Raw genomic sequence first — 243,793 nt, 5'->3', positions numbered from 1 at the left:
ACAAATACCCTAAACTCTCACTAGAATGAGGAACAGTATGTCCTCTAAATGGATCAACCCCAGGTTGGTTTGTAGGTTCTGTTCTTGTAATTTAAAAACTTACCATATTTTAGGAAGCTGAGGTCCTTTGACTACTTACCATAACCAAACTTAAAAGCTGAAGTAACTGCATAACCTAATGTTTGTATGACATCTCACTTGCGGACCAAGTCGCCTGTTTATAATGCTGGTATAATTCAAAGGAATTCTTGAGTTTTAACTTTTTGTTCCTCTTTCAGTATTAAGAATAGAGAGTCCAATGCTTATACATATTTAAATTATTTTCCTACTTGTACCACTTTATTTGGATCATTTTTAGGTGGGAACTAAACAAAGTAAATGTGCAGATTGGCTAGAGAAATAGGTGTTCAGGTATCTGAAGCAGGTTTGAGAACTAATAAGAGTGGATCTTCAAAATGGCATAATTAAAATGTAAGTCCATCTTACCTAAATATCAGAGAAGATATTCTGTGGGCAGAATGTTTTGCACTGTGAGCATAGTGCTTCTCTATTGCACTGATAAAGTCAGGAAGTGGGAGTCCTTCTGTTCTTTACATTCTAATCTATTCTGCACTGGCTTGGGAAAATGGTGAGGGGGGTAATCTTGCAGGTTAGTGGACTAGAAAACATGTCTTTTCCATCACCATATTCTATGGTCCCAAGATTCAGTGAATCTCAAGGCTAAAGTGTGCTTTGGGGTTGCACTTTAGATAATGCTATGAACAAATAATAACAAATGAATTCTCATGTCTACTGAAATGCTTTACATTCCCTTCCTTCCTAATTTTGTTTCATGGCCAAAGACATCTACATGAAAATCGTGGTATCTTTTGTTTAATAATTCATCCATCCTCTGATGCTCTGCTTATCTGAAGTTCCATAATCCTTTATGTGTGCTCTGGCACTAGACAAATTGTTTATGTGATAAACCACAGGACTGTCCTGTAGCGTCTCTATTCTGGTGGCTATTTGTCAGAATTAAAGCTTTTTTGGTGGTTGTTTTGAACATATTGTTATTCATGGAATGGTTCTTACCCTGAGTCCAGAATGTAGTTACTCTGAAGACCTCAAAATATCATAAAAATTAATTCCCAAGTAACTATAGTGTATATGACTTATTCTGGTCATACATGTTATGTTAAACTCTTATTCAAACTGTTAGTCTATAAAATCTAAATCACTGTTATCTTTACCTTGTATAAATGCCTCTCTCTACTCAGTATTTCTAAACATGTGATAATGGATAAGCAAAAGAAAAACAGTGGTCTACCAGGTAGGGAATGGTGAGTCACAATTCAGGAAAGATTGCACTTCCACTTCATGATTAAAAAAGATTTTATAACAGGTAACAAAAGTATCATCAGACTGTGAAAGTACTGGTCACCAAGAATCAAACCTATTCTTTTTTTTAATTGGAGTATCACTGATATACAATCTTACATTGGTTTTAGGTACACAACACAGTGTCAAACCTATTCTTTAATAAGCTAATAAAAGTGGAGTGAAGGTCCAAAATAGAAGTCACTAATAACTTGTGAACATATTTGGAGCTTAGTAACTCATCTAAAGAATAGCATTACCTACAGACTTCTTTATTAGAGACTCAGAATATTTGCAAGGTGAATGTTTTACGCCCTTTTTGGTGCAAATGGAAACCATAAAAGTAAATACATATATTCACAAAAATAAGTATATATATTTAATTTAAGTCATATTTAGGATGCATTATTAGACAAAACGAAAATAAAAAGGTCAGAAGAACTGAAATCTTCTCTTTAGTATTACATGTCACATGGAATTTTTTCTCCCCCCCTCCCCCCAAGTGCCTGTGCCTAAAAACTGAAAAGAGTGGTCAGAGTTCCATGGCTAAATTTGTAAAGGTGACTCCATTTGATGTTGAAAGGAATTAAATGAAGAAATTCCTGTATTCTTAATTGAGAGTAATGCCTAGCTGAAAGCCTTAAGTCTAAAATGCTTTCTGTGGTTTACCAAAAATCAGCAGATCACTTTATTGCTTTCATGCTTTGGGGACAGTTTTGTGGATGGGAAGGTCTGGTGTGTGTTCCTCTAAGTCAGCACATCTGCTCACACACATCCTATGGTGTGGCTCTAATATATATCACAGTATATGTGTGCATGTGCTGGCTCTGATTCCCTAAAGAGAAAGGTGAAGAGTCAATCGCTTGAAGATTGGGATAGTCATGACTAATTGGCAAGGAACAGCACATCCTAATCCATGGTGACTACCGTAGAGCATTCCATTAGTGTTCTTACAAAAAAAAGTACTTTAGTGTCTGTTTATTATTCTCTATCTGACTGAAATAAAACTGCAACACTTATGTTCTTCAGTAATGGATGAAGAGAAAAATAGGGTTGTGTAGGAAGTATGCCCACTAATGAAATGACTTAAACTCATTTTTTAGAAACCAAGCTAAAGAGAAGTCTTCTGTAATTATGATTCTTAGGGAATTTCTCTGTCTCTCTGTCTCTCTGCCTCCTATCTCGCTCTCTCTCTCACACACACACCCCAGGTCAAATGGCAGGATAGTGGGCATTTTGGTCTTTGTTTTCACCTCCCGCAGAGCAGAGAATCAGGGGACGGCGGTAGCTGAAAGGGCAAGGATGACAGTGGAACTCGGGAAAGGACGCTGGCTTGAAGGACGCGGTGCTGGGCAGTGCCCACACCGCCGGAAGCGAAAGGGGCGGCGCAGCACGTTGAGCGCGGGGACCCTGCACCTGGTGCCCCAGCAGACCGCCCAGGCTCCCGGAGCGCGGCTCCGCGGTCGGTGCCCCAGGCCTGCGTGAAAGCGAGTGGGGAGAGCTTGAGCAGAGGGCCTTAAGGCCAGGGGCGCCTTAAAGCCCTGCTTATCAGTAGGGGTTTCCAAGTAAAGCGGCTCCCAGCCGGCGCGCCGGGACTGGGCGGCGCGGCCGGGCTTTTGGGAGATCTTCGCTCTCTGCCCGTGGCGCAGAGCCGCTTTTCGGGCTGGCGCGCCCCAGACGCCAGGAACTGCTTCGCAGCTGGAGGCCAGGAGGGAAAAGAGTAAACACCCAGCCTGAGGGGCCGTCCTTGGGGAATGGCTGCAAAGGGAGCCACGAAAAATAAATCAAACGAGAGAGCCGCCCCGCCCGCTCCCCGCGCGGCCTCCGCGGGCGGCGCCACCCGTCCTGCAGTCGCGGGGGCGGGGGTCCGCGTCCCTCTCTCCAGGGGGAGCCGCAGCCAGGACCGGCCGCCGGGACTGCGCCTCGGAGCGGCTCCCAGGAGCGCGCCTCGCCCGCCCGCCTCGCCCGGCCGGCCCCTCGGGCAGGATAGAGTCCTGCTTTGCTCTTTTCGTTGGCCAAGCACAATTGTGTTATTGGAGATAATGAATTCAATCCCCATCAAAGGGCATTAGGCTCGCCCGGGCCCTGGAGTAGCTGATGCCTTTTTTTTTTTTTTTAACCTGGAATGAAAGGCAGAGGAGAAAAAAAATTCTCCGGGGGAGCCTTTCCCCTGATCGCCGCTTTTGAAGTGAAGGGGCCCGGGCATTGTTGTTCACCTCGTGGCCCATACGGCTGAAGAAAGCCTGGGCTTTTGATGCGCTGAGAACCGCCTCGGCAATGAGCACCACGTCGGGCCGCGCGGCCTGCGGGCAGCATATGTCTCGGGGCGCCCGGGCACCGTCTGGCGGGCGGGGCTGCAGGCTTGGCGGGGAGGGGGCTCCGCCGTGCGCTCAGCCTGGGCGACTGGGACAGGTGGCGAGGGCAGCACCCAGCCAGCAGCGTGTCCCCGGGGCCCCAGGCTTCGGGCCTCCGGCCCAGGGTCTCGGTTCCTCGCTCCCACTTAGTAGTGCAGAGGTTCCATCTGCGGTTAATCAGTGAAGACCTTTGACTGGGAGGCCAGAGAGCTCCTTGGAGGCGAGAGTGAGGAAGGCAAGGGTCTGGTTGAGCACAGCTGACCGGGGTGGTTTGGGAGTCTATTTTTAACCATTGGGACGTAGCGTCTAAGGTGGAGGCTTAGCTAGAGTTTGAAGAGTCTGAGAAGTGCATCCTACGACACGGAGTGAGGACTTTTCACCTGTGAGTCCAGGACACCGCGTTGCGACCTGGCTCTGGGCGGGGGTGGGGGCGAGAAGGCAGGGGAGGGGAGGAGGACACTCAGCAGGCGCGCGGCGGTCTCGGCCCCGCGGGGCAGCCTTTCCAGGGTCCTTGGTGTCCGGCCTCGCAGTTCTGAACCCAGGACAGCAAGTTAGCAGCAGATCAACTTTCTAAATAGGAGCTGCGGGCATTTTAAGTTTGCTTTCAGCGCACTCATCGTGAACTTTCTCCACCTTGATTGTTTCCCCCCAGATCCCTTGCCTCAGCCCGTCTGCCTCTGAACTCTTTGGCCCAGGGGGTCAGCAACTAGAGCTGTTTGGTTCCCTTCCGTCCCTTCCCTGTCTCCAACCCCTCCAGCTCTCTTCAGTGGACTGGGGTTATCCGCCCCATTAATATATTAGCCAGGCATAACACAAAGGAAGCAAGTGTCATCTGAAGGCAGTGTGACTAGAGAGAGGCGAGGAACCCTGAAGGTGCCCTGCGCTGCCGCACGGCTCATTGCAGTCTGAGCTCGAGAACCGGCCTCCATCTAGGAAAAAGAGGTGGAGAACGCTACGGAATTGGCGCTACGGAGTTGTTGTTAGGACTGTGTCGCTGGGCTCTGGGAGTGAAGCACAAGGCTCCCAGGTGGTACCTAGAACTAGGGGAACGTTCCAAAAACGCCCCAGTCACTTGAATGGAGCAAAGAAAATCAGCTCTCCAAGAGTGTAGCACTGGAGGGGTGGGGGTGGGGGAGCCTCCTCCCTCCAGCATAATGGGTCCTTAAAAGTAAATATATAAATAAATAAACCACTGCAAAACCCCTTACATTCTTCTCATTAAATTGCTTGTGTTTTAAAATAACAACTCCTTGTGTAAGAGAGAGGGGGAAAAAATGACCTGGGACATGATTAGACAAGCAAAGGGGTAACTAATATTTTATGGGAGAGAGGGGAAAGAAACCAATGAGGTTTCCAGTTCAGTGCATTGTTCCCTATTTCCAGGCAAAGCTTTGGTGGGTATTTCCAGTTTATTTTACTTGGTTTCAGTAGTTAAAAAAAAAAAAAAGCCCCTGATGTGTATGTAATCTTGAAGAGGAGTTGAGAATTAAAAATCCACCCAAGGCAACCTCACACTCAGAGCTCTGAGTCAGGGCCTGCTCTGGTAAGGCCAGGTTCTGAAGTTGATCTCAGTGTGATGTGTTGAGCATCTCACCTAGAAACTGATGTCCTTAAGCACTTATTCCATTTTGAGGGAGAATATTCTATGTTTATACTCTAAATTGACTAGAAAATAGGGAACCCAAAAATATCACAAAGTTGTATCGACAAGAAGGGATGCTCTTCACTTCCCTGAGCTGCAGAGGGGAGATCACGCTCACCGTGAGCTTTACTCTTACATTGTGTAGTCACAGCTCACAAGATCGGAGAAATGAGGAAGTTTGATGGAGAAAGAAAGCTAGCAAGAGAGGATTTCCCCCTTGTCAGACTTTAAAAACATGTTTATAGCAAGAAAATGCATGTATTTTACAAGTTAAAATTGAACTTGCTTGGGTGTTTTCCAGCTCCATATTGCTTTGCTAGGACGACAGTTGAGGTGGGGGGGGGGCAGTGGCGGGGAGGTGAGGGTTGCAGACTGAGCTGCTCAAGGGTCAACAAATCAAGCTAGACTGGAAGCTAAAAAGAGAAACACCAGTGGGACCATTAGAGTCTTAAACTTAACTATTTGGAAGAAAAAACCCAGAGTATCTAAAGTAACTTGTTATTAAATGTTATTTGGAAGTATCAGATGGGATCATGGGTAGAAAATGACTACTTAAAAAAACCCTTAGACTTTGCAAATGGATTGTATTTCTAAATAGGAAGGTTGTAAAAGCTTCCAGGTTGTTTCATTTTATTATATTCTTACTCTCATGGGTTTCTATTGATGCTAATGATTATTTCTTCTTGGGAAAGTCTTATTTCTAAGTTTCAGCATAATTACCTATTTAACCCAAGTTAGCTTCAAACAGTCACCTTTTTGCACATAATTATCTTTAAGTAATTAGACATTATCTTAATTCCATTTAGTTTCAAAACATTTTACAATTCAAATAAGCAATTAAAAATTTCAAAGTGAAATATTCTTACAAATTTATTAAACACCTAGTAAGTAATTTAAGCAATTCTATCTTTGCAAGGAGTTTTTCCTCTTGACATATTGAGGTATTACATTAAAATACATTATAGCTAAATGTTCCACAATATTACTGCTAAATCAACAGAAAACCAATTGATCTTGAAGAAAGGTTAATTAATCTGGGCTACAGGTCTCTCTGTATTGAAAGGAATTTGTATTGATCGCAGAAGTTTTTTGCAAAGAAATTTAATAAGCACTTTCGTGGAACTGAGGTCAATTTTTTTAAAGTGCCAAAACGACAAGGATTTAAAATATTATCACTCCAGGAATTTTTTTCTGCTATGGCTCATTCAAATGTTAGACTCCTGAGAAAAATAGTTTTTCACAATTTTCAGTGCAATCAGTCCCGTATGTAGCCTTCAGAAAATGAAAACAGAAGAAATTTCATAGCATTTTGTATGTTTAATCCCTCCTCCCTTAATAATTCTCACCAGTTCATTCTTCTATGAGGGGGGATGACCAAGAGGCAATGGAAGATAAATTTTATCATTGATTTAAATACATTACTAGGTATCAAGTAGAAAACAAACTGAGCTGCCTTCTACTTGGAAACGCTTCTAAGTTGTGTAGTTTCTGCTGAATAGAACGGGCGACCTTTTCTTCTTCCTGTGTTCAGTTGTTTTCTCTTTTTATTACTCTAAAAAACGTTTCAGGCCTGCCACAGGGTGAAAGTAATGTTTGTAGTTCACCTCCCCAGGACTATACTCACTCCCCAAAACATTTTTCTTTTTCTCTAAACGTGTTTGCTGGGTGGCGCCTGTCAGTAGATAGGAGGGCCTCGGAAGGTTTTCCCTTCTCATTCTCTCCCTCCTCCTCCAGAGACCCCTCCCCCACCTCGGGCGAAATTCCTCAATAAACCGAGCCCCGGGACAGCAGCTGAGCAGTCCGCATCCCCTAGTCGACCCTTGTCTGCAGGAGCATCTAAAGTGAAGAAATACAGAAACTCTCGGCAAAGAGGGGAGTGGGAGGGGTCCCGGGGAGGCGGCGCGCTCGAGGAGGGTCCCAGCGCCCCCTCGGAATCACTGCTGTTTTCCTCCTGGCCCCGGGGCGCGGCGCCCCAGCCCCGACGATCGGGCGTTTGTGTGTCGGTGTTTCCGACGAAGGGATTACGCAGCGGGAACAGCCGCGGCAACGCGGGCCATGGGGCCGCAGCAGCGGTAACGAGGCGTCTGGCCTTCTTTGTTGACTTTTTAGGTCTCGGGCTCAGCAGATTTATTCGCTAGGAGGGGAAAATGCCGAAACAATGAAGAACTAACTGCACTTGTCACCTCGAGATACTTTCAGTCCTGCTCTGCTCCCCTTCCTTGGCTACCCGCTGCCCTGGCCCCAACTCGCGTGCGTCCTAATGCGCGGGGCGCACTTGCACCGCCGTCGCCACAGCCCAGAGGCGGCACCGTGCGCGGAAGGTGCCCAGAGGTAGCAGAAAATCCGGTGAGAGGCCCACGAGGGGAGACCCGCTCTCGTCACCACCATTCCAGCTTCCCGAAGTGGCCTCGGACATAAACCCGGGGCGGCCCGTCCCCCGCAAGCCCAGAAAAAAGTCTGTCAAGAAAGAGCGAGAACTAAGGTCTGCTTAAGCCTGGTGGGCGAAGGCAGGACAACTATATTGCTATTATGTTAAAAGAGAGGGCAGGGAACATCACGCAGGGGAACGCGCGGGAGTTACCCGATTTAGATTCAGTGGGGCCGAGTAAAACATCCGAGGCCCAACCTCACGCCTTTAGATTACAATTGGAATTCGAATTTGCCAATGTTTGTTTACCCTCTATATAAATACAAATAACTGTCGGGATTGAAAGCTTTTTCCTCTCTTTGGGACTTTAAAGTCCTTCGAGGCCTCCAAATTAGGTTTTGAAATTACTCAAACCAGTAATTTCCCTCTCCTCCTTTCATTAGCTGAAGTGAGAGCGGAGTTTGGGATTTCTGTATTTTTCTCAAGTGCTACATGGCACCCCTTCTCATCCGCGGAGGCAATTACGCGATAATTAAGGGACTCACACAGCTCTTTTTATCTTGTCCGCGGTGTGGAGTGGGGCGATCAAAGTAAAGGCTGTCCAAGTTCAAGCCCTGGAGAGGATGGAGTTCATACACAAGGGCTCAGGCAGGCCACAGTCTCTGCTTGGGCTGGTGGTGTTATTGTTGATCTCAATCCGAACAAAATTTACAAAGAAATAGGTGGACTGGAAAGTGAGCCTACTATCAAAGGAGATTAATGATTTTGTGATCTCAAGCAACTGTAGGGGTGTGAAGTTGCATTTAAAAGCTTCTTAGAAGACAAGCAAGTCATCAGCTTTAAGTTCCTCAGGATATTTTTAGAAACAATATTTTTAAAAAATATATTACAAAATACAAAAGAGTAGCTACCCTGAAGAGTCCTGGTGGTGCAAAGCTTCCCCTGCAGGAGTGAATTAACTTGTCCCCCAGCCCCCTCCAAAGCTACCACGATAGTTAAATTTTCCCTTTTTTAATGAAAAGAGAGTTCAGGGTTCTCTGTCTATGTAGACAACTTAATTTTATCAGCCACACTAATATTTTATGCTCACTAGAATACCTCTCAGATAAAGGAAAATTATATATTCGGGAAGGGGGAAAGATATTTAATAATATTGGATTTTATTGTGGCAAGGCTCAAAGAAAACACAGAAGGCTTTAAGTCCATCCAAAAAATTGTAGTAAACATTCTGGGAATAAAGAATCTTAAAATTATTAAATTCTTGGAGTAGTCAATGATTGGAGTATTCAATTTATCCACATTTATTGAATCTCTGTAACTGCTTTCGACTAGCTACATTTTCATATATAAATATAAACAATTTTATTGTAGATTATTTTCCTTTTTGTCACATTCAGTGCTAGACTCTGAAAAATATATTTCAGAATATCTATTTTGGATTTAATTAAGGAAAATAACAAAAATCCTTTTTTTTAAACATTTGATTTATTTAAAGTCCTTAACTGCAAATGATCAAGAACATATTCCACGGCTTAAAATTTATCATTTTTGTTATTTAAATCAAAATATTTTCATTACAATCACATTTATAAAAATTAACATTTTAATTTTTAATTTTAACCATCATTTAAAGCAATTTCAACTATAAGAAAAAAAAGAATAAACCATGCAATAAATTAACATTGAGAAAGCAAGGAAGAATAATAATGAAACCCGTCTGGCTATACTAACACCATGTCCAACTGTGAAAAGTGCATTAACACTGAATGAAACAAGCACACGATGGCAATAATTAAAATGGCCACAATCAATTGGATTTTGGAATCTTGGGCCAAATTTTGATATATGGTTCCCTGTTATAATTTATCTCTCTTCCAACATTGTAATATTCCCCCTTTTTTGGAAAAAATATTATTTAAATGGTATAGATACATGGAAGCTAATTTTATAAATGTTACATGACCTCAGAATGACATGACCATGGTACTCTGCACAGCAAGAAGCAGAGTAATTGAGGGGGACAATTCTTAGGAATCGATTACAGGACTCCGTGTGGGTGGGGAGAACAAGGTGGGGGTGTCTTTGTAACTTCTTGGTTAGGCAACTCTCGAAAATGTAGCATGTATATCACCCTCCTATTACCTTTATATGCTATGAGGATGTCTAGGTGTCTGAGCCTGTGAATAAATAAGTCGGTACATAGTAGATATGTGTTTCATTTTAGGACATCTGCCGCCTGAAAGTATTAGAAACTTAAGCTGAAAAAAACCGGCTCTGATGTTTATAATCAGTTTATATTTTGCTGCCTAAGAGCAGTTTTGTCCTTCAGGACTTTTAACAGCCCATGTCTACTTGCTCCTTCACCTTTTCAGTTCTTATGGTTAAGAGTATTGCCATAGACCTGCAAACGTGTGTGTGTGTATGGCGGGTGGGGAGGGGGGGGTCAGGTGAAGACGGGTGGGTGGGGGTAAGCCCAGATATTTTACAAGCTTGGCCATCTTTCTTTTTGTTTTAAATAAACCCTACACAGACTAGAATGTGTCAGTCTGGAAGGGAAAGAGGGAAGAAAGAGGGACAAGAAAGTAGAAGGATCATGTATATACACTTGTGGATCATTAAACTTTGCGAGAAAAAAATTGTTGGTTTGGGATTGGTTTTCTTTGTAATAATATACACAAGGCGTTTTGAATACAATAACAAAGTAACAGTCCTTTGCACTGGGGGAAATATTGCGCACAAAAAATGAAATAAAAATAGTTGGGATTTTATTATGCTGTTCTCAGTGTGGTATGTTTTTTTGTTTGCTGTTGATTTTTTTTCTCTCCTGCTACAGAATGGCCATGCCAGACAAACCCCCAGTCCCGAGGAGCTAAGACGTGTTTAGGACGGGTCTGGAATACACACCTTGGTAGTAGGCCGGCTCCAGGGCTGAGGGCTCGATGGGGCTCCTGGTGGCCACCGAGGCGCTGCCTAGGGGCAGGCTGGCGGGCAACGCGGCGCCATAGGGCGAGTATTGTAGTGCCTGCTCGTAAGCCTTGAAGTCCAGCTTGTGCTGCTGTTCCGAGGAGGACATGAGGTTGTTGATGGAGAAGGGGTGGTTGAAGGAGTAGTGGGGGTCCCCTTTCAGGTGCAGCTGGGACTCGTGGGGTGCCAGGCCATGCGCCGGGTGGGAGGGGGGTACAGATACCAGAGCCCCGGGCCCGGAGCTGATAGGGGGCGCAGCCGAGGACGCAGGAGTCTTCAACTCCGAGGCGCCCCCTGTCGCCGTCGCCCCACTGTGGTCCAGAGACTGGGGGCTGGCGGCGGGCCCGGGGGCCGGCGCGCCCTCTAGCTGGCCGGTCTTACCGTGCACGCCCCGATGAAGTGGCGAGTCGGTGCTAGGGTTGGCGGTGCTTGAGGCGTCCTTTCGGCTCTCAGGGCCTCCCTTGGCACCGCCGCTGCCGCCGCCCCCACTCCCGCCCCCTGGCTGCTTCTCGCACTTGAAGCGCTTCTGGCGGCGTAAGTAACAGCCGTTTTCAAACATGTTACCAGAGTCCGGGTGCAGCGTCCAGTAGGAGCCCTTGCCCGGCTTGTCTGGAGAACGTGCCACTTTGACAAAGCAGTCGTTGAAGGAGAGCGAGTGGCGGATGGAGTTCTGCCAGCGCTGCTGGTTCTGCCGGTAATAGGGGAAGAGGTCCATGATCCACTGGTAGATCTCGCTCAGCGTGAGCATCTTGCTGGGCGCCTGCTGGATGGCCATAGTGATGAGCGAGATGTACGAGTAGGGTGGCTTGGCGTGCGGGTAGCTGCGCTTGAAAGTCTTGGCGTCTCCGCCACCACCTGCCCGGCTGCGGCCCAGGTTGGACGGCGCGTAGGCCATGGGGCTCATGCACGGGTTCATGGCAGCCGCATACGGGCCCAGGCCGTTCATGGAGGCCCCGGGCTGCGCGCCCATAGCGCCCATGCCTCCTGGGCTCAGCGTGGTCCCCATGGCCGTCACGCCCGCCGCCATGCCGTTCATAGCGCCGGCGGAGCTGCCTGGCATGCCAGCCACGGCGCCGGGGCTCAGGCCAGCGCCCAGGCCCGGGTTTGCGTAAGACATGTTGAATGAAGCTGGTGTCATATTGCCGCTCGTGGTCATGGTGTTCATGGTCATATAGGTGTTCATGGAGTTCATGGAGCCCAGGCCCGAATTCATGTTGCTGACCGGGACCGAAGAGTAGGCCTGAAGCGGAGATAGCGAAGGAAAGGCCCGAAGAGTGGGGTTAGTGGTGGGCGCGGGTGACCCACCGGCGGGGTATGCAAAGACAAACGGAAAGCACTTTTTGCAAAGTATAGAGCCCCCTACCTGGGTCGTGCTCCCTCCCCAGGAAGAGCAAAGAGATGTGCACCGTGGGTGGGGGGAAATCCTAGCGCGGCAGGCATGAAAGACAGGCTCTCACAGAAAACATGTCCCCAGAAAGATAATCGCCTTACATGCCATGCTCAGGGGCCTGTTTCTGGGGCCCCTCTATCTCCTCCCCCATCCACACCAGGGGATATCCCAGTCGCCAGCCCGGATCGGCCTTGGCAAAGCCCCCTTTTAGTTAAAGATCCGAAAACAGAATTGATCTCTGACCCTCTCCTTATTCACTCCACCTCAAAGGTGCAGTGAGTTAGGCAGCCTTCCGGCGCTGGCAACAGGACACCGGCTCTGTGCCCACCTTGCCTAAACCTGCCAGGCCCAGCTGACCGAATACCAGGCCTCGGCTGTGCCGGATAACTGTTAATTAAACTCTCCTTGATAGAGCAAATCATCCATGGCCAGATGACCATACATTTCCCAGCAACTGGCTTTATTGTCTTAACAGTATTCACCAAATGGTGACTTTTTGTTATTACATTTAGAAATAGTGTTTTCCACCTACTTCTGGCAACTGTAATAGAAAAAAAGAAAAGAAACTCAGAAATTAAGTAAGTTTTGGGAAAAAATTAAAAATAGATCGACAGCAAGGGACAGAGAGAGGTGCATATCAATGTACCACATACATTTAACTTTAGCAAGACTTTACATGTACACCTCTTTAAGCCAATCAAAAACACACTAATTTCATTACCTATTTCCAGCCCCCTAACATTTGAAAGTTTCAGTGACATTATTTGTCAAAATAATCATCTACTTTTTTTCATATACCGATATGTTGCCACTAATCATTTCAAAGCCTGGCTTTTGAAACTACTTTAAAATTCCAAAATCAAAGTCTTCTTGTTTTCTCTTAATGCTATTCTACTTCCCAATGCTCAACTTTAACCTGTAAGGAAGTTCTTTTCATAGGGGACTTAATTGGCTAGTGGATGGAGATGACTGCATTTGAATTAAACCTAAGGGTTCTGAGCTCTGTTCTAAATCTGATGTAAGAGAAAACCCTTATCAACAGCAATTTGGGAGTGCATTAGATATGTTAAAAAATCTAGTCCAGAAATATAAAAACTACCTCTCTGATAATAACGATATCCCTAAATTTATTTTCATCTGCAAATATGACTTCATTTGAAAACATAAAAGGTGAGCAAACAGATTTAACTAGGCACACATTCTGCTATAATATGCAAATAAACTCGAGTCAGGTTTGCTAATATGTAAATACACTACTTTAAATAAATTAATCACTATGAAAATATTTCCATTTTTCTGTCCATGTCTAAAAATGTTTTTACTTTTGTTCTTCCTCTCCTGAAGATTATCCAAGGCAGTTTCAATAAGCGTTTTCAATAATGGTAAACTTTTTAGGGGTAATCGCCAGCTGTTTCCAGAGAAATACTTTTAGTAGGTGGTGGTCTTGCCTGTACCTGGTTTTTCTCACAATCCCTTTGTGCACATTGTAAAATAAACCACACGAACGTGCCACCAAGGGGACAATGAAGAGAAACAGGTTCTCCGCCGGGAGTGCGGAAGGAAAAGTCAGCTCGCACCAGCGCCACCCAGCGGTTCTAGAGAAGAATGAACATACTTCTCTCCACACAGGCTTTTAAAGAAGTTTTGCAAAATTTCGGAATCGTTTCATTATTAAGACGTTCAACTTAGTGGCAGCGGGCTTTCATCAGAAAGCATCTGCGAATTCAACCGCGGGAGGAAAAGGCCGTCCTGCGGGAGAGCTCTGGCTTTCTCAGTATTGCCTCCAATTCGTGCTGGCGCCTGCCCGCCAACCCGCGGCTCCAGCTCCGTTTTCGGCAGGGAAGAGGCAAGTGCTTCTCAGAGCGGGTACTCTGAAAAGCCCAAGAGTTTCCTAATACCCTCTCGCCGGTTTCAAGCGCTAGGACCCAGACAACCCCTCAGGGCAGTGGATCCGACCGCGAGTTCCAGCCACGGCCCAGCCGGGACCACACAGGGTGGGCGGGCAGTGGTGGCACCGCGGAGGCGTCCCCAGTCGGCCAGCCTCCCGCCCTGCACGGCGCCGGCTTTGCCGGGCCTCTCCCAGCACGAGCTCCGGGAGCGTCCCGTCTGCTGCCCGCCTCTCACCTCCTGTGTATCCGCGTAGTAGCTGTTCCAGTCGCTGCTCTCATGCCCTTCCATCTTCACAGCCCCTAACATCCTGGAGCCACCCTGCCCGATTCAACCATCCAGCCCTGTGCGAAGCGACGGGCAGCCGCGCGGCGCGGGGCGGGGGGCTGGGAGCAGAGCAACAGCAGTCACCCGAGCGCCCGCGCCCGCCCAACGCCAGCCTAGAGAGGAGGAAGCCAGGAGCTGCGGGGCGCGGCGTGCGCGGCGGCGGTGGCGCGGCGGGCGGGGGCAGGCGGCGGCCGCGGAGCGCGGCGCCCGGGAGCGCCTCCGCGGGAAGTGAGCGGACGGCCTCTGCGAGACGAGTGCAGTTGAGCTGATGTGGATCTTACGTCGCTCGAGTGCCCACCTCCTCGTCCTCTCCCCATTTGTCGGCCGCACAAAGACGCTCGCACCTACAAAGCCCGAGGTGCACCTGCGAGGCGGCCGCCCGCCAGTCCAGCCGCTGCGCCTCCCGCCCAGACGCGCCGCCGCTGCGCGCGCCCCCTGCGCCCCCTCCCGTTCAGCTCCCTCCCGCCCCCAAACCCAGCCCTCACTTTGTTTGCAAAGCAGCGTAATTGGTTTAAGCCAGGAGGCTGCGGGAAGAGGGAAACGGGGTGTGTGTGGGGGTGTAACCCCCTTTGGAAGAGGAAAAAAGAAAAACAGGCGGGGCCGGCGGGCTAGCGAGAATTCTGGATGCAAACGGCTCAGCCAGAGAAGGGCTGCAGGCGGTGGCTTTGGGGCCCAGGCTCCTGGGGCAGTGCGACTAAATGATCCTAGGGTCTCATCGCCCTCCCGAGGCCCGGGCTGCAGCCGGGTACCCCGCCCCCCCCCAGCTTTTCTGCTCTTTTCCAGCCCCCACCTTCCTGATTCCTGACTCAAAGTTCAACCCTGGGTGACTGGGGAATATAGACTCCTTCCTCCCCGCACCCCCTACCTACGCCCGGACTAAAGGCTGGGAAAAGGAAAAAGCCCCACTTTTGCCCCGTGACTAGAAACTGGCATCTGAGTCAGCCGAGCCGAGTGACGTTAGGCGGATCTGGGCTCCTGGCTAGCAGAGTGGAGACGCTGCTACGAAACCCGTACCTGCGGCTAAGAGCAGGTGAGTCACAGCACCGTTTTATATCTTTATGACATAACTTTTTTTTTTTCCGCTTCGATCTGCTCAACTCCCCTTGTCATTTGTAGCGATCATAAAGAGGAAGAAACTGAGAACAGATGTCTGTGTGATAGGGCAGGCGGACTCGAGTCGGGCCGTCCTCCGTCTGCCCAGCTCCTCCTCCCACCCCCCCTTCCGCAGCCTCGGGGACGGAGCTGGAGGCGACCGTCTGTTAGGGAAAGGTCAGGGGGTGGGGACATCTTCCTAAGAACGCGCGTTAGCTGGGAGAGCCTGGGTGCGGACGCGGGAATGCATCTGCTCAGCTAGAGAGGTGCCAGGCCAAGCCAGCAGTGGTGTGCGGCGGTGCCTGGTTCCATCTCTGACTTGGAGGGGCCGGCTAGGACTCCAAGCAGTCACTTGGTTCCTGTCGGTCCTGGACAACGGTGGGAAGGTCTCCCTCAAGCAAAGTCTCGTGGCTCCTATGAAGCCCTGGGTCGTGAATTGCTTTCGAGTCCTGGGGAGAATGACCAACTAAAGTGACAGGATGATGAGCGCTGAGTTGGTGATAGACTGCGAGGATGGTGCGTGTGTGAATTTCTGAATGTGTTTCTGAATATATATGAATGTGAGCATGTGTTTTTGAATGTGTGTGACTGTAGTACCCTAGGTAGAACCACTGTTTTCCTAAGTAGCAATAAAACAAAAAATCTTTCTAAAGTGACTAAGAATCGGCAAAAATACTGTTCAGTAGAGTTTTTTTTAAATGTTAATTTCATTTTAAGAAATGTGTTTTAACTTGTCTTCCAAATTGTTCTTTGTTCTTTGTTCTTTGAAATCTTTTTTCTTGAAATCTGGCAACAGAATCAGGTTAAACCCTTGAACGTAAGAAATCTCTTAAATCAGCAGGGGAGCATGAGAAGGTGAAGATGTGCAGTTAAGGAAATGAAAAAGATAAAAGCATTGGATTACAATTCCTTAAAAAAAAAAAAGGGTGGAAGGGGAGAAACTTTGTTAGGAAAGGATTGAGAGTGAAATTAAGTCCACCTGAAAGTCAGCAGAGCAGGGAGCCCTCCCCAACTTCAGGTTGCCCCTGTGATTCTAAGTCAGTCCCATCAGTTTGTGTAAATGTATCTGCAAATGTACATATTTGTACATATTTCTCAGGGCGACGGTCAGAAACTTATTCTTTTGTGCAAAGATCCCATCAGCAGCAGGACCTGGGGTTCTTAGCTTCTGGGGCCTGTTCTGGGGGGACTTTCAGAGCTAATGAGCTTCCTTGTTCCTTCCCGCGGTGATTCTCCAACGCCCTCTTGGCTCTTCAACAACGCGGAGCATGACCAGGGTATTTTCAATGGGTAGTTGATAACTTGGTAATAGCTTTTATGGCGCACAAAAAGAGAGGGAAAAAACTTGCTGTCACTTTAAAAGGGGTCAATTTAAAAATAAAATATTCTTTGTCTTTGGCTTCCCAAACCTACTGGGCCTCATATTAAAAAAATAAAAGTCAGCTTAAGAGGAAAAAGCCCACTGTTCATAGCGGGATGGCTGAAGCAAAATTCCTCCAAGGCTTCTTCAAAACCCAAGCCGGGTGACTTTAGAGCCTTGACCAGGGTCCGCAGCCCGAGGAATTCCAGCGATCACAGCGCCTCCTGTCGTGGGGAGGGAACGCTGACTCCTCCCGCGGGCACCTCCCGTGAGCACCGCAACGTGAGACTGGAGCTCCGCACTCCTCCCTTCGATTCTGTTTTAGAGCTGGCTGCCTGAGGCCAAGAAGGAAGAGTGGCAGCTCGCTTACTGTCCTGTGCACCTCAGTGACGGTAGTCCAAGATACGTAACAAATTTAGATTAAGTTCTAGTGCATCCAGATGCCAACCAGTCATTTCCCAAGAGGTTTAAAATCTAATCAGCAGGGCCATGCCGGGTCTTTGATTTGTAACGCAAACAGCAAGGAAAGCAAAGCTACTGCTTCGGGTTTGGCCCGTAGGCAGCTAGGTGATGTGTCTGGTTGGTGCAGCCTGCTTGTTTCCAGCCTCTCCCAAACAGGCCCAGGCTTTACGCTTTGCCGAAGACTGTTCTAAGCTCTTCCCGGGCATAGACCTGGCTTCAGCCTAGGAGAGGCTGGGTAGACTCCAGGCAAGGGAGCCACGTGGCGGTTGCTGGGGCGTCCCGGGCCAAACTCTCCTGGGCGAGGCCGGGTCTGCCGGAGCCTGGGGCGGCTCAGGTAGCGGAGAGGGCAGGCTCCTCAGGCGGAGGAAGCCAGGCGGTCGAGACAGAGGGGTGAGCGAACACTCCAGGTGACCGAGGGCGGAGGAAGCGGCTCCGCCCTTCCCGGAAGCTGCGCCTTCTAAGCCCTCGGGGTCTGCTCCACGCTCAGTCCTGCGGTGGGAGCGGGCGGTACAAGATCCATCAGCCATACTCGGCCACCACCGCTACCCTTTTTCCCAGCATTACCTGATTAGGAGCCCTTTTCGCAGATCTTCATTCGGGCAGAGAGAAACAGCGGGTAACGACCGCGAGAGACGGAAGGAGAGGCTGGGGCTCGCGACTTGGCCCCCGGGCCCAGCCGGCTGCCTGCGGCTGCACCTTCCCGTTTAGCGGGGCCACAGGGTGGGCAGGGAGCAGGGCTGGGAGCGGCGGGGCTCTGCGGTGTCCCCTGAGCCTCCCGAGGACTTCTGTCTCTGTTCCTCCCTTGCTGTCCCCTCTCCCCGCCGATGCTCCCTTAGACGGGGCTGTGGCCCGGTCTCGGCGGCCGTGGGCCCAGCCGTGCTCAGTGTGGTATGGTAACAGCTACACCGTAGGCCGCCACCCAGATAAGCTTAAATCCTCCGCCCATGAGAGAGAACCAGACGCAATGAAACTAAGACCTGCAAGTCTTTCACGCGGTCCATAACCAACCTGGACTGGGATCTGGGTCAGTTTAGGACTGAGAAAGGCCTGGGACACTGGAAGCGACTGTTGCACTTGTGTGTACCTGGCGTTCGCCCCCCTCTGCCCGGACGACCCCGAGGCGCAGGAGGCCGGGCGCAGGGAGCCAGGAGAGAAGCCCCGAGCCCCTGCTCCTTCGCTGCTTCTTTGATTGTCCTTTCCTTTTCTTACTCTCCTTATACCTTCCTTCTATCCTTCCTACTGTCATTAAATCATTAATTAAGACAGTAATTCACAACTCACAAAGCATCCCATCCTCTGTAGGTAGGGGCTTTGGGACTACCAAACCGGTTTTGTCCGGCAATTCTGTGCGGAGTGAGAAGTTTAAGGTTTCCGGCCGCGCCCCTGGCCGGTGTGTGTGTGGACCAACACATACACGCATCCATGGCTTTTCACTTCACTGAAAAAAATTTTAAGGAAATGTTTTAATCCCAATTCTTTACCACGGGCTTTGTCCCTTCCCCTACGGCTCTTGGAGCCGCCCCCGGGTTTCTGAGAAGGCTGGCGCGCCGGCCTGATTCGCCAGCAGCCGGATGTCGGCGCAGGAGATGCTCCCCACCTGGCCTTGCTCGCGGGCGACAGAACCGTTCCCCTGGCCGTTAGCAAGCATCACCTTGCCAAAATCAACGCTCATTATCATGTATTCAAATGGGAAAGGTTGGGAAGGCTACTTGCTATCTCTAGCTTTGGAAGGAAGGACCAAGTGTCGCGTCGGTACCGGTAGAGACTGGGAATCTCCCTTGAGGCCCACCTGGGCCTCAGTCTCCGTGGCCGGCGCGCCTCTCCAGGCAGCTGTGTTTCCCGAGTTACCAACTGCTTTATTCACAAAGGTCAGCACCAGCCAGAGGGAGTGCCCAGCCATAGCTAGTCTTTTCCTCACCCCTGCGCTCCCCTGGAGCACTCTCTCTGCTCACTGGTGATCCACACTTTTTTCTGGCTACTTGAAAATTGCTAGGGTTGGGGGTCCTAGGGGATAGACTGGAAATGCACACTTGAGACACAGATTTGGTAAATTAGGGGGAAACGTGACAAATTTTAGGTCTGAGAGCAGAAAGGGACTGGAGGGTCTGAGGCTCTCCCGTGGCCACAGACTGGGCGGGGCACTTTGAGATCCTGAAGTTTTCCTAACCTGCAGCACCAAGTGGGCAAGAGCTTGGTGTCTGGGAGACTGGGCAAGCAGGTCAGAACCTCAACTCCTTCCCACAGCATCAGAAGCTTGAGCTAATGGGGAACAGCGATGAAAACTGAGAGCCTCAGAAAACTCAACGAATATCATCTCTTGACTCAAGGCCGCCAGATTAAACCCAAATCCTTCCTGAACAGTGGACAAGTATTTAGCTTCTCAATCCTTGAACCCCACTCCAGTCGACCTGCCCACCCTCCCAACTCCAGCTTTCCCACGGTCCCTCAGTCAGCCCTTGTGGTTTAATTTTGGCTATTCAAATGTGATTTACCCTCAAATTTACATACTTCTATTTAACAGATGCTTTTGTAACAATCACATAAAATATATCTTACACATAGGAAAAAGTAAAAACGCATTCTAGCCAGGCCTTTTTCACTGTATTGTCTTCCTGACTTCTCTTCTAGTTTAAAAATAGTGCATTGGACTGACAAGAAGGCTAATTTATTGGCATGGCTAGAAGGAGGTTACATTCATTATTTAATAAAATTAAAATTCGATTGGAGAACACCATTGAGTGGCTGCTTCTGTCGCTTCCAGCAGGTATTGCAGAGCTCACATCAGAGGAAAGTTTTGTTTCAAAAATAATTGATTTGTTTGAAATTGTTTGATTTTCCTTGTCTTATGGGTCACAGAGTAAAACCAGTATTTAAATCACACAGCAGTGATTTTACTTCTCAAGAGAAACACAAGGAAGGGGCCTCCTTGGCAGCATTCCCTTTTGCTGGGATACTAGGAAGGTTTGCAGGAGCTCTGACCACTTGCTGAATGCTACCCGTCCTGGTTGCCTAATATAAATGGATCAAAATAAGAAAAGGCAAGTGTCAACGCTGGGCATTACCCATGGTGGCAAGTCCAGCACAGTCTCCCTGGGTCTGTGATAAGGATGGTGCAGACCTCCGCAGCCAACTAAGCTCTGCCCTCTTAGGTTCACACCTTGCTGCAGATTCCTGCCAGGCTCTTACCACTCCCAGACATCAAATTCCATTTTTCATCTTTTTTTTTGTCTCCTCCACTGAACTAGAAGCTCTCTGAGGGTGGAGACTCCAGTAATCTCTGCTGCAAGAGTAGAACCTGGAGCATAGTAGATTTTTGATAAAGATTTGTTGACTCAATCAATGAACTAACTAACTGCCCCAATCCAGAGACTGGCCAGGCTGGTGTCAGGTGGAAAAGAATGCTGGAGTCTATAAACTGCATCTACCAACTCTAGACTTTCCAAGTGAGAGGACCCTGGGGTCATGTCTCAACCTGGTGGCTTTGTGTAATGAAAGGGGCCCATGGACAGAGGGATGAATGGGTGGACGAACAGATGCTTCTGGCAGAATGGCCCGGGTTTAGAGTCCTGGGATCCTTGGGCTTCCCTGCCCACTGGGTATGAATGACTCTTCTCCTGGCATTGGTGCTTGATTTTAACCAAAATCATTCAAATCAGAAATGATCCTGCCTCACTGGTACCTGGACTTGGGCAGAATCAGAAGCTGTGCTTGCCCAGGCCATCTAGACTCAAGGAAAATATTTAACTTCTCCCTGCCCGCACTGTGAAAAGGCAGCAGCCAAGACTTGCAATAGCAGATATTGATTAAAACTTAAAGAACCCCATTAACTTTACATCAAACAAAATGTTCACTCGGAGCTGTAAAGGAAGTGTCCGTGTTTAAATAATATGTTTAAATTGGCAAACAAATGAAGCCAAGCCCATGTAGTGAGAGGAAAACGTTACCTCAGAGCTGTTCGTCCGGCGTTTGGCACCCCAGCTTCCGGCCCTGGGTGCTTTGCGTTCCGGCTCCAGCGCTGGGGGGCGCCTGCTGCCGGGCTTGCGCAGCGAGAGTCACGGCGCACGACCCTCTCGGGAGCCAGGTTGTCAGTGCGCCATGGCAATGACAGACGCTTGAAATGGATCAGGCATTTTACCTTACATGCCTCCTTGACTTCAGGCTCCAAAGCATTTTATTCTTTACGACTTCTGTGATGTAATGATTTTCTTAAACGACCACCAAACCTCTCAGAACCTCCAGTGTTGTTGCAAGGTATTAACTGGAGACCCCTCATGTCAACTGCTCCTGAAGGTTTATTTGCCAAGAACACATGCATGGGGGCCCTTGAGAGAGGAAGCACGTCTGCCTCCTCTTCTGGGCTGCTGTCATTTGGGAAGGCACCTGGCAGCATGATATCTCAGCATCTGGAGTCCTTGATGTCCAGTCCTCCTACCCCACACTGGGCGGTGTGGGTCTCAGCCAGGGCTCGGATTCCTCCAGGGATGTGCTCTGCAAACTCTCTGCTTTCAGACTGTGCTTCCTCCTGTGGCTGCTCCTCACCCAGACCCAGGTCACAGCAGCCCAGGAGAGGGGCTCGAGCCCGACTTTCCTTGTAGACTTAGGGTACTAGCAGGTTTGGTATAGGTTTATTTTCTTTCAATGCTTTCGATTATTATGTCGGCTGAGTTGATCCCACTCTGCTAACCCTGCTGGCCTCCTTCCACCAAAATACCTTCCATTGTGAATCGCTGGTTTTCTCTGACCTCCTCATGACCCTCCCCTCACACCCAGCCAAGAGAAGTGGTTTCAATAAATAAAGCACAGTGCTCGGGTTGAAGGTCAGTTTACACTGGGACAGAAGCTTCTAAAACTCCTGCAGGTGCTGGAATGGGAAAAAACCAGGCCATCGTCTCTCAGGAGAGGAGAGAGAGGAAGCGAGGACTAGAGAGTATGTGAGTGGATGCAGACAGGGTCTTGGAGGGGTTGGGGGAATGTGGTCTAGTGGTCTGCAGAGCTTAGCTCTGGTGCAACCGACTTCGAATCTGCTGGGAACCCTGTCAGACCCTTTGGGCCTCAGTTTCCTCTTTCCAAATGAGGAGCTTGGATTCCACGTCTAGATTCCAGCAGTCATCACTTGTGGGAAGGAAGCCAGGAGTAGTTGGCCAGACAGCCAGGCGTGTTGACTGGCCTTCTCTCCACCACACAGAAATCAGAACCTGATTGAACCTAGGAAGGGAACTGTTATGGTGATGGGGATGGTGGGGAGGGTGGCTTGGCTCTGCGAGTCTTTCCTACAGGGATCAAAAACTCTGGGAGAACAGGAACTATTAAAAGGAGTTCCCTCCCTTTTGCTCTGGTTTTGTGGTCTATGTTTCATGGTAAATTCTGGGCAAAAGCCTTTCCCTTTTTCACTTTACAGCATCTTCAGAGACAGCAAGCAGTAGGAGGGGGAACACAGTGTGCCTTCCAATTTCCAAGCCCGGGCAAAGCCTCCTTAGCTAAGAAAACTGCAGAGATGGCACACACGCAGTGGTCTACACACTTTCCTCTGGGGTGGAGGGTCTCTGAAACTTAGTCTCTTTCATTACACAAGCTCCAACATGGTTGTTCATGAAATTGACAAGGACAATAAGGTTTATGTTTAAGAGCAGGGGATATAGAATCTGGATTCCAATCCATACTCTGCAGGTGACTAGCTAGCTCTCTCTGAACCTTTGTTTTCTCTACTGTAAAATGGGCATATTAGCAGCTACCTCACAGCAGTTGAGTGCAGTTGGTGCACTAAGCTGTATCAAAAATAAGGAGCTTTTGCAGAACTGTGGGAGCGCAGGCGGTGCCAGATGTTGGAGCGTAGTGGCAGGAAGCGCGTAACTACAATCTAGGCCCCCCTGCCTCTCCCCCATAGGTCTTTTGCAGGTGGTCACCCGCCGGGCTCCTTGAATGTCGCGGCTCCTCTGGGCTACAGGCCGCAAGGAGGTAGGGGCTTACGTTGAGGACTGAGCTCCTGTAGCCGTCCCCCCACCCAGCGTGCGTCGCAACCGTGCCCAGAATCCTCTCCCAGTCTCCCTGACCCGCTGGACAGCTCTTTGGGGAGTTGGCGGTAGCAGAAGAAAAGAAGATCCGGAGACAGCCTCAGGCATCCGTTAAGGACATTCCTCGGGCAGGAAACTCAAGGGCAGAAGAGTTGGGCGGTCCGCGCCTGCCAACCCCCTAAATTCCCTAAGCTCAGAACCGGCCCAAGAACGGCAAGATAAAAATTTTTTTACCCACCCTTCAGTGAGAGGAGGCACACCCGGCTCCAGGAGCCTGCGTGTAATTTCCCAGCCCCCTAGATGGCTGACCCGGCCCCGGGCGCACTAGTGGGCCTGTGCCATCGACCTGGCTATGGCGACCTCGGGCAAGCCCTGGGTCCTGGGTCCGGGAAGCATCCCTATAAGAAAGGTGAGGAGAGTGAGTCTGGAGTTCGTGGGCCATTTCGCCCTCAGCACCTGAACAAGGAGAGCACTGCGATGAGAAAGCAGGACCTTTTATTCACCTGGGCACTTGCCTCCTTTCTCCTTTGGTTCCCCCTTCCCTACTTGCTCTCATGCACTACTAGAGGAAATCACTTTTAAAAAGTTCAAGAAATCTTAGTGGGGTACTAAGGCTTAATTAAGACAAACAATATTTATATGGAAATGCCAAATCACAAAAAGGTTTTTGTCAGATATAGATCCATGTGCTGAAGTGAAGATTCTTGAGCTGATTAGCTCCTCCTACTGAGGGTGCTTGGAAGAGCTGGCATTTTGGGGTGAATCCCTGAGGCCCACATGAACAGCAACCCACAAAATTCACATAGGGCTTCCTTTGGCTAAGAAGGTCCTGCATACAAGGCACTAATACATTTTTGAATTCTGCTTCATATTGTAATCAAAACTAGGGGGATAAAATAAAATATGGCCTTCACTGAAGAACAGAAAAACAACACATCTTCAAAGCCTTAAGTTTTCCTTGGATTGGTATTGGGGGAGGTGTATTTGGGGGAAGTGAGCTGGTACACAGAAGTCTTAGTCTTAGTCTGGCTAAATGCAGCTTCTGTTTTTACAGCTTACTTAGGGAGAGCTGTTAGTTTTTCTAAGCATAAATGAGCATTGCTTCTCTAAGCTCAATGTTTAGGCTACAAAGCACAACCAACAGTCTTACATACCTACCTTTAGAAAAGGAATGGTTCTGACCTCAAACCCAACAAACCCTCTAGTGCATTACCATACGGGAGGACACCGAAGCAAAGCCCTTTGGAAATGTAAAGTGCAACTGGGACGCTAAATACCAGCCACTATGTCCAAGAAAAATAAATCCTTAATTCTCAGCTGGGTACACCTGCTTTGCACCAGGCTTATTAGTGTTATTTGTATCTTTTCTTTTCAAATGGACAGTTTTACTCATAGGGTTTTCTTTCTGTTCAGTGCTTGGGATTTTTAATCTCACCTTAAAAACCCTGAGATCAGGCCTGGCGCCAGACTTCTGAGGCATCCCCAGGAAGGGTGATGGCTGGCTTTCCAGAGGTCCATTCCTGAACTCCATAAGCTCAGATGTTAGAGTTGGGGTCAGGAGGGAAACCTGGCATATGGTTAAGTAGGTTGCCACGGGGAAAGTAGGCTGAGCAGAGTACTCGTAGAAGGCTTGGGGGTAGACAGTGCCTGGGTCTCATCACAATGCATCAGTTTCTTGGACTGAAGCAGCACAGGCAACTCTGGTTAATGGACTTTGCTGGTTACTCTGTTACATTCTTCCTAGTTCCCTCCTCTGCCCTGTTGTCTGGCCACATTTTCCCTTGTCTTCGGGCTTCCAGGTGGGTTTGGCCAATGTGGAGGCAATGGTGAAGGAATGAAAGGCAGGAGAATATGGTGGTAGTATTCATTCCTTCTGCTTTCTCCCCCGGATCACTGTGGCTTTGTCCTTTAATGCCTCTCTGTGTCGACAGCTCTGTCAGGCAGTTCCTCTTTCCAGCTTCAGCTCTCAGCAGACTCTGTACCTCCTCCTTTTTTCCCCTTGCCTCTTCAGATCAAAGTGGAAAAACCTTCCTGCTGCTGCTAGACCTTGGGTGGTAGTTACTTTTAGCCCCACCCATACTCATGTAAATAGTTCCCTCAATTCTGTTTTTTTTTTCCAGTTAAACCCTTTTGAGCATGCCATCTATTTCCTGTGGGGACCTGACTGATGAGGAGAGGAATGAAGGCTCAAGGGAGTGAAGGGCTATGTCTTTCTGTGTCCTCGTCAAACTGTAGCTCATCAAAAGGCTCTACTTCCCAGTCACCATCCTGTAGTGCTGCTGTGAAGGCTGCAGACTTCAGTGATAGCTGCTTTCTGCAGGCAAGCCTGCCACTGGGTCTAGCAGGGGAGCAAACTCTTAATATATTTGCTTTACATTTACCACTTTAATTTTCTAATTTTCTGTGATATCAATGTTAGTTGATGTTGAAACCAAATATTAATGCTATCCAAGTTTATTTGACCATCAGGGCACTAACCTTTGCTATCAACCAGGGACTTAGACTTTTGTTAGTGGTGAATTGTGTTAATGTAGCCAGATACTGAACTGCGTCTAGTGACCAAGGGGCTCATGGGAAATGTTCATGCACATTTCCCAAGGCCTGAGCATCTTTGGCTTCCTCATCTCTAGAACTTTAGGTCAGAGCTCTGTTCTCCCCACCTGTGTTCTGTCAACAACTCAGTCTTGTCTAACGCTACATTAGTGACATTATTCAGGTGTGTCCATCAGTGAGCACTCTCTGAGATGGCCCAGGCACTGTGCTAGACACTAAGGATGCTGAATTTAAGACAAGATTTTTCAATTTTGCCCTCCACTGATTTGCCCTCCAAAGATTAAAGCAATTCTTCAATATCATCATCATTAAATTATTTTGCATACCCTTATCATAAACAAAGGTTAATAAAAGTGGAATTTCTAGGTGAAAAGGCATGCAAGTATTTAAGGTCTTTGAGACATTTTGCTATACGATATCTAGTAAAATGGCATCACAAATCTTTGAGTGATCCTATCCCCTCACTCCTATGCACATACTCTATTACTAACCATGTAATTTGATTGGCAAAAATTACCTACCATTGTTTCACTTGCACTTCTTAGATTACTAGTATAGTTGAATATTTTTATATTTCTATTGCCCATTAATGTTTCTTCTTTTGGAAACTACCTCTTCACACCTTCTTTAGCCAACTTAAAATTTTGTTTGCTTGTCAATTTTTCATCTGAAGATGTTGAGCCTATGTTTGCCATAAGTATTGTGGGTTTTCACCAGCATTATAATTTTATTTTTGAATGCATAGATTTAAAAAAATCCATCCATATTTTTTACTTATGGATTCTGTCTTTTATGGTTTACAATGCTTACAAGTCTTATCTATACCTGTTACTTTTATGTATAAAAAAATCTTTCACCTAGCTAGAATTTATCTGGGGGCATAATGTGAAGTGAATATATAATTTTAATGATTTGTTTTCCTTTGGGAAGGCCCTAATGTGAGGGGTCTTGAAATCTCTTTGGAGAACTTTGGAATTTGTTCTGTGAAGGTACTTTGGAGGTATGGAAGCTGAATTTTGGGGTCTTTTACTTGCTATATAGTGAACCAATAGGGGGCTCCAAAAAGTAGATGACAAGTTAGGTGGTAGTTTGAGAGTGATAAAAAGGAAATGAAATCATAGTGTTTCAATGTGTAATTGTTTTCTTCTCTTTGAACCTAATTTTCCTCTCTTTAAGACAGCACCAAGAGTATTGACATTTTTATATGAATGCACTACACTATCAGCAATGAATCTGAAATGCCTTTAGATCAATAACTAACTACCATTTCTTCTCCTCCTCCTTCATCTCCCTTTCTCTCTCCTCTCTTCTTTTCCTCCCTCTTTCTTTCCTTCTCTCCCTCTCCCCTCCTCTCTCTGTTTCTTCCATGAAAATAGACCTAGAATATAAGGTTGTATACTAGCTAGGGGACCCAAGGTAAATTCTTAATCTCTTTGAGCATCAGTACCTTACCTGTTAAGTGAAGCTAACACTGTAGTTCATGGATTGTATTATCCTATGATACAGCTATCTGAATACTTGGTTACCATTTTTAATAATAAAAGGTTTTAATAAGCCATATTTATATATCACTTAAATTGTTTCCTGACCATATGATATACATATTTCAAGGTTACATTAATTTCCAAAGATTTCCAGTTTAGGAACATGGCCTATATGTTACTGCTGTGCATCATCAGGATGGTATGAAGAACAATTAGTCACTTCCTAATACTTTGGTTATTTGCTTATCATTTTAATTAGAACAGAAAAATAATGTACTTATTGTCTGAAGGGTTACTTCCACCCTTACGGTGAAGCTGTCCTCATGGAGCACCCACACGGTAGTGGGATGTGATGTGGTGGCAATGAAACCTTTGGGATGGCAGGTCTTTCTCTGTAGAATGCTTTTCATCATTCTGCAACCATTTTTGAACTCATGTTAGGGAATAAAACAACAAAACGTTCAGGTAAGAGTATTATCTCCATTGTACAGATGAGCTTGCAGGAACCCAGAGATGGAACTGAGTTGCCCAAGTGGTGAAGTGAGACATCCCTGCCGGGTTTTGTGTTTCCTAGAGCAGGAGCTTCCCTCAGGGAGGCCTGAGGATGCATGTGCATCATCTGCATAGCTGGTCTGGTCTGAGGCCCAGCACCAGGGAATGGTGCAGCATAGGGCATTCTTTTATCTGGAACTTCTGGGAGGCATGCTGTTCCCTTCTCACATCTGGAGTCTCACGGAGGACTTCCAGAAGATTTTATCCGCCACTTTCCTCATCTCATTTATTAAGTTGCTTGAGTATTTGGAGAGAGAGGTTGGTAAAAGAATAGAGGATATAAAAGAAACATTTGAGGGCCCGCTAAGTGACAGGCACTGAGCAAAGCACACTATTCATCTAATAGGTTTCTGTTTTCCTTTTTGCCCTTTTAAGCAATGGCGAGATATAACACTGCAGGAAAATGAACAAAACAGAAAACAGTGGATTGTCAGGAAGTGAGAACTCAAGCAGCCATCATCAAGATTAAACAAATAGAACAGGCTATCACCCCAGCTTCTCCTTGTGCTCCCCACCCACTTGCCATCACTTTCCCTCCTCCCCAGATGGCTATTGTCTTGACTCTTATGGTTAGTACTTTGTTTAATTTATTTATAATACATCAGCTAAGCATGCATCCATAAAGACTAATGTTCTTGCTGGTTTGGTTTTTAAACTTTAGTGAATGGATGTACCCTTTTGTGTCTGGCTTCTTAGCTCAACATTACATTTGTAAGAGATTGATTTATGTTATCACCCACAAATGAAGCTTGTAAATTTCCTTTATATATAGTATTGCATTTTATGAATATACAACAATTTATTTATGCATCCTTTCAATATGCATTTGGGTTGTTACCAGTTCTTCAGTATTACAAATGAAACTGCTGTGAAGGTTGTGTATGTGTTTCTTGTTGCACATGTGCATGCATTTCAATTGGGAGTGGAACTGCTGGGTCATAGAGTATATGTATATTCAACCTTCAAAGATAATGTCAATTGCTGCTTCCAATAACCTTTCTGAACTTGGACATCAAAAACTCTGAATATGGTGAATCCAGGATTTTAGTAGAAACTCTCCAGAAGTCTGGTTTCATGCCTTTAAGTTCAAGATTCTCTTTATGAATTGGGCTTTAGGTGTTTAGGTGGAGAGCATGTAAAATACCCCTGAATGTACGCTTAATTGGCATGTAGTGCAGACATACAGCTTAAAAACGAAGTTTTTCAGTGTTGTGGTCCAGCATTATTCGTTTAAATGTAGGAAGAATAAGGGTGCCAAGTAAGCTGCTGTTTTAAGTTGGACAAAAATGGCGAAGCTAGGAGACCCCGGTGCAGGATGCTCTTTGGGACCTGGGTCACCACCTCCCGGAGACGCAAGGACGCTCAGCCCGGGTTTGGGCTCCGCGAGGCAGAAAAGCGCGGGAGCGGTGGGGGCAAGCCGCGCGGTGGGACCCGCGAGGGCCCGGCCAGGGGGCGGGCGCGGGGCTCGTTCCCGGGCGACCGAGCGCGTTCTTCCTCCGCCGGTAGCGGGTCTGGGCCACCCGCCGCTCTGCCCCGGAAAGGCCGGTGGGGATCCTCGGCAGGGCGGCGGCGGTGCCGACTTTCCCGCCACCTGAACGAGAGCAGCAGTGGCCCTCGAGGCGGGTGAGAGGAGGACGGGGAGTGGGGCGCGGGCGACTTCGTCTGGAAGGCTGTGGGAAGGGAGGGCGGGACAGTCTCTAATTCCTTCTCATTTCCGCGAAAACCCGGGCGGAAAATGGGGCTAGTGCGGGGAAGGGACTGTGGCACGGGAGCGCGGCTTGAGGAGGAGCTGGAGGAGGGAAAGCCGGACGGGAGCGAAGGATAGTTAAAGTGTGGCCACCAGGCTGTGGGGAAGGGAAAAAGGCTTAAGAAAGCAAAGGAGGGGGAGGAATCAGAAAGACTGTGGGGAGAGTGAAAGGTCAAAGCGGAGGGAATTTAATTCTCAACTCCCTGACTTTTTGTTATACCTTGACAGGCTGGTTGTTTTGGGGCAAACTTTAAACAACATTAGGCGACCTCGCCCACTGAGGTCAGTGTGCCTAATTTCAGAATAGGGTCCTGTTTCCTGAGCGTGGTCCCAAATCTCTTTGGTGGGCAGTGGGACATTGTAGGCTTAACGCAAGGACTGTTTGGCATTGAAGGTTACAGTTCCACAGTGAAACTATTGAAGACTACAAATAGCCCCTCACCCCCCACTTCCCTTAGTTTTTAAAGGTATAACTTGTTTTCGATAAACTGCACAGAATGTATGATTTGTATAATGTACAGGTGTACAATTTGATGAGTTTTGACAGATGTATGCACCTTTGAAACATTTACTGCAATCAAGAAAACTGAACCTTTTGTTCCTCTGCCCCCCTCTGCTATCCATCCCTGCTTTCACCTGCTCCTTCCTCACCCAAACAACTACTGATCTGCTGTGTGACACTACAGAAAAGGTTGTATTCTAGAATTTTATATAAATGGAAGTATACAATGTATGCTGTCTATGTCTGGCTTCCTTTACCCAGCATAATGATTTGCCAGGACCTTTGCATTGATTACTGTAACTTTATAGTAAGTTTTGAAATTGGGTAGCATAAGTCCTCTCTAGCTGCTGCGTTAAAAATCTGTAGCTATTTTAAATCATTTTAATTCGTGTATACATTTTTAGAATGAGCTTGTAATTGCTGTTAAAAAAACCTGCTGGAATTTCGATTGGAATTTCATGGCATCTATATTTTGGGAGAGTTGCCACTTGAACACTACTGACTCTTCTAGCTCACAAACATGGTTCATAAATTTATGTAGGTCTTTATTTTCTCTTACTAATATTTTGTCATTTTTAGTGTAGAGATTTTGGACATCTTCTGTTAGATTAATTCCTAAGTATTTTGTTCTTTTTGGGATATTATTTTCTAATTGTTTAATGTTGGTATATAAAAACACAATGATTTTTGTATGCTAAACCTGATATTGTACAACCTTGATACTCATTAGCATTAGTAATCATTGTTTAGATTCCTTGGGATTTTTTAACCTAAAATCATGTCATCTGCAAATAGGTACAGTCTTGCTCTTTCCTTTTCAATGAAATCTTTATTCCTTTTATTTCTTTTTCTTACCATATTGCAAAGGCTAGGACCTCCTCCAGCACAGTGTTGAATAGATATGGTAAGAATTGAGACATTTTTGCCTAGTTTTCAATTTTACAGGGCAAGCAAAAGTATAATATTATTTGTAAGATTTTTGGAAATTCTCTTAATCAGATTATGTTCCCTATAATTCAGAGTTTGTCCAGAGTTATTTATTTTTGTCATGAATGGTTGTTGGATTTTTCACTATATATTGAAATGATTGTATGTTTTCTTTCTCCTATATTCTGTTAATACTGTGAATGAATACATCTATTTAATATAGAACTATATAGATTTTATATTTCTTACATTAATTTGGTAAGTTGCAATTTTCAGAGGTCTGTCCATTCATCTAAATTGTTGAATTTGTTGGCATAAGTTGTTTATCATACTCAAAATTATCCTTTAGTGTCTTTAGTATGTGTAGTGAAAATCCCTTTTTCATTCCTGATATTGGTGATTTTGCTCTCTTCTATTCTTGAGCAATCTAGCTAGGGGGTTTAAAATTTGTGTTGATATTTTTTTCAGAGAACCAGGTCTTGGCTTTGTTAATATTCTCAATTATTTTTGTTTGCCATTTGATTGCCTTATGTTCTTATATCCTTCTTTTTATGTTGGGTATACTTTGCTTCTGTTTTCTTTTTTTTTAATTGAAGCATAGTTGATATACAATATGGATGGACCTAGAGGCTATTATGCCAAGTGAAATACTCTTTTTCTAGATTCTTAAGTTGCAACCTTATTGATTTTAGAGCTTTCTTCTTTTTGATTTAAGCATTTAAGTTGTACTTCTCCTTCACTGCTTTAGCTGCACCCCATACATTCTGATCCTTTTTTAATCTATTAACTTTTTAGGTACACCTCATTGTATTACTTCTAAAAATTCTTTCTCTAGGAATTATACTAATATTTAACAATAGAGTTAATATCAAAATAGTTCACATAAAATGCAGAAACCTTATGACCACAGTTCCCTTATCCACCCCATCCCAGTCTTTTTGATATATGCATTACATATATGTATATAAACATTCCACAAAACAATGTTGTAATTTTTCACATAATTTTTAAAAAGCAACATAAAAACAGCCTTTTAAACTTATTCAGATATTTGCTATTTCTGATTTTTTTCATTCAGTCCTGAAGATTCAGATTTTCCTGTGGTATAATTTCCCTTCAGCCTGAAGAACTTTCCTTAGCATTTCTCGTAATTCGAGTCTGCTGGTGAATAATACCCTTTGTTTTCCTGTATGTGAATATGTTTTCATTTTGCTTTCTTTTTTAAAAATAGTATGCTTGCTAGATGTATAGATTTCGGCTGACAGTTTTCTGTCTTTTAGCATGTTACAAATCTTACTTTGCTGTCTTTTGGCTTCAGTGGTGTTTGATGAAAAGTCCATGGTTATTTGAATTGTTTCTCTATAAATAATGTGTTGTTTTCTCTGTCTGCTTTCAGTATTTTATCTTTTTCTTTGGTTTCTAATAGTTTACATTTGTTTTATTTGACTTTATCCTGCTTGGAATGTACTGAGTTTCTTAAATCTATACATTTTATGTATTTCTTCAAATTTGGGATGTTCTCAATCATCATTTCTCCAAATACTGTTTTCATCCTAATCTTCCCTCTCCTTTTGGAATACTGATTACCTATATCAGGCCTTTTTTTTTTCCTTAATACTTTTTTCTCTCTCTTTTAAATATTGGATAATTTTGTTGATTTATCTTCCAGTTCACTGACTCTTTTCTCAGACTTGTCCATTCTGCTAGGCAAATTTTTATTGAAAATACTGTATTTTTTAGATATAAAATTTCTATTTAAAAATTTTTATTTCTCAGCTAAGATTTTCTATCTCTTTATTAATCTTTAGCATATTTTCCTTTACTTCATTGAGCATAATTATAAAAGCTGCCTTAAAGTCTTTGTCTAATAATTTAAATATTTGGGTCATCTCTGGACTGGCATCTGTTAATTATCTTTGCCCTTGAGAATGGGTCACATTTTCCTGGATCTCTTTATGCCAAATAATTTTTTGGATACATTCTGGACATTGTGAATGTTGTGTAGACTCTGGGTTCTGTTATATCCCTCTGAAGAATGTTGCTGTTTTTCATTTAGCAGGCAATACATTGTTCAAATGTTTTTACATTTCCTTTTAGGCTTTTTCCTAAATATAATCAGTATACAAACAGATCTTTACCACTGATATTTCAAAGACAAATATTGTTTTCAGAATATTTTTGTTTTCCTTGCAATGGTAAAGATTCTACTAGATTGAGATAGACTCCTTTGGCTTAGATATTTCTTCTGGAACTTTAGTGCTGTGCATTGGAAGTTGATTGTATGCAACTTAGGAAGTGAATTGAGATGATATTTGGCCTTGGACCCAAGAGAACCTAAATCTTGTCTTTAATGGGTGACCCTCCCACTGAGGTGCTCATGACCATATATAGGAAAAAGTTAAGGCTAGGTGTAATCTGTATAACCAGCTGGCACTTTGGCTCCATTCCCAATGTAATCCTCCAATGAGCTAGGCTTAATATATAAAGGCCCCTTTCCCGTGTGAGGTGGGTTCATGTAGCTCAGAACTAAGTCATCTGCTGGTATGCTCTGTTTCTACTTTAGTTAGAGTCTACAGCACAGTTTAGATCTTTTGTTCCAATAGGAGGAGCAGCCACACCTCCAAGACCCGGAGAGTAACCTGCCCCAGAGTCTAGAGAATTCACACAGGTAGCTCTCTCTGGATCTTTAGAAATTTTCAACTAAGAAACTTCATCCTTATGTCTGATTAGTCCTTGTAGGAGAGGAGAAATGGATAGTTCCTGGCTTTCCGACTACGTTACTGCATACGCATTGAACCTCCTGGTAGAGGAGGAAGGAAAAGTCACAGAGTTTCAATAATTGGGAAAGAAGAGGAGTGTGAAATTACTGCTTGGGTTACAAAGTTTTGAAGCACATTCTGTCTCATTTTAAAGTATAGGGTAAACCTAATCAATTTGGACTGTGAGCAACAGTCTTGTGTCCTTACCTCGATTAATACTTTCTCTTTTCTGGACAGCTACATTATTTTTATTTTGAGTATCTCCATACCAGAACTAGTCTCTTTCTTTTGATAAACTGCTGCCAAGAAAAAGAGAACATGTTATTTTCCCATGAGATTGGATATTTAAAAATAATCTAACGTATTTGGTAGTGTTGAGACGTGGGTGGGAAGAGTAAGGCACCAAGTGTTGATGGACTTGCCCATTTAGGATTGGGGTACCACCTTTTTTGAAAACACAATAGGCAATCCTGTCAAATTTAGAAGTTCTATTTCCTAGTGTTTTTTTTTTTTTACATAGAGAGCTATTTTCCTATGACTAACTCAAGAGAATGTATTGAGAAATACTGAACAATGAACACTTGTTAAACTTCAGTAACAAACCAAAGGCTGGGAGAAGTCGGGAAGGAAATACAGAGCAGGAACTAAGAAACAAAAGGGAAGTGCATTTGAGAGAGTCAAATCAGATTCTCATCAGGTGTTAATGTGCTTCAGTTCTGTGCTCTGCTCCAGTTGCTGCTTTTCATTCTTTTGTAGGAAGAAATGCAGATGGTGTCAATATGAACATATTACCACCTGTGCAAATAGTAACAGCCAAAACACTATGAGGAGGATTATACAGCATTTTTTAAATAAGAAAACTTCCTTAAGGGATTTAGAAATCATTTCTAATGTTCATCTACTATGGCTTGGGAAGGAGGCAACAGATTATTATTTTTAGTTTTTAATATGAAATCTTGTTACAGCTAGGATTGAATTGTCCAAGGTCTAGTCATCGGTGGAGCTGTGTAGAGAAAGAAAGCCTATTGATTCCCAGACGTGAGTTCTGTTTGGTAGCAGGGTCTTCAATCTGAGAGTCAGAAGTGAATGTTGGAGATTACAAGCAACATGACTATATTTAGAGACTACATAGGATGTTTTCTTCTTATCACTCATACTACATGATAAATGAAAAAATATAATTGTAAAGATAACTTTTTTTATGAGTTGATGTAAGTCCAACTAGGGGTAGGTGATAAGCAGAGAAACACAAAATAAAATAGTTTTCACATTTAAGTTTTACATCCATCATATTTCTGTGCATGACATAAAAATGAGGTGTAATTTCCCCCTCAAACAGTCAACCAATTGCCTCAACAGAGTTTACTGAATAATTCTTTTATCGCCAATTTGATTTTGCCTTTACAATATAACTTGTATTATTCTAGATTCTTTTGCTCACCTGGTCTATGTATTGATCTAGCAGCAGTGTTTCAGTTTAAATTCTTAGAGCTGTTTAAGTTTTGATGATCTCTTTAAAACAAGTACTGGCTCATTTCTCTTTTTCAAAATTTTGGGTGATCTATTCATTTATTATTTCAAATCAACTCAGAATTACTTTTCCAAGCTCAAAATACCATTTTTAGATTTTGAATATAATGCCATTATACCAATACAGTTTTTAGGGAAGACTTGATATAATTAAAATATTTGGTCTTCTCACCAAGGAACATTAACTGTCTCTCTGTTTAGTTGAATCTTTCTCTTGTGCCCTTCAGTAAAATAAAATTTTATTTATTCAGTTTCAGCACATTTATGTTTATTCTTAGATACTCTTTTAAAAAATTATAAACGGAATTTTACCATTATATTTTTGAATGGATCATTTTGGTATAAAGAAAGTTATTGGTTTTTGTATAAAATTTTTTAAAATTTAAATGATTTGCAGAAATCTGTTATGAGTTTAAATAGTTCTTTAGTGTTTTGCTTTCTAGGTAATCATATTTGCAAGTAATGATGTATTCCAGAGGTCTTTCTGCTTTATTATTTTCAAAGAATCTATCTTTTTCTAAAAATAAATAAGCCAACAAGTTTTTCTACTTCATTATTTTTTGCTTTTATTTTCAGTGTCTTATCCTTATTTCTTGAAACTCTCCTCTCCTCACCCTCTGTGAGCTCTGTTCTTCTCTCTGTTTGCTCTTGCTCATCCCACCTCCCACAGGTGAGTGTGCCAAAGAATCTACTCTATTTTTTGCCCTAACTATTGATCTGTCCTGTTAGCCTGGCTTTTGGTAATGACCTCAGAGCTGCTAAGATCTCCAAATCCACCTATGATCATAGACAGCTGGCTCTGCAGAATAGTAGAAGTTATTTTTTAAAATTTGTGGTAATTCCTGTAACGTAAAATTAACCAGCTTAACCATTTTTAAGTGTGCAGTTCAGTGACTAGCAGTAGTTTTATTATGCACTTGATTATGACCAAGGCTTTATCAAGATGATCCTAAGTTCCTATTTAGGAACTTTAACTGCTCGCATTTATTACTAATCACTGGCCAGATCCTGTCAGGTTCACCTTGTTATGTCTCTGTTTTCACTCTGCTCTATTGCCAAGGCCAGGCCTGAGGTTCAAGCTATGGAGATTATTTGCTCATCCCCCTGCCTTTCTTATTTCTTCCACTTAATATTAATGTCCCCCAAGGACCAGATCCTATCAAACCACTTTTCTGTTAAGAGTTTTTGAATGGTGTCCAGTAGCCCACAGAAAAAGTACAAACCCTTGGCATTCACGGTCTCATGATCTGGCTGCAGCCTCTCTTGTGGCTCATCCTCTCCTTACACTGCTCTAGCTCAGGTGACATACTGAGAGAAGAGGGTTGGAGACATCTAGGAGGACTAGTGGCGAAGGAAGAGGAAACTGCTGTCTTGCTATAAGAGTAGGGATTTAGTCCTGCACTGCTAGGACATTCCTCTCACCACCCCCAAACAAAGAAGCTGTAAATCTGGGTTATTAGGTGAAAATCTTTTATTTAAAATGGTTGGCTATCAATGAATGGTTTTGAATAACTGTGAGCAATTTAAAAACATGTTTGGTGGCTGCATCCAACCACAGTTGATGACCTCTATTCTGATTTAGCAGGGTTACCTTAGATTTTCTCTGACTATCTGTAGTGCGCCTGCAAGTGGAACATTGGATTATAGTCTAAAGAAATGTAAAAATAAATACAATAGGGGTTTTGGAGACTTCCACGGAAAAAAAAGTTACTGCTTTAAAGGTTTTTCATGGTTCCTGTGAAAAGGTCAACAGTTGGATTTAAAATGGCATATATAATCCAATACTACCTACTTGTGCCTGTGGGAGCACAGTGAGCGTTCTACCACGAGAAGCTTTTTTTATTATCAACAGTATAGTTTATTATACACACGCACACAGATATTAATATGTTGTCATTTCATAGGACAAGTTAGTCAAGATGTCCACAATTTCGAAGCACTTTGGGCTGAAATACAAAGAAGAATCGTACATCTTTAAAGAGCTTGAGAAAGTTCGCCAAGTGACTAAAAAGGATTTTCAACAAATCAAGCAGAAGTTAGCGTCCAAACCGGCCGCGGATGAAGGCCGCGTCTTCGTCCTCCCGGCCCCTGGCCCAGGCCAGCCAGGGAAGAAGAGCGTTTCCCCAACCAGACCCCCAAAGCCATCAGAGCCCCTTCGGGCTAAAGGCCCTGCGAACCCCGCGGCGGCCCGCCCCCGGGGCCCTAGCGGGGCAGCCGCTCCCGGGAGGACCCCGCCGTTTTGCCCCCAGGACTTCTACTTGCGGAGCTCCGCGTTCCTCCGGCACCAGCCCCAGAGGAGGCCGCCGGTCATCGCCTCCGGGGCCGGGACGTCCAGACCCCTGGTACCGATGCCGCCACCGGAGCCAAGGGGCGAGCCCGGGGCGCGTCGCGGCCCGAGGACCCTGCGGCCTGCGCGCGGCCCTCCAGCCCGCACGGCCCGCGGGCACGACGCGAACCGCGAGACGGCAGCGCTCGCTGAGGCCGGCACGGCCAAAGTGAGGAAGGGCAGCCCCGTTGCCAGCGAGGACGGCGACACGGAGGCGGTCAGCCGGCGGGGGCAAGCGAGCGGTCACACGCCCTGCTTGCGCGAGCGCGCGGCTTCCAGAACGGACCGGGAGGGCGTCCCGCAGGCCCCGCAGCCCGTGCGGGCGGCCCCCACGTCCAGAAAGGAGGTCGTCGCCTCCCTGCAGTCCCAGGCCCAGCTGGCCTCCGACCAGACCGTCAGAGAGCTCATTCAGTGTGTCCTCGGCCGGAACCGCGACGCTAAGATGGAAGTAGGTGAATGACGGAGGAGGAGTGTTTCTCCTGGGTGGATGCAATGCTAGGAGTCATGGTGGACTATTTCAGGGCATATGGTGTGCGGTAAGACTGTAAGGTAGGCCGCTGGGGTGTTTGAATTTTCCATCAAGGAAGGGTATCTTCTTTTCAGTGAAAGAAATTGAGCAGTTATTTAAAAAACTGGTTCAAAGAACATTCAGTTATAGACTTGAGTAATAAATCACTGGTAACCTTTCCCTTCAAATTCTTTGTGATTATTTATCGTTAAAATTACAGATGTTTTAAATGGAAATCTCAGTCTTTTTCAGCTCCAGATTAGAATTATTAGTGATGAATTTATATACTAATAAGAGCATCAATATATTAGTAATAAGTTGAATTAATGACTTCTGTAATGTTTCTAGTGAAAACCATTCTCTTAAAAATATTTTTTAAAAATGTACCTTCTGGGCCTTCCCAGTTATAGGGATTACAAGTGATTCTAGTATGCCAGCAACATGGGACAAAGTTTATGTGCATTTTTGTCTCATGAATCACCCCATCACATGGATACCTGTGAGAACTCTGCTTTACACAGGAGGCTTCCTGGCTTTAGTGAGGTGAGAGGATGGGCTCAGTGTCCCACAGCTGATACATGGCAGGGCTGAGATTCCTCCCCACACTGTCACACCCCAGACACTGGACTGGAACAATGCCAGGTCCATCCGTTTGTTGATTGTAATATGTCCCTGGCAGGGAGCAAAGCTAGATAGAGTCATAGTTTAAGATAATTTGTCCAATTCAGAGACTTTGCTCTGGCAGGGACATTCATAACAAAATAATAAGGGAATCTGAGTTCCACACAGAAACAGAGACCAAGAGAGAGAAATAGAGGAGGGAAGGAAGGAGGGAGGAAGAGACACCGTCTGTTTTTGGGGATGGGAGTAACAGTGCGAGAAGGAAGAAGCTCTGTCACTCTTCCTGGCTGCAGCATCAGATCTCTTGTTGGTACTGCTGTTACATGATGTCTTTGAGTCCCAGCCCCAGAGTTCCCTTTCGCTGTGATTTAAGGAATGTGATCATAAAGCCTGTTAGAAAAACGGAAACATGCAAGGACAAGAATCCCCAGTGGTGTCTGTCCCCTGATGTTAGTCGGCAGAGTAGGACAGATGTTTTCCTTTAAAACCCACACTTCCCCACAGTTATGGACAAGACCAGTGTGACTGCTTGAACCATTTCAAAATGGATATCTCCAGTTAGATTTTCTGTGGGTCTAACAGAGAAAGGAATCAGGCATACACATTGGAGAGACTACGAGAGAACAAAGGCCTTGGTCCCTACCCGTGTATGAAGGAACTCTATGACAGTCAAGGGGCTCAGCATGAAGAGCGGTCCAGATCAGAAACTGGCTCAGAGGTCCTGGAGAGTTGCAGAAAGGTATACTTTCAGGACAAAGTACTCCCATACGAGACAATACATTTTGATAAGTTCAAATATAACAGAATATAAGTAGGGAGGGTATCGAATGATAAATGAACACTGGGACAGTGAATTCTGTTCTTTCTGGTATTCCATTTCTCTTGTGTATTCTTTTTTGTTGTTTCAGTTACCAGAATTGTTTAATGTAGAACAGCAGCTTGGGGCATTAGAATCAGGTGCCAGGGGAACTATCCCTCTGTTACCACTTGGCCAGTATCAAATGCCTCCTGTTTTATTAATTTTAAGTGTAGTGTAGATTTTGTTCTTTTTAAGTTTTACCCCCCTCCACTGCTTCAGCAATTACAAAATATGGCACTTTGCATAATTTTGAACAAAGTGGTTTCAGAAGTTTTAAGGTAAGGGGGGAACAATGAAGAATTTGTTGAAGTGGCTGTGGCTTGATAAGTGACAGATAATAAAAATGCAAGTGGTGAAAGTGGTGTCTAAATTATGATTTAAAAAATTCTTAAGATTAGCATAAGGGTCATTTATTGTAAACATTTGGAATTCATATAAACAATGTTCTCTCCAGGATAATGAAGAAATATGCTTCTTTGCTTTAGACAACTTAATGTGGAGCCACACAGCAATCCCTACAGGGAAAGCCATAGGGTAAGACAGTCTTGACAGGGTGTGTTGTCTCTGTTTAGAGCTTGGGCAAGGCCATTACAGACTTAGCATTCAGAGTTTCATAAACAACTATATAGGCCAAAAGCACACAGAATACCTGAAGATGAAACTTAGTTGTCAAATGTAGGTTAAACATCTAACCAGGGTTTCTCAACATTGGCACTATTGACATTTTGAGTTGGATAATTCTTCCTTACAGGTGGCTGTCCTGTGGATTATAGGATGTTTAGAATTATCCCTGGCCTCTACCTGCTAGATGCCAGTAGCACAGCCCTGCCACCCCCTACTTCCAAGTCATGATGATCAAAATATCTTCCGGTGTTGCAAAGTGAGACCTTGGGAAAAAGGGCAAAATCACTCCCCACCTCCAGTTGAGAACCACTGGCCTAAATAGTATGCATTGACCATGGAATGGTGGATAGAAATGTTATAAGGTCCATGATTATTTTACTACGCTTAAATGGGAGAAGTTCAGTATTATCATTCATAAAATACATTCTAATTATGAGAGACTAGTGTTCAGAGACTACCTTTCAGATGTTAACTGAGGATGAATCCTTGCTTCTTTCACATATAGTTATTTTTGGCTATACAGCGCAAAAGAAAAATGGCCTAACATGACTGAGGTAAGAGGGAATTCATATTGCAAGGTCTCTTATGAACAAATAATGTTTATATGCACAAGAAAATGTTATATTATATCAAACATATAACATATATTATATCAAACTTATATATTATAAAATGTCATATATACATCAAACTTATGCCTGCTTGAACTTCAGGGAAGATGAAGTAGAGGTACTTTTCACTGTTCCTCCTGCTAAGTATAACTAAGTACAAACTCTGGACATTATATAGAAGACAAGCATGAGAAGACTCCAAAGGGTGGAGAGACAACACACTGACTGGTCAGGGACTTTGGGATCCAAGGAATCACACAGAGACGAGTTGTTGGGTTTTCCTTTTGCCTTATATTTCCCAGACCTGGAGCTAAAGAAACTGGCAACCTAGGAATGCCAGTGGGTGCAGACAGAAAAAGCCCCAACGAAGTCCTGCTCTCTTTAGCCAAAGGAACAAGAAAGAGACAAGCAAATCAAAACTTGTTCAGTAACTCTAGCCAACACCACAGAAAAACCCCATCCCTACCTGCCAAGACTGCATGGGGAGCCTAGACTTCCAGTCTCACCAGGCTGTGACAAGGTACCCATCCCCTGCCCACTGAGGTGGTGTCAGTGGAGAAACAAGGCTTTCAACATCGCCCAGGAGTGAGGAGGCTACCCTCTCCCTTGTCCCTATATATATATATATATATATATATATATATATCACTGGAGGTCATGTGAGGAACAGCAATGGGACACCTCTATCCCTCCCAGTTAGTATAGTGTCAGCAGAGGCCTAGTGGGGGCCAGAACTCCTATTCCCACTTGGTAATTAAAAGGAGTTCTCCACTCCTCCTATTCCCACTCAGTAATTAAAAGGAGTTCCCCACTCCTGGTGTCAGCAGAGACAAAGTTGGGAACCCGGTCTCCTACCACTGCCTGGCAGTAATGAGGCAGCTCCGGCCTTCCCCTGACTGCCCTTACTAGAACAGTGTCAGAAGGAGCCGGCTAAAACAGGAAGTTCAAATAAGATCCAGACTCTCATAACATAAAACCCAAAATGTCCAGTTTCAATAGAAAATCACTTGTCATACTATGAACCAGGAATATCTTGACTTGGAAGAAAAAAGATAATCAATAGATGCCAACATTGAGTTGAAAGAGATGTTAGAATTATCTGACAAAGATTTTAAAGTGTCCCTCAAAAAATATGATTCAATGAGTAATTATGAGCACACTTGAAACAATGGAAAAATAGAAAGTCTTAGCAGAGAAATAGTTGCATTAACAAAATAGAAGATATAAAGTGGAACTAAAGGAAATTTTCAGAACTAAAAATTATAATCACTGAAATAAAAACTCAGTGGATGGCTTAACTGTTGGATGGAAAGGGCAGAGGAAAGAATCAGTGAACTTGACGATGAAACGATGCAGTGTACTCAATGTGAACAACAGAAAGACAGTAGACTGAGGAGGAAGAATGGACAGGGCCTCAGAGACCTGGGGGCGGTCAAAAAAGATCTAACTTTCATGTAATCGAAGTACTGGAAGTTGAGTCACTCCAAACCAAAGAAATCCAAATGAATCTGCACCAAAACACAACATCACAATTCTAAAAGTTAAAAATAAAAAATCTTGAAAGCAGCGAGAGAGAAACAATGTATTGCCTATAAAGGAAAACAACTTGAATGACAATGGATTTCTCATCAGAAACCATAGATGCCAGAAGGAATGGGTACAACATTTTTCAAGTGCTGAAAGAAAAGCAGCTTCCATCCAGAATTCTATATCTAGTGAAATTATCCTTCAGGAATGAAGGGGAAATCAAGACATTCTCAGATGAAGGAAAACTAAGAGAATTTTTCACTAGCAGTCCTACCCTAAAAGAATGGCTAAAGAAGTTCTCCAAACAGAAAGGAAATGATAGGAGAAAGGACAAATAGAATACCAAAAAAGAAGAAAGAACACAATAAATAAAAACTATGGATAAATACAATAGATTTTCCTTCTCCTCTTGAGCCTTCTAACTTGTGTTTGATGGTTGAGGCTAAAATTATAACACTGGTGTGACTCTAAGTATAAGTAGAGGAAATTTAATTTAAGCAAATATAAATAGGGTAAATAGATATAAAAGGAGGTAATTGGAAATGGCACTCTAATTAGAAAATGACAATGTCCATATATATACTGTAGAACCTAGAATAATGACTAAAACAGCTAGATAAAGAGAGTCACTTAGAAAACTGTAGATGAATCTAAACAGAATTCTAAAAGCTGTTAAGTAACATACAGGAAGGCAGGTCAAAATAAACAGAGAAACAAACAACAGAACAAAAAACAAACAACTAAGTTACAGCTTCAAACTCAAACATATTAATAAATACATTAATATAAAAGGTCTAAATACACCAATTGAAAGACAGAGATTGCCAAGTGGATTAAGCACATAACTATATGTTGTCTATAAGAAACTTCCAACATAATATATATAGTCAGGTTGAAAGTAAAGGCTGGAAAAATATATATCATGCATACATTAATAAAAAAAAGCAGGGGTGATCATATAAATTTCTGATAAAAGTAGACTTCAGAACAGACAAAATGACTGGAGACACATCGGGATACTATAATATGACAAAAGGTCAATCCACCAGGAAGGCAAAACAATACTAAATGTATGTACAAAAATAATGGAGCTGAAAAAATACGTGAAGTAAAAACTGAAAGGAGAAATAGACAAATCTACAATTATGGTTGAAGACTTCAACACCCTTCTTGTCAACAACTGATAATAAAACTGTAAATCTACAATTACAGTTGAAGACTTCAACACCTTTCTTATCAACAACTACTAGGAAAACTAGACAGAAATTCCTCACAGATATAGAACTCAACAATTAAATCAACCATCATGGTCTAAACTACATTTACCGAACACTGTGCTCAGCAACAGCAGAACATGCATTCTTATCAACTACCCATGGGATATATACTAAGTCCATATTTAGGCCATAAAAACTTCAGTAAATTTAAAAGAGTTGAAATCATACAGAGTGTGTTTCTGACAATAATGAAATCAAGCTAGAAATTAATAACAGAATGATCATAGGAAAATCTCCAAACACTTGGAAACTAAACAGTATACTTCTAAATAATCCATGGATAAACAGGAAGTCTCAGGGAACTTAAAAAAAAAGACATTGGAGTAAATCAAAATGAAAATACAACATGTCAAAATATGTGGTATACAGGTAAAGCAGTACATTTAACTTAGAAAAATGAAAACATATTCAGACAAAAACCTCAGATGAAAGTTCATAGCAGCTTTTATTACTTAATAACCAAAAACTAGAAATAACCCAGATGCCTTCAAAGGGTAAGTGAATATATTACTCAGCAATAAAACAAAAGGAGGTGCTGATACTTGCAACAACTTGGACGAATCTCCAGAAATTATGCTGAGACAAAAAAAGCAATCACCTGATGTTAGATACTGTATAATTCTATTTATACAGCATTCTTTAAATGACAGAATTATAGGACTGGTGAACAGATCTGTTGCTGCCAGGAGATAAGGACATACTTGGGGTAGGGGAGGGTATGTGGCTTTAGTCAGATAACATGAGAAAGGCTTGTGGTGGTGAACATATTTTGTATCTTGACTGTACACTGGTTGTGATATTGTATTATAGTTTTGCAAGCTATTACCATTGAGTAAACCTGGGAATAGGGTACATGGGATATCTCTGTTATTTTTTACTATCTACAATTATCTCAAAATAAAAGTTTAATTTAAAATGTTATCAGATTCTTTAAAAAAGTGTGTGCTTATTTTTTTGTTGAAGTATCATTGATATACAATCTTATATTAGTTTCAAAGGTACAACCCAGTGGTTCAGCAGTTACCCATGTGATTAAATCCTCTAGTATGGTTACTATCTATCAACACAGAAAGATGTTGCAGAATCATTGACTATATTCCCCATGCTGTACTGCCATTCTTGTGCCCAATTTATATTGTAATTGTGAATTATTGTGCCCCTTTATCCCCCTCACCCTCCTCCAAACCAACTCCAATCCCTCCCCCTTGGTAACCAACCACTAGTCACTTCTGAGTGTCTGTGAGACTACTGCTGTTTTGTTCCTTTTGTTTTGCTTTGCTTTTATATTCCACAAATAGGGGAGATGATATAGTATTTGTCTTTCCCTGCCTGGCTTATTTCACTGAGCATAATACCCTCTAGCTCCATCCATGTTGTTGCAAATCATAGGATTTTTTCTTTTTTATGGCTGAATAATATTCCATTGTGTATATGTACCACATCTTCTTTATCCATATATCTATTAATGGACAGTTAGGTTGCTTGCATATCTTGGCTTTTGCAAATAGTGTAGTGATAAACATAGAGGTGCAAAAATCTTTTTAAATCAGGGATTTTGTTTTCTTTGCATAAAACCCTAGAAGTGGAATTACTAGGTGAAATGGTATTTCTATTTTTAGTTTTTTGAGGAACCTTAATACTGTTCTCCACAGTGGCTGCACCAACTGACATTTCCACCAAGAGTGTGGGAGGGTTCCCTTTTTTCCACATCCTTGCCAACAATTATTTCTTGTCTTTTGGATAGTGGTCATTCTAACTGGTGTGAGCTGATATCTAATTGTGGTTTTAATTTGTATTTCCCTGATGATTAGTGATGTGGAACATCTTTTCATGTGCCTGTTGGCAATTTGTGTTTATTCTTTGGAGAAATGTCTGTTAAGGTCCTCCACCCATTTTTTAATTGGGTTATTATTCATTTTTTGGGGCTCAAAGCATATAAGTTTTTATGTATTTTGGATGTTAACCCCTTATCAAATGACTCATTTACAAATATATTCTCCCATACTGTAGGATACCTTTTTGTTCTGCTAATGGTGTCCTTTGCTGTACAGAGGCTTTTTAGTTTAATGTAGTCCCACTTGTTCATTTTTTATTTTGTTTCCCTTGCTCAAGGAGATGTGTCAAGGAAAAAATTGCTCATATGTACGTTCAGGAGATTTTTGCCAATGTTTTCTTCTAACAGTTTTATGGTTTCATGACTTAAATTCAGGTATTTGATCCATTTCAAGTTTACTGTTGTGGATAGAGTTATACAATCATCCAGTTTCATTGTCTTACATGTAGCTGTCCAGTTTCCCCAACAGCAGTTGTTGAAGAGGCTGTCTTTTCCCCATTGTATATTCATGGCTCCTTTATCATATCAATTGACCATGTGTGCATGCTTTGATGTCTGGGCTTTCTATTCTGTCGCACTGATCTATGGGTCTGTTCTTGTGCCATTACCAAACTGTTTTAATTATTGTAGCTTTGTAGTAGAGCTTGAAGTTAGGGAATGTAATCTCCCCAACTTTGTTCTTTCTCAGGATTGCTTTGGCTATTTGGGGTCTCTTGTGGTTCCATGTGAATTTTAGAACTACTTGTTCTAGTTCATTGAAAAATGCTGTTGGTGTTTTGACAGGGATTACATTGAATCTGTAGACAGAATGGCCATTTTGATAATATTAATTCTTCCCATTCATGAGCACATGATTTATTAATTTATTGGTGTCTTTGATTTCTCTCATAAGTGTCTTATAGTTTTGAGTACAGGTTTTCATCTCTTTGGTTAGGTTTTTTTCTTGGATATTTTCTTCTTTTTGATGCAATTGTAAATGGAATTGTTTTCCTGATTTCTCATTCTGCTAGTTCATTGTTAGTATATAGGATTGCAACAGATTTGTGTGTTAATTTTGTGTCCTGCCACTTTGCTGAATTCAGATATTAGTTATATTCATTTTTTAGTGGAGCCTTTAGGGTTTTCTATGTATAATATGTCATCTGCAAATAGTGACAGTTTAACTTCCTTACCAATTTGGATGACTTTTATCTCTTTGTGTTTTATTGCCATGGCTAGGATTTCCAGTACTAGGTTGAATAAATGTGTTGAGAGTGGACATCCTTGTCCTGTTCTTGATTTTAGAGGAAAAGCTTTCTCTAAATTAAGATGTGAGCTGTGGGTTTGTTGTATATGGCATTTATTATGTTGCGGTATGTACCCTTTAAACCCATTTTGTGGAGAGTTTTTATCATAACTGGATGTTGAATTTTGTCAAATGCTTTTTCAGCATCTATTGAGATGATCATGTGGTTTTTATCCTTCATTTTGTTAATGTGGTATGACATTGATTGATTTATGATTATTGTACCATCCTTGCCTCCCTGGAGTAAATTCTACTTGGTCGTGATGGATGATCCTTTTGATGTATTTGTGAATTTGGTTTGCTAATATTTTGTTGAGCATTTTTGCCTCTATGTTTATCAGGGATATTGGTCTGTGATTTTCTTTTTTGTGGTGTTTGTCTTGTATTGGTATTAGAGTGATGCTGGCCTCGTAGAATGAGTTTGAAAGTATTCCCCCCTCTTCTGTTTTTTGGAGTACTATAAGAAGGATAGGTATTAACTCTTATTTAAATATTTGGTAGAATTCAGTTGTGAAGCCATCTGGACCTGAGGTTTTGTTTCTTGGGAGTTTTCTGATTATCAGTTTGATTTCATTGCTGGTAATTGATATGTGCAGAATTTCTGCTCTTCCTGGATCAGTCTTGGAAGGTTATATTTTTCTAGGAAGTTGTCCATTTCTTCTAGTTGTTCAATTTATCAGCATATAATTTTTCACAGTATTCTATAATAATTCTTTGTATTTCTGTGGTATCCATTGTGATTATTCCTTCTTCATTTGTGATTTTGCTTATGTGTGTACTCTGTTTTTTTCTTGATAAGTCTGGCTAGGGGCCTATTCTGTTTTGTTTATTTTCTCAAAGAACCAGCTCCTGTTTTCATTGATTTTTTTCTATTATTTTATTCTTCTCTATTTTATTTATTTCTGCTCTGATCTTTATTATGTCCCTTCTATGAACTTTGGGTTTCATTTATTCTTCCTTTTCTAGTTTCTTCAATTGTGAGTTTAGACTGTTTATTTGGGATTGTTCTTGTTTCTTAAGGTAGGCCTGTATTGCTGTGTACTTCCCTTTTTGAACTGCCTTTGCAGCACCCTACAGATTTTGGGCTGTTGAACTTTTGTTTTCATTTGTCTCCATCTATTGCTTGATTTCTGTTTTAATTTGTTCATTGACCCATTCATTACTTAGAAGCATGTTGTTTAGTCTTTAAGTGTTTGTAGGCTTTTTTTTTTCTTTGTGTGAGTTATTTCCAGTTTTATACCATTTCAGTCTTTTTGAATTTATTGAGGTTCTTTTTGTGGCCTAGTATGTGATCTATTCTGGAGAACATTCCACATGCACTTGAGAAGAATGTGTAACCTGCTGCTTTTGGTGGAATTTTCTGTAGATGTCTGTTAAGTCCATCTGATCTAATGTATTGTCCAGTGCGTCTGTTTCCTTGTTTATTTTTCTATCTGGCTGATCTATTGATGTGAGTGGTGTGTTAAAGTCTCCTAAAATGAATGTGCTCTACTCTATTTCCCCCTTTAATTCTGTTAGTATTTGTTTTACTATTTAGGTGCTCCTATGTTGGGTGTATAGATATTTATAATGGTTATATTTTCTTGTTGGACTGACCCCCTTATCATTATGTAATGTCCTTCTTTATCTCTTGTTACTTTCTTTGTTTTGAAGTCAATTTTTTCTGCTCTAAGTACTGCTACTCCTGCTTTTCTCTCCCTATTTTTCCATGAAATTCTTTTTCTGTCCCTTCACTTCTAGTCTGTGTCTTTGGGTCTGAATGAGTCTCTTGTAGGCAGCATATAGATGGATCTTGCTTCTTTATCCATTCTGCCATTCTATGTCTTTTGATAGGTGCATTCAAGCCATTTACAATTAAAGTAATTATCAATACATATATACTTACTGCCATTTTGTTAATTGTTTTCTGGTTTTCTTTTTATAGCTCATCTCTTATACTCTTCTGTTGTTATTTGGTGGTTTTCTTTGTGTTGTGATTAGATTTCTTAAAAACATTTTTTTTGTGTATCTATTGTAGGCTTTAGTTTTGTGCTTACCAAAGGTTCAAGGATAGCTTCCTTATTATATAACAGTCTATATTAAGTTGCTGATTACTCTATTTCAAACACAACCTAAAGATATTATTTTTTCTTCTTCCTCTTCCACACTTTATGTGTTAGATGTCATAATCTGCACTTTTTGTGTATCCCTTAACTGATTTTGTGAATATTTGATTTTGCTTCTTTTATTTTATTTTCATACTTACTTGGTAATTATTGGTCTACTACCTTTACTGTAGGTTTAGTTTCATTGGTGAAAGCCTTTTAGCCTTAGGGGCACTTTCATCTACAGCAGTCCTATAGGCTTATCCTGTAAGGCTGTCTTAGTGGTGGAGGCTTCCTTCAACTTTTGTTTATCTGGAACTTCTTTAACCTGCTTCAAATTTAAATGATAATCTGCTGGGTAGAGGATACTTGGGTGGAAGTCCTTCTTTTTCAGTCCATTATATATTTCATACCACTCCCTTCTGGTCTGTAAAGTTACTGCTGAGAAGTCTACTAATAGATTGATGGGGTTTCCCTTATAAGTAGTCTTTTTTCTCTTTCTGTCTCTTTTCAGTACTCTCTCCTTACCTTTGATCTTTGCCATTTTAATTATTATATGTTTTAGTGTTGTCTTCCTGGGGTTCCTTTTGTTAGGGACTCTTGTGCTTCCATAACCTGAGTGTCTATTTCCTTCCTGAGATTGGGGAATTTCTCAACAATTATTTCCTCCAAAAGACTTTCTATCCCTTTGTCTCTCTCTTCTCCTTCTGGTACCCCTATTGTGCAAATATTGTGTCATTTGGATTGGTCACACAGCTCTCTCATCATTCTTTTATTCCTAGAGATCTTTTTTCTCTCTGTTCCTCAGCTTTGTTGTGTCCTGTTCTCTAATTTCCTGTCTCCTCCACTTGCAGTATTCCACTCTTAAATCCTTCCATTGTATGTTTCATTTCAGTTACAGTATTCTTCAGCTTTTAGTGGCTCTTTTTCAGGTTTTTCTATTTCTTTGTTGAAGTCCTGCCTGAGATCTTGAATATTTTCCTGTAAATTAGTGAGCATGCTTATAACTTTTACTTTGAAATGTTTATCAAGAAGGTTGGTGATCTCCGTTTCATTTAGCCTCTTTCTGATGTCTTGTCCTGTGGTTTTGTTTGGAACATATTCCTTTGCCTCCTCATTTTGTCAGGGTTTCTGTGTTTCTTCTTTTGTGTTAGATGGCTCTGCTATGCCTCCTGGCCCATAGAGTAACAGCTTAATGAAGGAGGTGTCCTATGGTGCCCAGAAGCTCAAGACTCTTTACTCTCCAGTGCCTGGTTCTACTTTGCAGGAGCCCCAGCAGTTGGTTTGCAGTGAGTGAAGTGGCCTTTCTGTTCATCTTCTGTAGTGGTCTGAGTCTGAGTCTGGGCCAGCTGTATGCTTCAGCTGCCACCTTTATAATCTGAGCAGAAGCCTCTGCTGGGATCGCTGTGAGCAGGGCCACCCTTTGCCTACCCTGCAGTGATAGCAGAGCTTCAGGTTTAATGAGGTAGGTGGGCCAATGTGCAGCTCATGGGCAGGGAGGTGTGCAGCACTGGGCTTGGACACCCCTGGGTGGAAGGACTTCTTGGGGCTGGCTCCTGCAGGCACCTACTCTGGTTGGGCTGCAGTGGGGCCAAGAAAGCTGGGAGAGTCTCCCTCTGCCTGTCAGGCAGCAAAGTCTGATGCTGCTGCTGGGCTGAGTGGGTTGGCTGGCAGTGTGCGCAGGGAGGCAGGTTGGGGCTGAGTTGACAGCAATGAGGTTGGAGCATCTAGGGCTCCTGAGAGTTCCCAACCTGTTGGGCCAAAGGATGGCTGGGGAGGTATGGCTCACCTGCCTTTTTTCCTGAGGAGAGAGCTCCATCCTACCCTCACCCCTCTGTCACCCCTCCCACTATTGGCAAGGCTTTCAAACTGCCGTCTCTGCTTTGGATCTCAGGACTTGAGGAATGTGCCTGTCCTCCACAAGTGGCTGGAGTCTCAGCCTCCCAGAGTGTTCTGCCTGTCCCTGTTCAGCCCTGCTAATCACCAGAACCCAATGTAATGTGGACTCATGCTCCCAGAGCAGATCTCCAGGGCCGTGTGTGAAACATTCCTGGGCTCCTCCCCTCTCTGCTCTGCTCCACTTTCTCCTGCTTATAGAATGGGGTGGTGGGAGGGCTTCGGTCCAGCTTGGTTGTGGCTCTGCCACTTTACCCTTTTCTGTGTGGTCTTCTCTTCTTGCCCAGGTTGTAGGTTGTTCTGCAGTTCTCAGGTCATTTTCAGGTTAGTTGTATTTGCTGTATTTTCTTTTATGTGTTTTTGGGGGAGTTTTCCACCTTGCCTTCCTATTTCACCATCTTTTTTTTTTTTTTTTTTTACAAAGAATCAGTGTATGCTTATTTTGACAAGTTATAAGAAGTGTTAAAAAACAAAATTCGACCAAATAAATTTGAATGTCAATTTATTCACAAGTAAATTGGCTTTATTGAGTAATTCATGAATCAGGCAGCATCCCCCTTACCAAGCAGGGAGTTGTTTAAAGGAGTTACACAAAATGGAAGGTTTTTAAAGACAGGAAGGTGGGGGAAAATTTATTAGCAAAAGAAAAGAAGGGGTTGTTTCAGACAAGGTCACCTTGGGATGAAGAGCAGGGAGTTTTATCATGCAGATTGCCTCATATTTTTGGGAGGATGGAGAGGGCTCATGGGACAGGTTATCTTATCAATGTTGACTAGAAAATTCCTGACTGGCTACAATTCAGTTCTAAATTGAAACTGAATTTAGGCCAAGTAGTAAGTCCCAGTTTGGTGTCTTCATCTAGCTGAAGGCACACCATGTTGGGCTTGTGTCTTTCTTTTTTAACAGAAGAAACAATAACATATTCGCTTCTAAGCTTTCCTTAGCTCCCCAACAGTAACCAATACTTATTGTTGTTTATCTTCTAAACTTGTCTTAATATTTTAATTCAGAGGTGTACACATACACACACACACATTTAGGGTTTTTTCCTTTACAAAAATAACATATGGTATGCATTATTCTGCAGCTTACCTTTTGACACATATCAGTGGACATATATCAATATGTACAGCTTCTAATTTATTATTTTAAATAACTGCATAGTATTACATATTATTTAAATATTTCCTTGATTCTTTGCTTTTCAGATTCCATCTTTTCCTATCCTAGGACCAATTTTTTGTTCATTGGAGGTATAGATCAGAGAACCTTCCAGGATCTGAGCAAAGAAAGGCAATCTGTATTGTTTGAATGACAACAGTACAACTGGGAGATACTAGTTAGAACAAATTTTTTCTATTCAAAATGACAGACATATTTATTAGACTTTTCTCTTACATTCCCTTTGTGCAGTATTTTACTTTCTTCATAGATGTAATACTTTAAGCTAGTACAAATGATGAGATCTTTCTTGATTTACAGTTTTTCTGTGAAGTTTTAAAATTTCTTATAACATTTAGATGCTTTCAATAAATACAAATTGCTTAGTTTCATTTTTAAAATATGAAAATAAGATATTTATATTAGTTCTTGAAGGAAAATTCCTATTACCTCATCTGGTTTGATTGTTGTAATGATTTTGAACCAAGTAGAAGTTGTTCCTTCAAAATGAACTTGTTTTTTATTGGATGGAAGTGCAGCTTATTTTTCATGAGGATTTTCTTTCAAGATTGAAATACAGAGTAACTTGAAAAATGAAATGGTAATTTATTGGAGAATTAAGATTTTTTTCTGATTCTCATTAAGATGGTGCCCAGAAATGATTTTTTCTTTTGTCTGCCTGTATACTAAAATCCTTTAATTTAGATTATGAAAGACAAATGCACTTGAATCTTGAAAGTGATTCATTTTCACATATAAACCGGGTTTAAATAGATGTGAGGTAAAGTGGATAATTTTTAAATGTTGACAAAATAATTGTTTTTTCTGGCTATTTCAGGTACAAGTTTTTGGGTATCTAGGAAAGAGCATTTCTGCACCATGGATTGTTATTTCAGTACATAACTCAATTTTAACTTTTATTTCCTAATGTAGATCTTTTAAATGCTTTTAAATTTTAAGGATTGGTCCAAGGGATGAGGATCTTGGGAGAATCTTCAGTGGGCGGTGAGGTGGGCACTAGCAGATAAGTGCAATGTTAACTGCCACATTAACATTGTAGAGTTTTAATCCATCTTATGGGTAATTTTTGTGTTATCTTCAAGTCATAATTTTCATCTATTTTGTGTAAAACAGGAAGAAAGAACTTACACAATTTAAAACAGTTTAAAAATGTGAAATTGATATCAGGGCTTAGAATAATATGGCTGCCTTGACAGCAAAGTGTACCAACTAGATGTCCCAGTTAGGTTGTATGTTGACTTATTGTATATAGGAAGCTGTTTATTATTTTATTACTGAAATACAATATTTGGTTGTGATTTAAGTCAGTCATTCTGTAGCTGTAAACAGCCTGAAGCTAGGCAGTTGTGTTCTTTACAATGCTTGTTTTAAAGCATAATAACTAAACATTTGGGTGTTAAGGATGGGTAGGTAAACAGTTTTGAGTGAAATAAAAATCTTGAGAACTAGCAAACCACAATCTTGTTTAAGCATCTCTGTCCCAAATCAAAGCAGCTTAATAGACTGTGCAGCACATTATCAACTTTGCCAAATTATGTATCTTATTTTGGGGATGGGGGAGCTATTCTTTTACAAGTACCTGGTTTCCTTAGACCACTGCAAAGTGTGCTAAATCTTAGTCTCATCAAAGTGGCGGAGGATGGCTTGACAAAATTAGTCATATATATTATCTTTATGATTTTTTATGAACACAGTAGGAAAAAGGTTAAATCATTAGTCTATTGCATTGAAACTAAAAGTAATACATTCTCATTTAATAAATTTTCTTTGACATATTTTACTTTGTGCTCTTATTATATTAGCTTTATTTTAAAATCTGAGCTATTCTCAAAGTGAAGGAATGCCCCAAAGTACTTTCTCCTCTTAGCCTTGTGGTATAGATTAGGAGTCCCCATTCTTTTGTGGAAGAAGAGCTACTTTGACATACTTGAAATGGTATTGTATGTGGTAGCTGGGGGTCTTGTTGCAAAACCTTGATTTGAGAGAATGGAGTCTTACCATGTCAGTGGTCTTACCATGAGTTCCCAAAATGCAGGAGGAAGAACCAACGCTTTGGATGTTATCTAAGTAAAGCTCCAGGTTTGCCATGATTACATGGTTAACTATTAATAGTCATACTGGTCATCAGATTTGATCCGTCTTGATAAGTAAAATGCCCTGTACCCTCCACCCTTTCTACACGTTTTAAATTGGCAGTCTATCTTCTCTTTAAATCTCACAGATAATTCAGTAAATACAATTCCTGTTCTTTGCTTGGCTTACTACAAATTTATTAGGCACACAAGAGAAGCTTATAATAAAGCTAGATTTCATAAATTTGCCAGATTTCCCCTCAAGAACATCTCCAGTCTCAGTCTCTTCATCTCTTAATAATTTGAAATAGGGTTCTGAAGAAATGAAAGATTGAGACAGCTGAGACATTTTTCATTGTTCTGATTTCATTATGCTATTGAGACCTGCCTAGATGTAGTCTTTGGCAATCAATTATTACTCTGGAAAGTGATTATTAAATAGTCCACTGAATTATGACTTTTTATGCATGACTCTGTTCTATTGCTCTTTAGGGTTAAGTGAAAAAGCTTATTAAATATCCACTTACAATGGAATCTTTGAAAATGCTAAATGGAATGCATAATTCATATAGGCTGTCACTAGTACAATGCCAAATCAGTTTAGCCAAATATCAAGTAATAAGGAAATGGGAGTAAATGGCAATCCTAATAGACCTAGTTCTGTGTAGCTAATGGGTACAGATAATCAGAAACCCCAAAATAATAGTGACTTAGACAAGCTGGACATTTATTTCTCCTGTGTAAAAAGGTTATGTACAAAGTAATGTAGGACTGGTATAGTGTTCTGCAGAGTCAGAGATCCAGTATACTTTAATTTTATTGCTTCGCTACTATGACCCTCATTACCAAGTTAATCTCAAGGTCCAGTATGGCTGCTCTGGCCTTCACATATGCATTCTAGTCAGCAGGAAGGTGTTGAACAAGAAGAGCATGTGCCTGAAGCTGCGCACCACTTCTACTTTTATTTCATTAGCCAGAACTTAGCCACATGACCACACCAAGCTACAAAAGAGGATGAAAAATGAAGCCACTATTCTGGGAAGCTATGTGCCAAGGTTCACATATTACTATGGAAGAGAGGGTAGAAGAGAGATTGAGGCAGTTTCTGTTTTAGTTTCTATGAGTGATGTGCCTTTTATGGAGACTTCTGTGGCTCGAAGAGTTATTCACTTTTCCAGCAAAGATTTATTGAGCACCTATAATGTTTAGCATTATACTATGCACTAAGAATTTGGAATATTTTGAGTGTGACACATGTTTTAGTTTTAAGGAGTTGGGTAACATAAGGGAATTAACCAACAATGAAAAATGGTCGGGAAAACCTTCAGATTGCAGTCTGTTGACATAGCTAGAGCTCCTTGATTTGTTATTTGTTCCTTAAACTTATTAGTGCCTCACGTTTCTCATCCCTGAAGTAGAATTAATAATACCTTAAATTTTTTGAGAGTAAAGTGATCTTAAATAAAATGTGTTAAATATGCTGCATTTTAAAGGCTCTTAGTATACACTTATACATTGTTTCCCAGTAAAGTTGAAATACCTACATTCCTGCCAGTTGTGATACCTACATCCTCACCAGCATTGTGCATTATTATACTTCTGAATCTTTGCTAATTTGAAAGGCCAGTGGCTTTCCAATACTTTCCAGTTGTACAAACCTATTTTCAAATGAAATATTCAACAAGCATTCAATATCTAAGACATTTAATAGCATGGCAGCAGTGCCTCAATTGGGAATGAGGGACCTGAAACCTACCTGGTGGATCCATGCTCCCATCTTTGGGATACATTTTTGGTGCTTAAGATGTTCATGCCTCTATCATACACTGGGAAGCAGCAATAAACAAATAAAATCCCTGCTTTATTGGGGCCTAAATTCTGGAGAGGAGGCAGAGAGTAAATAAATCAGTAATGTCTAAGGTGGCAGTAAGAGACTAAGAAGAATAATGCAGGAAAGAGAGAGAGAGAGTAATGGGATGGAGAGATTTAAATCAGATGGCCATAAAAGAACTGTAATATTTGAGCAGAGATCTAAGGGAAATAAGGGAGCAGCCACGTGACTTATGCAGGGGGATAAGCATTCCACACAGAAGAAAGCAACGTTGCAAACCTCTGAAACAGGACTGTTCCTGTGGAGTCTGAGGAACAGCAATGTATAGGGGGCTGTGAATTGGGAGTATGGTAGGAAGGAAAGTCAGAGAGGTAACCAGGAGCCAGGACAGCCAGGGCAGTGGTTCTCAATGCTGTTAGACCCAGCACTCCCCTCTTATAGCATATACTTTGCATATATTAGGCCCCTTTTACCATCGTAAGATAAAATTAATAGATAATTATCATCTACTGACCCACTTAAAGTTAATAATTAATATCCCATTAGTAACATAAAGGAAATATGAGCATAATTTATAATTGACCTATAATTATAAATGGATGTACTGGAAGACATAATGAGGTCATCAGCTGCTTTTGTCTACTGCTACCAAATGTGCTTTGGGCAGGAATGTCAGCTGCCGTAATGTATAAGAAAGACTGAAAGTGAAAATATGGTATAGATGACACATGTTATACATGTTAGAACAAATAATAGTAAGTTACATTTTTGAGTAAGTGATAAGAGAAAATGATAAATAATCTTGAGTAAAGTAGGGATGTATGCTAAGACCAATGAAAGACTTTTTGAAATGGAGAAAATGAGCTAGGCCTTGTTATAAATGCAGTGTCAAAACAAATCCTTCTTGTGACCTGGGATGAAGTAAAAAAATTGTCAACCCTCCCCACCACAAATGTTCCATCCTGAAGTGTCAACATATGTCAGGAAACATTTCAGTCTCTGGAACTTAAAAAGATCTCAGAAACTGTATCTTTCGATAGGTGATGAGACTATAAGATAGACTGGAAAAAAGAAAGTAACACGAGACAACATGGAGAAATAGACCTCTGAACAATTTGAAAGTAAAATGAAAACAGCAGGTCTTTCAAAATTAAATAGATGACATCAATATGTAATTTTCATGACAAATTTATTCCTATTTCTTAGAAGTATTTAAAAATGCACATAGATTGGCAATAATGTTGAATACTTTTCCTTTATTAATAATATCCATTATTCCTGTGTTTCTGTGTGTCTGCTAAATAAATTGTTTAGTTCTAAGTTTACAACACGAACTTCATGTATTGTCTGTACATATTTGTATGCAACTGCTACTAATACAGAATGAAGCGAGTGTTGTTTTGGTGAATAAACTACTACTAGCAGTTTTGTTGACCTGATATTCTAAAATGGTAAGGAACTCTTGTTGAAGTTCCCAAGAAAATAAGGTACAGTCTTCCCTCTGTTTACACAGCAGTTGCATTCCTGGAAAATATAGTGTGGGTTAAATGAGAGAGAATATTTTGTGTTTAAATACATAAAATTGAGTCAGATTCTGGTCTCAGGTATTTATGAAATGTTTTTCACCCGTATGAAAGCCTTCCAGGGCATTTGCCCTTATTTAAGATGCAGGACAGTTCTTTGTTCTGAGGGACTGATCTGTGAACTGCAGGATGTCTAATACATCCCTGGTCCGTCCTTGCCCACCAAATGCCACTAGAAGTATCACGCTCCCATGGCAACAACCAAAAATGCTGCATTCTCCCCCAGACACCTCAGGCAATTTCTAAATGTTACTTTGGGATCATTGTTTTCCCTGTTGAGAATTGCTGATGTGTAGGAGCTTGTAGGTCATGGTGAGAACTTTGTATTTCGCTCTGAGTGACATGGGAAGACATTTAAGGGTTTGAGTAGAGGCATGACATGATTTGACCTTGTTTTAAAATGACCATCTAACTACTGTGTGGACAATAGGTTATAAGGGGAGAAATAAGGAAGGAAGGATGACCATTAGGCACTTACTGTAATAATCCACGTGTGAGATGACGGAGGCGTCATCCCATTATGACAATTGTGCTGACAGGAGGTGAGGCTGATGCCGCATATATTTTGAAGGTTGCTTATGGGTTGAATGTGTGTGGGCAGAGAGAGAGAGAGAAAGAGAGGGGGGTGGGTAAGGATGGCTCCATGGTTTTGGGTGGGTGAAGCTAAGGTAGAATATAATTTTCCATTTCTGAAGTGGTGAAGACCAAGGGTGAGCCAGGTTGACAGATTGATTTTGGACATGTTAAATTTGAGGTGTCTAATATACTTCAAAGTAGCGATGTTGAATAGGCAGTTACTTATAATTCTAGGGCTCAGGTGGGGAAGTTAGGGCTAGAAAAATTGGGTACCATTAGTGATCAGATGGCATTTAAATCAATTCAACTGGAAGAGATGATCACGTGAAAGAGTGTAGCTGGAAAGGAGAAGAAATCTAAGAACTAAGAGCCTGGGGGCACACCGTTGTTTAGAGGCAGGAGAAGTGGTAGAAGGAAAAAAACTGGGAAGGAGAGCAAGGTGTAGGAAGAAAATGAGGAGGTATATAGTGACTTGGAAACTAAATGAAGAAAATACTTCCAGGAGGATGTGGTCACTCAAATCCTAAGGCAAGTAAGGTGAAGACTTGAATAGTTTAACCATAATGTTATAAAATTTAACTAGAACACACACACATACTTGCTTTATAGATTTTGTTGCTCTTGTGAACCAGATGTTTTTCTATTTATATTTTCAAATTTTTATCTCTGTATTGGTTTTAATGTGTTGAACATGTATGCCATAATTTCTCTGAATTCTCTTATTTGTTCCAATAGTTTTCCTGTATAATTTCTTGCTTAATGAAATTGGTGTTGAATGGAAGTGGTGATAGTGAACACCTCTATTTTATTCCTCATTTTAAAACAATGGGTTGGTTCTTAAACATCATAGGTAATTATGATCTTTGCTATAGCTTTTTGATAGGTATTCTTTATTAGGTTTATCCTTTCTTAGCTTGCTGAGAATTTTTATCATGAATGAGTGCTGAATTTTGTTGAATACATTTTCTGCTTCTTTAATCTGTTCTAGTGATGTTAGTTTGTGTGAACTATCCCTGAATTCTGGAAAAATTTCTATGTTATGCTACAGTATGATTTTTTTATTAAGGTGTTATTGATGTACACTTTTATGAAGGTTTCACATGAAAAACAATGTGGTTACTACATTCACCCATATTATTGAGTCCCCCCAATACCCTATTGCAGTCACTGTCTATCAGTGTAGAAAGATGCCTCAGAGTCACTATTTGCCTTTGTGCTACACTGTCTTCCCCGTGACACCCCCTACACCATGTGTGCCAATCATAATACGCCTCAATCCCCTTCTCCCTTCCTTCCCACCCTCCCTCACCCACCCCTCCCCCTTGGTAACTGCTAGTCCCTTCTTGGAGTCTGTGTCTGCTGCTGTTTTGTTCCTTCAGTTTTGCTTTGTTGTTATACTCCACAAATGAGGGAAATCATTTGGTACTTGTCATTCTCTGCCTGGCTTATTTCACTGAGCATAATGTCCTCCAGCTTCATCCATGTTGTTGCAAATGATAGGATTTGTTTCTTTCTTATGGCTGAATAGTATTTCATTGTGTATATGTACCACATCTTCTTTATCCATTCATCTACTGATGGACACTTAGGTTGCTTCCATATCTTGGCTATTGTAAATAGTGCTGCGATAAACATAGGGGTACATCTGTCTTTTTGAATCTGAGAAATTGTATTCTTTGGGTAAATTCCTAGGAGTGGAATTCCTAGGACAAATGATATTTCTATTTTTAGTTTTCTGAGGAATCTCCATATTTCTTTCCACAATGGTTGAACTAGCTTACATTCCCACCAGCAGTGTAGGAGGGTTCCCCTTTCTCCGCATCCTTGCCAGCATTTGTTGTTCTTAGTCTTTTCGATGCTGGCTGTCCTTACTGGTGTGAGGTGATACCTCATTGTGGTTTTAATTTGCATTTCCCTGATGATTAGCGATGCGGAGCATCTTTTCATGTGCCTGTTGGCCATCTGAATTTCTTCTTTTGAGAATTTTCTGTTCATATCCTCCACCCATTTTTTGATTGGGTTATTTGCTTTTATTTGTTGAGGTGTGTGAGTTTTTTATGTATTTTGGATGTTAACCCCTTGTTGGATATGTCATTTACAAATATGTTCATTTTCCCATACTGTAGGATGCCTTTTTGTTCTGCTGGTGCCCTTTGCTATACAGAAGCTTTTTAGCTTGATGTAATCCCATGCTATGGTCAGATTTTATACACTGAGGATTTCTATTAGGGTTTTTGTGTTTGTGTTCATGTATGAGATTGGTATATACTTTTTTCTTGTAATGTTCTTGTCCATTTTTGGTATCAAGTTGTACTAGCCACATAAGTTGGATGCTTTCTATTTGTTCTGTTCTCTACAAGCAGTTTGTGTAAGAGAGATTATTTGTTCCTTGAAAGTTTTGTAATTTTCACCTATAATGTTGTCTGGGCTGGTGTCTTGGCAAAGATATTTTACTATCTTAGTTTCTTTAATGGTTACTAATATATTCAGGCTTTCAATTCCCTCCCTATCCCATATCAACTTTGTGACATAATATTCCTAGACAATAATTCTTTTTGTCCAAATTTGCCTGCATTTTTTGGCATGAAGTTACTAATAGATTATTTCTTCTTATTTTGTAGTTTAGTCTTTTGACTTTACAGGTGTGGAGCCTGTCTGAGTATGTAGTGGATATGAATCTCAATCTCCAAACACAGATGTGCAAGAAATATGTTTATTTCTTTAAAATTCAGTTTAGTTTTATTTAGAGTTCCCATTCTATCAGGACCACAGAAATTTGGTCTTAGGAAATTGGGGACTCCCCTTTGCATCCCTGGGATATTTACAGAGTTCCTTAAGGTCACATGCCCTTCTGACCTCTGCTGAGACATCCATATTTCCATCTGGTGGTCCACTTTGGTCTTGTTGGTAAAGGGAGTCCTAGGCATGCAGTCTTTTGACCCCCCTCTCGCCTCTTAAGAAGGACCTTGGGCCTGAAGCACTTCTTTACCAAGAGATGAAGAGTCCTCACAGCTTACTCTGGGCTTGTAGCCATGTGTGGAAATATCTTTTCCTGTTTCAGACTCAATATATGATTCTTTGTTCTGAGCATGTGTGTCATATGGCACCTGGCCAGCCCTACTACTATATCCGTTCCCTGCAGGGAAGGGATGTGGCCCTTCATTCTGCAGCTATAGACAGGTGTGTGAAGGCCAACAGTCCTGTGTTCGCTGTTGGCTGCTGGCCGTGGCGGACTGACAGCCACTACTGAAGCTGATCCTGCTCTCTTCTTTATGTAATGTTGTTCTAGCTAGTGCTTAACTGTATTGCTTTCCTTGGCAACTCCCATACCAAGAGCAGGGGGCAGAAGTGTTTTGACTTCTACTCCAGGCCACAGGCAGCTGTTCCCTCTTGCCTGACAGGTTTCCCTTCTGTTGGTAGGCCACAAAGGTCCCTGTTGAGGTGCCCCTTGTTCCCATCCCTTAGGATCCTTCAATTTCTCCAACTCCCTATCTGTTTGTCACTCTTGGGCATACAGAAATCATCTTGCTATTCTCAAGCCATGCTGGGGCCTGGCAAATGAGATAATATGGTACTCCATCTGCCTCCACTCTCCAGCATGGCCATTTCTTTTTAGATTTGCCATGGAAAGTGGTCCCAGATCTTTTCTGCTCTTTATTGCCACAGACACATCTCCTTCTTGTTCCCTTTGTGTTTAGCCCTGGGGATGTGGGTGTAAGCCCTCATCCCAGGGACCCCATAGCAGCTATGTTTTCATCACCTCCCCACCAACTTCCTCTGGCTCAGGAATTCAATTCTTTTCTAACTGCAGAGGGAGAAAAATATTACTTAAACAAACTCATCTTGTTTTCTTCCAAATTAATTGTCATTGTCTTATGTTCTTCTGTTCCACAAGATTCCTAGTTTTTTGAAACTTGAAAGCCAGAAGAGAAGCCAGAAACCAAAAAGTTTTATCATTTTGTGTTCTGTGATAGCACCTCTCAACCCGAGACCATGGGCCCAGAGTGGCCAAGGCCAATCTGAGTAAGGGGAGAACATCCGGTTTGTGGATTGGAGGGAAACATCAGTGGATATTTCAAAACCATCTCTTCTGATTGTTTATGTGACATATGGGGAGACAAGAGTCTCAGAGAAGGAACTGACTTTCCGAGGCCACATGCAGTTAGTGGTGGAGCAGAGACACCAAACTCCAGATACACTAACTATTACTCTTGTGTTCTTTGATGTTACATATAATCGAACAGTTATTTGAAACCCATATGGAGTTCAGGTTCTACATCCCAAGATATATTTCACCTAGATCTTTAAATACATCATAACTGCCTTCATTAAGTCTTGTTAGCAAATGGATCATTTTAGATGCTGAATTTCTCAATAATTATGGGTTTAATCCTTTAAAGGACAAATACGCCCTTTTCAATGTCTACTCTTTCAGTAGGAACAGGAACATTTTCTAAAATCTGTTATACTTTTGCCCCTTTGTAAAAACTTCTGTGGCTTGTCCCTCCTTGCATTCCCATTGCTGAGACTCTGTGTGCCCTAGGGGAGGTGTGAAGTCAATCCTTTCTTGAGGACAAAGGACACCGTTTTGGATGTCTATTCCTTAGACTATGCTACAACATAGTGGTGCCCAAGGTCTTATTGGGTGAGTGAAGTGTTTGTCCCACACCCTATATTCAGCCCTACTTTGAGTTCTTTTGTTTGCCTTTTATAATTTTTGTTTCCTCCTTCCCATTAGACTGATAGCCATCTCTGTTTTGCAGTCAGTATTTCAGTATGCTGTACATAGTCCCTCTCTCCCAGCTCTCTTCCTAATATCTTATTTCTATTCTGCCCTAGCCTTTGAAACTAGATAAATAAGCCTGGTAATATTGTTTGTGAAGTGAGAGTAAATAGCCTCTGAGGGAGGGCCTCCAAAGCTTTCCTATGGGAAAGTGCACGAGCCTCCTCTGCAGGGGCCGTTGCTGACATCTCTTTTGCCTGCTCTGAGGCCTTTTTTGCTTACATCCTGCTTCCTGTCCGTGCTAGATCCGTGAGGCTGCAGGATGTCTGCACAGTGAACAGGTGAGAAATTACTGCTTTTTTTTTCTTTTCTGTTGATTCAGAGATACTGTAAAACTGCTTTGCATTTGAATATGTCATATTCGTAGCAGAGCACTATTAACTAGATATGTTGCAAATCAGAATAAAAAATAACCACAGAACCACAGAATACCTTTGGGCAATTTGAATATTTAGTATGCAAACTATACTGCTGACCTTGGGGGCTTTTTGAACCACAGCTGTCAGTTTAAACAAAACTCAAACCTAATTAAACTTTTGTTGGATGGGGTGCTATTTAAGAACTGGTTGGACAGCTTTTAAAACCTAATGACGCAGTTCTTCACCAGAAAACAAATAGAAGTACTAATACTTAGTACATATGGTCTTTAAGGTAACCATAAGGCCTTAGTTTTATCACTTTTTGGAAAATGGAGAATATTTCCTGTACACCAACTAGTTGTGATGTTTACAAATTTTCTTCACATAGTAGTTACACTGTAAAATTGTGGTGAAGCTATTTTATTCGGGCTCCACTCCTCCCCTCCCTTTCCTGCTCTTTTCTTTCTTTCATTTTTCCCTTCTTTCCCTCTCTAAATACAATTTATAAGTTGTTCTAAGTTCCCTGTCACTATGTATTTGAATGTTTAAGTAAATATAATCAGTCTTTTCAGTAGTCACATGGCCCTTAGAAGAAATTGAGTTTTAAAATTTTTTTCATCTATCATTAATTAATTTTGGGGTCATTTAAGAAAACCATTATACTTTCATAAGTATTCATCGTGTATCTTCATGGTGCCAGATATTCAGGATATATAATCATATGTATATATATATTTAAATATATAGAAATCAAAGCAACATTTCTGAATGTGAGTTGTTTAGTAAGTGTAACTCCAGGAGGAAAATATGTTCCCAATCTGGGGCAAATAACCTTTGAAGCTGAAATCAGTCTGAGGGGGAAGTAAAGTGGGAGAAACCCATTTATTGCTTACAAGCAGTCCTCTACTTCTGCTGGTCTGTGTCTCTCACAACCTGGCTGCAAGAGGAACCCACCAAACCTCTCCGGTCCAGGTGTGTCCTCCCTCCCCACCCACCTTGTAATCACCTACTGATGTGGAGATGGACTACTTCTCTCCACCCCTTGGAAACTTATTGGTATGGAGATGCACTAAGGCTAGGTGAGAGACTCTGGAAATACTGCAGTTTTACCCACAGTATGTCTCAAGTATAGAGTGTGAGGTTGGAGTCTAGCTAGGGTGGATGTGGAGACTGGAGGAAGATAAGGTAGAGGGGCCACCAGTGGTCAGCTTGTGGCTGTGGGAGAGTTTAGGTTTGATTCTGATGGTGCTGGGATGCCACCAAAGAGTTTTAAGTAGGGGAGTGACATGACATGCAATGAATGTTTTAAAAAGACCATCTGGCAGCAGTGCCAACATGGATTGGTGAGAAGCAAAAGTTAAGAAACAGAAAACGTAATCCAGAAAGAAATGAAGAATGTCTGAACTAAGATCAGGGCATTTTGGCCATTGAGCAGGGCACAAATAAAACAGTCAGCTATTCAGGTGGTGGATTCAGAATTTGGTGGTGGTAATTACAATAGGCTTTTAGGTGAAGCATATGAAATGCTGTTTATTTAATTTTTTTATTTTGGTATCATTAATCTACAATTACATGAGGAATATTATGTTTACTAGGCTCCCCCTTTCACCAAGTCCCCCCCGGCCAAACCCCATTACAGTCACTGTCCATCAGCATAGTAAGATGCTATAGAGTCACTACTTGCCTTCTTTGTGTTGCACAGCCCTCCCTGTGCCCCCCCCAAACATTATACATGCTAATCGTAAGGCTCCCTCTCTCCACCCCCCACCTTATCCCTCCCTTTCCACCTATCTTCCCCAGTCCCTTTCCCTTTGGTAACTGTTAGTCCATTCTTGGGTTCTGTGATTCTGCTGCTGTTTTGTTCCTTCAGTTTTTTCTTTGTTCTTATACTCCACATATGAGTGAAATCATTTGGTACTTGTCTTTCTCTGCCTGGCTTATTTCACTGAGCATAATACCCTCTAGCTCCATCCATGTTGTTGCAAATGGTAGGATTTGTTTTCTTCTTATGGCTGAATAATATTCCATTGTGTATATGTACCACATCTTCTTTATCCATTCATCTACTGATGGACACTTAGGTTGCTTCCATTTCTTGGCTATTGTAAACAGTGCTACGATAAACAAAGGGGTGAATCTGTCTTTTTCAAACTGGGCCCCTGCATTCTTAGGGTAAATTCCTAGAAGTGGAATTCCTGGGTCAAATGGTATTTCTATTTTGAGCTTTTTGAGGACCCTCCATACTGCTTTCCACAATGGTTGAACTAATGAAATGCTGTTTTTATAGGTGAAAATGATCATGATCATCAACAATTTCATATCGCTCATTCAACTTAATCCATCATAGCAGAGTGAGGAGTGATAGTGAGGACCTGACAAAAGAAATCTGTAGTAAAATTGGCTGTGGTGAAAGGAAAAGAAATTGGACTGTAGCTGTAAGAGGTTATATAAGGATTTTCTTTGAGAGGATGTTTATATGCAGAGGGGAGAGGGCTAGGGTAGAGAGAGATATTTAAAGTAGAAGAAGAAACAGATTTAATGTTGTCATTTTGTTGTTTACTGCTTTTTTGTTTTTATTATTTTTCATTGAAATATAGCTTATATACAGTATTATATTGGTTTCTGATGAACAGCTTAGTGATTTATCAATTATATGCATTACTAAATGCTCACCATGATAAGTGTAGTTACCATCTGTCACCATACCAAGATGTTACAATATTTTGAGCCATATTCTCTATGCTTTGCTTCCATTCCTATGACTAAATTATCTTATAATTTGAAGTTTGTACCTTTTTATCTCCTTCACCTATTTCATCCACTGTCCCCTTCCCCACCCATGGTAACCAAAGATCCATTTCTGTGTTCATGAGTCTATATCTGTTTGTTTTGTTTTTCAGATTCCACATGTAAGTGAAACCATGTAGCAATCATCTTTCTCTGCCTGGCCTATTTCACTTAGGATAATACCTTCTAGGTTTATCCATGTTGTTGTAAATGTCAAGATTTCATTCTTATGGCTGAGTAATATTCCATTGTATATGTGTCCCACATCATCTTTTTCCATTGTATTTCAATCAACTTTTTCCAAAGTATTGATGGATACTTTGGTTGCTTCACTATCTTGGCTATTGTAAATAATGCTGTAATAAACATAGAGTTCATATATCCTTTCAGATTAATGATTTAGTTTTCTTCAGGGTAGATTCCCAGAAGTAGAATTGCTGGGTCATATGGTATTTCTTTTTCTAATTTTTTGAGAAGCCTCCATACTTCTTTTGATAGTGGCTTTACCAGTTTGCAATCCCACCAGCAGTGCATGAGAGTTCCTTTTTCTCCACATCCTGGCCAACATTTGTTATTTCTTGTCTTGTTGGTATTAGCCATTCTGACAGGTGTGAGGTGATATCTTACTGTAGTTTTAATTTGCATTTCCCTGATGATTAGTGATGTTGAGAATTTTCATGTATATGTTGGTCATCTGTATGTCTTCTTTGGAAAAATATTCTGTCCCTCTGCCCATTTTTAATTGGATTATTTGTTTTTTTGGTGTTGAGTTATATGAGTTGTTTGTGTATTTTGGATATTAGCTCCTTATCAGATAATATCATTTTCAAATATATTCTCCCAAACAGTAGGTTACCTTTTTGTTTTGTTGATGGTTTACTTTGCTGTACAGAAGCTTTGTTGATGGTTTACTTTGCTGTACAGAAGCTTTTTAGTTTGATGTGGTTCCACTTGTTTATTTTTGTTTTTGTTTCTCCTACCTAGGAAGGCATATCTAGAAAAAATTTTCTAATATGATATTCAAAAGTTTACTTACTGCCTATATTTTTTTCTAGTAGTTTTATGGTTTCGGGTGTTTTATTTTTTAATTTAATTTTTATTTTGGCCAAAGTAATAACATGTGGTTTAAAAAGTCATATATGCTACTAGGCTTATAACATCAGTTCTTTGTCAAACCTTTCAATACCCTCCATACCTAGTCCCCACAAAAAATTGCTATCCAACCTTTTAGCCATTTCATTGTATATATATATATATATATATATATATATATATATATATATATATATATATATATATATGTATCTATCTTTTTATCTCCAAATCATATTTTAATGCTGCTTTGATTTTTCTTCATATTAGATAGTAGCTATTGATGTCCTTTATGGAATATGACAATTTAGTGCTTTTACTATCCCTTAATCCTGCCCCCATAGTACATACACTTTTCTATCTTATCAATATAGTTAATCATAATTTTTGGAATTTGCAATATTACATTTAGGAAGATATCAAAAATAACATTTGACTTATTAAGTAACTGCTTCTTCCTAGAGCTAATGATTGTACAGGTTATATTAAAAAAATAATTACATAGTTTTCTATGTATACATGACTACATTAATAATTTATCCTTAAGTTCTTTGATACAAGAGTAAATATCCTTTTAATATGTTCAGAAACATCAGAAAATCACTCCTGTTCCTTTTTTGAGATTCCTTTTGGAGCCCTTTTAATTCCTTGTATAATCAGGATTAATTGCTTTCTGGGTCTGGCATTTGCCTTCATCATCTGTTGAATGGATCCCACATTTTCCTCTTTCTTGATTTACTATCAAAGAAAGGAAATATAGGAAGTACTTCTTGTTTTTTAAGACCTCACTTCTGAAAATTTCATTACTTTACCTTCACATAAAATAATAGTTTAACTGGGTACAGAATTCTGGGTTAGAAATAATATTACTTAGACTTTTAGAAGCATTGTTCTGTCTTAACATCTGTCACTGTGGGTGAGAAATCCAATGATGTTTTCATTTCTATTCCTTTCCAGTGACCCTTTTTACCCTCTCTAAAAGGTCTTTACCCCAAGTTTTCTGTAATTTTACAGTGATGTGATATTGTTCCTTTCTCAATCATTTGTGGTGGGCCCTTGGTAGCCCTTTCAGTTCTGGTAACTCATATCTTTCAGTTTTGAGAAATTTTCTTTTATTATTAAGAAAAAACCTTCCCTTCTTTTTTCTTAATTCTCTTTATGGAACTTCTATTATTTGTATGGTCCTCTGGAATGATTCTTTTATTGTTTTATATTTCCTATTTTCCTCCTCTTCATTCTGGGAGAATTTCTCAATTTTTTTCTTTCCTTGTATTGAAGAGTTCATTCCTGCTGGCATATTTTATTTTCAATGCTTTCTGTCTTCTGCTGTGGTGTGGAGAGTTATTTGGCTGCATGGAGGGAGATGTGGGGAGGCTGGGACTGTTACCTCCAATTCCTAAATCTTTCTGAGGTTCTATAGTATGATCTGATTTGCTTCTGGGCTTTCATTTTTGTAAAATGTGGTTACATTTCATATAGGGTTTTTGATGAAATAATAAAATATTTATAAATAATTCTCATCAGTTATCATTGTTTATTGTTTATAAAGTGTTTATTTATATACTGGTAACTTACTATATGCATTAAAATAGTAAGACACAAGAATAAATAACCACTTTGTAAAATACATTTTTAAGTTCTTACTGTTTGTTATGTCCAAAGTAAACTTCTTTTAATATATTTATTCCCTATTATAAGAGTATGTATTTAAAGCAATGTCTTCTCATAGTTAAAGCTTGCCTAAGATAATTGTTTATATAGATACTTTATAGAAATTCTTTTTTTAAGGAAAAGATAATAAACATAACTTTAAGAAAGTACAAGTTGGAATCGATAGTATTGTTACATAGTAAAGCAGCTCAGAGGTAAATATTTTCTCTTGTTTTATTTAGTGTCATGAAGTTAAGCAAAGATATATAGTTAGTGCCTGGAAAAAAGTTAAATTGGTTTAAATAATAGTGCTTCCAGAAATATTGGTGAGTCAGGCACTTGAGTCATTTGAAAAATTTTGTTTTCTAATCCACAGAGAATGATGCTAGATTTTGTAGTTGACCATAATATGCTAATGTTAATCTGGAGATTATACTTTCCATTTATCAATTTATTCCTATATTAGTTTCTAAGTCTCATACTAAATGTGTGACTTCATTACCTGTAGATGTATTTGGGAAGTGCTTGAGTGAGTTGTGTAGCCTGTTTTTGTGATGTGCATTAATAGTCATTGATGCTGACACCCTCTACCTGTTGGCTGTTAAACCACTTGCTTGTCTAGTGTGGCAGACCCAGAAGGTTTGACATAAATACTGGAAAGCAAGAATCATCACCAAATACTATGCTTAAATTTTGATACTGTCAATATGAACATTTATGATAAAACACTGTAGGGAAATGGAAATTCTATGGTCAGGATTCTCACCTGATCTTAATCTCAACCATTGTGTATGTGCAATGAGGTAATACTTAGTCTGCAACACAGGCACCTACTTGCATACCCGTTGGCAGTAAGCTATGCATGGCCAGTGTTGCTTTAGGAAGAGTTTGCCCAGTGCTAGAGAAGAACTGGAAGCAGAAGCAGAGAGTCTAGAAAGAAGGGCAGAGGGAAGCAGGAAAGCAGAGCCTAGAGCAGAGGGAAGCAGCAGAGCCCTGTGCTAGGAAGAGAGAAAGGAGTTTGGAGAAGAGGAGAGCAGAAGGAAGCGGAGATGGAGCTGTACCTGGGACAGAGGCTGGAGCTGAGACTGAGACAGACAGGCAGTTGGGATTCTATCATTTGACCTGCCACCGTGAAAATAAAGCGTGGTATGAGCCTGTTTTTACCTGCAATGTTCCATTGTCATTATTTGGTCTCATCAAATTCATAGTGAACTTACCTGGAGCTGGGAATGCCCTCTGTCTAGAGCTATATACATAAATTGAAAAATATGTTTATCTAAATAGAGAAATTAATGACATAAAATTGAAGATGAAAAAGAAAACATAACGGTAAAATGCATTGTTTCTCATTAAATATTTTTCTGTTCTCACTTTAGCTTTTTGTATTTTAAGCTATTTCTATCAGTTTGAAAATAAAACTTATGTTTTAATTTCTGTACATATTGCTATTAGCTACCGTATTATTAATGTGAGTCATAATATCTTGAATTTATATAGTATAAACAGCCAAGTAGCAGATCTACCTTTGTATCAATTTGAAGTAACTTTCCTTTCCCTTAAGTTTTTGCTCTATCTATAGCAAAAGCATGTGATACCCCTGTTCTAGTTTTTCATTTTTCTAAAGGCTACTCCCAGGCTTACTCAGAATACAACAGCATCATGAAGGAGCCCCGATATTTTGAATGTGGACTAAAAAAAGACAATGAATATGGCTGTGAGTTCCCAGGAAATGCAAAGACAAACATTACTATAATACTGTTACCACCCAATATTTCATTCCAGGCATTCGTAAGGGACTGTGCTACAAAAGCACTCCTCTTTGGGGTCCACAGTTGAATGCAGCATATCTTCAGACTCTTAGTGACCTTTAAATTCAGTTTGTTTTATTTTTGATCTGCAAAATTGGGATGATAATAGTCATTATCACATGGTTTGTTGTGAGAACTAAGTGAGATAATGTTTTTAAAGTATTCGTCCATGCCTGGCACATTGTAAGCACTCAGTAGCTGTTAGCTTGCACAGTCCATGTTGCATTCTTTTGCTTATATCTTGTCAAGTATCTAACCTTTGGGGGTATGTCGGATTTTTTTTGGAAAAAATAAAATGTCATTTAAGGCAAAGTCTTTTGAATAAAATGGGTGTGAACACTTTGATTTGAGTAAATCCACTCTGGGTCAAAAATGCAGTTATAGCAATGAAGAAGAAAGACAAATTTTCTTTTGCAGAAGGCAGGCTATCTCTGAAGACAATTCCAAACATTACAGAATTAAGTTTAGAACTTCCAAAATGGACTCCTTTAAAAGTAGTTAACAACCTCAAGAACGCAAAGATGAATATGGTGTTGCCCAGCATTAATGCAGTCATTAACAATCTCTGAACAGCTGTTGTATACACGTGACACACTTCTGATCTGGTAGAAGAGAAAGATATCAAACTCCAGCACAATTTTGCAAACCACGTGGTTCTCCGATCACCTGAGCTGTAGGAAGATGAACTAGTCAGGGATCATCACACTGAAGAGAGTAATCTGGGAGGATCACTGTGAGTGTAGCATAGGGAATGGATGGCTGTGGTGGGAGGCAGTAAGATTGGTTGTGGGTTATAATAGGTAGGAAGCTACAGTGGAGGTTCCAGGAGTATTTAAGTAGAAATTTTTAAGTATTTGGTGATGAGTTGGATTTGGGAGGTGAGGGAGAACAGAGATGCCCGGTGGCTCCTCCTCCCCGGGGGATGCCATCCCAGAGATGAAGAGCACCAGAGGAGAACAAGCTTCTTGAAATCTATAAAGAAGCAGAGGTGTTTGATTCTAAAATCTGTTCTAACTGGTTAGAATGGCATAAATGTTAAATGGAAGTACAAGTAATGTATTGTGAAACAATGAACTCTGAATGTTTCAAGGAAGAGGCATTTCAATAAAAACTTTTTTTTCAAAAATTCTGGAAGGTTAGAAGCTTTATAATAAAAAATGAACCCCTCCTCCTCCCCTTTAAAGCCCCTAAATATCTTAGTTATCTACTATGCTGTATGGAGGAAACCACCACAAGAGGGTATTTTAGAAGAGAATTCCTAATGTAGGGACTTCAGCATAAGCAAGGATGCTGAACCAAGAAAGGGCTTGTATTTAGGAAACCACTCCAGTGTGAATGATGAATAGTCTATAAAGAAAAATAAAAAGTTTATTGTTATGTTTCATGAATTGAAAATTAATACATTGTCATTAAGTAGATTTTTCAGAGACACCAATTTTGTAAAGTATTACTTTGATTAATAAAAATCTTGTCAAGTTAAAGTGGAAGGAAAAAGTATACTGGTTGCTTAATTCTTAGGCTTAAACCCTCAATGAAATTAATTTTGAGGGGAGAATAAACAGCCAATTAGGATTAGTCTTTCCTTCCAGATCTACCTTTGTGTCAGGTTGAAGTAACTTTCCTTTCCGTTAAGGTTTTGGAAATTTATCTTGCTTTTCAGACAATATGGTATGTAATGTGTTGATAAAATCAGTGTGACCCATATACTTCAACAGAAGGTGATTATTTGATTTCTTCTTATTTTATATATATATATACATATATATACCAACTCATTCCTTTGGTCCTCTCTAGAGATGCTGTTTTCTCACGGAGTGGTGATTTCTCATTACTTATTTACATCAGGTGTCACCAAGTTTTTCTGTAAAGGACTAGATAGTAAATAGTTTATGGCTTGTGGGCTAAGATGAAAAAAAAAAAAAGATAATATGAGAGAAAAGTTTCCATAGACTGATGAAGTTCAAAATATTATTAATGGACATTGAAATATGAATTTAATATTATTTTCACTTGTCACAAAATATTATTATTCTTTTGATTTTTCAAAGCTATTTAAAAATTAAAAACCATTCTTATCTCATGGACCAAATAAAAACAGGGAACTGGCCAGATTTGGCCAGTGGGTCCCCCTTTGCTAACTCTGATTTATACTATATTTTGAAAGAGTCTGTCAGTCATTTTATGTGATCATGTTTTCCACTTTTAAACAAAAGAAAGAACATGCAGACATTGACCATTTTTATTTGAAAGTGAATGTGAGGTGATGGGCCCTCCGGTAGAGGTATTTTAGTTTAGTTCATCTGGGCTTTTTGTTTTTAGAAAAACACTTGGATAAGTCAAATATCCGAAAAAGTTTTATTTTGCTTCACTTTTGAAATATATATAAAATGAAATGATTATGGGAAACTCATGACTTTTTTGAGAATATGTTTGTGCTTCTACTCTAAAATTTACATCTTGGTCTCACAAAACTGTAGTCATGTCTGGCATAGTTGGAGTTTATTTTTCTTTGAAATAGAAATCATATGATGATTAATTATCAAGATTTACAAGTTGATTTCAAGGGCTAATAATCTAAGTCCTTAATTTCTTATAATATCAAAGCAAAACTTCTTTACTTTATTGGTTATATCAACTAATTCAGACATGATGTTCATGGTATTAACATAGATAAAGGTTTGAGAAGACAGTGGCATTTGTGCCATTGTTGACAGTCTAAAAAAATCAAGTAATTGCCATGATTAAAGTTAATGTGGAGTTTTATCTCATAAGAAGGTAAGTTTCCCAGATCAACACTTAGTTGAAAATGATGAACAGTCAAGATTACCCTTGGACATCTTGAAGGGAAAGAAGCCATGTGAGATGATTACAGGGTCTCCAAGCAAGCCCAGGGGAGCTAGGGAGCCCAAGATGACCTGGCTGGTTCATGTTTTGTGACTTCACATCTTAAAACCAGAATCAAACTCTTTAGGTGAGATGCTCATGCTCTGAGATTGCACCTCCTCATATTTCACAAACTTGAGGGTTATTTTTTATTAATCTTTTCCTTTAATCTGTAAGAATATCCTGAAGGACTAGAGATTGAGAATTAATAAGAAATATTCTCTTAAACCTCATTTCCACTGACTGTGCCTTAAGTTAGGTTCTTACGGTCTTTCACCTAGATCTTTTCAACATCTTCAGGACCAACTTCCAGTTCTTACCCTCACTAAAGTTTATTCACCAGACACTTTATTATGCTATTTTATCACTAAAAAATTTGGCTGGATTTCTCCTGATCACAGGATAGAATCTAAATCCAAAAGAAATATAACAATCCTTCATGATTTGCCCTTACCTGTGTCATACTTTCTCTTGTTATCTAACATCATTCATCAGATGTATCAGTCAGCTAATGCTGTATAACAACTCTCCAAACCCTGCGACATAAGACAATATAATTATAGCTCTCACATGTCTGGATTGGCTGAGTCTGCTGATCTAGGCTCGGCTTGCACATGTGTCTATGGGTCACTTGGCTTGTTCATGTACCAGTGGGGCAGCTGGAGACTTTAGCTGGGGCAGCTCTGCTCCATGTATCTCCCCTCTGGGACCCACATTTAGACCAGGCACATTCATGTATGTTTTCATCCTGGAACTATTGCTGACCAGGCATGCTTTTCTCATAGCAGAAGCTCAAGAGAGAATTATGCAAGACTTCTTGAGCCCTAGTCTTGGAATTGGCACATCATTACTTCTGCCTCATTTTTTTGGCCAATGCAAGTCACATATGTTAATCCAGAGTCAAGAGATAGGAAAATATACTTTGGGAATATAATATACAGATGGGAAAACTGAAAGGTCACATAGGAAAAGGTATGGATAGAGCGAGAGGTGATTAGTTGAGGGCACGATTTACCACACTAGCCATCCACTGCACTTTTAAAACTTACTGAAAACACCTTGTCTGCTTAAGAAAGGTACGGTAAGGATTCATTCTGAGCCACTGCGTCATGAAGAAGCCTGCAAGTCTGTTCTTGCTAAAACGCTATTACAATGCTTCTTTGGTCCCTTTCCCACTGATTCTGTGAGTCTTGCCAGCCTTTCCGTGCCTCCTACATGGTAAGAATCTGTTTCTGATGCTCCCAACTGAGAACATTGATTAAATCACTTGATGACTTGAATAAGCTTGCTTCCACCCAGAGATGAACTTTCTTGCTTAAGAAATTAGCAGAGTGAGAGGAGGGAAATTAAGGATGTAGATTATGTGGTACAAATTCTCACAACTTCATATAAATCAAATGAACAGAGTGGTTTCTCTTTTGAATTGGAATCTAGCTGTCAGTAAAACCATTTTAGAGAATAAAGAAAGTACATACATTCATAGAGTTCATTACCATCCCTTGGAAGTAGACCTGGAGAGCAGGGAGTGAAGAAGCCAGTGAAGAGAGCTTCCATCCTCACTCTGTCTTCTGTAATAAGTGGCATGTGTGTGCCTGCCCCAGGGGAAGAGATAGGACCTGAAAATGTGCCCACCGAGTCTTTCTCCACAAGAAATACCCTCTATTTCCATCAGACACATTTAGTTCCTACCTTTCTGTTATAGCCCATTTTAAGGAAATTACTACCTTCAATTCTGAAACTATTTAATCTGCCTCTTCCTCACCCCAACCAACTCCGTGGGAAAAATTTATTTTCTGCCTCTCTTACGACATGCATTATTGTTATTTATGTACACACCGATATGTGAATACCTAAGTGATCAGAATCAAGTCTTACTCATCTTTCTCTTTTTAGTAGGATGGATCAAATGAGTGGTGACTCTATTTTATAAGAATATAAACAACCTGGAGGCAAGACATTATTTATCGTGTGCCTTTTTATCTCTCATATCCTCTTGCATAATTCCTTGGACTTAGTAGTCACTCTATAAATAAATATTTGTCAAATGATGTAAATTAAATACTCTTGGAGACCTGAGTTTTATTATTGAAGTATTCATTTATGTTATTAAATCATGTGTGAGATTAGGAGGATTCAAGAATATTCTCTTGGATTCTTCTGAAAATTTATCATTTTCACTCCCAGCTATATTTAAGAGAGGTTTGCAGGGGCTGAAATTTGATACAGAGAAGAGATAACTTAAGGCTGATTATTAATCCTCCTTTATGGATGATATTAGTCATATTTCATCTTCACTAAGGAAGGTGTATACATTACCTAAAATGTAAACACACATTAGATGTTGTTATTTATAGATTTGTGTTGCTCAAGGACTTACAGAATTTCCTTCATTACCTTTGTTTAATAATATGGTGAAGAACTGTGTTTTTGGTGTGGACTTATAATACATCCTGCTTCTACTAAGCTCTTTAATTCTCTATTAATCTGTAGTTTTCATAAATGCTGTAGCAATGGTGCATGGGATATGTCTTTTAAAGTTGACATACATAATGAAATGTTAGGTGTTAATATTTCATGATGTATGGGATAATGTGGGACAAAGTAGGGAGTTTTAAGTATCACCTAGGCTGTATTGCAAATGAGCACACTTTGTTTTGCTTAAAGATCTAGCACAATATACTTTACTTTTTAATGGATTTTTCGTAAACAGTATCTTTTAAAAAGTCTAATAAAAATTATGCAACAATAGGCAATAAGGAAGAAAACACATATCTAAGTAAATAATAACTACTTTGTGCCTTTGAGATGTTAGGTTGTCCAGGAAACACCATGAAATATATGAAAAGCTAGAGTTTTTGCCTTTAGAGTCTCCTTTTGGTTATTTATTTCTTTGTAACAAATCACCCCAAAACTTAGCAGCTTCATGCAATGAACATTTGTTATTTCAAATCATTTCTGTGGGTCAGGAATCCAGGAGCAGCTTAGATACATGATTCTGGCTTGAGGTCTCTCATGGGGTTGTGGTCAAGATCTTGTCAAGGACCATCATTATTTGAAGACACAAATGGGACTGGAAGTCTGCTTTCAGGAGACCTCAGTCACAAGAGTGGCAATCACTTGGTCCCGGCTGTTGGCAGAAGACCTAATTTCCTTACCATGTGGACCTCTCAGTAGGATTGCTTGAGTGTTCTTACGACATGGCAGCTGGCTTCCCCCAGTGAGAGTGGTCTAAGAGAGAGCAAGTGGAAATTGCAGTTATCTTTTATGACATAGCCACATGCTGTCATTTCATCTATATTTTATTGATTGTATAGGTTAGTCCTCTTCAATGAGGAGGGGACTCCTCAGGGTCATAAATGTCAGGAGATGGAAATTACTGGGGACAATCTTGGACTCTGGCTGCCAGAGCCTTTTTGTAAAAAGATCTGCAAATGGTATAGAAATGTTTTTGCTGAATAGTAAAGTAGGTTAGCTGTGTATTAACTTGTTGCATTTTATTTTAGTTAAAATTTTTTGAATGACTTTACTGTAGAAAACATTTAAGGAAATTAATTGAAATTATTACTTGATTTTAGGATAGCAAAGCTGAGTTTTTCAGATTTAGTGTCACTTAAGAAACTGTAACATGTTTTCATCCTTCTTCAGTTTGTGTCTTGAAAGTTTTAGTTTTTTACATTCCTGTTGACTAAATCAACAAAAGAAGTATAAGTATAAACTTTCAAAATAATTGACACAGGCACATAATTCTTTTCAGGGGTCATATATTAAGATACGAAATGAGAACCTCCATTCTCCCTTCCCTCTTCCCCTGCACCCCATTCCCCAAATTTATTTTTCAGTGGTGTAATTGGAACTGGTGCATTTTCTGATATTATACTCTTATCCTCATCTCTCTATATAAACTGAATTCCTATTGAGCTTGAAGCCTGTGCATAATAATTACACTTGACTGAATACATGCTTTGCATTTTAAAGAAGATTATTGCTTGTCTGTTATTTTTGACTCTAAATAAAGTAAATTTCTTGAGGAAAAGAATCTTACCTTAAATATTTCTCTTGGATTCCTAGTTGCAAAGCACTGTGGCACAGGGCTGCTCACATAGCTGCTCATGCTCGCTAAATAGTTGGTGCTTACAAAGAATGTCGTATCTGATACAGAAGACCCTATAACCTAGAAGCATGCATACTAACTCAGATTATTCTATAGGCTTCTGAAAGACAAAGCCCAGATTTTGTGTTGTCTTTCCTAATATGAATACCAAGGAGTAAAGGACAGAATTTTCTGGAAACATTTGTCTGATTGCATCTGTTTTAGAAAATCTGGATTGAACAAGTTTTTTGTACGTGTTTCAATTTTTTTTTCTAAAAGCAGTATAGAATTTTATGGCATAGAGCATTTATCAGGAAAGTGATATAAAATGTGGAAATCTATTTGAAACAGTGATTCTGGAAATATCTTAATTTTTGAACATGCTAAAATAATAGACTATATTCTGTTAGGACTTTGTGAAAAGGATGCTATACATATTTAGCTATAGATAGTGTCTGCAACAATTTTGAGGTTTAAATGTATATGTATTTGAGGTATACATTTATATGCCATTCAGATTGTTTTTTTAATCATATTTTTTAGAACTGACAGTTTACTGAATACAGGTCCAGCCATCCAGAGCAATTATATAAAATGTTTAGTTAAAAAAATGTCAAATGTGGTTAAGAATGAATGCAGGGCAGCCCGACACATTCTTGTGCCTATAAGCAGGATTCTACAGGCCAATGCCGGCAGGGTTTTGCCTGCGGGAAGCAAAAGAAGTCAGTGCAAATCAGAGAAGTTTCTCAAGAAAATAACCTTTGTAGACAAGTATTTGTTTAGGGCCATAAAAATGTCTTTTCTTTCTTTCTGAAACTTGAACTTCATAGTAAGTTATTTAGAGGCAGTGCACCTTGAGTAAGTGCTAATGAAACCAATAAATGATATGTATCAGAAACCCTTGTTTGGCCCGTGTCTTTGCAACCAGTGTCATTTGGGGAAAAACCTGGATTGCATGAGGAAGAGTGGAAGTTGCTCTCCCCACCTCTTCTTTTAAAGGTGATTGAAAAAATACTGGGCCTGCCTAACAGCCTGGAGGAACACTGCTGCTTCGGTTGCTGGTCCACTGCTTGAAGCAGTTTAGGGGAAAGAATACTCACTCTACTGCACACTCTGGAGCTCAAACCTCTGGTTTCAAGTGTTGTGAAATTTGGGCTTCCTTCAGACTTCGCTGACCTTTCAAGTTCCCTCCAGCTCTGACATTTTAGACTCTAAGTTAGCTTCTACAGGTAGAAAGTGCTCTGTGAAACACATTAAAGATGTTCCCAGGATTGTGAAGATGGACTGCTCACAGCTTTATACATTTTCAAGTATTTAAATATTTGCTCAACACTGTGCCATATCCTGTGAAAGATCTAGAAATATACTCTTTATAGTTTCTAACTCAGGGAGACAAAATTAATACACATTAGGAAAAACACTACAGTTGTCCCCCCTTATCTGTGGTTTCACTTTCCGTGGTTTCAGTTACCCGCGGGGTCAGCCACATCCAGAAGCAGCTGATCCTCCTCCTTGCTTATCGTCAGGTCAGTAGTAGCCTAACACTACATGACAATACCTATGTTATTCACTTCACTTCATTTCATTGTGTAGGCATTTTATCATCTCACATCACCACATGAAGGGTGCGTACAGTACAGTAAGATGTTTCGAAAGACCACATTCATATAACTTTGATTACAGTGTATTGTTATAATTGTTCTATTTGATAATCAGTTGTTACTCTTTTACTGTGCCTAATTTATCAATTAATGTTTGTCATAGATATGTATGTATAGGAATAAACATGGTGTGTATAAGGTTTGGCATTATTTGTGGTTTCAGGCAACTACTGGGGGTCTTGGAATATGTCCACTGTGGATAAGGGGCAGGGAGATTACTATAATTGTACTTACTTTAAAAATTCTCTTTGTCTTAGTCCCAAATCCAAGATTTCTAATTGAGGCAATTTTTATATCTCAGTAAGTTTCTTATTTCTCACATTTCTTAAGGTATTGTTTTGGGTGTTCACATTTTTTGTTGCTTTTGTGATTTTGTTCCTTTAGTCATTTTCTAAATTTGGTTTTTTCAAATTGATTATCTGTTTAAATAACCTTATTTCTAATATGTTTGCAATAGATTCTTTTGAGGTTTCTAGGCATGTAGTCATAGCCTATTCAAATAATTGTCATTTGGTTAAATAATTTCTTATATGTTTTATTTTTGCTTCATATCTAGAATTTCCACTGTAATGTCAAATGGTTATGGTGACAATAAGCATCTTTATTTTGCTTTTTCTTTTAATATGAATAGTAATAATTATTGTATTTAAGATATTTTCTGTTTTCATGTATTATCTTGTTTATTACTCACAATAAACATAAGAGGTATGTACTAGTATTATCATCCCCATTTTATAAAACTGAGGCCCAGAGAGATTAAAGTAATGTTTTCAAGAATGTCCTAAAGTGCCTAAGACGTGATCTAAGCAATCTGAATAAGAGCATGTGCCTTCAACTAACTTAGCATACTGTCTTCCATGCGATTTTTCACTTGAGACTAACATGAAGATGATTACATATTGACATAAATCAATGAATTTCCTAATGTTAAATGAAGTGACACTTAAAACATTTTTTTATTTCACTTATAAATTCATGAATTTCCTCATGTTTAAAGAAGCACTTTAAAAAAATGCTTATCTGCTACTTCCACATCCATTTATGTCTATTAACTAAATTTAGATCCTAACACTAACAAAATTATCAATAAATCATTAAGTTTTACATTACATTCTTTTAAAAAATGTCAAATATTAATTTTAGTTCTATGAATGTACTAGAATACAAAAAAATAAGTTCTTGTGTTACTGGGCAATGTCTTATAACCATCAAGTATAAATTTTAGTGTTGTATTAGTAAACATGTCAGAGAAGCAGGCAGGCAATATTTCCAAGTACTCCTCACACCTAATCACTTGTTTTTCACTTTGAGGTAAAATTCACAACACATAAAATTAGCCATCTTATAGTGTGCAATTCATTGGCATCTAGTACATTCACAATGTTGAGCAACCACCACCTCCAGCTAATTCCAAAATTATTTAGTCACCCCAAAAGGATACCCCCCACACATTAAACAGTCAGTGCCCACCCACTTTCCCCTCCCTTTACCTATTTTGGATGTTTCCTATAAATAGAATCATGCAGTATATGACCTTTTGTATTTGGTTTCTTTCAATGAGCATAGTGTTTTCGAGGCTCATCCATGTCGTAGCATCTATCAGTACTGCATTTCTTTTTTTGGCTGAATAGTACTTCATCATATGTATATGTGACATTTTGTTTGCCTGTTCATCAGTTGATGGTCAGGTTGTTTTTACCTTTTGGTAAAAACAAAGGTAAAACAGAGGTATCCTTTGCTGTACAGAGCTTTTTAGTTCAATATAGTCCCATTTCCTCATTTTTGCTTTTGTTTCCCTTACCCGAGGAGATGTGTTCAGGGAAAAGTTGCTCATGTTTATATTCGAGAGATTTTTCCCTATGTTTTCTTCTATGAGTTTTATGGTTTCATGACTTACATTCAGGTCTTGATCCATTTACGTTTAAGTTTTTAAGTAACCACCAAACTTTTATACAGTGGCTGCACTATTTACATTCTCACAAGCAATGTACGTGTTTCAGTTTCTCTATATCCTCACGAACTCCTGTTACTGTCTTTTTTTTTTCTATTATAGCCATTCTAGTGGGTATGAAGTAGTATTTCATTGTGATTTTTGTGTGTCATTAATGACTGAAGAAGTTGAATATCTTCTTATATGGCTATTTGTATATCTTCTTTGGGGAAATGTCTATTCAAGTCCTATGCCCATTTTTTTTTTTGGTATCATTAATCTACAATTACATGAAGAGCATTATGTTTACTAGGGTTCCCCCTTCACCAAGTCCCCCTAACAAACCCCATTACAGTCACTGTCCATCAGCGTAGTAAGATGCTATAGAATCATTACTTGTCTTCTCTGTGTTGCACAGCCCTCCCTGTGCCCCCTCCCACATTATACATATTCATCATTAATGCCCCCTTTCTTTTTCCACCCCCCTTATCCCTCCCTTCCCACCCATCCTCCCCAGTCCCTTTCCCTTTGGTAACTGTTAGTCCTTCTTGGGTTCTGTGATTCTGCTACTGTTTTGTTCCTTCAGTTTTTCTTTGTTCTTATACTCCACATATAAGTGAAATCATTTGGTACTTGTTTCTCTCCGCCTGGCTTATTTCACTGAACATAATACCCTCTAGCTCCATCCATGTTGCAAATGGTAGGATTTGTTTTCTTCTTATGACTGAATAATATTCCATTGTGTATATGTACCACATTTTCTTTATTTTACATGTTCTATAATTATATCTATTATAATTATATTTATAATGTAATATATTTATATATAAATAAATTACATATAAATAAATATATATTATATATATTATATATAATTATAAAATTACATCTATTATAATTATATTTATAATATAATATTATATATAATTATAATTATATCTATTTACATGTGCTATAATTATATCTACTGATGGACACTTAGGTTGCTTCCATTTCTTGGCTATTGTAAATAGTGCTGTGATAAACTTAGGGGTGCATCTGTCCTTTTCAAACTGGAGTGCTGCATTCTTAGGGTAAATTCCTAGAAGTGGAATTCCTGGGTCAAATGGTATTTCAATTTTGAGCTTTTTGAGGAACCTCCATACTGCTTTCCACAATGGTTGAACTAATTTACATTCCCACCAGCAGTGTTGGAGGGTTCCCCTTTCTCCACAACCTCACCAACATTTGTTGTTGTTTGTCTTTTGGATGGTGGTGAACCTTACTGGTGTGAGGTGATATCTCATTGTGGTTTTAATTTGCATTTCTCTGATGATTAGCAATATGGAGCATCTTTTCATGTGTCTGTTGGCCATCTAAGTTTCTTCTTTAGAGAACTGTCTATTCAGCTCCTCTGCCCATTTTTTAATTAGATTATTTGCTTTTTGTTTGTTGAGGTGCATGAGCTCTTTATACATTTTGGATGTCAACCCTTTATCAGATATGTCATTTATGAATATATTCTCCCATACTGTAAGTTACCTTTTTGTTCAATTGATGGTGTCTTTTGCTGTATAGAAGCTTTTCAGCTTGATATAGTCCCACTTGTTCATTTTTGCTGTTGTTTCCCTTGCCTGGGGAGATATGTTCATGAAGAAGTCACTCATGTTTATGTCTAAGAGATTTTTACCTATGTTTTTTTCTAAGAGTTTTATGGTTTCATGACTTACATTCAGGTGTTTGATCCATTTGGAATTTACTTTTGTATATGGGTTTAGACAGTGATCCAGTTTCATTCTCTTACATGTAGCTGTCCAGTTTTGCCAGCACCATCTGTTGAAGAGACTGTCATTTCCCCACTGTATGTCCATGGCTCCTTTATCATATACTAATTGACCATATATGTTTGGGTTAATGTTTAGAGTCTCTATTCTCTTCCACTGGTCTGTGGGTCTGTTCTTGTGCCAGTACCAAATTGTCTTGATTACTGTGGCTTTGTAGTAGAGCTTGAAGTTGGGAAGTGAGATTCCCCCCCACTTTATTCTTCCTTCTCAGGATTGCTTTGGCTATTCGGGGTCTTTGGTTTTTCCATATGATTTTTTGAACTATTTGTTCCAGTTCGTTGAAGAATGCTGTTGGTAATTTGATAGGGATTGCATCAAATCTGTATATTGCTTTGGGCTCTGCCCATTTTTTTGTATGTATAGAAATGAAAATATATTATATGTTTTCTCTTCTGTGATTCCCTTCTCACTTTTACCAAAGAAACCACAGGATTGTCTAAAGAAGAGAGTTAGTGCTACAATCCCAGAATATTCTTGTTGCATGTTAGTGTGAAGATTATGCCAAAGGAAGGAATTCTAGGCAATTCTCTGTTGCATAATGATGAACAAATATTCTGAGAGGAAAAATACACTTGTATGAGAATGTTGAAGTCATTGATTATTAAAGAATGATTAGTAGTAAGACCGAGGTCAGATAAAGTGGAGTGGTCAGGGCAGTTACAACAGTTAGGAAGAAGAAGAGAATGAAATTCTTTTTTTTAATTGGAAAATAGTTGGTATATGATACAGGTTTTAGATGTACAATATAGTGATTTGATAATTATATACAGTATTAAATGCTTACCACACTAAGTCTGGTTACCCTGTTACCATACAAGATACTATAATATTATTAGTTATATTCTCTATGCTTCTTTCCATTCCTATTACTGTTTTATAATTTGAAGTTTGTACCTCTTTATCCCTTTCATCTATTTCTCCTGTACCCCACCCCCTCTCAATGGTAACCGACAGTCTATTGTCAGTATTTATGTGTCTTTTTCTTTCTCTTTTGCTTGTTTGTTTGTTTTGTTTTAGATTTCACACATAAGTGAAATAATATGGTATTTGTCTTTCTCTGACTTATTTCCCTTAGCATGATACCCTCTAGGTCTTTACAGTTTCTAGTTCTTATATTTGGGTGTTTGATTTAACTTAAGTTAATTTTGTATATTATGTGAGATCGGGGGCCAGTCTTCATTCTTTTGCATGTTGACATCCAGTTGTTCCAGAACTATCTGAAGAGGCTATTTATTTCCCATTAAATGGTCTTGGCAGCCTTTTCAGAAATCAATTGGCTGTAGTTAGATGAGTTTATTTCAGGAAATTCTATTCCATTAATTTAAATGTCTATCCCTATGCTCGTACCACAGGTTTTTTTTTTTTCACTTATCTGTATTTTGTTATAATAGGCATGTATGATTTATCTTTTTTTTTTGAGAGGGCATCTCTCATATTTATTGATCAAATGGTTGTTAACAACAATAAAATTCTGTATAGGGGAGTCAATGCTCAATGCACAATCATTAATCCACCCCAAGCCTAATTCTCGTTAGTCTCCAATCTTCTGAAGCATAACGAACAAGTTCTTACATGGTGAACAAATTCTTACATAGTGAATAAGTTCTTACATAGTGAACAGTACAAGGGCATTCATCACAGAAACTTTCAGTTTTGATCATGCATTATGGACTATAAACAATCAGGTCAAATATGAATATTCATTTGATTTTTATACTTGATTTATATGTGGATCCCACATTTCTCCCTTTATTATTATTATTATTTTTATTTTTAATAAAATGCTGAAGTGGTAGGTAGATGCAAGATAAAGGTAGAAAACATAGTTTAATGTTGTAAGAGAGCAAATGTAGATGATCAGGTGTGTGCCTGTAGACTATGTGTTAATCCAAGCTAGACAAGGGCAACAAAACATCCCGGATGCAGAAGATTTCTCTCAAAACAGGGGGAGGGGGGTGAGGTTCTAAGCCTCACCTCTGTTGATCCCCAATTTCTCACCTGATGGCCCCCCTGCGACTGTGCCTGTCTTAGGTTGTTCCTCCCTTGAGGAATCTTACCCGTCTCTGGCTAACCAGTCATCTTCTGGGGTCATACAGGGAAATGTAAAGTTGGTAAGTGAGAGAGAAGCCATATTGTTTGAAAAGGTTAGCTTTTTACTTCTTTGCAGATTTATGCCCTGTGGCTTCTGTGCCCAGCATTTGTCTTGAGGTATCTTTACCACTTGGAGAAATTTTGATACTCGGTAAATGCGGTATGAGGCACGAATTCTATTTAAGGGTTGTAATTAGGAAGGAAGAAGAAAAGCTATAGAAGTAGCAGGCGGAAGAAAACATGGGAAGATTGATTATTTCTTTCACATATCTTCTTGTAGAGTAACTTAAGCATATATAGGTTTTAAACTACTAATTAAATTGCGCACACACATTAACATAATAGGAATACAGTTACATAACCAAAGCAGATCTATAATTACCAGCCATCTCCAGTGAAACCAAGAAAACCAGTTAGGCATCCTAGGCATTTGTGAAAATTTGTCTATGATATGATGGATATTGTCCAACTGTACTTGAACAGTCTGAGAGAAATCAGACAAATTAAAACAACCCATTCCTGGGAACTGTTCACATCCCATATGTTCTTATAACAGTAGATAGTCTGTAGTTGTAAAATTTTGTGTACCACAGTTTTGATTACTGTAGCTTGATAATAACTTCTGAAGTAGTGAGTATGAGTTCACCAACCTTATTTTTCAAAAAGAAAAATGTTTTGCTTTTTAGGGTTCTTTCAATTCCATGTGAATTTTAGGATCAGCTTTTCTATTTCTGTAAAATAAAAAATATGTACTTGGAATTTTGATAAGGATTGCCTTGAATCTGTAGATTGCTTTGAGGAGTCTTGCATCTTAACAATATTGTCTTCCAATCCATGAGCATGTGATGTGTTTCCTCTTATTTAGGTCTTTTTAAAATTTCTTTTAGCAATGCTTTATGCAAGTCTTGTACTTCCTTGGTTAATTTATTCCTAGGTATTTTATTCTCATTGATGCTACTCTAAGTGGAATATTTTTCTTAATTTCATTTTTAGATTGTTCATTGCTAGTGTATAGAAATTCAGTACTTAAAAAATACATTTATCTTCACCTGAAACTTTGGTGAATTTATTTACTACTTTAATTTTTTTTGGTATTCTTTATGATTGTCCATATATAAGATCATACCATCTGCAAATAAAGATAATTTTACTTCTTCTTGTCTAATTTGAATGCCTTTTATTTCTTTTTCTTGCCTTATTGCTGTGACTAGAACTTCCAGTACTATATTGATTAGAAGTGATGAAATAGAATGTCCTTGTTTTGTTCCTGATAGTAAGGAAAAACTTTCACTCTTTCATCAGATAATGTATGTTTCATCTAGATATTCCATTTGACTTTGTTTCTATATTTACATTTGCCCCATTATCTTTACATCTTTGAATACTCATTTATATTAGAAGTTTCAAGATCCTTATCTACTAATTCAAGGTCCTTATCTACAATAACATCTCTGTCATTTCTGGGTCTTTTTCTACTGAATACTTTCCTGGTTATATGTTACATATTCATGCTTCCTCATATGACCAGTAACTTTTGATTGGGTGCTGAACATTGTGAATTTTATAGGACTGGATTTTATTGTCTTCTTTTAAAAAGTTTGTTCTAATAGTTAAGATACATGAAAATCAACTTGAACTTTTCAAGTATTATCTTAGGTGGTGTTAAAGTCCAGAGAAGCCTTTACTCCAGGGGTAATTTAGCACTACTACTACTATTTGATCCTTCTGAGGTTTATAATGAATGTGCTGTTTTCAGCATGTCTGGTGGGAGATCCAATGATTCCTTGCCTTGTGTGAGCTCTGAAAATTGTTGTCTGACAGCTCTTTGGTAATTGTTTTTTCCACAGCAGTTTTTCTTTGGCCTCATGGGTTTCACCAGTGCATGAACACACTCATATTCAAAGACCCAAAGATCTGATGCTGATTTCTGGAGCTTTTTCTCTATACAGCTCTCTCCTCTCCATACGATATCTTGTAAATTCTCCCCACTTTGTCTTCTCCTTATTCTGGTTTATGTTTCATCAACTCGGTGAGACATCTGGCCTCTCTATGGTTTCCCCCTCCTTATATTGTGGTCTGGAAATTGTGTAAAGCAGAAATATGGGGTGATTTAGCCTTTAATATTGTGTGTTTCCATTCTCTTAGCCATTATAATCTGTGCTGCCTTTTGTTCAAGTGTAAGAGTTGTTCTTATATTTTGTGATAGTTATTTGTGACAAGAAGGCAGTGTAGAAGAGTGGTGGCCTCAGTTGTATCTTTTTAATGAAGCAAAGGTAGAAAAGCAGCATTGTAAAGTACAGTGATTGTATCTTTCTGTTGACATTACTAAAAGGCTAGGGGAGAAAGGGGCCTTATGTAGTCAAGTGCCCAGTTTAAGGATTATAAAAGTGAGGTAAAGGGAAGCAAAATAACTTGCCTGCTTGGTCTGTGACTTTACAGTTTGTGTAGAAGCTGGGTTTCTTTGTTGCTATTCATTGTTAGACACTGTGGTGGGCTATCTTCTTACCACTTCAACTGAGTAGAGAGTATATCATTGCAATTAGCTTGGTAATGATAAAAATGACAATAACAGTTATCTCTATTACAATTTTAAGTATATTCATCTTCCTTCTTGCTTTTGGTTAGATAAACTTTTATTTTTGATTGTATCTTTCTGTGTAGCCATTTAATAGCGGTGTTTTACAGAATCTGGTTTAATCTTACCTAATGATCTTATTAAATCTGATGACATATCTGAAGAAATCAATAACTTAAAAAGCCATGAAATGAGAATAATAGACAAAATATTTTTATTGTATCCTTTGTTCTATATTTCTCACTTACTGCATAATACTGACTGGCTTATTTTTTGTACATATTCCTTATATACTGCATGTATGACTAGCATTTTGCTGCATTGAATAAGATACCTCAATGATTTTTAGAATTGCCATTGTTTTAATTGTTTCCTTTTCCTCCTTCAAGGATATTTGTTCAATGGGAAAAATGTACTGGCACAAAACATCTCAAGTGCAAGCAGAGCAAGGATTACAGGAAAGTTTTGAGGAACCTAAACTGGTAAAGTCTAATAAAAATCTTCCTCACCTATATTGGAGTAATAGTGTATCTCTTGTTTCTTGAATGCTTATCTAGAATTTCAAAAAAATCTCCTCTGATTTATTTTTGAGGTGTGTTTAACTGTAAGCACATCTAATCCAATAAAACTTTGGGGGCAACATTGCTGCTTAACATAAACCTTCTGAGCTAAGGCCTAAATATCTTTTCAGAAGAGAAAGATCTTAAGAATTCTTCTGATCTAGAGACAGTCAGATCTAGTTGGAGAATTAATTCAAAGCTATTAGCTTTTAAGGAAATATCACCTTATTGTTTATTTAACTAGAAGAGTTGTGGAAGCATTGACAAGGGGAGAATTTTATAAATAAATATGAATAGTTGGTAACTAAGATTTTGCTTCAGAAATAAAGCTCCCTTTTCATCCATCATTGCAAAGTACTTCTGGGATTCAAAGCAATCTGGAACATATTCCCTATGAATGGGAAGTGTCTCCTGTGTATAGAAATCCACACCTACATAAAGTAAATGATGTCATGATGATCAGTCAGTTCCTTTACAAAGAATTTGTAAAATGCTATCATTAAATATAAGCTCCTTTAGTTCCTGAAAATACGATTCCACATACATGAAAATTGAGATCACACTTAAGTTTTAGGATATGTCAGGTTTAGAATAATGTCTGGGATCTTTTCACAAAAGCCACGGATCCTATAATACTAGTTACCACTACTGGTTTAACTACTTACTAGAGTTTGAGATGTTTTTGGGTTGAGACCATGTCTTTTTCCCCTTTGTATTCTCACTCACCTGCCTTAGGACCCAGCATATGTGGCACTAACATGTGGCTAAATCAGTTTGGAAGCCTTACCACATATGCTATGGACTTAAAAATGAATACAGGGTAGCTGCTTCTAATTAACACTACTTACAGGTAGGTAGCAAAACCTCTGACATCTGAGCTTCTATTGGTATAGTAAACTGATAATGTAAGACCAGTTAGGCTTGGAAAATAGAAATCTTCATTAATAAAATAAGCTTAACTTAATACCATTCACTACATAGTCATATAAAGTATAAGAAAAGATACCATTTTGAAGGAAAACTATGAAAAAGGCCAATTTTAAGATGCTTAGTTTAGACACCATCTTGATTATTTAAAATAAAGATTTAAACAAAAATACTGATATCTTTGTAATTCTGTGAGAACCATACCCTCAGCTTTGACATTTACAAGCAATCACTGGACCTCTTCTGGTCACTGGCTTTTTAAGAGGAAGCTTACCACATCTTTAGAGATAAAATACCTTTTAACTTGGTACCTGGCCATGGTAAAAAGGCTCCTCTGTGGTATCTGTCATTCCAGATACATTTTTTGGATGCCTATTCCATGCCAGAGAGCAGAACTCTATCTGGCCATCTCAACTGTTTCTTAGACTTCTAGAAGCTTCCTGGGCTGAGGGGATTTTTTTTTTGGCAGCACTGGCTAACACATTCCTATCCAGAGAGGGCCTGCTCTTTCTAAGTGGTGCTGGCACCCTGCCCTTAGAGTATGACAGTTTCAGTTGTAAACATCTTGATGCCATAGGCCAGAGGTCTCTTAGTTCTTTGATGCAACTTATTTTCTTTTTGAAAAAGAGCATCCTTAATGGAATATATTTTCTTTTTAAGTAACCACCATGTAAGATATAATAGTTTTTTAATCATCCTGGAGAATGATTTCCTCACATGTTTATCAAAACAAAAAAAGAAATTTATTCATTCATTCTTTTTCCTATAATATGGTAGGCACTGTTTTAGACATGTTTAATACAAAGAGATAGAAAAGACAATTCTTTCCCTTGAGGAAGCCAGTGTATGGAGTAGACCAATATACAGTGAAATAAAGTACAATGCTGTTTAATGAATATTCTAAGTAGAGACTTATTACAGAGTAGATAAAAAAAGTGATATAATTTCCTTTCATTTGTTCATTCATTCACTCATTAATTGTAGAGGTTCTATGATATGCTAAGTGCTTGAGATATAAAAGGTAAGTAAGACACAATTTCTTTTTTAATGAATTCTCAAAACTTAAAGTTCTAAAGTACTCAACCTTTTTGGTCTCAGGATGCCTTTAAACTCTTAAAAAATATTTTAAGGGTCCAAAGGATTTTTTGCTTCTGTGGATTACATAAATGAATATTACTATATTATAAATGAAAACTGAGAAAAATGTAAAACATTCGTGCATTTAAAATAATAAGCTGATTACATATTAATGCAACACCTATTGTTTGGGAAAAATAGTATCCAAAATAAAAAAATTCAGGGGGAAGCATAGGATTGTCTTACACTTTTTGCAAATCTCTTTAATAAAATCTGGTTTAATAGAGAGCTAGATCATATCTGCTTCTGCATTAAATCTGTTGTATATGTTCTTTTGGTTGAAGTATATTAAGTAATATTGTAATATATATTAAGTAACATTAAGTAATCACAGATTAGAGAAGAGTCATGTTTTCATAGTCCTTTCACACAATTTTAGTGTCTTTAAATCTTCAGAGGAAGTTTATTATTTCTGCTTAATTTCAGTCATGTATTTTCATAATCATTTTGTGGTCAGAGAGAGAAAACATTATAAACATTATGTGACTTAAAACTTTGGAAGGACCAATAAAAAGAGCATTCTTGTACATTTATGTTTGCCCACAGAATATGCTTGAGGAACTTCCTGGAGCTGTATCAAGTATTTTCCAGATTGAACAAGAGGATATATTAGAATGCAGAGCTGCAGAAGTAGAATTTAAGCTTCAGGAAACTTTGGAAGTTCAGCCAGCAGATGAATCAAGTAAACCTTTGGAAGATGATGAACAGCCCAAAAGTGATTTAAAAGCAGCCAAACAGGTATCTTTAAAGGTAAAACACTATGTTGCAGAGTTATGGGGTTTGAGGAAGTGCAGTGTGAAAAAATGGCCATGTGCTGGGGGTGGGGGTAGGGGGGTAGTTCATCCTGAAAACAGGTTCTTTGATGTATAAATTGCTCATCTGGGTAAAGGGGACAGCTGTCTTTGAAGGGCTATTACTCTAAAAAAAATTGCAGTTTTGGGGAGAGAAGACAGATTTATTTTTTTGAGAGGGCATCTCTCATATTTATTGATCAAATGGTTGTTAACAACAATAAAATTCAGTATAGGGGGGTCAATGCTCAATGTACAATCATTAATCCATCTCAAGCCTAACTCTCGTCAGTCTCCAATCTTCTGAAGCATAACGAACAAGTTCTTACATGGTGAACGAATTCTTACATAGTGAATAAGTTCTTACATGGTGAACAGTACAAGGGCATTCATCACAGAAACTTTTGGTTCTGATCATGCATTATGAACTATAAACAATCAGGTCAAATATGAATATTCGTTTGATTTTTGTACTTGATTTATATGTGGATCCCACATTTCTCCCTTTATTATTATTATTATTTTTATTTTTAATAAAATGCTGAAGTGGTAGGTAGATGCAAGATAAAGGTAGAAAACATAGTTTAGTGTTGTAAGAGAGCAATTGTAGATGATCAGGTGTGTACCTGTAGACTATGTGCTATTCCGAGCTAGACAAGGGCAATAAAACATCCACGGATGCAGAAGATTTCTCTCAAAGCAGGGGGGATGAGGTTCTGAGCCTCACCTCTGTTGATCCCCAATTTCTCACCTGATGGCCCCCCTGCGACTGTGCCTGTCTTAGGTTGTTCCTCCCTTGAGGAATCTTACCCGTCTCTGGCTAACCAGTCATCTTCCGGGGCCATACAGGGAAATGTAAAGTTGGTAAGTGAGAGAGAAGCCATATTGTTTGAAAAGGTTAGCTTTTTACTTCTTTGCAGATTTATGCCCTGTGGCTTCTATGCCCAGCGCTTGTCTCGAGGTATCTTTACCACCTGGAGGAATTATGATACTCGGTAACTTCGATATGAGGCACAAATTCTACTTAAGGGTTGTAATTAGGAAGGAAGAAGAAAAGCTATAGAGGTAGCATATGGAAGAAAACATGGGAGGATTGATTATTTCTTTGACATATCTTCTTGTAGAGTACCTTAAGTATGTATAGGTTTTAAACTACTAACTAATTTGCACTCACATACTGACATAATAGGAATACGGTGACATAAACAAAGCAAATCTATAATTACCATCCATCTCCAGTGAAGCCAAGAAAACCATTTAGGCACCCTAGGCATTTGTGAAAATTTGTCTATGATATGATGGATATTGTCCAACTGTACTTGAACAGTCTGAGAGAAATCAGACAAATTAAAGCAGCCCATTTCTGGGATCTGTTCACCTACCATACGTTCTTTTAACCGTAGGAGAAGACAGATTTTTAAGGAGGGAAGTAGGGCTTTCAGAATTTGACCAAGAGTCTTCCCATTACAATCTTGGAGTCAGGAACTGTAGCTCAGGGACCAGGATGGGGTGAACTTTGTAGTTTTATAGCTTTGCCCCATTTAAGTTTATCCCAACCCTGTAGTCTTTTCCTATGGTGAGAATGTTTTCCAGATTCATTTTATTTATGTATGATTTAAATAATTTTTACCATACATTTGTGTATCACCTTACTACTAGTTACTTAGTACTTTTCTTTGAGTTACTTTTTGACTTAGAGAGTAGATTTATTTAAGAATAGACATGTTATCATTAGGATTTTAAAAAAAGTCACTTTTCCCTGAACCATGGCCTATCACCTTGATTATCACCAGGGATTCAAATAAACATCACTTCTTGAGTAAACAACCTTCCTGCTCAATTCCTTTACTTCTGGGTCCCACTCTCCCCACCAGTGACCATGTTCCTACTGTGTTTCACCCAAGTCAATTGGCCATTACCAGTTCTTTAACTTTTGCCCAAAACTTCCAACTCTGAACACTTGAATTTATCTGTGGCTCCCTTTCCTTGCCTTTCACATATAATGCCAAGATTCTTCTTAAACATTCCGGTTTATAATTTTTTTCTTCTCCTTTCCAGTTGCCCCTTCCTAGCCTGGCTCCTGATGACCTTGTGTCTGGTTCAGACAGTTGCCTCCTGGCTTGTCTTCATTTCTTAAGCCCTACTTTCTTAGGTTCCTCCTACATGACACTAGCACAGTGATCTTTTGGGAATAGTAGGCAATAAGGAAGATGCACAAAAAAGATGGACGAGAGAAAATCCATCACTGTTGTCAGAAAGAAGGGACTTACCTGTGCTGGTGACCATCCAAAGTCATGTGGTCTCTCTAAAGTCTGAGCTTGGGGTATGATGTACAGCCGGCAAGATTAGGTGAACCCACTCATTGTCACCTACTTCAGGTGAATCCTCTGGGTGAGGCAGACACTCTCTATATGTGCAGACTTTAGAAAGCATCTTTAAAGGCTAGCATCTATATGACAAAGTGTTAGGCTAACATAGAGTTTTCAGCTATTCTACTACCTGAACTGTGACTTTGGAAATAAAATGTGAGCACAGGAAGCAAATGGTTAGCTCCTAGAATGTGTCAATGGATGAAATGGATTTTCTGGACAGTGGTTTAACCACCATGGCCTGTCAGGAATTTAAATACCTCCTTAGAAAAGTTCCATAATGTTAATTCTTTTGGCTTGTTGTGGCTGCTATAAAATATTAGTAAGAAATTATGCAAAATTATATATTTTTGGTAAAAAAAACAGCTCTTTCTGAAGGTAACTAGAATTTATTCTTTGCCATGTGCCAGCCATTTTGCTAAATGTTTTACATATATTATTTTATTTTTTTTCCTAATAACAGCCTTACTATTACCTTCATTTTATAGTTGAAACTTAATGTAGATACCTTGCCAAATACAAACATCTACTTAAGTTGTAGAAGCAGGACTTTACCTTGAGGTGGTCTAATTCTAGAGCCTTCACTCTTTGCAATTGGGCAACACTGCCCTTTCTTAGCAACAATTAAGAGGTGTCTGGTTAAGTACAAGAACTCAGACGCTCAGCTGCAGAAGGGACTAGGGATGGAGTGTCCCTCACGAAACTAGCAAAATGGTTTGACAAGAGAGCCTTGGATAATGGATCAAAAGGACTCTAAACTGAAAGCAGAAATGTTTCAAAGGGAGGAGGAGAGAATGTCTGATAAGACTTTGTGGTTTATTGTTGTGGGATATTATGGGACACATCAGAAATGCCATAGAAAATGGCACTGGAAGTATTCCTGTGACTCATCCTGCCAAGTCTTCACCAAGTATCTTGTATTTACTTATTTGTATTAATATCTCAAGATCAGTTATTATCCATGAACTTACCCTGGTTGGACATCTGAGGCCATAAAGTTAGTCTCTGGCATATCTGGGACAAGAAAAAGGGAACAGACCCCAGCAAACCAGGGCAGACTTGGTGAGCAAGACCTTTTTCGACATTGCTAACAGAACTAGCCCAGAAGTGTGCTACAGGGGCAGTGCAGTAGGACTTTCTGGAAGGTCTCATTCAGCAAAAAAGTAGAGAATTTGACCAATCTTTACTTTATTGACCATTTCTACTCTTGGAAGCTCATTAGTATAATAAAGGTTATTAGAAGTCTGGTCTAAATCACGAGCAACAAAAAGAGAAGTTAGATAATGGTGACTGTGAAGGAATGAGTGAAACAAGGTCTCATGAGAGGATTGTTGGTTGTTGGGTATTTAAGGAGGGAAAAAGGTCAAAAGTCTGTAAAAACTATAGATGCCACATGTCCTGAGATTCTAAATTGAAGGAAGTTTAGGAGATATGGGATGCCCCAAATCCTCCCAAATTCTTGCAAAAATAATCACGAGTGATCTACTGCATTCAGAGTTTTAAAAATGTACAAAAGATGAAAGAAGAAATATATATCCACAGATAAACATAAAAGTGGCATGTGGCTATAACACTTATATCAAGAAGGCTAAGATCCAGAATGGGTTGAGGCCTGTGAATGATGCCAAAAATAAAAAAGTGTTTTTTTCATGTTAGTTTTAGATCAAAGAGAGAAAAAAGGAAGGATAACCCTGTCATTATGGCTGAATAGTGTGCTGAAAACATATGACAGGGCTGCCTTCATTTATTTTTGGAAAATAGTTGAGGTTTTAAATAGAAATATGACAAAAGAGAAAAGGAAGCTGATAAACTTGTACTTTGCGTCTCTTCAATCTGACAAGAATGATCTTTAGTTTAGAAAGAGGAGAAAAAATAATTGATAAAAGAAACTTGAAGCTGAAGATTGGTAAGAGATTTGAAGAGTGAACTTAGCTAGCTGATCCTGCAGATAGATATGTTTAAGCTGCTATGCACCTGTCAGCAGCAGCTTTGAGGAGCTGGTGCAGGGGGAGAGGGGCTAGAAGCCTGGAGACTGGCAATTGCAAATTGGAGTTTGGTTTTTAAAGGTTTCTGTAATATATGCATTGATCTTGGACAAAACACCAGAATTATTAAATGAATCATTAAAATAATTGTGTTTGAACCCTTATAATGGAAGCAGGAATCACCTGGAGCCAGCATGGGTTTCCTAAGGGCAAGCTGTGGGAGACCAACCTTAGTTCTTTTCCTAGAATTACTAGACTGAACATTAGAAAAATGTTGGACCTGGAGTTCAACACAAGATCATCATGGTGAAGAGCCTGACATACAAGAAAAATCAATAAACATTAGTTATTGTCAATATCCTTTTGATTTCAGCAGTCCATTTATGAAAGTCTCCTAAAGACAGTTTTGTAGACAGGGCTGCAATCAGGTGAACTGCAAGATGGATTTGTAATTTGTATGCAAAGGATGCAGAATTAGTCATGAAAGTTCACAGTGGACTGAGATAGGGCTCTGCCCAGCTCAGCGTATTTCCCACTAAGTTGGATGAGACTATGGAAGATTGCTGATTGGATTTGTAGATAACACCCAAAACCTACTAGTAAGATTTGGTTGATCAGACCTCAGATGAAATTTAATAAATGATTTTAATGTATGTATGGTTCTGCCCTCAGGTCCACAAACTAAGTGCATAGATATGGGATAACATGACTTAGAGCAAAGGTGAAAAAGACTTCAGACTTTTAGGCTATAATTAAGTTTTGTGATAGGAAGACAACTACAGTCATAGTTTGAGTTAATTGACACATACAATAAAAGAAGATCATCTTTCTCCTGATTGATCTGATCACATCACACCTCAAATTCTGTGTTCAGATCTGGGTATCCAATCCCAGGAGAGACACTGATAAATTGAAGACTGTTTGGAAGGCAGCATTCAAGATGACAAAGTAGTGTACTTCAAAACCATGTCGTGTAATGTAGAGTTGAAGGAACTAGGGATGTTTACCTGGGGGAGGGGGAGAGTAGGCCCATGGGAGTCCATTGTATTTAAATATTTGACTGTAAGTCAAGTGGAAAAGAGCAAGACTCTGTCTCATATGATGCTAAGGTTTAAATTGATATTGGTGGATGAAAATTGTTAGAATCTATACTAAACAAACAAAATTTCTAATAACCAGAAGAGTTTCAAAGAGAAAGTGGCTGCTTTGGGTCTATCTAAGTCCTCTGTTCCTGATTATGGATGGCCATTTGGTGCAGAAACTACAGAGGAACTTCAGACATTAACTAGAGGCTGAAATGGAATGGTCTGTACTCTGAGCTCTCCTTGCTCATTATCACTTCCTTATCCAGGAAATTGTGAGGGCTCTCCCTTTACTACTGCATGGAGCCCAAACCCTCTGCCTAGTTTATAAGAACCTCTCTTTATTTGGCCTCCTCCTACTTATTCAACTATATATCTCTCTCTGCTTTTCCTCAAGGAAAGCACCCCTGTTTTCTTCCTTAGATCTAGTGTCAAGAAAAATACAGAGCAACCCAAAGAGGAAAGTATCTTTAGATGAAATATTACTATGAATTCTGAAAATTTCAGGAGATCTAGAACAACATGCCGAATACCTATAATGATTAAAAGGTAATTACTTAAGAGACAGAAATGAATTTGATTTTTCCCAAGCAGTAGAAATAGAGAACAGTACAAGTGCAACAAGTACGAATTGAATAAAGTTGCTCAAAATGTCATACAAAGCATTAAAGTTCACCTTCGCTTGTGCTTGCAGCCACCAATCATGCCAAACTTTAAAAGACTAAGGGTAAGTTCTATTACAAATACTAATCAAGAAGAAAAGACCTCTGGAAGGAAAAATCTCATATACCCTTCTTTAATAATTTTAAGGCAATAAATAAAATATTATAAATAAATATGGTACTAGTATTTTTATTGCTGTAAAGGTACATTTATTGCTGTAAAAATGTAGGAATGGATATAGAGGAAAATAACTCACTTTCAGGATTTATATTGTTATAAAATATATATAGAAATTAGGAGTTTACATATAAGATAGACCATTAAATATGAGAGAAAGATCTAATTCTCATGTTACAACTTTCCTTAACAGCACACTTTATATTCTTTTAAAGGTGAAATCATCAGAAGTGTTGCATATCAGAGGAAAAGAAGTTAAGCGAACACAAAAAAGTGAATTAGGAATTCCACAACAGAGACAAAGAAAGTCACCCAAATCGCAGTGGGATCAAAACTTTCCTAAAAAAAAGTAACTTCCTTAAGTTTATAATTTTCCTGTCTAAAAAGAAGCTACTCAGTAGCACTGATATCTGAAAACACATTTTTAAAGGAAAAATTAAATGTTTTAGAAATTCATGTATGAGATCTAAGTTAAAGCTTCTCAGAGGAAGACTCAGTAGCAGACAGTAAAGTAGGATATGTGTATATGGTGTACTCCGCACTTGTTCTATTCCTGTTTTTGACCAATGTACTTAGTTTAATGGCAGAACAATCGTTAGGTTAAAAATAGCTCTGTGTAAGACTAAAGAAAATTAAATGTTAACATGTTAGATTTGATTTTTTTGGTCACTGTAATTCCAAATTTGGATTAACTGCTTATTGTATTGGTTAATTTTGTTATAAAATAAAAGATAACACCAAGTGTTCATAGGCCAAAATTAGTTTGGTAATTTGAATGACCTTATTTTTCTCTACTATCAATTCATGTTTCATTTCCCCCACCCCATATTTTTAATGGAATTTCTTATTACATAGGGGTGCAATCACAATTTTGAGTAATAGTGTACAAATGCAATTTAGATATATGGGTTTATCTTTTGCCGTTCACCTTGTTGAAACTGATTTTCTCCTTATTTCACCACTCGATTTTTATGGGTTGGTTTGTTCTAGATTCTTCTTCATTTAACTCTTTATGGAGGCTTAAAGAAGCTTTAATTATTAGCTTTTGTTGCAGCTTAGGGCACTGAAAGGTGTGCTGGACATGGAAGACAACCTTTTTATGGCCAGCCTAAACTTTGTAAATGGATATTACTCACAATTTAGAAGCTGAGAATACACTCATGAGAAAAGAATTCCAAAGTTTATGAAAGAGTCAAATTGGCATTTAAGTGACCCTGTACATGCCATTGCTTATCTGCATTGCTTTAAGCTCATTTAGTTAGCAAGATTATGTATTAAAACAAATAGTGACAGCAGACAACAAGTATTTTACCTTCAATAAATAGTTACTGTCAGATTATCAATGAAGCAGAAACTTCTTGATTTTTTTTCCCTAAAAAACCTTGCGTTTAGTGCATTAAGCAAAGTAACATGGCCACACACAGACTCAGAGTCTTTTCTTTTTTATGTCTTAGTGTTTCAAAGAATGACAAATAGTCCTGTTTAAGAAGAGTGTGCTATAAAAACACACAGTCTTTCTTGAGCATGCCAAAAATATTTGTAGATCTTTTTGATATATGTAGTACTTTGTTAATTCATCAAAACTGAAATTAGAAATTCCCAATAGAGAGAAATAAGAATGAGATGCAGAGGAATAAAAATCTGCTATTAAAACATTTACATAATAAAAGAATTTTGGAAAGATGTTTCTGAAAATCTTTTACTCACTGCTTCTTTCTCTTTAATTGGTTTTTTACCTAACTTATCTCACCAGTGACTAGTCCCCAAATGAAATAGTTTTCTTGGGAATTCAGCCATCTCTTGAAAACATAGTGTTAGTTAGCTCAATAACGAAAGGAGATTCATTTGTGGCTCTATTTTTTTTAGAGTATGAAGGGAACATAGGAATTCAGATTGGTTTGAAGCTTTTTTAAGGAAAAAAAATCGGTAATGTAATCTCAAGTACATTCCACTAGCCGGGACCTGTCCCAGACATAATGGTAATGTAGATGAGCTTGACATTAGTGCTCACCTTTTTCTTTCTTTTTTTTTTTTCCAGTCCCTTCTTAGGATCCCTGTCTTATTAGACATCCATTTTTTCACTCCTCCAGTTAGGTCTCTTTGTCCCAGTCATCTCCAAATGCTTTAGATTTACTTGTTTTTTCCTACCCTACTCAAACCTGTACAAATCCCTATGCTGTTTTAGAAATGACACCAACTTCTCCCCGTTAGTGATTCGATCATGTACATATTATGCCAGCAATGGGTTAGGTGCTGTGCAGTGCGAATTAATGGTAAGAGCAATAAAAATACAACAAGCATTTATTGAGAGATCCACAGACCAGAGACTGTTATTGTTATTAATTGTTACAAAAGCAAAGAGGTAGGGATTTTTATTCTCATTTTACAGAAGATCGTTGGAGAGACAGGTGATTCAGTTGACAAGTGTTAGAACTGAGATTCTGATCCAGGCCCAGCCAACTCCAAAATGTATATTCTTTATACTAGGCTACTATCTAGATGCATGGACCAATTGGTGACCAGTCCTGCATTAACCCATTAGAATGGGTGGCACAAGAATAGGCAATTTATGAAAAAAGATACTTGAAAAAAGAAAAAAGAAGTAACTTTCGCAGAGAAGTTTGTCTTGGAGATATTGTTTGAAGGATGATTAGACATGGATGAAAGGATACATACAGCCTTTTACACTGGCCCTGGGAATTGTCCTAGAAACTGATAATAATAGCCAACATCTGCATTAACCCTGGTGGTAGATTTTAATAAATAAGGTGCCAAATATAAAATAAATAAATAAATAGTAAATGAATTAACTCCTTTCTTCCTTAAAGTAACTTTATCCAGGATGTGCCAAAGTTGTTATTCCCAATTTAGTGAAGTATAAAGAAATTATTTGGTTTGCTCATGACCAAGTGATAATTTTAAACCAGATTTGAGCATAGTTAATCAAACTTCAGAGTCTACACTCTTAACCACTATGTTAGAAGTAGGACCAGATGCTAGGAGCCTTGAAACTTAGAGAGAGAAGTTTAGACGAATGCAGCAAGCAACAAAGAACCATTGTGCTGGGTAAAGGACTATTTAAAGGTCAGTGAGATGGAATTTTGCAGGAGGAATTTTACAGGGGGTGTTGAAGAGGGGGAGAGTCAGAAGGTGCTGTGCTCTGCCCAGCTGGCAGACCCTTGTTAACACAAGCGGAGTGCTGATGACTTGACTGGCCTGTGTTGGAAGTGAGGAGAGGAAGGTGCATACCTTTCTGCAGCCCCATGCAGGGGACAGGTTCAGTTTTTCATTGGACATGCTGGTGAAGGAAAGATGACTCAAAGATGGCTCCATGGTTTTGTATCTTGAAGATGAGGAATCTAGGGGAGATAGTGATCCTGGAGATGAGATTTGGAAACTCCCAGCACAGGGAAAATATTTGAAACACTAAGCCAGTTTTTCCTATGTAGAAAGAAGTTCAGCCTTGGAAGCCATATCCAGTTTGAAAGATGGAGAAAGAAAACCCAGTTACTAAGTCAAACTATGATGAATTTGAGGAGTAGATGGAGAGCTGAGATAGTGCAGGCTTAAAAAAGCTCACAGAAGTAGAGCAGTTTCAAGGAGGGTCATCAGTATTGCCAGCTGTGGCTTGGAGGTCAGAGAACACAATCTCAAGAGTAATAGTTCTTTGAATTTGATCTGATGAAAGGTTGCCATTTGGTAGGGAAGTGAGGATAGAGAGGCACTGGGTAAGGGCCACTTCCACCTCAGGGGACATCACCAGGCATTTATAGGAAAACATCTGGCTTATAGTCAGCAGCTTTGGGTTCAGCTCTTACTAGCAACTCACTAACTTTGCAATCTGCCCACAAAAGCCTGCTCCAACGTAAGAATGATTATACTCCTATAAAAGCTCATTACTGAGAGTCAGAGTGAGTGTGTGTGATTACCCAGCTCAGAGTCTGGTGCACAGTAGATGCTCAACAAGTTGATTGGGTGGCAAATGGCACTGGGGATTAAGAAAGCAGATACCCACCCTCCTTTTTCTAATTTGGCAAGGCAGGAGAGAGGCAAGTTCTAGCATAGTGGGAAGTAAGATGCTGCATTAACTTAGACCCAGGGGTCCACTGATGCTGGTATTGGAGGATGTACTGTGCTGGTCTACCTAGAGGTCATTGGCATTTGAGCAGAGTGGCAAGGAGGAAGGCATAATAGCTGGGTGTGCTTTTCACACACCGAGTTATACAATTCAGGAGAGAAGAGTTTGGTGCTGGGATAATAATGAGTTTGCTTCCAGACGTGTTGATCCTGAGGTTTCTGTAAGATGTGTAGGCAGTTGGTTATATGACTTTGAAATCTGTTCAAGGTCTGAGATTGTGATATTAAATTTGCTATAAACCATTGTTATAGTTTTAAATCTTATCTTCTACATTTAGACATCTTTTTTTAAGCCTGAACTAAACCATCAGTATACATTTATTTTGTACGAAAGACCACAAACAATAAAAGCAACCCACTTGCTTTACTTGTTGCAGAATTCCACAAGACTCCTCTACTCCCACCCTGCATGATCTGTGCACCACTGTCCCGGCCCGTGAGCTGCCCATTGACTTGTGCCTGGCTTCTCGAGTGTATCATACTGCAGACAAAAAAGGCCACAATACTCTACTTGGAATATTTGGAACCTCTTTCTTAGGTGATCCCTACACAGATGAAGAGCAAAGACATAGGTAAGATATACACTGGTGGTTTTTTTTAAACTAGATTTAAACTGTCAAAGAAATTCTTCCCTAAGGTTTAGATTTTGAAGACTTGATTTAGTTCTTGGACACTAGAGAGAAGCAGTTTGTGTCCTTTTCCATTTCTTCCCAGTATGTACACAGTCTAGGTCAGTGTCCTAATTTCCTGCCTTTATTAACATGACCCATGCTTACCACAGTAACTTTAGGTTAATGATTATGGTTCCCAAAGAGCGTCACATACATTACGTCATTTGTTCTTGACAACAATTCCATGGAATACAGATGTGAAATTTGAGGCTCATAAAAGATCAAGCAACTAAGGCTTATACAGCTAAAAAAATCACAGATTTGGGACTTGAATCCAGTTTTTTAGATTTCATCTTCATTGGGCATGTTTGGGTCCAGGGATCATGTACAAGAGTCATTGCCTCTGCATTTGTCACCCCCTTCTTCCATTTTTCCATGTGTCTTACTGTCCTTTGAGTCCTGAGTATTCTTTTGTGGAGAATATGTAATTTATAGCATCCTCAAGACGAGGAGAAAAAGGAAGGAGGCTAACGTTTATTTAGTAATAACTGTGTTCCTAGCACCGCGCTGTGTGCTTTGCATGTTTCCCTTTTCAATCCTCAAAGGATTTATGTAAGGGAGAAGTCATAATTTCCATTTTATTCATGAAGAAACTTAGGCTCTGTAATATCTGGCTACTTGCCCAAGTCCTTATCTCTGGATAGTGATTAGAATCCAGATGTATCTAACTTAGTTTTTCTCAAACTTGTTTTCATTATCCCCCATTAAAGAAGATTTTTAGATTTTTCTGTCCTAATTCTATCTCCTCATTACATTTTAACACCCCAGATATACTGTACATCTGTTTATGGTACTCTAAATGTATATATATATATATGCTCTATACATAAAAAGAGTTAGCTTTTATCACTCCCAAAGGCACCAATTTCCACTCCTTTGGAGGGTGATATCACCTGCCCGTTGAGAATGTATATTCTAAAGTCTCTTTACTACATGTTTTAAGAATATCAGAAATACTAAATAAGTTAAATTTAAGTAGAAACATTTTTGGTATTATATTTTAACTATTTAGATCTATGGGAATGGTATTTTAAAATATCACTTTTAATTACACTATCACTATTGGTAACTTATCTACTCTTTTATGATATACTCTGAGCCCACATCCTCAAACCTAATTTTTAGTAAGCTCAATGAGATTCAGTTTGAATCTCTAAAGGAAGGTCATTCTCATGTTTATTTTCTATTTAGGCAAAAAGATAATTTAGGGTTTATTTTGTTATTCATAATTTTACACTTCTAAGTCTTCTGGCTTTGGTTTATCAAGTTATTGTTTGTGAAATTTTTGAAAAAGTTATATGTGAAGGATTTTGGAAATTTCAAAACTGCTCCAGTATCTCTGATAAAAAATAACATTTCCTTATGGGATTCTTTGCAATGTCTCTTAATAGCCTAGAACTGAAGGTGGAAAATAAAGACATAAACATAATCTAGTAGTCAAAACTACTATTTTGAGTCATTTCCATTAGCACTCTGCAAGCCAAGAATCATTTTGAAGAGTTATATCTATTAGCCATGCAAAGTGTTAAAAATACTGGTTTCTTTCCCAATTCTTTTTTTTTTTCAAGTAGACATCACTCTCTTTTTCCAAGAGAGTCAATAAATGTTCTACTTGATGATGATAATTCTTGGCAATTTGTTCCTAAGTACCAAATAAGAAGTTAATTTAGGTACTGAATATTTAATTCTCTGGCATCCATCCCTTGAGGATTACCTTGCTAAACATAGCTTAACCTTTTCAAAATGTATCTGTCTGCTGAGCCTACAAGTTTGGAGAAGTGTATAATTCTTTCAGCACTAGTAAGTGTTCTCAAGAAAGGTAATTGTAAACACAAAATGAATACCCTTTCACTTGGTGGCTTTTTGGTTATTCTGTGCAATGAAGAGTTAACTACAAAGCCTAATGATCTGTGTGGTTATATAGTTTTAATGCTTTCCTAGTTCTGCACATAGCAATTGTTATTTGTGGCAAACATCAAGGATATTTTAATGGAATAGCATGGGTACAAATAAGTATATTTAAAATAGCAATGTATTCAAACTTATGTTTATTTTGCTAAGCAGCAATTTTGATGAGAACTGTAAAATATTCCAAATTCATTATATTTGTGCTTTTAAAATTTCTGTATTTTAAAGAGAAGTTTGTAGAAATTTCATTAGACTTCTTGACATGGAATTTTAGACTTTGAGTTTTAGAATAAAGGAAATCATTAAAAGTGTGCAAACGCTTAGATTTAATGTTAACAGTTTGGTGAACATCCTTCTGAACATCTCTTGTATATGCATGTATTTAAACCATGAATGGCATTCCAGATTGAATTTTTTCACTCAACGTTATGTGTGAACATTTAAATTATTTCATATTATTCACTAACTTAACCAAGCTGCAGTGCCAGAACATTCCGAGGCATGGGATTACTTACCAAACTCTCTCATTTAAAATTTTTAATGCATATTGTTTGACTTCTCTCCAGAAAAATTATATCAAATTATACTCTTACCAACAATTTATGACACTGTTCATTTCCTTTCACCCTTGCCAGACTACTGTCAGTCTTACTGATTTTATTTTGTAGTATGATGAGGAAGAATATTATTGTTATATTTTATTCATTTCCTAGTAAGGTTGAGCACATTTTTAGATGTCTCTTGGCTAATTTGTATTTCTCCTTATGATTACCAATTCCTATTCTGTTGAGTCATCTCATTAATCTTCTTATTGATTTATAAGTGATATTTTTATAGAAAAGATTTTAATAGTTTGTCATATATATTGACCTTTTAAAATTTTGTTTGCTTTTCTGTTTTGTTTATTGTGTCTTATGCTACACAGAAGTTTTAATTTTTATGTAGTAAAATCTAGTGATTGTTTCCTTTGTTGTTCTAAAGTAGGTGTCATTCTTAAAAAGGGTTTTTCTACACTTAAATTTAAATGTACTCTTTCATACTTTCTTCTAGTAACTTTATGACTGTCTTTTAAAAAACTAAATCTTTGATCCATCTGTGACTAATTTGATAAGAAGAATAAACATTACTGACTTTTCCCTAATGACTAGCCAATTGCATAGTATCATTTATTCAGTCAATCCTCTTTCCTTCATGAATTTGAAATGCCAACTTTTCATACCTTAAATTCCAATGGGCCATTGAGTCTATTTGTGGACTTACGTTGTATTCCACTGATTTGTCTGTATAAGATTGCTTGTGTATTCTGTTGGCCTACCATCAGTAAAGAGAGAGTTCATGAAAATGTCTTACAAACATTGGCTGATCTCAAGTCTGGCTCACCTCCTAGCCAGTGTCCTGGTACTAGACAGTACTCACGCTGTGGATCCCAGACCTAACCCTCAATCTGGCTTTACGTTACAAGAGAGATTCCTTGTCACATTAAAAAAATGTTCAGACTGTTAGTTTTATACATTAAAACAGCAACAGCAATGACAATTGGAAAATCAAAGCTTAAGTGTCAGAATTCAAAGTTTAATTTTATTTATTATTTTGCTACAAAATAATAATAAAAATACAATATTTTGGCAGATATGCAGAAATATGGGAGAAAAAGCAAAAAATAAAAACAAGTACTCAAAATCTTGCCATTTAGAGAGATAATACTGTTTACATTCTTAAGTTTATGATTCCAAACTTTTCTGGTTCAAATAAATAATGTAAAACAAAATGGGGATAATGCTATGTACATACTGTTTTGTAACCTGACCTTTTAAAATTACTATGCTGTAAATATCTTTCCATATCAAGAAATACAGATCTGAATAATCAATTAGCAAATGTTTTTTTGTGTACCTACTATGTGGCAGGCATAGTTAGGCACTAGGGAAGAATCTGCAAACAAAAAAACCCCATAATCTCTGCCTCCCAGGGAATTTGTAGACGAATGGAGAAGGAAGGTAGTGAAATGATTATTGGGAATGAGACAATTAATATGCAGATGTGCAGGATGCTATAGAACATGGAGCAGTTCCTGACTATCTGGAGAGGTTTGAGGAAATGATACTTAGATTGAAACCTGAAAGATAAATAGAAGATAGCGAGGAGGAGGGCAAGAACATTTTTTAGGTCCTTGCTGTTCAAAAGTAGTCCACAGAGCATCATCATCACCTGGGAACTTGCTAGAATTGCAGATGGTTTGTATGCATATGCAAGTTTGAGAGTCCCTGTTGCAGACAACCAGATCCCACCTGGGAAATGGAAAGAAATCCAGTGCTAGAGAACCAAGAAGCAGTGACGCCCCTGAGGTTGGAGAGGAAGCTTTGGTCAGATCCTGTAGGGCGTTATAGCTGCCCCTTATGTGTCTGTAAGGGTGTGTGTAAGGCCTTGGGTGGAGAGATTCTTACTCACCGTGTACTGGGAAACCATCAAGAGGTTGTTTTTTATAAAGGAAGAATGACATGATCAGATTTGCTTTAAGATATCACAGTTCTCATCTTCACTTTTCAGATTTTTTGTCATAGCTGCATTCACTGTTCCATAACAGTTTTCCTGTCTCCTGAACTTTGAGACGTCACTCTGTCTTGGCTCTCTTCCTACCTTCCTGACAATGACCTCTCAAGTATCCCTTTCTCATGTCTTTTCATGTCTCTACTTGAAAATATTGGAGTACCCAGGGTTTATCCTGGTACCTCTTTTCTCCCCTACATATACCCTCAAGGTGATAGTGCGCAGGACCGTGACTTTGAATACCATTTGTATGTATACTTAGTGAATGATGACTGTCATTCAGTAAGATAGATGCATAAGGACACTCATTGTCCTTATAATCACCGAAAACTGGAAACACCTTAAGTGTTCATCAGTGCAAGACTTTTTATGAAGGCTCCAATGATGGGAAGCATTGCAATTGCAATAAAGAGTGAGGTAACTGTGCCCTGAAAGAACTGTTGTATATAATCACACATATAAACAGATGTGTGATTATATTCAAAGAAACTTTTTTGCTTAGAAGGGAAGTTAAGAAACTAACTGTGGCCCTTCTGTTTTCATTTTAGATTGTACACAAAAACCCGTGAAACATGAAACTGTCTTACTTTTTGCTTTATTTCTATGACATATGTTTGCCTTTTATTTTTAATCTTTTTTAGTTGTGTCCCTTGTAGGTTGCATAGACTTGAATATTTCTGAAGGCAATCTGAAATTTTTCTCATCATAGATTGGATCACCTCATATTCTTTTATTTCATATGAAATGTATGTGGTATTATTATTGTATTTTTTTTTCTGTGTCTTCATTGAAGTGTAGTTGATATAGTGATTTGATGATTACATATATTAGGAAATGCTCACCACCATAAATGTAGTCACCATATAAATATATTACAATATTATTATTATGTATTATCATCTTACTTTGTAGTATCTCTCTTTTCTTTGCTTGCTATTTCCCATGATCTGTAATATTTACCAATATTTGTCTATGCGTTTTTTGTTTGTTTTGCATCATCATCTGATACGTAATGTTATGAGAGAGAAATATGAAACCAACCTTTTTTTCATTTTCTTGCATGTATTCTGTTTCTCCTTCCCTCCTTCTAGATGCTTATAGGATTATAAATTCTTCCTTAACATTAAATAATTTCAGTAGTATATGTTTTGGAGTATATTGCTTTTTAATTGTTTTTATCTTTGTACATGGAAAAATCGCTTTGATATGCAAATACAGTCTTCCACTTAGCACTGTTTCTGTTTTATTTTGAGTAGTGTTTCCATTTTATGTATCTGCTGCATTTTTTCAGGAATATCAATTAGCCATATGTTGGATCTTCATTATCTATCCTCTACGTTTATCATCTCTTTGCTTATACATTCATTCATCTCTCAAACCTTTGTTCCACATCAATGGTTTCATTTTCTCAGGTGTTAAGTTTTAAAAATTTATTTTAATTACTAATTTGATATTGTGATGACATTTTTCTTATTTTTCTTAATTCTACCAAACTCTTAAGAAAAATTTAAGTGTTTCATCTTATCTGAACTTTTGTTCCCTTTTCTATGAGACATTTAAAAAATTTCCTTGACTAAAGAAGGCAAATCCTTTTAAAAAATTTTTTGATTTCTATAATAAACCTTTTTCAGAAGGATGTTTTTCATGTAACTTTTTAAGTGCTATATTTCTCATATTTTGCAAACTCTCTTCATAAACTCACATTTGATTTTTCTGTGTACTCATTTTAGAGGAAGGTAGGTCATTCTGGCTGTCCCAGATTAATAATCAGATAGATTCACATGATATTTCTTGTCTGTTCATCTTGGAGGCATTAGAATACTACTTTTAGATCTTGAGTAGGAGAACCAGAAGATGTAGGATGTAGGTTTATGTTACTAATTTGCTCATTCAGAATCCTGAAAGGTTTTGGGGGTGGGATGGGGCAGGGTCTGAAAATTTTACCTCTTTGGTTTTTCTCTGCTGTACTAGAGGCTAGTCTTATCCTATTGTAAAGGGATGGCCAAACATTCCTTTGTGATAAAGATTATTCTGGCTTTTTTCTGTGAATGCAAATATATTATACATCTTACAAAAATGACATTAAAGATGTTGTTTTGACAGTTTATGCTCAATCTCTTTGAGAATTATTTTGAAACTGAAAGACATTTGAGGCATTATTTTGATTTACTATCTCTAATACTTAGAGTTAAAAATCAACTATATAACTTGTGCATCCATTTGAAATATTTTATCTGAACTCTCCAAATAGGGTAGTAATACTTGACTAGGAAAATAGGAAATTATCTAATAGAAAGTGCATTTATTATATAATTTAGGATTAAAAATAACCCTATGTAGTCAATAAAATCATTCCATTTCCCAAATGAAGAAAATGCAGTTCAGAGACGGTGACTAGTCCATGTATGTAGAATTGGTAAAAACTAGGATTCAGGTCCAGGTCTCTTTGATTCTAAATGTGGTTTCCATTGTATCTCATATTGTTCTGTGAACTTGTGAAGACTTATTTTTTTTCTTTATGCTTCATTCTGAATACTCATTCTCATCTTGATTTCAGAAGCAATCTTGACATAAAATAGCAAAAATATGAAGAGCTCTAGTTGAGTAATCTGAGATAAGCATATTTTACTCATCCTTGGTGTTTTGTATCTGATCCATTGTGACCCAGTTGTGGAAGTAGGGTTTCTGCTTATATTAAGATATATTTCTTATTCTCTCTTAAGAACTGAGATCCTGAGTCCTGAGCCAGGGCTGGAGCCTTCCTAACTGTGGTAGATTTCTTTGATATTAATTACTTAATTACTGAAGCTTTCACTGAATGCTGCCTGGTTTTGTGTTCCCTGTCACTGGCTGCCGCCTACTAGATTGTGCCATTGTCCCATGCTAGACCTTTCTGATGCCACTTTTGTTGTACCACCCCCTGTGGCCTGTCATACTGCATTTGAAATATTGAGTTCTGTCTTTTGCTCTACATTTCCTTCCACCTTGGGTATCTGGAACTGACTTTCCTCCACCATCCCCCATTCCTGCACTGTCTGCCATTCTCAAGGGTCAGGTGTAATCCTGGCTCCACTCCCCACCCCTTACGTGGCCTTATTCCTTGCTACACAATCCAGGCAATGACCCAAGACATTATGCCAAAGTGCATAAGACTTAATTCCTGTTTGAAGTCTAGCTGGTGAAATTTGTCACAGAATCACATTATTGGAGTCAAAAGAGATCTTAGCCTTTTCCTAGTTTAACCTCACATTTATAGATGAGGAAACTCAGGAAAAATTTTGTATCCCAAATCACAATTGGTGGTAGAGTTAGAAGTAGAATCGATAGTAACTTCAATTACATTTCTGTCATATCCGTTTTCAACAATTAACCCCTATATGTAAGTAAATAAACCTTAAGCATATTTTTAAAAATACAGATTGGGATAACAAAATGTCATTTCAGTATGCACTATCAATGTTAGATAAAATATTAAATTTGTGTATATTTGTTTTTATCTGGAAATACCTAAAATAATTATATGGACATTTATTGGTTTTATAACTGCCAATATGTGGGAGATGGAATTTTTTTTTAAAGCAAAACAGTATCATTCCACCAGATGTCACTGTTTGCATGTAGCAATGAAGTTGCAATAATTCAAAGTTTTACCTAATCATATTTTATTAAAAAAATCATGTAGTTATATTTTTACTCTTCTTAAGATTTTTTATTTTATTAAGACTTTATTTCTAAAGTTTTAAAAAGTATTCAAAGTATTTATCTTAAATAATGTGTTAAAGGAAATTAGCATCCTCAAGAACATGAACTCCTCAAGTCTCTCCTAGATCTAGGAGTTCACTTTTCAAGAAACATGCTTTGTAAGTTACCATTTTCTGAATTCTAGATTGTGACCCAAGAAATAGGTTGTGAAATCAATTTAGTGGCTTGCTATGACTACTTAGAAAAAAAGATATCTGAAATAGAATACTCTATTGCATGTACGTATTATTCTGATGAAACTTTTGTGCATGAGCACTCTTAAATATTCTTATAATACATCTTTGAGTCACATGAAAGTGACTATGAGCTGCATACTGTGAAGCTTCTGTCAGGTTTTGCTTCCCAAGGAGCAAGATGAATTCACTACGGAAGAGATAGTGAAGATGTGTTGGGAGAACTTCTGTGTTAGAGCCACACCAAGAAGGGGAGAAGGTTGCTGGAGGGATACCTCTTCTCCCTGCTTCATAGCCTGGAGCACATAGTTACTTTTATGTAACTCATAGAACATGTGTGCAGATATTGCTGGGCTGAGTTTGTTCTGGTTCTTGTCCCCACTGTAACAAAGAATTGAAAGGCAGAGACACAGTAGCAAAGCAGAGTGAAAGTTTTATTTGAATACACTCCAAGGGAGGAAAGGGCCAGAATCAGGTAGACAAAGGCCCTGGTCCATTAGGCAGGAAGCCTTAAATTGCCTTCTTTGATTAACAAGGTGGGGTTATTTGATTGACAGGTCCATCTATAGAGCCATCCCTCTCAGTGCGCATGTTCTTTCCCATGATGAAGTGCGGTTTGGACAGTTCTTAGTTCTGTTAGATTGCGCCTATGCTGGGATTTGATTGGGACTGGTTTGGCCTGGTCCGGATAGGCAAGGAAATTATTTTCCTGCAAAGCCTTTGTTGTCTTTGCATGGGATCCCCTACCCTGGCACGGTTCGGGCAGTTTTTTCCTTGAACTTTATCTTCCCCTTTCCTGGCTGCTCATGTCCATCTTTCTACCTAATGTTCCTAACACTGATATTTTTAAAAGGTACTCACAGCTTAGAGCAAACTTTTTTGACAGCAACCTACAATAAGAAATAGTGATCACATTTCTAGCTCCATGGGAGATTGACTACAAGGAGGTTTAACTCACTGAGAGAGATGGATGTGTTTAATCCCTCAATGGTAATAGCAGTAATGACTCTAATATCAACCACTTAATGAGCAGTATTACATGTAAACTCTCACACATATTTATAAGCATTAGATGCCAAGAGATCAGATCACCACTGCATAGTAGATAAGGAGCCTGAGACTTAAGAAGGAAAACTGACCAACCCCATATAGTGGCAAACTAGGGCTAAAATCCTGATTTTTAGCTTCATTTCAAAAGTTAGTTTTTCCCACCACATCAGTAGTTTTTACGCTTCCACCTGAGGATAAGGACCAGCTGAAGTGTTTGATAAGTCTGTCAGTTCTCAGGTTGTATCCCAAACTCACTGGATTAGAATTTCTAGAAGAGGGATCTAGGAAGCTAAGATTTAATAAGCACCCCAGGATATTCTTATAACCAGATTGTTTTAGGAGAAATTGTAATATATCAGTGGTTCTCAAATGTCAGCATGCATCAGAATCCTCTGCAAGGGCTGGTTAAAACACAGATGGCTGGTGCCCTCCACCAGAGATTCTGATTCATCAGCTGTGAAGGGGCTCAAGAATTTGCATTTCTAGCAAGTTCCTGTGTGATGCTAATGATGCTGAGGAACACCCTTCAAGAACCACTGCAGTACATCAGATGAACAAGGATTCTCAGTTTCCCAGGATAAGGTCTGGGATTGGCTTTTGCCTTGGAACTTCTTGCTCAGCCAAAATTCAAGAGTACTTATTCAGTACCTACTGCATTGGCATCCATGGGAGACAGAAAATGAGTAAGAATCACTTTCTTGCCCAACCAGCCTATGATCTACTGTGAAAGAGATATACACAATAAAATGTGGTATATTCCATAAAGAAAGAGCAGATCAAATGCAGCAGGAAAATTAGGAAAGCAGAGATGAATTTTGACTGGGCAAAGGGGGATTTGTAAAGGTCTCATGGAGGGGTCAAGATTTGAAGGCCTTTTCATCATTTCATAACCACACTGTACTGTAATTTTTTTTGAGGCCCTTTTATTTTTTAGAAGTATCTTTGATATACTATCTTATGTAGGTTTCAAATGTACAACACAGTGGTTCAACAGTTGCCCATGTTATTAAATCCTCACCCTCTCTAGTGCAGTTACTATCTATCAGCATTGAAAGATGTTACCAGAATCACTGACTATATCCTTCACTCTGTACTACTGTCCCTGTGACCAACTTACATTTGTGATTGTGAATTATTGTGCCCCTTTATTCCCCTCCCCCTCCCCCCTCATCTGCCCCCACCTTTCTCCTGTGGTAGCCACTAGTCACTTCTGAGTGTCTACGAGTCTTCCTCTGTTTTGCTTCACTTTTATATTCCACAAGTAAGTGAAATCATATGGTATTTGTTTTCCTTTGCTTGCTTATTTCACTGAGCATTATACCCTCTAGATCCATCCATGTTGTTGCAAATGGCAGGATTTCCTTTCTTATTATGACTGAATAATATTCCATACACTGTACTGTATTTTGATTTGGCTGTTTTCCCTGCATTCACTGTAGTAATCTCAGCATTTAGGACACCATTTGCATAGTGAACATAGGTTGGGACAGCTGTTAGGAGAGAGAGGATTGGCAGGGTACGTGGTGCCAAGACTGTGGAGGATCTTGAATGTCAGATGCATGAGCTTGGATTTTATACTGTGTGTGTAGTCATTAAAGTATTTGGAAAGGGAGTGACTAATGACAACCCCGGCAGGGGTGTAGAGCACAGACCGAAGGAGGGAGAGTCTGGAAAGAAGGACCGGCAAAGATGATGTCATGGGAGTCAGAAGAGAGAAAATGCAGTGGACAGGAGAGACCCCTGAGGGAGAAGGGTCTGGACTAGAAATTACTGTTGGGAGTGAGGGACAGGTTGGATCTGAGATTTGCAGTCTAAACCACTGAAGTGGTTGTGTTTTTCAAATGAGAGAACTCTGGAAAGGATTGTATATTCTCTCTGGAAGTAAAGAACAAAACAAGAAAATCTGGAGAAAAGTTTCAAAGTTTAAGTGATTTCATCTTTGTCCTACAGGAACAGTTGCTCCCCTTGGAGCCTGTCCACTAAGGTCTCCCACACATTTCTATGAGAACCATGCACTCTTAAAATGTCTAATGACTTTTTCATTTTCCTTCCAGCCAACCAGAATTTCTGTTTCCTTAGTGCACCTATGGAATGTGAAATGACAGTAAGATGTGAATGACTCTTGCTACCTTGATTCTGATTTAGGGCAGGAAAATATACTGTAATGCCTCATGTGGCTTCTCAGATCATCCTTCTCCCTGATCTTAGAAGTGCTTTCCTGATCTTGATGAATCTACTCTCCTGGCTCATTATTCTAACCAATAGAATTTATCCTGTTTTTGTTTTTCCTGGATATATCAGTCAGAATTCAGTTGCAGAAAACAGAAATATTTTAACTGTTTTAAGTAAAAAGAGATTTAGTAATGGCAATTCAAGGCATATAAATATTGTAAAAATATTGTAAAAAATGGAAATATTGTAAAAATGGGCTTTAGGCAGGGAGGGTTTCCAGAGATGACTCATACAGCGCGCTTAACTGGCCACCCAAGGAACTGTTTCTTCCCACATAGTCAGGAAGAAGGTAAAGCTGCAAGCCAGTACTGGCAACATGACTCCTTACATGTGATTCAGATGGCCGTTACTGTGGCTTTGACTCTGCAGCCACACCATGTCTGATTTGCTTGCTGGGAAAAAAAGCCAACCTACAAAAGAAAGACATGGAACACTGCTACAGAACCCAATGTTGCCATGACTGCTTGCCAGCAAAAAATATCAGAACTTTCTGCCTTCCAAATTATATGTGAGTGGGTCCTAAATCATATCTAGGATGCTGGCTGCTGGACAGTTTTACCTCTCTATCCTCTGAAGTTCAAGAAAGCACATTCAAAGGAGGATGGATTGTGCTGCGTAGCAGTATACTATATTCACCCTGCTGGGAGTTGAACTTTATCTTCTCTTTGAATTCAAATGTTTGACTAGATGAGATAGGAAGCTTCTTTGCATGACTCTACTTTGGCACAGCCCTCTCCAGCTTACCTTGGGGTGGGCCTGTTTTTGTAAAGCTGGTATGATAGGATCTAAGGGTTTCAGCAGATTGTAACTGAAGTCAGTTGTATTTGTATATGGTTAGTCTTAACATTTGGTGGCTCATAAAGTGATTGTCCATATAATGGTATATCAAAAAGTGGGAACATGGGCTCTGAATACTTCCATGTGAAACTGATATAGCTGTAGTAGGTGTGGGCCCACTTTATACTCATATTTCTTTTATAGTAAGCACAGCAATGTAAAAATTAATATATTTTCAAGCAGTCTGTCAGTCTTTAATCACATATTTTGCCTTCAAATTTCATTTCTTTGGCTCAATTAAGGCTTTTGTAAGTTTTGTACTTCATATATGTCTTAATGTGTATGTAGTTTGTAGTCTAGAAGGGTATACCTAATACCATAACAGTTTTCTGTTTATTCTGGCAAGATATGAATCAAGAAAGAAAACTTTAATGTGAGAATGCAGTTCTGCTTAGGCTGATGTTTTGTCTCAGTCTAAGAAATGAAACTATTTCCTGTGAGCTTGAGTGAGGAACAGGTTATGATCAAAAGGTATAGAAAAGTTTTTTCCTTTTTTGTAATCAGGCTTTTATAGGCTAAATTTATTATTCCAATACAATGAAACAAAACCATCATAAAGGTTACTATTAAAATGGATTCATAATGAAACATAGATTACTTTAAAATTATTTCCCATTTTGGATCATCTGACCTCTGCATAATCTATGTTTAGAACAGATATCAAACAATGTATTTATTTCGTCAGAGACGCAAAATGAGAGCAAATGTCTTTTGCTATATCAATAACAAAAAACAAACTTAGTGTTTTCATCACACTATAGAATACTGCAAGGAATTCCTGTTGCTGGTGACAGGCAAGACTATGTTGCTGTCCTTCCAACAATAGCAGGGATACCACCTGAAATGGCACAAGGAACTGGACAGCATGCTCACAAACCATGCCTACAGATACTGGGAGAGGAAGTAAGAACTTCTTTTAATAACAGTTTTCTTGATGTCACAGGTTCTCAAACTTTATGTTTCAGAACACTTTTTATGCTCTTAAAAATTACTGAGGACCTCAATAATTATTTGAGTGGGTTGTAACTATTGACATTTGTAAAAGTTGGAAATTAACACTGAAAAAATGCTAAAGGTTTATTTTTATCTATTAAAATTAATAGTTATAGAGTCATACATTACAAAGTATTTTTATGAAAAATAATTATATATCTGAAAACAAAAAATTTAATGAGAAAACTAGGGTTGCTTTATTTGTTTTGTATGTCCTCTTCTGTATTCAGTTCTGTAGGAGGTTGTTTTGGTTGAAATATATGAGGAAAACTCTGGTCTCACACAGATTTGTAGTTGGAAAAAAAAAGATAATTTCAATAGCCTTTTAACATAATTATTGACATTCTCTTTTGATAATATGCCAAAAATTTAATGAGAGTTAGTTTCTTGTAAGTTAGTTATAAGACTTTCACTTCTGGAAAAGATGAGGCAAAAGTATTTTGACTCTTCCCTATTATTCTTGCTAAAGAGGACTGAAAAGTGGAAAGAGTACACTAACTAGAAATTGGACCCAAGAAATGACATGGTGGTGAGTTAGTTCCTTGGGTTTTCTTTTTAACTTCATATATCCTAGACTTTGAGCTGAAAAAGCTGCTATCTAGAAACAAAAACAGGTAAATTAAAAAAAAAAAAGCCCCAACAGAAACCTGCTCTCTTTAGCCAAATAACCAGGAAAAGGGAAGCCTAGCAAGACAGAAAAATTTTGGACAATAACCGCTCTATTCCAGCCAAACACCACAGCAGTTGCCCCACCCCAACCCTCCACTGCCCCCATCAGCAATGGCCTAGTGGGAAATGTAGACTGTTACTCTCGCCAGAGTATAATGAGGCACTCTAGCACCCCTGCCAGGGGGATGTCGAAGAAGGATGAGTGTGAGCAGGGACTTTTAATCTCACAGGAGTGTTTAATGTTATTTCTCTTCTGTCTTGTCAGTTGAGGCCCCATGGGTGTCCTGGACTTTCCTCCCCACTGAGTAGTAATGAGCCACTCCCCTCATCCCCATTGTATGGTACAGAGGAGGCCTCACGGAGTGTCAGCTAAAACAGAAGGTTTAAATAAGATCTTGACTCTCACAACATAATCCAAAATATCCAAATTTCAATTGAAAATAACAAATCGTACCCCAAATAGGAAAATCTCAAGCTGAATGTAAAAAGATAATCAATAGATGCCAATATTGAAATGATAGTCTTGTTAGAATTATCTAACAAAGATTTTAAAGCCACATCCTAAAAATGTTTCAATGAGCAATTATGAACATACTTGAAACAAATTTAAAGACATAAAAGATTCAGAAAGAAAACAGACCAGATTCAATGAATGCCCATCAAAATTCCAGAGGCATTTTTCACAGAAATGGAACATTCTTAAGACTTGTGTGGAACCACAAAAGACCCCAAATAGCCAAAGTAATCTTGAGAAAGAACAAACCTGGATTCAAATTATATTATTAATCTGTAGTACAAGCAACAAAGGCAAAAATAAACAAGTGAGACCATCAAACTAATTAGCTTCAGCACAGCAAAAAAAACCATCAACAAACTGAAAAGGCAACCTACTGAATGGGAGAAAATATTGCAAATCATGTATCTGATAGAGGGTTAATATCCAAAATATATAAAGAATTCATACAATTCAGGAGCCAAAAAAAATCCAATTAAAAAATGGGCAGAGGATCTAAATAGATATTTGTCCAAAGGAGACATGCAGAAGGCCAACAGATACATGACAGACTCTCAACATCACTAATCATCAGGGAAATGCAAACCAAAACCACAATGAGTTATCACCTCACTCCTGTATCTCACACCTGTTAGGATGGCTATTATCAAAAAGATAAGAAATAACAAGTGTTACAAGGCTGTGGAGAAAAGGGGACCCTTGTGCATTGTTGGTGGGAATGTAAATTGGTACAACCACTATGGAAAATAGTATGGGGGTTTCTCAAAAATTAAAAATAGAATTACCATATGATCCAGCAAACCTGCTCTGGTTACTTATCTGAAAAGAACAAAAACATGAATTTGAAAAGATGTACCCCCATGTTCATTGTAGCATTATTTATAATAGCCAAGATATGGCAACAACCTAAGTGCCCACCAACAGATGAATGGATAAAGAAAATGTAGCATATATACACAGTGGAATATTATTCATCATAAAAAAGAATGTAATCTTGCCATTTGCAACATGGATGGACCTTGAGGGCATTATGCTAAGGGAAATAAATAAGTCAGAGAAAAACAAATAGCCTATGATCTCATGTATATGGAATCTAAAACAAAACAGCAGATAGATACAAAGAAGAAATTGTGTTTGCCAGAGGTGGGGGTTGGGAAGTAGGTGAAATGGGATGAAGGAAGGGAATAAAAAGGTACAAACTTCCAGTTATAAAATAAGTCATAGGGATGTAATGTGGAGCGTGCTGACTATAATTGATACTGTGTTGCATATTGGAAGTTGCTAAGAGAGTAGATCTTAAAAGTTCTTATCACAAGAAAAAAGTTCTTATTGCTGTAACTATGTATGGTGACAGATGTTAACTAGATTTATTGTGGTGAAACCTTTTTGCAATATATACAAATATTGAATCATATGTTGTACACTTGAAGTTAATATGATGTTATATGTCAAGTATACCTCATTAAAAAATACACAGAAAGGAAATTGAAAATGTAGCAAAGAAACATGAAAATTTTAGATGAATAAATGTAATAACTAAAATAAAAAAGCTTAGTGTAGGAGTAACAAAATAAAATCTCAAAAGTAGAATGGAGAAGGCAGGAAAGAATCATTGAACTTGAAGACAGAACCATAGAATTTATCTAATCTGAACAACAAAGAGAAATAGACTGAGAGAAATATTAACAGTACTTTAGTGACCTGTGGGAGAAAAGCAAAAGATCTAACAAGTGTGTTTTTGCAGTCCTGGAAGAGAAGAAAAAGAACACTGGGTGACTGAAAATGTACAGGAAGAAATAATGGTGGAAATGTCCCCAATTTAGCAAAAGAATTAAACATATTTGGGAAGCTGAGCAAACCTCAAGGAGGAAATAATCTAAAGAAATCTGTACCAAGCTATATAATAGTCAAATTTCTGAGAACTAATGACAAATTTCAGTGGTACCAAATTTCTCACCAGAAACCGTGGAGACTGGAAGGCAGTGGCAGAGCATTTTTTTCAAGTGCTGAAATAAGAACTGTGAGCCCAGAGTCTGATATTCAGAGATATTATCCTTCAGGTACGAAGGGGAATCAAGACATTTTCAGATGAAAGGAAATTTAAGAGAATTTGTTGCTAGCTGACTAGCCCTAAAAGAATGGCTAGAGGAAGTTCTCTAAACAGCAAGAAAATGACAGAAGGAGAAATGTTGGAATATCTACAAGGAACAAAAATGTGTAAAGCAAAAATATGGGTAGATGCAGTAGAGTTTTTTGTTTTTTAATTTTTGTTGGTATCATTATTATACAATTATATGAGCAACACTGTGGTTACTAGATTCCCCCCATTATCAAGTGACCACCACATATGCCATTACACTCAGTCCATCAGCATAGTAAGATGCTGTAGAATCATTACTCGTCTTCTCTGTGCTATACAAATGCAGTAGAGTTTCATTCTCTGTTTTTATTTTCTAAATTATGTTTGTCAGTTCAAGCAAAAAAATCTTGTTAAATGTCAATAGAGGAAATGTTAAGACAGTTATAAATGGGGAAAGATAAAGAGGCATAAGGGGAGGTAAGATTAGAGACAATGCTTGAACTGGTAAAATGATGGCATCAGTAGACTTTGATAAGTTACATTTATATAATGTAATTCCAAGAGCAAAACTAAAAGGCTACACAAAGAGATCTCAAAAATAAATAAAAGTGAAATTACAAAAAATGGCCGAAGAACAGGAAGGCAAGAAAAAGAAAACAGAAAAGGAAAAGAAATCAGTGAGAACAAACAGAACACAAGAAAATGAAATGGCAGATCAAATTCCTAACTTAAATATAAATAAATTGTCTAAATATACCAATTAAGTATCAGATTGCAAAGTGGATTAAAAAAACATGACCCAATATGTAATGTCTATAAAAACTGACTTCAAATATAATGATATAGGGAACTTGAGGGTAGAATATTAAAAAAGGTAAATCATGCATATATTAATCAAAGAAAGTCGAAGTGGCTGTACTAATATCAGATAAAGTAGACTTCCAAGCAAAGAAAGTTAGAAGAGACAGAGAGGGGCCTTGTATTATGATAGAAGTGTCAACCTACCAGGAAGACATAACAAACTTAAAAAGTAGATGTACCAAACAACAGACCTGCAAAATATGTAAAGCAAAACTGAAACAAGAAATAGGCAATTATGTAATTATAATTGGAGACCTCAACACCCCTCTCTAATAATTGATAGAACACTTAGAATTCCATCAACCAATAAGATCTAATTGAAATTTATAGAACACTACAAAAGAGCAGAATGCACATTCTTTTTAAGTTTCCACAGAAGTATATCAAGATAGGACAAATACATAGTGGAATCAAATTAGAGATAAATAACAAAGGTAACAGAAACATTTCTAAAACAATTGGAATCAAAACAAAACCATTATAAGTAACCATAGGTTAAAGAGGAAATCTCAAGGGATTAAAACAAATACATTGAAAATCAAGTGAACTGAATTAAAATGAAAATACAGCATATCAAAATTTGTGGAACATAGCTAAAGCAGTGCCAAGAGGGAAATTTATAGCACTAAATGCTTACAATAGAACAGAGAGATTACCAATCAATAATTTAAGTCCCCACCTCAAGAACCTCAAAGTGAACAGCAAAATAACCCAAAACAAGCAAGGAAATGAATAATAGAAAACATAAATCAATGAAATTGAAAAAGAAAAATGATAGAGAAAATCAATGAAGAAAGAGCTAGTTCTTTGAGAAGATCAATAAAATTGATCTCTAGCAATACTGACAAGCAAAAAAGGAGAAAAGACACAAGTTACCAATATTAGAAATGAAACAAAAGAGTTCACTACAGACCCTGAAGACATCAGAAGAATAATAAAGGAATACTATGAACAACTCTACATAGATAAATTTGACAGCTTAGATGAAATGGAACAATTCCTCCATAAACTGCCACAACTCAATATGAAAAAGGTAATTTGAATAGCCCTATAATTATTAAGGAGATTGAATTCTTAATTTAAAAAACTCCCTTCTTGGACCTCTGGAAAAACAGCTTGGCAGCTTTTAAAAAACTGAACATGCCACTATAAGGATGAATCCTGAGAGATTATGCTGAAAAAAGCCAATTCTAAAAGATTATATATGATATGATTTCATTATTAGAATTCTTGAAATGACAAAATTAAAGAAATTAACAGATTAGTCATTTCCAGGGCTTCAGGATGTGGGGGAATGGGGATGAGTGTACTCCTAAAGGAGAACATGAAGGGTCCTTATGGTGATGGAAATGTTCTGTATCTTGACTGCCTCAATGTCAAATGTAATGTGTAATATTGTAACACAGTTTTCCAGAATGTTACCTTCGAGGTACATTGGGTAAATGATAAATGGGATCTCACTGTATTATTTCTTAAAAGTGCATCTGAATCTACAATTATCTGAAAACAAAACGTTTAATAAGAATATATGGTCACTGGACTAAAAAAAAGATAAGAGAAATAAAACCTAGGTAAAAAGAGAATATTAAATGATAATTTGTACAGTTCAAAAAGTTTGTTGCAATTGAAATCTGAAACAATATCAATGAATTTTTTCATACCTAAATACATTAAAATCTATTAATTTATTTTGTACTTTGAATAGATTTTTAAAAAATTCATTTATGATTTTGTAATATTATACATTGGTTATTTGGAAAATATTTATCAAGTTATGTAGATCTTGAAATGTTGATACATTTCACTATATATAAAATATCAAAATATCTTATTTTTAATATTATCAGAAAAATCTTTTAGCATTGAGAACCTGGCAAGCTCATAGTGAGGGACACAAATTTTCCACAATTCTAATTTTTGCTAACAGCTTACATTTTTCATTAGCACAAATACTCTCGATTGTTTAATTTGAAATGATAGGTTTGCTTCATTCATTTTCAAGAAAATCTTTGCCACATACCCAAGTCTGAATAACTGTAGTTTGATGTTTGTCCTCTCAAATAGAAATGGTGGCAAATTCAGTTCAAAACTCTTAACAACAGTACATTTGCTTCTCCCCAAAATCACCATCCTACTTTACATGGACACAGAAACACTTTATGTGTACTTCCCAGTCACACTGAATTTTAGAAAGATGTGTACTTAAAAGTTGAGATTTAATGAAATTAATAATTTCCCTGTTTCTTGGTAGGTATTTTTAAGGTGGCTCCCTTGATTCATACTTACCACCATCAGTTTTATTCAATATTTTTTTATAGCATCATTGCAAATTTCAACACAGTGGAAAAAGCAAGTAGCTTCTTAGTATTATTAAGGAAATGGTTTTCAAGTGTGTAAAGGTCACAGCAAGGTCTTGAGGCTCTCTAGAGTCTCACGCCACATTTTGAAAACTTTTTGCTGTGGAATTTCTATATCCTGTCAAGTTCTAGCAACCCACAACTCTTCTGTTTGTTTTCTCAGGCCTCTTTAGTTCTTAGCATTGCTAGGGAATCCAGTTTACCATAATGAGTGTTTCTTCACTAATTTAATTTAGTAAATTCTTTCCTGAAGGTAATTCTGTGCTTTTCTTTGAGGGCAAAGTACTGTTGTTTAGTGACATAGTTCCCTTTCTTCCTACTTAGAGGCTTGGATCTTGCTTATCTCCAGGGGAATCCTTTTTTTATGGATGCATAAGCTGCTGGAAGTCTGTCTACTACATGGAAAGAATTACTGTACTGTACTGTTATGTATTTGAATACCTGAAATCTTCCAAATTTCTAGGTGATCTTTGGAAGAAGGGTGGTTAACTGATTTTGGAAGAGTTCATTCATCTTTTAGCAAGAAATTCCTGGCTCTGGGTCTCTACAGCATAAAGTGATGTAGTGTGCCCAGTGCAACAGAGGATGAGTGAGACAGAAACTTATTTTAAATTCCTGTGTTGAACCAATTAACCTGGCAACTGCAAAATCTGCTTTCACTAATTACTCTGTTGGTAGATGGGAAATGTGATCAAGTGTATGGAGTAGTTAAAGTAATTCTCACTAGAAATAAATGTGGTCAAAACTCAGTGTCACGTTATAATTGTGAATCTTTTTTTTACTGTGTTTGGGCCTTTGCATATTACTCTAGAAAGTCTGTGTAACACCCACACTCCAGGAGATGTCACTGTTAAGTTTTCAGAATTAATGCTGGACTAATGCTTGCAAGTTAATGCTTTAAAACAATTCTAGCTCATTTTTCTGGTGGAAAATATTTTTGGGAAAAATGTATAGTCCAAATAAATATTATTGAAGGTCAGTGAAAATTATTAAAGAAAACACAATTATCAACAATACCATGGAAACAAACACCTATTTCAAAAATCTTACCACACTTTCTTTAAAATTTCTCATGAATGCTTAAATTTTTGCCAATTAATTTCACCCCCAACTATTTTTTAAAATTATTTTTTCTTTTATTGTGTGCCTTATTATTGTTAGTTTATTGATAATAAACTTTAATTTTTAGAATTGTTTCAGACCTACAGAAAAATAGCAAAGACAGTGTGAAAGTGCGCATACATCACCCACCCTGTTTGCCCTGTTATTAATATGATAACAGTGGGTTAAATAGTGGCCCCAAAAAGATATGACCAAGTCCTAACCCACATTATCTGTGACCTTATTTGGAAATAGGGTCTTTGCAGATGTAATTAAGGAACTTGGGATGAGATGATTCTGGATTTAGAGTCAGCCCTAAATCCGATAGGACTCGCATCCTTGTAAGAGGTGAGCACTGTGTGAACACAGACACACAGGGAAAATGACCAGGTGACCGTGGAGGCAGTGATTGGAATGGTGCTGCTGCAAACAACAGAATGCCAAGGATTGCCGGCAACCGCTGGAAGCTAGGAAGAGGCAGGGAAGATTCCATCCTAGAGCCTTCAGAGGGAGCATGGACCTCCTTACACCTTGAATTTGGACTTCTAGTCTCTACAATAGTGAGATAATACATTTCTATTATTTTAAACTACCCAGTGGTAATTTGTTACACAGCCCTGGGAAACTAATGCATCTTACAGTAGTATGATAAATTTGTTAAAATCAGTGAACTAGTATGTATACGTTATTAACTAAGACCTGTACTTCCTTTGGGTTTCCGTAGTTCTTACATGATGCCCATTTTCTGTTCTCGGATCCCACCCAGGACACCACATTTCACCTAGCTGCCACGTCTCCTCAGGCTCCTCTTGGCGGTGATGGTTTCTGATACTCCTGTTTTTTGATGACCTTGATAGTTTTGGGGGGTAGTGGTCAGGTGTTCTGTAGACTGTCCCCCAGTGGGTATTTGCTTGATGTGATTTTGGGAGGAAGACCATCAAGGTAAAGTGCCATTTTCATCACATCATATCATATTATCAACATGACTTATCACCATTGATGTTTAATTAACCTTAATCACCTGGCTAAGGTAGTGTTTGCCAGGTTTCTTCATTGCAGTTTCCCTTTTTTCCTCTTTCTGTAATGTGCTCTTTGAAAGGAAGTCATTATATGCAACCACACACTGAAAGAATGTGTGGTTGTATATATACAAATGGCAGCGTATATACAAAAATTAATTTGAATTTGTCTGTGCAGGAGATTTATCTATTCTTCCCACTTATTTATTATTTATATCAGTATGACTCATGGATATTTATGCTATACTTTGCGTTATAATCCAATACCACTTAATTATTATTACTATTTTGCTGAAATTGTTCAAGCTTTGGTCATTGAGATCTCCTTCAGTTGGCTCTTATGTGTCTTTGATATATTCCAGCATTGTGGGACTTTTTAAAAAACACTTTGTTGATTTCTGGCAATACAAGATGCTCCAAGCTCATCTTGTATATTCCTTCCCCAGTCCATAGAATCAGTCATTTCCACAAGAAATCTTGATCCCCTTTATTGGCAAAGGCAAGTAGAAACCAAGATCAGGCATTAGGTGTGCTTGTTCCTGCTGGGTCATTGTTGCTTCTAGTTGTCTCAGCTGACACAGCAAGGAAATATATGGCAAACTAAATCTTGTAAACACATATAATTAAAAATGTTTCTATTTATAATCATCTTTGTCTAAATTAAGCAAAACATGAGTTCATACTGATGTTTTCCCAGCTCTAAATCAGTACCACATGGATCATTCTAGCTTCCTCCCCTGCTTTCTTTGAAGTATCATTCTAACAGTGACAAACCTGGTTGCTACCATCCTCCATCCATTTACTTAATTGTTCAGTTCCAGTATAGAAGTATACATCTATACTAGATGTATAGATATATACTATATCTATATTTAGATGCATCAGAATTATTCCTGGGGGATACAACTTTATTAACTATAGTATAGTGCTATGTAAGTTTCTTTTGCCTTCAGCTTTATATATCCTAATTTGAAAGTTACCAAGGTCAGAACTTCCTTCCCACCCTTTTCAGTGAGGTTGTTTCATTCATTTAGATTGTTTTGTTACATTCTGTATTCCATTCTGGGATTCCTTTTGATCTTCTAAATGACTTTTTAAAATTTGCACACATTAAGGTTCACTCTTTGTGCTATAAAGTTCAATAAGTTTTGATGAATGCATAATAGATATACTATATCTATATATAGATGCATCAGAATTATTCCTGGGGGATACAACTTTATTAACTATAGTATAGTGCTATGTAAGTTTCTTTTGCCTTCAGCTTTATATATCCTAATTTGAAAGTTACCAAGGTCAGAACTTCCTTCCCACCCTTTTCAGTGAGGTTGTTTCATTCATTTAGATTGTTTTGTTACATTCTGTATTCCATTCTGGGATTCTTTTTGATCTTCTAAATGACTTTTTAAAATTTGCACACATTAAGGTTCACTCTTTGTGCTATAAAGTTCAATAAGTTTTGATGAATGCATAATGTCAAATAGCCACAATTCCAATATGAGATGGAATAATTTCACTTCCCTAAAAATTCCCCTATGCCTGATCAATTTATATTTCAAAAAATTTGGAAGAAACAAATAAACACAGAAATCAAACTAACAAATGCTTGAGGACACATTACCAAGAATTTGTGTTAACATTTTGTCATACTTGTTTCAGGTTTTTAAAAATAAATTTTAAAAATAATTTAAGTCCTTTTGTACTTCTTCCTAATTCTATTTCTTGGCCTCCTTACCTAAGGGCAGTTACAATTGTGGTCTTTCTAGTCCATGATTTTATAATTTACTAGATATATTTGTGATCCTCAACAATAAATGCTATAGTTCCGTGTGTTCTAGGTACATTTATATAAATGACACAATTTTGTATGCATCTTTCTAAAGCTTGCTTATTTTACTGTCAAAATTATGCTTCTAAGATCCATCTATGGTTTATAATTTTTGTGCTTGATTGGCCTTATAGTGTTTAGTTATATGAATATAATACATTTTATTAATGTTTCTTAATGGACATTTAGATAGGGTTTTCTTTTTATTTCATTTGCTTTGTGAACATCCTTGTACATATCTCTTCATGCAGGTGTAAGAATTTCCTCACAATGCATAGCTGGAATTGAAATTGTTGGATGTGGCATGGATATTTTCTGTTTTACTGGAAATGGCCAATTTGCCTGAAGTGTGGTTCTACTAATTTTCCCACACTGTTGGCAAAACTTGTTGACTTTACATTTTTGCTAATCTGATGGATATGAAAGTTGTCCCAGGGTTTCAGAGGCTGTGGAACCAATCACCTCACTTTGTGGCCAACTAGAAAGAATTTTTACAAGAGCTTGGGTTTTTACCCTAGGGGCCATTTGTTAGTTTCTAATAGTCTTTTACATTATTTTCAAAGGTCTCTGTTTATCCAGGATTGACGAAGTTGTTTTGGAATCTAACTTCACCTAAATTCTCTGTTCCATTATCTGTCATGAAGGAAACCCTCTATCCCAAATATGAGGTAATATACTGAATAGCTTTCTGTATTGTTGGCATTTAATAATTAAATTGTATAACTGCTTAGAATATTAAATGTTATTGGATACTTGTTATGTAAATTCTCAGACAACTATTGCCATAGCTAAGAAGGGATGGCACTATAGAAATTCTATATATACACTAATTATTGTATGTATGTGCACATATACACATATATTTACATACTTATAAGCCCATAACTATGTATATACTTATTCATGTGTACTTATATTATTATATACATTTCTAAAAACGTGCTGTACATATTCATGTTACTTTAGCCAGTCAAGAAGAATATTTTGTTTTGTTTTTGTAAGGATATTTTGACTGAGGTTCCAAGATATAAAACTGTTTGGGTTGTTCACAGGATCTTCATGGTATTTTCATTTCCTTTTAGAAACACATTTTTAGTTACTTTTAATGTTAAAAAATGTTGAACACTACCTAATACAATTATTAATCTTTTTTCTTCTCTCCTTAAAGAGTGTTTGCTTGCTCTCATTTTATGTTATACCTGATTATTTTAAAAATTACAAAAACCAAGAGAAGAAAACCAAAATCACTTCTTCTTCTTCCTCAAGATAACTATTGCCTACTTTTTGGTCCATTTTCTTTCATTCTTAAAAATTCTTCCTCCTTCTCTTTTTTCTTTTTCCTTTTTACCCTTTTTCTCCTTCCTTCTTAATTTTTTTCCTCTTAAAATAATCCCCTGATGAACTTCATTGTGCATAAATTTAATGGTATTTAGGACCAATAGCACAGAATTCTAGATAGCTTACTAACACAAATATATCGGAAAAGGATAAACCAAAAAAGTTAAAGAATTCATGGGGAAAGCATAAGAAGGATAATCTTGTGATAAAGTCAGTGGTGAGAGTAAGGCAAAGAAATTCTATCCATATAGGCTGTTGCTTGAAAAGGGGTCAGTTTCCTTTTTAGTTCCCTGCAGTCAAGGCAGAGATGGAATCATGTTCATATTTGACTATTGATAGTAAATATTTAGAATGTTAGTACTGAAAGATCTTTACATTTTTTGGATTATTTGATTATACTGTATTTTTCTTAAATATGTTGCATTCTATTAGGCAATATTTAATTATTATTTTTAATATATACTCATTGTGAAATACTTATATAGTGTATTTTTTTCCTTTGTTGGACTCTGTGTATTTTTTGGATTATTTGATTATGCTGTATTTCTCTTAAATATGTTGCATTCTGTTAGGTAGTATTTAATTATTATTTTTAATATATACTCATTGTGAAATACTTATATAGTGTATTCTTTTCCTTTGTTGGACTCTGCTATCAGAGTTATTCTTGCTTCATAAATTTAATTGGGTAGTGTTTCAGCTTTTTTAATATTCTGGAATTTATATAGCATAGGAATACTCTTGAAAATTTGGAAGAACTCACTGGAAACATCTGAGACATTGGGAAGGTAACTGACAAAAAATTTTCTTTTCTAATTCTTGCGGTATTCAATGTTTACTATTTTTTCTTGAGCCAATTGGTTATAGGTAGTCTTACAGAAAACAAGTTATTCAATTGAAATGTATATATTATGTGCAGAGTTAGTATCTATTTATTGAGTTTTAATCTCCATTTCTAATGTTTCATCATTTTTTCCCATTTCTAATGATATTTTTGAGGTTTTTTCTACCCTAGTATAGTGTTTTTAGAAATTAGTTTCATTTTTTTGTCTTTTCTCATGTGTGTTCTTTTACAAATGGTTTAGTTTTCACTTGTCAAACTACTATACTGACACCAGTATAAAATCATCTCTTTAATTTTTTGAGGAAGACTCATGCTGCGTCATCCCCTAGCTTTTAGACAGCACAGCCAGTAAGCCTGAAAAACAAGTGAGTTCAACCTCCCATCTTTGACCAAAAAATGTGGATTAATTATTAATTCAGCTTTGCCCCTCTGAATTTTTATTACTTATCTCTTTGAAAATTTTTGGTTATTGGTTTCCTGTTTTCCATAGAAGGTTGACATTTCTATTTGGGCATTTTTCTAATTTCTTGTTTTGAACATTTAACTTACCAATATTTAATGTTAATCAACAACTATTATATTCTTCCAGGAAAATTCAATGACTTTAAAAAACCTCTTAATTCCAATTATTCCTTCTTGACTCAATGTATTTTTAGATCTTTAATCCAATATTCTTTATAGTTTACCTATATATTTATCTCTCTTCTCTTCTTTCTTTTTTCTAGCATCTCAGATCTTTTTTCCTAGAATTATTTTACCCTTTGCTAAAGTATATCCTTTAGAATTTGCTTTAAGAGAGGTGGGAGGTCTGCAATTAGTGAAAACTCTGGTTTTTCTTTGTTTCAGATTATCCCATTCTTGAGAGATATTTTGCCTGGGTATGATATATATTGCAGATCTTTTAGCACAGTAATGGTGTTTCACTATTTTCTGGCATTCACTATTGCTGTTGAAAAGTGAGTGTTAAGTTTGAATCCATTGAAGACAATCATTTCTCCACTTCCCTCAAACTGGTTACTTTTATTTTTCTCTTTTCTTCCTTACATTCTTATTATGATGTATCTATTTGTAGATTCCTTTTATTTACCATACTTTGGAATCATTGAAGTTTTGAATCTGTGGTTTGATGTCTTTCATCAGGTATGGAAAATTTTTAGTCATTATCTCTTCAAATTTTGCCTCTGTCCATTCTATTTTAATCAGACAGCTACCTTTTTCTTCTCTTGATCCTGGATTCTTTATAATTTCTTCTACTCTATTTTATAATTTTATAGTTCAGGTTCATAAATTCTTTAGTCAGTTTTCTAATACTATTAAATTTGTTCACTGTATTTTTAAATTTGGTTTTGTATTTTCCTTTTTAGAATTTCTACTTGCCTCCAAATTTATTATGTTACGGTGTTCTATTTCTTTGTGTACCTGTTTGTGTTTAAATGTTTGTCACTATATTTACAACATTATTTTTAGAAATATTTGAGACCTACAGTTTCTTCCTCCAGAGAAATTTTTTTGTCAGAACCTGGGATATTTTCCACTTAGAAAGAACCTTAAACTAAGGTTGAGGCTTGGGTTTCTTTGGCTACCCTGGTGACAGAACCCAGTCTTAAAGTCTACAAAAAGGTTGATTTATTTCCATTCACTCTGAATCTGAGGTGAAGCATTCCTATAGCCTGGGGTACTTCTGTATTTTGTATATACACAATTGTATACATATCTATCAGGCCCCACACCTCAGGTAGATTTTGGGCTTCAATTTCTGCCATCCTTGTCCCAGGAAGTTGCCGGTCTGCACCTCAGATTTGCAACTACTTTGGCAAACATCCTGGGAAAAAAAGCATCTTTAAATACTGGGTTTACCTTTCCAGATACTTGCCTTTGTTTAGAGTTTGGCCCAGTATCTCTTTTTACCATCTTGTTAGTACTAATGCTTTGAAGATTATGTCTTTCATATTACATGCAGCTTACTTAGCTTTCTTAGTTCTTGACAGAATTACCTAGCCTGTCATAATTTGAAGCAGAAGTGACTTTTTAAGATGGCAAAACTTCCATTTCCATCTGCATTCCAGCATTTATTGCATGCCTATCAGTTTCAGCAATATTCCATGGGTAGAGCAGGAAGATTATTATATCAGATATCATATAAACAATGCTTAGCCTCTTAAGGTACATTAGTTTGAGCATATCTTGGCAGATTCCTACAGATGAATCGTTCTTTTTTAAAAAAAACAACCACTGATAGTAAGTTCTTCTATTCTGATACTTGTAAAATATAGTATTAAGGTTTTTGCCTCTGTTATTGTTAAAAACATTCTCTTAAATATGTAATAGCTGCTATTTCATCATATTGGAGTGTTTGGTGCATATGACAAAATAGTTACAAAATCTCTTGTGTTATCATGTAGTTTGTCTTTGAAGAATAAGGGTGGCCAAGTATCTTTCTACTATGTTTAGTAATTCTTTTACCTTATATTATGCTATAGCTACTTTATGAAAATACAGTAGAAGATGACAGAAATTCAATGCTGGTGATTCCTAAATTACCTGTAGCTTTCTTGGTGATTATTACATGGTACTTTTAAAAGCTTATCTCTTTATTGAATAGTTTTTTGAATTTGAAATATTGGTTGTTTGAGACCTAAAAGTTTCAGCAAACAATGAAGCAGCATGATTTAATTCATCATGAATCCACCAGCCCGTCAAACTTGTATCTTCTGGTTGTTTCATATGCAAATCACTAGTGACAAAATAGAAAAGTAGCACACTTAACAATAATTATAAACATGTCAGCAATTTTACACTTAAAATAATAAAATAACTTAATAGACTGAGTTCAAATCCTAAAATACTTACGGAGATTTTCATCCCAATTAGAATTTAGGATGCTTACTTGTGTTTGACAGTGAGTAATCACATATTGACAAGAAATCCAAATGATATGTGTTATTCATAACCCTGATGCTATTGTGCTAAATATATCAATACTAACCTATGAGAGCATGGGATCATTGATTGCTTCTAAGATTAGGAATGCCAAAAATAATGTAGAAGTATCCATTTGGTCAAAGGCCAACACTGAAGCCAAATTGCAAGTTTTGGCCAAATACTAAGGCTATAGCTGGACTTCGACGCATATCTGGTAAGTTTTCTACAATTCTACATTTTCCATACACTTCTCTTTGGTAATCATATTGTACTGTGAAGTAAGAGTGATTGTAGGCTTTAAATGTATTCCACTATGTAATTTAAAATTGTTACCTGTTTATCACAGAGTGTTCAAGCAAGCAGAATTTTAATTGAGAAATATTCATCTGAAAGCAAGGAAAGTATTACTTTAGATCAGCATAGCAGATGTTCTAGGGTATGTATAATTTTTTTTTTCTGAATTGTGGATTGGTTATTTTATCTGTCGACAGCTCAGATAGTATTTTTACTAATTTTGGAAATTATTTCTTGGTGTGTCCTCAGTCTGGGAAATGCCTCACAACATTACTGTGTTCTTGCTGAGAACACATTTCCTCTTCTTCAATTACGTTACCTATATGACACCAAGAGATCAGTAGCAGGATATCTAAAATTTCTGAAATTTCTGGTTTTACACTCATTTATCACTCTTGCTTAGATCTTAAGTGATCAAAGGAGCATGTTTATGAATTTTTTGAACAAATGGATGAGTTATTTATGGCCATAAAATGAGTAAAAGTGAATTCTCCAAATGGGTATTAGACTGATGCTTATGAGGTTGTTATTGCTATAGTGTATCCAAGCAAGCTAGGTAAGTAAACACAATCAGAGGGGAAAGAAATAGTGATTGAGAGACAAAAGGTATGAAATTTATTTAATTGGTTTCATAAATATTCTGAACTTTATGGAGACAAACAGGAAACAGTTTTATTTTTTCCCTCATTAGTGCCTTCAGCTCTTTATTCTCCTTGATGACATCTTGGGATGCTATGTGCCACCTAATAGAGAGTCTTCATGCCCTGGGACAAAGCAAATCCCTATTCTAGTCAGATAACTAGGTTAAGTATGTATCTATGCTTCTTCCCATACCACCCATAGAGTCAGGTAATGCTTTCTTTTTGGAGGGGATATTTCTATTTTATAGATATCACTTTTTTCCTATTTTCTTTATAGCACTTACTAAACATTTGTCCTTATGTATGTTTGATCTTTATATTCTTCACCAGCCTGGGTTCACATCATTTTTGTTCACTGTTTTATCCATAGCACCTAGTGGTGACCATCACATAAAAAATAACTGGACCAATGAATGACACTTTCTGGTTTGAAAAACCATTTGCACTTTCTGAACTATTGCAGTAGCAGTACTTACACCTACCTGTCAGGTATTCCTATTTTTAGTAGCTGCTGCTTCCATCCATCCTCCCTGCTGCTCCCTGCTGTATCCTTAAAATGCAGGTATGATTATTTACTTATATGTCAATGAACTGAATAACTCCACCTACCAAATAAAGTTAGAGTGCTTACCCTGACTCATAACCTGGCCTCAGCTATATTTTTTATTTTACCTCCCATTTATACTTCTGCTTCCATGTAACTTCCATACACCATGGACTCTGTACCAGAGTCCTTTGGACTATGATCCTCTGCACTCTGATAATTCTCTGTGCTTGTTTAGGCTGTTCCACTGGCCTAGGTTGTTCTCACTCCTTTCAGAGTCTATGGCAATGTCACGACCTTTCCCAGGCCAGCCTGATGCTGTCTCTTCAAGCTGGTCTACCCAGGTTCCTTCCCATTCAGAACTGACCTCTCCCTCCCTCTTCTGTGTTCTCCTTATACCTGATTCATGCCATCTTCAATCACTGCCACAGCTGCTTTGGATTACAGTTATTTCTTTATGTCTGTTTCCAACATTACACTGGTTGAAGATATGGAGCATGTAACTTTTTGTGTGGGCCTTCTACTCTATCTAGCATAGTAGTACTTCCTAACTCTTTTATTTTAACACAACAGCTCTCATAGTAAGTGATTTTGCATGGTCCTGTGGAGTTAAAGGTTGAGATGGCTCAGGATTAGAGATGACTGTTCAGGGGACAGTAGCTGCTTCAGGTCCCACTAGTGCAGCCCCAGGGCTAAGGGGATGAATGGCTCAGCATATCCACAGTGCATTCACACATGCCAGTGCAACGTACACCAACTGGAAAGCTTTGCTAAGTGTTTGTTATAGTAAGTCAAATTTTAAAAATATAAGAGTTTGCACTATTATATACTTTTCTAAACTAATTGATGGATTTTAAGTTCTGCTTCTCTCTGTGAAGTCAGTGACTTTGAAGTCAGTAAGAACCTGTCTTTTAATTAGTATTTCTGCATTTCACTAATTTACCTAAACTGCTATCATTAACTGTCATGTATTTTAATTGACCAAGTAGTATCTGTAGTCAACATATATTTATCATTTGATGATTTCAGTTTTTTTTCCTAAGAAAATCTGCATCATTTCAAAATATCCAAAAATGTTTCAGTGAGCAGTCTACACAATTAAAGGTATGATAAATTTTCAGTTTTTATTATTCAAGATAAATTTTCATATTTTTAGTAATTCTCACCATCTATACTTTTTTGTTTGCTTTCCTGAAAGAGTGTCATTAGGTGATTCACTGAGAGTAGATCAGAAGTTTCCATTCCAGTGTGTGTCTGGCAGGCCCTGTACAATTGTGATTGGTGGTGCCAGTTTATGATCTCAACAGTTTTTGAAAGTGTTTCATATTCGTAGGTCGATTTTACCTGGTATACTATAAGTCAGGTCACTTATAATATTGATGTGCACTTGCATCAGGTTCACAGTTTCAAGACATTTTCCTGGACAATATTTTATTTTGGCCTTGAGATTCACAATATCCTTATGAGAAGGAAGGTGAGACAGATATTATCCTTGTTTTATACATGAAAAGGAAAGGTCAGAAAGTGATAAATGGTAGAGCTAGAATTTAAACTCACACCTCCTCTGACCAAATGCAATGTATTTTCCTCTGCACCAAAATTCATAGACCTTTTTGAGAAGCTGGGTTCTTAACTTCAGTGCACTGACATCTAGCTCCCAGCTTTTGTTTTTTTCTCTGAAATTTGACAACAATCAGCTTCCTTGACTCTCCACATCACTTGCTTCTAACTTGCTTAACTTTAGCCTGCTTTCTATTTCATTTCTGATTTTCTCCTTGTTGAGTTTTTGATTCCTCTTTTTTGTATCTCTGTATAAATTACATGATCCCTTAGACTTTTTATTGAATACACAGGACATATAACATTATATTAGTTTTATTAGGTATACAATATGATTCAATATTTGTATATATTGCAAAATGATCACTACACACCAAGTCTAGTTAACATCCATCACCTCATATAGTTACACTTATTTTTTCTTGTGATGAGAACTTTTAAGACCTACTGTCTTAGCAACTTCCAAATATACATTATTTTAACTATAGTCACCATGCTCAGGACTTATTTATCTTATAACTGAAACTTTGTACATTTTGATCACCTTCACCTACTGTACCCACCCCTAAACTCCCACATCTGGCAACCACCAATCTTTTCTCTGTATCTATGAGTTCTTTTTTAAATGTTAAAGTCCACATATAAGTGAGATCATATAGTATTTGTATTTCTCTGTCTGACTTATTTCACTTAGTGTAATGCCCTCAAGGTCCATCCATGTTGTTGCAAGTGGCAGGATTTCCTCTTTTGATGGTTAAATAATATTCCATTCATTCCAACATATACATAAAATTTTCTTTATCCATTCATCCACTGATGGGCACTTAGTTTATTTCCATATCTTGGCTATTGTGAAAAATGCTGCAGTAAACATGGGAGTACAGATATCTCTTTGAGATCCTGCTTTCATTTCCTTTGGAGATATACCCAGAAGTAGGAATGCTAGGTCATATGGCATTTCTATTTTTAATTTTTTGAGGAACCTCCATACTGTTTCCTATAGTAGCTGCACAAATTTACATTCTCATGAACAGTGCCCAGGGGTTCCCTTTCTCCACAGCCTCACCAACACTTGATATCTCTTATCTTTTTGATAATAGCCATTCTGACAGGTGTGAGGTGATGTCTTGTAGTTTCGGTTTCCATTTCCTTCATGATTAGTGATAGTGAACATCTTTTCATCAACTTGTTGGCCATTTGTATGTCTCCTTTGGAAAAAACTCTATTCAGTTCCTCTGCCCCTTTTTAAATTGGATTGTTTGGGGTTTTTTTTTTTGCTATTGAGTTGTAAGAGTTCCTTATATATATTGGATATTAACTCCTTATCTGATTGATAGTTTGCAAATATTTTCACCCACTTGTAGGTTGCCTTTTCATTTTGTTTATGATTCCTTTGCTGTGCAGCATTTTTTTTGTTTGATTTAACCCCATTTATTTATTTTTGGTTTTGCTGCTTATGCTGTTGGTATCATAGCTAAAATATCATCACCAAAACCTATATCAACAAGTTTTCCCTGTGTTTTCTTCTAGTATTTTTACAACTTCAGATCTTACATTTAAGTCTTTAATGCATTTTGAGTTAATTTTGATGAGTAGTAAGATAGGGAATTTCATTCTTTTGCAAGTGAATATCCAGTTTTCCCAGACAATTTGTTGAAGATCTATCCTTTCCCCATTGAGTGTTGTTGCTTCCCTTGTCAAGTATTAGTTGACCATATATGATGGGATATTTCTGGACTCTTGATTCTGTTTCATTGGTCAAGGTATCTGTTTTTATGCCAGTACCATACTGTTTTAATTACTAGCTTTGTAATAAAGTTTGAAATCAGGAATTGTAATGCCTCCATCTTTGTTGTTCTTTCTCAGGATTGCTTTGGTTATTTGGAGTCTTATTTTTTTTCTATTTCTGTAAAAAATACCATTGAAATTTTGATAGGGGTTGTATTGAGTCTGTAAATTACTTTTGGTTGTAGGAAAATTTAAAAATACTAATTCTTCTGATTCATGAACACAGAAACAATCTTTACATTTATTTGCATCTTCAATTTCTTTTATCAATATACAAGTCTTTCACTACCTTGATTGAATTTATTCTGTAGTATTTTCATTATTTTTAATGATAGTATAAATGGAATTACTTTAGTTCTTTTTTAGATAATTCATTGTTAGTGTATAGAAATGTAACTGATTTTTGTATGTTGATCTTGTATCCTGCAGCTTTATTGGATTCATTGATTAATTGTAACAGTTTTTCCTGAAATCTTTAGTTTTCCCTATATAAGACCATGCCATCTGCAAATAGACAATTTTGCTTCTTTCTTTCTGATTTGGATGTCTTTTTTTCCTTTTTCTTTCTTAATTGCTTTGGTTAGAACTTCCAGTACTATGCTGAAAAAAACTGGCAAGAGTAAGCATTCTTGTCTTGTTCCTGATCTCAGCAGGTAAGCTTACACTCTTTCACTGTTGAGTCTGTTAGCTGTGCATTTGTTATATATGGCCTTTATTATGTTGAGGTATGTTCCTTCCAAATCTGTTGAGAGTTTTTTCATGGAAGGATGTTGAATTTTGTTAAGTGCTTTATCTGCATCTATTGAGATGATCATATGATCTTTATCTTTCATTCTACTAATGTGATGTATCACATTTATTGATTTGCTTATGTTGAACTGTCCTTGCATCTGAGGGATAAATCACACATTTCACTTAGCATGATCCTTTTAATGTGCTGCTGAATTCAGTTTAGTAGTATTTTCTTGAGAATTTTTGCATCTATATTCATCAGGAATAATTTTCTTTCCTTTATATATATGAATATTAACCATAAATAAAGAAGGAAATCATGCCTTTTGTGACAACATGGATGTACCTTAGGGCATTATGCTAAATAACAGAGAAAGATACTGTTTGTTTTCACTTACATTAGGAATCTAGAAGAGCTGAACTTATAGAAACATAGAATATGTTGACAGGGACTTGAGGTGGAGGGAGGATTGGGGAGATAGTGGCCAAAGGATACAAATTTCTAGTTATATGATAAATAAACTTTGGGGATCTAATGTACAGTAGGATAACTGTAATTAATAATACTGTGTTATATACTTGCATGTTGTTAGGAGAGTAGATCTTAAATGTTGTCATCACACAAAAACAATGGTAATTATATGAGGGCATGGAGGTGTTAACCTTACTGCAGTAATCGTTTTTTGCAATATATACATGTATCATCAGATTATCACATTTTTACCTTAATTACATATATTATGTATCAATAATTTCTCAATAAAGCTGGAAAAAAAACCCAAACTCAACCAGTTAGCTCTGCTTTATAGTTACACATTCTTTTCAAGATTCTTTCCTGAGTTTTTACAGACCTGCATATGGCCTTTCCAAGTAATTTGTATCTGGTCAGCAAGTGGGAATATGAGTATCTTGCATTCTATTTTTTTTCAGGCACATGTTTTCTCAGTATACACATATGTGTTTATATGTATGTGTATATATATGTGTTTATATGTATATATTCTATAGTCAATGAATTTTTTCTCTATTCTACTTACATCTTGAATTATATGTTATTTCTTAACATGGGGGAGCTATAGTAAGTCGTGGAAGGTTAATATATCCATTGTATTTTACTGTGTTTTAAGGTACATAACTAACTTGTATAAAATTTTTATGTTTAGAATTTGGGCCTAAATTCACCCTAAAGAAAAGTATCTCTATAACAAATTATTATTTATTAACAAAATTTAATGCATTTAATTTATTGACAATGGCTAAATGGGCAAGAAATATTATGTCAAAGGATAAGAACTAATCCCTTTCATTAGAAATGATTGTTGTTAGAGTTTAAGTACTGATGCATAATTATTGCAAGTTATTTGCAATTATTTAATGTACTAAAAATATTAATATTTTTATTACAAATCAAGTTGATTCTCTAATGATTAGACAAATTGAATATTAGGCTGGAATTCTGTTTCTTAAGCTTGATAATATGAATTGAAAATTATTTTAGAGAATATTTGAATACTATTTTATGGAAGTTCAATGTTAAAATGCTTTTGAAAATAGACTCAAATTGGTTTTATAGCATAAGGCATTTAAATAATTTTTGCCCATTCTCTCAATTGTTTTTGAGTTGAAAATAAAAATAGGGAATACACTTTATTTGAAAATGTAAAGAGCATTCTCCTTTAATTAGGAGTACATAAAAATCACAACTAGTGCACATCTACATGACAGTGTTGTTTTTATGTAATAATGAAATGTCATAAGGCCTATCAAATTATTGTACTTTAATTCTTAACTATATAACTGTTAACTTTAAATTTAACTATTGATTTTTGAACATCAAGAATACATGATTTAAGTTTTTCAATAAGTGATGAAACTACGTTAGTAATAGTTATGACTGAATTAATTTTAAATGTATAGCAACTGAGTTGATTTTATATTTTATTTGCCTCTTTGTTTCCTTATTAATAAGAGAGTAAAATCTGCAGTTGAACTGAGGAAGGAGGAGACCATAGCTCCATTAGAGATTAAAGATGACATACAAAGCAATATAAAAGAGGTGATGTTTCAGAAAGCAAAGGAGTTGGAGCATCGGATGATTGCACAAAATGAAACTGAGGAACCCATCCCTGTGGAAGAAAATGTAGATACTATCTTAGATAACATTCAGAACAAACAAAGTTTGAAAGATCTGACTCTGTCTCTCATTGAAGCATCTAGGAAAGCTGGCATTAGTTACATTGTTTATCCCCCAAAAAAGAAGATGAAATGGAAGAAAGGATTGAAAGTCAGTAAACTTTCATCTGTGTATGACAAATTATCGAGGCCTCCAAAACTTCTTAAAAGGTCTTATTTAATCAGTAATTGTTATAGTTTAAGAAATATATTGTGATTTTGGCTTTAATTTTATAGTTTCACCCATTGAAGTTGCTATTATTTTATTTAGCATTGAAAGTATGCTGAAATTTTAGCTAAAGGACAATCCTTTATTTTTAATTAATATATGGTTATTTAATGATATAAACATGTGAATAATTCAAATTATAAAGGTGGGGCTGATGTAAGGATATGAACTAAGACTGTCAGTTTGATGGTTAAGTGAAAACTTTTAGTGGGAAGAAATAAAATCTACCAGGTTATTTTTCTGAGGTGATTTAGCGCTAAAGAACAACCCCTATTCCAAACAAACACCATACATTCAAAAGTTAAAATTGCTAAATTTAACTTTTCAAATTTAAGCTATTGAATTGAGTAATAAATTTATATAGACAAACTTTTTGTGTGTTGTGAGCCTTATTCAGGGACCAACACATAGAAATAGTTAATTTTTCTCCTTATTTGGAAGTAATAACATCTAGCATGTTTAAAAAAATGGAACTGAAATAACTGAAATTTCAGGAATGTTAACATTTAAGTGTTCAAGGCATGACTTTCTTTTAACCCAAATGTTGTGCAAATTAGTTTCCAAAGGGCTCTGAGCTTTATTTTTCTTTAGGTATCTCTAGATGATAAATAATTCACTTATCTTATGCCCTTTTGAAAAGAGAAGACTCCCCTGAGGTGGTAAGAGAGCCATTAATGTTTTGTTTATTGTTATAAAGACTAGCTGGTTCTGAAAAAGGGCTAATTATATTTTGTTGTGGTGACTTGTTTTCCCTTGTGACCCTGTGTAAGTGTGAGTGATGGAGTGGAACAGAGACTAGCCCTAGTAGAGAATGCCGTTCTAAGTCCTGAGTTTTCTGCACACAGTGCTCTTAAGCTTAAGTTTCCCCTGCAACAACCGTGATATTTGGAACAGTTTTTGTTAGATCATCTTTAGAAGACTTTAGGCAGATTTTTCTAAGTTTTAGATCAGAATCAGAAATTTGCTTATACATTTTTGATGCATTTACTGATTTCAAAGTATTATAAATACTCGCCATTCTAGAAAGGATAATACATAGCACAATTTGGCTATGACTTAAGTGGCTTCTATCAATGTGAAGGTTATATGAGACCCTACTTTGGTGCGGTGTTTTACTGCTTACTGGTTCTTCATCGTTTTGATTATAAAGTTTCAACATTTGAAGAGATTTGCCTTTTAACAACTAAATTTGAAATTGGTATATACTGCAGCACGTTTAACAGAAGTCACAAGATGATACTTTTGGTGGAGAGTGTAAAACAAACTGGGAGTATTTATCTAAGATAATATACAAGTAAAGCATTCCTAACTTCTTCTTTTCTTTTTAATCTTAATCTAATTTACCACCAAATATAGTTATGAAAGAAGTTTATGGAGCAACTTCAAAAACAATTTCATTCCTATGGTTTGAGATCTTTTTTTCACTACTCTAAACTTAGTTAACACAGAACTATCCTTCTTATCATTTTATATGCAACCTTTAGGCTTGTTTAATCACATTCTTGGCTGGCTTCCTTAAATGATTAGAAGTGGACTACGTGTATTCATATATCAAGTCAAAACCTGACTGTGGAGAATAATTCCTGCTAAAGCCATTGAGCTGATTAAAGACCCAGACCCATGCGTTTCCCTTTAGTTCCTTTACTATAGGTTACCTTCTCTGACACTCTCCTCAGTTAGGTCATGGCAGGGTACCCTGTGTCTGCAGTAACTGCAGCTTCACCATTTCTCTGGAATTTTCCCTCTACTTTGGTATCTGAGCCCAGTATTGATGGACCTGTGAGGGACTAGCAGAGACCTTCCTCAGCAGCTCACTGGTGTGCAGGGATCTGTGCTTATTGATGGCTGTTGGTCTACCTTGACTCCATTGCCCTTCCTTTTAAGTAGACTTCTGTGAATTTCTAGCCTCTTGGATCTCTGCCAGTATTCTGTCTTCCAAGATTGAGTAACATGATCTGAGACCCAGGCCAGCCCTTTTGCTAATGGCTCTTCTGTCCCTGTGAATGTGTCTCTCTGTGCCCTTTTCTAGAATAACTGATCATAATTCTGACTTCCACTGCCAAAACTTCCAAACTTTACCAGCTCCTGAAAGTGAATCTGTCGTCTAAGTCCTGACTTTCTTGGCCGGTCTTGCTCCTGCTACATCCCCAGAGGAGGCAGAATTAATTTCCCCCAAAGCAGGAAGTGACATATTTTCATTAGTGCCACTAATCTATAATTTCTCTAATGGTCTGTTATTACTTCTTTTGGTATACAATTTTGGAGGATAGTTGTATGAGATGGAATGGGCATCCAGAGATTTCCACTTGACACTACCATTATTTCCTTCAGTGTGTATTTTTTGCAGTTAGGAATTTGATTTATTCCCACTACACATTCTGGGACTAGGGACCTTATCATAGTATGGGCCCATGTCTCACAAGATCCACTGTTGGATGGTTTCAGGCTAAGATTCTTTATATCACTTTACCTTCATAATTCCCTAATTTGAATGATGAACTTCAGTGGCATCTACAGTGGGTATTTGTAGATCAGCATACATTTAAAGCTGGTATCTAGTAATCCCCAGAAGGTTTGGGTTTTCCTCTTTCCCCAACCTTTGGAAGATATTAGGGAAAATTCACTAAATACACCTAGGCCACATTGCAAGATCCTTCCTCAGTGGGACCTGGCCTGACCTCCCTGTCAGGCGAGAAGTTTTGGACTATGAACTGGCTTAAGTCTGAGATCTGTGTAAGAGATTGTAAACCCCAACTACAGTTGGATAGATTTATGCCCAGAAGACCTAGAAATTTCTCACCTCTCTAAGGCAAAGAACACCCTAGGCAGGCTGTCCATCTATCTCATTTCCAGTGAACTGTAGTCATTTAGTTATTGCCACAGATCCCTGTGAGTTAAAATTATGTGATTACCATTCTGTCCCTGTGGTTTATTGTGGGAGTTTTGTCCACACTGTGGTTATTTGTCTACCAAATCCAGCTAATACTTCAGAAATTTTTTTCACGAGTCTTCCAGGTGACTGATGAATGCTAAAGTTTGAGCATCACTCAGAGAATGTCAGGGAAGCTCTAGCCAAGGCTGTCCTAGCTGGGGCTAGCAGCCACCAATGCAGGCCCCTGTGAGGAGGGATGTGTGAGCCTGAGGGACTTGAGTAGTTGTGGCTCCATGGGATGGTTCAGGAGGTCACAGCTGAGTGACTTTGGGGAGTGCTATGTCATCAAATATTTTCTTCTTGCCACTTACTTAAGTTCATGCCCACCCTAACCTCTTAGAAGACATTTGCTTTCTCACATCATTTTACTTCTTCAGTTCCCCATTGTAACTCCTGTAGTTGGGGATGAAGGTGTAAATTAAGCCTTAAAGGAGCGTTGATTCCTTACTTCAGTACTCTAGGAAAGCTACATCCTCCTAATAATCCTAATAAAAATGCTTTCACGAACGCTACAGATTCTTCATACGGTATTACAATTTTAAGGAATGAAGAGGAGAACTTGGTTTGTACAAAAGTAGCATGTAATTTTATTTCAGTTACAGAGAAATAGTAATTTTGTGTATGGCTGAGTTGATTTATTGATTATAAAGGTAGTTTATTCCTCTAACAGAAAAATCACTCTTTTAAAATCTAGATCAATGTCTCATGGAATCCTTCCTGGACAGAAGAAATATTTGCTCAGCCTTCCAGTATATGAACGGATAATTCAGTGTCCCAGCCTACCTTCATGTTTAAATTTTGACAAATTTGTCCAAAACAAGGGAGGAATTCCGGAAAATAATGACCCTCGAACATGGGTTCTTGCTATGTTCTCTAAGGAGAAACAGAAGACAGCTCTGAGAGAGAAAATTTTCAAAATATCTACTAAAAAAGAGCTGTCAAAAGAAGTGAAAGAACCACTAAAACTAGAATTGAGTGATTCTTTGAAGTCGGATCTTCCTCCAGAAGTCATTAAATATTATGAATCTGAAGTGGAGATCTTGACTGAAGAAATAAATAATAAGAAAACATATCCTGCATTTGCATATGGCAGGCGTGGAGCTATTTATAGGAAACTGGGAAAATTACAGAGTGCCATGAATGATCTACAGGAAGTAAGTTTTATTTAATTAAAATAGCAGTTATTTTACACCAGCTTATAATTGTATGGTAATTTTTAATATAATTTTGAACAATGAATATTTGTAGTATACATGTGAGATTGTGAAATTATAATTATTGGCATTTTTCAAATAATATTAAATATACTAGATTTTGTTAGATTGGGAGATACTATTTTAGATTACACACAAACAAAGCCATTGGGATCAATAGTGTTTGAAACACTTATTTGATAGATTATTTTCTTTTAACAAATCAACTTTAATTGAATTTATGCAATATGTTTTCTAGGCTATACACTTGGAGCCATTTTTTCTAAATGTCTATTGGCATCGACACCTCATTTATCTTTTCCAAGACAAAATTAAAGAAGCTTTGGAAGACTTGAATTATATAAATAAATATAATAAAAAAAATGCAGGTGGGTTGTCTATGCAGGCAGTTATATTACTTACATCTTTACCTAGGCTTTCATCATTTACTGGTATTATAAAGATACATAGATAAATAGAGAAAGGTCTTTAAACATGGTTGTGAATTTCCTAACTTAAATTTACACTTGGGGACTCATGATCTTGTATTGTTTCAAAAATACTCATGGTTTGATATGTTAATGCCTTTAGTATACTTTATGATAGATTCCTTATTGTTCATCTCATAAGAAGAATATGAAACTTAAGAATTTTAGCTATAGAAGTAATTCTTAAATCTTTTCTTGACCACAAATCTCTGAATTATAGTTGCAGTATTCCTTAGATTTCTTGGTTGGGTGAAATTTATGCATTTGCCCTTATGGACCATCCTCTAACCAACTTGTATGACTAAATATGGAACTTTGTGGGAATGAGAAAACATCATATTCATGTTTGAGTCTCCAGCACCCACAACATACCCCTGGAATATAACAAGAGCTTAGTATATGTTTTTTGGACTATGCTGATCTGATATCTGTTAAAAGTCCACAAAATTTTATGCCATCAAAATCTGAAATTTTACACTATAAACTTTAAGATTATGAACATTTCAGATATACAAAAAGGAAAAAGGTAATTTTTGTCTCTTAAAATTGAAACTGAAAATGCTTTTAACTATACATAAGTATCTATCCAGTCTTTGAGAACATACTTTGCAATGTTGAAATAAAAAAAAAACACACCCTTAAATGGTTAAGAAAGGACTGAAATGTGAAATCTAAAAACAAAACAAAACAAAATGAACAAAACAGCAGTAGACTCCGAGACACTGAGTGGTTACCATGGGGGAGAGGTTGGGGTGAATGGGTGGGGTAGGTGAAGAGGATAAGGGGGATCAAAACTCTCAATCATAATGTAAGTTGGTCACAGGGACGGAAATGCAACATGGAGAATATAGCCAATGGTTCTGTGACATCTTCCTATGTTGACAGATAGTAACTACTCTAGTTGGAGTGAGGATTTAATAATGTGTGTAACTTTTGTATACTTGAAACCAATATAATATTTTATATCAGCTATATGTCAATAAGAAAATGAAAATAAAAAGTGAAGGAGAAGGGATAGTAGAGAAACATTCTGCACTACATTTCTGAAGAGAGAAGGAATAATGTAAAAAATTTTATAGTAAATGAAGAGACTGAAACACTACATTTTACCTTTTATAATCTTCTTTAGAGGCATATTTGTCAAGGGCAGAAATTTTCAGGAGAAGAAATAACATTATGTTAGCAATTCTAAACTATACCCAGGCAATTAAGTGCAAGCCAATGGATGCTGATACCTATTTCAGGAGGGGTGAGATGTGTGAAACAGCAAACAGAGTACTGGCCATTGATGACTTTTCTAAGGTAAGCTGCTTTACAATATTGCCATTTATATATTTTAGGTCATTATATTCTCATCCTAATAATATAGGAAATTCTTGAAATTCTTTTGTACATGTTGTATGACCAAACTTAATTTATTTTAGGTTAGGACCTAGAACATTCATTATTGGAATTGATATTACTACTGTTACCAATGCTTTTTTTTTTTTTTTTTACTATTTGTGAGAATGGGTTACGTGAGAGTTGGGTGTGGAGCACTGAGAGTTGGGTGTGGAGGTCTGAGGAGGGGGCTTGCCTTTTCCAGTTCTTTCCCCTTGAACCATGAAGCAGTGGTTAAATAAACCTTTGAAAGTTGCTTCTTTCCCTCAAACAAAAGAGAATCATTTTCCACTTCTTAACCCTTGAGACAAAGCTGATTTTCTTCTGCAGCAAACCTGTCTGCTCCAAAGGAAGCTGTGCTCACTGGCCCATTCATTTATCTACTCACAAATGTTTATTGGCTAAGGAACTGTATAATGTAGTGGATAAATCTTGGTGAATAAAACAGGTTCCCCACTTAAGCCACAGACATGTGGTTTTAAAGGACAGATATTACAGAAATAAATACATACATAAATATATAATTATAAGTTGTGATGAGTCCTATGAAGGAGATAAAGATGATAGGGAGAATTAATATTTGGTTGGGGGATATCAGGGAATTCTCTTGAGGAAGTGAACTTGTAGCTGAACTCTACTTGAAACTAGAGTAGGCAAAATATTCCCCTGATTGCAGCAGAATTGTAGCTGTGATCTTTTTACTTTTAACTCTAAATCATTAGTTCTTAGTACCATTGCGAATTTAGAAGTTATTTAAATAACTTAGCTTTCCATGTTCCCAGGCATCCTGTTTCTTAAGCCATGATAGTTACCCATATACTTGACAGTTTTGGAAGTTTTGGTAACTTCTGATTTACAAGTGACCAAATCTCTTTTGAAGATACTGAAATGATTATTTTGATGGTTTCCTCCATTTGGCACCAATTGTTTAAAAACTGACTAATATAGCAACTTGAGGTTAAAAAGTTTTAAAATCTTTATGGTTTTTTCTTCCTGTTTTAAGAATACTTGGTAATCTTTATGCTTCAGTTTTTCCCCACTGTCAGTAGGCAAGGAGTTTTACAATTAAGTGTGCAATTATTTAGTCTGTTCACTCTTGCCCTGTATGTCAGTGTGAATGAATGAACCATGCCAATACCAATGCTTTTCTTTTCACCATTTGAGGGATTAGATTAATCCATATTTGATTTGATTGAATCAGTCTTGATGTAGTCTAATAGGTATCATTTTTAGTTGGGATAAAATGCTGTGATAGATGCAGTATAACCCAACTCTAGTTGAACAATTCAGTTTTGAAGTTTTATCAGTAAAAATTTCAGTGATAAAAGCCTTGGCTTCTTATATATGCTGGGTTTTTTTTTCCTACTTTTTCCTCAGAAAACCTCTCCTTTCTAGAATTTGATGAAAAATGGACTTTCTAAATACATGGTCTTTAAATGCGAATCTGAAAATTTTGGCAACTGAGTTTGCTTTTAAGTGATATGAAGTTAAAAATATGGTTGTAGTCCATTTAATTTGATACAGGGTTATGTACTTTTTTTCATTATGTGATACATTTTTGTGCCTCTCTCCACTGCCCCCCAACCCTCCATGTAGTGTATTTTTTATGATCCCCAAAGAACAGATGCATTATTGAAACGTGGGATATTTTACTATGAAAATGAAAACTGGATTTCAGCCATACAAGATTTTACAGCTTTGTTAAATATAGATCTCCAAAATTCCCAAGCAAGGTGAGAGTTATTTTAGATGTGGTTTTTGAAATTATTATGATTTCTGAAGTGAAAGAAAATTGCTTGAAATATATGAAATAATCTTTTAAAAATAATGAATCAGTTTTCACTGCTACCAGTGAATGAAAATCTTTACAGATATCCTAAAAGTCGTGAGTAACAGGTATAAAATAGCAATGTACAGTTGTTTCATTTGCATTTCTAAACACTAGTTACATTATCAGCTTTTAACATGTTGGCTTATATTTTTCTTCCTTGAATTTCTTTTTTTCATTATCTTTTGTATTTTTGTATTCATTGAGTCCAGAGAGTAGATTTCTGTGATATCTTATTATAACCTGGATATTAAACGTTGTTCCCCAACCTTATAAGACAGTTCTCATTTTGTTGCTTCTCTTTTAATCCAAGTTTTGTTTTGAAGAGATTTAAAATGTGTATAAAGCCATACCTGCTCATCTTTTCATTCACAATTTTTGTTTAATATTAAAATTTTATAGTAAAATAAAGCAAGCATCCAGGGAAGTGTGCAAAATACAATGGGTTTCAGCCCCAGGCAAGTTCACTTATGGATTCAATGTGACCAAAGAAATTGACAGCAAAACGGTTTTTGGGGTGAAAGGGTTTATTACCCGGCTTGTTCTCCTGTGGTAGGTCAAGCACTAGCGTCTCTGCCTCCCCCCGCCCAGAGCACTGGGCCGAGCTCTCTATATAGCACAATAATAGCTTATTGCCTAAAGGTGTGGAAGTGGTAGCCTAGCAACAGGCCAGTTACATCATCAGGTGGTTTAAGTTCAGTGAGGATCCTGGCCATAGGAACCCCAGCTTCCCCACACATTGCCATGAGAAATGTTGCTTCTGACTCACTTTTTTTTTCTTCTGTGCTTCTAAATATATGTTAGGCCTTCTCACTATATCCTTAGGTCTCGTTCCATCCCTTCTGTATCTTCCATTTTTTGGTCTCTCTGTAACTAATTTGGGGTATTTTCTTCTGACCTCTCTTTCAGTTCACTAATTCTCTCCAGCTGTGAGTAATTTGTGACCCAGCAACTCCATTGGTTTCTTCATTCCAGTTGTATTGTTCAGCTACACATTTTTTTTTAAAGGTTCCAGTTCTTGGCCAGGATTCTTAATTTTCTCTTGTGTGTTCCTGGATATTATAGGAACAGTTATTTAAAAATGTGTGTGGGAACGCCAATGCTTGTATAGCTCCTAAAGCTTTATTTCTCTTGCCTCTCATTTTTTTCTGGATTTCATTCATGTAGCTTTTTCCTGCTTGTGTTCCTGGTTATTTTTTTATTGTATGTTTACTTTTATATTTGAAGTTGTTTTTTTAAAAACATCTGAGGCCTAGCATGATGTTACCTTCTTCTGAAGAGGACTTATGCTTGCTTTCCATGGGAGCCTGAGGGTGATAGAGATCAGGAAGCTCTCCTTAGTTCATCTTCACTGGACTGAGAGGTTTCAGAGCCAAGCTGCAGCTTCATAAGGGCCTGTTGATTTCCAGTTTATCTTTATTCCTTAGATGTTGCCCTGTGTGGTTACAACCTATAACAAGTGGAAATTCATCAAGGCTTATCCCTCTTAATGAGTCCTAGACTCCAGTGCCTATCTATCAACCCTATAAAGCTGTCAGTACCACCAGGCCTCTCATCTGCCCCCTATAAGAGAGGCAAATAGCCTCATTAGAAAAGCAGCTTCAAAAGCCAGGCTAATGTCCTTTGATCTCCATCTTCTAGCATATCCTTGCCTGATAAATATTACTTAATTGTTGCTATCTATCCAATATCTTCTACCATACAGTTTTCATTTTTTTGCATCTTTTCTAATTGTCATAAGCAGGAGGGTTGGTTTGAAATACCTGGTCTTCCATTACCAGTAGCAGAAATCTTCATTTATAATATTTTCTATTACTTCAATAATAAAATCAATTATTTCTACTCAGAGTTGAGATAACTTAAGGATTCAATTTCCTTTTCTTTTGACTTTTTTTAACAAGGAGTTGATTTTTCTTAATGAAATAATACATTTCCATGGGAATGAATGTTTGAAAAAAATTATGAAGCTATAAAGAAGAAATTAAAAATCACTTAATTTTCTTTAAATGTTAATATACAGGTAGTTATAGTAACATAAAACGTTATTGTCTTTCTGCAGAATTAAAGGCAATACATATTTTTATACAGATTTTCCACTTTCCACTTTACTGTGAGCATTTTTTATGGTATTAAGTATTCTTCAAGTCTATGATTTTAGTGTACATATGATATTTTTTATCTTTGGGTACATCATAATTTATTTTGCCACTGCAGGATATTTAGATTGTTTTCATTTATTTCCTATATAGAAAAATGTATTGATGATCATCTGTTCATAAACTTTTGTTTATATCATTATTTCTTTAGAGTAAATTCTAGGTTTATAATTACTGAGTTAAAGAGCATAGCTGTTTTTAATATCTTTAATAATTATTACCAAGTTGACATGTGAAATGTTGCCTAATCTACTGATACTCTCATTAAGGACAGGGTCCATTTCCTAATACCTTTACCAACACTGAGTATTCTGTTTTTATAGTCATTTAAAATACCATTCAGTCTGATAAATTAAAGTAATATTTCACTGTTGTCTGCATTTCTGCAAGATTGAGAGAAAAATATATTTATTGACTTTTTAATTTTTTTTAGTAATTAGTCTTGTCTATATATTTTTTCAATTTAGATATTGTTAATTTATATATTTTGTGTTTGCAGTTTTTTATGTATATAACATTTGTCATTTGTCTCATTAAATTTGTATATTTTTCAATATAAATTATTCAGACTATATGCAGCCAAATTTATTAATCTTTATCAGTTTCATCCTTTGCTCTTAAGTTTAAAAAATTATTCTTTATTTTGAGATTGGATTTACAATTCACCTACAGTTTCATCTAATTGTATTAAATTTTTAAAAATGTTAAATTTGTAATTCATACACACTTTGTGTGTTCTGTATTGTAAGGTAGGGATAAACTTTTTCCATATAGAGAACCAATTTATCCAGTACTGTTTGTTGAATATCCTTTCACCATTGATTTGACATGTTAATTTTTCACATTAATTGCGCACATATGTGATATTTTTCTTTTTCATTGATTTATTTTTATATTAATATATCATTTTAATTATTATTTCAGTGCATGCCCCTTCATTATCATTTTTTGTCTGTATTTTCCTGGTTTACTTTCTTTTTTTTTCCTTTCAGGTGAGCTTTAGAATCACTTTCTTGAAAATATCTTAAAACATTAAAAAATTTCAACCAAATATTTATATATTTACCATAAATTTTAGTAATTTTCTTCATATAGAAGTATTTTAGGGTAACTGTGTTACTAAATATATGTTTCCTCTTATGAATGGGTTATATTTTCATGACATTTTGTGAGAAGTTATTGCTGGTAATTAGGAGAGTAATGCTTTTTTGAATATAGAGTTGTTATTGAGCACCTAAAGCAACTCTCTTGTTTGTCCTTACCAGTAATTATATTAAACAAAATTGATTAAACTCTTCAATTAAAATATAATAGCAGAATGGATTTTTTAAAAACACATAATCAGTTATATGCTGTCTACAAGAGAATCAATTTAGATCCAAAGACAAAAAATGATTGAAAGTAGAGAGATTGAGAAAAACATTCCATACAAATAGTAACCAAAATTGAGTTGTAATGGCTATACTAATATCAGACAACGTAAGATTTCAATTCAGATTTTGTTACAAAGGACAAAAAACATTACATATTGAAAAAGTGTCAATCCATTAGGAAGACATTTATAAACATATACACCCCAAAATACACATACTAGAAGCACTTTTAGTTAAGCCACTGTCGCTGGCCTTCCTGAAGAATGGTTTCTGTTAATTTCTTCTTTGTCTTGTGAATTATGGACCATACGTCCTTGTTCTTTTGCAACACTTGCTATGTTTTTGTTGAAAAGTAGATGCTTTGACTATTATAATGTGGCAACTTGGGGTATCAGATTCACCTCCTTACTTTCCATGGTTTTCCTGTTGCTGTTTATTGTCGCTCATGTTGTTCAGTGACTTTTCAGAACTGATTTTGCATAGCCCGAATTCTTTATAATGTGTGGCCACTGAAGTCTCTGTTCTGGTGGCTTAGCTGTCAGCTAGTGATTTGACAGATTTTCTTAAATTCCTGGGACCAGAAAACAGTAGCAAAACTTTCAGTGTTACAGATGACTGGGTTGCGCCTCTGCTCCCAGGCTTCCCCAAGCAGTTAACTTCAGTGCCTTAGCTTTCCTGTTCTGTCTGCACAGAGCCTGAATCAACCAGAGGCGAGAGCTTATGGTCTTAGGTCTCTCTGTGCACCTTCCAGCTGTAGGCTTGCATGTGGCCTTCTAGATTCCCTAGAATTTGTGGAAACTTAGAGCCCTCATTCCCCTGGATATCTTCTCTAGCTTCTTTCTCCCCAGGCTTTTTGGTCTGTCTGTTGCTTGCCCAGTTATGCCTTGCCTCAGGCGGAAGTTAATACATTTGTCTCTAAGAGCTTTTGATAGATACTGTACAAGAGGCCATATCAGCCTGGGAAAGCACCAAGGCAGACAGAACAAAGGAAAACCTTTAAGCCAATCCTTCACGATCTACCAGCCAGGTTAAAACACACAGCCATAATTCTTTGAGAGTAAGATTGCTCCCTCTGGTACTAGCAACAGGCACCTGCAGGTGGTCACCCTCAAGGCCTACACAGAGCTGGGAGGTGGCAGAGGGATACAGGGTAAGTTAGAACACTACAGAGCTCTCTTACCAAAATCCAGCAATTTTTCCCCTTATTAAGCATTTCCCTGATTGTAAGTTTTTAATTAGACTCTAGAGATTCAAAAAATGTTGATTCTACAGTTTTTTTTGCCAGCTTATTCATTGCTTTTGTGGAAGAGTGGAATTTTGGAGTTCCCTCTCTTACCATTTTTGCTCTGCTCTAACTTCTCAACTCTTTTTGTCATTGTGTTGACATTAATTTAACAATGATATTAGTGATAATAGGAATTGTCATCTTTTGAATTGAATCAAAATGCTTTTGGTTTGGATCAAAATGTACCATAGTTGTAATTCTTAAGCCATTTATTCTTTAATTCTTTAATTACTTTATTCATTCCTGTTTAAAATTTTTTTTCCTGTGACCTACTTATAGGAATCTTACTAATAGGCTTTCTAATTTTGAATGATAAATGCCTCTTAGCTGTATGTTTTTAGACAGAGTATTATTAAATTATATTGAATTCTTTCTGTCTTTACTTTCCTTAAGGTTTTTCATGTATATTCATATAGTAAGATTGCTTTCTAGTTTCATAGTCAGAATTTGATTTAGGATTTGGCTACTTTCTCATAATGAATTAGGCCTTCCATCTTTTCATTTTCTTAGAAACATGTCCTTTAGGATGAGATAATTTTTTGTTTTTTGGAAGTATGAAATAACTCACTTCTAAAATTATCTCAGCTTGCAAACATTTGAAGGGAGGGTAAACTTTTGAAACTCTTAAAATTCTTCTGCAGTTATTGGTCTAATCTGGTTGTCTACTTCTTGAGTTAAAGGGACATTACTTACAGGAACGCATTGATTTAGTTGAAGAACAAGAAAGTTAATTCAAGGCATTGTAAGATGGTGCTATCTTACGGGTGGGGGAAGGAGGGTGTCTTATACGCCATTTTAAAGAATTTGGTCTTAACGCCATTGTCAATAGGGGCTGTTGAAAGATTTTGAGAAAGGACATCATTGCTTGATGATCAAATCTTATCACTGTAGAGCTAGAAATGGAGTAAATAATAACCCAGATGTGAGCTGAGGAGAGTCTAAAGTACTGAAGCAGTGGAAATGAAAAAAGGCAAAGATGCAGAAGTCCATGTGTTTGAAGAATTAACATGTTTTAATGGCATCCTACAAAAAATATTACTTCAAGTTTGTTCTGTTTTTAAGTTCAGATTTAAAGTTTAGAATTATACATATGTTGAAAAATAATCAGTAATATTCTTTAGCAGTCAGTAATAGTTAAAATTAAATATAAAATTCTTGTATTCATTAAAAAATGGCTAAGACATTTCTTAATAATGGGGTAAAAAAATGTTTTGCTCCAGGATAAAATAGCCTGGGTCTCATGATGCTTAGTGCTTTTGAAAGACCTCTGTTACCAGTCTGCCAATATACTGGCTGTACTGTTTTTAACAAATTACCATTGTTTTCATAACTTAATCTTCTTAAAATTCTATTTATCTTCCCCCTGGATTTATTTTAACTTCTTCCAAATAGGCAACATACTAGCTTATTCCTCATGCTTTTCCTTAAGTGTCTTTATTTCTAAAAATTAATTTGCCTTATATTAAGTGATTGAATTGTTATAGGTCAATAATAATTTCAAAATCAGAGTCATAAGATAGATTAATTCACACAGCTGGTACAATAGCTTTCATCTGTGTAGAGTCTTCATTTATTTGGGTTTATCTTCAGTGCCAGAGAAAATCGCTTAACTACTCTACTCATTGAGGCCCGTTTCCTTCAAAATGGATTATTTAGTTTTTCTGGAGAACTGTCTGATATCAATTAGAGTCTAGTATTTTAGGCACTCAATAAATAATAAAAATAAATCTTATTTATTGACACACTTCCCTGATAAATGTAATTACCAAGTATATAATTAATATATAGCATATTAAGCATGTAATTATAGATGTTTAATTTATATATTAATAAACATAAATATAAAGTATAATGGATCTCTTTATACAAAGGTCGTAACATTTCTCATGGTTTTTTTTGCTATTATCATGATTAAACTTCCTTTGAAAGCAAGGAGAAGTAATCACAAATCTTTTTTTATATTTGTTACTGAAATATAAAATTAATTGTATAGGTTTGTCAAAAAGAGAAAAATGTATATTTTGCAATACATATTAAAATGATGCTTTTCTTTTTCTAGGACATTCCGTGGGAGAGCATATTTTAAACAACACTTTTATAAGCAAGCAACTCAAGATCTTTCTGCTGCAATTCACTTAGATCCTAATAACTGGTTAGCATTGTACTATAGAGGCTGCTTATTTAGAAAAAGTAACCCCTTAAAGGCGCTACAGGACTATAGTGTTTCAGGTACTTTGTCTTCAACTGCACATATAGAGGCATTTGATTTGAGGTTCAGCAGCTCACTTTCATGGAATGGGATGAGATGACTAATGTGATACAGAGTTTTATATGCAACATATAGTTATTACATATTAAAATATATAGTGCATATAGTCATATATATACTTAAAAGCTACAATATTTCAGCTCAAAGTGTTTCTAGTGTGTTGTTAGAGTGTGTGTGTGTGTGTGTGTGTGTAACTGTGGCAAAGGGAGACTATCATGTAAAGAAATCTCTTTCTTTAGATTGAGTTCTGAGGATTATTTCTGGAAATCCAGGTCTATTTCTTAGTTAGCTTGCTAAAATGGCAGTGAATTTTCCTGGTGGGCTGTGTCCTGTTCACAATAGGCTCAGATGATGGGTTAGTCAAATTCAGAGTTTTTTAACCTTTAAACTAAAATTGGGCTTTGAGAATCCTCAGTGAGAGGATGCCAACAGCTAAAAGCCTTCCACCTTTCCCTGTATCAGTGTGTTCCTGATATACGAATATGCCCAGCACTATTCTGGGCATAAGAGTAAGTGCTCAGCAAATAGTCCCAGCTGAATAAATTAGCCCATCCTGACTGGCATCCCCGGCTAACACTCCAAACATGGCTGTTCTCTTCTGCATGCAAATTGCTAGAATCCTATCATCCTAGATGAGGCAGTATCTAAAGATTAAATGACAACCAGATTCTTAAAAAGAGAATATTTTAGAGCATACGCAGCTCTTCAGGAAAGACGATTGAAGAAGATTGTTACTTGTTCGCCTTGTGAGGTCACACTTCCTGTGAATACCCATGTAAAGTAACTCAAAGCCCGTCCTATGTACTCAGAGGAGTCTAGTGCCCTCCCTTTGATTTTCAGGGATTCTTGGGAGAGGGCTGAAGATTTCTGTGCAATTCTCTTGTAATCTTTGCATCTGATTTCTGATCTCTGATTGATTCTCCAATTTTGTTCACCCCCTCACTTTTGTGGTTACTGCCACTGAATGATTTGGGGCTTAAATGGTAAAGTTAGCAGAGACAATTTAAGTTTGAAGGCCAAACACCCAAATTTCTCTAAGTTTATCTAGCTCTGTCAGCCCTGTCCATCTGCCATCTGGCCAAACTCCTTTCTGCCTGGTCTTCCCTAAAAGCCTTTCTTTTTCTTATATTTCCTTCTTCTCCAAGTTTTGGGCTCCTTATTCCTTCTTTTATATGTTGTCACAGTACTACAGAATCCTTGTACTTTTAATTATTTAGAGCAGACCAACTTCATTTTGGACTCATTTTGGTCTAGCCTTTCATGTAGGCTAGCCTAAGGAGTTTTATCTTCCACAATCGAAAAGAACCCTCAAGACATTTTTCTGAGCTAATAATAATATCGACGATTTATTGGGCATTTTACTACTTGCCAAACACCATTATATGGAATGTCTCAATTAGTGTTCTGAGCAATGCTATGGAGGGGTATTAACATCCCTAAGGAGAAAACTGAGGCACAGAGGGGTTCAGCAATTCCATTTTTTTTCCTTAGGAAGAATTTTTCCACTTTGCTCGAGCAACTATCAAAAGTGCAGCTGCCTTTCCCCTTGCTAGCCCACGCTGGGAACTCCGCGGCCGGATTGCATTCATGCGACTGTTTACTTAATCCATGTGGTCGTTGCTTACACTAGGTATACTTCCCAAAATATAGTCCTGTGATGTTTGTGACCCAAACTGTGACCATTGTGCACATTTTTGGCAAAACTTTCCCTTCTTACAGAGAACAGTCTTGAGAAGCTTAAAAGACACGGATCAAACGTTGCAAAAAACCTATCTAATTCACTAGTGTGTTTTTGAAAATGAATGGGAAATCCACAAGTGAGGAGACATGAGCTGGCCTCTAGACTGGTTTCTGATGGGAGCCACACACCTGGAATACTGAGAGGAGGGGTTTTTTGCCCCCTGCTTCTGTAGTTTGGGACACGGAAAGGGATGTTATGTGCCGTAACTCCAAGTTCTGCTTTTTTTTGGAGTAGCCTCTTTGAGCTGCCTTTCCTGGTTTATGTGTGGAAGCCTGACCTCCATTGTCTGCCCCAGTCTGGAATTGTCCTGGAGCCTGTTCTTTGCCCAGTAGCAATGTCTTCCTGTCTTCCTGATAATAAAAAACCATATGAAGGGCAGTGGCGCCCTTCTGACTATAATTCACTGAAGCGAATCAGAAGTTAGGTTCTAGGCCCATCTTGACCACTGACTTGCATCATGACTGTGAACCATGTACCTAGCCCCTTTGCACCTTAACCTCTTTATCTGTAAAGTGAGTGGACTATATTAGATTACCACTAGGATTTCTTCTAGCGTTAGTAAGTCTCTGAACCATATAGCCACACTGTTATGTAAAAACAAATACATTTTCTTTCTTTTCTTACTTATTTTTATTAAAGTATGATTGATATACACTCTTATGAAGGTTTCACATGAAAAACAATGTGGTTACTACATTTACCCATATTATCAAGTCCCCAACCATACCCCAAGGCAGTCACTGTCCATCAGTGTAGTAAGATGCCACAGATCCACTATGTGCCTTCTCTGTGCTACACTCTTCACCGCGTAATCCCCCACACCATGTGTACTAAACATAATACCCCTCAATCCCCTTCTCCCTACCTCCCCCCCCCGCCCTCCCACACCCCTCTTCTTTGGTAACCAATAGTTCATTCTTGGAGTCTCCGAGTCTGCTGCTATTTTGTTCCTTCAGTTTTGCTTCATTGACAAATACATTTTCATGTGACTATGTTTTACCCACCAAATAATACTCTCAATGTAGATATGTCTTGATAAGCAATAGAAAAGGTAAAGATCAAAATACAACTCAGATATATTTGTTCAGAACCTGGATAAGATTTATGTTTTTATTTTTAAGCTCTCATAAATGACGGCTATGAGAATCTAGGTTGTTTTCTACACCGGGGCATACTCTATGCAGATCTAAAACTTTGGTTGCTGGCAATTTGTGACTTTGAAACTGTTATTTCTCTAGAAAGGTATGTTTTCCTTTTCATTCTTACTGGTTTCACTTCTGTATAAAATTGAGAAAAAAACAAAATGAAAGAAAAAACCTTTCCCTCTCATATAAAAATGAGGCAATTGTAAAGTCATCCTAGAATTAAAATACTTCTAAAAATAAGATTACTTTAAAAATAAGACCTGTTCATTATAGCTGTTTGCCTCAGATCCTTTTGTAAATTTTAGTGATTGAATGGGTTTGAGAATTAAATCCATGGATAACAAAATCAACAGAAAGTTATTAGGAGCAGCTTGAGGGTGCTTATATTAGAGCTTTTGAAGTTGACTTCATGGAAAAGTGTTATCAAGTTTTAAAATAATGACAAAAGATTCCACGTGATATATTATTTCTATGCATAACAAACAACTCAGTAAGAGGAAACCCTCTATTTGGAATTACTGACTTCATTTTGCTTAATAAAGCAAAAGCAAAAGCCAATACTATTTTGAACATAGGTTCAAGAAGAAACACAGACTGAAAGTTATACACACTAGTCAGAAAGCTAAGCTATAAAATGTAGAATTTAAATAATTCCTCTACTTTTCAATGAAGCATTCATTTAAAATGGAAGGTGTCAGAAAAAGTAATAAATCATGTGAGAATATAGTCAACGATTCTGTAACACTTTCTATGTTGACAGTAACTGTACTAGTTTGGAGTGAGGATTTAAATGTGTGTAACTGTTGAAACACTGTATTGTATACTTGAAACTAATATAATACTGTGTTATCAACTATCTCAATTTAAAAAAAGTAACAAATCATGCAATTCTATGCCAACCTACAGACTGTTTACTCAGCTTATCAAGGGTAAACTTTGAACTTGACTCAGGAAAGTCATGGAGATTGGCTCCATAATGGCCACAGTGATTTTCTTTTGGATATGTTTGAGCCAGAAAGAGAAAGAAAACAGTTGCAAAAAACCAAAAAAAATGAGCAATAGGAACTTAGGTGTCTTAGGTAAAGGGTGGTCAGAACTTCTACTAAGTTGGGTTGTAGGATATAGTTTTCCCGTTTTGAAATAGAAGCACTGAATAGGTCATTTCTATTTTGAAAGTTGTTTGACTCTAAGATAGAACATTTATCTGATTTGAAAAATAAGCTGGGTTAATACCTATGGGGAGAGGATTTTTAATCTCAAACTTCCATAATGTTACTGTTTCTCACTGTTACTCATGCAATGTTACATAGCCGGAGGCAGAAACTTTTGAGTTGAGGAAAACTAAGCTTGTAATTTAAGATAAGTCAAAGTTAAGTCAAGGATGGATAAAGTATTGCTAAGAGTCTAGGTGAAATCAGGAATTCTTTTCCTAGCACAAACTCTACAGATGCTGATTCCCTTCTAAGTATTTTATAAAGGTGTTGATAATTTTTAATAGAGAGTAGTTAAGTAATTTATTTTGCTTCAATAAAACATTAACCACCCCCACCCGCACTGGATATATACTGATGATGTATTTCATAGGTTCATTTATAATTGGAAAACATTTAGAATAATCAAATTGCCTCATGAGATTTTACTTTCCCATTTTTTTAGAAATGTTATTTTGGCCTATATAAATATCGGCCTTATACATCTGCTATACTTGGATAACTATGTTGAAGCCATTCGGCAGTTTTCTGAGGCTATTAGACTTGATCCTTTATATATTCAAAGCTATGTATGTCGAGCAGAAACCTATCATAAGGTATTTAAAGTTTTAGAACTTTGATTCTTAAAAAATTTTTTTATTTTCTGGATATTCATTCAATATAATTTAAAATATATTAATGTATTCTTTTTCAGCTAATTACAGAAACTAATGCATTTATAAACAATAAATATTAAGCAGATATTCTATAAAGCCTCTACTGATGAGGTGTGAATTTTTTGTCATTTTCTTTTTTTTTATTAATACCTGTTTTTTCCTTACTATAAAAGCAGTATATATTTATTGCATGTAATATATGTATGCAAATCAGAATAAATTAAAAACTATCCATAATTTCATTCTCTAGAGATAGTTACTATTTACATTTTGGAATCTATTGTTTGTGTGTAAGTGTGTGTCTCAGTGAATGAGTGGGTTTGTAGAATGGGATCTGTGCAATTTTGTTTAGGTTTTTTTTTTATTAAGGTATTGTTGATATACACAAGAAAAACAATGTGGTTATTACATTCACCCTTATTATCAAGTCCCCCCTGGCCATACCCCATTGCAGTCACTGTCCATCAGTGTAGTAATATGCCACAGAGTCCCTACTTGTCTTCTCTGTGCTACACTGACTTCCCTGTGACACCACACACACCATGTGCACTAATCATGATACCCCACAATCCTCTTCTCCCTCCCTCCCACACTCCCTCCCATGCCCCTCCCCTTTAGTACCACTAGTCCCTTCTTGGAGTCTGTGAGTCTGCTGCTATTTTGTTCCTTCAGTTTTGCTTCATTGTTATACTCCACAAATGAGGGAAATCATTTGGTACTTGTCTTTCTCTGTCTGGCTTATTTCACTGAGTATAATACCCTCTAGCTCCATCCATGTTCAACCATTGTGGAAAGCAATATGGAGGTTCCTCAAAAAACTAAAAATAGAAATACCATTTGACCCAGCAATTCCACTCCTAGGAATTTACCCAAAGAATACAAGTTCTCAGATTCAAAAAGATATATGCACCCCCATGTTTATTGCAACACTATTTACAATAGCCAAGAAATGGGAGCAACCTAAGTGTCCATCAGTAGATGAATGAGTAAAGAAGATGTGGTACATGTACACAATGGAATATATAATTCAGCCCTAAGAACAAAACAAATCCTACCATTTGTTTAGGTTTTTTAAGATTTAGATTTTTAATAAATGTAATAGATCCTTAGTGTAACAAAGTCAGGCAGCACAACAAATAGTAAAAATCCTCCCTGACTCCAGCCAGATCTGATTTTCCAGGGACAAAGCCTGTTAACCATTGCCTCTGCCTTTTGAAATAGACATCCCTTTCCACTGCTCCATCGCCCTATCCAAGACACTATCATTTCTCACCAGATTTACTGTAGTAGCCTCTTGGTCTTTTTGCTTCTGCTCTTTACTCCTTTTTTGTGGATTTCCAACACAACAGCTACAGTGATCCTGTTAAAACATTTCACTTCTTTGTCCAAAATCCTTTAATAGCTTCCCTTTGCACTCAGGATAAAAACTAAATCCTGCAAAAGCCTATGGCCTAGAAGAGCCCGTGTTAATTACCTTTCTGCCCGTGGCACTTAGAAGTCCTCTGCTCATGCTGGTTTCTGTCAGGATAGGCTAGGTTGTACTGTGGTAAAACACACAGACATACACACACAGACAAACAAAAAACAAAAACACTTCAAAATAGCCATATTAAAACAACAAAGGTTTATTTCTTGCTCAAACTGCTTGTCCACTGAAAGTTGAATAGAGGCTATTTTCTCCACTGTCTACATCTTAGAACCCAGTGTGGCAAGAGTCCCATTCAAAATCCTTACTTTCCTCATGATAGAGGTAGAAGACCCAGGCAGGTTTACCACTGTCCCTAGGGAAAGTCTACTTTGACCCCTGTTAGGGAAGAAATGGACATACTTGTGGTGTGTGGTTCTTTCACTTAACTTGCTGTTGATGGAGCTGAGGGCTTCTGGGGAAGCTGGACTTTCCTCTGAGCATATTTAGAGACCAAAGCACCAGCATGACATCAGGGCATAAGAACACATATTCAAAGACTCATTGTTCTGAGGAGGCAAAAGTCTCTCTACAGTGATGCTTGAATAAATTGTGTTGAATTCAAACCATAGAATGTTATGTTGTCAATAAAAAGAATAATTAAAAGTATTCCAGTTGACTTGGAGGGATTTCCAGGAGATATTGTTATATAAGAAAAGCCAGATTCAGAAAATACTATAAAGTATGAACATTATGATCTCACATAAGTAAGTACAAATAAAACCTTGTGTATGTATGTAGAAAAATACATATGCCTGCTGTGTAGGGGGTCAGCCTCCAAGGAGAATCAAATCTAAGGGTGCCTGGAGAAGTCCAACCCAGCAAAGTTTGTGAAGATCAGAGAGTAAGCCTCCATCTTTCCAAAACAGGATGGATATGCATGGTTGGAACAGGTGGAACAGTGCAGACATATGACTAAATGGTTTATTAAGTGCACCTACATGAGTAGGGTCAGCATGAGAAGCATGCCTGAATTTCCATAGGAATTCTCAAATTTCTTAACACCATGTCAAACACCCTCCTTTAGGATTCCCTCTTTTGACTCCAGCATTTCCTCCAAACTGTTCGTCCCATTTCCCATGTCCTTCCTATTTCCATGCACAGATCAGATTTGTGCATCGTCCTCTTTGCATCACCATGTCAGCATCTAAGAGGAGTCGTTGGCTGTCCTGGATTCATTTTGCTAGGGGCTGTATAGCTTTCTTTTTGTAATATTCCCAGTGATACTAGGATTCTCCCCCAAATTTGTACAAATGCTGTTTATGCTGCTGTGACCAGTATTTAGGAAAGAATCTGTTTATTTCTATTATACATTGATTTTAAACAGGTACCCTTTTCCCTCATTCTTGTATCTTGATTAATTCATTCACTTATTAAGTACAAGACTGTTTTTCCTCCTTTATTTTTAAGTGGAATTAACTTTTACTTTTTATTTTACCGTCCCTTGTATGGTAGTTTATTGACATGAGCAAAGTCTGATGGAAAAGGTGTTATCGTTGAGGGGAAAAAACTGAAAATCTGAACAATAGGGAAAAAGAAACTAGAAGAACAATCACATAAATAAAATAGCCACATTTATGTAAAATTATACATATGTGGGTATGTGTACTCATTCTTCAAAATTAAATGTAACCAAACATTGCATCATAAACTGTCTTTTAACCTCTATCCCATTTGCTTTGATGATTCTTATGAAAAAATGTATACTGGGAGATGTTCCTACATAATTTCTGTACTTAAGTATGGGAGGGGAATGAATAAACATTAGAAAGGAAGAAATCAATATTATTATGAACTAAGTTTCTGTTTATCATTCAACAGTTGCATAAATTGAAAAGGGCAGTAAGAGAGTTATCTTGTGCTATCCACCTCCAGCCAGATGGAATCCAATTATATATAATAAGGTACGAGCATAGAAATGGAATTCTTGGGATAACTTAGCATCTGAGCTAGCTGTTTGGATCTTTAGCTCTCTCCCAATCCTTCCAAGCTCCTCATTTTACATTTATTCTCACAGTAATGGCCACCTCTCAACCAGCAAGTCAGATAGAGTTATTGTTTTTTGTTAAACTTTAAGATTATTTATAATATAGGATAACCAGATCCTTCCCTTTGCTCTATCCTTCCATTAAAACATGACTGTTTAGTGTTTACATTATTTGAAGCCTCTCGATTACTGGTCATACTGTCATCATGTATCTTATGAAAGTAAGGTAACATATTTTTAAGTTTTTCATTATGTCCACAAAGGTACCAAACAAAACCTCAGCTAAAACAAAATGACATACTGAATTGGATTTCAAATGCAGTAAAGCTTTCTATAAAGGGGGCCCACTGCAAGTATGAGTTACCGCTAATTAGAATATTTTATAATCACTGACATGGGAATGGACTAATCAGGCATGGGAAATTGACTAGAACAATGCTTTCTGATAAGAGCTTGCTTTTTCATTAACACATAAACCACATTTTAGCAATTTATGTAAATACTATCCCTCTTTTACATCCCTTGAGCTGTGTTTCATCTTTCAACTTCTCAGCAACAGAGTATAACATTCTAAATACACATACTGCAAAGAGATTTGAGCTTTTTTTTCAGCTATGTTTCCTAAATTGCTTTCTCATCACGTCTCCATGCTAATTGGTCTATTTATACTACATTAAACGTTTATTATTTTTACATTGTTTTTAATCTTAGCTATGTAAGAATGAGGCATGTGTTGTAATTGTAAAATTTTAAATGACTAGTTATATAAAACTTTTTTTTTGGAAAATCATTTTTAACTGCTTAGAAGTTAAAAAGTATTATTCCTTCCAGAGGACAATATCTTCTTCTGATGAAGCGTTATGATCTTGCGAAGTTCACTATTTATCAAGTAGCTGGAATGAACAAAGGTAAATATAATTAATGCAAAAATTATAATTGTCTTAGTTTAAGAAGAAATACCTCTTAAAGTTTTTATACTACTCTCAAGTTATATATACATATATGTATATATACACATGTATATATAACAGCATTAAAGGTTCACCTGAAAGTCAAAGTTTGATTTTGCAACTAATTCCTGTTACAAAGATAGGTTATTGAATTGCTGGACTTCCTTGCTGTAATTATATGCCAGATACTTGGCAAAGGTATTGATAAACCTTTCTCTCCTTTTAGGTCTCACTGAACTGAGTCCTGTACAGCAAGCTCTCATTTATTCATTTTGTGAAAACCATGACAAGGCCATTCAGATCTTGGATGGGATCACTTTGAATCAGCCTGACATCACCATATATACTCTATTAGCAAAAGCCCAAATGAAGGCCAAGAAAAACAAGGTGAACAGTCTCGAGTAATGTTTACTAAATCTATTAATGGAAATTTTATATACTGTGCTTTATGGTGACTGCTTACATGCTTTTTTACAAAATGAAATTATACCACTTATTTATTTATTCATCTCTTAATTAATGTTAGGGTTGTTACCTTTTCTTTGTTGTTTTCTCCTAAAAGTAGGGCTGCTATAAATATTATTTTTCATGTCTTCTGTTAGTATGTGGAGTAGTTTTCCAAGGCATATTCCTGCAGTGGAATTGATGGTATGCAGAGAATATGAATGTTTAACTTTTAAGAAAATGACACATTGTTCCATAGGGTTGTACCAATTTATTCTCTTATCTGCAGTGTATGTAGATTCCTATGCATCGATTAGCTAATAATTAAATTCTATGTGGAAAATAGAATTCTTTTCATTAATGAGTTTCAAATATTTTAGCTTAATTGTTTAAATGAGTGATTTTGATGTTAGTTTATTCTCTGGTGTCACTGGAACTCCAATAAAAGTACAGCAGGACAAAATTAATTTAATAATAAATTAAAACCACATCAGATATTATCACGGTAGACCTTTTACGACCTAATAGCTGCCCAGAATTCCTTTCAGGGAAATTACAGGAAATTGTTCATAAACTAATCTATAAATTTAAGTCTGACTTAAGACTGCCAACAAATAGCCTTTAGAATTTAGAAAGTATAGTTCCAAAAGTCCATGGGCACAAGCCTGCTTTAAGGTAGGCAGCTGGGTGGACTGGATCAGACTCTCTGCCTGGGCCCTCTCCTAGCCTTGTACCAGTAAGGGCTGTGTCTGTCATGTTACATAAGTATTAGAAACATTCCCTCCCACTTTTTTTTTTTTTTTAAATCATTATAGGAAGCGGTGAGGATGTTTAAAAAGGCCTTGGATGTCTTTTCTCATTCTGATAAAGGACCAAATGCCGTAGCAGATGCCGCAAACTGTCTGTATAACTTGGGTCTTTGTTACATGGAAGAAGGCAACTTTCAAATGGTATTTTGTGCATTTAGGAGCATAGGTTATTTGTGATTTTAGAAATTGATTGGTTTCATTCCATTCTATTTCTGAAGGCTACTTACACACGCACAAAGTTTCTTATAAACCTTGGCCTCTTATAGTTGGTCTGCACTCTGTAATCCTACTACATTGTTTTATTTATTCGACACATTTTGTTTAATGCTTGTTTGTCAACAATATTCCCAAGACTAATGTATGTTTCTCACCAATATAATAAATCTAATTGTGAGAATTTACTATAGCAAAATAATTTCACCACACTAATATGAATTTATTAAATTGTAAGTACCTTAAATTGAGGGCTTCAATGTAATTTAGAATAAATAGAAAATGATTAGGACATTATTTGATTTCTCTTATTGATGAATGAGCATTGAATCAGATTGAAACTGGTTATTAAGGTGGACAGATTCATTGAAAACCAGTTGATTCAATTATTATTTACATATTTGGCTATTTTTACAGAATTTGGCTATTTTAAATAATTCTGCATTTCAAAATTATAAACAATTTCATAAGTATGTAAAATGATATTTTCCAATGGCTAATGTTGGATATTCCACAAGCCCATTTCTACATACACACACACACACATACCATTCCAGTCCTGTTTTTACAGTGGTGGACAGTGTCTGAAACGTGTGTCTCCATCACTTTGATAAAGAGTTGCACTTGATCAGTTGTTTCATTAAGAATTCAAATAAAATGAGATTAGTTACAAATCTTTTCTATGTTTTCAGCCCTTTTGAACAACCAGAACAAACCTAGCTTTGCTTTACAATGTTGGGAACAAGTTTGGAGTTTCATTGTTCTGAAGTTTCATAACTATGAATCTACTATGGTTCTTGGGTTCTCATGGAAAATAAATGTACTGGTTGTGATTTCTTTGAAGAAACACAGTTTGAAGAGTAATGATTAAAATGACACCTTCCAAAGTATTATAATCTAACAACATGGATTATGTAGACATTAGTCAGGATTAGACTGGGACTAAGAGAACTGCAAACAATAACAATATTGTTCATAAATATTAGTTTTTTTCTCTACAAGTTTCACTGGGAAAAATGTATTTAAAACAAGCACAAAAAGGAGTCAACACTTTTCAGCAATAGTTATATACTGTATTTATTAACATTTTAAATTAATATATTCTACTCATTAAGTGACTTGCTTTTTAACAATATACTCTTCTAGGCTTTTGATTCTTTTACAAAAGCTGTGAAAGCAAATCCTGATTTTGCAGAAAGCTTTTATCAGCGTGGGCTTTGTAAAGTAAAACTCCACAAAGAGAGCTCCATCTTGGATTTTAACCATGCAATTACCCTTGATCCAAAATATTACCAGGTATTTAAATGAACAATTTCAGTGATCTGGAGAGTATGTCAAGTTTGCAAAATTAAATCCTTTATACGTCATTGTTTTTAGTTAGCAATAATCAGTTACAGATACCTACTTTTCAGCTGTGTTTTGATAAGCCATATATCTGTTTTTCCCCTTGAACTAAAAATTTTATGATTTCCAAAAGGGATATTATATATGTAAAGGTACTTTGTGAAGTGTCACATATAAAAAAATTGTTAATACTTTAAAGTACTTCTTAGTAATGGTAATTTTATGTATTATTTATTAATGTTATTTACTCCTATTTTGCTATTACATTTATTTCTGCCTTTTAAGAGACTATAGAGACAACAGTTAATAGGTGAAGCTTGATTGGATCCTGGCCTCAAAAGTCTATGAAATTTGAATATGATTAAATATTGGATGATTTCAGGGAAATACTATTTCCTCTCTTAGATAATAATGGTAATGTGGTTATGTAAAGTGTAGCTCCAGGAAGAGGGGATTCCCAGCTCTGGGCAAGTTCATTATGGATTTGGTGAGACTGAATAGTGACAACAGAACACTGGGGCTAAGAAGGGGCTCATACCAAGATTTATTGTCACTGCAGTCACCTTGTTGTCTATAAGCAATAAGCCTGTCTCGGTCTCTGCCCTGGCTCCAGCCTCTGCTCCCCAGGCACTGCCTCCACTCCTGGCTCCATCTCCTCTCCCTCCTGATGCTAGCACAGGGAAGAACTCTTCTTAGAGCAATACTGGTGGTGAACAGCTTACTGCCAATGGGTATACAAATATGCACCTGTGCAGTAGGCTAAGTATTACCTCATCTCACATATTGGTGTGCAAGATTAGGATCAGGTGAGAATCCTGGCCACGGAACTTCCATTTTCCCTTGTAAGGGAATGTCTTCTTCACTGGAGATGTATAATGGAAGACTTGAGGTGAAGTATTATGATATCTACAACTTATTTTCAAATAGAAAAAAACAGGAAAAATAGATATAACAAATATTGCATAATATTAATTATTGACACCAGGCGGTAGGCATATGGATGTTCATTGTACAATTCTTTCAGGTATTCCGCACGTTTGCAATTTTTTCTAGTAAAAGAGAGTGGAAAAAATAGACTGTTTCTACCATCCTTGGGTGTCATAGATTTATTCAAACTACTATATTTTTGGGAGCATTGATGCTTTTACTAAAACATCCATTCCTGCTTTCTTCCTCTCTTTCCCTGAAAAGGCATATTTAAGCCGAGTGGCCTTCTACGGTTCAAAAGGCAGATATTCCAAAGCAATCTTAAACTGTAATGAAGCCATCAAAATCTTCCCTCAGAGCGTATGTGCCCACATCTGCAGAGGAGTTCTGAAATACTGCAGCAAGGTGGGGTGGATTTCCTGCTTTGGCAACTGCGGTTACAGAGTTGGGGGATGACCAGGTGCTGAGTAGGGATTCACTTCCTTGTTTACCTGTGAGGAGGGAATCAATCCCTGTGGTGTGAAGGTAGAACTACACAGAATTACTCTTCATGGTACATCAAAAGGCACATTAAGTAATAGTTTTTCACAAAACAGTGGTATTTGGTTTTGACATTTACATTTTAAATATTGCTTATTATTTATTTTTATTAAGAAAGTATATATTCATTGTAGAGAACTTGGAGAATACAGAGGAGAATAAAGGAGAAGAGTAAAATCCCCTATTATGCATTTCAACATCAAATTAAAATTTCTGAGAGCATTTTGGTATATTGGCTTTTAGTCTTGTTTTTTTTCTGATAACATATTACATAAATATTTTTCAAAACTGGGATTCTGTTACTTATGGAACTTGCAGTATGCCCTACTTCTGGCACTCAGTTTTTGAAGATACCATTTTTAACGACTGCATAATATTCCACTATTGTTTATTTTTAACCACTTTCTTGTTGGACATTTGGGTTATTTTAAATTTTTTCCTACCTTCTTATTTTAAATAATACTTATACACATTCAGAACAAAATCATTGCTTGAGTTTATGAGTGATTCCTAAGAAAATTACTAGGTCAAAGAGTGTGAGCAGCATCATTAATATCTGATACTTCATGAAATAGTTTGTTTCTCCCTACTTTTCTGACCTTTCTTTGTAGCTGTTTTATATGAAATATTTTGCAAATAAACCCTTAAAGCAAAAAGGTAAGACCTTGCATTATATTAAGTCCATGAAAATTACTATCTAAAAAAATGGATGATCTAAGATATCAGAAAAGCCTTAAGAGGAAGTAAAAGCGAACATGTGTAGAAAGCATGATGATTATGTAATATGACAGTATGAGTGACAGAAGTAAGCATGCTTTGGAGAATGTTTGCTGGATGGATATAGCTTGCTTTTCTTTTACCAGTAAGAAGTAGAATTTTCTCCTTGCTGTATAGCAACATTGGCAATAAGATAATAATCTAAATTAAAGTTATTTATATGTTAAATTTTATTTGCAGTTAAGAAAATTATAATAATACTTCCTACCAAGATATTTTCTCAATTAACTCTGGGGAAGATTAGCTTGATTGTCTTAATTTCATGGATAATGTGCAGAATGGTTAAATGAGTGTTTCAAAAATTCTGTTAGTATCAAGAATTTATTTCACCATTAAATTTCAGCCCATTATGATTAACCCTTCTCACATAATTGTTTTTTTCTTTGTAGACTTATAAGCTAGCGATTGTAGATTTAACAACAGCTATCAACATGGATAAAAACAGTTATATAGCATTTTATAACAGAGCATTATGTTATACAAAGATAAATGAACTTCAAATGGTAAGATGACCATTTTGTAAACAACACGTTAAAGCACAACATGTAATTGTGTATTTTCTTTTATACTTCTCATTTAAAGCATGTGTAAAGTATTTTCTTATTTCTGTTATGATTTTGAAAAATAATGCCTGTGGAAATAAAAACACACAAAACTTGAAACACCAAAGAACTATTTCAAGGAATATTCAATTTCTTTGTTAGTGTTCACCAAATTTTCTTTTGCAATCTCTGTATTGCAAAAAGGAAAATTAATTTTACAATGCTTATATAAGCATTTAAAGGCATATATAAATTATATTACATAACTCTCATTCGAGTAAATGTTACTACTTGTACATTGAGTGCAGAATTTTTAAGCACTAGTGATATTGTTGCTTCAAAATCTCAACATTAGCTAGAACAGTTACTTGAGGTGTTTTGTACAGTGCTCAGAGCACAAGCACAGAAGGGAGTTTAGAGGGATGGTTCCGAGCTCCGAGGACCAGGGACAAGTATTGCCTGTGTGTGATTTGAAGGCCTCATAGCTGCAGTGAACCTTTTTCTCTATTTGTCTGATGCACCTTCTACCTGGGCAAGCCTTCTTTTATATTATCTAGTCTTACCCTCTCTCTCCTCCCTAACCTTGTTGATTTGGTCCTTTTCCAATTAAGATTTCTCACTGGCCGGCTGGTCTGTGGTCCCTTTAGTGTTCTGTCCCCTCCTCTTGCTTCTCTTTCTCTTTTGTCTACTTACCTGCCCCTCATTGTCTCTATCCACTTCCACAGTTAATGAAGCATTCCTTTAAAGGACTACAACTTTTAGTAAGAAAAGCCCCCACATTTCTGCTGTTCTGTGTGGAAATGCCTCCCCATTCTCCTTGGAAGGTGGACAATTAAAAGTTTAAAACATTTATATATTTAGAAATCTATTTGCTATAGAAGGGAAGTAGTGAGAAACATCATTCCTACCTTATAGGTTATAGAATTCCTGGTAACCAGACTATCAGGTTTCCTCCAGAATTGTTGACAAATGAAAACCTAATTTTTAACGACGGTGTTGTTAAGATTCTAAGAGCTAATTAAAGGATCTTTTATCAGAGTAACCTGCACAGCAGGTCTCTTTGAAGACTCCTTTCCCACCGGCACTCCTGCCTTTTCTGGGTAACTCTTCAGTGGCAAACAATGGGCTGGGTGGGGGCAGGGAACTCCCATTTTTGTTATCTCTGATATGTAACAGAGACAGTGCTCTCTGAATAAGGAAAATGAAAACTATCTAAATAAGACCTAACTAGAACGGTAACATATTGGTGATTTTATAGCTGCCATGAGCCCACCACATTTTGTCCAATCAACTCATTGTATAGATGAGGAAATGGAAGTAGGGAGAGGTTAGAAATGCGTTCAAATCACACAGGGAGTAGAGAGACCTGTACTGGTGTTCACAGGGTTGTTTGCTTCTGGTTAATAGTCTTGAGGTGGCTTTGTAAAACCATCTGACCTCCAGCATGCCCAATGTCATTTAACAGTGTCACCTCCTCCCTTTTTGTCTACTTCTACCAGTTTCTCAGCATTCCTGCCATCACTAAACCGAGAGAACCCAAGTATCTTTCTGCAGAAAATACACGTAGGCATTCTCCCAAGATATGGTACCATAAAAACTAGGAAAAGGTGAATTTTGGTTCCTATTAATAAAAATAGTAAAAGTTACCACTTAGTGAGGGCTTATTGTATGACAGGCACTGGGCTAAATGTTTTACCAATATAAAATCAGAATACTTTTAAGTGGGTTTTTGCAACAATATCATGAATAATATCCCAATTTTTCAGATGAGGACACTGAGGCTTAGTGTTAAGTAACTTTCCCAAGACTGAAAAACTAATATACTAGCAGAGGCATGATACAAATCTGCTTATTGGCTTTCATAAAATCTCTTTTCCCAGATTTTGTTACCTTTTGTGTTATGTATTTAGCTGCTTAGTGGGTCTCTAAAATATCTTACCAGTGTTAGTTATATTTTGTGATTCTGTGAAAGAAAAATTGTCAACAGTTAAGTTCAGTTTTATTTTGTAAGTATTATGAATTATTTTTACAGCTCTGGAAATATTTATTTATAATTATGCCACAATGTATTTATAAGATCTTTAACTGACATTTGCATGCCTAATCATGAAACACTAGAGGAGAGCCAATAACAAATAATGAAATAGTATTTATTCGCATGTTCAGTTAGTGTGTTTGCTATTGGCATATAAGATTTGGCCCTTTTCTGATGAAACTATCTGGCTCTTTTGGGCAAAACGTTCAGTAGGAAAATGAGTTACGAGCTTCAGTTTCAACCCAAAGCTGGGATGTTCCAAGTACCTGGTGCAGAGTAAATGACCAGTAAAAACCTGTTTATTCAGTGAATGAAAAAGAAAAAAGTAACAAAGAAAGGCCCTCTGGTTGATTAACTCTCAGCTTAGAGGAATGTCTTAAGAAAACCAAGTATACCTATCAAAATATTTTGAAGGAATTGTACAAGTGCTTATTTGTTGGTTTTATTAAGATCCATTTTCATCAATTCGTGATTTCATTTGACAAAAATTTATCAGATGCTTATTATGTGCTAGTTACTGATTTTACTTTGGTGAGCAAAATCAGTAAGCTCTTCCTCCCTAAAACTTAGGTTTCAGTGAGGAAAACAATAAAACACTAAAAAGAAATTGTATTTCAAAAGGTAGCAAGTGCTCTGCTTTAATATCAAGAGTGAAACTACTGTGTGGGGAAAGGTCGCTGCATCCTCCCTTCCAACTCATACACAGTAAAAACGCTTAGGATGATCCACAAATAACAAGTGAAATGCAAGCACGGTGCGCACGACTTATTAAAATGTAGCAGTTTGCATAATATTCAGTTAAGGGAACTGTAGATCCGGAAGTAACGGGGTTCCCTTCCCAGAACAAATTCCCCTGTGAATCTGGTGAAACTGAAGTAAGGCAAGGAAAAGGGCAGGTTGGAAGAAACCGTTTTTATTGCTCACAGCTTGCTCGGATTCCCCAGCGGGGCCCAGCTCAGTCAGTCCCCTCTGGCCATGGAGACCACTCCCTCTTCCCCTTGCCTGCCCACTCCGGAAGGAACTCCATGGGTGGGTCCTTGGTGACTGGCAGACACCAGACCAATTACATACCAGGAACGGAAGGGAAGAGAGAATGGCCATTTTCTCTCTACTCCTTGTCCCGAAAGCACCGGAGGCTCTGACATATCCCATTGGTATGTAAATGGACTAAAGCTAGGCAGGAGATTCTGGAAATTCTGTCATTTACTCAACAGGAACCCTTTAAATCTAAGAAATGATTCTTTTTGGCCATAAATTATAAGTCACATTAAAGAACTAACTGTGAAGTCCTAGTTTGGGCATAAACACATTTGTTCCTGGCCAATATAGTAAGTCTCTAAAGAACTGGCTCTAGGTTGTAAGTGATCATTATTATTATTATTTTTAGGCATTAAGAGATTATGGAATTGTGCTTCTTCTTGATGCTGGAGAAACTGTGACATTAAATACCTTCATTAATCGTGGACTCATCTATGTAGAACTAGAGCAGTATAGTTTTGCATTAGAGGTAAACCTTCCTGTTTACTAGTAAAAAATGAATGCACTTGATTTTGTATGTTCACTTCTGAAAACTAGTGAACAAGTTTTTTTGACACCAGTGGCAATATTAATGAGCAAAAACTCAACTTTTGCAAGAACTGTATTGAAGTACTTTGAATGAATAATGGACTGTTTACAAAAAATGTGTATTTTTACTTTGACTATAGGTAAATAGCCTATATGTTATAAAAAAAAGTTGCTTATTTGATGAACTATCATGACTGTCACCTCCCCCAAGGGACTATTTTGACCACACACACAAGTCAATTATTTGGCAAATAAAATGATTTATGTATCATTTGCTTTGCTGCTTGGTGCTAACTCTTGCTCATTCACAGTTTTTCTTGTTCCCTAGTTGAAAATACATCAAAATAAATCTCTTTGTTTTGCTTCAGGCAGAAAATAGCTGCTCAAAATAGGCTAGGAGGAACAGGCCTTTAACTTACTGGAAATAGGTCTTCAGAACTGCAACAGATGATAGCATATGCAATATGTCAAAAAGAAGCAGGTGGCTTAAGATGTATGTCTACATAGAATAATTAAACAAAATTTACCACTCTCATTTTTATGTTATTTGTATTGTCTATTTTGAGTTACCTTTGAAACTAAGATTAAGAGATACAAGGCAAAACTTAAATGGCAATTTGAAGTTTGCAGGTAAATGGTAATTTTGTTTCTTTGTTTCTGAGGAACCACAACAGAATATTATATACTGGAATGTTTTCTACTTTTTTTTCACCTCTAATGATGCTTTGTATTATTATTTTTCTACTTCTGGAGTCATCTTTTGAGATTCTGCCCCACAGAATTACTTATTATTAAGGAAGGGTCTGAGAAACCTTATTCTAGGCAATTCACACTATGATGAAATGAAATTCTCAAGGTTGAACTCCTTTTCAATTTTGTTTTGAGATACACCATTCAGAACTCCCTCAGATAGTGGAAGCTAAAGAACTTTGTTTGGAGTGGGAAGGAAAGCTATGGAACTCTGGGCAACAATGTTGGGGTGGAGAAAGCAAGGAAAATGGGGGTTGGGAACAAAAAACCTGAGCAGGGCCTGTGACATTAAATGCAGGGCCCATGTTACCTCCTGGGTAAATGTTTATTTAGTACTTAACAACACTAACTCTATTTATTGTATAGTTACTACACACCAGGTTCTCAACAGTGCTGCATTATATATAATTATAATTTACAGATGAGGAAACTGATAGTCAAAAGAGGTTAAATAAAGTCCTTCAGTCAGAAAGTACTAAGGCAAGGTTTGAATTCAGGTCTCATTTGATTCCAAATCACATCAGAGTGTGAATTGCCTAGAATAAGGTTTCTCAGTTCTTTCAGACTAGGCAAGGTACTGGGATTGGCATTGAAGACAGAAAAAAAAGACAGATTTCCAGTCCCTGAGGTGCGCAGGGTCTGGTGGGAATTCGTTTTGGACCCCTTTCTTTACTCATACTCCACATCTAACTTACAAGCAAGTCCAGTCAGCTCTACCATCAAAGCATATTTTGAATTCAGTCATTTCTCATTTTTTGCCACTAATTTCCTCCTAATTCAAGCCTCAATCATCTCTCCCCTGGACCACAGTAGTAGCTTCCCAGCTGGCCTCTATGCTGCTCTTGTCCCTGTACATGCTGTTTTCCACACAGCAGCCAGAGAGACTTTCTGAAACGCAGAATGGATCAAGTTATTCCTCTACTCAAAACCCTCCAATGGTTTCCCATCACACTTAGAATAAAATCTGAACTCTTGACTACGGCCAACCAAGATGCTATCTGATCTGACTGATGCTCACTGATCTGACTTCATTGTCTAAGGTTCTTCTTTTCTCTCTGGCCTTCTGCTGTTCCTTGGAGATGCCAGGCTCTTTTCCTGACTTAGTGACCTCACGCAAGCTATTTCCTCTGTGTAGAACACTTCCTCCTGACCTGTGTGTGGCTCATGTCCTCCTTTCATTTCAGGTTTCTGTTCAATTGTGACTCTCCCAGTCAAGAAGACAGTAGATTAAATAAAATGGAATATTAAAAAATTAAAATAATCCAAATGAGCCCAGAAAGGGAAAACAAAGGGACAGAAATCAGAAGAGACCAGAGGAAAACAAATAATAAAGTGGTAGACCCAAATCCAGCCATATCAAAAGTTACATTAAATGGAAATGGTCAAAATACACCAATTAAAATAGTGAGAATGTCAGGTTACAATTTTTTAAAAGCCCCAACTTTTATTTTGGTTTCAAGAAACACACTTTAAATATAGTAATATAGATAGGTAAAAGGCTGGAAAAATACACCCTGCAAGCACTAATCAAAAGCACACACACACACACACACACACACACACACACAAGAATTTTTCATTACGTAAGCTCAAATAATTTAATTTGAAATATTAAATTAAGAAAAAAGATGCAAGCTGAGGAAGAAATAATGAAGAAATATAAGACTGAATAATAAGAGGGCTAGATAAAGAACCAAGAGAGAGCAGAGTCTTAAAATGTGCCCAGGGAAACATTTTTAGTGGAATGATCAATTAACTGAGAGGTCAAGTTGGATGAGTGCTGAAAACATATTAGTTAAGTGAAAGTTGTATGACCTTCATAGGAACGCCCTGACCAGGGAGCTAAGAGCAGCATTTAGACTGGCATTGGTTAGAATGTTAATAATTAAGCTGTTGGACTGAGAACATTTATTTATCTCTTTGTCCTCTTGAAAACCTACCAGGAAAACAGTTAAAAATATTAAAAAGGTGTAATTCCGCAAGGTTAAGGATAGTAGTGCAAAAGAGATGTTCAAGCACTCAAAACTACCATTCTGGATTTTAGTGCCTTATACTTAAATATGAGTGGGTAACTAGGGATCCTACATTTGAGGGAAGTAAGATAGACTCAGTACTTTCAATTCTCTTAAACAGTCTCTTCCTCAGGGCCGTTCAGGCCTGTCCCAGCTGACTTCCCTAACTCCACATCTTGGGGTTAGAGTTTCCATTCCTCCCTTTCAGGAGGCTTCTAGGATCTCTGGATAAAAGGATATACTTCTCCCCAGAGGTGTGAATCCCAGAGGTTGGAGGAGCCTTAGCTAATCCACGCATACACCCAGTCAGTGCCCTTTCCCTGGGCCTGGGGTCCTGTTTGTCCCATGGCCACCTAACACCAAGTTCTCTTTAGGTGACTCTCCATTTCTGTCTAGATGGGGAGGTCTCTGGTGGTGTCCTCTGGGGAAAAACAATATAAAGAAAGGAAATGAGACACCTCATTACACACAGTAGGGCAGAGCCAGGAAGAACAGAGACAGTAGCCCATTATTTGCAGTGAGGTTTACAGTTATGGTTTCCTCTGCTCTGTCCATTCTCACCAGATGTGCTATTAAAAGGAAAACATAAAGTTTTATGTATTTTAATGCTTGTGTTACGTGTATTCATGGTAGAATCAAAGTTAGAAGTTTAAGAAACACAAAAGATAATGTCGCAGAATTAACAAAAATTTACAAAACTGTTACAGGATTTTAAAAGAGCTGCGCTGATAAGCAGGACTAACGTGAGCCTTTGTCAAGCTACTGCCATGTGCTATCACAGGTATGGGGCTCCACTTATGTTGATGGGAAAGCGGAAAGCAAGTGGGGCCATCAAATGTATAACTGTAATAGAAGAAACAAGGGAAAATGTTCTGGAGTGAGAGAGTACAAAATGGGAGAGACCAAAGAACCTCTGTGCCGAGTAGAGAGCGCGCCTAAATGTGTTGTTAGCACCCTTCTCCGTTCTAATGAACTCTTGTAACCAAGTCTGCCAGTCAGTACCTGCATCATGGCATTGAGGCGCCATCTGATTCAAGCCCATTTACTGGGAGAGGACCGTGGTAATATACAGATAGAATCATGTAGAGCTTGAAATATCTAAGAATAAAATCAAGTGATTAATTTTGTGCATAAAATGGAATTAACTTTTTAAAACCCTATTTCCTGGAAAGGAGGGTGATTTCAGAAGATAATACATTTTCAGGAAAGTTTTGCATTTAGAAAGCATAATTCTAAATCTAAAACTAATCAAAACAGTATCAGTAAATATCTACAAAATACTATAAAATCTACATTATTACCTGTGTCTTAGATTATTGTAAAAGTAAGTTACAGAAGGAGAGAAAAAAAATAGTTACATAAAGCTAAAATACAGATGATCACTTTAAAATTAACTCTGAGATAATACTGGATTTTGCTAACTATAATGTTTCTATTTTTACATACACATTTGACCTCTAAAAATTAACTTCTGGTCATTTGGCTTTTAAAAGCATAGAGGTTCAGCACATGAAGATTTCAATGTAGAATAAAATGTATTTGGTTAAGTAATTGTTTGTAGCATTGTTTTTCATGAGAGAAATAATAACAATTGGAGGGAGAAATTAGGGTAGTCTAGAAATTATGTAGACTAGGTTGTGTAAGTATCCGGTTTAGAGAAAAAAAGCATAGTTTGAATTATTTAGGAAATAACACTCCTTTTGTCCCTTTTAGGACACAGGTAATGCAGTTATGAGAACTAGATTTTATATTTTATGAACATAGTAATATAATGACTAGAACTTTTGAACGTGTCTTTGGATTAAAAGGCCTAAACTGGTCTCGGACCTTTAATTTTACGTAGACAGCAAAATGTAGTTGCACTGTTTTCTATTTTAATCCAGAAACCTTTGTACAATCCATCTCTTTAAGTAATTGTCATTCTTAAGAAGAGATGGAATAATGGTGACTGATCTATTTGTTTTGGTGGTTGACTGCAGACTGAAAATGTCTGAGGTCATTGCATTCTCTTAAAATTAAAAACAGACTCCAAAATTTCTCTCAACCTCATTCTTATGTTTTGCAACTATTAGAGTCAGTGAATTTCTCTGTGTTAGCTCCCGAACTTTTATAAGTGTAATCACTGGGCATATACAGCAGAGCCTCCTTAAGCTGACACTACTTTGCAATTCCAAATAATCAACTCTTATCAGTCAACTAGAATCTCTATTGTCCTTTAATAAAAGTAAAATTTAAATCAACTTTAAAGCTCTGATAACTCATAGTCTCAATTCCATGTGTCTTGAGTTTTAATAGTTTTACTGAATTTAACAATGAAGAAGGTTTAGTGATTGTTTATATTTATTTCAGGAAAAGTATTTTTGCTTTTCAGGTTAGGCTAAACCATACTTATTCCATGGAAGGATGGTTTCTGAGTATTGAGAATTGTTATTGGTGTCTTATAGTAGGGAAAGTAAAATTTTTCCCATGTATGAAAATGTTTTAAAGGAATAAATCTTTTAATTTTAGGGCTTTGATCTCTGAACTCATGGGGCTGCAGACTTTGAAGCATGCCTTTGTATATATCTGTTTCTCACTCTTGTGGTTGCTAGGAGACAACATTCCTTGGGCTGAATATCCTACTTGTTGCCCAATATGGTCACTAAGAGTGTAATGGTAGTGTTGATTTTTAGATCTCTTTGAGAAAGTCACACTTCAGATTTTAAAAAGTCACAGAGGAGGAGTCTGATTATTGAGTTACCTATCTTAACCAACTTTTACTTCAGTGCAAAATTAATATTTGCATAAAAATTTTTGAATCTATGACTCTGCAAGCCACATTCTTTGGTTTTAGGAGGTACTTATGATTTATTTGTACAACTCAGTAGAGTACATCTGGTCATGTATGTCATTAATTTGGAAAGTGCGCTGGGCCTTTGTGTCTTTAGTCTAGCCTGCAAGCTAGGCACATAAGCAATTGGTAATGTGCACCATATAATGAGAATCATGTGCCTTCTGTCCATGATCACGTTACTTTAGATTTACACAAACATGGTGTAAGAAAAACTAACTTAATGTTCTTTTATATTTGTGGCAATTGATGTTTAACATTTTATATCTTGATGAACATGTATCCTGAACCTAACATAGACACTGCCACATTTTTTACTGTCTGCCACGTAATTATTTAATGAGGACTTCCATCTACATGACACTGCAAGATAAACACATCTTCAGAAAAATGAAACTGCTGTTCCTATAGGGGTACCTGTTTCTTTTCTTTTTCTTTTCTCTTGGTGCAGGGGGCTGGGAGTCACTGGTTTTGGTCCTGTCACCTCCTCTCAACTTGATTTTTAGTCATCAGCTTTGAAGAGTTTCCTAGGGAGCGTTCAAACTCCCTTTCCAGCTTTAAGTTTTAATGATTATTTACTTCACTGAACAAACTAGATGCTCATTAAATGTTAGTGCTGATAACTAGATAGAGAAAAATAGCTTCAGTCCATTGCTTCGGTTTTTTTCTTTTTAAATTGGTTTGTCCGTACAAAGGTGAGGTTATATTTTATAAACCATGCATCAGCGTATGTATTCACAAAAGATTTTTAATCTCCCTCTGGATAAGAGAGGGGAACTGTGTATGATGCAGTTTGGATGTCAGTATGCTAGGAGCATTTCAGTGATTTATGGGGAACTAGAGTACTGGGATTGCCATGGGTATTTCAGTTTATGTGGGCACTGTAAGTATGCATCCTATGTAAATAGATCACTATAGATAGAAATTGAGCACAACAAAACCTGTCAACTACATGCATTTATACAGAATTATTGCTATTAACTGTATAAGAATAATAATTAATTATCCTTGATAAGTCTGTTTAAAATTATTTCTGTACTACAGTGAGAAGACAAATCCAGGTATTGTTACCGTATATTCAGTAAACTACTCCTCAAATAGTGCCAATTACTAGGAGAGAAGCACAATTTCATTGTAAACTACTTGGAGTCAAATGACCCTGTGTTTTCTTAGTAACAATCCATCGTGAACTGCAGGTGCACCTGGCTCATGTATGTGGATGTTACCTTTTCTGGTCTGCAGTGTCAGGAGACAAGCCCTCCTGGTCCTTCACTGTCAGTTCTTGTGTGATCTTCTGGCAGAACACTTGGCACACCACCTTTGGGTAGTGTTTGCCAAAACATGGAGCAAATATCATGAGTACCTCAATTCTTTTTTCATGGCGTGGATAAGTTTAAAAAAATATTGAACCACATATGAGAAACTGAATTGTTTTGCAGTTTCAAACGGAATTGTTTCTCACACCTTCAGAGCACACCAAGGGGAGACTCAGCTAAGAGCTAGTCTTCCACATATCTCCAAAACCTTGTGATAGATGGAGCAGACCCCAGGTGTGGTTTCCTGTGGACTCCAGTACCCAGCTCCAACATGGACTCATTTGTATGGTTGCCTTGCTTCTGACATGAAATAGTGATTTTCCTATTCAGGGTATTGAAATGGAATTGTCTTTTAAAATAAGTTGAGTAAAAAAGTGATTGATGTAAAGGAGAATATTCAGTAAGTGATAGTGTAGGTGGAACACAGGGCAACTGTCAGGAAGGAGAGGCTGACATTTGGGAAACACAATTTTAAGAGAAATTCCTGAGTAACATCTAGAAGGTAATAATTTCTAGAGCAGTTACCCTGGATTTCATGTATTTTGTAAAGGAAAAATTTAGCAAAGTAGTGATTCATCTTGTTAAATTTTGAAGCCTTCTTGAGAAGTAATGAAGAGGATAGAAAGAGGGTCTCTGTGCTGTGTTTTTTGCATGCCTTCGTTTAAGCTTCATAACAACTCTTTGAAAAAATAGCAATAATTTTCATGTTCAGGTTTAGATCTGAACTCCAAGCCTTTCTTCTGCCTACGCTGTTGAGATATCACCACTTGGGCACCAACTGCAAGCATGTTAAAGGTGAAGAATGTGTGGTAGAGATAGATGACTGTGTGGAAAAGCATGAGTTTGGATTGTGATTTAGCTGAGTTTGAATCCCAGCTATTTACTCTGAGCAGCCTTAGTATGCTATTTACTGTTATTTACTATGTGCAAACTTTTCTGAGCCATTTTCTTTTAATTTATAAGAGGTAGAAAATTATGACTGATTTACAGAATTGTTGAAATGATTAAATGAAATAGCATATGTAAAGCACACATCCCAGTGTCTGGTAAGTATGCAGTTACTCAGTTCCCTCATTCTATTTCTAAAAAAATTTCTGGACTTTCTCCATGTCGAGATAAAATAGGATACTTAGAATACATATGAGATGGAAAATTAACTCTGTTCTTTCAACAGCCCTCACCTCAATACAAAGAATAACTAAGGAAGTGAGACAGAATTATCATCTAGTCACATGTATTCACAAGTTAATAAATAAAGTGCATTTTAATTTTTTTCCACCTGCTTTCCTGGTGTCCACAAACAATTAGCCTGCCTTATAGAAAATCTGAAGTGGGGCCTTCTATGTGATGAAATCTTGGTTTCTTTCACTGTATAAGGAAATAGTAAATGCATATAAATAAATTTGATCTGATTTAAATCATATATAATCAATAATGGCATGGGTTTTTCTATACTGGCCAGTGGTAGTTGTTAAAACAGGCTCAGGAATGCCATTCAGACTTCTTTTAATCTGAAAAAAAGAATTCTAAAATATTATCCCAGCATATTCTGCTATAAATATGGCTCTTACCTCCCTTCTTTACTTTTACCAAAATCTTCAAAGACTCTGTCAGACTTCCATAGGTCATATGGACTTACATACTTACTTCCTATGATGGATAATAAAAATGAAAGGTTTTTTTTATAAGAGTGAATGCAAATCTTTATGAACAAGTTATATACAAGAAAGTATTTAGAAAAATTCACTAGAAAGCATCTGTATTTTCATTTACTTTCAGAAATAAAGAGTTTGAACAAGCTGTTGATTTCTTCACCTGGGCTCTTAAAATTAATCCAAGTTTTCTGGATGCTTACATTGGACGGGGAAATTCTTACATGGAATATGGTCATGAGGAAGCCATGAAACAAGCACAGAAGGATTTTATGAAAGCATTGCATTTTAACCCAACATACACCAAGGCCAGAATTAGTTTAGGCTATAATCTGCAGGTAATATACAACAACATTTTGGGCCATGATAGCATCTTTTGGGCAAAAGAAAGAATATTTTTTGGCCCTTTACTGGTGATGAGGACGCATGTTATTTCTCTGGTGATGAACATTTTACCTGCCCCTTCCTGTTAGTAACCACAGCAGCAGTGGGAGAAGGGGTTTAATGGTCAGTCACAGGGAGCACACCTGGGGCACTGGTGTACCAGTGAGATGAAGATCTTTTGAACCTGAGTTTCCTCAATCCCTGCACCCCTTCTCTATATTACCCCATACTCATAGACAACTTTAATATTTGCCTGAGGAGTCTCACATGTAAGAACTGGGCTAACTTCTGCTTCTCTAGCTTTCACCTGGGACCCACAAGTTTTGTCCTATTGAATCAGTGAGAAGCTAAAGGGAATAAGCAGTGTCTGAGAGCTTTGGTGTGGATTCCAGTCATTTGCTGGGTCAGATAACCACTGTGCAGGGACTTCTGGTCTGGTCGTCTTCCACATGGCAGTGAACTAGAACATCTTTCATATGGATGTGCTCTATTTCTAAATGTGCCGTAGTTTCCATGAACAGGAACTGAGGAATTTAAAATCTCCTTCTTATCCCTTTTAAAGCTCAATTTTAAAAAATGGGCAAAAAATGTATTCAAATTTACTGTTATTTGTAGAAATGTCTGTTAAAAGTCTGCAATTAAAGTTTTTTTTTTTCTTTCAAAAATACATGAGTTTTGCTCATCTCAGACTAATAATATTGGAGGATGATTGTTGGGATTGGTGGTTTTGTGAGATATGCCAAGAACTTATTATTAAGGGAAATAAGATTGCCTTCAGAGAGTCAACATGAAATTAGTCATTATTGGATCACAGTTGAAATTATCAAAGTCATTTTAAAGAGGCAGGCTGACTTCCAAAGCAGCTAGAGCTGACTGCAGTCCAATGAATTGTGTTAATATCCCCACTCACTGTATGCAGCAGGCATTTCCTGAGCACCTCATATAGAGAAGACTGCTCTAGGTCTAGGGATACAGCAATGAACAAAGTCTACTTCCTTCTTGTAGAGTTTACTAATGGAGAGAGAGCATCAAGCAATCACATGAATAATTATTTTAATTATAGTCATGATAAGTGCAACAAAAGGAAAAGATGAGCTTTAGGACAATTATAGCAAGGGACCTAGCTATAGGGGTTAAGGGAGGACTTTTTGAGAAACTGGCATTTAAATTGAGGTGTGAAAAACTAGTAATTAGAGATGTAGGAGTGGGGCAAGGACATGGTGCTTCAGATAGAGGGAAGAGCCCTTAGAAAGTCTTGTGAGAAAGAGACCAAGGGCCCAAGTGGATGGGGTTTTACTGTCAAGGGGAGAGAGATGTGGAATGAAGCTAGAGAACTAATTACAGACTGGAGGTGCAGGCCTTGCAGGCCAGTTAAGTATGTGAATATCATTAGCCAGAGAAGTGGCATCAGATTTGCATTTTATGACGATCTCACTGAGTATCTATTAGCCTGAAAGAGGATTGAAAACACATCAGTATGAAGAAGAATCAGGAAAAAGACTGAAAAGAAAGAGTTAGAGAGGCCCATCCAAGTCCTGTTCATGGGATAGAGTTACTAATATGTTCAACAAATACTTTACAGATTTCATTACTATGTGCTTAGCACTAGGGATGCAGAAGTTAGCAAAACAGATGTTGTCAGGAGCAGATGCCAGACGAAATCCTGTTGTGAGGCTGTTTGCAGGTTAATATTCTAATAACCTAATCTCAATTTGTATGATTCTTTATCAAACAAACTTGTGATGACAATGTTGATTTCCACATAATTTTCTCAGAGGGAGGAGATAACTACAAGTGTCTAGTTATCATAATAGTTACATTTTCTCATTAGCTTTTGTGCAACAATCACTGGGCTCAACTTGGTTAATGTGTCAGCTTGTGAGATTCTGGCAATTTGAGTTTTTGAGCCCATGAGAGTCAAGGACAGCTCTGGACCCTGCTGAATTTATCAGCTCACTGCCTTCCTCTCATGAGGTATTGAGCTGCCAGCTGGTCTTCTTTAGCAAATACTCTGACATCGTTCTATTAATAGTGATGCTCTCCTGACCTTTTTCCTTATTTTCCAGTTGACGCTAAGTTGGTGTAACCAAATGTGATGTAGATTTGCATGTATTTTCCATGGAATGTGTATAGTGATACTAAAATTCCAGATGCTGGTACAATTTACCAAAATAGTTTTACACCCTTTATTCATTTTTTTAAACACACTTATTTTATTATGTTTATTATGTAACTGGAGACTCATTGGCAAGCAAATAAATACAATCCCTGCCTATGTGCACAGAGCTCATAAATTTGGGGTCATTTTCAGAAACATTGCTGTTTCGCATGATGGCTATGATTATTTGTGGTCCAAGACTGGCGTAAGAGATGAGTTTGACAGTTGGATTTATTTTAATTAATCAATTAAAATTTCTGCATAAACAGGTGTGTAATTAGTCAATTGAATGCACTACTAGTACAGTTCATTTCCTTGTTGAAAATACCTTAGATTTAGCACAATATCAATAAAACAACCTTAGTAAAGGCTTTATTTGATTAAGTTAGAATCATGAACATCTGTCATACTATAGAAAATTTCCTACTTCATGTAAATGGAAAATTGTTTTAGGCCCAAGGAAAATTCCAGAAAGCTTGGAACCACTTTACCATTGCCGTAGAAATTGATCCAAAGAGCTACCTATCCTATGAAGGAAGAGCTATAGTCTGTCTTCAGATGGGGGATAATTTTGCTGCAATTCAGGATATTAATGCCGCCATAAAGGTAAAAATCCACTTAGAGTATATTATCATTAGCGTAATTTAATACCAACAAAGAATAGGGTCAATGAGAAGTTCCCTGTTACTTTTTTACTTTTTCAAAGTAAATAGAGAAAATAACATTTGTATTTTTCCCCCCAGGAGATTTCCAGAGTAAAAAGTTATTTAGATTGCTAATTTTATAACCTAAATACAGTTAGGATTCAAAACAAATTCCTAATAAATGTTGATTCATCTCAGTAAATGCACTTATGGTTTCATGGGCCATCAATATTTTTTTGTAATAAAAAATGGATGCAAAAAATAAAATTAGGTTCTGGGTTTAAAGGAACAAGGAAGAACAATGTAAATCCTGAGATTCTTCTGTAGTGAGCAAGTAAAAATATCAGGTTTTGTACATAGTGACAGAAAATCTTCCTCTTTTCTTCTATATTTTGGAATTTGTTTCTGTTGATTCAAATCCTTCAGGAAAGAAGGAAAGAACTGAGAGATGATTGCTACTACATAGGACAAATAAACATGTTGACTATTTAAATTCTTTTCCAGCTTTAATAGAGCTAAACAGATAAGCTTCTCCCCACCCCCTGTCTATTCTTTGCAAAGGAACTAAGTAACGCACTCAGATTATTTGTTTTATTGCCACCAGATCAACAAAGTGTTGACATTGAACCAACTTTATATGGAGCCCTTTCTCAAAATATTTGCTCTAATGGGGTTTCACCCGCACTATACAATTACCAGTTTCCCACAGGTAGATTTCATAATGTTCATTTTTGCGCACATGCAATCAAAGAGAAATACTAATCACAGATGCTGAATGCTCATCCTATTATATTGCAGATCAATACTACAGCAGAATTCTTAACAAATCGTGGTGTGATTCATGAGTTTCTGGGTCAGCAACAGAATGCCATGAGGGACTACCAAGCAGCCATCTCCCTGAACCCCACGTACTCGCTAGCTTACTTTAACGCAGGAAATGTCTACTTTCACCACAGGCAGTTTTCCCAGGTAATGTGTTTTCCTTAATATATTCTTTTTGACTCTAAATGTTTTCTTTGTTACATGTAGTTTCAAACTGCAATCCTTATATTTCAGGCCAACCATTCATTAGCTCTTCTTTAGAAATAGTTTCTCTTTAATAAGAATGCTTATAATTATTTATTAAATGTTTACACCTCTATGGACTTATTCTCATTACCACCAGCTGTTCAGCACTCGTCCAGTAGACATTGTTTTGGACATCCCCAAGTGTCGGCAATGCTTTACTACCCACCGGCCCCAGCTTCTGGCCTGGAATCCTCCACTGTTTGCCACCACTTGCCAGATCTTAGGCTCCCATCAAGACCCTCTATCATACTGTGACTATCTAACTTATCGTTATTTCTTCCTTTTAAAATTTCAGCCATGTGAGCACTTGACTGGGAGCAGGGACATATAGATGTTAGTTTTGGTTTTATGACATCTATATCTTTTTGGACCTCATTTCATAATATCTGAAAGAAGGTGTTGGGTTATTAATAATTGATATTTTTGTATTTTGAACTTATTTGAACTGTAATGCATTTACATGACTCAAAATCATCTTTAATGCTTTTTTAAAATCTATATTCACTCTTTTGTTCCTTATCTTTAGTTTATCTTGTTCTTTGTCTATATTTTTTTAGTCAGAAGCTTAATTCATTTATTGTCATCCTTTCATTTATATCATGATGAGTTAAGGTTATGCCTTTCTCCAAGTACTGCCTGGTTTGGCAGTATACCACGTGTTTGGTTTGTAATATTTTTATCTCTATTCTCCCAAAATGTTGCACCTGACATTTTATTTCCCTTTGACTAGAGGATAAATTAACAAGGTACTTAAAATGTCCAGGAGGGAGGGCTTTTATAATTTTTTTTTGTTCTACTCATTTTATTCTAAATACCTCTTCCCTTGACAGTGAGTACAAAGCAAAATAAGAATTGGGGAATTCGTTTTTTTTTTTTTTTTTTTTGCCATCTATCAACAATATGCCATCAACTTCAAACAGCAGGTGTACTCTTCCTTTCTGGATATATTTCTTTTTTTTTTGAGAGGGCATCTCTCATATTAATTGATCAAATGGTTGTTAACAACAATAAAATTCTGTATAGGGGAGTCAATGCTCAATGCACAGTCATTTATCCACCCCAAGCCTAGTTCTCGTCAGTCTCCAATCTTCTGAAGCATAACGGACAAGTTCTTACATGGTGAACAAATTCTTACATAGTGAATAAATCCTTACATGGTGAACAGTACAAGGGCACTCATCACAGAAACTTTTGGTTTTGATCACGCATTATGAACTATAAACAATCAAGTGAAATATGAATATTCGTTTGATTTTTATACTTGATTTATATGTGGATCCCACATTTCTCCCTTATTATTATTAATATTATTATTTTTAATAAAATGCTGAAGTGGTAGGTAGATGCAAGATAAAGGTAGAAAACATAGTTTAGTGCTGTAAGAGGGCAAATGTAGATGATCAGGTGTGTGCCTATAGACTAAGTATTAATCCAAGCTAGACAAGGGCAACAAAACATCCACGGATGCAGAACGGGGTGGGGTGGGAGGTTCTAAGCCTCACCTCTGCTGATCCTCAATTTCTCACCTGATGGCCCCCCTGCAACTGTGTCTGTCTTAGATTGTTCCTCCCTTGAGGAATCTTACCCATCTCTGGCTAACCGGTCATCTTCCAGGGCCATACAGGGAAATGTAAAGTTGGCAAGTGAGAGAGAAGCAATATTGTTTGAAAAGGTTAGCTTTTTACTTTTTTGCAGATTTACGCCCTGTGGCTTCTATGCCCAGCATTTGTCTTGAGGTATCTTTACCACTTTTCTGACTCTTCCAGAGAATGTTGATGTTGGAAGTTCTTCTTCATATCGTATCTTAATTCGTTTTCTGGGTAGCCAAATTAGGCTTTGATCCTCTGTATAAACACAAACAAATCCTTTGCCCACACTTTGATATGCCCTTTATACCATTATGAAGAACTTATTCGAGATCACCACACAGGAACTGCTTTTTTTTTTTCAACAGAAAGGAATATTATCAGAAAAATGTATTTTTTCAACAGAAAGGAATATTATCAGAAAAATTATGATACTCGGTAATTTCGATATGAGGCACGAATTCTACTTAGGGGTTGTAATTATGAAGAAAAGAAGCTATAGAAGTAGCAGACGAAAGAAAACATGGGAAGATTATTTCTTTGACATATCTTCTTGTAGTGCAACATAAGTGTGTATAGGTTTTAAATAACTAATTAAATTGCATGCACACATTAACATAATAGGAATACAGCTACATAACCAAAGCAGAGCTACAATTACCAGCCATCTCCAGTGAAACCAAGAAAACCAGTTAGGCACCCTGGGCATTTGTGAAAACTTATCAATGATATGAATGATATTGTCTAACTGAATTTGAATATTTTGAGAAAAATCAGACAAATTAAAACCACACATTCCTGGGAACTGTTCACATCCCATATGTTCTTTTAACAGTAGATAGTCTATAGTCGCAAGATTTTGGAGCGCTACAACTTGTACTTCTCCTAATTCTTGGTTGAGTTCCAACAGTATAGATCCAGTGAAATATGTTGTTTTACTGTATGCACAGGCCAGCTTAGATATCTCCTTCTTCATTCCAATGGCAAGTCCAGGAACCAGTGGGATGAATGCAGCTACAACTGCAACAGCGCCAGGGTCTTTCTTGAAGTTTTTTGATGATCATCTTCTGGAATGACTCTTCCAGAGAATGTTGATGTTGGAAGTTCTTCTTCATATCGTATCTTAATTCGTTTTCTGGGTAGCCAAATTAGGCTTTGATCCTCTGTATAAACACAAACAAATCCTTTGCCCACACTTTGATATGCCCTTTATACCATTGTGAAGAACTTATTCGAGATCACCACACAGGAACTGCTTTTTTTTTTTCAACAGAAAGGAATATTATCAGAAAAATGTACTTTCATAGCTGATCATCTGACACCCTTTAAATGATCAAAATAAAGGATATTTAAAGCATGCATTAATCGGTGATTTGCAGTTAGTTTTATCCTATCAGGGAGTAATCCCCCTTTTATTTCTTTTTTTTTATCATTAATCTACAATTACATGAAGAACATTATGTTTACTAGGCTCTCCCTTATCCCAGGTCCCCCCCACAAACCCCTTTACAGTCACTGTCCATCAGCATAGCAAAATGTTGTAGAATCACTACTTGTCTTCTCTGTGTTGTACAGCCCTCCCCTTTCTCACCCCCCCCATTATGCATGCTAATCATAATATCCCCTTTCTTCTCCCCCCCCTTATCCTTCCCTACCCACCCATCCTCCCCAGTCCCTTTCCCTTTGGTACCTGTTAGTCCATTCTTGGGTTCTGTGATTCTGTTGTTGTTTTGTTCCTTCAGTTTTTCCTTTGTTCTTATACTCCACAGATGAGTGAAATCATTTGGTATTTGTTTTTCTCCACTTGGCTTATTTCGCTGAGCATAATACCCTCTAGCTCCATCCATGTTGTTGCAAATGCTACGATTTGTTTTCTTCTTATGGCTGAATAATATTCCATTGTGTATATGACCACATCTTCTTTATCCATTCATCTACTGATGGACACTTAGGTTGCTTCCAATTCTTGGCTATTGTAAATAGTGCTACGATAAACATAGGGGTGCATCTGTCTTTTTCAAACTGGAGTGGTGCATTCTTAGGGTAAATTCCTAGGAGTGGAATTCCTGGGTCAAATGGTAAGTATATTTTGAGCATTTTGAGGAACCTCCATACTGCTTTCCACAATGGTTGAACTAATTTAAATTACCACCAGCAGTGTAAGAGGATTCCCCTTTCTCCACAACCTCGCCAACATTTGTTGTTGTTTGTCTTTCGGATGGTAGCCATCCTTACTGTTGTGAGCTAATACCTCATTGTAGTTTTAATTTGCATATCTCTGATAAGTAGTGATGTGGAGCATCTTTTCATGTGTCTGTTGGCCATCTGTATTTCTTTTATGGAGAACTGTCTGTTCAGCTCCTCTGCCCATTTTTTAATTGGATTATTTGCTTTTTGTTTGTTGAGGAGCGTGAGCTCTTTATATATTTTGGACGTCAAGCCGTTATGAGATCTGTCATTTATGAATATATTCTCCCATACTGTAGGGTACCTTTTTGTTCTATTGATGGTATCTTTTGCTGTACAGAAGCTTTTCAGCTTAATATAGTCACACTTGTTCATTATTTGCTGTTGTTTTCCCTGCCCGGGAAGATATGTTCAAGAAGAGGTCGCTCATGTTTATGTCTAACACGTTTTTGCCTATGTTTTTTTCTAAGAGATTTATGGTTTCATGACTTACATTCAGGTCTTTGATCAATTTTGAATTTACTTTTGTGTATGGGATTAGACAATGGTCCAGTTTCATTCTCCTACATGTAGCTGTACAGTTTTGCCAGCACCATCTGTTGAAGAGACTGTCATTTCTCCATTGATGTCCATGGCTCCTTTATCAAATATTAATTGACCATATATGTTTGGGTTAATGTCTGGAGTCTCTAATCTGTTCCACTGGTCTATGGCTCTGTTCTTGTGCCAGTACCAAATTGTCTTGATTACTATGGCTTTGTAGTAGAGCTTGAAGTTGGGGAGTGAGATCCCCCCTACTTTATTCTTCTTTCTCAGGATTGCTTTGGCTATTCGGGGTCTTTGGTGTCTCCATATTAATTTTTTAACTATTTGTTCCAGTTTGTTGAAGAATGTTGCTGGTAATTTAATAGGGATTGCACCAAATCTGTATATTGCTTTGGGCAGGATGGCCATTTTGACGATATTAATTCTTCCTAGCCACGAGCATGGGATGAGTTTCCATTTGTTAGTGTCCCCTTTAATTTCTCTTAAGAGTGACTTGTAGTTTTCAGGGTATAGGTCTTTCACTTCTTTGGTTAGGTTTATTCCTAGGTATTTTATTCTTTTTGATACAATTGTGAATAGAATTGTTTTCCTGATTTCTCTTTCTATTGGTTCATTGTTAGTATATAGGAAAGCCACAGATTTCTGTGTGTTAATTCTGTATCCTGCAACTTTGCTGTATTCTGATATCTGTTCTAGTAGTTTTGGAGTGGAGTCTTTAGGGTTTTTTATGTACAATATTATGTCATCTGCAAATAGTGACAGTTTAACTTCTTCTTTACCAATCTGTATTCCTTGTATTTCTTTGTTTTTGTCTGATTGCCGTGGCTAGGACCTCCAGTACTATGTTAAATAACAGTGAGGAGAGTGAGCATCCCTGTTTTGTTCCCAGTCTCAGAGGAAAAGCTTTCAGTTTCTCGCTGTTCAGTATAATGTTGGCTGTGGGTTTATCATATATGGCCTTGATTATGTTGAGGTACTTGCCCTCTATACCCATTTTGCTGAGAGTTTTTACCATGAATGGATGTTGAATTTTGTCAAATGCTTTTTCAGCATCTATGGAGATGATCATGTGGTTTTTGTCTCTCTTTTTGTTGATGTGGTGGATGATGTTGATGGATTTTCGAATGTTGTACCATCCTTGCATCCCTCGGATGAATCCCACTTGGTCATGGTGTATGATCCTTTTGATATATTTTTGAATTTGGTTTGCTAATATTTTATTGAGTATTTTTGCATCTACATTCATCAGGGATATTGGTCTGTAATTTTATTTTTTGGTGGGGTCTTTGCCTGGTTTTGGTATTAGGGTGATGTTGGCTTCATAGAATGAGTTTGGGAGTATTCCCTCCTCTTCTATTTTTGGAACCCTTTAAGGAGAATGGGTATTATGTCTTCTCTGTGTGTCTGATAAAATTCCGAGGTAAATCCGTTCGGCCCCGGGTTTTGTTCTTGGGTAGTTTTTTGATTACTGTTTCAATTTCTTTGCTCGTAATTGGTTTGTTTAACTTTTGTGTTTCTTCCTTGGTCAGTCTTGGAAGGTTGTATTTTTCTAGAAAGTTGTCCATTTCTTCTAGGTTTTCCAGCTTGTTGGCATATGGGTTTTCATAGTAGTCTTTAACAATTCTTTGTATTTCTGTGGAATCTGTCATGATTTTTCCATTCTCATTTCTGATTATGTTGATTTGTGTTGATTCTCTTTTTCTCTTAATAAGTTTGGCTAGAGGCTTATCTATTTTGTTTATTTTCTCAAAGAACCAGCTCTTGGTTTCATTGATTTGTGCTATTGTTTTATTCTTCTCAATTTTATTTATTTCTTCTCTGATCTTTATTATGTCCCTCCTTCTGCTGACTTTAGGCCTCATTTGTTCTTCTTTTTCCAGTTTCTATAATTGTGATTTTAGACTATTCATTTGGGATTGTTCTTCCTTCTTCAAGTGTGCCTGGATTGCTGTATGCTTTTCTGTTAACACTACTTTCGCTGAGTCCCACAGAAGTTGTGGCTTTGTGTTGCTGTTGTCATTTGTTTCCATATATTCCTTGATCTCTATTTTAATTTGTTCATTGATCCATTGATTATTTAGGAGCATGTTGTTAAGCCTCCATGTGTTTTTTGTTTTCTTTATAGAATTTATATCTAGTTTTATGCCTTTGTGGTCTGAAAAGCTGGTTGGTAGAATTTCAATCTTTTGGAATTTACTGAGGCTCTTTTTGTGAGCTGGTATGTGGTCTATTCTGGAGAATGTTCCATGTGCACTTGAGAAGAATGTATATCCTGTTGCTTTTGGATGTAGAGTTCTATAGATGTGTATTAGGTCCATCTGTTCTATTGTGTTGTTCAGTGCCTGTGTGTCCTTACTTATTTTCTGCCCGGTGGATCTATCCTTCGGGGTGAGTGGTGTGTTGAAGTCTCTTAAAATGAATGCATTGCAGTCTATTTCCCTCTTTAGTTCTGTTAGTATTTGCTTCACATATGCTGGTGCTCCTGTGTTGGGTGCATATATATTTAGAATGGTTATATCATCTTGTTGGACTGAGCCCTTTATCATTATGTAATGTCCTTCTTTATCTCTTGTTACTTTCTTTGTTTTGAAGTCTATTTTGTCTGATATTAGTACTGCAACCCCTCCTTTCTTCTCTCTGTTGTTTGCCTGAAATATGTTTTTCCATCCCTTGACTTTTAGTCTGTGCATGTGTTTGGGTTTGAGGTGAGTTTCTTATAAGCAGCATATAGATGGGTCTTGCTCTTTTATCCATTCTATTACTCTGTGTCTTTTGATTGATTCAGTCCATTTACATTTAGGGTGACTATTGAAAGATATGTACTTATTGTCATTGCAGGCTTTAGATTCATGGTTACCAAAGGTTCAAGGTTAGCCTCTTTAGTATCTTACTGCCTAACTTAGCTCTCTTATTGAGCTGTTATGTACACTGTCTGGAGATTCTTTTCTACTCTCCCTTCTTATTCCTCCTCCTCCATTCTTCATATGTTGTGTGTTATGTTCTGTGCTCTTTTTAGGGGTGCTCCCATCTAGAGTAGTCCCTGTAAGATGCCCTGTAGAGGTGGTTTGTGGGAGGAAAATTCCCTCAACTTTTGCTTGTCTAGGAATTGTTTAATCCCTCCATCATATTTAAATGGTAATCGTGCTGGATACAGTATCCTTGGTTCAAGGCCCTTCTGTTTCATTGTGTTAAATATATCATGCCATTCTCTTCTCATCTGTAAAGTTTCTGTTGAGAAGTCTGATGATAGCCTGATGGGTTTTCCTTTATAGGTGACCTTTTTCTCTCTAGCTCCGTTTAAAACTCTTTCCTTGTCCTTGATCTTTGCCATTTTAATTATTATGTGTCTTGGTGTTGTCCTCCTTGGGTCCTTTCTGTTGGGAATTCTGTGTATTTCTGTTGTCTGTTTGATTATTTCCTCCCCCAGTTTGGGGAAGTTTTCAGCAATTATTTCTTAAAAGACTCTTTCTATCCCTTTTTCTCTCTCTTCTTCTTCTTCTGATACCCCTATAATACGGATATTGTTCCTTTTGGATTGGTCACACAGTTCTCTTAATATTGTTTCATTCCTGGAGATCCTTTTATCTCTCTCTGTGTCAGCTTCTATGCGTTCCTGTTCTCTGGTTTCTATTCCATCAATGGCCTCTTGCATCTTATCCATTCTGCTCATAAGTCCTTCCAGAGTTTGTTTCACTTCTGTAATCTCTTTCCGGGTGTCTGTAATCTCCCTCCAGACTTCATCCCTTAGCTCTTGGATATTTCTCTGAATGTCCATCAGCATGTTTATGATTTTTATTTTGAATTGTTTTTCAGGAATACTGGTTAGGTCTTTCTCCTTCTCAGGTCTTGACTCTGTGATCTTTGCCTGTAATTTTGCCTTTTCATGGTGATAGAGATAGTTTGCAGAGCTGGCACAAGTGACGGCTGGAAGAACTTTCCTTATTGTTGGTTTATGGCCTTCCTCTCCTGGGAGAATAACCACCTCCAGTGGCTTGTGCTGAGCAGCTGCACACAAACAGGGCTTCTGATTCCTGCCCATATGCTATGGAGTTTATCTCCGCTGTTGCTGTGGGCGTGGCTTGCCTTGGGCTGCTGCTCCGGTGTGGTGGATCCGCGTCAGAGGGGGAGTGGCCGGGAGGTTATTTATCTCCGTATGGGGCCTCCATGCTCCCTGCTGCCCAGGAGGTAGAGTGCCCAGAGATTCCCAGATTCCCTGCTGCTGGACTAAGTGTCCCAGGACACTTATCTCTGGTTTTGTGGTCCCTGTCCCTTTAAGACTTCCAAAAAGCACTAGCAAAAAAAAAAAAAAAAAAGCCACTCGCTTTTCTTTGTCCCTGGGTGCCAGCCTCAGGGACCCACTCACAGGTCTTACTGTCCTGTTTCCCTAGTATCCAGGACCCCACTCATGCACTTTGTCTGCGCTCTGTTCCAGATGGCTGGGGCTGGTGTTTAGCAGTCCTGGGCTCCCTCTCCCTCCCCGCTCCGACTCCTCTCCTCCTTCCGGGAGCCGGGGGGAGGGGTGCTTGTGTCCCACCGGGCTGGGGTTTGTATCTTATCCCCTTCGCTTGGCGCTGGTTTCTCACAGGTGTGGATGTGGTCCTGAGTCCTCTGGTCTCTATTCTAGGAAGAGTTGTCTTTGTTATATTTTCATAAATATGTGTGGTTTTTGGGAGATTTCTGCTGCTCTACTCACGCTGCCATCTTGGCTCTACCTCCTCTATAATTTTTAGTTTTGGAATTTACTGAGTTTCAGTGTGGTTTAATATATGGCAATTGTTTTTTTAATATTCCAGGAACCCTTTCTAAGAAGAGTTTCTACTATCAGGATATAGAATTAAAGATATATGTATAAGATCAACCTTTTAGATTGTTTTTAATTAGTCTATATTTGTACTTTTTTTTTTCATTTGGTTTATCGTGTGCTGAGAAAAGTTTATTCACGTATCCTATAATCATGGTGACCCTACATAGCTCTCTTTACATCTCTTGTAATTGCTGCTTTATGAAAGTTGTCACTGCATTACTTCACATGTAGACACACACGCACAGTACGTATGCATTGTAAGTTGTAGTCTTCAGCTATACAAAGGCCCTTCTTTGTTTCTTTTAATGCTCTTTGGAATAAATTCTCCCTACCTCTGACTTCATTTGGTTCACTTTTGCCTGGTAGTCCTTTGCCCTTCCTGTTATTTTCAGTGTTTAGAATCCTTTAAATGTTCTATTTGTACAGCATAGATTTGAATTTTTGCTTTAGAGGACAATATGGGAATATTAGCTTTTAATAAGGTCATTTACATTTTGGCATGGTCAGTAAGTTTGGTCTTAGTTCTGTTATTTTATGTCAGTTTTCTATTTACATGTATTTAAAATGTTCTACTCCATGATCTGTTCTATTTCATTTTTTTCATTATTTTTCTGATATTTAGAAAATACTTTTCTCTTTTTTTTAAATTAAATTAAATTAAATTTTATTTATTTTTATTTTTTTGAAGAACATTATGTTTACTAGGCTCTTCCCTACCCCATGTCCCCCCCACAAACCCCATTACAGTCACTGTCCATCAGCATAGTAAGATGTTGTAGAATCACTACTTGTCTTCTCTGTATTGCAAAGCCCTCCCCTTTCCTCCACCCCCCACATTGCTAATCATATTACCCCCTTTCTTCTTCCCCGCCCTTATCCCTCCCTACCCTCCCATTCTCCCCAGTCTCCTTCCCTTTGGTAACTGTTAGTCCATTCTTGGGTTCTGTGATACTGCTGCTGTTTTGTTCCTTCAGTTTTTCTTTTGTTCTTATACTCCACAGATGAGTGAAATCATTTGGTATTTGTTTTTCTCCACTTGGCTTATTTCGCTGAGCATAATACCCTCTAGCTCCATCCATGTTGTTGCAAATGCTACGATTTGTTTTCTTCTTATGGCTGAATAATATTCCATTGTGTATATGACCACATCTTCTTTATCCATTCATCTACTGATGGACACTTAGGTTGCTTCCAATTCTTGGCTATTGTAAATAGTGCTACGATAAACATAGGGGTGCATCTGTCTTTTTCAAACTGGAGTGCTGCATTCTTAGGGTAAATTCCTAGAAGTGGAATTCCTGGGTCAAATGGTAAGTCTATTTTGAGCATTTTGAGGAACCTCCATACTGCTTTCCACAATGGTTGAACTAATTTACATTCCCACCAGCAGTGTAGGAGGGTTCCCCTTTTGCCGCAACCTCGCCAACATTTGTTGTTGTTTGACTTTTGGATGGTGGCCATCCTTACTGGTGTGAGGTGATATTTCATTGTGGTTTTAATTTGCATTTCTCTGATAACTAGCGATGTGGAGCATCTTTTCATGTGTCTGTTGGCCATCTGTATTTCTTTTATGGAGAACTGTCTGTTCAGCTCCTCTGCCCATTTTTCAATTGATTATTTGCTTTTTGTTTGTTGAGGAGCATGAGCTCTTTATATTTTTTGGATGTCAAGCCTTTATCGGATCTGTCATTTATGAAAATATTCTCCCATACTGTAGGGTACCTTTTTGTTCTATTGATGGTGTCCTTTGCTGTACAGAAGCTTTTCAGCTTGATATAGTCCCACTTGTTCATTTTTGCTTTTGTTTTCCTTGCCCGGAGAGATATATTCATGAAGAAGTCACTAATGTTCACATCCAAGAGATTTTTGCCTATGTTTTTTTCTAAGAGTTTTATGGTTTCATGACTTACATTCAGGTCTTTGATCCATTTTGAATTTACTTTTGTGTATGGGGTTAGAGAGTGATCCAGTTTCATTCTCTTACATGTAGCTGTACTTTTCTCTTTTTTTGATTACCATTATAAAATTACCTTTATACCTTTGGTTCCCTATTTCTTCAGTTTCTTTACTATGAGGAAGAATGAAATTACCGTTTAATCTCTTACTCCTTTATTCCTCCGTCTCATCATTAGTCAATCTTAGTTAGTAGTATTTTCTTTTAACAAGTATTTGTATTTGTATTCTTAAATGTGCTCACATTGATTGCGTCAGTTTGTCACGTCAGTGTCTCCTACACCACCAGGGAATTTGATATTCCCATACTATCCTGTTACCCTTCTGTGACATTTTAGTCTTAGCTATTCAGTTCTCATCACCAGGCTTTTTGCCAAAGTTTCCCTCCCAACCAATCATTTCTTGTGTGTCTGAAATTAGTCGTCTGGTAGAGTCCTGAGAAAGTTGCTCATGAGAACAATATGCCTTGAATTTTTTCATGTTTGTAGCTGTTTGGCTGTGGCCTTTATATCTTAAGATACAGCATGCCTGGGTTTAAAATCTTTGACACTTTTTCTTTCCTTGCCTCTCTTGTAAGTGTTGTTTCATTATGTTCTGGTGTTGCGCATCGTGTCAGAAAGCTGATAGAAAGGCGGTTTTGTTATCAGTGACTTGTTTTTGTCAGGATAACCAAATATTTTATTTTTGTAAGTAAAACTTTTACCAAGGTCTGTCTTAGGATTTGCTCTTTGGGGTCAAAGTTATCAAGTACTCAGTGTGCATTTTCATTTTGTAGAACCAGGAAAATTTTATTGAATTCAGTGTAAAATTTTTTTCTCATTTCATTGTTTTTTCTTCATTGGGAGTGCATGCCAATTATTATATATAGGATGTCCTTTGATTTCTATATACCAATGATTTTCTCTCAATTGTTTTTTATCTCTTAGTTTGTGTTTCATTTTCTTTGCATTTTTTACATCTCTCTTCTAAATTTCTGCTGTATTTTTTGAGATAGCTCCCTTACAGACCTTATCATTCAGGTTTCTTTAATTTTTTTTTTCCTAGTTCCATATCCCATTTCCATTTCATATATTTTTGGCTACCTCTTTTTGGAAGTCCTTTATTTTTTATTTTTTTTTAACTGCAGTTGCTTCCTCAGCAACTTTTCTGTAGTTCATTTTGAAATGTTATGTTACAACTTTTATCTACAGTTATAGCCATGTTTTTTTCTGGTGAGTATTTTTTATCTTTCCAAAAATTAAGCTATTGTGTTTCATCCTTGTTTTTACAATGAAGGCAGGCAAATTACTATTATGTTACTTTTGAATGGGATAAATATTTTTCCTGGACTAGCAGCAGAGATTATTGTCAGAAACAGGATAATGGGCTGTGATAACTTTCCAAGTTGGACTCCCTCTGATGGTATAGCAAAGGATTTTATAATATGTCCTCTCTAGCCTAGCCTGCTTTGGGAAGGCTTCTACAACAAACGCTGTATTTCTCAGAACTTTTCACAGCCCTTGCCCTCTAAGCTGATTTACTCATTTGAAAAAGTTGTTTTTGTTGTTTGCATTTTCTGAGACCTGTAGCTTCTGTGTTCTCCTTTACTACCATATTGTCACTGTGCTTCTTCTTCAAATGATCTTTGGGACACAATTTGTGTGCCAAGAAGTGATAGTCCTTGTCTGTATCTGGAAAAGTTCAGTAGATATTTCCTGATTCCATTCAGCTCTTCATTCTTTCGGCCTCCACATATTTATGATGCACCCGCCATGTTCTATGCATGTTCTTAATAAAGACCGTCAGGATACAGAGTCAAACAAGATAGGAAGGCTTCTTTTCTGATGTAGTTTACATTTAATTAGAGAAAGAAATAGAAAATACACAAGAAAATATTGATGGTGATAATGCTTGATACTGTCCCATATGAGTGTCACCATATCAGTATTAGCATGTGTGTGGGACTCTAGGAGATTACCTGGGTAGATGGCACGGCTGGAGAGAAAGGTTTAAGGAGCAAGCCCTGGGGTAACACCAGTGTTCACAAGTGAGGCAGAGAGAAGAAATCAGAAAGTAGACTGAGAAGGAAGCGTCCAGCCAGGATGATGGGAAGAAAACCAGGGAGGTATGGAGTCACCTCCAGACTAAAATGCTTTAAGAAGAGAAATGCACTGCTGAGAGGTCGAGGGAGAGGAGGCTGGAGGAGGACGCCAATGACTCTGGGGGGAACACTGCTGCAGTCGCCAGGAATGGAACGGGTGGCAGAGAAAACATGAGGTGAAGAATGAGAAAAAGTTTGACTATTTCAAGAAATGCTTCTGTGAAGAGAAATAGAGAAATGGGGGTGATAGCTAGAGTGGGTTAATAAGTTCTTTGTTATGTTTCTAAATGTAGTAGGTACTGATTCATGCTCCTATGTCAATGAAAGGATCTAGTAGAAAGGGAGGTATTGTTGGTGCAGGAGAGAAGGGCGGGGGCCACTAGGGTCAAAGCCTTGGAGAGTTTGTTGGGGTGACAGTTTGGAAGTTCCAGGGGTGGCAGGGAGGGAGCGGGATGGGCGTGATGTCCTGAGGGAGGCCAGAGAGCTAGGGCAGCTGAATGTAGACAGATAGGCTGTAAGTAGGCATTTCTGTGCCTTGCCCATATTTCCTCCATGGAATACGAGTATCAGTTATCAGTTAAGAGTGAGTGCGGACAGTTGAAAAGCAGGACAGAATAGTTAGGAGTTTCAAGTGCTTCAGAGAATACCAGGGTTAACATAATGGGGAGATGTAGTAGGATTCCCAGACGTTACATCCTCATTTCAGGTTTGTGGTTATGAATTTAAAGTGAAATCTCGACTCTGTACTGTTTTATGTAATTCAGTACTTCTTTGGGTCATCCCACAGTCGTTTCTGATCACTCCTCTCCTCATCCCTCTCCAGGGAGAGACCGTGCTCTGTTCTCTTCTCCCCACATTTCCTTGCTTAGAAAGCCTGTCTTTGCCTCTGGTTCATACGACATGTCAGCCTGCACCTTCCTTCTGAGCAGCTAACCCATATATAACACCAGTTGCTAAAACTGGCTATTTCGCAAGTGCACTGAACTGTATTGATCCTACATTCCCTACCCCGGTCCAGCTCTTCTTTGTATAAGTCTTCTCTCAATTCAAGGTGCCTTCTTCCATGAAGTCACCTGAGTAAAAACATCAGCATTAGCCGTAACTTCTTTCCTCACCTCCTTCATCTAATCCTGTCAGTGTTGCTCCTTAATTTTTTCTCAAGTGTGTCCCCTCCATTCCTTTTCTCCTGCCATCCCCTTAACTTAGCTCATGTTCTTTCCCAGGTTAGATCATGGCCCTGGACAGCTTGCTGACCCCGTGCTGGGCTTGGTTGGCCTCAGTGGTGAAGCCAGATGCCAGGGCAGAGAATTATCAGAGGTGTGATTCTGTAAGGCATGAATGAGATTATTGTCACTTGGACCTCAGTGGACAATGAGGAGGCTAATGTTTTTCCAGGTGGACAAGCCAGGGTCAATTGCCTCAAACTTCATGAGACTTAAACCACTCTCTGGCTGGGTCCTAGCAATGTTTCTGTGCATGGTAGAGTTAGTTAATGAGATAAAAACAAATAAAATGCCCAGGGCAATTTTCTGTTTCCATAAATGTTTAAAATCCACATGAGATGGAGATCTACTTAAACTTATTTGTCTCTAATAACTCTGTGGCCATCATGTAAGAAACTATGTGTTAGATCTACAGTACACTTCGATTATTTCCTATCTATCTATCATCTATCTATCTAAGTATGGCTCCATTTCCCTAAACTGGGGTGATATTAGCTAGACAAATACTTCATCTAGAATTCTGCCCTCTGTCTTGATATACTGTATGCTTGGACTTCACAGTGCACACCCCTCCAGAGATAGGCAGATATGAGAGTAGTCATTCAACTATTTTAGTATGCTTTAGGCCTCTTTGTGGAGAAAATGTCCTCTATTCCCTGCCCCTCTGCCCCCACCTTTGTTTCTCACTATATACTGGAAGGAAGATTTAAAGGCAGGAGAAGGGGTTCCTCAGCTTATCAAATAATCTCTAGAGCGTCAAAACATGTATAAGTTCCAGCTTCTTATATTGCTAGTTAGTGACAATGATTTTAAACCATATTGGATGAGCTGTGTGTGACTTCATGTACTACAGGTAACTTTAAAAAATAACTGGATGAGGGCATTAGACCAGTTAAAAAAAATCAAGACCATCATTATAATAGGTGTTTTTGGCTTCTAATTGCTTCATAGTTAATACTCTGATACTTTAAGCAACCTCATTAAACTTACAGGCTTTCATTTTCTAAGTAAGACATTTTGGAGCTGTGATAGAAAGTTACATTATTCAAAGTTAGGTACATTATTGTGTTTTACTGAATTATTTTATCTTAGCTGAGGTAAGCATTTGATCTTACTTGATTGAAATCATGCTTTGGTAATGTAGAATAGTGTGGCCTCCATTGATCATTTATTGGTGAATTAAAATGAAGCCTAAATAATTTTTTGAAGAAAGTTGAGGCCCAGCTTGGAATTATTTCTGCCTCATTTAATGACTGAGTTGAACCTTCTGTTCAGGAGTGAATTTGCTTTAAGCTCTTCACAGAAGGATGTCAGTTCTTACCAGGTTCCTTAAACTGCACTTACCTGCAGCATAGAATAGTTCCATCCAGGAATAAGGTAGGTTCCACAATCTTGATCTAATTGCCTCTCAAAAGTCAGATGGCAGAAAAATTGATGGAGTATTGCTTGAAGGCTATGTTGCCTCTCCATTTGTAGACACTAATGAGTCCTTAACTATATTCTGTATAGTGTTCTCAGTACTTTACATAGCATTTCACTTAATCCTCAAAGCAACACTGGAAGTAGAGTTCTATTTCTTCCTCCATCTCACAGATGAGAGAATTGAGGCAAAAAAGGCTTTACTTACTCACCCAAAGACATTAAGATGTTGAGAGATAGAGCTAGGATTTACACCTAGTAATCTGGCTCCATGGTCTGGGCTCCTGGCCACCATTCATTGTATTTACAATGGAAGTGAATTGAAGACAAAGCCCTGGGAAACATAGAGAAATGTAGTTCAGTGATTGAGACTGAGAGAAAATGATGAGAGAGGTAGGAGAAAAACTAGGGAGATGTCCTGTCCCAAGGACAGAGAGAGTTTTAAAAAAGAAGCAGAGATCAAGAGTGTCTGTGCCACAAGAATGTCATGGAAGAAACAAATGGAAATGTCCTTTGGGATGGAGGACATCACAGCCTTAGCAGGAGCAGAACTCACACAACAGGGGAAGGGTGCACAGAGCAAGACTGTGGTGGGCTGGGAAAAACTGAGTGGTAAGGAGTGGAAGAGAGCATGCTACACTGTTAAAAATGACTTTTCCTTTAAAGTAGTTTTATAGTATGTTGGCAGCCGCGCTCAGAAAATAGCACCCAATGCAGGGCAGCCGGAAGGCCCCGAACTTCCTAATGACAAATCATCCCACACCACTAAACTACATGCTAATTGCGCCTTGGCATAAGGACCAATGAGACCCACCAAATGGTTATGCTAATAAGGCATATGGAGCCGCACCAACCAGGTAGAGCATGAGAACTATATAAGCAAGCCTCTCCTTCCCCTCTGGGTCCTGCCCAACTCATTTGTTTCACAAAGAGCTGAAGAATAAAGCTTTCTGCAGAAGAATCCTGCTGTTGTTGCGTGCTGTTCTTGCCGGCGAGGACGGGGCGCGCGACAAGTGGTGCCGAATCCCGGGAACCAGAACATCACCGGCACAGGGAGGACCCTTCAGACATCTGGAGAGGATTCAGAACTGCAGGTCAGAAGAAAGCCCGGAGGGGTAAGTTCCGAGAGGCCCCTGCTTTTTAGGATGATGGTTGATGGTTCTCTGTAAATAAGGAGGCACCATGGGGAATGCACCGTCATTAGTCACGGCGCTGCAGACAGCTCTCAAAGAGCGAAACTTGAAGGTCTCCAGCAAAGTCTTAGGATCTTTTGTGAAGGAGATAGACCGTGTGGCCCCCTGGTTCATTTGTTCAGGGTCCCTCTCAATCCCGAGCTGGGACAAACTGGGGAAAGATCTTGATAGAGAGGAGGAGGAGGGTAGCCTGAGGGGAGGCACCAGGCCCCTCTGGAAACTGATTAGAGCTTGTCTGCAAGATGAGAGATGTGAAAAGGTAATAAAAGAAGGTCAGAGAGCATTGACAGATATCCAAGAGAGCATGTCAGAAACGGAACGGGAAACAGAGAGCGCGCGCAAAGGCCACAAAAATGAAGGTAAAGAAACCCCAGAGTGAGGGAGAAAGCCCGCCTAGAGCAAAAGCGAAAGAGCCCCGAGAAGCGAGTGATGATCGCCTCGGAGAAAATAGTAAATACCCCTGGAAAGAGTTGAGGGACCTCCAACTCTCCAATAGGGAATCTGAGGAGGAATTAACGTCCGCAGAGGAAGGGGAAGAAAATAAAACCGCAGAGTGCAGAAGTAAGGGGACCAGCAAAGTTGAAAAGCGGACCAAGGAAAAAATGAAAGCAGGGTGTCCCCCGACGCCCCTTGCCCCGCCACCTTACGTGAGTGGCGCACTCTCCTTTTGCCACCCAGATACTCTTCAGGCAATTAGACAAATGTTTCCTGTATTTGAGGATAACGGTGTACGCTCTCACCAACCCCTGAGTCATAAACAAGTTAAAGACTTAGCGGAATCCGTCCGAGTGTATGGGGTCAGTGCCAACTATACCATAGCACAAGTTGAGAGATTAACAGAGACAGCCATGACACCCGCAGACTGGCAATATGTAACTAAGGCATGCCTTTCTAGTATGGGGCAATACATAGAATGGAAGGCATTGTGGCATGATATCAGTATGACCCAGGCACGCGCAAACGCGGCCGAAGGACAGCCTGCGTGGTCATATGATATGCTGACGGGCCAAGGACAGTGGGTAGCCAACCAGACAGCCTTCCCCTTACAGGTATACGCACAAATAAACACGTGCGCTGCCAAGGCATGGAAAGCCCTCACCAACAAAGGAGAAGTATCAGGCAATTTGACAAAAATTATTCAGGGGCTGAGCGAGCCATTTTCTGACTTTGTTGCTCGTATGATGGAGGCCGCAGGCAGAATATTTGGAGATCAGGAACAAGCGATGCCCCTGGTAGAGCAATTAGTATTTGAACAATGTACCAAGGAATGCAGACAGGCGATAACACCCTGGAAACAGAAAGGGATACACGCTTGGTTGAAAGCCTGTAGAGAAATAGGAGGGCCACTCACCAACGCGGGCCTAGCCGCAGCCATATTACAGAGCCACAAACAAGCCAGGATCACTAACAGAAGTATTAAATGCTTTCACTAATCTGTCACGAGACCTGTCCCAGTATCTTTCAGGAAACTGGTCCCAGGACTTCGATGGGACACTAGAAGAGCTGCGGCGAGAAATTATCCACATCAACTCCACCCGTCTAGATATCTCCGTAGCGGAAGGACTCTCTTCCTAGTTCCTCAGAGCTCTCTCCCACGTCAAGGAGTGGGCGGGCATGGCTGGGATGGGCGTGTTCCTGCTTGGAGGTCTCATGCTCTTACTCTGGTTGTTATGCAGACTCCGCAACCAACATAAGCAGGACAAGGTGATCCTTGCTCAAGCCCTAATGGCGCTAGACGTTGGCGCCTCTCCCCAAGTGTGGCTCAACATGCTTAAGAAGGAAGCTCGGCTTTAGCTTGAGGTAGCTCTTGCACCCTGAGCCCATGTGGCACTGCACCAGGCCCGAGTACCTCAATGCTTAATCACAGCTTTCTTTAAGAAGCTCATGGTGCAAGAGGGTTGAGAAAAAGGGTCCAAACCCTTTGTACCAAGCGGTCCCAACGCCAGCCAGAGGATGCGAGGCAAAGCACTGCAAGAGGTCTTGGACCCCTCTGAGAGGCATGCCTGACTGCATAGGGGTAGATGCCCAGAACCCCTCTCCAAAAAGGGGGCATCAGGAAGTATGATGGAGGTCAGGCCTCTGTCTCCGCCTCTGCTGGCAAGTTCCGCCTTGAGCTTCTGTTAGACAAAAAAGGGGGAGATGTTGGCAGCCGCGCTCAGAAAATAGCACCCAATGCAGGGCAGCCGGAAGGCCCCGAACTTCCTAATGACAAATCATCCCACACCACTAAACTACATGCTAATTGCGCCTTGGCATAAGGACCAATGAGACCCACCAAATGGTTATGCTAATAAGGCATATGGAGCCGCACCAACCAGGTAGAGCATGAGAACTATATAAGCAAGCCTCTCCTTCCCCTCTGGGTCCTGCCCAACTCATTTGTTTCACAAAGAGCTGAAGAATAAAGCTTTCTGCAGAAGAATCCTGCTGTTGTTGCGTGCTGTTCTTGCCGGCGAGGACGGGGCGCGCGACAATAGTAGGAGCCCAGTTTTCATCCATCATCAAGTTAGGGAAGAGATTCCTACCTTGAGTAGGAGGGCGTCCAATCGTCGTCTGAAGCACATTAAAAAAAAATTCCCATTTGTTGTTGATCAGTACATTGCCAAAATGATAAAAAATGAGTTACTAGAAATATGTTCATGTGCTGGGATGTCATAGCCATGTCAAAGTGCTATAGAGGTTACTAATAGTTTATTCTCAATTTTTTACTTACCTCTGAAGACCTGTAGCAAATGATTCTTGGACCAAGACCCTGACCCTACAGACCTCCCTGGGAGGGTCCCTTCCAGCTCCATGATGCGTGGTTAATCATCTAGACTCTTTGTTCTTCTTGACAAGCTGATTTTTTCCCCATCTCTCTTCCTTCTTCTTAATCTTTCATAGTATAACTGAATTTTTATCCCTTTTTGGTATGCTTTAGAACCTTACTTTAGCTTTTATATGAAAAAATGTTAATTTTGTAACATTTTATCTTCTAGTTGTGACCTTCTGTTCTAATTTATATTTTACCTTTTTCTAGTACTGAGCAGAGATGTGGAATTTGAGGGATTTTACCTCAGCAGGAAGGAGTATTTTATCACTGACATTATCTAGATTTGCAGAATCATTGTGATAACAAAAAGCGACCAACTTTCATCTGGTTTCATTATTGTTTTTTACATTTTTTATAGCCAATGCACCTCCTTACTGCCTGTTTCTGGAGTGAAATGCTTCCACTGACCCTTTGGTACACCACTGGTCTTAATTTTAAATTAAGTGTAAAAATGCCTCAAATTGCTGTGTAGCTTTCAATTGAAATATATTCAAATTATCGTTATCTTCACATTTTATAGGCTAGGGAGTACTTCTCAAAGGCTTTAAAGTTTGATCCAGAAAATGAATGTGCTGCCATGAATCGAGCTATTGTAAATACAATATTAAAGCAATACAAAGAAGCAAGAGAAGATTTTGCATACGTTGCTGAAAGCTGTCCTTTCTGGGCTGCAGTATATTTTAACAGAGCACATTTCTACTGTTGTTTAAAGCAATATGAACTAGCTGAGGAAGACCTGAATAAAGGTATTTTTGGTACCTTTTTGGGTAAGATTACAGTGGTTGATGTTTGTTTTTAGATGACAAGAGAAGAAAATCATCAGATTTATTTGTCTAGTTAAACTTGTATAAGAGTTAATGGTTTTTACATACCATATCTTTGATGTGATCAGTGTATATTCCTTTGTATAGTAACTTGACGTGTGGCTAAGTAGAGATACACAAAATTATTAGGGAAACCATAGACAAACTATGCCAGCCTTTCAAAGAAAGACATTGTATTGTGTTTCCCAAGGTAGTTTTCTTAGTGAGATATAGTATTCTTAATTTAAATAATTACTTACTTTTATAGGAAAATGTTTTCAAATAAGTAATACTAAAGTTCTTATAAGATTTTTATTTTTTTAAAAAATGAGTGTTTTCTACTGCAGCATAAAACATATCTTGAAACATTTTTCTTTTACAGCCCTGTCTTTGAAGCCAAATGACGCTCTAGCATATAATCTCAGAGCAGAAGTTCGTGGTAAAATAGGTGTGATTGAGGAAGCTATGGCTGACTATAACCAAGCACTTGACCTTCAAGAATATGCCTCAGTGGTATGATTACATAGATCATGGTTTCTATAGGGGTTTACACATCTTTTTTTCTAGAAATTGAAATTTATTTGTTGTCTGAAAGGCTGTACTATCTTTGTTATTGTATTCATTATGTTATGTTATCCATACAACCCTTTAATGCATTTTAACAATGCATGTGATATATTAATTATAAAAATTTTAGATCATTTTCTGCATATTTGGAATAACTAACAATAAATGAATTTGTTCATAGGGTGCAGAATTTAAATGGAAATGTTTCTTATGGAATATTAATGCTTTAAATATATTCTTTAAAATAAAATAATTCCTTTTGAAGTAATACTGCGTGATTATAGAAAAAGTGTCATCAACCTTTTCGTTAATACCTACTCATAGTATGTTCAACCGTATCCAGATTTAAAAAATAAATATAGAACCAATGACTATAAAGAAATTGAAGTCAAGAATATATTCTGTCTTCCTTTAAGCAGTGTCTATACAGAACTGTATCATTCTTGGTACTCATATTCTTCCAACAGATAAATATGTTTCTTTGTTTCATGTTACCTCCCTCCCAGGACAGCACCCATAAAGATTTTTAGCATCCTGTTTCTTGCTGCCTCTTTAATGCAAATTACACAAACCCATATGAGAAATCACATATGAGAAATCTGTATACACTTATAATTAGTGTTTCATGCAAGTTGACAAGTAAAAATGAAATAGCTGAAAATTCTTATCAAATCTGTGAGGGACCTCTGAGTGAACCAGAGAACCCCTTTCCTGTATCTCACTGATAAAAACAAGGCTTCCTTTAGACGGCTGCATTTTCTTTTTTCCCTTCTTCCTTTCATTCTTCCATCACGTTTCCTTCTCCTCAGAGACCTGTTTCCACAGAGATAGGCATTTTTGGAAAGAACTCAGTGTCCTTTCACAGATTTTCACAATAGAAAGTTGAGTTTAATTGTAAGGCACTGTGGGGATGCTTCACACTATTTCATGACAGTTTTCTAGGCGTGACATGTGAGTCCATGTGAGGACTGAGTCATCCCTTGTGGCCTCAGTTGGTGAATCTGACAGATCTAATAAGCTAATTTAGATCATTCTGCCTTCACTTCTGTCCAGACCCTTTCATCCCAGCCCAGGCCACGAATGAGAGGGATTCAGACCAAGCCCATGCTCCCCCAGACAGCCCCTGGCCTCATGCCTCTGTACACGTGGCTCGCCCCTGCCCTGGTGGAGGTGTTGGATGCCGTGGCATTCCTACGCGCACAGTGGAGGTGCAGGGGCCTATGTCCCATCAGATGAACAACAGGAGAAAAGAACCAGTAGGTAACTCTTCTCCCTTCCATCTCCTGGTGGGGCGTCCTGGAGGATGGTCCTGGAGATTAGACAATCCGTCCACTTCCTGGCAGCCAGCTTCCAACGGGCAGCATTTTGGCACTTCTGACTCATTCCCTTTTGTCACTGTTTCTGCTTTCCTGGGTTTGCACCTCTTGATGAAATGGCAGTACAGAAACAGTTGCCTCTGGCTCTGTTTCCTGAGGCAACTGGGTTAAAATAAAGAGTAATTTAATGTTTTTTTCTGATTACACCCAAATATTTATGACATGAGTCAGGAATGATACAAAGCAAGGGCCATACATGATAGCATAATTGAGCAAATCATGTCTAACTTGACAAAATGCAACATGCGCCCTGTGCTGGCTCCCCGGCACCCATAGTTCCTGGGCGCGCTGACATCATCCCGCCGCACACTCCTGGGAAGGCACTCTCTCACCCACACCCAGGCCAAGCCAGAAGTGCAGGGGAGTCCCTGTCACTAGGAGCAACCGTCAGCAAATGACAGATTTGAGGTGGAGGATAAACACTCCAGCTTTTGGCGAGTACTCCTCCTTAAACATCCCAGGGGGCTTGAGCCCCCCAGTTGCCCTCTGTGTAACCTCCTCCACACACAACCTTCATTAGCTTTTCCCCCCTTCCCGTATGCCCTCCTCCCCTATACCAGCTTGCTGGGACTTCCTTCCAAAGGAACCACTTGCACTCGAATCCTTGCCTCTGGATTGGCTTCTGGAGGAAGGAACTCTAAGAGCATCACTGAGGCAGGGGCCCTGAAGCTGGGTCCTGAGCAAGGGAGAGCCCATGGGCAGAGGTGCTGCGTGGTAAACCCCTCCGTACACACTGAAAGCCAGGACGGAGCTATAGAAGCAGGAAAGTGAAAAAGCATGTTCAGAGAGTGGCTCAATATTTTAGCATCACCAAATAAAAATTGGACAAATGAAAATTAGTCAATATCCTCCAGAGAAAATCCTTCCTCCTGCATGTGCTCCACTCTGACTCCGATTGAACCCAGGTCTTTCTTTGACGGAGAAGATCCAAGGCACGTGAAGGGAGAGACAGCAGGAGGAAGGCAGGATGGAGACCGAGGGGGAAAAAGACTAACAGAACCTTTGAGGAACCCCAGCGAAGGGAAGAGGACAGAGATGTCTGGATTCCTTCTTTCCCTTATTAGCTTTGAGCAGCATTGACTCCTTCAGCAGATGAACTGAGCCTATGAACTTCCCACCATTGTCAGACGTCATGATCAGGTTTAATTTATTTACAAAAGATATGCAAGCACATACACATACACATATGTTAACTGATGATTTCCTCTGGAAGGGAAAATTGGAGGGAGAAAAGGATAGTGAGGTTTTTACTTTTTTTCCCACATCAAGATGGAAGAAGAGTGATAGAATTATTAGACAGCTTTTGCTTTCAACTGTATACATTTCTGTAATTTACCAGGTTTTTGTTGTCTTTTTTTCCACTGAAGTATAAGCTCTGTGAGGACAAGGACGTTGTAATTTTTGTTTAGTGCTATATCCCCAGTATCTATTATGCCTGCAAATAACAGATGCTCAAAATACATTTATTAAGTATCAAACAAGTGCAATCATTACAAATGCAACGAATGAATGTTCTTATGTAGGTATTGTGGTGAATTATTTGTCATATGTTCCTTCTTATGTCCGTGCTTTCCATAATGAAGAGACTGAAAAGCTAAGGGTTGTATCTACCATATGTCTTGGCAACCAGAGTTCCTGATGTGATTTAGTTTCTGCCAATTTGCTGCAATCCTGTGAGATTGATTTGAGGCAGCAGCATGCAAGGCTTCTTCTGATGGTATTAGAACAGTAGGCTTTGGGTGGCTCTAGAGGACAGCTGTCAGATTTAGCAAATAAAAATACAGGACACCTGGTTAAATTTGAATTTCATGTAAAAGAGGAGTAAGTCAAGACTCCCAGTAAAACTCATGACACCCACTAAGTTTGATTTCAGATCGACAACAATTTGTTTTTAGTATAAGTATGTCCCGACTATTGTATGGGACGACACTTATTCTAAAAATTATTTGTTGTTGATCTGAAATTCAAATTTAAATTGGCATCCTACGTTTCATCTATCAACCCTATTCTCTGCCAGCTATCATGGCCCTAGCTTCCTGACCCTGGATGGACTGTACATTTTTCTGGAACCAATTGCCATTCCCACTTCTTCATTTCCCAGCTTCCTTTACAAGGCAGAGCAGCTCTCTCCAAGTCTGGCCAGTTTTGTGTTGCTCTTCTGCCTTGAACCTGCTTTTCTACACCTTCCAATGATGAGGTGGGCATCCATTTATTTGTATGAAATCTATTTCTGCTTAAAATTACAAGAATGGCTTCTGTTATATATAATTGAATTCTGACTGATAATGTTTCCAATATCTAAAAGAAAACTGATTTAGGGCTTTTCTTTTCTCATGAATGGAGTAAGAGTAATAACATCTTTTCTGCAATAATGTATTTATATAATTTGGGCATGGGCAGTAGATAAACTTGATAATTATCACAACTTTTAGTACTTAAAGCAATGTCTGGTGTTCCATGCCTCACATTGTCTTACCTTCTCAGCAGCCTTGCAAGGTCATAGGCATCACTAGGCAAGGAAGCCAGGGCTCAGGAGGGCTGAGTTCTCTGATCAGGGTCACACAAGCTAGTAAACGGTGAAAGTGAAAGTCAGCCCCTTTTCTAGTTTAAAAGCCTCTGCTTTTCCTGCTCCTTTTTTCCAAGAGAGAAATAAAACAAAGTAAACTTATAGTCTATTAAACAATCTTTATCATAATGACACATTAAAGCTCTCTGCCTAATGGTGCAGAAAAAGGATTTCCAGTCTTAAACACTTCTTTTGTACTGGCATGTATATTTATGTATTTATATCTATGTCTGTGTCTACATATCTGTGTATCTAACCCAGCCTTAGATAAATGCATGAGTGTAGAGAGAGAGAGAGATTTATCTTGAATTTTTAATTTGAAATATAGTCAATGGCAGTATCTTACATTTTACTTTTAATAGTAAATGCCTGATAGGAATGACAGTAGAAAGGTCAGTACATAAGCAGTAAGAAAAGAACTAAAAAGGAAGTCAGCCTTTGTTAAAAATCTACTGTGTTCCAGAAACTCGGCTCTGGCTTAAGGACATTTTCATTTCACCATTACTAGTGAGGCAGGCCATGTTATTCCCGTATTACAGAAGAAAAACATGAGGTACAGAAAGGTTAAAAAATAGAGCACACCTAGTATAATATTACCCAAATTTTATTTCACTTTTTACTCAATATATTTAACTTGACTTGCTAATATTAACGGAATTTACTTAAAACAAAGGAATTTGTAAAAATAAATGCAAAACTATTCAAAAGTTTATCCTTATCCTACCTAAAATAATCTCTTTTTAGATTAGTGTCACTCATATTACATTTGGGAAACACCGACCTTTGTAGTGTCACTGCTTGATGGCTGCTACTCAAAGAGGGAAGGAAGGGGCAAACATACAATGCCTGTTCCGGTGGGTGAGGGGAAGAGGGTGAATAGGAAGCAGAAGCTGACTGAAGCCTGGACAGGCAGGTCAGAGCCAGAAGCAATCATCCTGTGCTTCGAGACTCTTGAGTCTTTCATGTTACACCAAGATCTGACTCCCAGAGGTTCTCCAATGGCACAAAACATGCTTTGTTAGGCAATGTCTTATTAGAATCATTGATTTCCAAAACTAACAGGCACTTTATGATCATCACTACCAAGTCCCAAAAGTCAGCATTCCTGCCTCTCCTCACCCATCTTTGCCTGGCTAATTTATTCTCAGGAAGAAATTCTTTCTGTCAGGAGAGTGGCTTAGATGTTTCTGCTCTCCACTTCCACAGCATAGCTGCCTACTCTTTTGGAGCACCCTTTACATTTGTATATCCTGGTCTAGTGGCTGTCTTCCCCACTAGACCACTACCACCTCCATGAGGGCAAGGATTAGGTCTGTCCTCTTTGCTGCCATATCGCCCATGCTTGTCCTAGTTCCTGGCACCCACATAGCAGGTCCTTCCTAAATATCTGTGGATTTACTTAAATAAAATACAGGCCTGGACACTCATAATGTGGGATGTTATGACCCAAGACACTACAGATATGTTTTACTATTCTTTTCCACAAAAAAGTGAGCATCCTGTGAGGTTCTAGGCAAGCCCAGCAATGGGCTTCAAAGACCAAAGCAATGACAGCATGCGTCCTCAAGGCTGTGCTTACTTACCATTTCCTCTGAGTGGAGAGGTCCTTAGTGACAGTTCTCATTTCACAATGCCTAACTCACACGCATACACACAGAGCATCCATAGGACCATGAGGTAAGATAGATAACCTTAGAGAATGAAGTTAGGAAAAAAACAAGATGTAATGAACGAGAATAGCCAGCTATAAGAATGACAAGTAGCTGTAAAACAACCCTCAAGGTGATGAGAGCGACATGTCTGAAAGCATGGTGAATCAGCAGTTTAGGACAACCACTGTAATTTTTATAATTGGCTCATGCTATGACATAATCACTCTGTACCCCAATGAAGTATAGAGAATAAGAAACCATAAAAAAAATTAAGAATGTTTGCACTAATCAAATGGGCACAGTGTATACTGAACCTGGAGTCGGGTCAGGGAATGGTTGGAGTGCAAACATTCATACATATGTTTCCACTCTGTTGAACTGGTGCTCTAAAGCTTGGACAGGAACGTTCTGGTCTCTTGACCTTTTATTAGTTGGTAAATTTCCATAAAGTGGAGCATACCATAGTCAGAGCTTTTATCCACTAACCCATTAAGGCAGTTCCACTACTTCTTTTCTTTCTGATTTTATTATATTCTAGCCAAGAAATCTTCCAGTGACAATTGGTTATCCATATAGACATGCAGAACAATATTTATAGGATAAATTCCATTTTATTGTAAAATTATACACATATAAACTATACCTATTATATCTTCCTAAAAAGCTCTTAAATGATTTTTATATGGCAGCCTTGAATGGTGAGTAACTGCAGAGTACCATTGCTGGCATAAGGCTTGCTGGCAGAGGGTGTGTGGGAGGTTTCAGAGTACCTCTATTTGATTTTTACTTTTGACTCTCCTGTGTTCTCTGATTTACTTATTTTTAAATCACTGAGGATGTCTTGGTTTTGTAATAGGAAAACTGTAAAAGTATGTCTTCCTTCCCCACAAGTGAAATAGCTTATCTGAGGCAACAGGCAACATTTAAGAGTGTAAAAGATGCACATTGCCTTTTTCCCTGGGTGCCAACAATGGAGTTTGAGCTGGAGCTGGCCAGCGAGGCCCCTTCAGAGGGTCAGCTGCTTCCCACAGGTCCTGCCCACAGAGCTTCTGGGGTCCGAGCGTGCACTGTGACCATCTCCAGAAAAACATAGCCTTGAATACATAGGGTAATAATCATAGTCACCTAAATTCAAACGGAAATACAAAAATTTGCTGTCTAAATCTGTGCGTCAATTGAAGTTTTTACCTTCCTAGAACTACAATTTTATTTGCAAAAGGAGAAGATACTAATTTGCAAGTACTCATGGGGTCAGTTTTACTTTACTTTAGAGCTCTTCTCTGAAAGCACAAACATCTCCAAAGACTTTGATGAAAAGCAAAAAATTAATCACTGAAAACTTTGCTGCAATGTATTTAAGAGCACACATTTTAGTAGAAAAAGGAATCTTAAGACTCCAGTGGTTTATGCTGATTATATTTGGAATTTTATAACAATCACATACAAGAAGTAAATCACTAAGTGGAAAAAGCATCATTTACTAATGCTCCTTAATCTTACTTGAGTTGGCTAATAGGTTAGGCAATTCCATTTATTGTTACTATATATATATATTTTATTATTTGACACTTTAAAGTACAATTTTACTTATGGTCCTAAGACCTAAGGTATAGTTGCCTGAAACATTTTTTTTCTATAACTTTCCTATAGGAGATCTATGCAAGTCTATAAATCAAAAGATCCTGGCTTATATTTAAAGGAAAACAACATAATTGGGAATTTAATTTAATATTTTATGGCATTATGACTGTCACACAGGAGTAAGTTAGTACTAAATGTGTGTTATAAATCAGAGTATTCTGAATTTATTACACTGGGAGACTGCCACATAGGTATGTTTGCTTTATAAGCTAGGAACAAATCTCTTGAATTTGAAGACCAAGATAAGACTTTTAGTAAGTGTCTAAGTTAGGGTGCTTTATTACACAAAAATCAGAGATGAGGTGGTCTTTACTTAAAAATGATAGCAATGATTTTATTAAAGTCTTAGAGCCCTGTTCAGAAAATTTACAAATTCTACAGTACAATTCTGTGCCTTTGAAATATGGGAGACATCTCAACACAGCTTTTCCGGGTGTGACTGACCCTGAATAGTGTAAGTACGAGTTGTGTAGAAGCTCAGCATGCATTCTCATTCCCACAGAGTGCTGCCTTCCCTAGTATCCCCTCTCCTGCTTTCGATTCCTATGTCGTGTGTTTACTACATTGGATCTTTGATGGGGAGTAGACAAGTTAGGGGAAGAATGTTAGAGAACTGAAAATCATTGGCAATCGAAAATAGCTTAATGCACTAGACCATAGCTTGATTGTGAAAATGTGGTTTTTGAATAGCACCGTCTGCTGGGTTTCTCAGCGTGGGATGTCTTTATCACTAGGGAAAGAAGTGGGTAGCCCAAGAGTATCAGTGTTACTGGAGGAGTGTTAAAGGGAAGAGGAGGGAGAAATTTAAGTTATTTAACTGGAAAGCAATTTCAACATTTTTACAGCCAAAGTTACAGTAATGTCATGGAATAGAACTTTAAAAATTCACATGAAACTTTAGACTTCAGAGACATCTCTCCCTCGTGATGGCACTGTCACAGACCCTCAGCAGTCAGCTGTCACTCCCTGTTCCTGGGGGCTGGGAGATGGCTGCAGCCTCCACCACCACAGTGACCTGGCATTACTGACCTGAGGCTTCCTCCACTGCAGGTGCCCATGAGCCCATTTTACAGAGGGGGAATCGAGTTCCCGCATCTCTGGGAGGAGCTACACTGTGAACCCAGGCAACCGGAGAAACTTTAAGAAGCCTGCTGCAGGAATCCCTTGGAATGGAAATGCCAGTAATACTGGATTGAAGAGGCTGAAGGTCCTTTCTTGGAGGTTATTTTGGATTCAGCTCTAATACATTCTTGAATAACTGGAGTAATTCATTCCTCCATGATACACATGTTTTTATTTAATATCTTAAGGGCCATCTTCATGTTTACATAGATCCATTCTATCTGTATAAAATCTGTGGAATAATAAAAATATTTAAGTGCTTACAAAGTGTGAAGACCTTTTCTAAATGCTCTCTATGTGTTCTAATGATTACAACCACCTCATGAAGTTACTGGGATTAACATTTCCATTTCATAGATGGGAAAAACTGAAGCAGAGAGATATTAGGTTATTTGCTTAAAGTCACATGTCAGTTAAGGGCTTGACAATCTGACGCCATGGCTTTTGCTCTTTACCGTCATTCTAAACTGCCTTAAAGGAGGACAGACTTTACATCGCCATCCTGTAGAAATAAGTTGCCTGCCAGCAGCCTGAAGGTCTCAAAGAGGTCTGTGCCCTGGAAACTCTCTCCTGGCACCCCAGAAATTCTATGGTTTCTTGAGGACTTCAGGGACTCCGTGTTTGATCTTCCGTTTCGAGTAACCTAAGCCCCAAGTGGACAGTTTAATTTTGTTTTAAAATAAGGAAGATTAGAGGATAAAGTTCAACCTTAAAACCTAGGAATTCACTTCACTGTAGGGTTAGTTACAACACTATAGGCTATTGGGTTGTAGCTTCTACAGAGCCAGAACTTATTATCTAGATACTAAGTCTCTCTGAGATTTGTCCCTGAAAGTTTATAGGCGGGGAAAAAAAGGGCCCCTGAGAGGAAATGGTTCATACTGACCTAGCTCCCGAAACAGGACAAGGCTTTAAGAGTAATTCTGCCACTCAACACTCCTGTGACCCACAAACAATAAATGAGTATTTTAAAAGCAGCAATGGTTTATCAAGTTCTTGGGCATCAAGCAGGGAAGAAATCAAGTGATTTCTTTACACTTGTCATGTCAAGAGGAGTCATACTCGGAGACCTCTGTGATAAAAGAGGAATTGTTTATGGCTATTGAAAAATCCTTGTGGAACTGTCCATCAAACTTTATGAAATGGGTGAGTTACTTAGTTATCAGCTTTCTGGATCTAATTTTCTTCCCAAAGCGTTCAGATTCAAACCCTCTCCATTCTGGCTGCTTTCATACTAATAAACACAGAGCTGGTTTACTTTCCTTTTCCTCCTTTCCTACCTGTTTTTGTTGACACTCTTCACATCCTTTTTCTTTCCTTCATCCTCTGTTATGAGACTATCCTTTTGTTTCTTATAATAGGGTCTGTGGTCCACCTGTGTCAGACTTGGCCAGAATGTTATTAAAAATGCATATTTCAGGCTTCATTAGACTAAATTAGATGATCTGGAATGGAGCTGAGGCTTGTGCATTTCAACAATCTCCTGAGAGGTTCCTGTCCGCACTGAAGCAGAGAAGCCCTGGCCCTGTGGTTTTCCAACTTAATTGTGGAAGCCTTATTTCAACAGAATTTTAGGCCCTAATCCAGAGTTTCTGATTCAGTGTATCCTGGATGGGGACTCAGAACTTGCATTTCTCTGGAGTTCCTGACTGATGCTCACATGGAAAACCCCACTTTGTGAAGTCTAGAGCTTTGAGAAGCTTTAGTGTGATCTTTGAAGTCCTGAAAAACCTTTTAATAACACAAGTCCTAAAATGTTAAGTGTTAAACATTTTGGTTGTAGAAATAGAAATGTTAACAAAACACCCCAATTTCTATCTGTACCTTTGGGGAGACCATGCCTTACTCTCCATCTTGGCATATTCAACCCCACTCATCCTTCAGAAGGGGAGGTCCACCTGTTTCCAGAAGCCTTGATTCACACAGCTGTGACTGATGTCTGTCCTCACCATCCGCCACCCCCTCCATCATCCGGCTTTTCACTTGCGCAGGAAACGAGGACCCTGATTCCTTCTCTCCGGGGTGCAGTGATTTGTGGTTGGGGAAAGACGTTTCATCTTTCCTGGTAATACTGCAGACTCCTTAAAGGGCACAAGGTGTGTGCCCTTTCTAATTCTCTCTTACCTGACTGTGGCACTTTGTTGATGCTCAGCAGATGTGTGATGAATGAATGTTTCAGTGGGAGAAGGATACATTTTATTCCTTGAAATTAGAGCTAGCATATTAATGCTTTTCATTTTCTATTTGAAGGAATCTGTCAATTTCCATTTGGAAAATCTGCCTTCACAACAACCTGGTCATTCTTTCATGGAGCTGAGATGGTAGGTAATGTTTAGGATGAGTATCTTCATAGAAAACTTCCTAAAATCCAAGAAACACTCCAGTAAGGTGCTGAGGCTTTTTCCTGGTTTCCTAGAAATAATTTTCTACCCTGGTTTTCACAAAGTGTGGTCTCTGGACCAGCAGCACCAGACTTACCTGGGAGCATATTAGAAACACAGAATCTTGGGCCTCACCCCAGAATCAGAATCAGAGTTTGAACCTGGGGTGCCTTGTGCCTTTGTGCCTTCCTGGTGGAGAAGCTCTGTATTACTCAGATGAGTTCCTCTCTGGCCAAAAAGCAGTGACAACCTGGAAGATTTGTTACTGATAATTACAAGTAAGTGTGTGTGTGTGTGTGTGTGTGTGTGTGTGTGTGTGTGATACCCATTTGACAACTGGGAGCTCTAGTAGGAGTTTATAATCATCATCAAAGGTTCTCATTAAATGGGCATCATTTAGAAGAAATGTAATGGATCTGCACTTCACCACAGAACCAGACAGCATGGATGGGGGTAAGCACAGACTGAAACACAATAAAACATGAAACATATAGATACAGTATGCAAACAACGTGAGTGGATTTGTTTTTGAAAGTTTTTGTTATTTATCCCCTACAATCCACGTTTCTTTGAGAGTTTTCAAAACAAGATAGTTTAAAATATTTGGATACAGAAATTTGGTATTAAATAGTAATCTGAGAGGTTATATAAAGATTGATATTCCTGAGTGTTTTGCCAATCTACCTAATTTGTAACAAAGAAGAATAAATATCTTTTGATATGGAAAATTAGTTATGCTATGTGGTACCCAGATAAAGATATCTTCTCTTTGACTTTCATTTATAGTATAACTCATGGACAAATAGATAAAGCATCAAAGGCATAATTAACAGTTTTAATTAATTGTCAAAAATAAGGGAAAGTGTGTACTTTGTATTAAAATATTTACTCATAATTTAGGGTTCAAAGTGTGTCATAATTATCCCAATATAAAAACATTCATTTCAGCTTATTTGAGATTACTATACTTAGAATATTGATCTTTCCTACTCCCTAGTGAACAGATTGTGCAATATTTAATGTGTGAGGTTTACATGGGATATAAACTTTCTTGGTTATCTGTTTATGACAGTTGTGATTCTCAAAAGATGTTCATTAGAAAGGTCAGATTGGCTGCTCTGAAAGCATGCTCAGTAATGGATGAGTGTATCAGCAGGACGATTGAAGGAGTTTGGGAACTTTATGTCTTATTCATTATATGTTCTTTTCCATTTCCCCAGGAGGTTTTATGTGACATAATTTAACCAAAGGAGAACAGTGTCATTAAAAAGCTTTTTTAGGATATGGATAGTAATACCAGCCATAAACATTCTGCTTTCCTAGGCCCACGAGTATTAGAACAAGGGAATACAGCAGTTAATTATAAGAATATCTTTTTTCCATTTTACATTATTTTATAGTATTTGGATGAATTATTTCTTTACCATTGAAGACTTTACTTTCAAATGATCTACTTACTAGTTATATTGCTGCTGTTAAACTTCTAGCACATTATAATTAATACATTATTCATAATATAGCTTTGCTAATGTTGTCTTTGAGACTATGTGATTGAAAACAACCAATGCTTGCTCCTGTTTCAAAGTACAAGATGATGATGTTCATTTTGAGCAGAGACAATAGTAGTCTTTTTTTATGTGGAGCATTACAACTTCTCTAAATTCAGTGTGTACTAAGTTACATGAAGATCAATATTGTAAATAGTCGAGTCTTTTACTTTTTTATTTCCCCATGGGGAACTTCACTTTCTCTTTTCCTTTCCTCAACATAAAAACCAAGAAGTCCTGAATTCAGTAATGGATTGAGTAGTACAGTAGCTACAGAGTAGGTATTTGATGTGTTTGTTGAAATAAATAAACAATATTTTGGAGAAAAATTGAGCTCTTAAAGAGAATTTAAAATATGGACATGGATTTCAGTAATTCACAGCAAAAAATCAGTGTTAACTGCCAGGATATAGAAGGTAATCATGTATGTTTATATCAGTTATAATACACTGACATACATTTCAGTCTTGTGTTAGCGTTCAGGATAATACACTTCTATTATAAATGCATATAAATTCCTTGATCTTACTCTGTGTCAGTTTTCTGAAGCAAAGCAAGTTTGAAGTAAAATAAGGTTGTTCCCAGAGATGAAATAGTTCAAAAGACTGGGCACATTTTTTTTCTTAAGTGTGTATCTGGACTTAGGTTTAGAATTGCATGTCTGGAAAAACTATTTGTAATCTGCTTTTCTCCCCCTTTCTTTTATTTTTACACATATTTATTTTGGCCAGCTGGCGAGACAGATCTTTTTCAGGGGCTCAGCCTTCTAGTCTGAGTGTGGCTCTCCAAAACCAATCTTTGGATCAAATTCCTGTCTTACTTGCTCTGGTGTCTGAACAGTGTTGATGTTACAGGGGGGCATGGTGACCCAGTTGTCTGTCCCAAATGCCTGGTGGCTTGCCAAGTAAAGAGCTTAGCGTGGCGGCCGCACTCTACCCCACCTCATGGGGGGAAAGAGGTCGCGGTACAATCCTTGGGCAGACTGCCTCACCTTTGCATCCCCCTTGTCAGCTGTTTAATGTGAAGATAGACACAGAGGTCTCCTGATAAGATAAATGGTCCCGTACCCCATTCCCAGCTTGGAGGTCACCTTGTCCCATCTTGTTAGCATATCTGTAGGCTCATACAAGGGTTAGTCCAAGAAGGCAGGGCTGGAAAGTTATCCTTGTTCTGGAACTATTCCATGGCTTTGATTCTAGGGTGAGACTGTGAAATTTGGTTTCATTCTTGATGGAATTTATTCTAATGGAGTTCCAAGATTTTGGACCACGTTTGGGGCCCCTGTGTCACAGTGAGTCTTATAAATGACCTTCTTTCTTGGGCTTCTGAAATCCCAGACCTGGGCATCCTCTGAGAAAGCCAGGTGGGAGGCAGGGACTAGGAACCAATGTTCCCTTGGGGCTGGAGAGGCTGAATGTGGGGCTTGTCACTTCTTTGTCAGCTGTAACATTGACATGTGAACCACACTCCTGTCATCTCAAATGTGGGGATCCAGTAGATGTCATAAAACAGAGACATTCTACTACTGAAAACCTTGAGCACCCTCCTTCCTTCCCTATGCTCATCTCCAGATTCAATGACCACTTTTGAGCTTTCCCTCCTGGAGAAGGATGAGACTCCATGGTGTCGGGGAAAGGCAGTGGGTCTGGGAGTCAAAACTAGGTTTTCAGTTGTGTCATCTCAGCTGCTCTGAACTTGTTTTCTGGTCTGCGGAATAGATCTGCAAGTCCATTCTAGCCTGAAGATCTATGGATTTGATGGGAACACTATTACGTGCTCAGCCTACCCAACTGGGCTGTTGTGGGAATTAAAGGAGATCATATTTATGAAACTACTTTGTAAATCCTCTACAAAAGATTAAGGAATGTGATACTATTAATTCCCTCTGAAGAATCAAAATAGCTTGCAATTTGCTTTTAATCTTCAGGACTGTGTATATATCTTTTGTATTTAGGCCTTTAATGATGTGCATCATAATGCAAGACAAATGAACAGACTAATCTCTCTCTCACTAGAAGTTACTCCAAGTGTCATTCTAAAGCAATGGGCTGGAGGGAGGAACTTTTTTTTTTTTTAAACAGAGGTAAAATTAATCCCAGGTACACAGGGTTCTGAGCTTTTTTTTCTACTTTCAAAGTTCTGAGAAGCAGGTTAGTTTACTGTTTCACAGAGATTGCTTAAAAAGAGCTGGGGACTCAACTTATTATCCCTGGGGAGAAAAGTGCTTAAATCCAGAACAATCCACAGCTGGGGGCCAGTCAGGGGTGATGGCAGGAGGGACACACCCTAAGCTCACAGGGGAATAAAGGCACGCTTTGTATTTGACTATCACTGTTAAGACACAGTAGCATTAAATGAGGTCCTCTATCCAGTTTTGGTAGTAATATTTTCCACTGCTCCAATTCACAGAGACAGAAACTAAAATACTGCAGATATTTTATGTATCTGCATCTCATCTTTAACTATATCTATAACTGGATGCAGCCGAGGGTAGAATAAAAAAAAAAGCTTACTCTTTAGAGGTTCTGAATTGTTCTATATTTTGCAGGCACCAGTCTTCTTTCCAGCTAGGCTGGATGCTGCTAAAGCAACCATGTCTTGGGCTCTTTCGTTATTTTCTCCCTTCCCCTAACAGCACTGGACCCAGCCCTTGGTCCATAGTAGGAGCTTCTTGATAGCGCCTATTGATGTAGAAGTGGGTGCTGGAAGAGAAAGGGAGAAAGCCTAATTCTTACTCCCAGCCTCTCCTGTGTCCATGAATTTTGAGCATATGATTAAAGTTACGGCTTAAACACTGTCCTTACAATTACTAGTGTAACTCGGGAAGGTGTCGTAAGATGGTGCAAAGTGCCCTGAGAAGGAGGGTCCCAAAGGACTTCCCCACCCTCTGCCCACTGCCTCATGTGATGAATTCTAGATCATCTTGAGGTTATCATCCTGTTAGGAGGAGGAGCCATTGAAAGTGACTTAAAAAAAATAGGGCTTCTGCAGGGTAGGGCACATCAAATGAAGGGGACCAGCAGTGTTTTTAATAGTACTGAAATTTAATTTCAGTGCTGACCTTTTATTTGACATTTTAGATAATGCTATGAATGTGCTCAGCTATTTGTTTTTAACATATTTTCCATTTTTGGGGGGCACTAATCTACTTAAATTAAAAGTCAATAAAAGAATAAAATACATTTTTGGCTTAAAAATACCAACTTTTTCAAAAAAAGAATTCATTCATAATAGCAACAGAATACACAATGCATGTGAATTAACTTAAGCAATGTTCCTGACCCTAAAAAAGTACAAAACTTTAGAGAGAGGCAAAAGAAAATATTGGAAAGAAAAATAATGTTCTGAGATGGGAAGTGTTCATATATATATATAGGTGTTAATTTTTCTAAATATATGAGGTTACAAATTCTATTAAATATCTAAGTAAGTTACATTTTTTTAGATCTCAACACAATTCTAAAGTTCATCTGGAAGAATAAATTGATCATATTGACAAAAGTTTAAAAGCTTGAAAACTTAAACTCTGGTGGGAGGGTGTGGAGCTACGGAAACTCTTCTGCACTGCTGGTAGCAAAGTGAATGTACAATGCCTCTGGAGAGCCCTGGGGTAATACCTAGTGAAGTTGAAGATGCATATATCCCACACTTATCAATTCTACTCATAAGTATATCCCCAGGAGAAATTTGTACATATATAAATGGACACAGGGACAGGAATGTGGAGACAGGAACAGGAATGTTCACAGTAAAGAAACCACAGAAAACTTAATTTACAAGCTATGGATAGATACTTTAAATGATACATTCCATTTACACAATGGAGTATTATGAAGCAATGAAAAGGAAAGATGTCAAATGAACAGACATCACAAAATATTGAACAACCTTGACAAAAAACAGAAACATTATTCAAAGCATGATTTTTGTTCTAAGTTAAAAAAGTGATAAACAAATGTATACATTACATATATAGGGTATAAATAAATTCAAAAGAGCCTTAAGATGCATGGTGAGTACACAGGTGTTCATTTTATTATCTATGTGGATTTTGAAATGGTTGAAAAATTTAATAACATACTGAAAAATGTTAAAGGATAAGTGGGTGAGATGTACAATTTCTATTTGAACAAAAATCAAACCAATCCTGAGGACCTTATATCCATACTGGATATAAAGCATTATAAAGCTAAAATAAAGTGCACTGCATAGTGTTGGCTGAGAGATGGAATCCTGATTAAAAGAAAAAACAAAATCCTCAAGCTTGCCCATTCATCTACAGAAATTTGCTATGAACTTAAATGAGGAAATAGTGAAAAGGGATGGAATTTTTTCCAAATAGTATTGGGACAACTGTATGGTTTCTTGCAAAACACGTACAGATAAGGCACTGCTTTCCCTACTGCATACTAAAATAAATTCCAAGTGGATTAAATAAATTCAATTACCAAAACTCCTTAAGAATTGTATGACAAGTTTTGATGAATGTTTATATAATCTTGGGTGTGCTAGATTTTGTAACTGACAACAAATCCAGGAATCATACAAGAGAAAGGTGAGTAGATTTGACTATGTACAAATTTAAAGTACTCTATATCAAAAATACAAACAGGGTAAAATGAAATATATTAAACCATATTTGCAATATAAATATGAAGAGTTGTTCAACATAAGAGTGAAAAATCCCCAATATACAAATTTTAAGATGGGCAAAGGACTCAGCTTAAAGAGGAAGAAATCACATGGATAACATGCTATCAGAAAATACTCAAATAGGCAAATAATAAAATATAAATCATAATGTCCAGTGTTCAAGAAAAAAGACACTTTCATTCATTACAAAAAAAAAATTAAACTGGTCTTAAGATTTCTGGAAGAAGACTTGTCAGCTTTCATCAAAAACCTTTAAAATATGCCCATCCTTTGATCTAGAAATTAGACTTCTATTAATTTTTCATAGGGAAATGGTTACCAAATGTAAGCAAATATTTAGATAGCATGTTCATAAAAGTTCTGCTTTTAAAGTGGGAAAACTGGAAGCAATCTAAACATGCAAAAACAAATAGGTTAAATGAATTATGGTATATTTGTACAATGTTATTTCTATATTAAAAAGTACTATATACTATAGCTAAGTATTTTTTCCATAGAAAGATGTTCACAAAATAGTTTGTCAAAATATCATGCATCAGACTCACAATGTCTGTGTGCTCTTTTATTTTTATATAATAAACAAGGAAAATACCCCATAGAAAAAGATATTTTCACCAATTTTCAGGAATAAGGTGGTATTAATGACTTTATAAGTATTTGAGTCAATTAAGAATATATGCCTAGGGTTTGTGGGCTATGAAAGAAGGCCTCCCCGCCCCCGCCAGTCCTTCTGAGGTGAAAGGGGATTTGGGGGCACCTAGAAAGGCCTCCTGGAGGATGGATGTCCCATTGTTGTGAGGGTGAGACTCATTTTACATATCATAGTTACCTATACACTGTGTTCTGCACTGCCCCTCCCTCCAGTGGACAGACCTTTCTAAATCGACTAGGCTTTTTTGTACATGAGTTCTTATTCCCTGGTAAAGTTGGTAACCTGACAAGGTATTCTGTGCTGTAAGATGACATAAATTTGGGATTGAAAACTGACAATCTTCTTGCTTATTTATGTTACTGAATGTTTTTTTTACAGAAACTACTATAAAATTTGATCTTGAACCTGACCCTGTATGCAAGAGTTCTCTTGGCTAATAGAGATGATAAATCTTTCTGAAATAACCATCTTATCAAGTCACTCTGCTACTAAGGAATCTTTAATGGCTTCCCATTTCTTTGAATTAAAAATCAAACTTTTTGATCTGGTATACATGGTCCTCTATTTCTTGACTAGCCTACTTTTCTGACCAAGTTTTCTACATTTCCTTTTCTTATACACCATTGCCCAGTTAAATGGAGCCACCTGCTTTTATTTTTAAGCATGTCTAACCTTCCCTTCCTGGTGCCATCACTTATACTGCTTCTTCTTGAGAATACATTCTGCATCCCCTTTGCACACACTGATTTTACCTCAACCCTACACTCCTACACACAACCTTTTCCAATTCCCCCAGTACAGAGATCATCTCTCTCCACCACCTGAGCCAATGTAGGCTTTACCTGTGACTACATAATAACCCATTCTAACCTATATTATCGATATTTGTATACATGTTATAGTGATTAGCATAAGCCTTTAGGTGGCAATACCTATGTCTAATTTATTTTTGTTGTGCAAAGCCCTGAAATATAAACATTTGTTGAATGAACGAATGAAAGAATGAAAAAATTAATGAGATGCCTGACTACAACCCTGGCTGCTAAATCTCTGAGCTCACCTGCTTCTAATTTGCATTTCCTGGGCCATAGCAGCCAGAAAAAACAGCTGGTGGCCCTGTTAGCAGTAAAGCACATACTTCTGGCTCCCACCTGTGTCATCGCTGTGGGGCTTCTATCTAGGCCCCCTCAGAGTGTCACAGTTAAGTCTGGGGCCATGGCAGCATGTCATGGGCATCCTGGACGCATCTCCGGGGCTGTTACACCAGCAGCCGCCAGCTGTTGCGCTCGCACCCTGGCTTCCTTTGCTGAACTCTCTAATGGAGGCCTCTGTTGCTGATGAGAGCTGCTGGGGGGCCTCACCAGTGCTGACCCTGGTGTAAGTCTCTCCTGTGTATCTCCATCCTGGGCCTCACTCCACGGGTTAGATGCAATGGCCCGTTCGAGGAGTCTGGAAGGAGAGGAGATGGGGCTGGACTGCTGCTCTCCGCCGCATCAACATGGCATCCTGCTTGCTGGCTTCTTTCACTTACCCTTGGTTCTCCATTGATGTTTGTTAGGAGATCTTGGTACTCACAGTGACGAGTCTTAAAAATAAAAAATGCATCGGTCATCCATTTAACTAATCCCTACAGCATTAAAAGAATTCTGTGATGAGCAGTTTCAGTTAAAAAAAAAACTGTCCACTGAGGAAGGCCAGCTGCAAACTCTGCATGTCTTCTGACTAAAGCACACAGCCTCATGGCCCACCTCCCCAGCAGGTGTCTTTCCTGCGCCAGCTGCAGCCGCCCTCAGGCACATGAGCAAACTCTGGCTTGGGGAAGTCCTAACGTGACAGTTAAGCATGTCTAACCTTCCCTTCCTGGTGTCATCACTTACACTGCTTCTCCTGGAGAATACATTCTACATACTTTGGCTTTACTGAGCTTAATATAAAATGTATGCGCCCTCCTCCCCCGACTGAGAAAGGGAGGAGGGCTCGGGAGTGGGTGGGGGTGGGGTAGGGAGAACCTTCCGCAGGGAGGCCTGCGCGTAAAGGCCTCCTCCTCAAGGGCCGAGAGGGAGTATTACCGTTGTCTTGCCTCATTTCCTTGCAGCGGCTGCCCTCTCTCCTACTCTGGCAAGTGCCCGGGCTTGGCAGGAGGCTGGCAAGCATTTCAGAAGACAGTAAAGGTTAAGGTACGGTGGAGGTTGTTTAGTGCAGAATTGTAAATATTTGTTAAAAGGTTTGTGGAGCTGCTTCTTTTGATACCTCTAATCCACCGAGACAGAAATAACTTCAAAGCCATGCCTAGTCTGACTTGGTCCTCAACCAAAGGGAAAGATCAGCCACTACTAAAATGTTTTCACTCCCAGCCAGGCAGCCTGCCTTAGCAGGAGTACTGGAGTAATCGTCTTTGGGCACTTGTGCATCTGCTGGGGAACGTCCGCTGGGCAGGAGCTGAGCTGCATGAATAAATGTGAAGGAGCCTTTAGTTTACCCTGTTCCATGCTGTCAACAGCGGAACGAGAAGTGCGGTTTGTGTCTGTTCAGAAGGACGGGCTGAGCCAGCTCCCCTGCCCAGAGAGCAGGGAGGCTTCCTGCTGCTCAGGCTGGTGGGAGAGCCAGTGATCTCTACCTTTCCGGCTTCTTTGGAGATTTCCGAGCAGGGATTTCCAATCTGTCCCGTGAGATCCGGGTACCTGAGCAAGCTCGGGGGTGGAGAGAAGAGGGAGCTGGAGGCTTTTTATAATTGCAGGTGGGTGTTCAGAATTCTGGTATACGTATTTTTGTAATATTTAAAATTTCTGTAAGCAATTACTGTTGAATCCATTATCTTACCTTTCTTCCATCTCCAAATTATACTCTTATTTTTATCTCACAGAACCTCATTTGTTCCCCCAAGCTGTGAAAACAGACACCAACAGTCAATGTTGTATACACGTTGCCGCCTATGGGGACAGCTTGGACTGCATGAACTTAACTATGTCTGACTAATGAGCACTGTAATGGTGAACAGATCTTTCACTCTTCCCAAGCATACTGCCTTAAATATTTAATTGCTATTATTATCACTATTTCTGAAGTCAATACTAGCCACGTTTTACCATAAATCATTGGTTACAAACAAATATAAATTCTCTTTATTATGTTTTATGTCTAAATTGTTAATATACAACTCAACAGTTGGAGAGGCCTTTAGAAACTTGAAAGATTTCTGGGGTGAGGTCAGCTTCCTCCCCAGCCAATGCTTCCTGGTTTTGAGGTTGACATTGGAGGCCTGACTGCAGCTTCCCAGCCACTTTCACCCAAAGAATCATTCTCTGAAGGGCTCTCTCTGTTACTCAGTGGGAGAAACGAACTGAGCCAGCAAGAGAGCTCAGAGGAGGCAGAAGAAGATCTGAAATTATGGACATCAGCGTCGGCAAGTATTTCATCAAGGACGATGTTATCAGATTTGAATGTCTCACAGAGTTTAAGAAGAAAGAGATCTGATAAACATCCTTGGCATTTAACAAAAAGGAGGCTAAGGAGTCAAAGGATAGTAGAGTCAATATGCGCTAGCAGTTTGAGTTTGGAGAATAAGACCATCATCGACTGCTCCCAAAGGAGTGAGGCCTGAGCTGGTCTTTGAAGGATACAGCTGGGAAATACATTGTGGAAAATATATGCTAGTTGTGTGTCTGGGTTGATGGTGCAGAGTAGACGATTATTCACCAAACCTGTGTTATTTTCTTACTGAGAGCTCCACTAGACTACGTTGGATGCTGTTATGTGACAGCTCTGCCTTATGCCACCTCTAGGTCTGACCCAAAATAACCTCCCATGTGTGATTCTCCGCATTCTCTCTTCTTCTGGAGTGACCCTGGAAACCACATGTTAGGGACAGTAGGGCTACAAGATGGAAGGATCCTGAATCTGAATCATCCCTTGGAGAACCATCTGCCATGTAGGAATACCTGTTTTGGATTTTAAGTGAAAAAGCAATAAAATTCTCTTGTATTAAGCCACTGACATTTTGGTTTATCACAGCAATTAGCATTATCTGGAAGTGAAAGATGCACATTTGAAAGACATTTGGATTGATGAGTCCAGGGAGGAGGGCAGGACATGGGAGTAGTTGGAGTAAAGGTTGAAAAGTTGGTGGTGGCCAGCTTATGGAGAACTTTAGTTCCAAGGGCAAGTGCTTGAATTTTCACGACATTGTTTTCATTCATATTTTCACTTTTAAAAAACGTTCTGCATCCCCTTTGCACACACTGATTTTACCTCAACCCTACACTCCTACACACAAACTTCACCTCTGTGGATGAACTGAAAGTTTCTGTGGCCCAGGATTCTCACCTGGCCCTGGTAGGCTAGCTCACTGCACACGTTGCAGTGGGCAATATGTTGCTATTGACTATATAAAAAGCTCTGCCCAGTGCTCTGGGCGACACGGTGGCACAGCTGCAAGGCTGCAGGAGAGCAGAGCAGAGGCCAAGAGTGGCTTGCTGTACACAGACTCACTCTGAGTGGATGGGATTCTAGTGATTGACATGCCACTGTGGAAATAAAGTTAGGTATAACCCTTTCACCCCAAGGAAGTTCTACTGTCATTTCTTTGGTCACAATGAATCCATAGAGAACTTGCCTGGGGCTGAAACCCATTGGCAAGACAACCTTCATTGTCTAATTTTTCTTTACAATAGCCCCAAGAAGCAGACATTAATATTACATTTTACAGATGATGCAATTTTTAGGCTTAAAGTGGTTAAGGTTACAAAAGCACAGAACTAAGGTTTGAACCCTGAGTGACTGATTCCAAGGCTGGCATTCTTCCCACCGTAATGTACCTGATTCACGTGGCCTATCAAAGTCAAACTACAGCAAAAAGTGTATGTGTTCAAGGCAGCATCTAAGGATTATTGTTTTGGGAGCCACTTTTAGGATGAATTAGCAGACTGGTGTTTCCAGTTAATGAACTTGTGAGGTAAGCCAGGAGCAAAGAGATAAGAAGTTTGAATGAAGATGGTGGCCGATGAGGAAGAAAGGGTCAGGTGATGTTTATGAAGGAAAGATTTACAGGACCTGGTGTGAGAGACAGGGTGAGGCAGGATTAAACACTCTGCAGTTAAGGTTCACGTATATCCAGGCATGTTTGTCAAACAGGAGGGAAGGCCCTGGAGGAGTTCATTCGCATGGGGACTTAGATATTTCTTGGAAGGGCTTCTGTGCCCCTTTGGGTGATGGACGAGGGGTGTTTATCCATTCCCAGAGCTTTGGTCTCAATCTGAGATGGGTGGAGAGAGGGGCAGAAGGCAGGAGCAAATGAAGGTGCTTTCACAAAAGAATTTGTGAGGTGTGGGGCCCACGTTAGGCTGTTTTAAGGCCCAGGAAACAAAGTAGGACATGGTTATGGAGTGGGAGGCCCTCTCGGCTTTTTGTTGGAGAGCCAGTATGGCTCTGACTGGTGAGGACTGCAGGGGATGTCCCCCTTGGCGGCTGGTGTGTTTTGCAGATTTGGGAGCCTGGGGAGAGCATGGGAACAGGAATGGGGTTTGGGAATGGCAACCTGCAGAAAGTGCCAGCAGCGGGGCAGTACCTACGTTCAGGGTGGGGAGCAGGTGCAGACTTCTCAGTTGTGAGACGCATCCAGGGCATCTTAGGAACACCTGGTGGGGGTGAGGGGAGGGCCTGCAGGTGGGGACAATGGTGAGCAAACTTTGAATTATTGCTATTGATGTAATTATTTGTCTCCAGAGGTTGGTGAGCCCTGGGGACAGTGTGAGCCCAAAGGGGCCCGAGAATATTAATGTATGATTTAATGAGGAGACACCTTCTGTGCACAAGATAGGGTCATTTAAGGATTGAGACCTGAACAACAAAAACGAGCTTATTCATACAAGTGTAACTTAATCCTTACCCTTTTTAAGCTACTTATTTAGTGCCTTGTTACCTGATGGGGCTTGGTCTGGCAGGTCCTTCGTGTTTAAGAGGTTATATTTTCAGAAAATAAGAGAATTTTTTTTTTACTTGAATGTTTCAAAATGCTTTCATGGTATGTGAAGAAAGCCACTTGATTAAAGCGTTTGTAGTTTATGTTAAATCCTTTTCTTCTTTCCAAAGAATTCAAGGTTCTGGCACAAGCTAAGAGGGTTGAACTACACCTGGCCCTTTCATTGTGTCATTTCTCAAGTAGCTAATTTTGTGAGGAAAATCCAAACTATGAGTCTGTATGGGAGCATTGGGTAGTTTCTGCCCCCCATGCCGGGTGCACCCTGCACCCCGCCGCATCTATCTCACGATGTAAAGATGTTACTCGTTTGGCAGGTATGGCGCCGAGATGAAGAAAATTGGTGGTTTTGTCACCCCTCCATTAGTAAAGAGGGTGAAAACCTGTAGAGACTAAGCTTTTGCACATTTATCTGATCATTGTACCTCCCCTATTCTTGCAAAACCTCTAAAGAGAAGCCACCTGGCCGTGGCTCGCATTTGCTCCTTCATGGCTGTTTGATGCACAAGGAAGGGCCGGCTACTTAAACACACAAACGCTAAGATGAGCCCATCCTAAGCCGCATGCTATTATTTTTCTTGCTTCGAGTGTCATTACCGCAGGCTTCTGCCTCGCTCTCATTTATCATCTTCCACAAACAAATCCCTCCCACTGGAGGTGAGCGGAGCTGCGCCTTCTCGCCCCCTCTATGCAGCCCAGCTTATTTTGACAGATTGCTCCATTAAAGTGAGTCTATTTACTTAAAAACAGACTGGCAGACCTCTATAAACACCAGTGAGAGAAGGACAATGCTGTTGCTTGTTCGCGGCCCAGCTATTCTTCACATTGTTTCCAGTCTTTTATATTTTGGTCCAGAGGATGGAGACCTTCCTGCAGCAGCTGTTCCTGGTGCTCCAGCGGTGGCCCGTCCCCGCTCCAGGGATGGAGGCCAATGTTAACTTCAGGCAAGAATGCAAAGCAAACTGAAATGCTGAAGGAAAGGAGTTGGCAGCACGTGTTACATAGTCCCAATTCAACAATGGCCTAATAATGTAATTTTTTGTTTTATTCTTCACATAATATGCTTCAAGGCAAAGTTGAGTACAAAAAATCAATTCATTTATCAGCTATGAATGTACTAGGAAGTGAAGGTATGACATTGAACCAAACCAGATAAAATCTTGCTCTTATACAAAGCTTACATATGCTTATGAAGCTTATATTTGAAGAACAGACAAAAAAAGTAGCAGTTAAGTTAACCTAAGTGATAGGTTTTCACATTTCATAAGTCCATTTTGAAATATGTTTATAAATTTTTTTTTGCATATCAGGTTAAATCATAGGTAATTTCATATTTCAACTTCCACACCACTTCAGCTTACCATTTTGATAACTCTGGGCATTATTCTTTCTCCTATTTACAAGTGGTGAGAGAGCAGATTATGTAAATCCAAGGTCACAGACTCTTCTCAAATTCAGCTACTCTGATAGAGCAACTAGTACAGCAAAACCCAAAACCACAGATCCCATGAGGTGCAAATTTTTGAAATAATACCCGCAAGAATGTAAAAACTCAAGATTCATAGTTGCTCTGTTAGTTTTTACGTGGAGGGGGATTCAGGGAGATGCATAAATCATGCCATTGTCACTTTCCCTGAATCCTTTCAGCCTTTGCCTTTTAAAAGTGACACATACACACTCAAGAAACCCTGGGGGATTAATGTTATACAGTGTGAAACCTGCGCTGGGATTTTCTGACTTGCCTGAGATGTGGTGAGAAGACCATAGTGTTTAGTGTTTCCACACCAGAGTCTGAGTTGAATCTGTGACTTGTGCTGAAGATTACAATTAATGGGACAGTATCTGGGGTAGTCTGGGTTCCCCCAACTCTCGAAACTAATATCCCAAAGCTCCCTTCAGACGCAAAGTTCTGCATTGAAGAGAAGCTGCTGAGAGTAGAATCCAAATTGCAAATAGAAGTAACATTGGCAAAGGAATGAGAAGTTTTGATAAAAATGGGAGAAGGGAACAGAGGAGGAATATCTTAGAAAACCCAAGGCCGTATATTTATCTCTTCAAAAACAGCTAATACTCAGGCACAAAACTAGCAAAGCCACCCTCCTTCCTAAAAGTACAATAAAATTCATCTGTTTGAAAAATGAGCAATGGAAAAGGATAGTGATTGAATCAACATGTTATTTTAAAAAAGAATAAGATGTAGAAAAATGTCCTCACTCAATGAAAGAGTCAAGAAAAATTTACCCACAAAGCAGGTGACAGCTCTAAGCTGATATTTCAAAACAGGCTAAAAGAAATTGATGGAAATTATGAGAGAATGACAGAAATCAGAATTAGAAAAACTCAGAAATGAGATAATTGAAGGAAAAGGACATTTAAATGAGAAGTGACAGAATTCCCAAAATAAGTAAAAATAAAAGGAAAATTTCAGAAATGACAAAACCAGGAGGAAAACAAAAGCAAATAAATTCAATGGATGTTGCTTAGAGAAATAGAAGAGAAAATAGGAAAAAGTTCTAAAATGAATCATAAATGAAGAAACAGTATTTGAGAGAAGGTGACAGGTATAAGGGTAAACAAAGAAGATTCAACATACAAAGGATAGGAATCCTCAAAGAGGAAAACCAAATAAATGGGGGTCAAAATTAATAAAATAGGTAATTCAAGAAAACTTTCTTGAAATAAGAGATTATTTCAACCCTCAAAGGAGAAAATACTTGGGAAAGCTGACCCCAAAAGGCCAACGTTGATACATAGTTCAACATCCATAGTCTGGTACGCATATTGGACTTGAAAGTGAGAAAGAAAAAAATCACTGGGGTACCCAGACTTCAAGACAATTCATGTGTTAGGGAAAGGAGTCATTTTTCATCAGACCATTCAGGAGCAATGTTTTATGCCAGAAAACAATGGAATAACCTAATTAAGATTTTCAAGGAAAGAAAATGTAAGCTAAGGAGTTAATATTCCAGTCAAACTTATCTTCAAATACAAAGCGTTAAGACCAGTTGTCACGACCGTGTGGAAGCTTAGGAAGCATTGGTCCCGGGTTCCTCGTGAGGAATCTACTGTAGACTGTCTTATGTTCAAACCACAGTGACCAGAAAAGTGGTGACTAGGGGTTGGTGGGTGTTACTGAAGGAGATCCTGCAGTAAAATGAGCACCCCCACCACCACCACCAAAATGGGATCCAGGAAACAGAATCCAACGCGAAAAATATGAACCAGAATAATCTGGCAAAACCCCTTTGTGGAAAACTGTCTTTGGAAGAAACATTGTACAAAGGCACTGAACAGTGTAGGAAATTTCATCAGAGGGTCAAAGTAAACTAAGCATATTAAAAAATATAAGACAATTATTAATTCCAGGATAAACAAAGTTGTACATAAATTCAATAATATATTATATTACTTGACAGTGTATGTTGCCAGAATAATATTTACATGTCATAATAATGTAAACAGTGAATGTAGATATGATCCAAAAAATAAGACAAATTATATTTGGAGAACAATGAAGGGGAAGAGATGGTGTGACTGAATGAATATCCTAATCCACCATAGTAAAAAGTCAACAGCTACTGAATCCAATAATAGGGTTATATTGTACTTATTATTTGGAAATGTGGAGGCAAATATGGAGAAGGGACAGTAAAAACATTCAAAGACATTGCTTCTGAGGAAAGGATGAGGAGGGCAAAGGGAACAAGGGACTGTTGTTTTGGTTATAAGCCTTTTAGTCCTATTTGACTTTTTAACCAATTTGCATGCAATCTTGAATAACAAATAAAAATTAAAAATTAAAAAGAACAATGAAGAGCCCAAAGCCTCCACAGAACCCTGGCTTTCAACCCAAACGGATTCACTCCCATCTGCATGTCCTGCTGGGGTCGCCTCACACGCTCAGCCACTCTCCAGGGGCTCAGTCTTCCCGCGGCCTCCCCATCCTGTGCCTACAGGGTAGGGGCTCTTCCAGTTTCCTCTAAGTCTGAACGAGAAGCACTGAACACAGAATGTGACAGTTGGGACCAACCCTCAGACCACCCTTTGCTCTTCTTGTTTTACTGGGGAGAGATTCAGTGCTAATGGTGAGTGGCTGGCCTAAAGGCCCTACTCATTCATTTCAGCAGCTGAATTGGATCTTGTTTCTCCTGAGTCTGTGTGGGTGTTCTTTCCACTGCTACAAAATGCTCCCTCCTGTGAGTTTATTCTGGCTCTTGTGAATATCTCCCTCCATGCTGCTGATTTTCTGTTTTTCCAACTGTCCTCTTACCCATGCTGTTCTGAGCTTTCTTGGAATTACCCTGGGGTGCTTGGTTCCCCGCTGGAAAAGGGCGGGGGTGGGGGTCCTGGGCAGTTTACCCTCTCCTCTGCTGCCCTCTGCTGGTAATAGATGGCCTTCACTGTGCACGCTTCCAATTCTGGCCCCACCAGCCATTAAAATATGTTACTTTTGGCCCTTTGACACCACTTCCCATGGAAAAAAATCTCTATGCTTCAGGGCATAACTGTGCCCTCTGACTTGTGCAATCTGTGGCCAGTCCTGTCTGTTCTAGGCACTTGCATGCCACTTAAACTGTGATCCTTGAGGGTAGTGTAGACATTACCTGGGAGCTTGTTAGAAACGCAGAATCTTGGGACTCAACTTCCACATTTACTGAATCAGAATTTGTAATTTAACTAGATCCCCTTTCATATGCACAGTGAAGTTTGAGGAGTGCTGCTTTACATCAAACTCAACTACAGGAAAAAATTGAGGTCAAACTTCTCTACTTGGAAATTATGTCTGATCATTCCAGTACTTGTTCCAGTCCATTCACCTGGTTATGATGAATTCTTGCCCAGGTACCTTTTTCTCCTCCGTTTCTGACAGGATGGCTCCCACAGTAACAGAGAACAGGAAGTAGCATACATGGAGTTCTAAATGTTCAAAACCCAGTAAGTGAAAAGTAACTTATTCCCCTAAATTAAATGGTGAAAAGGCAGAGCACATGAATTGTGTGACAGTGTTTTAATCCTGAATATTTTTTGCTTTACCTTTCACAGTTATCAATCGAAATATCATATTTTGGAATTGAAGATAGACTAAATTTATTCTATTAGCTTTTAAAAGATCTATTTTATTTATAAACTATAAAATCTCTCCATATGGGTATTTAGGCAATATTAGGCTGGAAGTTTTTCAGAATGCTAGAAATGGAACATGTTATTAGCTGACATTCCCCCCCCTCCACCCCATGGTCTCCTGTACAATTCTGTTCATTCTCAGGCACTCAGTCAGCAAAGGTGTAATGAGCCAAGCACTATGTTAGGTGCTGAGAATTCAGGGCAGATATGGTTTCTGCTTTCATTGGTGTTTCAGGCGAATGCAGTCATTCAACAAATTATGATTTAATAGCAGTTGTAGCACGTGCCTCAAAAGAAAGTGTAGGACAATAGAGATCAGCTTGGCTTCCATGAATAAATGACACTTGAAGGATATTGGCATTGGTGAGGGGTTGGGAGAGTGGGCTTTTCAGGCAGAGAAGGTCATGTGAGGAGCAGAAGCTGGGTGGGAACACCCGGAGGGTGACTGTGGCTGTAGCACACAGTAGAGAGGGAGAGTCGCTAGAGAGAGCCAAATGTGCAAGTTCAATAGGAACTGGGACTTCTTGTTGATTTATCATGAGAACAATTGGAGAGTTTAAGAGTTTATCATAAGAAATGAATATAGAGAGTTCAGTGCAGGGGAATGACATGATACAGTCTTTTCCTTCTCACCAACATACTGTTGTTCATGCAGGCTGAAGCCGATAAGGGGTCCCTGGGCCATGGGGCCATTTGGGGAGTACCTGTCTGTGGTTTGAGGGTAGTCTCTGAGCCCTTGGGGAGGTACACTGGCTCACCACTGTCTCTCTCTCATCTCAGTGTGGTGACCTCTCTCAGGGAGCTAAACAGCTAAGACCCAGGTTCCATGACAGACATCCCACTCCACCCAGTGAGACAGGAAAAAGCACCCAGTTTTCCTCCTTCCACACTCTTCACCAGGGCAGGACTACCGACACCGACCACCCCATATGCCACTGACACCCTGAAAGAGGGATTTCTCTCACCCCTAGCCAGTCCCCTGCTCTAAAGCTTTGGTGAATTGATTCAGGGTAGTCTTTCTGAATTTTTTTCCCCATAATTTGATGAATCTGTATCAAATGCTTCTTTTACTTTGAAAATAAGGCTGTGGTGTATAATGGTTAAGGACAGTTTTCTCTAGTCTTAAAGCAGACACTGGTGCCAGGTCATCCCTGGATAGAATGTCTGGAGAGGGAAATTCAAAGGGACAGTCCTACTTTGACAAGAAAAATCTCAAAGGTATGATTTTGCTCAAAAAAGATTTACTTCAGGAGGAAGTACTCACATTTTTTTCCCAGAAGGAGCAGATGTACTATTTAGAAACTCTGAAAACTGACTAGCAGGCATTGTTGATTCTATAGCAGCTTAAAGGAAAGGTAATATTAACCTAGTTTTAGAAATGGAACTTGCTTTTAAAATAATTATGCACAGAAGGTGAGAGAGAGAAGCCAAATTAAATTGGTGTGAGAAAGATTTTATTCTGTATTTTGTTTTCCTTGGTTCTGTATTCTGTTACTTCTGAAAAAATTGTTTATTTAGTGAATATATTATTTAAGATTTCTGAAAGCACGTAACTATTTACTTTACATAAATAACACTGATACATAGAACTTAATGTCTGTCTTTGTCGTAAGCCCTATGGAGAGCCAAGCCCAGACTGCATTGGGCCAAACTGATCATCCACATGAGCTCGAAGCTGGAAACAGCAGATGTCATCTTCAGATGTGTCCCAAAAAGCGGGGGGAACCAGTCTCAGAACAAAAAACACAGTGGGTGTGTGCTTCCTAACAGAACTTTCTCCAAACTCCCATTTAGCACTACCCTGATCACACTGGTACCTTACTGCTTTGGCTGAAGCCAAGAATCTGACTTCAATTTTAGTCTGCTGCCCATATTTCAAAGGATGCTGTAACTTCCTCAGACCTGGACGATTGTACACTGATTTATACATTTCTATTTGTGCAACATAAACACATGCCATATAATACACTGAGGGATTCTGGAGTGAAATCACACAATGACAGGTTGAAACTCCAAGAATTCCAAGCAACTAGTGAGTGTCCAGGCTCTTCTAGAACCTTCCATGAGCTGTTCATAGAGCTACTGAGGATGACTTATCCCTCAGCTGATGCCTATTCAGGTCACTTTCTAGAAAACAAAATGCTTCCCGGAAAGCTGTCATTTCTTTCCATATTTTCTTTTTACCCACTAATCTTCTTTGAACCAGACCAGTGAATACTGGGGCACATGTGCAGAACCACATTCTGAGGATCAGCATTGAAGAGGGAAATTCTGGAAAGGGACCAGTGTTTGTGTGCTATCAAAATCAATAAGGGCATTTCTAGTCGAACAAAAATATTTTCCCTACAGGTAGATATCTAAGGGATCTCACATTTTCACTTCTTGGAAAAGATAATAAATATAGTAAAATATGTGATTTTTCTGTAGATATTCCAGATGTATTTTCCTGTGAGATTTCTCTTTGTGCCTTTTTTGTGTCTGCTGTTTTGTGTTTCTGCATACAAAAAGAAAATGTGTTTCAATTATGATTGGTGGCAAAAGTCACACAGACTGGAGGTCTTAGCCTTTGCTGTCACTGCACTTCCTTACAGTAAGGTGATTACTATGGGTGATGGGGGTTTGCAAAATGAATAAAACTGAGTGAGGTCAAAAAGAAAACCAGGGACATATAAAGTAGCTATATCTAGAGAGTTTAAAATGTCCTATTTTCTGCAGAGGCCCCTATAATAAATTAACCTCTGAGAGCTACATTCACAGGCTCATTAAAATCCCAGAGGTGGAAAAAAACCTCCAGAATTTATTGGCCTATTTCTCATTCCATCCTTGGGCTTAGGAACTTAGACTACCTTGATGAAGGAAAAATGGAAGTGAGAGGGAGAGAACCATATTTAGAATGACAATTTTAAATGTAAAGAGACTGAGGAAACTTAATGAACTGGAAATAAAGACTCAATAGCTAAAATAACATCAGTTTTGGAAAAGTAAAGAAATGTAAATTTTTGTACATGCCAGTCTCAGTACATAATCTATGAAATTTATATCTGCTGAATCTCTAACAGAGCACAACGCAGCATCTGTGCCCCCGATCTGCCTAAGAGCACGTCTGTGTGGAACTTAAAAACCATACAGTAAGTTTCGCCAACAGAATCATCTCCAAATGGAACTAATATTTACCTTCAGAAATGTGAAGGCTAGCAGGTTCTCACCTGCTGTTCCTTTGTAAAAAAGAACAGTTTTTCATCAGGCTTTGGCCATTTTCTAATGCCTAAATCTGCTATTTATTAAATGCATGTGGCATGCCTACTACATGTAACTTTGGGGTACAGCTATGAATAGAAATTGGCTATAGTCCTGCTCTGAAAGAATTTACATTCTAGTCAGAGAAATAAGCTATGTATATATAGAGTAAATAATTAAGGGATAGGAAGTCTCATTGTGGCCCAACTGAATAATAATATTTATTAAGCACCTACTATGTACCAATTTCTATGCTAATTACTGTGTGTCTATTAACTCATTTACCCTGACAACAGCCGAGTCGGGTTGGAGTAATTATCTCCATTGGCAGGAGAGGAAATAGAGACACAGGGTTGGTAGTGATAGAGGTATCATACACATAGTCTCTTGTACAGAAACTGTCACATTGCAAGTGCCCAAGGAAAGAAAGCTATTATATTATTTTAAAAGCTGTGTTAGGGGAAGTGGAAACTCATACAAGACAGGGAGATGGGGCCAGATTGCAGAAGGCCATGCAAATAGACATATCATGGTAGCAACTTGGAAAGTGAAATCTCTACCTACAAGCCAATGTTTTTGACTCATCAATGTTCAGTAATCAATATAGTGAGCAGCTACAAGTTTGTTTTATTTTTAATGAAATAGATCTGGTATTGAAATGTTAGGGTATATTGGAGGTAATATAATATTTCATGATTCTCTTGGTTCAGTTTATGTATATTTTTGTGTTTTCATATATGTGTGTGCAGAGGTGTGATATAAAAATTATTTTGTACTGTGGGTTGAGGTTTAAAAAAAAGCTTTAAAAACCATTACTGTAGGTGGTGTTTCCTCTACTAATTTCAGATGTCCTGATAGATAATAATTTGCCAGTAAGACCCACGGCAATTTTGAAATATGTACATTATAAATTGTGGCAGATTGGGAGGTTATCTTGGCTATCTTGTGGGGCTACAGAGGTACAAAACAGTGGCCCATACCAAACAACAGGAGGGGAGAGGAGTTTCTTTATAAAGCCACATTTTACTGCTTTTGACCTCAAAATGCCACTTGGCAAAACTTGTTCTATACCTGGCTAACAACTTTTACAAGTCTTTTTGAAATTTTGTGTCAGTTAAAAATGTCCTAAAGGAAAAAACACATATGGGAAATAATCAATCTTAAATGAAACACTATTTTGAATTTTGCTAAGTAGAGAGAATTTTTCCCAAAGTGTCTTTCCCCCACCCCCTGTAAAAGCAGTATTTCTAATCCAACCATTTGATATGTTTGGTCTGTAGAATTTCCCATTCTTAGGAGGCAAGAGCTGGTTCTTCTTGAACTGTTGTCAATGTCAATTATAAAAGAAAAAAGAAAAGATGAAGGGTGGAAAGTTGGAAGGGGGAATGTGAAAGATGTTTAATAATTACAAGTTAACAATGTCAACGTAAAAGGAATCCTGTCCTAAATGGTTCCCTAAGTGGGATTCCTCTTTGTTTCACCTTGTAGGCTGTCATTTTGTTCCCTCAGCCTCCAGTATTTTCCAGTCCTTCTTTCTTACTCTATATGAAAGCAGTTAGCCACAGTTACATCTGTTAGCCACAGTTACATCTGAGCTTTCTAAGACTGCAGTAACTTTGACCCAGCTTCTTACTGCTACATCCCTGGAGTTGTGTTTTGGTTCTGAAAGGAGAACTTATTGTTGTTGTCTAATTAATCCTACCCTCCAGGAAGACATTCTGGTATCTCCCCTCTAGTTTCATATTCTTTCCTTCCTGCTTTGTTTGCACAGAGAGAATCATCCCTTTCCCCCTTCCTACTGGAGAGGGGTCCTGGGGCGTCTTGGGAGAAAGAATTCAAGAATGGATGCAATAAGCAGTTGCATAGAGTTTATTTGGAATATAAAAGTTCAGAGAAAGATGAGAGTACACACTCAAGAGTGGAGGCACAGGCAGACCCAGAGGGAGTGGCAACGAGGGAACAATAGGGGGCCTTTCTTATATAAAGGAAGGTGAATATTTACTAAGTGGAGGCAGGTTTCAAAGCAACAGATGGAGCTTCTTTTGGTGGTTGGGCTTGCTCCACCCTCACAACCAGTAGAGGGATTTTTTTATTGTATTTGGTTCCCATAGGAACTGTAATGAATCAGGATGGTGTGATTTTTACTGTGCTAATGATGTAGAGGCATGATTTTTGCCATGTTAATGAGTGTATAATGTATTTGGGGTTGAAGTTTGGGTCCACTTCTCCGTGTTGGAACTGGCCAGTTTGGGCCAGTCTGTTACCTATATTCTCACTTTCCTTATGTTGATAGAACAGCTTACATGGAATGTGTAGAATGTAAGCAAGCATCCCCCTCCCTTTCCCTGCTCCTGTCCAGCTATCTACCTACTATAACACCCCCAGCACAGTGATTGGACAAATTGCCCCCTATACCCTCTGTCTTTATTTTGTAACATGTATTTCTCCAGGCTCTCCAGTAATTATTTTGACCTTAGATTTTCCTAGAGGAGAGTGAATTCCTTTATGTCCCACGCCCCACTTCTGCCTACAAAATTGATCTGTTCTTTGGCTTAAGGCCAGGAAATAGTCTTTTTACAATTTGTCTCTTGACAATGTTTTTTTTTAATTAAAATTTACATAAAGCAACTCTGCTTCTCAAGCAACTTCCTACTTCCTCAACCTAATCTCATTTTCTCTTCTGAGATGTTTTCCAATACTATTTTTTAATACAGCAAAATAGGGACTGGATTTCCAAGGCCCTAACTACACCCAGATGACAGCTGAGAAAAGAACATGAGATGTTAAATTCATTAGTGACCAGGGCCCCAAGAAGTCTGAGCACTTTTAGGTATTGTTTTTAACTATTTCACACTAGCCACCTTCTGTTAAAGTTCTTGATCATGAAATCATTTTGTGTGAGTGATGGTATGAGGTGAAACATTCCTTGGTAAAAGGCATTTATCTTCCACCTTCTTTAAACATTGATTTGTTGCACATTCAAAATGTTTTGACTCCTTGATTTGAAGATGATAGCATAACAACACACAGATTCTTCAAATCAGTGTATTCTCATAATAAGGAATGTCATCTATTATAATAACATACTGCAAAGTTAGAAAAAAATAAAAATGAAACTATCTTCTTTTTCTTCTATTACTGTATTTTTAAACCAGGAAAAATGAGAGGACCTAATTCCCTTCCAAGGGATTCCTCACTCTCACCATACCTAGCACTGGAGTCCTGTCTGGATATGTTATCAGTACAATGTCACTCATTGAGTGTCCTATGGGGGCCCATACTATGTAAGAGACTCAGCATACTTGAGAGGTCGAGATTGTTTATTAATATCTGCCTGATGAGGGGAGGCTCAGAAAGGTTACATGGGTTCTCTAGTGCCAAGAGCTAACTAGTAAGCCAAGGAGTAGAAATATAAGCTAGATGCCTTGGTCTACAAAGCTAGGATCTCTCCCATTGCTTACAGATGCTTAATTTACCATTTTGGTATTTTTTACTGTCTGAAGTCTATACTGTTTAACATTGTAACCACTAGCCAGCCACACTGTCAATGAGCACTTGAAATGTGGCTAGTCCAAACTGAGATGTGTATTTCAAAGACTTAGAATGTAATGGATATAACCTATCTTATTAATAATCTAAAAAACATTGATTACATATTGAAATACTAATAGTTTAGGTGTATCAAATTAAATATCACTTGTTACTTTTATTTTATACATTATTACAATTAATTTCACCAATTTTTAAAACTCTTATATGACTATTGGAGAATTTTAAATTATATTTGTAGCTTGCATTCTATTTCTTTTGGACAATACTGAGCTTAATAGAGAGAACTGATAAACTTTATTGTCCTCTGTGTTCCCTGATTTTAAAAAATGCCTTTGGAAATGACTGCTGTGTCCTACGCTGGTGAATGTGGCACCGGCTACTCCCCTGCACTTGTATGTGAAATTTGTTCTCTGCTTAGGGAGTCTGAGCCTTTTAATGGTGCCTGCCAGAAGCTCAGCCCTCCAGCTCAAGATCAGTGGGATGGTTTAGCTCACGCACAGATGTCCCAGGTGTTGGCTGGCTGTATGCCAGGCTGTCTGATTGCTGCTGTGTGCACTGTCTTTCAGCCACCAAAGTCAGTGTTACCTTGTTCCCCTGCAGATCCTTGAGACAGTCCGTGGGAAACTTTTGGCCCTAAAAGCTTTGGCTAAACGCTTGTGGGTCTTTAGAAATGGTTCCAGAAGTTCCTGGTAAGCAGTGTGCTTTGGATAAAAATGGCGTTGCCTTCTATCCCTGGTCCAAATTTCATACACAGACATCTGACCCTGCACATTCTAACACCCTTTTGGCTTGACTTAAAGTTCACATCATACCTACCTACGTATTGTCTTAAATATTTTGATTGATTTCAGATGCCCAGCCAAATCCTGGGTTGTGAGTTCCTTTGAATGATAAGTGAAGTAGAAAATGTAAAAATAATAGGTTATTTTACTGATCAGATTAGCTACCTATATCAAATCTTTTTTTTCCTTACAATTTAAACCAAATGAAACTTTCATTAGAGGTACTTACTTCATTCTATTACACATTTATTTATTCATTCATTCATTATAGCATTTACTGTGTGGCAGGCACTTCAGGGTACCCAAATAAGACATGTTCCCACCCCTCAAAGTACTTTTGCAAGCCTTGTGTGCAAATAGACACAGTATTTGGCTAACTGTGAATTTGTATTTGGGACATACCAAGAGTGCTTCTTAGAGTTTAGAGGGAAAAGAAATTTTGCTCCAGCATGATTAGGAAAAACCTTTCATAAAGGAGGTATAAATTTGGGGCTGAACTTTGAGATCAAAGATAGAAAAAAGGAACAGGATATTTGGCAAATGGAAAGGAGAGTTGGGCTAGAATATGATGTTTGTGTATGGGGGGAGCAAGGAGCTAAGGTCAGGAAGGTAGGTGGAGATTAGATTCAATTTGATTCTTCAGTACCAGACAGCAGTGTCTAGCTCTTAATCACCTTATTTTTCACCATATATATTTTCAGGAAAACAATAAAGTAAATAAATTCCAAGAAACAGTGCATAAATAAAAACTATCCTATGAGGGGAAATACAAATTAAAGTAGACAAAAACAGATGATGTAGAAGAGTAAAAACTCCATTTATGAGCTTCCTTGTGGCCAAAGCAAATTGTCCAGGAGGAAAAACTATAAATTCTGAAAAACAAAGCTTTTCCTAGTACCAAATTTAAAATAAATTTTTGATGGGCTGAGTAAGACATAGAAAATCCTCAGCAACACCAATTTGTTTTAACGTCCTTTGTGAAATCAGAGGGAAAATCCTCTGTAGATTTGTGCTTTTCAAAGTGCAATCGCCTGGGGAACTTGTTAAAATGCAGATTCCGAATGGGTAGTTTGTGGGGGGTGGGGGGTGGGGACTCAGGACAGGCCTGATATCTGGCATTTCTAATGAGCTTCCACTGTGGCAGCTGCTGCCATCTGCAGAGTACAATGTGAGCAGGGTTAGCTACTAGAAAAGTGTATTACATCAGTGAATCATGAAAAAATCATGCGTATCGTATTATTTTATTGCAATTAAAAGTGCAGTCACTTAAGTATCTTTTGATGTGGAGCCAGGGCCTTT

General features: G+C 38.1%; 3 protein-coding genes across 12 annotated transcripts; 1 reads left to right on the top strand and 2 right to left on the bottom strand.

Annotated features, from left to right (window-relative positions):
- Positions 1 to 1,700: 1,700 nt before the first annotated feature.
- On the bottom strand, positions 1,701 to 7,771 carry LOC118973746 (uncharacterized). The gene is made up of 4 exons (XM_037025538.2): positions 7,631 to 7,771; positions 7,105 to 7,489; positions 3,576 to 3,858; positions 1,701 to 3,117 (listed from the first exon to the last, which is right to left on the bottom strand). Exons 1-4 carry the CDS (start codon positions 7,769 to 7,771, stop codon positions 2,631 to 2,633), a joined length of 1,296 nt encoding a protein of 431 aa, XP_036881433.2. The 3' UTR covers positions 1,701 to 2,630.
- A 1,418-nt stretch (positions 7,772 to 9,189) lies between these two features.
- Positions 9,190 to 14,609, bottom strand: FOXA1 (forkhead box A1). The gene is made up of 2 exons (XM_017648635.3): positions 14,202 to 14,609; positions 9,190 to 11,927 (listed from the first exon to the last, which is right to left on the bottom strand). Exons 1-2 carry the CDS (start codon positions 14,271 to 14,273, stop codon positions 10,593 to 10,595), a joined length of 1,407 nt encoding a protein of 468 aa, XP_017504124.1. The 5' UTR covers positions 14,274 to 14,609; the 3' UTR covers positions 9,190 to 10,592.
- A 184-nt stretch (positions 14,610 to 14,793) lies between these two features.
- On the top strand, positions 14,794 to 214,847 carry TTC6 (tetratricopeptide repeat domain 6). Of its 10 annotated transcripts, XM_073211314.1 has the most exons (34): positions 14,794 to 15,321; positions 37,175 to 38,044; positions 87,888 to 87,980; positions 90,669 to 90,872; positions 97,405 to 97,538; positions 101,704 to 101,898; positions 115,268 to 115,409; positions 126,492 to 126,596; positions 131,379 to 131,468; positions 133,541 to 133,615; positions 138,561 to 138,934; positions 142,619 to 143,078; positions 143,377 to 143,506; positions 144,735 to 144,907; positions 146,582 to 146,718; positions 153,687 to 153,856; positions 156,759 to 156,879; positions 158,439 to 158,589; positions 161,936 to 162,018; positions 162,933 to 163,009; positions 163,278 to 163,438; positions 164,311 to 164,445; positions 165,664 to 165,813; positions 167,053 to 167,193; positions 168,495 to 168,608; positions 172,070 to 172,189; positions 175,718 to 175,791; positions 180,936 to 181,146; positions 183,804 to 183,956; positions 184,793 to 184,963; positions 205,386 to 205,611; positions 206,051 to 206,181; positions 207,289 to 207,495; positions 214,521 to 214,847. In XM_073211314.1, the coding sequence occupies exons 2-33, from the start codon at positions 37,190 to 37,192 to the stop codon at positions 207,469 to 207,471; spliced, it is 5,739 nt and encodes a 1,912-aa protein (XP_073067415.1). In that variant the 5' UTR covers positions 14,794 to 15,321; positions 37,175 to 37,189; the 3' UTR covers positions 207,472 to 207,495; positions 214,521 to 214,847. The 10 variants fall into 10 exon arrangements, 7 of the variants coding, with proteins under 7 accessions (XP_073067415.1, XP_073067418.1, XP_073067416.1 ...); XM_073211317.1 differs by lacking the exon at positions 37,175 to 38,044 and having other exon boundaries at positions 14,803 to 15,321; XM_073211315.1 differs by lacking the exons at positions 14,794 to 15,321; positions 207,289 to 207,495 and adding an exon at positions 29,314 to 29,428.
- The last annotated feature ends 28,946 nt before the right edge of the window (positions 214,848 to 243,793 follow it).

Source organism: Manis javanica, chromosome 8, assembly GCF_040802235.1.
Source record: "Manis javanica isolate MJ-LG chromosome 8, MJ_LKY, whole genome shotgun sequence".
In the NCBI taxonomy this organism is placed as follows: Eukaryota; Metazoa; Chordata; class Mammalia; order Pholidota; family Manidae; genus Manis; species Manis javanica.
This window is presented reverse-complemented; position numbering and strand designations above follow the sequence as displayed.

Excerpts from the sequence above, each read along its gene's own strand:
- TTC6 (XM_073211314.1), top strand. The coding sequence starts at position 37,190 with ATGTCCACAATTTCGAAGCACTTTGGGCTGAAATACAAAGAAGAATCG. Across the intron at positions 90,873-97,404 it reads CCAAACAGGTATCTTTAAAG|GTGAAATCATCAGAAGTGTT; the intron begins GTAAAACACTAT and ends ATTCTTTTAAAG. Across the intron at positions 138,935-142,618 it reads CCTCCAAAACTTCTTAAAAG|ATCAATGTCTCATGGAATCC; the intron begins GTCTTATTTAAT and ends TTTAAAATCTAG.
- FOXA1 (XM_017648635.3), bottom strand. The coding sequence starts at position 14,273 with ATGTTAGGGGCTGTGAAGATGGAAGGGCATGAGAGCAGCGACTGGAAC. Across the intron at positions 11,928-14,201 it reads ACTACGCGGATACACAGGAG|GCCTACTCTTCGGTCCCGGT; the intron begins GTGAGAGGCGGG and ends TCTCCGCTTCAG.
- LOC118973746 (XM_037025538.2), bottom strand. The coding sequence starts at position 7,771 with ATGTCCGAGGCCACTTCGGGAAGCTGGAATGGTGGTGACGAGAGCGGG. Across the intron at positions 3,859-7,104 it reads ATTGAGGAATTTCGCCCGAG|TGGGAGCGAGGAACCGAGAC; the intron begins GTGGGGGAGGGG and ends TGCACTACTAAG. Across the intron at positions 3,118-3,575 it reads TCAGCCGTATGGGCCACGAG|CCATTCCCCAAGGACGGCCC; the intron begins GTGAACAACAAT and ends CTCCCTTTGCAG.